General features: G+C 38.0%; 8 protein-coding genes across 8 annotated transcripts; 4 read left to right on the top strand and 4 right to left on the bottom strand.

Annotated features, from left to right (window-relative positions):
- Window positions 1–680: 680 nt before the first annotated feature.
- On the top strand, window positions 681–21421 carry LOC134651214 (probable aconitate hydratase, mitochondrial). Its single transcript, XM_063506283.1, has 16 exons — window positions 681–885; window positions 1196–1276; window positions 1415–1558; window positions 2935–3126; window positions 4017–4203; window positions 5243–5329; window positions 9740–9918; window positions 10383–10505; window positions 11920–12117; window positions 12653–12772; window positions 13250–13430; window positions 15105–15254; window positions 17015–17216; window positions 19376–19594; window positions 20316–20445; window positions 21232–21421. Exons 1-16 carry the CDS (start codon window positions 853–855, stop codon window positions 21373–21375), a joined length of 2370 nt encoding a protein of 789 aa, XP_063362353.1. The 5' UTR covers window positions 681–852; the 3' UTR covers window positions 21376–21421.
- A 14778-nt stretch (window positions 21422–36199) lies between these two features.
- LOC134650734 (uncharacterized) lies at window positions 36200–39156 on the top strand. The gene is made up of 4 exons (XM_063505666.1): window positions 36200–36323; window positions 36632–36801; window positions 38509–38622; window positions 39024–39156. The coding sequence occupies exons 1-4, from the start codon at window positions 36254–36256 to the stop codon at window positions 39084–39086; spliced, it is 417 nt and encodes a 138-aa protein (XP_063361736.1). The 5' UTR covers window positions 36200–36253; the 3' UTR covers window positions 39087–39156.
- Window positions 39157–44114: 4958 nt separating this feature from the next.
- LOC134651185 (uncharacterized) lies at window positions 44115–89619 on the top strand. Its single transcript, XM_063506228.1, has 9 exons — window positions 44115–44438; window positions 77251–77559; window positions 80901–81136; window positions 81487–81684; window positions 82185–82308; window positions 82713–82823; window positions 83219–83372; window positions 83679–83891; window positions 84108–89619. The coding sequence occupies exons 1-9, from the start codon at window positions 44199–44201 to the stop codon at window positions 89153–89155; spliced, it is 6633 nt and encodes a 2210-aa protein (XP_063362298.1). The 5' UTR covers window positions 44115–44198; the 3' UTR covers window positions 89156–89619.
- On the bottom strand, window positions 89536–146791 carry LOC134651218 (adenylosuccinate lyase). The gene is made up of 3 exons (XM_063506288.1): window positions 146452–146791; window positions 91905–92200; window positions 89536–90767 (listed from the first exon to the last, which is right to left on the bottom strand). Exons 1-3 carry the CDS (start codon window positions 146617–146619, stop codon window positions 89753–89755), a joined length of 1479 nt encoding a protein of 492 aa, XP_063362358.1. The 5' UTR covers window positions 146620–146791; the 3' UTR covers window positions 89536–89752.
- On the top strand, window positions 96962–133505 carry LOC134650773 (uncharacterized). The gene is made up of 9 exons (XM_063505707.1): window positions 96962–97103; window positions 104545–104741; window positions 106563–106692; window positions 107060–107151; window positions 108554–108692; window positions 124273–124419; window positions 127447–127552; window positions 131726–131857; window positions 133071–133505. Exons 1-9 carry the CDS (start codon window positions 97053–97055, stop codon window positions 133214–133216), a joined length of 1140 nt encoding a protein of 379 aa, XP_063361777.1. The 5' UTR covers window positions 96962–97052; the 3' UTR covers window positions 133217–133505.
- LOC134650772 (uncharacterized) lies at window positions 139006–144706 on the bottom strand. Its single transcript, XM_063505706.1, has 3 exons — window positions 144629–144706; window positions 142875–143051; window positions 139006–141886 (listed from the first exon to the last, which is right to left on the bottom strand). The coding sequence occupies exons 1-3, from the start codon at window positions 144704–144706 to the stop codon at window positions 141413–141415; spliced, it is 729 nt and encodes a 242-aa protein (XP_063361776.1). The 3' UTR covers window positions 139006–141412.
- Window positions 146792–148135: 1344 nt separating the features above from the next.
- Window positions 148136–172655, bottom strand: LOC134651193 (hydroxysteroid dehydrogenase-like protein 2). The gene is made up of 12 exons (XM_063506247.1): window positions 172473–172655; window positions 172237–172400; window positions 171082–171173; window positions 169267–169388; window positions 168448–168534; window positions 166978–167096; window positions 164683–164779; window positions 163464–163558; window positions 154060–154133; window positions 150805–150913; window positions 149472–149600; window positions 148136–148338 (listed from the first exon to the last, which is right to left on the bottom strand). Exons 1-12 carry the CDS (start codon window positions 172493–172495, stop codon window positions 148229–148231), a joined length of 1221 nt encoding a protein of 406 aa, XP_063362317.1. The 5' UTR covers window positions 172496–172655; the 3' UTR covers window positions 148136–148228.
- Window positions 172656–176394: 3739 nt separating this feature from the next.
- Window positions 176395–256100, bottom strand: LOC134651212 (ankyrin repeat and fibronectin type-III domain-containing protein 1). Its single transcript, XM_063506281.1, has 15 exons — window positions 254990–256100; window positions 229032–229184; window positions 222433–222511; window positions 218874–218977; window positions 198597–198717; window positions 194748–194852; window positions 194118–194263; window positions 191473–191667; window positions 185454–185646; window positions 183077–183209; window positions 181853–181988; window positions 181012–181217; window positions 180296–180441; window positions 177334–178852; window positions 176395–176807 (listed from the first exon to the last, which is right to left on the bottom strand). The coding sequence occupies exons 1-15, from the start codon at window positions 255642–255644 to the stop codon at window positions 176472–176474; spliced, it is 4227 nt and encodes a 1408-aa protein (XP_063362351.1). The 5' UTR covers window positions 255645–256100; the 3' UTR covers window positions 176395–176471.
- Between the last annotated feature and the right edge of the window lie 608 nt (window positions 256101–256708).

Raw genomic sequence — 256708 nt, 5'->3', positions numbered from 1 at the left:
GTATAAAATCACATAAATTTTATAATCAGACATAAAACAGTACTAAAATAAAGACTTTGTTAAGATTTTATCCTAGTATTGTACGTAAAACCGTTTCGAGCAAGTATAAAGTTAATGTTTGTAAAAACACCTCATGCTTTTGACGTACGTTCAAATACTAGTATTATCGCGGTTTGTCGTTTATCAGTTACGTGTTTTATATAGGAAAAGGCCAATTAATTGCATGCATGCATTACAATTAGGTGCACTTCTGAAAATCTGCTTATAATAAAATATGTGAAATTCCCCGCAATCAAATATAACTTGAATCAAGCGAATTAGGACAAAACTATGTTCCGAACGGTCTTATAATGATGCCGTAATAAATTATTTTTTCCCTAAAAATGTTTTTATTTTTTATTTTAGATTTTCGTTTCAATTTATTTTTCTTTAACAAAATACTGGATTTATAAAATTTGATAACATAATGAGCCGTTATATATTATTTAAGTATTTTTTTAATGAGGCTCTTATTTCTGTACATATCGTACGCGAGTTAAAAATATATCTGCGCTACAATTATATTCTTTGGTTACAATAAACTATGAAGCTCTTTGTATATTGATTTTCCACAGTGTCAGCATATATTTTTATGCTGACAACCCAAACAGGGCTATCTGCCAAATTCTACCGACCGGACCGAACTGCCAAGTGCCAATTCGGCTGAAGCCCTTGTGCGGTACGTGTTATATATTAGAACTGCATATTGCAGTCGAAAAACGGCTGGATATCTGGATCAATCCATGTTGCCGTAATAGATTGTTTTAACAAGCCTTATATTACTTTGTCATTGGTGTTCTGAAGTCCGCAACCATGGCTCACTGTATGAGAGTTTTGCATGGCCAGGTAAGTCCTTCGCATTCCTAAAAATTCCATGCTACTTAATATAATTCCAAAATAATTTTTATAATTATCGGTTTTAGTGCTCCTCTTATGTTTACATTGTTATCAATGTTGATTGAGAAATACGATTCCGTGTGTCGCATATCTGAATGGATAGGTCAGGTCACGCAAAATAAAGTTAACGAGAGGTCACCTCAGGTTATTAGTAGTAATCGGAAACCGGATTTTCTTATCCGAGACGTTATTCATGATTATATTGCTTGTGGGTACAGTTTTTTTTACGTAATTTAATATTTATAATTTTTTTTTTCAGGGTGGTAGGACTAGAACAGTGCTCTTGGAGATCCAGCAGAGATGTTTCAGCGTGTCCCCCCTCACGGCCGCGGCCGCGCAGGTATGAAAAACCACCAAAATACCCGTTTTATCACTGTTTTCTTTCAAAAAAAGACATTGTTATGTAACCATCAGTGACCTGAAAATGTTGTTTTTTACGTGATATAGTGGTGTTTTAATGAGTGATATGGTGTTTTAGGTCGCGATGTCGAAGCTAGACAAGGCACCACTGCCTTACTCGAAATTGTCCCAAAATTTGGAGATTGTCAAAAAGAGGTTAGGTCGCGATATGACCTTGTCCGAGAAGGTGCTGTACTCCCATCTCGATGACCCCAAGGGCCAGGTCAGTTTATTCTTATTTATCATTTTTGAGCAAATCTGTGATACTGCAAAAAAATTGAGGATATTAAGTTGCTAATAGGTGATATGATAAGTGCCGAAAAGTTATATGTAAACAAACAAATATTGCATATGTGAATTGTTGGTGGTTATGGTTAAATATGGAAAAGTATGAAATGTTTGAATTTATACACTTGTCAAATTTCTTGGCAGAATTTATACATACTTATTTATTTTTATTCTTATTAGCAGTTCATAGTTTACATATGATCTAACTTTAGTTAAAACATTTTTTAGTGATACAAAACCATATGAACTAGTGATACTATAGGGTCTCTATTGTTTCCAAAAACATTTTAAGTCATAATGTATTGTTTGTCTGCATTTTTGTTAGTCATAATTTAAACCTAACCTAACCTGAAAGTTAACAGTTTTAGGACAAACAACAATATGACAAACAATATATTATACCTTAAAATTTAGGGTCACCACCTTTGTTTCACATAAAATTAATATTAAGTAAATACTAAATCTAGTATGTATTACAATATTTGAACCAGTTTTAATAAATAATTTATGCATAAACTACTTTATCTGAATATATGTATATTAATTGTAAGCACATATTTTATGCAAAGTTTCTCAAAATAGTGTCTCAGTTATTGGAATGCTTAATAGTATTTTTGTTTTTAATTATTCAGCAGGCTGTGATATATTTAGATCTAGAGTCAATAGATGTTGAGTAATCTGCCCCCATAAGCCAATTAGCGGTATCTCGAATCAAAATTCAATGCAAACATACACTTTAAATTATTTATCTTATAATTCCATTTTCAACATTATTTGGGCGTTTTTGTTTTTGTTGTCCCCTACACTTTTTTTTTCAAATTTGGGATTTTTTATGTTATTTCTACTCAGAATCACGAGCTCTTTCTATCCTAATAGGAGAAAAAAAGTGTCCCAAAATTTCCATACATTTATCGATCTTTCCATTCCGCGACCGCCATACAAAGTCTATGAAAAATGGTGACGTAATGGAAATAAAAACCTTAGGACACTTTTTTACCTTAATACTGACTGACTGTTTGGACCTTAATACTGGAATCTTATTAAATACATGTCTGACTTTATGGTGGTTGGTTGGTATTGAGGCACTGGCCTTGTTTGCATGCTCCCATTCCTTATGTACCGGGTCATAGGTTAAGTTAATTTTGTTATTTTATTTTTAGTATTATATAATATTAACCCTAACTTTAAGTTTAGTAATAATGATACTAACCTCGATAGACTTTACGTCTGAAATAAATGATTTTTATTTTAATTATTTATTTTACTTTTTTAGTGTTATTCAAAAATTGATCAATTGTTTTTTTAAACCAGGAAATCGAGCGTGGCACGAGCTACCTCCGCCTCCGCCCCGACCGAGTAGCCATGCAAGACGCCACCGCTCAGATGGCCATGCTTCAGTTCATCTCGTCTGGCCTGCCGCGCGTCGCCGTGCCGTCCACCATCCACTGTGACCATCTTATCGAAGCCCAGATCGGTGGTGTCGAGGATTTGGCCAGGGCTAAGGTAAGACTGCTCAGGGTAGCAGTGGCGGAGCGTCCATAGAAGTCGATTCCCATCGGCTTGCCTATTTTTAGAGACATCTGAGCCTTTATTCTAGAACTTCTAAAGAAACAACAAGCCAAATAAACTTCGGCTTACCTAGTGAACATTTCTGGGACGCCGCTACTGCAGGGTAGGCACTAGGGATTGGTCCCGGTACTGAGTTTGTATGGCGAGAACCGGGAATTCCCGGTTCTCGCATTTTGCATCTCGGAGTTCGGCATTTTGCAACGAAAGTTACAGGAAAACTAAACAAAAACGTTGCCCTGTCCTCTTATTTAAGTTCACATTCACCTTCACAATACGTGTATGTGTTAGCAAACACAATGACGCTTCTGATAACTGCCAAATGGCACGTAAATACGTAGAAAACTCCAGATAACTGTTACAAATAATGATTTATTGTAAGATAAAAAAACAAACGAATAAAATTAAAATAATATTTTACTAAAAGTGCGAAATTTCCACATTGTACAATTTCGGAAACATCTCATATTTTTGTACAGATGTAGAAGACTGTGCGGAAAGAGAAGAGTCGTGGAATGTATTGGGCCCCATACATTCCACGACTCTTCTCTTTCCGCACAGACTAGTGCATAATTGTTTCCCATCGTATTTTCTCGGAAACTTTCGTATTTATCATGCTACTTCAGTCAACCTCAGTACTTTTTGTACCAAGACTGACGGAAATAGCAAAACAGGTTCGTACGTTTCCGTGAAAATACGATGGAAAATAATTATGCACTACATCCGTATGTGGATCGAAATATTCCGTTTCCTGCACATCTGTAATTTTTACCGCGGGTTGGATCTGGGATCTGTTCTAAATCATAACCAGTCGTAAATCTTCCCAGGATATAAACAAAGAGGTATACAAGTTCTTGGCGACTGCCGGTGCCAAGTACGGCGTCGGCTTCTGGAAGCCTGGCTCCGGCATCATCCATCAGATCATCCTGGAGAACTACGCCTTCCCCGGCCTGCTGATGATCGGAACTGACTCGCACACGCCCAACGGTGGAGGTCTCGGTGGTCTCTGCATTGGTAAGTTTTCACTAGAATATCTTATATGTTGGAATTATCCTCTGTTACATTCGGAAGGAGCCCAGGATACTTGAAGTAACTTACCCGAGGGCCATGACACACACACACGCACACCACACTCAGAGCGTCAGGAGCGTGCACGCTCGACGCTGACGCCACAAATGTACGGTCGAAGAGAGTGCACGTGCGAAGCGTGCGTCCTGTGGCTAATTTATATTAGTTTTTACTAAAGCGGCTGTCATCTGACCTTCCAACTTGAGAGGTCTTCCAACTCGAAATTTATATTTATACACACAATTCGGACTTTAATACACACATTTCGAACTTTAGAAACTCACCGGTACAGTCGAAAGTTTTAATTTGTGACCCATTTTGTACCTTGTCACAGTGACAATAGTATGAGGTTTCAAGCGATTTTCATATTGATTGCCACTGTGACAAGGTACGAAATTTGGCATACGTCATAGTAGTACCTACAAATTGAAATTCGCTCGCCTTATGATAGGGCGGGTATACATTACCAAAATGAACGCCCATGAACATAATAAGTATTATCAATTTGATTAGTTATTACAGTTTATGAGAAATTCTCGTACCTAATCAAATTTTTCGGTCATAGGGCACACGCAACTTGTTTTTAGATAATGATAAGTGAGTTTAATTGTAAGTGTGACCCGGACTTGCTATTTTGGTTCCGAAACAAATTTTCTAATCTTTAAGCGATTTTGAACCTGTTATGCTTGTAAAAAAGTAAATGCTTGTAAGAATGAATTAGCTTAGTTTACTAGTAAATTCTTAATTTTGATATACTTTTTAGAACATCTTTAATGCCCGCTTGTATAAACATGTAGTTTGGAAAACAAGTTTTGTAAATAACAGTACAATAGAATAAACTATTCCCTTCCCTTTTTGGAGTAAAACTATTACAATTATAAGAAAAAGACAGTATGATTATCTCTGCCTATGCTTCACTGACAAACGGCTCTTGCCAAACTATACTTTTCAATTTTATTATTATTAATCACGTTTTCTTCACCAGGTGTTGGTGGTGCTGATGCCGTGGACGTGATGGCTGACATCCCCTGGGAACTCAAGTGCCCCAAGGTCATCGGCGTCAAGTTGACCGGTATGCGTACAGGACAATAACCCCATTGCTATGTGTTATAAGGTCGATTATTCTAATTAGTATATATGCTAGTCACAAACCAAACTGAGGACAGGGACATGTCTATCTCTCTCACTCTTACTACGACCACGCAGGTGTGACTGATAAGTATGACAACATAATAGGTAGGTAGTTTGATTTGTTGATTGTAGAGTGTCCACTTAGCGGTATGTTAATATCGCCCGGTTGGGCATTTGAAGTAGTTAGCCGTAGAAGTAGCTGCTGAAAACTTTTGAGACGTGTGTAGTTTATCTTAAGGTCTATATTTGCGTGGCTACACCTGTTGTCTGAGCAACTGCGACAAAATCAGCATACTTTGTCGAATAGTGCTAATTAGAGTATTATTGTTTTGGCAATAAATCCAAGCCTGTGTTGAGTGAAGGTACATAAGCATTTTAATATTTCCTAATAAGAATAAAGTGTTTTCGCGATGATTCTTGACACTATTTTTAATATCGTAAAAACGTGTGTTTGTCAACTTGTAGGACGAAATACAATTCCATATTAAAATTGGAATTAGGTCATAGTCAGGTATAGTGTAAAATGAATGTGTCATTCAATTATCTGATAACGGATAATGTAAGAGTATGTAAATCACATCATGGTTTTACCATGATACGACTTTTTACGCCATACTACAACACTTAAGTAAAAAAAGAATTAAGTATTTTCACAATACTTCGGCACCGATGCCTTTTTGATTTAAAGTCGTTTGCACTGATACCATTATCAAGAGTACATACGTAGAATTACAAAATATAATTTTGAGGCGTTGCCTTCTGCCACTTGATAATACTAAAGATAAACTAGGTACTATATCAAAACAGCATACGTAAATGAGATAAACATGCAGTATTTCGATAAAAAATACAGTAAGCGAGTAATAAAATAATCTGAAGCAACCTTACTGTCTTAATAAAAAGGTTCAAATCGCTTTGATTTGCACATTTCAAACAATACCAACAATGGCAACAATATGCCACGGTGTACAACCAAAAGGACGTATGTATTTATACTTTTCAGAATACGCTTACGACATTTAACATTAGTAAAGCGGTATGGCGTCTCGCCAAGGAATCGATGACACGGCTTGTTTATCTTCGCTAATAAAACGCACTATTACTTTATTTTTAGACGGTAGGTATTTTAAATACGCATTTTGACCTTGAACTTTGTACCCTAGCTATACCTATGCCAAAAAATTAAAACGAAACCGGTATGTAAGGTATGTAATGGTGACAGTTTGAAATATGAATGCTTGGGTAGTTCGTAGTAGTAGAAAATTGTCACATCGAGTAATGTCGACCTAAATTGCGCAGTTTGTTATCAGCGTATAGGATATAGCGTAGTAGACAAACTTCAACGTCTTACACACATATTTTAAAATAATTGTCGGCCAATTAAAATGGTAAAATTTTGGTGCTTTGTCATTGTAATTTACTAATTTGACTGTCATTGACATTAAATAACAAAGTAAGGTCTGTGCGGGAAAAAAATAACATTACCTACATTTTGTAGGTTATGGTTCTGATTAAAAAAAATGTGCGTAACGGAATTTAGAGCAACGATGGAATGGTGTTATCCGAAAACTATACTCAGACACACCCCCTTTGTCAGTAGAAAAAGGCGCGAAATTAAAATTATCTATGGGAAGACAACTCTTTTTTTTAATTTTCCGCCGTTTTCTACTGAGAAAGTGGGTGTGCCAAGTATATTTATGACGAGTTTATGACATGAAAAAAAAGTACATCATAATACATTAAAAACGATTTAAAATATGTGAACTCGTCCTAATAATGGGATCACCTCAATTAACGACACATTATGCACGTGTCCGACCCGACTTCCGGAGAATGCCTTAGGTCAGTCAGTCAATCTGTTTATAACAAGTCCAATGTCCAATTATTATCACCAGACCTACTGAACTTGTTGATGTTATAACGCTAAATATTATGAAATAAAGCTCCTTTTCATGATTTGCCAGTTATGATTAAAACGCATTAGAAAATGTATTTAAAAAAACAATACTCTTTACCCCCTACTTCATAAAACTTAATAGCAACCTCTTACAATACAATAATCAAAAAAGTCGACCGAAGGGGCATCATGGCTATGGCTTTCCATAATGTCAATATCCAAAGAGGAAAATGGAGACTACGTTTGTATTGAAAAGCGGTCGTCCACTATCCTCTTCAGCGTCCACTACGTCACATGACCCATATCATCACGATACGCAACTAAACCTTAACACAATACGAAAATAACGTTTGCCCCATTAATTTAACGAAGACGTATCGCGTAACTTTCAATCCACGTTTGAACCAAACTCATTGTGTCTTATCGTAATGGGGATACGTGCTATATGCGCGTGATCGTTCGGTTATGTCACGCGACATTGATACTGTAGTGAGACTATTTTTATCGCGCGCGATCTACGTCTAGACATTCCTATCATGGTATAGTTGGATAATTCTAGATTATTCAGCACGTTTTCTTTCTAACTATAACTCTATATATATGCACATATAACTATACATGCACTTTATAACTATATATGCACAAAAATATAAATGTTAAAATAACTCGCGTAAATGGTTTTCGGATGTTACCGAATAGAACTTTTTAAACATGTAGGTACATTTTGGTTTCATAAGCTTTGTCTGATATTTATCTATCTTGAAAGTTGAATATCTGGCCGAGTTTATAAAACTTGTGAATTGACTTGTTTGGTTGAATGTATAACTCAAACAAAACAAATTTGTTTTTTTATTTTATGCATATAGTTTATTATCACTACAGCTATAGTAAAAAATATTATGCAGGCAAATTTAGTCTTATGTCAATGACAGATATCTACTGATAAGTTGCTTTTATTACTTTATCTAGGTTTTAGGTTAATAATTGAAAATTTCTTTCTTTAAATAAATAAACTCCTTAATGCCATTTTAAGATTTCAGTATTGTTCTGAAAATAAAGTATTCATTTTTGTATCAGTTTTACTTGTTATGTTATAAATCAGCAAAAACACACCTAGGAGTTCATAGTTGATACGTCTCTCTTACTAATTCCATAGTAACAATAATTTTTGCGTTATATAAATATATTTTGTTTTATAAATAGTCGATTTGACTCGACAGAAAATTTAGCATCACGACCTAAAAATGCATAAAATACTTTCATCCAATTTAAAAGAGTAATCAAATTACATTTGTCTGATTTTTATATAATCGTACGTGAAGCGGCGTCGTTTTGACCTTTTGCCAAAAACGTTTATTTACCTTTTTTCTTTATGTTTTGCGTAATATGTAAACATTGTGATTAGTATTTCTGCTGACTTTATTTAAGATAAAAGTATATATGACAATTAGGCACAGTAAATTTCTACAGCGCTATCAGAGCAAATGAAGATCTCAAAAAAATATCTGAAACAACATAAAGTTAAGGCGTTACAATTTACATGTTTTCGAGTATCAGATACAGTAGGGATACTTATTACAGTAAATTCTAAACCTAAGTAGGATGTTTTACAGTACGCTTCTAAATATCACAACCTTGAAAATTTCCTACACACCCAAATCAATCCTAGAAGAAGTTTTATCGCGATAACTTATCTCATCATAATATCCGTCTTGGTCTACTAAAAATGTAGATATATTGATACCTACTGATGATGATTACTGATATCTCGTTGTCACATCTACGTCGTTGTTGTACGTCATTTAAGAGCGTACATAATTTAATACAATTGAATAATATTGCAAAGATACAGACTTTGGAATAGTTCTATCCTTTCTTCCAGTAATTTTCCTCTTTTTGGGAACACTAGTTTATGCCAAATACCATTTTTTATTTAATTGGGTTAATACATTTTTGTCCCTCAATGCCATGGTTAGGTACATCTTCTGAAATAAAACAGGCATTTATGAGATAAGGGTAATTACATTGTAAGTTATCTGCCGAGTATGTGAATTTGTAGTAGAATGTGTTACAACAATTAGGACTCATTTAGACGGGCATGCGAGTTTCATTCCATTGCCTAATTTGATCGGTCGGCTGAATTGTTGTAACCTCAAAGTTCCGCAATGTAACCAATATTGCATGCGAGTTCGCGCGCCTTCTAAATAAGCTCTTATTCTAGCAAATTTTGTTATTAGATCATTCCACTAGTCTCTGTTACGAACATCTGCGAATGCTAAGAAATGGAATTTTGGTATAGGCCATCTTTAAAATCTGTCCAAAAATCAGCTTCCTAGTAGTTTTAAAATATTGTGTATCATTCGTAAGCATCACTGGTGAAATGTTCCCGTTTCCCAAGAACCATTTAATACCTCCTAAAATCTTCAAGACTACTAAATACATACCCTTCAACAGGCAAGCTCTCCGGCTGGACCAGCCCCAAGGACATCATCCTGAAGGTGGCCGGCATCCTGACCGTCAAGGGAGGCACCGGCGCCATCGTGGAGTACCACGGCCCCGGCGTCGACTCCATCTCTTGCACCGGCATGGCGACCATCTGCAACATGGGCGCCGAGATCGGAGCCACCACCAGCGTGAGTGTTGCCAGATGTGGGAACAACTTTCCACCGCCGCCATCGGAGAGTAGTCGTTTGTAGGGTTCCGTACTCAAAGGGTAAAAACGGGACCCTATTACTAAGACTCCACTGTCCGTCTTGTCTGTCTGTCTGTCCGTCTGTCTGTTCGTCTGTCTGTCACCAGGCTGTATCTCATGAACCGTGATAGCAAGTTGAATTTTTCACAGATGATGTATTTCTGTTGCCGCTATAACAACAAATACTAAAAAGTACGGAACCCTCGGTGGGCGAGTCCGACTCGCACTTGTCCGGTTTTTAATCATGGGCACGTTTGCGGCGCTAAATGTGATTTACCGTTAACAATGCACCCACCAGTCTTGTAAGTTTTTCCCACCGCAGTACAAAATATAAGCAAAAAGTGGTCTAGTTTCGTCACAGTTCAATACAAACTATTTACTCACTCGTAACCTTTATTTATACAGGTGTTCCCGTACAACTCGCGTATGGAGGCGTACCTGAAATCCACCGGACGTCACGATATCGCCGCCGCCGCCACCGCCTCTAAACATCTGCTTACACCCGACGCGAAGGCGCCTTATGACCAGGTAATACAGCCGAGTTTTGCTTGCCAAAGGTATAGCTGATAGTGATATCGGTCGACAATCATGACTAGAAAAACTACTTTGTCAGCCGTCAGTCATGATCAGAAATAGGAATTTTAACGTTAATACTAGTAACATAGGGTTTAGAATTCCGAATCGGAATTGGTTTATATCTACAGACACTCAGCGTTACAAGTGCCGTCGCCGATAGACAACTGTATAGAATAATAAATTACTGCCACGGCGCCTGTCTGGCAGTCTAGTAGATATAAACCGACCTTTTCAATCAAATGGCCCTATTGGTCCAAAACCCCCTTTTAGTACAACTAATCTAATATCAACGATGTGTAAACAGTTGGAGTGCTCAATTAGTTGCCGTGCCCAATCCTGATTATAGTTAGGAACAATGCTATATTCCACTATTTCCACTGAGGAGTTAGAGTGAGGGTTCCTCACAACGGCCTGATGGGTTATTACTCCCCAATGGAATTGATTCTGTAGTCTAACAGTCGTTTGCACCAAACTGTCTGTCATCAATAAAGACTTCGCTAAATTTTACTTTACTGAAAGGTGATGTTGATGTCTTGACAGTCTGTCAAGTGTGGATGGTGCAACTGGCACTAAGTATTATTAGGCTGTGGTAACATTTTTTTTTATTGAAATAACGAAATATGAGCGTGAGGTTTTTCATAAACGCAACATACATCATCATCTTCCTCGCGTTGTCCCGGCATTTTTGCCACGGCTCATGGGAGCCTGGGGTCCGCTTGGCAACTAATCCTACTGGGATTAGTTGCCAAGCGTTGCATTGGCATGGGCACTAGTTATAAACGCAACATACATATCGACTTGAATTACTGATCAAACCTCTTTATTTGTCTCCTGTTTGTGGAGACTGGTCTATTTAAGCTAACACGAGCTATTATATTTAGTAACTTTATTTTTGAGTATAATTACATGGACACACCTCATTCGGTTCTCGTATGCTATTTTATTTTTACTATCATTTTCTTTAATTTAATGAATGTTTTAATTAGGTATACAGGATTTTGACTCTTGGAGACCCTATACATCTCTAAGGATAATTTGATTAACTACTATATATTGTAATCTTTTATGATGAGACTTAGAGACATTTACATCTCTAAATAATTTTAGATTATAGTTTTTGTATCTTTGTGTTTTTTTTTCAATACTATTGTTATTGCGTTTTTTGTAATTCGACATTTAGAGGCTATATACATCTCTATGTTAGTTTGATTTGATATTTACGGCTTAGTTGTATTTTATAATTATTGATGTGTTTTTTTTTGCTGTATGTAAATTCCATATTGACGTGTAAAAGTGCCCTTGTGGCCTATTTGCTGAATAAATGTTGATATTTGAAATGTTGATATTTGATATTTGATATTTTCAGCTGATCGAAATCGACCTGAACAAACTGGAGCCTCATGTGAACGGGCCCTTCACCCCGGATCTAGCGAACCCCATCTCCAAGCTCGGCGAGGCCGCTAAGAAGGCGGGCTGGCCCTTGGACATCAAAGTGGGCCTTATCGGATCCTGCACCAACTCGTCCTACGAGGATATGGGCCGGTGCGCCAGCATTGTCAAGGAGGTGAGGTCTCGAGGAAGTAGATCCAAGATCTAAGGAAACCAGGTCGACACTCCGGTTGTGATTCTAGCTTAAAATTACTGCTGAGTTGCGACTTTAGAGTATTAAATAAATATAGACAGAAAACGCATAAATTTAACGACACAAAATGATACATTCAGAAAAAAAAACATCCAGACAAAGAAACATTAAACGCTAAAATACCCCACAGCTATCGTTTCTTAATATCTTTTCTTCCCCACTCAGCATGGAAGAAAAGATTTTATGACGTCATTTAAAAAATATTTCAAGTTAAAAATATTAAGTGTACATTAAAATTATAATTTATTCGTATGTACTGCATGGTATTGTATATATTGTGTATGTATTGGAGTGCTGTTAAAATTTTCGACATAAAGAAATGAAATGTCTTGTTCTAATTAGGAACAGCGCACCCAATCACAGTGTACAAGTTTCAATTCAAAATGAAATTGACCTATAAGGCACAGCACAGCCCCGTTTTAAAAGCCATAGTATCTGAAGTCAGTTTATTCCCCAGGCCCTGAAACACGGTGTCAAGTCTAAGATCCCGTTCAACGTGACCCCCGGCTCGGAGCAGGTGCGCGCCACCATCGAGCGTGACGGCATCGCTGGTACTCTCCGCGAGTTCGGAGGCACTGTAAGTATATATTTCACTGTTGTTATGAGCTTGCTTCAGTGTAGTTTTACGGCCCTTTTTGGTGGTATCCTCTCGAGAGTAGTAATAGGTTTCGGTGTCAACCTAAACTAACCTTAATCTAGTTTCAAGCAATACATTTTTGAGGTTCAACTTCTTTTATGTAGGACTTCCTTTCCAGTGAGACGCGCCCCTAGGGATCCGTATTAAGAATGCTAGAAGGGCCTGAGATACATTTGAAGAAACTCAATGAGTTTTTCTAGTTGATAGAAATAATAAAATAGAAAAGAACTCATTAAGTTTCTAGAAACGAAAGAAAGGTCAAGGGGGGCAAAGCAGAGGGGTAAAAGGTTGAATTGGGAACCTCTAGTTGAATAATGTCAAATAGTTCTATCGTGTGAGGTTTAAAAAATATATGTGTTTTATCACGGAGTATTGCGTAACTCTGTAAACTTTTTATTATTATTATTTTCAATGTAGGTCCTGGCTAACGCGTGCGGCCCCTGCATCGGCCAATGGGACCGCAAGGACGTGAAGAAGGGAGACAAAAACACCATCGTCACCTCTTACAACCGCAACTTCACCGGCCGCAACGACGCCAACCCCGCCACGCACTGCTTCGTCACCAGCCCTGAGCTGGTCACTGCTCTGTCTCTTGCCGGTAACTATACATAATATACGTGAACCATCACCTCCTACAGCAACTTCACCGCAACGACGCCAACCCCGCCACGCACTGCTTCGTCACCAGCCCTGAGCTGGTCACTGCTCTGTCTCTTGCCGGTAACTATACACTAGTGGCTCTGTGAGCTGTAGACCTCGCGAACATAGCTTATTGGGACCGTGCACCACACAGCGGTTTGATCAATCAACAATACAAAATTTTAATTTATTAAAAAAAAAAAACGAAGTTTAAGTGAAAAAAAAAATACAAAAAGTTATGTCTTACTGGGGATCGAACCCAGACTTTCTGTGTGCAAACAAAAAAAGCGATTGTTTACAAAATACGCCATGATAGTTCTTAGCTAAGGTAACGAAATTCGGCTACTCATTCTCGAGTACAAACTAAATATCTAAATACCGCCTAAACCAGCAATACAATTTTTCTGATTTTTTTGCCATTTACTATGTAAATATGTTTCAAAAAGAAAATACTCTTATGATATCGATACGACTATTTGTTTAAGCGCGAGGTATCACAACTCCTCCATTTTTTTAAAATTTCCAAAAACGGGATTGACAAAAAAAAAATTTACTCATAGAATCTGGTCACAAAATTTCACAAGAATCGGTTGAGAATTGGGACCTGTAGAGGAGAACATCCGGACATACAAAAGCAAAATGCCCGAGTCAAAACGTAGACCTTCGCTACGCTTCGGTCAATAATATAGGTGAACCATCACCTCCTACAGCAACTTTACCGCAACTGTCTCTTGCTGGTAAATAACCTATTATAATCTACAGCAGCGGTCGGCAACCTTTTAGCAGCCAAGGGCCATATAGTGTTAACGAAGTTGACGCGGGCCGTACTTTGTTAATATTTATGACTTTATCAGACATTGTCGTTTGTCAATATTACTTACAAAATAGCCAGGGAGGCTCGCGGGACGCAAGTAACAGGTTCACGAGCCGCATGCGGCCCGCGGGCCGCAGGTTGCCGACCGCTGATCGACAGTATTTTATCACTCAGTGGTGCCAGTACAGTCCTTTCTTCGAGTACGCCAGTTTCGGTACTAGCGACCTCCCATCTTCTACCTATCGAGCTAATGGACCGTTAATTAAGTCTGACAGCTGCCAACAACTCTTTAGCATCACGAAGTGTACATTTTTAGACAAAGAGACCCAATTATCTCCTCTCCATGACTACCATTGGTGCGCGTTGTGTTATCCAACTGTAATCTTAATTAGATGGTTGGCTAATTTTGTTAGGTTAGGTTAGGTAACGCAGCGCTTTGTAGTAACTTTTCTGGATCAGTGCCTGTGGGATCTAAACGTGCCACGCGTTCTGTCAGCCGTATCAACTTCAAGTTCAATTTACCGGCTTTCATTTTGAACCGCCTTATTCATAAAACTTAGCAACCTCTTACAAATTCCTGTAAAATTTTGTCCCTTTCTACAAACAGAATTGACAAAAGATTATCAACTGTTTGTTAGATTTGGCAGACGTTTATGAACAACGCCTTAGCTCCACTTGCACCATCCCACTAACCTGGGGTTAACCGGTTAAACCCAGTGTCAAATTGTATTGGTAACCATGGTAACTCCAGGTTTAACCGGTTAACCCCGGGTTAGTGGAATGGTGCAAGTAATCGTTAATAAAGTAAATGTTTCTCAGGTCGCCTGGACTTCAACCCGCTGACCGACAGCCTGACCGGATCGGATGGCAAGCCGTTTAAGCTGTCGGACCCCTTCGGCGACGAGCTGCCCGCCAAGGGCTTCGACCCCGGCCAGGACACCTACGAGCACCCGCCCGCGGACGGCAGCAGTGAGTTTTACACTATGGAAAATCACATCTAGTTTAACAACGAGAAGAATTTGAGTGGTTTTACCACGCTGAAAATATCTGGGCTATAAAGCTTTGGATTCCCCCGAAAACGGTGCCGTCATATGACGGCCGTCATATAGCGGCAGCAAAAGACGGCCGTCTTTACGGTGGCGACATGTGGAAAATACCACGGCGTCATAACACACCGTCATCCACCAAGGTCAAAGCGGCAAATTTGAAAAATGTAGGCGCGATGGGATAACGTCCCATAGAAAATTTGAATTTCGCGCCTTTTCCTACTGACAAGATTTGCTTGATCATCTATAATTTACTTGGAGGATGAAATATCATCAGAAGAGGAAAATAATACGGAATCATTTATTCAAATCTCGTGTCATTTATTCAAAATGGCGTCACCGCTATCTAATAAAACGTTCACGAAACTACCGACAAGGTCATGACGGCCGTCATCTTACGTTACGTTGACAATCAACGTAACGTAACGCCGTCTAGGAAACCGCGCCATCTTGTTTACATAGACAACGTTCTAGTGACGTCAGTCAACGCTATATAGCGGCCGTAATATGACGGCACCGTTTTCGGAGGAATCCAAAGCTTAACCGCAAAAATCGCGAAGTTCGCTAATTTCGAGCATCTATCTCTGTCACTCTTGTTAAGCCTTCATTAGAGTAAAAGAGAAAGATCCCCGCAATTTGCGAATTTCGGCTTTCCCGATTGGCCCCCTGGAGGCACTGGAATCAATTTGAGCAACAGCAATAAAATTCAAGCCATAGCAAATTATTCACAGTCATACAAGGCATTTTAGCCAAATGTCCTTAACTTTAAAGTTTAAATATTCTATGTTTTACATTAAGAATTGCCAGATCCAGATGCCCGATGCCCCATTCGGGTTTCGCCATAGTTGAGAGGTCATTAGAATTGGTCCAAGCTAACAATGCACAAACTTTGCTTACAGCTAACTCAAACATTTATTTATCACTAGCTTTTGCCCGCGACTTTGTCTGCATCGAATTAGTGACAGCAGCTAAAGTATAACAATACTATAGTTCGTTTTTTTTAGCGTTAGAAAGAACTTGAAAGAAGATAAGCGATTTTGACACCTTTTAATTGAAAAACACTTTTTAAAAATCAATAACTATTACTTATGAACGCAGAAGACTATAAAAGATCGTATTAGATTAATAATTGTTACATATTAACCGTAACTTATTTTTAAAATGTGTTTTTTAATTAAAAGACACATCAAGATTGTTTACCAAAATTTTAATGCAAAAAAAACGAAGTATAATGCTAATAGCAATCATTCAATTTGCGCATTGCTTACTTCAATTATTAGGCAGTTCATTAACTCCGTCAATTCCACCCCCCTTTGCACTCTACAGGGATGATTTCAGACATAAATTAAACTATCCTAGAGTCAGACCAAGAAAAGTCTGCAGCGGATTTGATAGCCCACGCAGTGCAAGTGTTATTTACACGTCATAATTTCATAGAAGTTTGACGTTTAAAATAACACTGGCACTGCGAGGGCTGTCAAATCCGCTGCAGACTTTTCTTGGTCTGACTCTATGTCCTTCCCCGGGACCCGGGACTCAAACTATCTCTATGTCAAATTTCAACTAAATCGGTATTTGTACTAATCGGTACAGACACAATTTCGCGTTTATAATATTATATTATAGTATGGAACTATGGATTAAATTAAAAATGTACATTATAATGACTCCATTCTTCCACAGGCGTCCAGGTCGACGTATCCCCCAGCTCCGACCGTCTCCAGCTCCTCGCGCCTTTCGACAAGTGGGACGGCAAGGACCTCACCGACATGACCATCCTCATCAAGGTCAAGGGCAAGTGCACCACCGACCACATCTCCGCCGCCGGACCCTGGCTCAAGTACCGTGGACATCTTGACAACATCTCCAACAACATGTTCATCACGTGAGTATTATTTTTTACAAGTGTGACAACTGACAATGCAAGGACCTAACGGACATGACCATCCTCATCAAGGTCAAGGTCAAGTGCACCACCGACCACATCTCCGCCGCCGGACCCTGGCTCAAGTACCGTGGACATCTTGACAACATCTCCAACAACATGTTCATCACGTGAGTATTATTTTTAAAGGTCAAGGGCAAATGTGTCACACATTACTTCTCTGTCTTCATCACGCGACCTTTGAATACTGACAATGCTAGGACCTGACCAAGATGACCATCCTCATCAAGGTCAAGTGCACCACCGATCACATCTCCGCCGCCGGACCCTGGCTCAAGTACCGTGGACATCTTGACAACATCAACAACATGTTCATCACGTGAGTATTATTTTTAAAGGTCAAGGGCAAATGTGTGACACATTACTTCTCTGTCTTCATCACGCGACCTTTGAATACTGACAATGCTAGGACCTGACCAAGATAACCATCCTCATCAAGGTCAAGTGCACCACCGACCACATCTCCGCCGCCGGACCCTGGCTCAAGTACCGTGGACATCTTGACAACATCTCCAACAACATGTTCATCACGTGAGTATTATTTTTAAAGGTCAAGGGCAAATGTGTCACACACTACTTCTCTGTCTTCATCACGTGACCTTTGAATACTGACAATGCTAGGACCTGACCAAGATAACCATCCTCATCAAGGTCAAGTGCACCACCGACCACATCTCCGCCGCCGGACCCTGGCTCAAGTACCGTGGACATCTTGACAACATCTCCAACAACATGTTCATCACGTGAGTATTATTTTTAAAGGTCAAGGGCAAATGTGTCACACATTACTTCTCTGTCTTCATCACGTGACCTTTGAATACTGACAATGCTAGGACCTGACCAAGATGACCATCCTCATCAAGGTCAAGTGCACCACCGGCCACATCTCCGCCGCCGGACCCTGGCTGAAGTACCGTGGACATCTTGATAACATCTCCAACAACATAACGTGAGTATAATTTTTGAAGGTCTTTCGAGCCTCGACAATAATGTACTATATGTGGTTTGGATATATCTTCGAGAAGTCAGTAAATTGTCGTTACTGTAATTGTTGGGACTGGAGACATTACCATATTACTACAGTGTGGGTGCCATAATTGGACTTAATTCTAAAGAAAGTATTACTCACGTTAAACTGCTTTTGACGTTTCGGTTTTTTGATCAATTTTGGCGGTATATTTTCCCGTGTTACATTATTTAATTAAACTGGTGCCGCCCACCATACAAAATCATAGCCAAGGAAGTTTGAATCTTGTTGTATTTTCATTCGGGTTGAATTTAATTTGTTCAAAAATTTTACGAAACAAATGTAATGCTACCTACTTTGTTATTCATTAAGGTTGACATTCCATCGACACTGAGTGTACCTGTACATCCTAATGTACATTGGGCGGCACGAAGTTAAATAACTAACGCGATTACAATAGGCTACATGACTAATTTTTTTTATGGTATCAATCGATCGGGTTTGTTTTTAGGATCAAATGTCTATATGGGACCCATTGCATTAAAGTAACACAAAAGTCAGAAATTGTAGTCAAAGGCCGACAGTCGCACTTCACTCGCGAAACGCCCTATACAAAACGGCCAGAGGCCGTGACGTCATCGCCCATCTTGTAGTATGGACAAAACAAGAAAATTGCGTTTCTGTCGGTGAAATATTGCGTTTATGTATATAGTTGCTATACAATATTTTATTGCATGAAATGTAAGGAATCGAATGGTACCCTTACTTTTATCGTTTCTGGAAGTTAAAAAAAACTTAAATTTTGAAACTTTCAGGTCCTGTATTTTTGTAATTTTCAATATTTTATTTTAATATCCACATCATTGTGATAAATTGCTCGTTTGCCATCTATTTTTTTTTTTTTTTTTTATTGGGAAACAAACAGCTTTCAATCTTACACAATATGAATTAATATTAATAAAACACAAGCCAAAACAGTTTCCACTAGTAAATTAAAGCAGATATGCTCAAAGGGAAGTACTTAATAGAATACAAAAAAAATACAAAACGCATTATCCAAAGCAATCAAGCAAACTGAAAGTTGTTTTACTAGATTTTGTTATAAAATTCAACATGTGGTCATCATCCCCAGCGCCACCAACGCCGAGAACGGCGAACTGAACAAGGTGAAGAACCAGGTGACGGGCGAGTGGGGCGCGGTGCCCGCGACGGCGCGCGCGTACAAGGCGGCCGGCGTGCGCTGGTGCGTGGTCGGCGACGAGAACTACGGCGAGGGCTCCTCCCGCGAGCACGCCGCGCTCGAACCGCGCCACCTCGGCGGCCGCGCCATCATCGTCAAGAGCTTCGCTAGGTGAGAATGCTGTTAGGGTTCCGTACCCAAAGGGTAAAAACGGGACCCTATTACTAAGACTCCGCTGTCCGTCCGTCTGTCACCAGGCTGTATCTCACGAACCGTGATAGCTAGACAGTTGAAATTTTCACAGATGATGTATTTCTGTTGCCGCTATAACAACAAATACTAAAAACAGAATAAAATAAAGATTTAAGTGGGGCTCCCATACAACAAACGTGACTTTTGACCGAAGTTAAGCAACGTCGGGCGGGGTCAGTACTTGGGTGACCGTTTTTTTGCTTGTTTTGCTCTATTTTTTCTTGATGGTGCGGAACCCTCCGTGCGCGAGTCCGACTCGCACTTGGCCGGTTTTTATATGAGATTTGGCTTAAAAGGGCTGGGCATTAAAAAAAATTGACACAATTCTAAGGATTGACAGGGCAAGCTATGATAGCGCCATTTGTTGTTATAGCGGCAACAGAAATACATCATCTGTGAAAATTTCAACTATCTAACTATCACGGTTCGTGAGATACAGCCTGGTGACAGACGGACGGACGGACGGACGGACAGCGGAGTCTTAGTAATAGGGTCCCGTTTTTACCCTATGGGTACGGAACCCTAAAAACGAGCAAGCTATGATGGCGCCATCTATGCAAACCTCTGACAGTTGCCAACCCCATTGTTGATTGATTCATGCCTAACCGACATGACTAAGTTCTTAATTATCTGTGTGCAGGATTCACGAGACCAACCTGAAGAAGCAGGGCATGCTCCCGATGACGTTTGCCAACCCCGCTGACTACGACAAGATCCAGCCCACGGACAAGATCTCGCTGCTCGGCCTCAAGGACCTCGCGCCCGGCAAGGTAACACACTCTTCATTCATTGAGCGTAACTTTAATTTTTTTAATTTTTATATATTGTGAACTTTTTTGCCACTTTTGTGTTATTTCTACTCAGAATCACGAGCTCTTTCGATCCTAATGGGGATAAAAAATGTCCCCGAGTTTTTTTCCTATTGTGTTACCATTTCCCCATATACTTTGTATGGCGGTAACAAAAAGGAAAGTTTGAAAAATGTATGGAAACGTTAGGTTAGGTTATTTTTCCTATAGGGATGAAAAGGGCTCGCGATCCTGACTAGAAATAACACAAAAGTGGCAAAAGGTCACAATATATAAAAATGGCAAAAAATAAAAGACACGCTCAATTATCAGGGCTCGGAAAAACGCCCGTCATTTTAAAACAAATCATAATTTTAGATCCATTTACGAGTCGAAAATGTTCGTTTACGGTCTACGGATGTCATTGGGGCATATTTTAATCGTTGACATTGGTATAAAGACGTCTGTGTTGTACGGAACATGGTAATGTTATCAAAATGACGAGCGTTTTTCCGAGCCCTGATAATTGAGAGTTTCTTTTATTTTTTGCCATTTTTATATATTGTGATCTTTGCCACTTTTGTGTTATTTCTAGTCAGGATCGCGAGCCTTTTTCATCCCTATAGGAAAAATAACCTAACGTTTCCATACATCCTGTCATTTAGTTCTTTCCTTGGCGTTCAGAGGTTGAAAATCGTGTCGAATTTTTTTATAAATACTTAATACCTGTTTGACGTACTGTTGAGTAGTTAAATTTTTTGTTTACAGCAAGTGGAATGCGAAATCAAGCACAAAGACGGCAAGACCGAGCGTATCAAGCTGAACCACTCCTTGAACGAGCAACAGATCGCATGGTTCAAGGCCGGCTCCGCCCTCAACAGGATGAAAGAGATCGCCGCCGGCAAGAAGTGAACACCAAACTAGGTAGCTAGTAGCCGAGATCATACGAAAACCACACTGGCACCCGTGAAACCCTTTAAATACCTACAAATTTCGCCAGTCTGATTAAATTGTCCGATCAAATCAGGCCGTGCGGACGCAAACCCCAATTTGGCTCGCCGATTTCTACCGATAAAATGAAGGTGCCGATTCAAGAATACCAATTTGTGACGTATTTTTGTTTGGGGGCATTTTTTTAACTTAGAGGGCTCAAATATCATCATAAATCTAAAATTGGTGATTGACGCCAATTTAATTTCTGATAAAATCGGTAGATTTGATCATCCCGTCTGGACTCCACTTAAATATGGAGCGACCTTCTACACGCAGGTCAATGGCCGCACGCGCCGGCGAATTTGACACAGATTTGAAATGGTTTTAAAAATAAGAGTGTGCTTCGTGCCAGCGTGGTTTCGTTTAAGAAGTATAGGTTTGTATGGTTACCGTTACCATCTAGAATTAATTATTCTAGTAGTATTTCCATTCTCAAGTTTTGGACAATATGCGGCAGTGATGAATCTTATACTTAGCTTAGTACAAATAGATGAATTTAGTATTTAAGCAAACGTTTTATTTTCTTTGAATGTATTATTTTAAATCAATTAAGCCATTTTTTTTATTTATGTAAATAATATTTACCAAATCGATGAATAAAGTTACGTATTACCTAACTGTTGTTTTTCTTGTTACCTACTTTTAGTATATTTGTGGTGCATGTCATGTGTAAGTGGTAAGGTATAATCTCGTTTAAATCCTAATACTTAAAATTGTCCGGTAATTTCGAAAATTTACTCTAATTAGATGGAATTAAGGGTGATTTTGAGATTTAACCGGAATTGCCCGAATATACCTTAACTAAGAAATAGGACATTGAGGACGTAGGAACGCATATATAATATGCAATTAGGCGTAAGGCGACCTTCATTTGATACGAAAAAAGCAACACAAGCATACTGGCAAAAGGACAAAGATACGCACCATCGCGGCGCAAGTGCCTTCCTTTTATCAAGGGGATTTTTCCTGTAAATTTACACCACTTGACTGCTATTGTCTATACTAGTTAACATTGATCTGATAATGTTTAACCTTTTGGACGCCAATGACCGATATATCCGCACCGTAGGTTCAACGCCAAAGACCGATTAATCGGTCACAGACCACAGAGCAACATAGACCTACGTGCATATGCATAAAGTTCAATTTCAGTTTTGACACTTCGGTGACGTGGCGTCAGCGTGACAGCTTTTGTGTTTGACACGGCGTCAAAAAGGTTAATATTTTAGAGCCATTAGGATTTACGAGCAAGTTTTCTAGCTTGTACACAAAGGTCACGGCCTACGACCTCGGCGATATGATCAACTCACGCGCAGCTTACCTACGATTAATTTCTCTGGGAATGACATAGAGCATAAGGCTGAAAGTCCCAAATCTCTGGTCCACAAAATGGGTAATGCACAGATTAAGGTTCTATTTTGTATTTACGTAAATCTATTTTTCTCAAAAATGGACGGCAAAGTCGACGTTGCCGGTTAAAAAATAGGTCGCGAAGTGCGTAGTTTATGGTCATTCAAAAAATTAAAAAGTTAAAAACATTGCAGTCTCGATTTCGGGACTGCAATGTCGCATACAAATTCCATTATTTAACGAGTTCCAAACTTTTTAAAACTTCAAATGGCCATATCAAATGAAGGCATAGGTCCCTTAAACAGCCAAACAGATGATCCGCACTTATTATTATAAAGCCTATAACAGACTATCGCACCGCACCGCGACCTTGGAGCGTCGCACCCATAAGTGAGAGCAAGAAACAGATATCTCTTTCTCGCTCTCACTTATGGGTGCGACGCTCCAAGGTCGCGGTGCGGTGCGATAGTCTGTTACAGGCTTAATGTTGGTACCGCGACTATTTAGGTGTCTCAAATATAGCTGGTCAACCAAATCTTGTCAGTAAAAAAAGGCGCGAAATTCAAATTTTCTATGGGACGATATCCCTTCGCGCCTACATTTTTCAAATTTGCCGCCTTTTTCTACTGTCAAGATCTGGTTGACCAAATATAGGTTGGCGTATTTTCAGCAGAAAAATACACTTCTTTTTTTTAAAGGCGGCAAGCTAATTTTTTTAATGGTTGTATTTATTTCTGTGAAAATTAATGGAAAATTAGAACGTTGCTTCTGTAAGTTCTGTAAAATATTTCTATTTCTTGCACCATTTTTGAGAAAAGCACTATATATGACTCGGCTGGAAGGCTACTTGCTGGCTTCGGATTCAATTAAACGGACTCCCAAGGTCGTCCGTTTAAAACGAATCCTCAGCCTGCAAGTAGCTACTTCCGAACCTCGACAATAATGTACTATATTACGTATGTATATTTTGTAAATCTCTGTCGAGACCGGTTTTCATCTATGTCTGGTGACAACTAGAAAAGCTTTACTTTTTTTCTGCTTTCGTATGACCCAAATAATGCTTTTGCCTTACATAAGTTTTGAAACTTTGTGAAAATATGTAGGTTTATCCTTGTGCCAGAAACTTTCTGCTATCTTGCTGCTGAGGGACAGGGAAACAACACACCTTTCTCTGTTCCTCTCAGCAGTGTCCTGAAAAAGCATAGACGTAATAACCCGTTGTAGGATTTGCTCACAACTTTTCTAGCCTACAGGGTCACGGTCTAACCTTGCTGGCGCCTGCGATAATATAATACGATATGATCAACTCGTGCGTCGCTTGCGAAACTAACGTGCGCGTGACACGTGTAGGCGTCGCAGTTTGGAGAAATGGTTTAACTTAGCCGACTGGATATTGGAGGTATTTTGCTTGGAGTGCATGTAGGTGTATTTATACCTACATATGTGTGTTTATTTAAGTGATATACATAAATTGCACGTTGAAATATGTCAGCCTGTTTGGGCCGAAAGGGTTTATTAAAATTTTTGTGGCGCCAAACTTGGTAAATTAACCTTTATCCGCCCAAATATCGGTCGCATGTATGAAAGAGGTATAATTTGGTACCTTAAAAACTAGAGCAGGGGTCGATTAACTTTTTAGAAAAAGATCCATTGCAGAAAACATCAGCAATGATCTGTAGCTCGAAGAGCCACAAGTGTTGTCAGAGGTCTAAGAAGTCTCAAGTGGTTTTTTTTGTGTGGCGTAAAGAGCCGCAATTGTACCTTCAAAGAGCCGCATGTGGCTCGCGAGCCGCGGCTTCCCGACCCCTGAACTAGGGCATAAACGACATTAAAAAATGTCACAGGGCATAAACGTCATTCAAAAATGGCACAGAAAATAGGCATGTAGGTACATATTATACATATACATATTAAGTACGACAAACAAGGTATCGATTATATCATAAGCAGCCACAATTCACGTAAGTAGCGTGGTGAGGTCGACCGGTATTGACCGTTGATATTGACCCGATAATACATTGCAGATCATTTTCGACTGAGTGCCATTATAAAAAGATAATATAAGTTATTACTATTAACCTTACCGACTTAACCACTAGCAAATCGTGCATGTTAACCTCTAGCCGCCCATACATCAAACCTTGCCAAGCAAAATGAAATTTTATTTTGTCAACACAAAGTTCAAATTAGAATGGAACAGGAGACCTTTTTATAGGTCTCTAGGCGGCTAGAGGATAAATTGTGCATATTGTTTGGAATAAAAACATTTGAAAACTGACTCGAACAGAGACGCGAGTTGGTGAACTTTGTCAAAGGACTGTCTCGTTTCAAACATAGAGAGAATCATACTATCTTTGTGTTACACTAGTACTAGCATCCAAAAGAAAGGGATGTATTGTTTTCCTGGTTCTTATTGACTGACAAATTGGTTTAAAATGACTAACTTTATAGATGATAGGTACCTAACCACTTAATTCCGGTACCTATCATCGCTCGTCGCGCAGCTCCTAGTGGACAATATTCTATTGGTTCTTAACAAACACATTCCTCATCACGTATCCTTGCACATCTCTGGTGGAAACGCAGCTTTGAATATTACTAAACACCTACACAAATTCACTATTGAAAAATATTTGTGATTGGCCAATAAAAGTTTTGATTGGCTAAAATAAAAATCTATTTGTCTATCCACTTTTTGAGCTCTACATAGTCGAACTTCTATAGCTATTCTAGTGCTCAACATAGGTATATGTGCTCAACATACGTGACTTTGCGTCATACGTAGGTAGTGTCATATACATATTGGACAGACAGGGACATCAATAGATTTATCACCTAGATAGCAAAGCGATTAATTGCACGTCACATATTAATATCACGCTACCTAGATACACTGTCAGGTGTCACGTCTATCGCAAAGCAAGTCCTGGATCTAGACTGATAATTTCACGGTTCGATTTTGACATATTCTTATTCATATCTATCAATCATTGACCGAGCGTCCGCGAAGCGTCTCCATTTCAGCTCTGGAAGGTACAAATGCTTTCGTACGGTTTTCTTAAGAGGTCGACATTTTCGGCCGATTCTCGTGAAGTTTTGTGGGCAGTAAATTTCTGTGTGTTTTCAGGTCCTTCGAAGTTTACAGCTGATTGAGTCACTAGGAAGTTTAATAAAAGAGAGGACGAAGGTATGAAGGAGAGTATAAAAGTGCAATTTTATTTGATCCATTATTATAATGCTGACTGTACACCGTTATGCCGTACCTACGCAAATCCAGGTCCTGGATTAAATCTAAATTTCACGGCTCAGATTTGTCACATAAATCATATTTAATTGGACATGCAGTAGCCTGCATGTGGGACAGGATTACTTAATAAACTAGTGCTAGGGCTCGCTTGCGACATGTAACATGGCAGGACTTAAGTGGACTTGTGTTATTATTAAATTTTGCTGTCAACAATTTGCTTATACAGTAATTGCGACACAAAACAGAAGTTATCTTAATAATAAAAATGGATAATCAGGCAGGTTTGGAGTTACCTAGAGCCTACCATTTCTTATATTTACCACCGCAAATAATTTTATTTACCTATTCACAAAGTGTAATTAAATTACAGGTACATTACATACAGACGACGTCAAAGATACCTATGTATATATTTTTTGCCTTATTACAAAGGAGTAAAGTGCAAAAGTGTAATCATAACTTTGGCGTCGACTGTACCTACCGAAATACACACCAAAAAATATCTATTTAGCATAAATGTATTAATAAGCAGATATTATCCGACGTATGCTATCAAGACTAAAAAAATATTGATAAGACTCGTATTCCCGAGACATTTTTGGATGCGATTTGACTGTTTTCGGCATTGATTTTCGATCACTGATTGTCTTAGGTGTTCACATGTAATTTATAAATGAGTACTTAAAAGATACATTTTAAGCTCGATCAATTAACATACTGCATGTATACCTATTACCAGTAGATATCTAGTTAATGTATGGAAATAGAGTAAAATCAGTAAGCGAATCAGAGTCAAAGTGCTGTCATGATGTCTTCATATCTTCGGATTAGCCTAACTGCGAATTTCGATATCTCCAGATTGTATACCAATTATTATAATGGATATTTCTCATTCGCTCGTAGAACTAGCTATGTTCTAAGAAATACGCTAATCTTGTAGGTGAGTACCAGAACGACTCAAGAACACTACATAATTAAGTCCGACTCACGCTTGATTGCACATTTCTAATAGGTTTTCTTGTCATCTATATATACCTATATATAGATGAAAATTACACAAAATAGTTCTTTACCTAAAGAACTATTTTGTGTAATTTTTCAACATTTTAGACCCAGTAGTTTCGGAGATGGGGCCCCCCGGATCGGACAGATAGACAGACGCACGAGTGATCCTATGGGTTCCGTTTTTTCCTTTAGAGGTAGAAAATCCTAAAAAGTACCGTAATCGCGTGTATAACACGATGGACTTAACTTAATAGTTCTCAAATAGGTAACTGCACGAATTGCGATTTATTTTAATGAATTGCAATTCAATCCCACACGTGCGGGCCAGTTAGTTTCGTAATAACCAACTTATCTAATAGGGGTAATGGTTTTTAATCCTCGTTAATAGGCTCTGCGACAGGCAGGGGTCAGATTAACAATGACAGATGGTGCAATTTTTTCGCCAATAGGCCATATAAGTAGTATGAAATCTATGAATATCTATGTAGCAGGTATTTATATTCCCCCAGAGTTACTTTGTTAAAATTTGATTATTGAGAATAGGTATTTGTTAAAACCAGCAAAAAAGCACCCTTTTAGTAAGTACTTACTTCAAATCCAATAGTAGTAGTTAAGTAACAAAGAGTAAAGTAACTATATATAATGTTCACATCCAATAGATATCATTTATTTTTGGCATGAGAAAAATTGAATATTCTGACAAAAGACGGACATTTTATCCAAAAAGGAATCCGGAAATTTCAGCCTCGGACTACTGGCGCTCTCACTGCGTTCGAGCGCCAAACTACCTCGGCAGAAATGGGTGCCTTTCATCCCTTGGTTATAATCTACTATATTATGTCAAATTCCGTACAAAATGGCGAAATCCGGCTTCTATCGGAAGGATTAGTAAAAGAAAGTAACTTTTGGCTACTATTTACGGCTGAGAATAAAGATTTAAAGATACGACTCTAGATAAAGCTAGTAAAAACAATGACAACCACTCCACTATCTCATAATCTCATCATAGCAAACCAGTACGCACGATTGACAAATAAGTTGTTGGTCAGTGCATGACAGTGGCGCCAAACTGACGGCCATCGGACAAATTAGTTGTTTGACAGAGTTGACATCAAATATTTAAGTGGGGCTCCCATACAACAAACGTGATTTTTTTTGCCGTTTTTTGCGTAGGTAATGGTACGGAACCCATCGTGCGCGAGACCGACTCGCACTTGGCCGGTTTTTAAGCTGCGCGACGCGCGACAGACCCCTCCAAGCATTTTAGTGTACGGCATCTACCAACGCCTGCATCTAATGTACGAGGGCTGGTCCGAAAGTTTTTAGCTGCTCCTGCTATTTTAGCTTCAGTTTACAATTTTTGTTAAGTCAGGTAACAAGCAAAAATCAAAAGAAGTTGAACCAGAATAATTATAATTCATACTACGTTTATGACCATGTTATGACGAAGCACTACGAATAGGCAACGCAGGCTACCAATTTTCTACCTATTTGATATGTAAAACTTGAAAGTTCTGACTGCTTCTGAGTTCGGGTCGTAAATTATTGCCTTCAATTACCTGCATTGCACACGTGTTTTAAATAAGCTGCTTACTTATGCATAGCTATAAAATTATACTATAGCTAGGAAATGTTTATTTCGTACCAATAAACAGTGGCCTTTATCGTTAATTTAAATCATGTTAACCTCTGATAGGGTTGTCCCGATTAGTCACAGTTCGGTTAATAGTTCGCTAAATACGCATTGTATTTTGCCGACCGAATTCAGCTTAAGGATTTCTTCTCAAGGTCCCACCTACATCCGTCTTGTACAGTCAGCTACAAAAGCTATTGTTAACTCAGCAAATCTACAACTACAAATGAATGATGGTAGCTGTTCATGGGGCCTACCCAAGATGACAATCGTACATCGCCAAACGAAATGAAAAACGTAGGTATTGGGAATATTGCGATGATGTTACGAAAAGTCACGTGACTGTAAAATTTACATACCTACATTACCTACCTATTTAAGCTTGATTACGGCAGTATCAGTGAACGACATCTGTTTTATTGTCACGGGATCATCGTCTACACCTCAGCTACGATTGTTAAGACGAAACAGGAGCTGAGATTTAAATATTTTAGGTAAATATACCCGTCTCGCTAACGGAAGCGGCTCCTAAAACTAGTGCGATAAGGACAAGGCGAAAAATCCTGCGTAAAAATCTCAAAAATCGAGATTTCGTACTCGACTGTTTCCTCCTCCAAAACATAACCAAATTTGGAAATCTAAATGATTATGAAATTATCTGTGTCGGACCGTTTTGCTTTTTTGGCTAATTGATATCAGTTTTGAATACCACGCCTCTCATTGCGGCATAGTCAATTAGGCCTTTTTGACCATTTTTGAAGGGCCTTAAAAAACAAAAATATCAAAAAAAGCAAAACGGTCCGACACAGATATTGACAATATTAATCTGTGTTGAAAAAATCATTGCTCTAGCTTCAAAACCCACGGAGGACACAGTCGAGTACGTTTGTATGGAGAAATGACCACTCCTGTTGCCTCTTAAGCGAGAAAATAGTCGACTGATACATTATATGCTTTCGCCCGTGACGTGACTCCATACATCTTGCACGACTACAAGCAAGAATGGAGTCGCGCGCGAGAACGCAAACTCATACTATAACGGTTATGATGTTCGTATTTGTGATAGCGTGATAATGACAGTGTCCTTCTCTTTCAATTTGATGGTGTTAAAAAGTGACACTTATTTTATCACGTGTTTTATACACCATCCACAATGTTAGTGTATGCGCGTCTGTACTCACACGCCGTGGGAACTAAAGGTGGTGTGTTATTGTATCGGATACAAACACGTAATATTTTATGTGTAACATGGTAATGAACCCATTGAAACGTGAGAGCCGGTAGCGATGATTCTAGGGTTCTTTTATTTACTTTACTAATTACTTAGCAAGTGTCCTTTCATGTGGAATAGGTACCTAATGTTTTAAATAGCTGGAAGTTAAAAGTTTCTGCGATAAGTCAGCCTTTAAAATCCAAGCCTACTTTAGAGTTCTATTCTGTAACTTATCAAGCCATTTGAAAAAAAAAAAACAGTTGACTATTTCTGTCAAAATCCAGTTAGAGTCTGTTCGGAAAGAGAAGAGTCGTGGAATGTATTGGGCCCCATACATTCCACGACTCTGCATGTTCTTTCCGCACAGGTTCTACCTATATGTTGATGGAATCTATGAGGAATCGAGGAAACTCCTCAAATCTTATAAGCATCACTACATAGTATATTTAAAACGCTTCCCGCTGTCTGTCCCTGTGTAGGTATGCTTAGATGTTTAAAACTACGCAACGGATTTTGATGTGCTTTTTTAATAGATAGAGTGATTCAAGAGGAAGGTTTATGTATACTTTGTTAACCAGTGCGAAGCCGGGGCGGCTCGCTAGTACTTAATATTTATAAGTAGTTTTTTTAATTTTTTTAACTGCTCATGGACATCGTAATTTAACACATATGGTGTGTCAAAGGTCTGTTTGATTTCAAACATAGACAGAGAGAATCATACTATCTTTGTCTTACACTAGTACTAGCACCCAAAAGAAAAGGACGAGTATAGTTTTTTTGTTCCTATTTACTGACAAGATTTGGTTGACCCAGTATATATTTTACGCCTTGGAGTTAATTGTAATAAAATGTATTGTTATAAGTTGCACTATGGTTGTAAATAATTTAAATTGCATTTTAAACTGTTTTGAGAAGTCGGTTTTTTTCTATTAACGATTATTTATATTCATTGTCTGAATATCTGTTTTAAAGTGACAAAACGTGATGTATTAGGACCGATTCTGCATAGATAACGCAAACAAAATATCGTTCAAGGTAAATACGTACGAAGATGAATGGCCATAGATTAAAACTAGTTTGACGTTGGAGCTATAGCTGGTCAAGCAGATCTTGTCAGTAGAAAAAGGCGGCAAATTTGAAAAATGTAGGGCGAAGGAATATCGTCCCATAGAAAATTTGAATTTCGCCTTTTTTTACTGACAAGCAAGAGTTGCTTGACCAGCTATATATTATACCTAAGAAGGTTCCAATAATAGACTAAACTTAGTTTATGTACCTACATATAGTTTGTCAAAGGACTGTCTCATTTCAAACATAGACAAAGAGAATCATACTATCTTTGTCTTACACTAGTACTAGTACCCAAAAGAAAAGGATGAGTATAGTTTTATTTCGTCTTATTTACTGCCAAATTGGTTTGACCAACTATATATTGAGCCACTGGTATGTAACCTCTTTTGACTATTTTTTTTAGACTGGCTGTCATCGACGAAAAAGAAATAAAATTATTTATTTTTAAACTGACGTCTATCAAATTTATGTGGCCAGTTATCTATATTATGGTAAATATATCTATTGCACAAAGAGTTGTATAGGTAGAATAGGTACACGGAATTAAGTATGTATTATAACAATGTACACACATTCAAACGGAAAGTGATTAAACTCAGTAAAAGTTTTTTGGATATAGCTGGTCAACCAAATCTTGTCAGTAAAAAAAGGCGCGAAATTCAATTCAAATTATCTATGTGACGATATCCCTTCGCGCCTACATTTTTCAAATTTGCTGTTTTTTCTACTGTCAAGATCTGGTTGAACAACTAACAAGTATAAGTAAAAAGGCATTAATTATCACTTACCTACTTACTCTCAAAAAATAATTTCTCCAATTCTCTACCACTTTGGTCGGCCCAATCAGTATTGTAATATAATCATCCATTGTAATTGAATGCAAGCTTAACAAAGATACTATGCTAATTAATTATGTCACAAACATATATGTAGGTACCTACTCCTACTTGCTAATCTTGTTATTCAACCCATAACAAAATAGTATTTTTTTGTCAAAGTTGCAACTGTTGCAAGATGCGAACAAACTCAAACTCACCTAAATTTGGATAAAAGTAGAGACGCTAAGTATGATGAATTTCTTATATTAACCCACCTGGGTGCTTAAAAATTAGACTGTATTTTTGTGAACTCAGTAATGTACTTATGGCACGTCAATGCTGTACTTGATAGTCATAATTTATAACACTTTAAACTCTCGCGTTTTGTACACATATTTATTATATATTTATTTATTTTATTTGTTTATTATACGCAACAATCATAATATCATATTTAATACTCTTGTTTATTGGTGCAACTCAGCTGGAACGTCGGAATTTAAGGTAAAAACAATGAAATTATATCGCGTTAGACCCGTTTGTGAAATTAAATAGTCTTAATTTATGTCACTAGGTATGTTATAAATATAATTACTGTACGATTAATCGAAACTACTTACCTACGTTAACGTTAATTGACTATGTATTTAACGGACACGGTTTTATTTTTATATATCCTGTCCTGAGTCCTGTCCTACTCTTATGTTAGATTTTAACTTCTAGGTCTATGTTCTAGGTATGTTAGTTACTTCGTTTTGCTGGGCATTTTCCGCAAATTTCTTCTATTCTGGCTATGTACTATGCATGTAATTTACGAGCAGCTATGTAGGTATGTGGTAACATATGAATTGTAATTTAAAAATATCAGTTTATGGTCAATTTTTGCAGTGAAAAAAACATATCACATTTGACCATCATTTGACATAAAAATAGGTACATTTCTTATTGAATATGAACAATGTTTTGACTTCGTTTTAAGGCAGACAAAGGAAACATGTAACAACTCAATCATGAGTCACTAAATAAATGTAACAACCGAAACTCACTGTTTTTGGTCACTTAGCTGGTATTTCAGACATCCTGTTAAACATTTCCCAATGATTCAACAATAGCATTCTTACCGTATCGTAAGTTACACTTGACTCATTCCTAAATTGTTAACCTAATGTAAGAAACTTGTCCTGGCGGCCAAGTCTAAATGAAACACGAAAATGATCACAAAATGAACCGTCCGATTTTACCTCGTATCTTTCAGTCTGGTAAAAAAAAGACATAGGAATTGTATCGACAACTCCATTGTCGTTACCCGTGGAAGTTGAAGACGCTGTCTCGAATCCAGGCCTCGGAAGACTTGGTCACTTTTCTTTAGTTTATAACATCTACATATTTCAATTTACCTTACAAATATTTCTAACTATCATTTAAAGCAGCATTATCATATTGATCGTCAACTTTATTGTCCGAACTGCTACTGCCATCTAATATATTACGCATTACGTATCGATTGATACATTTTAAAGTTTAACGGAGTGGTTTTTGAAAGTGGTTCGCCGAGATTTCTTGAGAAAGGTCGTGGTCTGGCCCAGGCCGCCCAGGGGAGTAGGTTAGGGTTCAGTCTTTACAAAAATACGTAATTATTGGCAATTAAAATACGAGAGCGTGTCATGAGTCACTCAGGAGGTCAAAATTTTATACTATTTCAGCAGAAGCTTGAAAAATTGTTGTGTAATTTTATCATGGTTTTGAATATGTACATCAAGTATCTCGGGGGGTTTCGGGGGGTCTAACGATTCGATTTTATCTGTCTTTACTTTACTTTACAAATAAAAATGTTATGTTATTAGTATTAACAAAATATATATAACCGCATACGAGTATCAATATATTTAAATTATTTAATAAAATTGTATCCGCTTGAACCGACTGTAATTCAAGATAAAATTGACAAAATGCAGAATATATTGTCTACATTTGCATGTTTGTATTACTAAGGTGCTTGTTACACTTATCTATCCGTAATCTAATTCATTTAAGGCTTGGACAAACCAAATGTTTCAATGACAAGTCATAGTATTTACGTAACTCTGTTAAGCCTAACATGAACTCATATTAGCTTCCAGCTATTTCTATATTACGAGTCTATAAGCAAACACTATGATTAACTACTAATTTACTGTCTAATGGTTCATTATCATTAAGCTACTTAATGTCAATACTATCAAATCACTCAAAGTCCAGATAGCGATTTAATTTTAGATCCAAGTACGTCGTAATAAAGTTAATATTAAACAAGGTTTTGTTACCGATTGTAATAATATATTTTAGCGTCGAAACTGACGAATTAGTGAGGTGAGCATTAAGTATTTTGCCCTAAGCCAAGTGTGGTGTCACTATTGCATGATTCATTTTGATAGTACCTATGTCGTTGTCAGTTCTGAAGAAGAAATTCAAAGTGGATTAGGTACTTCAGCGACAAAGATAACTTAATAAATTTGTTGGTTAGATATCTATTTTATCATAATGTCATGAATAAACTGGGTGTCCTGGGAATTAAAGTAGGTTAGAAATTAGCTATCGATGAAATTTGAACCTCAATATACGATATTCAGCGATTTTTAGTATTTTAGCTGGACTTTGTAGGGATAGAATGTAAGTTGTATGAAAATAGTTAAGTGTATGACGTTAATATGTCTCAAGCGTGCGTAAATGTCCTGTGTTGTAAAGGAAACAGGTAGTTACTAAACTGGACTACTTTCATTGCAACACACTAGTGTTTTAGACAAGTTACTACATTTAGGTATGTGGACATAAACAATATCATACTCGTATGTAGATACGATATATTGCCGCGGGTTTCGCAAGATATTTGCATATTCGTGCGACCTGCATTCGAATGCGAGCAGAATAGTTTATTTAAAGACGTAAATTAAAATAAAATCCGCACTTAAGGGACCACCACCACCACCAGAGAGGTAGAGGCACCACCTACTGCTTAATTTACGATCTTACACTCAGGGCAATTTAAATGCTCGATTTTTGCTTTATAGACTTGAAATATCTCTAGTGCCTGTTCTAGTTTTGAAGTAGAAGTCTACTAAATTATATTTAAGACTCTAGGTTAAAAGTGTTAGAACATATTTTGGTAGATAAACATAACTATTATCCGAGCAAATATTATAAAAAGTAAAACATGCTTAAAACCTAATTGTGTGTATTTTAATGAGCGATTATTGTTTTAAAATACGATAATATCTTAACATTGCACCGAACGAAGTAAATTTGTGCTATAAATTAATTTAGTTTTCTTACATTTTTTTTATAAGCACAACATTAAGGGTAACATTCCATTTCTGACCGCAGCTGCACTACTGGTACTGAACGCGTCGCTGTTACTGTCAATTTCCATAGTAAAATGAACAGTAGTGCAGCTGCGGTTGGAAATGGACTGTCACCTTAAGACTCAAATAAGTAATGTAGTACTTGTCTACTGACTGTACCTACTTATTGTATGGGATTGACACGAATACCTTTAGGTATTTAACTTAATTTTATTGTGTTCTCGTATCGAATTAAATTCCGTTTCGTAAATACCAGTATTTATAACGAAATTGCGCGATCACCGTTACTTCACGATAATCTTGCTTGTTCTGTCGTCATTCGAAGGTATTTTCATTTCAAACCAATCGTCTGATTTAAAATGGGAAATCCTCATGTTATTGTATTATGCACTACGATAGCCACTTCTCGATCATTATCGAAGTTATGACTTCGCGTTGTTTTGTCATAAATAGTGTAAATTTATTCGTAAGTATCGTTTAAATTTTCTCCACTACATATCTCTACCACCCTCTACATTGGGCCGACTTTTATTTTGTCAGTGTTTGATATTTTGGTAAAATTGAAGAGCTCCGACTCATTCTGGTCGGAATGAACACGAAATCCCAGTTTGGGACAAAAAAATGTACTTAAAGTTCCGTTGAGTTACGAAATGGATGGTTTTGAAATTGCGTTTATATTGGACAGAATAGGAAACTTAATATTCATCAAATTTTATGAAAATCTGACGATAAAAAATATTGGCCCATGTACATGCGTCATATGAAAACACAAAAGTACCTACACAAGGTCTCGTTGTATCGTGTATTACTTAATATTTGCTTGCGAACCATGACTCCGCATTTTCCTTCCAATCTTATCACAGCAGCGGGCGCAGTATGGTTCCATTTTTATCGCCTGTCACTATGCCCGTCACTTTCGCACTTACATACTTGTTAGAACGTGACAGGCATCGTGACAAGCGATAAAAATGCGACCGTGCTACCGCCGCAGGGCATGAACAGCGAAACACATTATAATACCGGTTATCATCACATTCGGTGTAGTTTTCGGCTATCAAGTAGTCATGAATCTTTATATTAAATGACAATATATTTATAGTAAATAGTAAATGTTGAACAGATATGTCGTTTTCTGGCAAAAAATTCAGAAGAACTGGTGGTTCAAATTTAGACGATTTTTTTAAAGAATCAAGTGAGTGTCTTAAATTTTAATGCAAGATATACTATGTGATCTTATAGATGTAAATAATATATGTGGGTTATGTGTTTTCTAAATAACTGTTTTTTCATCACGTGTGATATGAATGTAAGTTTCATAGTGTTGTGGAATATTGTATTTTTTTGTAAATACAGTGTCAAAATATTTATCCATTAATATTTATTTATTATTATGTATCATATTTTTTCTCATTGCATCTTGTATTTATATAACGTGTAAATTAGCTTTATGAATAACTTGTAGTACAATGTAGTACAAACTATGTATTACCATATCTGTAGATGCTCCTGAACAGTACAAGAGGATGCTCTGCTCGAACGCGCCGACGTGGTGCTACACCATGTTGGACCCACAGACCTTACAGTTGGAGGTCCTGGCGGATAGTTGTCACATGAAATACATATTCACCCTGGGCGTGGAACAGGAACTCGTGAAAGTTGACGGTGGTAAAGTACGTTCAAATTAAGTACATTTCTTGACACTAACATACTTAGTTGGTCAAACCAATTTGTCAGTAAATAAGAACAAAAAAACTATACGCATCCTTAGAATACATTTTAAAGTGGAAAACTTACTGTCTCGGTGAGACTTGAACTCACGGCCTCTCTGGATCGATACTCCAGCGCTCTGCCATCTGAGCCATCAAGACCTCATCCATAGCCAGCAAATCTTTCCACCATACGTCGCAGACGTTTCTGATTCTTATAAATTAAATTATACTCATCCTTTTCTTTTCGGTGCTAGTACTAGTGTAAGACAAAGATAGTATGATTCTCTCTGTCTATGTTTGTAATGAGACAGTCCTTTGACAAACTATAGGCCATTAGACAGAGTTGAATTAAGATGGCACATCTTGGTTTTTTCATATCCTTGATATTAAATCGACAGTTTGATTGACCTGCCACTGATGTTGATGCATTCTTGTTAATCCCCCATTAGGGACATATGGCTTTAAGAAGTTGTAGAAGACCTACCACTACACTACCCAATCTGTCTAATCCAAATGTAACTGAATTTAGCACAATTTCAGACATATATGTAGTACTATCGCCCGCACTGTTAACTGTCCATAGGTGTACCTTATTACAAAAGGCATAAGGTCCACCGATGGACAATTAACAGTGTTGCTGTTTATACATTGGCTCACTGAAATCGAGCTTTACTTCCAAATACCATTAATTGTTCCAACCTCGTCGTTACTCTGCCACTGATTCGTACTAAACGCTATGCATCCAGCTTTATCATGCGAACGGCTAAGGAGTGGAATTCACTTCCTGCTAATCTATTACCAGTCCACTATATATAACTTAGATCTTTTTAAATCGAGAGTGAATAGACATCTTTTAGGTAAGCATGTTCCATCCTAGACTGCATCGGCTCTTACCATCAGGTGAGATTGTGGTCAAATGCTTATTCCCAATCAAAATAAAATAAAAAAGGTCCTGCTCTCGTTTCTAATAGTAAGTAGTTTATGTGACTGCTACATAATGAGAGGCATTAAAATACGAGTGTGGGTTTAAGAAACGAACGTTAGTGAGTCTCTTAAAAGGATCACACGAGTATTTTAATGCCTAATTATGTACAGTTACATACACTACTTTATCTAAACACATACTTAAAACTAACTAAAAGATAAACTGCATCGGCTGTTTAAAAAATTAAAAATATTTTTTAAAGCCTTATAAACAAGTTACAACCTTGATTTTTTTTCGGAAATATACTAATATTACTTAGATGTAATTAACATCCAAATTTCAAAACAATCGAACCACTAGTTTAGCTACAAAAAAAATAAAAACGATTAAAAAAAAATTTTTTTTTAGTTAAACCAAGGGGGGGGGGGAGGGGGGGAAGGGGAACTAGCCTTCAAATTTGGTAAAACGATATCTTATAATAAGACAAATAAACGCAACTAAGAAAGGTATACATTTCAGCCAGGGGCCGTTTCACTATAGGATTGCGGCTAGACCCTTTTCCTACTACCACAGATAAGAAAGTTCTCATGTTCTCATAGTAAAATTGGTTGTAATAAAGCTTGTCATTTCCTACGGTTTCTGAACGCATTATAGAGCACTAATGACATGTGTGTAGATAAAATAACAAAACCATGATTTCGTAACGCAGAATTTGTTTTAAATCTTTAATTTATGATTTGCAGGCATACATGACATTCACTTTAGAAGGCGACAACGTGCTGAAACAAAGAATCAGAAAGCCGAACGGAACAATTGCATACTTCAGGAGGGAATTCTACGAACGATCAGCTATAATGGTAATAGTTATTATATTAATATTAATTGTACCTGCATAAGTTTTCCACTATATTAGTGTTTGACTGGCTCTCAATCTCTGTAAATCTCGTCACCAATTTCTTATTTATGCCTGATAATATTCAATCACGGGATTGAAAAATGTGCTCTAAAGAATTTTACAACAATTTTATTTATCGATTAATTTAATAATAAACAGGAAAGTTCATGAGTTTAAACCTCATTTGGCGGTCAATAATTGTAATGATTCGATTCTACGCAAAAAAAGTCAAAGGTTGTCCAGTATTTTGGATCCATGGAGGCCCAGGGATCTAAGTTTGTCACCTAAAAAACGACCCGGCTAGAAGGACTCAAGGGTTAATCAAATAATCAAGGACCACCATTTTACCTTTTTAATTTACAGACTATTACCACGGAGGGGCCGGATGTTAGGAAGGCACATATTTTCTACGAGGTGGTCGACTGAATACCTACTTTAAATAGCTTTAATTATTTATTACTATGAAAAGTACTACTTGCTAATGTTTTTTTAATAACCTACCTATTCAAAACTAATAATTTAATCTGTAAATAAAAAATTTAGATCTCAACTTAACTAGGTACTTTGTTTTATTTCTCGCAATTAAGGAAAACTAAATACGTCTTTATTGTGCCGTCAGTGTTGTGGTGTGTAAATTTATTCAAAAAGACAGTCAAGAGTTTTTTCCAAAACCATGCCTTCTATTCGATTACTGAATATCTGTCTTTACAAAATATTTTAATTGACGCAAATTGTAAGTAGATTATATTATTATTAAACGTATTTACTTTATATAGTAAATTCATACTCTATAAGTATAATATTGTGAAATGGTGACTTACCATGTAATGATCATGTTACATTATGGTTAATAAATAAACTAAACTAAAAAAATATAAATAAGCCATACTGCGAACATCGAAAATCATCATTTCGTTATCTGACGCCGCCGCTCGAATATACAACAGCGATAGAGAGGTAGGCAGAAAACGCTATTTTGTTTTCGAGATAAATAAATAATTGGATAGGAGATAGGATAAGAGCTAGGCACATTTGAATATATCCAATTCATGAGCTGAGTGCTAAACTGTCGGAAAATAGACAACCAGAAAAACCGGTGTGAATTAAGTTCTACGACCTTACCCCTGATAAAGTAAATTTTTATAACTTATATTTATGTTGAAGTTATTAGTGCTACTTAAATAAAATAAAAAAAAACGTTTTCGGTACAAGCTTTTATCACTGACTGTACTTAGTATTCTTTCCACAGGCAACTAATAAATGAGACAATTCTAACAACCCCAAACACAATTAGGTTGGGTTGTTGTATCACAGAGTTTCTATGGCCACTTCCCGTCTCCATCGTCAGATGAGCTCGATGTATGCCAATTTTCAATTCATCGGACAGCTGAGAGTGGGTCAAATTTAACTAAACAACTGGACAGGTGAATCTAAACAAAAGCTTGTCAAAACACTCAAAACGTGACCATAAACCTGCCTTAGACCATACCTCAACTGTTAAAGGTGCGAAGACTAGCTCCAAAATACCACCCATAAAATATCCTTGGCGCCTGCGCCGGCGTCATTAATCCACAGATTAGCATATTGCGTACACGCGTATGCGCATTAGTTTAGCATAGGCCCCTCCCCGTGCTATTGTATCTGGCTTTGTCTATGGCCGAGACACAGCTGATCAAGTAGGTCGGGCACACCAAAAAGTATAGGTAGGAGTCTAGGTATGGGTTGGTGAAATATATGCCAATTAAACCATGGAAGGTAGTTCATACTCATAAATTAAATTAAAAATAAGAACTTAAAAATATGTAAATGTCTGCGATATACGTTCAGATTACAGACAAAGAGTCGGACTGACATTTGGACATGAGCAACACGACGAAACTGTAAGAGTTTACAACGCTCACGCCCCGCCCGGAAAACGCGCCCGTATGACGGAACCTTTAACCTCTCGTAACCCGGAACGCGGATCCACGTTAGTAGGTATCTAATATTACTCTAATATTAACAATTAATTAGAATTCAATACTTACTGTGCAGATCAGCAATCATATTGCAACTTCTACTGATGGGTCTACAGGACCTCATTTCTTCAATACACCTGATAAAGTGTACCTCTAGAAAGGCCGTGTAAAATTGTATGTCGAAGCTCTCAAACCGCGCTTTGTCAACCCTTGTAATTACGAAGGTCATCGCTCCGACTACGATCGACAACGGCCAACGACGTAAGTTGGTAGTAAGTATGCAACTTAAAGCCTATTATACGTCTTTAATGAGACGATACCCTTATACGGATAACTAAGCTCTGTATTAGGTACTAAGTTATTTGGAAATGTCAGTTGAAAAGAAAGCATTCAAAGTGTTCCATCCCAAAACATAGACAGTTCTGTGAGACAGGTGTATCGTTACTTAACTAGGTTGATGTGGGACAGACGGACACGCCGAGTAGGTGTGACCGTACCGTCATACACGATACACGTAATAATCAATTTGCTTCATGTTTAGACTTAGATAGCGTTGCGCCAGTCGTCGGGAAACTTTTATGAAGATCTATACCTACTTGTAATCGCAGCAGAAATCACCTAAAGTATTTCAAGGAGGCACAAATGTTGATATGAATTATAGGGCGACGTTTAACGGATAGGGGCTGTGACCCTCGCTCTGGTTCTTTCCTTGTCCAACATATATCACTGGCCATTCAGCGGGGTAATGCGGCCAGTATTTTTGGCACATTTGATCCGGGAGACAATCAGAGTGAGGGGTGATATTTTATTTGTTAAGTTACTTTTACTCATTCTTAGGTTTATTTTAGTTTATAATTTGTATGTTTAATCAGTTAACTACCTATATAATTATAATACCTTTTTAATGAAACTTAAAGAGCCGCAAGTTGACGGGATAAGAACGATAGAATCACAGCGTTTATATCCAGTTTTCCCGAACGGTTTTGATCCTGGAACAACAGCATAGTTACCAGAGGCCCTACCGCGAAATTAACGAAATTTCTGTATCCGCCCCTCTATCGCTCGAATATACAATAGTGATAAATAGCCAGATAACGAAATATCGATTTATTTAGCGTTTTTTGCAGTACCTAGACTATTCGTAGATCTTATCTCGTTGCATTAAGGTTTATAGGTGGTCTGTGAACTCTATCAACAATGACACGGATACAAATTGACGTCAGCTATTAAATTGAATTGCATTTTATTGATCTAAAGAACATGCACCCATTATATTATTTAATTAAGCGCTTGGACAAAAGAACAAAGACGCAGCGAAGTCTCAATTAACACTAGGTATTATTAATAGTAAATGAAAGTTAATTATGCAAGTAGGTACATATTGCATTTCTCGCCTACAATGTATGTTTAACTAAAGTATAATTATGTTCAGGCATTTTATCACAGTAACACTTTGTGTATTACAGTTGTGTAAGTTGCGAAAAGTTTGAAGAATGGTTGTCGAAATTTTCAGGAAATTTTCATAGGAAATTAAGTACCTAAACTTTCATTTTGGAAACGGAAAACTTCGATCCCCATACAAAAATCTGAGAAATTTCCGATACTATTCAATGTGGAAATTTCGGAATTTGTAAACTTTCCGTCGCGTCGGTACATCAGTAAGTCTATATTTTACAACTTCAAATTCATTTTTCACCATTTTAGGTCAGTTGGGAAGAGTTCGAAATGCTTTTTAAACGACGAACTTCTTAAAAATTATTCTCGCGGCTTAAAGGATGACTCACGTTAGACCGGGCCGTGTCCGGGTCGGAGCTTCCGACGCTTACTTTTCTATGACAGATGGCAGGTGATCACGTGATGCTTTCCATAGAAAACGAAGCTCCGGAAGCTACGGCCCGGACACGGCCCGTTCTAACGTGAGTCCATCCTTTATTCAACCAAAACCTAGCAAATTCTAATCCAATTTTTTTTTTCAAAAAATATCCACGTAGTTGTCGTAACGTTCATAAGTTTCATAACGCTGTATCGCCCTCCCCTACGCGAACAGCGGGCTCAGCACGGTTCCATTTTTATCGACTATCACTATGCCCGTCACTTTCGCACTTACATACTTATTAGAACGTGACAGGCATGGTGATAAACGATAAAAATGCGACCGTTCTACTAGGGCTGGATGAATAACATGGTCAACTTAGGGCCCGATTCGGATTTTGAAATAGACATCTGTTAGATATCTTTTAGACATCGCCAAGATACGATAACGATATGTTCAAGATCTAACCTGTCAAATTTGACATTTGCGCGATAATGGATCTAGTACTTACGTGTCGTCTCTTGTGATTATCTTGAAGTTCGAATACGGCAGTTAGTCCGTACAGTTAGTAACTTTATACCTCATTACACCCCTTTAGTTTATTATTCGAGGATGAAACGTATTATAAAGGCAATTAACAACATTGTCGCTTACGAAATGCCATTCTTCTAGTATTTCTAAAATGCCTAAAAAGCGATTTTTGGTCTGGTAATGTTTCGGGACTTGGCTAACAAATTGGCAGTTTATATTCTAGAGCTTTTATGCGCTCTATTATTACTATTCTAGTCCAGGTTATAAGTTATCTTTATGACAAATTCCAGCTAAATCTATTAAATAGTTTTTGCGTGATTGATTAATAAACCATTCAAACTTCTATCCAGCCTGTTCAGAAAAACTGACAAAATAAAATGTATACTTTAATACTAAAACATGGTCCAGATACATAATATAAAGCGGACCTAGCGGCTGTCATGTCATAGTACTCATAGTAATTACAGTGAGTAATGTCAGGGTCGGGTGACTCGTACTGCGGAACTTATACAATGCTCCTTAATGCTTTTCAAATTCACGAGACTGCGCCGAGAGTCAAAGGCGAGCGTGCCAAAATATTGAATCAAACAAAAATAAAGCGTAGGTAAGTACGTAATAGGTTTATTGAAATTTTGACCTTGTCCAATTCCTCCAAAACCTTAAAAACTGGAAGGTAAACAAAATGTAACTTGTTTAGAAACTGTATACTACTCGTACAGGGTTAAATTCTTACATAAAAACTTTACTGCAATGCAACACACTGGGCCTGGGCCGACCGGGCCGTGTCCAGGCCGGAGCTTACTTTTATATGACAGATGATCACGTGATGCTTTAACGAAGCGCCGGAAGCTCTAGCCTGGACACGGCCCGGTCTAACGTGAGTCATCCTTTAGTTGCCCAACCCATCAAGCGCAAGTGGCCCTAAGCTAATTCGCAATTTCCTCCGCCGAACATGCAAAAATGACCTAGCCAGTATGTACTTGAAACTCGAATCCACTCAAAAAATTCCGCCCGACCAGCGTAACATGTGGCATTTTTGACATACGATTTGTGCAAGCTCCACTTACGGCGACCTTGCGCGCGCAGGGCGGGGGCGCCTATGACTGCGCTCGCGCAGCCTCCTGCTTCACTCTTACCGCGCACACCACACGAGCGGCGCGTACCGAAAAAAAGATTATCGAATCGAATCGAAATTTGAAAACGTTATGTATATTTAAGTTTTTAGTTTAAGCGAAAATGTTGTGGTTGTTAAGTTTGACCGCGTTCGCGGTGTTTTCGGCGGCGAGCGGCGCGGGCGCCGGCGCCGCCCGCCTTGTCTGTTACGTTGACAGCGCGCGCGCAGAGGGCTTTTCCGAGTGCACACACCTCGTGTACCACGGCGACGCGAGGGGGGACAAACTCGACGGTGTGCTGAAGGAGTACAGGAAGGATAATCCGAGGCTGAAGATTGTTTTAAGAGTTGCTGAAGTCGACAAAGTAAGTACTTACGCACGAGCATTTAACTAGTTTAACTACCTAAACAAAAAAGGAAGACCAAAGGAATGATTTTTAGCACTAAATGTCTTACGAGGTAATTTAGTTTTACTGAATTCATAAAAAATTACAATTTTACCGCCAAAGAAATTAGAATTATTTAAGAAAAACTTGAAAGCCCTTCCCTTTCTTAGGTATGTACATAAGAAAAACTTGAACGTCAACGCTTTATAAATTTTTAACAAGATAGAAATGAACATGCCTAATAGTTAATCATTCTTCCTCAGTGATTTTGATCATACTTACCTCACCCAAATATTAATAGTAGAGAAGAGTATTTTTTTCGCTTCGGTAATAGGTACAGGTACCATTACTAAGGAATCTGTTTGTTTTGTGTGACATTTGTTACATAAATTGATTGATAACATTACACAATTGATCTCAATATTAACCGGACTTGTCGGGATAAGCTTGGACGTCGATCATTGTCACAAAATTACATCACTTCCATTATGCAACATTTAAACTAAACCAAAAAACTTGTCACCCATGATAATGAGCTTCTTTTGTTTTTCGAACGAGAAATGTTATAAGAAAGTAAGTCGTTTTGCTATGTCCAAGCTAAAAACGATGTAAGATGTCAGTCGATGAAGACTTTATCCTAAAGGAACAAGTGCTATAGTTGTGTGGTCCGATTGTCGTGTTAAAGTTGCCGCAGCAAATTAGGTTCTTTGTGGTGGTGGTTGACATGCTAATCACTAAGTTAGTACCAACGGAAGCGAAGTTGTTTGGTTTTCGAAATGCTCCATATTTAACGCAAATGTACGAGTAAGTAATAGTTACTTGCAAGGCTACACATATGTTCACAGTTTGGTATCATTTGACTTGGTTAGGGCCGATTTCTAATTTGTTGTCGTTTTTCACTTTTTTCAGATTTCGATAAAATTTGATGAATATATAGATATAGATCCCTATTCATTACAATATAAGCGCAATTTAACCGTTGATTTCACCAATATTCATATATTAAATAATTATATGTGATATAATTATTTCTTTCATCTTATAGTCCTGTGTATGTGTGCTTTATGGAATAAATGTCTTTCTTCTTCAATAAACGATATCTGATTGACATACACAATGATCTGAAGTAACCCAGTGACCGATCCGGCTCGTAACCTGAGCGACCGTGACGATCAGGTTTCTAAGCTTCCTTACAATTAATTACTTAACACATATTATATTATCTATCGTTGGCGTTTTGTCCAGGCGAGAAAAAAAGTACTTACTCGTATACTTATAAAATGATCAATGAATTGTGCCTTGCAATCGCTTACTTTGGAGGATATCTTGGTTTCGATTCTTGATCCAATCTAATAAATCTCTGTCCAAATTTGAATTCTTCGTGATTTATTTAGAATTTTTCAAAGTAAAATAAAAGTCAAATTGTTATTTTCGACCCCAGTACTGACCCACCCGACCCTAACCTAGCTTGATTGAGCTTACTGATTTGACCAGACTGAATATTGATCTATTTTTTTAGGTTCAAATGTACATAAATCTCCACGCCACCTGCTTCGTAGCTCGCCGACATTCGTCAGGCTCCGAGTTCCCTTTGACCCGCTGACGGACATATGATTAATAAACCAGTGTAACGCGACTCACTATTCCCAATAACCGCACTAAATCGGAAGTCAGACTTATGTTTGATGGCGTAAACTCGCAAGCGCTTGGTAGCGTTGGGAATGCATCATATTTAATTGTACGGGTTAAGCTATCCGAGCCGGTAGTAACGTATTTCTACCCACTTCGTAACCATAACTACTGTTTTGTATTTGTACTTAATAATGACTTATTTAATTTTACATTGTCTGCACGTTAGTCCTAAGATATTATTATAAAAATTGTATTCTCAAGTAAGCGAATTTTGTAAATTCTTATTGAGAATAAAGTTCTTAAACCATATAAATATAATTCAATTATTATAATTATTTCTTCTATAGATTATAACTTGTAAAGGCTTTCTTTGCTTTTTAATGCCTCGATTAAAGGTACCTAAGTTATGACACAAAAACTTTGACATTATAATTCCAACGAGTGTTTTGAAATTATTATTTTTTTAATCGTCTCTAGATAAGGACATGATCACTTAAAGCATATCCTTTTATAGCAATCGTATCTTAAAATGAGATTGGTGATTAAGCGTATTACTGTAGGCAATAAATAGTAATCCGTTTCTCTAAAATGGATGTGTTTTTTATTTAACATAGAGACATGTATGTAATAATCTTAATAATCTAGTGAAGTGTAGGAGTTTGTTGCGATCATTTATACCTAGTAGGTTGCCACATTGATAGATTATTTGTTTTTGTGCTCTAGTTAAAGACCTTGCCGAAGACGATTAGACTTTTTATGGAAGTGACAGATTTCATATGAAAGTGTCCATATTTGATATAGATGTGCATATCACGAATAACAAATGGATGGATTAGTCGTTAATGTCATTATAAGATACGACAGAGAATATATTGATTAATTTCAGTTCAAAGTTTCACAAAAAACCTATTTAAGTATAACAAGTTTCTCTAAAGTGGCTCGTTGATGTCGAATTGCCAGTAGGTCCCTTGCGAAAGTGGACTGTCAATAATCCATACAACGGGACACCCTTGGGCCCAAAGAAAGCCATTACAGCACATGTAACACCCGCCCTTACGTAACCGTAATGAGCGACAAGGTATGTGGAATTGTGGAGCATGGCGTCTCTCGCAGCTTATTGGAGGTAATGCGACCATTGACTGACAATGTCTCGGGTATTTACGTGGGCCCTTTGTGCATCTGTACTTCTTTACTCCATTTGACAGGTATTTCAAAAAGAAGCATTATCATAATAAGCAGTTTCGCAACTAGAATTAAATAAGTTAGTTAGGATTTTTTATTTATTTTACTATAGGTATATTATAGTCTATAGCCCCGTATGTATATTCTGTGTAATCTGATACCATTTCGTGTGAAACGCATGCGTAATTTAGTATGCACGACGTTTTCAGTCGAGTGCCTGTCACAACCCACTCACCCACCCACTGATTCACCGCGTGTCCTGGTCTGCAAGGTTACATCCTAGCACAATTTTCTGAAACATAGATGAGTACAGAAAGGATCTAATTTACGAGACAAATCCTTCTAATAAAAATCGATTAATATAATAAATATAAATAAACTAATTATTAAATATCCTACTAAAATTGTAATTATAATTAAAATAATTAAAGTATGATCGTGAAAATATAGCAATAAAAAAAAATAGTTTATTCAGATGAAATAAACCCTAACATACATATTTTTTTCTTCTGCTAAACTGCAGGACAGTTTGTTGGCAGAGGGAACTCCCTTAAAACATAGATGGGTAAACTTAGCTAATTGACTAATTAATTGTTAACAGTACATTTTATTGCTTATGGTGGTAACTTTAATTTAATTTTGTCTATAGAAACATTGTCATTTTAAATTTAAACATCCTAAATGATTTACATTCCCTTATATCATTTATATATGTATTTCGTTATACAATTTTGGGATCATGTACTTCCTACATCTTTTTCCATAATAATAGAGTACATTCTAATGCCGCTACTCGTACCAAAGTATGTAGAGTGTAGAGAGTCTGTGCGGAAAGAAAAGAATCGTGGAATATATGGAAACGAATACATTATGACTCTTCTCTTTTCGCACAGACTCTATGTGTTTGCACAGACTTTATGTATTAGGTGTCTTAGGTATTACATATTTATGTATAAAACCTATTTACATTTTCATCCCCGAATAGGACGAAAAACAGACTTTATTATTAAGCAGAAATGTATGATCTTCTACAGAGATGCGATTTATTTGAAATACTTCTATTTAAAATGCAAATACAAAATGCAAAATACCTATTTTGTATTTTGCATTTAAATGCCTTTTAGTAAAAAACATTTTGTATTTTATCTGAAATACTTTTCGAGATGTATTTTGCATTTTTAATATTCATTTCAAAATGCAAAATGCTTTGTGATTAAGTTTAGCCAACATTACTAGTCAAACAAAATTAAATGAACGAATGACACTTGTATTGCCGAATTTGACCGATAGAGGCGCCTACTAGCTGCGCGCCCTTTTTAGGGTTCCGTAGCCAAATGGCAAAAACGGAACCCTTATAAATTCGTCATGTCTGTCCGTCTGTCCGTGTACCTATGTCACAGCCACTTTTTCCGAAACTATAAGAACTATACTGTTGAAACTTGGTAAGTAGATGTATTCTGTGAACCGCATTAAGATTTTCACACAAAAATAGAAAAAAAAAAACAAAAAATTCTGGGGGTCCCCCATACTTAGAACTGAAACTTTGAAACTTTTTTTCATCAAACCCATACGTGTGGGGTATCTATGGATAGGTCTTCAAAAATGATATTGAGGTTTCTAATATTTTTTTTTTCTAAACTGAATAGTTTGCGCGAGAGACACTTCCAAAGTGGTAAAATGTGTCCCCCCCCCCCCCCTGTACCTAACTTCTAAAATAAGAGCATGATAAAACTAAAAAAAATATGATGTACAATTACCATGCAAACTTCCACCGAAAATTGGTTTGAACGAGATCTAGTATAAGTCGTTTTTTTTAATACGTCATAAAAAAATCCCCTAAATACGGAACCATGGGCGAGTCCGACTCGCACTTGGCCGCTTTTTTTTCTTCTTTGGTCAGAGTGAGCGCCTTATAGCCGGTTTAGACTCGCGGCTCTAGGCTCGGCTCGCGGCGCGTCTCGTGGCTCGCCTCGACACACTCGCGTTCGGCTTGTCATTCGGTTATAAACCTTATGCCGTGCCGTTAGTGTTTAAATTATATTAGCTCGACGAGCTTGCGAGCCACGAGACGAGCCGCGAGCCCATTGATACGCGTACTGATAACTATGACCAAAATGTCAGGCATAAGGTGCTATGTTATTAGACGTTTTTGTTCGGCTCGGCATTGTGTCTCTATTTCTCATGATAAATACCTAAAATAAATAAAAATATCTGAGATTTGGTCAAAAGGTATTTTATTTTGAAAAAGTATTTTGAAAATACCTATTTTGCATTTAGCATTTGAAATACAAAACGCAAAAATATTTGGTATTTTGCATTTGAAATAGTAAATCTGAAAAGTATTTTGCATTTTGTATTTAAATGCTTTTTTAAAACCATTTTGTACATCTCTGATCTTCTAAGGCGGATTGTGTATAAGTAGTGTCATACATAACATATTTTCATATTGTCATGTCACCATAACCTCCCACCGCCCTATATTTACTACAACAATGATTCACGAGATAGGTCACCATTATGACGTCACTGTTTTGTATTCTCACGATCATGTCCTCGACTTGGGTGTAGGCGCTACCTACGAATGGTGCAAACAGGCGCCCTTATGACAGCTTGTCATATCGCAAACATTTGGAACTTTTTGCAGGAAATGGTGGAATAAGTATTACAAACGTATTTTTTTATTTAATTGACTGAATAGTCGAGAAAACCTCAGTTGGTAGCATGTAAAAACGCACGGCACGCATTAGAAGATTAAAACAATATACATGAACCTACCTAATATACTCATAAATATAATTAGATATTTTATACGAATCAAGGTTTGTTAAAAATGCTTCTTCTTGTAAAAGTAGACCAAAAAGTAGAACTGTAACGTTGCTTACTATGAAACACTCGATAATTATTACACAGTCGGGCCAATTAAGAACTTCATGCGAACTTACAATTTCTTCCAATTTGTTACACCTTCGGAAATCGAGATTCGACCTAAATCGTCCTGATTTACAAGGACCGCCCGAGCCTCCCGACTACCCAATGGTCCCCTACCTCCCCTACATACAGGAACATAATGTTACTTAGGATATATTTGCTTTAATTCAAAATTACTTTGTCGACTTGCGTATTATAGTAAAAGTAAATTAAACAGGGCATTAAGAAAACAAGCAGCTTTAAGATGATACCAATATTACACTATAAAAAGGCAAGCTAAAAAAGAACCAGGCTCGGAAAGTCGATAAAATGGGTCTGAGATCCCTTACGTAAAGATGGAGCGCTCCTATAGCGGCTATAGGAGCGCTCCATCTTTACGTAAGGGACACTCTGACTATAGTATAGCTCATTCTCTGCATTTTTTAGAGCACCTGTAAAAATTTGCAAACAATTGGCCTTCATGTTTTCCCCAAAGCAAGCGTGATCTCGTTTAAAAGGTCGATTTTTTCACAGCCGCACGAGACATGCCGGAACTATAATTTGACTGACTTAACCTTTTGGACGCCAATGACCGATATATTCGCACCGTAGGTTCAACGCCAAAGACGGATTAATCGGTCACAGAGTCACATAGACTTACGTGCATATGCATAAAGTTCAATTTCAGTTTTGCCATTTCAATGACGTGGCGTCTGAGTGACAGCTTTTGTGTTTGACACGGCGTGGAAAAGGTTAAGAATGTGATACGATATAACATTAATTCATGGATGCATTATTAGCTGGTAATCGAATGCACATTCTTGTTTAATTAATGGGTTTTGACTTCGATACGATTATTGGCCTGTGAATGAACGGAAGTAACGAGTTGCTGTTAATTAAAATTTGATTAATTTAATTTTACAATAGGTAGTGTCTTAAATAAATAAATAATAATAATCATTAATTTTCAACTCCTAAATAATGGCACGGGTGTCTCATGGTAAAGGTAACTCTATATTTAATGGTTAATGAAATATAGTTAATATAGTTATAGTTAATCAAACAACATGACCCTTATTATAGGTACAGTCAACAACATAAGTATCGTCGCAAAAAAAGCAGACACTCAAAATGGATTTATTAAGTAAGCTTACTTATTCTCTATGATAGCAGGTACCTATAAAAGGTACATTTAAAATCAAAGAAAAGGTAGTTGTTGCGCCTGCGCACCTGCGCGCGAGTGGATTGGTGGACGAATGTAGGTAACTAGTCTAGGGCTCGCGGTCGTGTCCGGGTTTCGTGTACACGTGTTCGGTACCCGTTTCCGTACTACACGTACACGGTTTTCTGACCCGTTCTACACGTGTAGACGGGTACACGTGTAATTAAGATCCGTGTACCCGTGTACACGGCGAAACGGATCTTAAATACACGCGGGTCTAACCCGTTCTTGACGTGTAGCGGAGATTAAAGTTATGTATAGCTTTAAATAAAACACAGATTCAGGGTCAAGAGCCCCGATTGTTTACCAGTTTTATCGGATTTTCAAATTCGGACTTGCAAGTTATATTGGACCTACTTCCGATGAAGCTGAAAATTTCCATACGTGTGTAAGTCGGGTGACAATGCAATATTAATGGAGCTGAACTGATGATGGAGACAGGAGGAGGCCATATGAACTCTGTGATATAACAACCGAATTGTGTTTGGGGTTTTTAGAATATACTCGTGGAAAGAAAAGTACAGTCAGCGATAAAATCTTGTACCAAAAATGAATGTTTTGCCAAAAACTTATTTATTCTTTATTTGAATACTCCAGCCAGCCTATTATGGATAGCTTTATCCATCTTTATCCACGTGATAAAATAACTGTCACTGTTTAACACCGTGGGAAAGAAAGTGACGGACACCGTTTTATCACGCTGTCACGTAGACAAGAACGACCATCATATCCATACAGGACCCGTTTATTTCAATCGCTTAATATCGCTTTCAAATAATTGCTAAAAACGACACCGTTATCGGTAGATATTATTCATTGTTTGCTGTCTCTGTCACTAGTAAAATGCTTTTAAAAGCCGCGCGGCAACAAAACAATGGAATAATCCTACCTGAAAGATTAGTTGTTGTATTTTTTTGCAAATGTGTCTAGCTTATCACAAAGAGATAAGACCAAAAGCACCAACGCACGTTGTAAAAACAACACGTTCTATTGAATGAAACTTCTGCACTTTGTTTATTATCTATTTCATGTATTTTGTTTTTCACACGATATGGCAATTTAAAATACTTAATCTCATTTTGTTAGTACCCCGTTCGTGGTAGTTTCAGTAAGCATAACTATCTACTTTTGTCTTAGTTAGATAATCATTTAGGTCGTTAAATATTAAATTATAAATATAATTTCATTGCTATACGTATAAAATGCATGTACCTACCTAGACTTAACAAATATGGAGTGCCCTAACAGGGTGTCATATATGTACCTACCATCCTCAAATTATAACAGCTGATGTATAATGAGCATGACTATAGATGACAATACAATAAAGAATAGGTTTAATTTCATCATCAAAAAACTACATCAATGAAGAAAATTATATAAATGAACTCAACGGTACCTAAGTTATTGTTAATTTTAATTTAATTAGAGTAAAACAAAACATATGAATTATTGAAACAAAATCTACTTTATTATTGACATTACCAATCAATACCACGTTAAACTGCAAAGTAATCGAACTTTCCTTATCTCTCTTATATTCCACCGTATCTCTTCATAGCACGAATCTCTGCTACACGAAAATGAACGGTTGAACCCGCGGGTAAATAAGATCCGTTCTTTCGTGTACCCGTGTACCCGTGTACACGGGTACACGGGTACCCGTGTAAACGTTTCTGGATCCGGGCGGGTTCGTGTAGTTCGGGTTCTTAGTACCGCCGGGCTTAAGAACACGGGTACCCGTGTCAGCGTGTAACACGTGTATCGGGAGCTCTCTAACTACCTAGGTACAAATACATGGTGCTCGAGATCTAGGTCTGGTAATTTTTTATAGACCGTTTTCTAATTATACTTATAGATAGGTAATTTAATTAAGCTTCGGTAATTCTTATTTTATCACCTTAGGGAATTAGGTATAAACAAAAATACATGCAAATTCATAAGAAAAAGAAAATTACAAGTACTTAATCCGCAAAAGAACCGGCACCGACTTCAACCATATCAGTTAGATAAATGGGATAATATCTTATTTTATCTTTATGAAGTCGGTTTTTTTAGAAGGTTTGTGATTAAAATCTTACGCATTCAATAGAAACGGCCTACATGGCGAACTCTATGGTGTACGGAGAAACTGCCTGATCTTATCGAAATGGAACGTAATATTGCTTCGAAGTGTTGCTCTAATAATTGTACATAATAGGGCTTGGCTTGTCGGTGGTAAATACTTGGTAATTCGTTGATACTCCGCTATATAATCTTACACAGTTCTCACCAGCGAAAATGCGAGCTATAAAATCGCTGGCAGCTGTTAGTTTTGATGCTTGCGATCGAGTTGGCAGTTGGCTATTTCATATATATAGTTACATTTCAGCATTGTAAGCTCAGCGTGATAACAACGCATTATCACCGAATTACCAAGTATCACCGATAAGCCAAGGTTTACCCTAATACCTTTCGTTAATCTCGTGAGACACATTCAATTTAATTAATTAGTTTACATAGTAGGTTACACCTGTGATTGCCGGCAATTAATTATTACATGACTCGATATAATCAGTGGCAATTAAGTTTAAAGGAAGTGTATCAATTATATGATATGCATATGATATTCATTTGCAACTTGTGTCGTTCATAGATACAATATTGAATGAATGAATTAAATCTTTATTTCAGGCAACTAGTGGCCCATACATAAATACCTTAAAACTGGCATACATATTATAAAAATACAAACTAAACATTAAAAATCACATTATGATTGCGATGCAATACGCAACCCCGCATTTTGGTTTATTAATGTTGGTAGTACAATTTAACCAACTCGTCGACGACGTCGACTAAGTCGTACCAACCCAACTAACATTAGGCGCTAAATATAAGAGGTAAAAGAGATCTATATAACCGTTCGATCGCTCCTTTGGTTCTATTAATGTTCTAAAAATAGGCGTTATAGCCGGCTATAACCCCGTAATATCCCCGGATTGGGCACAAATTTTAACACCTGAGGTTGCAAAACGGCGCTACAATAGAGAAATAAGAGGTAGAAGAGCGCTAAAGTAGTGCTGTAATAGCGTTGATTAAGTACTTAGGGTTTAAAAGGGTGCCAAATAAGCGACTACTAACTATTTGAGTAGTGGTGTAGGGCCATATAGATGATATTTTCAGCTTTAGATGGTATATTAGCATTCAAAGTCAATATTTGTAACACCCAAGAAGGTAATTGCGCATTTTTTCCTTAGCCCATATCTGCTTTGGTTGCAATGTTTCCATTTTGTATTATTATTCGTAAGTTTGCACTGTGACAGCTTGAAGTGAAATGTAATGGCGGATAAATAAAAGCAAATAATTATTTTAGTTCACTGATTCGATAGCCGGCTTTATCTGCGGATTTATGATGGCGAATTTAATTACACTGTCAATAACTATATGTATTGCTAACAAAATTATAAAGGGCCTCTGATCCTTTGCATATTTATCATAATATAATATTTTTATATTTGTGGTCCACCGTATTTAATTTTCGAAAAATTACACAATATACGTGAAGTCCGGTTTTAAATGTAACAATACTAACATTAGGTCAATATTGAGTAAAAGTATCGATTTTTATTAAGTATTTACGTTCTAGTTTTTGTTTTGCTTATTGATTCATCGGTCATCTTAACATGGCGCTATAGCCTTAGGTTGTAAGTAAGACTCTAATAACAGTATAAGATGTACTAAGGTATTGAATAACGCTCATCTGCGACTACATGACCTATAATAGTGACTCATAACTTCTCTTTTCGACTGTAAGTGATACAAGAGAGTTAAGTAGCGATTGCGATACACGGAGCTATAAAAGACTTTTTATCGCCTGTTTAGAACCTTAAGTGAAATTTGCAGCAGCTTATTACTCATATAGATGTTAAGATGATAGGATTCACTTTGAGCTATAACACTAGCTGCTGAAGATGCATTATAGCGGCCAAAACGGCTACTGTGGATCTTAAAGCTATACATGGACCTCTTAAAGACCTTAATGTCACCAGAGCCTGTAAGCTTAGAATATGTAGCTATTCTACAGCCGTTTTATGTCTTTAGGTGATAAAATAAGTGCTAAGTGTCGCCTAATTGTTTGTTGGGAATGACAGTCCCTTAGAAAAAGTGAATATTGAATTAGTTAATTTAATCCTAGACAGTTCATCTCCATAGGGTGCACATATCACGCGAGGTTCGATAGGGGGGGTGCACATATCACGAAAAAATCACGACAGAGGAAAAGGAGGACTACCTATACGTTTGTATGATAAGGTGATTTCGCGCGGGTCCTCCACTTTCGCCTTAACGGGTACTTTCATTAACTTTCTGTTCTTTTGCATCTTTTATTTGGACGAGTCAGATATATTTATTATTCGAGACAGAAAAAAGACTCTCAGCTGATTCGGTGTGGGCGATAACAGACCGAGCAATTAAAACTACTATAATAGTAAATGAATTGGTATGGAAAAGTAATTGAGAGCCATTAATTCTGGCATCCTAAAACAAAACCGTCGTTACTTCAAGGCTACAAAACTCTCTTACTTAATTATGGTGTGAGTGAGATGCACTATTAGAGTAATGACAAATTAAAATAATCAAAACAATATTTTATAGTTTGAATTCCACCCCCGAAACTGCGGTAAACCTATAAAGCCAAATATTTAAACAAGATTTATGACTGTAGTGATAAAAAAATTATGATCGATTTATTTAGCCGATAACCGAGCCAAACTATTCGTAAAAATCACTCAAATATGAATAATTATGAACAAACGCTTTTTATTCTGGTCGGTAGGTACCTATACTTTAATGAAAACAAATAAACAGTAGGTAACTACTGACATATCAATATCATCCTTGAATTGAATGAGCACTCGAATCTTGATCATTCACTCATTCATGCACATGACTCATTCAATCATAGACAGATAATATACATTCAATCAACAATGGCTTACTTATTGACCTTGGATTTGGCAGATCGGGTCAAGGCCGGCTTACCTATTGTCACTTTGACAGACGTTTGACGTTTGACTCGGGAATGTCGATTGTTGGCTGTTATCTTAATTAGAATTTAATAAGTCGGTTTGGATTTGAATTAAGAACGAGTTCAGCTTTGAGATTTGCACAGGTACGACGGTTTTATCTTATGAAATTGTTCACAGGTGATATTTTAAATTATGCCTAAGTATTTAGTTATTTTTTTTTAAAGTAAGTATGTAGGTACCTACATGTAAAGAAATATCTATCTAGGCATTTATTATGTTAATCATATTTAACTGCCTCTTGTTGACTACTGTGGTTATTATCTATCTATGAAAATAAATACCTACATCAACAACTAGCTTTGAAATGTATCCTAAATCCTAAGTTTAATTTGTCACCTTTGAACTTTAAAAATCAAACTTGATTATTATTCTTATTTGATACACTTAGACACTCACGCAGTTACGCTGTAAGCAGTGCGTAATGTCAAATCAATATCAAACAAAGTTGAGCTTTGTAAAGTCTGAATGCCCCTTCCTGTAGATTGCCGGAGGTCTAGTAGTCGATAGGTTTTTGTAGTGCGCAATCAATACCTAAACGGGAAAGTCGAACAACGAGTCCAGATAATGATTGCGTAGGTTTAGACCAGTATTTATTAGATCTGCTGAATTCGGTATGGACTATTACTTGAAGGTTGATTACCTACATGAAACGAGAATAACGATATGTATAAAAAAAGTCTAACCGTCGATGGAAAGCCGTTTTGGAATTTGGATGCGTAGGTAAGCTCCAAGTTAAATTAGTAACGACAAAATGTGGCAGTGTTACAGTATAGGTATAGTATATAATGTAATTATAGTAAACGTAAAAAAAATAATATTGATTGATATATTTACGTATCTAAATGGTAAAATGATAAAATATCATTGTGATCGGCAGGGATTACGAGCTGTAATTAAAAAAAGTCGAACGGAACGTCAACAAATATTATGGTGCTCCCACATTGGCTGTTATAAAATGTTATATAACATCGTGTGACAGGGACAACATAAGAAAACACTATTAGTTCTGGTCTCTGGTTCTGTCACGCTGTCCTTTGTCACACGATGTACCTATAACATTTCACGCGAGGTGTTTTCGGCTACTTTATTGAATTTTTACATTCGACCTAATTTTAAGTTACGCGCTCCAAAATTTAGCGAGCTATTTTGAAGTGCGAAGTGAGATTTATGTTTAACGAAACCGAGAAAAAGTATCTACTCATGACGTGGTAGGTATTTTTTCTTAGTTTCGTTCACTGCAGTAAAATACACGTGAGGTCTCCCCCTCTCCCAACGTGATCTGTCGTGATTTTTTCGTGACTCCCCCCCTTTCCTATCGAACCTCGCGTGATTTGTACATTTTGTACACACGCCCTCTTAGACAACAGGAAGTTGTTTACGATTGGGCAGTATTTCTAATGTTCCATATACCTATCGATTGATAGCTTGTATGCCTTGAAATTAAATTGGTTTATTACACTTACAATAATTGTAGGTATCAAGTAACAACACCAAATTTGGGAGGTATAGATAATAATATAGATATGTATGTATATACCTATCATTATAATATACTTCAACCATATTGCAAGTAATCGCACAATAAAAACATTTATTGAAATATTTGTTGAAAGATTCCTCGACTGTATTTAGTCTTTACCTTTTGTGTGTGCAATACAAACATTTTGATATAATTTGATCAAGTTATTCTTTCGAGGAATGCCTGGAACTCTAAAATACCTCACGTTATTGGACTAACATAAGGGCCTACCGTGAACCACGTTCGACGTGTTGCCTCTCTGTCGCACTTGTAAATTCGTACATAAGTGTGACAGGAAGGCGACACGTCGAATGGTCCGCGGTATGCCCTCAGTTTGTTAAAATGCAATCAAACCCGTCCTGCGAGTTGAGTAAGTGTTGCAAGACTCGCAAAAACATTAGATCGCTTGAAGCCGCCAATATATTATGGTAATGAAAATCAGCACACCGACCTTGCGCATAAGCACATGTTAATCAATCGACTATTTCGAGTGAATGTACTCCTTCAAGTAGCTCAGATGGTGTCGTCCCTCCTGTACAATATATGTATGAAATACTAATTGCTGGGTTCACATATACATATGGACGGCATGAATATATATAAATTACACATTTATATCATTAGAATGGAAAGATGAGTCGACCAACTTTATTCCACTCTACTTAATTATGTGTATACAGATAAAATGAGGACTTGCCTCTCTCATGTGGTTGTATCACTCACATGAATGATTCAGTTTTACTTGGTGCCCTTCCATCTCGTTTAAGCTCTGTGTGGTTGCTAACCCACATACTACTTAATGGCTATGCACCTCCAGTTGGGCATCGGTCGACTTGCTCCGGTCTATACAGGGCCATATCCCTGGCGACTCTTATCAGATTTGCACATTTGTCACTTAGCCGGACGGGGGGGCTATGCCCCCCCGGAGACCTCCACCTTCCCCATAGTCTCGCCACGGTTGCTCCAACTCAGTCGACCGTGCCCGTGTGTTCCTGGACACACCTCAAATACATGTCCAATTTCCTTGACTACCAAGTGTGCAGTGCACTGCAAGATTGGACTACTACTAACGGAAAGAACGATATGCTATAACCGTCTCCTCATCTTTCCACCTTATGATGCACGTTTATGTCGACATAATAATATGGCAAAGCAAACACTCACCTGATGTGTTTCTGATGGGGCATTGGGCCTCCTAGAAGCTCGTGGCTCCTAACTGATCTTACTACCACGATCTCCGCTCATTACCTCGTGTACGCGGCACTCCTTTCCCGCCATCTTATTCACAGTACCATCAAGCAAAAGTTAGTCAGAACAAGTGGTGTTACCACACATCAAAATATAGACTGACATTACTAGTTTTGATACATACCGACTTTTATATGGCGAATCGCGCTGTGCGCGACACTCCACAGGCAAAAAAGGAGTCTTATTGCAGTAGTGTGAGCAGGTGACGCGTCCACTCCAGGATTTTCTCTCTGGCTCGAATAGCAGCGTCCCTCTTAGTTCTAGTTCCCGGCAGGATACTGTCAGGGTTGGAAGTAACTTCCTCAGATCTTGATGTCTCAGTATCCATCATAGATTCTTGCACATTCATTACTTCCTCAGCAGCGACTACCTCGTCATGATTCTCAGGTACTGGATTGGTTTGTGGTGGCTGTATGCTATCGCTTGCGCTCGGGGCAGCATCCAGATCCAAATACTCAATTGGCGTGTCTAGAGGTGGTGCAGTTTGTTCCTCCTCAGTCGCTCCAGTTTGTGGAGAGTCATCTGTTTCAGTCTCTAGCGGGTAGAGATGACCTACAGACCGAGTCATTATGGAGTCTCCAACTTTAACTTTAGCGACCCTATGTTTACCATCTGCACTCCTTATGAGCTCTGCTATCTTCCCGACTTTCCATAACTCGCGGTTTTTAAGATCTGATTTTATTTGAACGATGTCTCCTAGTTTAGGTTCGCAATCAGAGACAATTCTTGGTTGTTTACGAGAGTTTTGGTATCTCTCCCTCAGACTCGTCAGGTACTGTGCCATGAATATTTTCTTAAATTCCTCTAGGATTATCAGACCCTTCTTCCAGCTTTCTATTAGGTTAACTTGAAGTTTGGAACTGTCTACCGTACAAACACTGTTCATTGCTGGAGTCAAAGTTAAGCATTTCCCCAGGCTTAGGAAATCGGCTGGTCTTAATATGTGGATCACTTCGGTTCCAATTTTAGTAAGTGGTCTTGAGTTGACTACAGCTTCTACCTCTTTTAACACAGTTAACAGCTTGCTGTCTCCGAGAAGGTGCTTTTCGAGAGTGCGCTTTAGAGAATGCTTTACTACACCTATCAGTCGTTCATAGAATCCACCATGCCACGGAGCCAGCTGAGGTATAAACCTCCAGTCAATTCCCTTTTCAATGCAATATGGCTTACTAACAACTTCAGATGTTAGTTTGAAACATGTGGCATTGTCTGAATACAGTCTTTGTGGTGTGTTTCTAGTAGCAGCAAATCTTCTGAGTGCCAGGAGACATTCTTCTGCAGTCAAGTTGTTAACAATCTCAAGATGAATGGCTCGAACAGCTAAACAAGTGAATAGGGCAACCCACCTTTTCTGTTTGCCAGTTGGGGTGTTCACATAAAGAGGTCCAAAATAATCTACTCCACAGTACGTGAATGGTGTGCTATAGTTCACTCTTTCAGTAGGTAGATCAGGCGCAGTTGGCAGACGATAAGGGCCACCGCCGTGTTTGACACACCGCTGACATCTCGAGATCACTCGTTCCACCTGACGTTTACCTTGTGGAATCCAGTACTTCTCTCTAATGAGACTAAGAGTATGTGTAGTGCCAACATGATAATTGCTTTCATGAGTTTCCTTGATTATCCTTTTTGTGAATTCACAGTCTCTGTGAAGCAATATAGGATGTTTCATATCATAATTCCATGTGGTGTTGACCATTCGTCCTTGACATCTCAGTACACCATCCACATCTAGAAACAGTCCAAGATTTCTAGTCAGATGTGTTACCTTTCCTGCAATCTCGTTGGCGAAATGAAGTTTTTGCAGTTTCTTTATTTCTGCTATAGTACTAGCTGCCGAGTTCAGTGAAGGTGGTGTGTCCTGTACTGAGTAAATCTCTGGAATGTCGTCACTTAAATTATTGTTTGTCAACTGGTCGATTTGGTCTTCAATTTCCATCTGTTGGTTATCATTTGCTTCAACAGTTCTTGGCTCATTTCCTGGACCATCATCAGTTTCCGGTATGCTACTGTGTCCACTCTGGTCCAGGCCCTCCGCAACAGAAAGGACTGTCATATGGTTCATATAGTATCTATCTGTAGGCCACATTGTCTCATCCTCTTTTAAGAATGTGGGACCATTAAACCAAAGTTCCTTGGATTGACTCCATCTGTCAGGCCTTGTGGCAACATCAGCTGGGTTCATTTTAGTGTTGATATAGTACAACTCTGCACCCATTTGGTTTTTTATGATCTCTTCTACTCTGTTTGATACAAAGGGCGGTAACAATTTATCTGACCGCATCCATCCATGTACGACCAAACTATCGGTCCACAACATTTCCTTGCTTATTGGAAGAGATAGGTTCTCTCTCACATATTTCAAGAGTCTACTTGCTATGAGCAAACCCAGTAGCTCTAATTTCGGGATATGAAGTTCACTTGTGTCTTCCTTTGGCTATCCTAGACTTTCCCATTAAGAATGAGATTGATGTGCCTTGGTTGCTTCTTGTTGTTAGATAAATAACAGCAGCATATCCAGCCTTTGAGGCATCAGAAAACCCATGTAACTGGTATGTTGTCTCTAGCTCTGGATTGACATTTGTTACACATCTCGGCAATTCCAGATTTACTGCTGTTTTTATTACGTTCAATATTTCCTGCATGGACTGCACCAAGTCATCCGGTAGGTTGGTGTCCCATTTATGTTTTTGATCACAGATGCTCCGAAACAACACCTTCAATGGTAAGGTTAATGGGCAAATGAAACCACATGGATCGTAGATCCGGGCTAAAGTACGAAGTACCTTCCTCTTAGTGTTGACTGGTGCATCTTTGTCAAAGTGTTGATCAGTAATTCTTAATTTCACGGTGTCCCTTTTCACGTTCCACGACAATCCAAGAATTTTTACTGTATTTTCATGTTTTGCTTGCTGCTCTGAAGGCACAAGATCAAGAAATTCCTTATTATTTGATAACCAATCTCTTATATTCATAGATATTTGCCCAAAGGTTTCTCTCGTCTTTTCATAAATTTCTTGCGCTTCTTTCACAGAGTTCGCTCCAGTTACTAGATTGTCTACATAACAATTGTTAGCTATATCCTTCAGTAAGTTTCCATCTGTCTGTGACATGTGATATCTAATAGTCGCTGTCAGGAGAAACGGACTTGAAATTATGCCAAACGGGACTCGGCAAAATCGAAGATATAACAGATTGTCTCCCGTTAGGTCCTTTGTGATGTCTTTAGCCCACAGAAATCTTGTCACATCACGGTCCTTCTCTTGAAGTCCTACCTGCAAGAATGCCTTTTCTACATCGGCGACGATTGCTATTTTCTTTGTCCTAAACTTCAGAAGAAGGGCTGTGAGATCCTCAAGCATGGAGGGCCCACTATACAGACATTCGTTCAGGCTTTTCTTGTCCATGCTTCTCATTGAAGCATCGTACACAATCCTCCCGCGTTTTCCTTCATTTTTTACAATGTGATGAGCAAGGTAGTGCACAGGGTGTTCGGTGTCATTCCTATGTGGTTCAACTATTTCAATGACATTTCCGTTTAGTTGCTCCTTCAGAATATCATCATATTCTTGCAGCGTTGCTGAATCCAATCTATTGACCAAGCTCTTCAGTCTTCCTAACGCCATGCCGAAATTTACAGGAAGCTGAGGTGGATATTCAATCCATGGCCACGTTACTTCATAACGTCCATTGTTGTATTGTATGGTGTCATTGAAATGTTTTATAGCTTCCTCTTGTCTAGTGGCTTTTGGAGAGTCATTTATGCCAATACACTCAAGAGACCATAGAAATTTAATATCAATGTTCCTGAGCGGTAAGTCCGGTTCGGTAAAATAAGGGCAGCTTGAATTATGACAGTGGCAGTAAGTAGTCACAGTTAGAATATTTTCTGGGGTAGTGCGTTTACGGTTTTCATCTCCAGAGTACAGCCAACCAAAGTCAGTATCAATCAAATACAGATTATCCTTAAGTTGTATCTTCTCTTGACGTCTGAAACCTTCATAATAATCGTTCCCTATTAAGAGGTTCACATTTTCACCAATAGAATCATCATCGGCCGCTAGATCAACTCTTGAGTGATCAAATTTAGCTATCAGTAACTTCTCAGTAATATGTGGAACGATATTTACTCTTACTTGTTTTTTGGTGCCACGCTTGGTTTCTAACACAATTTCCACTGAAGGGCTCGGCATTTCCTTTGGAATTGTTTCTCCAAACGTGAACACTAAGAGTCGGTCTTCATTATCCGGTAATAGTTTGGAAGCAGCCCGTACAGTTATGTAACTCCTCTGTGAGCCACAGTCCAATACAAGTCTGCACTTATGTTTGCTTGTTTTGTTGTTGTTGGGGTTGCTGATTTGTGCCACTGCTGTCTGTAAAAAATTGTATTTATTTATATTTGCTATATAGCACTTTACCATTGTTTGCCAACTGACAGGCAAATCTTCCTTACCTTTTGGCTTTGGACACAAAAGCTGGAGGTGTCCATCACCACATCGGTAGCATTTTATTTTTCTATGGCATTGATCTGTATTATGGTTCCGTTTCAGACACTTGTGACATCTACCAGACAGTTGCTTTTTTCTAGATTCATTGTCACTGTACCCCCTGCAATCCACACTATTATGATTTTGGAGCTTGCAGAAAATGCAAGGTAACCGGGTCTTCTTTTTTGGAGGAATGTTATCTTTAACGGGATTTTCTGCTTTCCTTTTTAAGTTTCTTCTTGGTCTGTATTTTGAGTCATTTTGTACTGGATCAGATCTAGTTTGGAGAACTTCAGTAGTGATGACTTGTTTCGTGTCCAGTCCTTTTGGAATTGGTTGGGTCTGGGCTTTCTCCATAGCCATAACAATGTCCAGTAAAACCCGTCTGACTGTCGAGGTTGAATTATCCGTTGAATGTTGAGGCATAAGGTGATATTGGTGTAAAACTTCTTCTGGAAATTTGGCAAGTATGTTTGCCCGTAGGTGGTTTCCTGCTGTGTCTTCACCTAACTTTTTCAGGACCCGCAGATGCCGCTCAATCTGGTCTAAAGTATGCCTACAACTGGAAGCCGAATATTCTGCTCGACCCAAGTTGGTAAGCGCAGTGTAGTGGACAACTATCAGAGCATCGTTCGACCCATACCTCGACTTGAGAGCCTCCACGGCAATGGCATAATTGTGATTTGTTATACTGATGCCCGCTACAGCTTCCATTGCCTTGCCCTCCAGACTACTTAACAAATAATTAAGTTTATCAGCCTCGGCCATGGGCTGGTTGTCTACATTGGACACAAACCGATCCCAAAATTCTGACCATCGTAGCTGATCACCATCAAACTTAGGTAGTTGCAGTTTTGGAAGTTTAATATTCATTTGTCGTTCCGTTGTTGTATTATGCTGATCAGCTACAACTGTCATGGATGTCTCTATATTCACGATTAAATCCTCCGCCTGGAGTTGAATCTCCATAGCCTGGTTAATTACAGTAACTTCAGGGTTCGACGAGGTAGTCGTATAATGCCGTATTTCATTTTGTAGTTTGCCAATTAGGTTCTGTAACTGTCTTATCGTACCGGACCCACTTCCAATTATGAGATCACCGGCATCGTTAGACTGAATGTTTTCGATGTATGTTTTCAGTTTATTTTGTCGCATTTGGACCATGTTAGCCAGGATATCTTCCATTGTGAATAGGTACAATTTATCACTATCCTTCCCTTACGTATGCTTCACACGAAACCCCTGACTCCGTATTTTATCCTCTACGAACTGAAATTAACAAATAACAAAGGATTTTACTTCTTGGCACCGCCGAAATATTGCAACGCGTCGGTACTATGAACGTAGAACATGAGGCATATTTACCTTGATCCGTGATATATTTCCCATTAATCGTTGTATCCTATCAACAACTATTCACTGTCACACCGAAATATACTCGCAAACACTAATCCAATTAGAATGGATAATTCTAATTAAAAGTTATTTTCCATTTAAAAATACTCGACCACCAGACAGCAAAATTTTCATGACAAGTTTGGCATTTGACAACAAACGAATAGGCGGCAAATGCGAGAAGAAAATTCCATAGTAGTGTTGTCACACTGAGATTACATAATACCGATTTTGACTATTCGTTCAATTCGTAAAACCCAAGAGTTTACTGAACAAATATTTATCGTTTACATATTTTTGCAAACTAAAACAAGATTAAAACTTGTTTAATATTTACCTTTGTATTAATATCACCTAAAACATTATATTAGTTTCAAGTATCGCTCACTTCAAACGAATCGGTTAGAATCGATTACTTGGGTACGCACTAGCACCATAGACATTCGGATGAAACGAATGAATGGATTTAAGTTAAAATAATTTCATTTAAGTGCACTTTACACGATATTCTACTAAAATTAATCCTAGCTTAAGCTTTACATACACTTGTGCTATATATATTTTTTTTTTAATTATTTGCAGTTGAATTTTTTTCAAACTTTCTTATAACACAACTACGCACTTAAAACCACGCAATTATCCTTTTACTCTTGAACTGTGTGCCTTTCAGTTCTCCCCTTTTAGAGACTGACAATCACTCAGTATAAAAGGACTTATGAACTAGTATAATTTCAAAATACAAATATACATATTTTCCTTACTACTAAAATAAATGGTACTCAGATTAATTTCTTTATTATTAAACACTATATAACATGATTGCAACAGCAAATCATGATAAAATAAATAATTTTGATAAAAATAAGCCTCGCTTATCCGGCTCATTTATATAGTTATCCCAGCACGCTCCACCAAAATGTCGTCCCTCCTGTACAATATATGTATGAAATACTAATTGCTGGGTTCACATATACATATGGACGGCATGAATATATATAAATTACACATTTATATCATTAGAATGGAAAGATGAGTCGACCAACTTTATTCCACTCTACTTAATTATGTGTATACAGATAAAATGAGGACTTGCCTCTCTCATGTGGTTGTATCACTCACATGAATGATTCAGTTTTACTTGGTGCCCCCGGACGGGGGGGGCTATGCCCCCCCGGAGACCTCCACCTTCCCCATAGTCTCGCCACGGTTGCTCCAACTCAGTCGACCGTGCCCGTGTGTTCCTGGACACACCTCAAATACATGTCCAATTTCCTTGACTACCAAGTGTGCAGTGCACTGCAAGATTGGACTACTACTAACGGAAAGAACGATATGCTATAACCGTCTCCTCATCTTTCCACCTTATGATGCACGTTTATGTCGACATAATAATATGGCAAAGCAAACACTCACCTGATGTGTTTCTGATGGGGCATTGGGCCTCCTAGAAGCTCGTGGCTCCTAACTGATCTTACTACCACGATCTCCGCTCATTACCTCGTGTACGCGGCACTCCTTTCCCGCCATCTTATTCACAGTACCATCAAGCAAAAGTTAGTCAGAACAAGTGGTGTTACCACACATCAAAATATAGACTGACATTACTAGTTTTGATACATACCGACTTTTATATGGCGAATCGCGCTGTGCGCGACAGATGGATAGAAAGTTTTTAATTTTTTTCATTATAATATTTATAATAATGCCTACCTATTACCATTGAGGTATATAACAAGAGACGACATCTCGAACAAAATGTTTCCGCACCTCAGAGAAGTGCATGCATGCATGCGAAGCCGAAAATTGTTAATAAAGACGCCACGAGTATTTTTTGACTCGGTTAAACAACGTTGCATACAATACTTTTTCTACGACCAAACATTTACTTTGAAAACTAAATAATAGTTAATCAACAGTTATTCCATTGCTTATATACCGGTGAAATGTTATTCCATCCCTTTTATTATATTTTCTTGTGCTATTGTTGCAACTTTTTAACACGCACGAAGGCATTTTTTAATTTTTTTTAAATTTTCTGTACATGTGTGGCATCTCGTCAATGGTTGGTGACGTACTACAAGCAAAGAAGTTCATGCACTTCTCTGAGGTGCGGAAACATTTTGTTCGGGATGTCGTCTCTTGTATATACCTCAATGCCTACTACGTCCTCGCCTCGACACTGTCCCAGTTAATTTCATCTTTAAACTTAAGTCAGTCAATACTGTCAATGCAGGGTATCCATCTATTGAGTCATTAACATATGTCCAGGACTCGGACGTTTACCTTACTAGTTTCCGTTCAAGTTTTTTGTTTGAACCTCATTTAGGGCCGGCACTAAACCATCTGTCAACGACATCGTAGTTCATTAAAAGGTTGCTTTATGAACAATTTGACAGTTATCTATGGGATGACAGCTGCCACCGCCATATTTATCGTTGATTGTAATGATTGTGCATGCGCAACTGGCCCTTAGTACGGTCGGTGCCGCTACTTAAATACCCACGTTGCCATACTGCATAGAAAAGTGAATACTTATGCTAGGAAACCGACTGTACCTAAGTTGCACCACCGTTGCACCACACCTGTCCCAAAGCTTTTCAGCGATCACCAATTCAATTCCAGTGCGTGCGCCCCGCTCGCGCCAGATCATTGGCTATACGCTAGCGCAGAGGTCGGCAACCTTTTAAAAAGTAATATAATTACGTATAGTAATCACTTTATTGTACACAACTCAGGTTTACTCAAAAAAAAATGCCAAACGCAGTCACAAATGCCGCAAATGTTGTTTCCATGGTCTGTTGAGGGACTTGAAGGGCCCAATTGTACACTTTAAGACAAAGCCTATACAATGCTATACATAGCCTGCCAGTGGCATTGTAACTCACACCCTACTATAAATTAGGTACTATTGAACCGCTTAATTTTCAACCCTGTTTCCTACATACTAAGGTGCATCGTGCATATCAGTCGTAATTTATGCGCGTGACATTAGGTGTGAACGATCTCATTCATATTACCATAACTGCATGGTTGCTCGCAGTAATGACATTTTAATTAGCGGTTACAGCCTTTCAAGTGTGATAGAAGCATGCGTGGAATGAGATATTGTTAATTTAGCTCAGCTTAATGGTCTGTAAATTTTTAATGTCTGTCTGAATGATTTTTCACGGCTAAATCACTGAACTGAATTCAATAAAATTTGCACATAGAACATGTTTTTGAGAACAGATACTTTATTTTTAAAACTACCCCATGGGGTAGGGTCTCCCTACTGGGGAGCGGAAAAAAATGAATTCAAGACAGACGGAATCCGGGGCAGAGCTTGTGTTCTATACTTACATAATGTTTTTAAAATAATTAATTTAAAAATATAAGGATGTCTTAAAAATAAATAAAACTTGGGTATAAAAAAACAACCAACAATAGTCAAATAATGAAAGTCAAATAAGTTACCTTTTGCTTAAAAACAGCTCAACATGTAGGAATATAAAAACAATTAGGTATTACACAACACTCTCTTAGGTGACATTTTCCATGCTCTACATAAAGTTCTGCCTACATGTCAATTAACACCACAATAACACATACATAATGTATGTCAATGTTAAGAGAACTCATGCAAATGTCAAATCGGAACTTAACTCATAAAATACGTAATTAATGTACAAGCCGATGTATTTGGAGCAAAGTAAAGGTCAGGAGGCCGATTGTGATTTAAGAATTTGTTATAAGTGGGTAATTCGTTTTGAGTGATATTGATTCTGGCTGCTCTCTAAATTCGCCGAAACCCGGACAAAGACTTAAAAAACCCGGACATTTGGCGTAAATCGCATTTTTTCCCCGAACGTGTCCGAAAATAATAATAATATGTATTAAAAAAAACTATTAAATTCAATAAGGTGTTTCCTGTGTTAAGTGTCCGGACACTTTTTGAAAACCCCCGCCGGACGGCCTCCAAACTAGGAAAATACGTGGAAACTCGGACGGATGGCAGCCCTATACGGCCACGACACAACTCACAGTGTAACCAGCGTGAACGATTGTCAAGTTCGTATCAAAACAAAAACATTTACAAATTGTTAAATCACATTCGGCCCCAGGTTTGAATTTAAAAGCAAGTGCGATAATTTAAAAATAATCCAGTTCTGAGTCAGTAAAATGTTGGATAAGTGCCTACGCCTACTTTGTATACATTGAAATGTTGTGTATTATTATATAGGTGTGCAATTTGCATTATGTGTTTGACAAATATAAACCTTGTAACTAACAGGTATTTTGATAGTTAAATGAGTAATATTGGCGACACGACATATTAGAAACCTATTAGGATTGTAATATGTCGGCAATATTTATGTAGAGTTCATATTACAAGCCTAATATTAAATTCACTTTTGACTAGGTTATGTTTTTAAATCTTGCATTGTTACAAAAACAGTTTAAGTTAGTTATTAAATAAATAGGTAGTTTGACGGGTATCTCATATTTGCACTACTCAATAAACGTATAACCTAACCTAATAAGTACCTTAATCTAACCTTAAACGTATTAAGACATTCTTTCATTTAAAAAAAATTGCGACTAAGGGATACTAGTATCGTAGCTAGTTTTAATAGGTATTTTCTAGTAATTCATCGGTGCAAGACCATTACTTAGAACATTTAAAAATTGTTCTCCTTACCTTGTACCAAAACCCAACAAGAAGTTGACTAATCATCCCATGAGTTTCATTCAAGACCGATACCACAACTTGAACACACATTTTACATCGACAACCTTACTGCATTAACTTAAGGTTGCTTCTCGCTTGTTCGGACTCTTGCTACTTCACTGAGTGAATGAAATGAATGAATGACTTACTCACATTAGTCTTCCGCTGTCTTACTACTGTACTGTCTTCGAAAACCGAAAAGCTATTAATTTCATTGTGTTGTCATACCCTTGGACTGGTTGCACTAAGACAAAGCGTATGAAACTTGTTATTGTACCAATTTAACGCTTTAGTTAATGAAGTAGAGTTGTTATCTCATTATTTTCGCTGTAATTGGTTAGTGTTCCTCGTGGGAGTTACTAGGGTAGGTGTGTTAGTCCAGCTCTAGTTTTCGTCCACTTGAGGTAATTTCAATATAAACCTACATTGCTGCACAAATTTGGTCTTAATATTGAAACAATATATCTATCAACATAAAAATTATGTTTCGTAAGTAGGAAATTAAATATCAAAAATATTATTTGCTAATATGTCAAGTGGACGAAAACTAGAGCATGGACGGAAACTAGCGCAATGACCTACCTACTGACTACCTACATAATTTTATCGTTTCTTGTATGTATTGTATTTAGCATTGAATTTAAACAACATTGCAACTTAGATAAGTACCATTAAAAAAATTAGGTAGGTACATTTTGAAAGTAGGTACTCTGTTTTTGCCATTTAAAAACCTATGGGCATCTGATCTGATAACCTTCAATTGTTTTCAACCGCAATACATCTATATATATAAATGCAAGTGTCCTGACTGACTGACTGACTGACTGACTGATTCATCAACGCAGAGCCGAAACTACAAAAGCTAGAAAGTTGAAATTTGCACACTAGGTTGAGTTTATAAAGTGTACAAGAGACAAGAAGCGATTTTGAAAAATTCAACCCCTAAGGGGGTTAAAAAGGGGATGTAAAGTTGTATGGGGTGCAAGTTTTATTTTAAGCTAGGAATTTGAAACTTTGTAAAAATGTACTATATTAAAAAACAAGAAAACTAATTTCTGCGTTTTCGAAAATTCATCCCCCCAGGTGGTGAAAAAGGGGTTGAAAATTTGTATGGAGATCAAATATTTTTGTGAGTGTTGATCTTGAAACTTTGTATATGGCGATATTATTATAACACGGGAAAAGTAATTTCAGCGTTTTTGAAAATTCATCCCCTAACAGGGTTAAAAAGGGGTTGAAAGTTTGAATCTATTACAAATGCTTTGAAACTTCTTAGAAAAGCATAATAGCCGATGACAAAAAAAAAGTATTTGCGACGTTTTAGGTAATTCAACCCCCAAGGGGGTAAAAATGGGAATGAAACTTTGTCCTGGGGTGCAAATTTTATTTTAAGCTAGGACCTTGAAACTTCGTAAAAAGGTATTCAATTAAGATACAAGAAAACTAATTTAAGCGTTTTTAAAAATTCATCCCCCAAGGTGGTAAATAAGGGGGTGAAAGTTTGTACGGAGATCAAATATTTTTGAGAGTGCAGGACTTGAATCTTTGTATTTGGGGATATTATTAGAAGACAGGAAGAGTTATTACAGCGTTTAGTAAAATTCATCCCCTAACAGGGTTAAAAAGGGGTTCAATGTTTGTATGAAGTTCAAATTTTATTTTAAGTTAGGAACTTGAAACTTCGTAAAAATATATGTTATTAAAATACAAGAAAACTAATTTCAGCGTTTTTGAATATTCATCCCCTAAGGTGGTGAAAAAGGGGTTGAAAGTTTGTATGGATATCAAACATTTTATCGAATGCGGGACTTGAATCTTTATATTATTAAAATACAGGAAAGGTAATTTCAGCGTTTTGTAATATTCATCCCGCAACAGGGTTAAAAAGGGGTTGAAAGTTTGAATCCATTACAAATGCTTTGAAACTTCTTAGAAAGCTCGAAAGGCATAATAGCCGATTACAAAAAAAGTAAAAGCAACGTTTTTGGAAATTCAACCCCTAAGGGGGTTAAAAAGGGGATGAAAGTTCGTCTTAGGGTGCAAATTTTATTTTAAGCTAGGAATTTGAAACTTTGCAAAAGGTATTAAATTGAGATACAAGAAAATTAATTTCAGCGTTTTTGAAAATTCATCCCCTAAGGTGGTGAAAAAGGGGTTGGAAGTTTGTATGGATATCAAACATTTTTTCGAACGCGCGACTTGAATCTTTCGATTTGGGGATATTATTAGAAGACAGGAAAAGTTATTTCAGCGTTTTGTAAAATTCATCCCCTAACAGGGTTAAAAAGGGGTTGAAAGTTTGTATGGGGTTATAATTTTATTTTAATCTTGGAACTTGAAACTTCGTAAAAAGGTATTATTTTAAACGGGTAATAAACTAATTTCAGCGTTTTTGAAAATTCATATCTCAAGGTGGTGAAAAAGGGGTTGAAAGTTTGTATGGAGATCAAACATTTTTGTGAGTGCGGGGCTTGAATCTTTGTGCAGAGGCATATTATTAGAATACTAGAAATGTTATTTCAGCGTTTAAAAAAAATCATCCTTTAAAAGGGTTAAAAAGGAGTTGAAAGTTTGTATGGGGTTCAAATTTTATTTTAAGCTAGGAACTCGAGACTTCGTAAAAAAGGTATTTTATTAAAATACAAGAAAACTCATTTAGTGTTTTTGAAAATTCATCCCTTAAGGTGGTGAAAAAGGGTTAACATTTTGTATGGAGATCAAACATTTTTGTGAGTGCGGGGCTTGAATCTTTGTAAAATGGTATATTATTAAAATACGAGAAAAGTAATTGCAGCGTTTATAAAAATTCATCTCTTAAAGGGTCGAAAGGGGGATGAAAGTTTGTATAGGGTTCAAATTTTATTTAAAGCTACAAACTTGAAACTTCGTAAAAATGTATTTTATCAAAAGAGAAGAAAACTAATTTCAGAGATTTTGATAATTCATCCCCCGAGGTGGTGAAAAAGGGGTTGAAAATTTGTATGGAGGGCAAACATTTTTTTGAGTGCGGAACTTGAATCGTTGTATAAAGGCATATATATAAAGGCATATTATTAGAATACAAGAAAAATAATTTCAGCTTTTAAACAATTCATCCCCTAAAATGGTTAAAAAGGGGTTGAAAGTTTGTATAGGGTTCAAATTTTATTTAAAGCTAGGAACTTCAAACTTCGTAAATAGGTAGTTAGGTAGTAGGTTTTATTAAATAGAGGACATGAAAATCTTCTAAGCGCGACTTGCACCATTCTACTAACCCAGGGTTAACCGGTTAAACCTGGAGTTACCATGGTTACCAGTACAATTTGACACTAAGTTAACGGTTTAACCGCTTAACCCCGGGTTAGTGGGTTAGTGCAAGTGGGCCTAAGGGGGTTTAGAGGGATTATATCGAGGACAATTTTATTCAGTTAGGGGCTTGAAACTTCGTAGTTTGTGAAAGACAAAGTCTCATGCTTTGTATAATATTAATAATTAACAAATGATTAACCGTCCTACCGCAATCTCTTGCTGCATAATGTTCTAAGCTAATGTAGAATATATAACCACCAATATACAAATCCACGCGTACGAAGTCGCTGGCAACAGCTAGTCACTCATAATCTTAATCTTCCCCATACCAACTTGAATATGGTCCTTGTTCTGTTCCGTTCCGTCACATACATATAATACGCCCTATTATATATACACCAAGGACCACTTTAGTACATACATTCTAGTCATACATTTGCATAAAACACTATTGTTTCCAATTAATTTGTACGAAACTGGCATTGTTTCTCATTATTTAGAATATTTAGATGAACTGTGTAATTATATTTGTAGTAACCTTTGTTAGGATTAAGGAGGTTAAATAATTGTAGGAAGTATCTTTGTTTGAGACAATGATACATTTACTATGCTATAAATCTTTATAGTGTTCATGTGAGTATTTAATTAGACAAGGTCAATTAAGGTTAAAGTTTTAAGCGGTAAGAAATTACACTTTGTTTTAACGAACGCCAAAGTCATACAACTACTTAGTTATTTGAGGGTTTTCCGGGTACTCAAATTGTCATTGATATTTGATACCTACCTACTGCAACAGCACTACTACTAAAATAACAACTTCATTAAAAAAAAACAACGGGTTGCACTCCGGGAGTGCCGGCAGAAGTGAAAACTCAATCTGTCGAATCTGTCGGTCACGTGACCTGTCGCGAGTTTAAAAAATTTTCCCCACCTCAAAATGTGCACAGCGCCGCTAAAGAAGTTTTCACTTCAAAAAATATTTCAGCAAAATATTTAGTACAGTAATAATTATAAAGTGTTGCGCCGTGTCGTAGCTGCTAAACAACTTGAATGATAGACATGCCTTCGACAAGCAAAGCCATCAATAACCACTATTTCCCCTCTAAACTATTTATTACTATCAAGTGAGGAAACACTAATACACCTAGAATCGCGAGAAAGTAGAAATAAAACGAGTTTGGTGAAAAACGCCCCTATAATAAAGCCCTTGGGAGTAAATAGTGTGATTGTACCCGCTGATTAAAGTGTAACGTTACGAATCAGGTAGTTTCATAGATTTTATCCGCATTACCGCATCCGAACGAGTTACTTGGTTAACCCTGGAACGTGAAAGTTGCCCTAAGGGTAAGAGTGCCAACATATAATTGCATATTTTGTATCTTCATTCCATTTTGACGGTTAAGGTTAGGTTAGGTTAGGTTAGGTTAGGTTAGGTTAGGTTAGGTTAGCACAGATTTTGCAGGACACTCAACACTCTGTGACTGCAAAATCTGTGCAAAGCTTGGTTCTACTCTACTGGTACACAGGTACCGCCGCTCAATGATTTTATTCATATGTTTTTAAAGTAGGTACAGTCATCTGTTTGTTTGACTGCAAAGAAGCGGCGGACTGACTACACTTATGTATTTTCAGTGTCTATGACTACAACATGCGTATTACGTTTACACTTGCAATATTTACGACGACGATTATACTTAGCCGCAAATCGCACACTTATGCTTACCAGTAATTTATGTAATCAGCGACTGTGTCCATAGCATTTATAAACAAGTCTATAGATGCAATAAACACCTTATCGTGAAGTATAATAAGGTTACTTTTCGCACTGATTCGCACGATGAAATTAGGTTCTTTATAGGGAGAACAGCACACGAGCGAACGCATGCGTTTAAATGGATCACTCGGCACTTCATATTCAGATTAGCTCTGGGTGCGGCTACCTGTTTTATACTGTGTAACTTAATAGTATGATTTAGTTTCTATTGCCATTTTGTTAGATTGCCATGTTAACACTTGTTATCAAATGAGGCCAGATTACAAAGACAAGAAAGAGAACCTATAGGTACCTAGTTTTGGCCTTAGGTAGAAAAAGTAGAGTTAACCTGTTTATGTTCAATAAAGTTACATACATACATATTGTTTTGGTTAATACATAATTATGTAGTTAGATTGAGCACAAACACGGCTGGCACCTTAAGGATGACTCACGCTAGACCGGGCCGGACCGGGCCGAGGCCTCAGACATGTAATTTTCTATGACGGCTGATCGGTGATCACGTAGTATATAGTGAAAGAAAACGAAGCGCCGGAAGCTCCGGCCCGGCCCTGGCCCGGTCTAGCATGAGTCATCATCATATCTGACCTTCTGCCCGCGACTTCATCTGCGTGAAATGATGATGATGATTAATTAAAGCTATGTCCCTATGTCCTTCGCCCTAGCCTCAAAACGCACCTCATATAAATCGGTTAACCAGTTTAGGCGTTACAAGGTAATGACAGACAGACAGAGTTGCTTTCGCATTTATAATATTAGTAGGGATAGGGATTACATCTCTACCTAACCTCTGACCTCTTTAACCTGAATGTAACTTAACGAAATCATCTCTTAAAACCTTTTATTTATTTGTATCTGCTCAATCCCAATTGCATCATAATCTTCCAATTAACTTGATTGTATAATAAACAATTTCATACACAAGAAAGATCCATATTGCGAACTCGTTCACTTGAAACTTGCGAAGGACACGAAAGCCGCCTCGGTCAAGGACGTCGGCATAATCAACGAAATCAGATCCAGATCTGGTCTGAAAATGACGTAACGTAATCTATAATCTCGGTGTAAGGTTGACATAACCGGTTCAGAGGCGAGAAGACTGACACAGTTCAAGTATTGCAAGTACTTGGACAGTATTTTAACTTTTAATTCTAAACGCAGACTACCAGAAGTATTCTGTGACTTGTGACCCTACGTCTCGAAGAGAAACTTTAAGTTACTATACGGCCCCATTTCCTCAATTTAAGTTAAAAATTACTGTACGGGGTGCTCCTTCATTTAATAAAAATAAAAATTACACTTCTAATGTGTTCGGGTTAGCGTTCTTCATTACTATTCCAAATTTCAAATCGATAGCCTAAGTAGTTCTCGAGATACTTATTTAGCAATGTGACAGACAGACGGACGGACAGAGTCGCACCATAAGGGTTCCTCTTGTACCTTTTTGGATACGGAACCCTAAAAACAACTCAGTCCCGCGCCTAAGTTACTACTACTATAACTGCAAATTTGTATAGATACTTCACTTGATAATATATGTATATCAGTCTTTATCAGTTTCCTATATGTCCCACCATGTTTAACAGCCATTGGTACCTAAACTTGTTCGATTAATTGCGCGAGAACTAAAACAATTGAAAAGTTTTCCGATGCTTGTTACGGCTGTTAAATACGGTCTCCCCACACCCTTCTCGTACTGGTCGCGTTGTTTATAACTGTGTCAGCGACATGTAGACGCACGTACACGCGCCGTGTGTTACATTTTAAACTTACGCCATGTACCTGAGGAAACGTAAGGCGTGAGAAGTTGGCGCAAGACTAGCTTCAGGATGAACTGGTCTGGGCATCCGATTACTAAAGTAAAACGGTTAATCACCTTTATGATGTTAGAAGTCGGGTGAAATGTGGAAACTATGGTCAAATCGGAATTCATACATGCAAGCAACGTCACCTTATTGATTATAAATATTATATTTAATCTCGGACCCATAAACATTACACATAAACCGCTTCAGTTCTATATTTACAAATAAATAATCTTAATAATGGGCCCTTTCAAGTTTTTCTTTAAGTATATTTAAAGTAACTTTTTTTCCGCAATAAGCTAGCAAACAAATATAGGTCCCACCTGATAGAAAGCGGTTGTTGTCCCTTTTTTAAACCTGTTCACTCTAATTATTTATTATTTATCGTATGGCATTTATTTTACACTGTTCATTCATGCATAGTTACATATTTATATTTTACTCTAATTTAAAAACATTAAAGACAATAGAACATTAAAACAACAGAGGTTACACAAATTCTAACTCTCGGAAAACTCTCAAACTTTGACTACAGTTCTTTCATCTTTTTTTCAGGACCTCCGCTCTGCGCTCAAGTCCAAACATGTCCAAGGTCTGGAGATCCACGACGCCCACCGCTCCCTCAACAAGACCACCGTCCTTGACACCGTGGAAGCCGCCAGGAAAGCCCTAAACGGCGCAGGCGGCGGCCCCTTGTTCCTGGCCCTTCCTACGCACCCTGAGCTCCTCGCGAAGTACTATGACTTGAGGACGCTGGTGAAGAAGGTGGATCTGATGATGGTGCAGACGCATGATCTGGGAGCCGTGAAGAAGATGACGTATCATCCTAGCAGGCTCAGTGGGTTGTGGGACATGATGAACACGGTGAGTGTCTTGATAATCTTCGTCATCCTCGAAATATGTGTAGTGTGTACGTAGGTACACCACAGGTAGGTAGGTAGGTGTAGACCTACCCTCAAATGGGGTAATTGGGGACAGATGGGTAACATTGGGACTCCGATTTTTTTGTATGGCTATTTGCAGACTGGCCCTATGATTGTAAATTGTACAGCGCTGTCAGCCGTAATGTACCTACCTAAGTAATGCTACTAATGGGAGTATCGAATATTACCCATCTGTCCAAAAGTCTAAATATTTGAATACCCATATGAATTACTGTAGATTTATTGTTATGCTGCGTCAGCATTCTTCAGTGATGTCCTCTGGCACCCGGAAACAAACTGGACACAGAAATGATCTGTGCCCAAGACTGTCAGTTGTGTCCGTCATTTGTTTTTGTAGGTAATAACTTGCGCTAATTACCTCTTTTTGTGCCTAACGACTATATTTGCAAATGTCAGTTGATCATTGTTATTGCGGACGTGGTAATTGGATACTGAATATGAATCACAAATACTATTCCTATTCCTTGACGTTAATGTTTTGTATTTTACAAATGTTCTTTTTATTTTAAGTTTGAGGAGATAGATGATGGGCTTTGTGACACGTATAGAGCTTCTTCAACGAAAACTAAAATAAAATGAGAGGAATAATATTTACCGATTATTCAGACACATTCCATACAGACTCCAAACATACTATTTAGATAAAGCAAAGAAATATGAATCCATATTCAACAAACTGGATAGAATATGTGTGTGATAAAAATATGTAGCTTTCAAGATCGGTACATTTCCTTTTTCTACATCAAGAATTTGGGATTATTAAAAAGTCGAAAAAGCTAGTATGTATATATTCTTATTTGGTTAAACAAAAAAAAGAATGTACCTACATTAGTATGTAGGTACATTCGAAAATCTTTTTGTTAGTACAAAAAGATTTTCGAGATTCTTTTAACGCCATTGCCATACAATGCACTTGTCACATCTGTGACCTAAAATCAATCTGCCAATTAAAACGAAATGCGACCGACCTTATGGTTAAAGTAAAAGTAAGTTGGCTGTGACTCAGCGTAACATATAGTTCAAGTTTAAAACGGAGGCAAGTTATACTGAACAATAGTTATAGGTATACAAGTTGTTTATGTGATATAATATATGTTAGCTGCCCATTATCGTAGAAATAATTATTTTTAATTAATTATGAAGGATATATAAAACATACTTCATTTGTAGATTACATTTTTAGAAATCCGTAGTCACCTGTCAGCATGTTAATATGTGTGTGGTGGTCAAAAACCTCGGTTGTGCTGTATAGAGCAGAAAAAATCGTTCACGAAAAATTGCTAAACATTAATAGGTAAACATTCGGTCAGTTAGGTCAGTATCAGGGCTATAACCGCGAACATCGAAGGTCGCAAATTGCAGGCATTTTTCTCTGTCACTCTAATTACGCCTTCATTGGAGTAAAAGAGAAAGATCCCCGCAATTTACGAAAAACGGTTTTCGCGGTAGCCCCTCAGGATCCTTATCATACACAGACAAGAGATTAATTCACTGAGATTAAATTTGAAACTGAAACTTTTAAGGTACCTATCTCCTTCAAAATCACCTATATCTTATAGGCACCATTTTATCTCAAAACTTCTGACAAGATTAGCCATATCGCCAGCTGTCGTTAAAGTCGAATAACGCTAGGGTCCGGTATATCCGAATTAAGAATGGACCAGTTTTTTGCTGTAGGTATGTACATACATAATATAAGGCTGGTAAATAACGACGACAGGTAAGGCAGGCGATTTCCTTTACACATAAAAAACGTATCCACATAACGTGTGGTTTTCCGTTAGTTTCCCAACGATTTTAATTACACATTTCGTAGAATTCACATTTACTTTATCACCACAGATACGAAATATATTTATTACCGTTTTGTTTCATTTAATATAAACTCAAATACGACGTTGTCGTTACAATGTTTTGAATTCCTTTAGGTAGGGAGGGAATAAAAAGTTTTTTTAGAGAGCTCTAGTTATTAAAAAAGCAATATTCAAATGAACATAACATATACAGGTTCCTATCCAAATGGATATTCTACTAGGGTTCTATAATTTCATCTAATAAAGGTGTGCCTAAAATACTTGCAAGTGTAAGCTATGTACCGTAAAATTATCCAAAGGAAATAATTACCGTTTATAAACTCGTATGTTTATTTAAACGGCAGTAATAATAATCAATCTAAACACATACACAGTTAATATCGCTCAGTCTCACGACATCTATCTAATAGACTGGCGAAGGTAAACTAGTACCTGCAGAAAAAACGACTGGCTGTTCACATACCCTTAAGTATATTATGATAGAGTTTATTTTACATTAAAAGAAACGTGAGCCGTTTAATAATTTGGCTCAAGTAGGTCACATATTGGCAGGTGCATCAAGAAAAGTTAAACATTAGTTCGCTAGACTGCTAATCTACTGATGTTAGGTCGTGACCTCATGATTCACCTTTAATGGGTAGCTAACTACATAGAATTTGCCGTAGATGGTCGGGATTTGTTGTTTTTTTACCCTTGTCTGAGCGTCTACGGCATAGTTTGTCCTTTTAGAATGAAAGCTATGTTGAAAGGCATGTATGTAGCACCTAGGTAACTATGTTGAGTGAGTTATTGCTAACAAAGTTAAACCAGTGATGGCAGTGATTTCCAGCAACTTTGTTGATTCAGGTTCCTGTAAAATAAGATCCAGCAACTTTGTTGATTCAGGTTACTGTAAAATAAGAACGTGGTAAAACATATTATTGAATATGCATACACATGCATACAAATACATAACAACACAACACTGTGTTGTTATGTATTTCCCGAGTAGTATGTCCCGAGCAATCATTGTTATATATAGCATTAATATATCGTTGCTAACATATTGGAGCAGGCGTTAGGCCTAATATGTGTAAGACCTGCTAACGTGTTGTAAACAATTCGTTAATTGTTGCAATTAGATAATATCCTCTTCCACTAATAATAGAGTTAATTTGTAACAAATCAAAAGGCTTGCGATCAACATATATATATGACTTTCTCGATATTATTCATTATGTTTCCGAAAGCTGAGGTTTGGCCAATACAAAACCAGCCCGGACATAGCTTTAGCCTGTACCTACCACTAACGTTGCATTTGTTTCACTAATGTCCGTAACTCTCGGAAACAGAAAAGACACATTTAACCTTATATCTACCATGTAAGACTTATTAAAACCACAAAACCAGCGCGGAACATTATTTTCTCACAAAAACGGCCACTGAATAACTTAATCCAATATTCTAGGACTCCGTAGTGGACCTAGTCGTCGGTCTCGGCGTCCCAGCCTCCAAGATCGTGATCAGCCTCCCCGCGACCGCCCGCCAGTTCACCCTGGCGAACGAGACTCTCAGTACTCCAGGCAGCCCTGCTGTGGACGACCAGCCTAAGGAGATAGATCAAGCTGAGCTCTGCAGGCTGCTGCAAAAGGGACGGTGGACTCTTGAGAGAGACCAGGATCTGTCGGCGCCTTATGCTTTCAAGTGAGTGTTTAAGCTAATGTTTCTCATAGGAGGTTTACTTTATTTGGTAACTTTTCTTTAAAATTTCGTGTCAGTTCAGTTGTATAATGTGAAAATTGGTTCGGACATGGATATGCGTTATATTGTAACTATTGTACAGAGTTTAAATGTGAGCTATTTTGTACGCTTGTACGCTAACGTTGTTATTTATTGTATTGGCTCAATGCTACTTGTAACGTAACCGTCGTAGATTATTCCAATATAATTTTTTTAATAATTATGTCCAAATTTTTTGGTTTACTTCTTATTTTTCGTACGACAAATGAAATAAATACTTACTTAATTTATAGCAACCTCTTTTAACTTTCCAGGAACACAACCTGGATGTCCTTCGAAGACTCCTCATCCGTGGACGTCAAGGGCAAGTACGCCCGAGTCCGCGGCCTGGCTGGCCTGGCTCTCCACAAAGCAGACAAAGACGTCGAGACCCCATGTGGGCCCACGTTGAAGGCTTCCCTAGCCAAGGTGCTGAACCAGCAGAGCAGAGCTCCCAGGGCCGCTGTTCTAAGGTAAACTAAAGTTTTAAGGTACCTACAGTAAGCTGCAGAAAGTGACCCTCCTGTTTAGAAATTTGTTTGCAAGGGGGGTCACTGATCTCAGCAGCGCTGCTGTACATTTCAGAGCAGAAGTATTGAGACATCAAACTATCTTGTACTAAAGTTTACGGTTATGGTTACAGCTCAATTATTTAAGTCCATGGCATGTGTACCTTTGAGTAAGCATTATACTAAAAAAAGTCGTCTGTATTGTTCGATTACAAATTATATTAGCCAGGATTTTTAATATTCAGTTCCTTACGCCAAGAGTACCTACAGAACTGATGATATTGTCTCTACACAACTTTGGAAACAAATAAAATTGTGTTTTTTAAATCCAGTCTTCCAGGACTCCGTAGTGGATTTCAGTTTATGATATTGACTCTGTTGTGGCTTGTGTGTCTGTAAAAATATCTTGTTGTTATATTGTGTTACTGGCAGTTATAAAGTAAAACCGTTTTTTGCGGTTCCAGGTCACTGGAGCACGAGATCCTCTCCGCCCCTGCGCACGCGCGGGCTCTCGATGCGCTGCAAGTCTCCCCCTACAGAATCACACAGATTGTTGACTCCGATGGCGTCATCCACTCGATCCGTGAGGTAACTGTTTTTGTCACAAGGCATTAGATGTTTTGACATCTTCGAGCGTCGTGAAATCGAGATGTTCATGTACCTACATTTTGTGAGAGATAATCAAATCGATCACAGTTTACAGTTGTCGTTTTTTTAAGCTAACCGTTTAGGACTATGAGAGCTCATACCTACTCCTAAACGAACAGCTTAATTGTTTTTAACTTTACGCCTGTAGTTTGTGGACACTGCACGATCCGGGATGCTACGCAGGGCGCGCGACAGCCGCCACAGTCTCCTAACGATACATGGTTTATTACTTAGCATCAGATCCTCTCTTTACTTTAAATCTACCCCACTATGCGTCCGGAAAACCACTACGAAATGCAATGTATTGTAATTTATTAATTAATATAATTCTAATCTGTTTTCAGGACACCCGTACGGAGTTCTCCTGCTCCCGCCAGGGCTACTTCGTGCACCCGCGCTCCTGCGCGCGCTTTTACCGCTGCGTCAAGTTCGACCAGCTCTCGCCTGACTACACGGTATAACTCTTCGTTCCTCCCACAAAACAAAGAGCGCGGTGCGCTCATTCTTTCTTCCGTGGTTCCTCCCATCACCTTTTTCTTGGCGTTATCCCGACTTTTTGCGCAACTTCTGTCTCTAAGGCACTATATCGTTTTGACGTGCGGAATGAACGATCTTCGGGTTTGCGCGATTTACCGTTAAGTTTATTTATAAATTTTACAGTAGTCTGTTTTAATTAGTGACTCCGGTTCAATGTCGAATCACTTGAAAGATTAAGGCATGGTTTAATAGTTAAACGATCAACATTTATATGGCAATGTTTTGTTAACAAGTGCTAGTCATGCGCATGACGTAAGACATTTTGCAGATTTGATTGGCAATTGCTTGAACTAGTTTTTTACCGTTTTTTCAGGTATTTGAGTTCGACTGCCCCGCCGGCTTGGCTTTCGACGCGCGTTACGAGGTGTGCGTGTGGCCCGGCAGCCTGCCGCACTCGCAAGCATGCCCGGGATCCTCTGAGATCGCCCCCGTACCCCACACGAGGTTCATCTGCCCCGAACATGAAGGTAACATCATCAGACTTCAAGACAATATGCAGCCACTGCAATAACCATCACTTCTCGTACCTACCAGATCCAATCTAAATTCTTCCAAACCAAGCTTCTAGACCGATCAGGAGGTATTTTAAAAGACAAGAATTTTATTATGTTTTCATTTACACGGATTTACATTATTTACCTAAATGGAGTGTCACAACAACCTCCAAGAACAAACTCAGTCACTGGTAATTTTCGTTTAGATGATGGATACTACAAACCATCAATTTTGTTACATTGTGTTCAACTGCTCACTGTAACCAATTTCGGTTCCAGGTTACTACGCCGACCCCGAGAACTGCCGCTGGTTCTTCGCCTGCCTGGACCACGGGAAGGCGCCGCTGTCCGCCTACGAGTTCCGCTGCCCCTTCGGCCTCGGCTTCGACGCTGAGAAGCTCAAGTGCGACTGGCCCTGGCTGGTGCCGGCTTGTGGAAACATCGCCAGATACGAGGCCGAAGCCTTCGGGTACTCTGGAGCAGTTCTTACTGGTGAGCTTTAAATATATTTTGAACGTCCATCCATTTCTTGTACAGTGTGACAAAAACTTAAAGTGAATAGTAAACCACATCCACAAGCAACGTCATGTACACTTTAGGGTTTCATTACTGGATTGAATCATTTAGAGAATTCATTTTGGTCCAGTCCACCTAGACGAAACTTTTTCTACTAGCATTTCAAAATCGAAATCATATTTAAATTTCCAGGGGCCGCTGGCTACCATGGTCAGACCGCCGACGCCGTGAACGTGGCCGCCCACAACAGCCTGGTCTCCGGCGCCTCCCTCGACAACCTCGTCGGCATCCAGGGTGGCTTCCTGTCCCAACAAGACGCTCTCGACGCCAACTTTATCGCGTCCCAGGAGTTCAACGGAGCTTCTGGATCCAACGAGCTCGCTTACCAAGTCAACGGAGCCGCGCGTGGCCACGGACTCGTCCAGGCGACTAAATATAGTGATGCAGGGAAGTACACTAGTGGCTCGCTGATCTTGGATGATTATAGACTGCCAACTAAAGCTGAGGCTCAGAAGATCCATGGTCACCAGGTTAATATTCTTGCTGGTGCTGCCGATTATTCTTCGGGGCAATCTAGTGGCTACTCTTCGTTCTCCTCGGGACAAAACTCTCAATATCAATCGAGCGATTACTCCGACAATTCTGGGGCGTACGTGCATGACCCTTCGGGTGACTACGCTGAGCCCTACAAGCATGTAGGTTCTCCAGATGTGCCATACGTCCATGATGATTCTGCTTACAAGCAGTCCAGCGACTTCTACGATTACGGAAGGTATTCGGCATCCTCTGGAGCTGATAGCAGCGGACAATATGTACATGATAACTCTGGGTCTTATGCTGGCGATTCATCAAACTACAAAGGATCTTATAACTCAGGTTCCTACAGCGACTCGGGGAAATACCAAGCTGGTATTTACAAGGAATCTTCACTTAGCGCTAACGGATATAAAAGTGACGGTGGAGCATACAGCGCGGATTATTCCGGTTCGTACACACATGACGACTCTGGTAAATACGTGGCTGGTGTATATAGGGCTGACGGCCATATTGGAGGTTATAATGGAGCAGCATCAACTGGCAATGCTCTAAACAGCCAAGTGTACCATGGAAGCTACAGTACCGCTAACAGTGGAAACTATATCAGCGACTCTAAGGCCTATACTGGTGGGTCGCACACTTTGGCAGCTGGATCCGTTAATGTCGGTCTGGTTGGCAAGACTACTTTGGTTGATACTGGATATACTGACCAGTTCAACTATGACGCCTCTAAAGCATCCATCAGTGGCTCCCAATCGTTTGGTCATAATATTATCCACGACAACAAACACACGGGACGCGTCTCATATGTTTCCCAACCGGCAGTTTCTATTAATCACGTAGGAACAGACTCGCACAACTTGGACGGTTACAGCTACGTCACTACTCCTACTTCATCTGGAATACCCACCACTGCTACACCGTTCGCTATTACCACAGCGATACCGACAGTAGCATACAAAACTACCTTCGTACCTGAAGCACCTAAAACCAGCGTTAAGCAAATCTTCGGCATCACCCATCCTGCCGTTACGTATGTTCAACCGACAGTGGTACCTGTAAAACAATACGTTAGCAGCACACCCAAAGTAGTTATCACTGACTACAATCAGGCATCTGATTATCATCAATATCAGAACAAGGACTATTCTGGCTACCAAGCCGGTAACGCCGTATCAGTGGCAGGTGAATCTTCTGGTTACGACTACTCCAAACCAGCCATCAAATTTGAAGACGGGATAACCTACTCTACCCCCGCACCGATATCTGTGTCCACATACAAACCCCAGGGATTTAGCCACAGTCAGCAAACTCTACATAAGGTACAATCTGTGGGTTATGATTACTCCAATGCCTCACCAGTAACAGAAGAGCCTTTTAAAAAGGTTGTAGCTTACACCACTGGTCCCAGCGTCAGTACATACGCTGAGCCCACTCCAGCGACCTACACTCCTCAGTCGTTCAGTCATCAAACCATACATAAAGTAGAAAGTGCCAAAGTGTACAACCCGGCTGTGGAGGTCGGATCTGGTTACAACTACGTCCAATCTGGAGTAACCTACGAGCAACCAAAGACTGTAGTCACATATACTACACCCCAGCCGGTTCTAGAAGTTCAACCTGTTGTATCTACCTATGAACCGCAAGGTTTCAACCATCAAACTCTACATAAGGTAGATGCTAGTCAAGTCAACACTTACTCTCAAGAAAGTTCTGGATACCATTACGAAAAACCCGCTGTTAGCTTTGAAGAAACCGCCAAGAACATTGTCCAGCACGTCACACCTGCTCCAGCAATTGTTTCTACGTATACTCCACAATCGTATAGCCATCAAACAATTCATAAGGTCGAGAACAGCAAGTCTTATGCTCAATCAGAAGAAAGTGGATACGACTACACCAACCACGGTGTTAGTTACGAACAGCCACAAACTGTAGTTGAGTATACAACTGTTCAACCAGCTTTAGCTGTTTCTACGTACGAACCGAAAGGATTTAGTCATCAAACTCTACATAAAGTAGATACTGGCCGAGTGAACACTTACTCTCAAGAAAACGCTGGATATAGCTATGAAAAACCCGCCGTTACTTTTGAAGACACTGCCAAGACTATTGTTCAACATGTTACACCTGCTCCGGCAATTGCTTCGACTTACAGTCCACAGTCATACAGCCATCAAACTATTAATAAAGTCGAAAACAGCAAGTCTTATGCTCAATCACAAGAAAGCGGTTACGATTACACCAACCACGGTGTTAGTTATGAACAACCACAAACCGTGGTTGAGTATACGACAGCCCAGCCTGCCATCACCGTCCAGCCAGCGATATCAACCTATCAACCCCAAGTGTACAGCCATGAAACCATTCACAAAGTCAACGCTGCTCAAGTCCATGCTTATTCCCAAGACTCGTCATTCTCTGGATATGATTACCAGAAGCCTGCAGCAAAGTTTGAAGAAGCCCCGGCAATCGTAACTTATTCGACTCCAGCGCCAGCAGTTGTTTCCACCTACAAACCGCAGTCGTATAGTCATCAAACCATCCACAAAGTAGAGAAGGTGGTTCCAGTTTCATCTACACCCGCACCTAAGGTTGAACTCTCTTACCAGCCTGCTGTTTCTTATTATGAAAACCCTATAATTAAATACACTCAAAAGGTAACACCAGCGCCATACGTAGAACATACTGCCGCTGTTTATACTCAAACATACAAGCCTATAAGCCATCAGCATATTGTTAGCCAACCTGCTCAGTACGAAACATCTCATCAATCGTACAATTACAACACACAATCCCTCAACTTGAATCAAGGATACTCATACAGCCAGCCAGAGATTCAGCGAGATATAGAAACAGTGAGTGCCAAATCTTACTCTGATGCTAGTGAAGTGTCACATCAAACGTATCACCTTTACAATGACAACACTCAACACAAATCAAAAGACAACGTTGTGATCGTATCAAGCACGCCTTCGACACTCGCCTATGAAGGGCATTACGCCGAATACGAGGGTCCAAAGAAGGCATACAAAGCACCCGAATATATTCCACCAAAGACTGATTACCAAGAATCTTATGTAGTGTCATCTACTGCTAAACCCATTGTTCAGGAGCAAGCCGTTTATCAACAAGCTCAAGGTAACTATGATTACAAATCGGAAGACTACTCCCAGCAGTACGAAAATGTCCAAAGTTACGTTCCTGCTCAGCAAGTTTCATTCACTACTTCTCACATTGAACAGCCAAAGAAGATAGAAACTAACCAATATTCGTCCTTCCAAGTGTCATACCAAACTCCAGAGATCCAGGTAGCCAACAAGGCTGAGGAATATCTCCCCCCTGTAGTTTCTACGGTAGCACCAGTAGTGACATCTACGTATAGGCCTGTTACCTATTCTACAACGTCTCGGGAGTATTTGCCGCCCACGCCAGAACATATCCCTACCTACAACGCTGCTGAATATCTACCTCCTAAAACAGAAAATACCTATCTGCCTCCAGTAACAAGAAAGACATACGTGAAGTCAACTACAGCGGCCCCTACTTACAAGTACACTGAGTCCACAACTTACAAAGCACCTGAATATCTGCCACCCTTAGAAGAAACTGCACAGGGCCTAGTTAATTTCGAAAGTGAAGGTCAGTCATTTACTTCTAAAATTGTGTACAACCCTTACAAATCCGTGTCCTCGGAAGCACCCATTGTTGTATCCACTGCGGCACCAGCGAGAAAGCAGAATATTGTTGTTGCTACGGCCAAGTCTCATGCTTACACCACGTCGTCACCTACGTATGTGTCAAGTACTTACAGTCCAACCGTAACGTCTACCTACGCTCCTTACAAACAGGAATTTATAGAAGTCACCCCAGCGCCTATTCGCAGGTCGAAGCCAAAGGTTGCTGTAGTCACTAAGATAAACGATTTCAACCCCCTTCTTGTTAGAAAGTTGGGTGCTGTATGCAGTTGCCAATCCCCAACCGTCGTACTCAAAGGAACACGCCCCAAGGTTCAAGATCAAGACTTCTTAGATTATAACAACGATTATGATGACTCTGGCCGAGGGATAAACGATAACCAATGGGCTCAAAAATCTAGGAAAATTGTGTCAAACGCTAAGACAGCTACGGTGGCTCCTTACGTTTCTACCACTTTCAACCCTATCATTGTGCCCGACGATTCTTTCTACCAAGACCTCCCTGAACAGAATGAGTATGTATCAGTGACGCCTAAGAGGAAAGAAGTGTACGTATCAAGTACTCCCTCCATCTTTACCTCCACAGAAAAGGTTTACACGATAAGACCACGCGTAAAGGCTGTCACTGTTGCCCCTACATATAAGACGGTCCTGTTGAAACAGGAAGTAGCCCCTACTGCTATCGTCAAGGAAGCCATAGTAGCAGGGTCAGAATCTGGATCCATTGAATCTCAGTCATTTGACCGATATGGGCCTGGTGGATGGAGGAGCAGAGACGAAACTTTGCAAGGGTCCGTCGACTGTCAGAGAGCTGGTCTTTTCAGACATCCCAAGCAATGTAACAAGTTCTACGCTTGCAGATGGGACTGTACCAAGCAGAGATTCACCCTCCACGTGTTCAATTGTCCTGTTCAGCTAAGCTTCGACCCCAGCCTGGGAGCCTGTAACTGGCCGAGCCAGGGCCCCGCCTGCCAGGGCGACACACTACTCACTAACGCTCTGTAATATCTAGTATCTTATTTAATCGTGCCATCGAAATTGTGATAAAATGTGATCACAAAATGTACCAGGGATAGTTGATGTTAATGTCTCTCTCAAATTAATCTTAGAAACTTATTTATTTGTTTGATTTTGTTAATGTTACGTTGTAGTTATTAATTACTTCTGTGCTTCAGAATGCTTTTTGCTTGCTTAGCAACCGTTAGTTACCATTTTTAGTGTTTCCAAAATTGTGTTCATTGTTAATTTGTACTCACAACTTTTAATTTGCGACTTATCGCGCACACTTATATTTTTATTTTATTTATGTTTACCTTAGTTACCTAAAATGTAAGGTTACCAATATCTAGTTTATATAACACGTTTTGTTATGTAAAATAGTGAAGTCATTTTTATATAATTCTCGATTATTGTGTATTATAGAGCGGATACGCTGTATAATTGTAAATACATTTTTATTCAATAATAAAGCATTTTATTTTAATAAAACATAAAAATCTTATATAGAAAACTGGTAATATGCTTTCAGTAAATACAAAACTAAATGTTCCCCTGCCATATGAAGGGGTAAATTGCTTGAAGATCATGTTACAATTAAAACGTTTAAATGTTTAGAGTAACAGGTTTCTCAACCTCTCTCAATACGCAAGCATACTTCGATACAATAGGATCCACCTCTTCTTCGATAAACTCAGTTACTTGTTCCGGAGCCCTTCCGATAAAGGTAGACGCGTCCAGAATCTTGTCCAACTGAGAAATGATCGGCGCGAAGTAGGCATCCTTCTTCACACGGTCAATCAGATCATTATCTTTCCCATGCTGTTTCACCTGAGCTCCGGCTTCATGAGAAAGAACCCTGATCTTCTCGTGGCATACTTGGCGATCCCCTCCGGCTTGGACCATAGCCATTATAATGTTTTCTGTGGCCATAAATGGCAGTTCTTGGTCAATGTGCCGCGCGATCACTTTGGGGTAGACGACTAAGCCTTGGCAGATGTTAAGAAGGGTAAGTAAAGTTGCATCAGCGGTTAGGAAAGCCTCAGCGAGCGTGATGCGGCGATTGGCAGAGTCATCTAAAGTACGCTCAAGCCATTGAACAGCATGAGTATTAGCTGCATTAGCATGCAACGTGATCAAATGGCGAGCAAGCGCGCAGCAGCGCTCCGAACGCATAGGATTCCTCTTATAAGGCATAGCGCTAGATCCAATCTGAGACGCTTCGAACGGCTCCTCAACTTCCTTACGGGAAGCAAGCAGACGGATGTCAGAGCACATCTTATGCACAGTCGCTCCTAAACCAGATAGAGCTGCAATCACTTCTAAATCTACCTTCCTTGAGTATGTTTGTCCAGTGACTAAGTAACGTTTGTCGAAGCCAGCGAGTTCAGCTACTCTCTTGTCGAGAGCGCGTACTTTAGCGCTGTCACCCTTGAAGAGTTGCATGAACGATGCTTGGGTGCCAGTGGTGCCTTTGACGCCGCGGAAGCGGAGGTCGTCTCTGGCCCGGGAGAGGGCGCGTTCGTCCATGATCAGATCGCTGAGCCAGAGAGAGGCACGCTTACCCACGGTCGTCAGCTGCGCGGGCTGCAAGTGCGTGAAACCCAGGATTGGTAGCGACCTGGAACGTGATACATTTCTATCAGCAATGGAACTTTGGCATTCGGTTATTGATTAGGGTTATGTATGAAGCCTGAGGCTTACGGGGAATATCGAAAATCAGAATTTCTTATCTGCTTCTCTGTCGCTCTAACATAGTGTGCAATAAAATTTTGGTAGGTATATATTACTCGATGATTCGAACATCAACGTATTTTTTCGATGACTAGGTATGAATCAAGATTGTTCCGCAACTCATCTACAATCTACAATACAGTAAAATTTCACATAGTTTGCATAGTTTGTATTTCGGTTTCATTCATCTGTCTACAATGGTAACTGACTCATGCTGGAGGTAATTAAATCAGCATCCCACCAGTCCCACGCACATACTCGTAAAACAAAGTACTTTCGATATATTAAGTTATAGAGCCTGGCTGCTTCTTTATAATTATCAGTTAGTTATAAGTTAGGTACTAGCTTTTGTCCGCGACTTCGTATACGTGGAGTTAGTAATTTGGGTAGCTTATTTTTACTCAATCTGCTTTTTATCGATGTCCCATACAAACTTCTTCTTAAAGGGTGACTTCTGGGATAAAAACTACCCTATGTCCTTCCCCGGGACTCAAACTTCGACTAAATCGGTTCAGCGGTTTAAGCGTGAAGAGGTGACAGACAGACAAACACACTTTCGCATTTATAATATTAGTATGGATAATACTCGTTGTCGGACTTGTCAGACCCTAAAAAATAATACAGTAATAGCTTTTACAGACTATCCGCTAAAAAGCATTAAGTAGCAAACTTGTAGTCTTAGATTAGAATTTTTTTAATTTACCAACTTATTTCCAACGTAGCACGAACTGGCTCCAAGTTAGATGATAGACGCTGAATAGGGGCAACGTTTAGAGAATGAATGACATTAGGCAACTCTTAAAACTTGTATTCATCAGCAAACTTCGCCAGCCGACTAATGACAGCCGCAAGCCTCGGCAGCAGCAAACCCAGTCCATGCTTCAAAGTAATCAAATCGGTAATAATAATAAGGCATAGCGCCTAGTAGGTGGGGGATAATTCCCCCACATAACACGAAGTAGCCCCAAGATGTATGATAGGCTTAGCATGAGAATAGCGTTCAAAGGAGTAAGAAAATACTTACTTGTATTCATCAGCAAACTTAGCCAGCCGACTAATGACAGCTGCAAGCCTCGGCAGCAGCAAATCCAGTCCATGCTTCAAAGTAATCAAGTCCGTATTATCCCCCACATAGCACGAAGTAGCCCCAAGATGTATAATAGGCGCGGCATGGGGGCAGCGTTCGGCCAGGGTGTGGACATGGGCCATGACGTCATGACGGACTTTCTTCTCGTGTTCTGCCGCTGCTGCGAAGTCAATGTCGTGGATGGCGGACTCCAGCTCCGAGATCTGCTCGTCTGTGATGTCGAGGCCTAACTCCTGGAATGAGAAATGGCTGGAGTTAGAAATCAGTCAAAACTAACTTAGCAGAAAAAAATCGTGGAAAAGCAAAGCTGTCTTCGTTTATAGTATTCTCGTACCAAAGAGGTGATCAAACTTCCTCTTTTTATGTATTAAAATAATAATATTCTATTTAGCTGCCATTTTGTGATTTTTCACAAAATGTGAGATACAACAATTTGAACAATTAACTATAGTAAGAGGCATGTTCGTACTTTTAAGGTATGATACTGATTTGCTGCACTTTTCTTAGATCCGTCTAATATTTTCAAATTCAAAATACGCCTCCGAGGCGATGTTACCAAACTTAAGGTGACGTTCAAACGCCAACAGCACCCGCATTACTGCGTGCTGCCGTGATCGAATCCGTCACTCTTTTTTGATGAATTTGATAATGACAATGCCCGCGTCAACGCCGCAGCAGTAATGCCGCGATAGTACTCGTAATGCAGAAACGCTTAAAAACACTTTAAACTACCATCGTTATCTCAACGCCAAAATAGTTTAGTTAGACCTATCATTTTTATACAAGCTACTGAGAAATCAAATGGATTGCCCCCAACTATTAGAGAAAATTCATTTCAGAGCTCCGCATAGATATCCACGCACTCCAATAAAACCCCTAAACCCTCCTTTTCGTAAAACTATTCTCGGTAAAAACTCCCCTATTCCCCGCCTAAGTAGATTATTAAATGAAAAATGTGGCAATGCTGATATTTACTTCGACTCTTTGAATAAATTCCGGACTAACACCCAAGACTGAGTCACTGTATGTTATCGTGTTATTTTGATTTATTTTTTCTTCTTCTGCATTCTTCCTCTTCATTCCTGTACTATATACTTAATATTAGTATAATAAAATAACATGTAAGATCATATATATACCTATCACTCAACACATAAGTTGGCAAGGAACTTGCGTGGTGACTTTCTGGTGGAGGGTAGCTGAATTCTTGGACTAAAACCTAATTTTCAAATATCTATACACTTGACTTATAAATCAGCTCCACCCAGCCGGGCATTCAGCCGCTTGTGGCCAACCACAGCAACTTCTCACCATCCACCTCGGTGGAACCGTAGAATTATAACGAAATACGTTTCCTATTTTATTTAGTTTCTTAATTTTATCTAGGGGCACGGCAGTGCCCCCGCCAAGTCGAGCGTTAATTTAACTTTAAGTTTACACATGTGGTGTGTGCCTATAATTAGCTGTGCAATAAACTTAAGACACCTATCGAATGTACCTATACCTAACAATGTATCATTGTAACCGCTGTCGGCAGACCTATTAAATAAAATAAAAATAAAATAAAATAAATGCAGCTGCAATGGCGTGGTAGCAATTAATTAAAAACAATACATTAAACTCAAATTATTAATTTGACAAGTGTCGACACGACATAAATACAGCCTGACACGAAAGTCACGATACAAACAATATAAACACGCTCAATCAATTATAATTAGTCAGGTCATGAAAAGAGATGAAGTAGCTTTGATAAACGTGAACGCTTGACACCACCTAATTTGTACGGTAAATCTTCTATTCATAATAAGGTCCCATAGTTGCTAAAGCCCAAGGGCATATTCAAACTCACAAACACGTATCATATTTATGTATACCTCCCTCCTCCTCCTGATAATTTCAACCTTTATTCATACACCATAAAGTTGAAATTGTAAGTTGTTGCACAAGATACGAGTTCGTAAAGGTTACCACGATATACCGTTTCAAAATTACCTTCGCTTTCCCTTCAACGACAAAATAAATGCAACTTCCTCGTGTCAAAAGTACCCTGTGTACAAAAAAGGTCACATCTACTCTACATTTTCATGTCACTTACGTCGTTTTACGCACGCGTTTGAAACAATGAGCAAGGGCCGTTGCTAAATTGAGATTTTGACGTTTCATCATCTCCACAATGCATGAAATTGACATCGTGATCCCTTTAGAAGACAATAAGTGCTTTATGGTACCTATTTTGAAAGTTTCTATGAGATTTAACTGATCCGGTAATTTAATTTTTTTTATATCTTAGGTATACACCTTTAAACGAGCAACTCTTGTATATATATTTATTTATTTATTAAAACCTATATATATTTCGGGGATCTAAGAAACGGCTCTAACGAATTCGATGAAATTTGCTATAGTTTTCCTCTCAGCTGTGGGAAAGCCCGACAGGCTCGATCACTTTGATATATAAATTGTATGGCATAGGTACCTATATAAAATTCAAAATTCCTCGGGCCCATGGGTCCCGATCACAGCTAAGGGGCTAGCTAGGTCTTATCTCTGGGAAAACGCGCATTTTCGAGTTTTTATATGTTTCCCGTGCGGAGCTCTTCTACTAAACTATAAATACTTTCTACTGTAGCAACAGTGAGCAAGATGCCTTGGTATGCCGCCACCCGAATAATAAATTGTCAAATAATCTGTCCGATGGGACAATAAAACAAAAATATATAAGCACCTACCATGTGTTGTGTAACTTCTGTAAGTTATTATTATTATTATTTGTTTCAATTTGTTTTTCTCTCCAGTCGGAGGTGATTTTACTTCCATATTCGCGGACTTTTGGCCAAACGAATATAGAAGGATATGTAATACCCTAATTTTCTAAAGCTAAGAATTTGCGTACTATCCGACATGTGTTCAATATAACAGCTTTCTGAGCAAGAATGTAGGTGAGTGGGTGTATATCGAGGGTTTTTAGACTGGTATGCAGTGTGCGAGGGATAACACCGGTAGATGAAATTATTACTGGTATAGTCTTTACAGTATTCACCCGCCATTGGGTTTTTATCTCTATTGACAAGTCTGCGTATTTACTAATCTTTTCAGTGTGAGTTGGAGAGAGGTTATGCGTGTTGGGTATGGCTACGTCAATGAGATACACAGTTTTTGCACCTTTATCGTGGAGGGTAATGTCAGGTCTATTGTAATGTATTGTTTTGTCGGTGATGATAGTTATTATTGGGGTGGTACTGGGCCTTTGAGTGACACGTCGACCAGGTATTGATCTATTGTGACGGCCCTTTAAAGTTCATTACTAATGCCCGTTGAATCCAGAAAATTACAGATGCTTTGGGCCGTAACGTTCTGTACCTCATAGGGTTGCAATACATGCCGCCCTAAGTAGGTGGAATACTTTTTGACATTAATGGTCCACAGGAGCAGAGAATGTGCATTGCAGTCTCCTCTGACTCCTGGCAGAACCTGCATGCATCTTGTTTCTGCAAGTTATGGGGGTAATCATTTACGATTCCTGATGTGTTGAACAGAATTGACAGAAACGTGCAAAATTTGTTAATATTTAAATGGCAGCCTAGGACTTCAATTGGTTGACTGTATTTCCCTTAGCATTACCAGAATTACTTATTTAATCGAACGAGCGAGCGAAGCGAAGCGAAGTTCTTACATTCAACTTTGAACATGCGGCTGGCTAGCGGCACGTCCCGGCATTTCGATGTTTTTAAGCTGAACTGTCAGAAGATAGTTTGATACACAATAACTTAAGTAAATTTGTTCTAATTTCAATGAAATTGGGTAAACGTGTAGTCGAGGGCATTATATTTTAGTCATTAAATGATGAGCAGGCTCGATCAAGGGGTTATTGAGCTAGAAGAGCTTAGAAGGCCTAAAAGCTGTTTGTGAGGTGTCTTGCTATTCTGGTCATTTTATTTGCAAGAAAGTATGGTCGAGTTTGGTATCAAACGAAAGTGCTCGGCTTACACTTTTATAATATCGTTTTTAAATTTACCATTTTGAAATAATTAGCAAGATAAAAATAAAATAAACATAATATAGGTATTTGACATTTGACAGGAAATATTTCGGCTTACCACAGATACAGTATCAGTTAAGGGCTCCAGAGACCTTGCAATAAATCGTACGCGGTTTTCAATCCTTTGACGACTGCATTCAATTGATATTTTTAGCAAACCGCGAGTTCTCAGTTCGGGGCGAACTACTAGTTAGCTTTATGAGACCTCTACCTGCATTAAACCTATTGAAAACAGCCGTTACTGCACGTGATACCACGACGAGTTGCGGTTACACCATTAATATGCTGCTTATTCAGGAAGATCTGGTTTTTAAGAACATCCAAAACCGATGTTTATATAGTTTTGCGGTATCTGTTTTTGAATTCATAAGAGGCATTATAATGTCCGTTTTAAACAAGGATAGGTAGTGCTGAACAAAATGGGAAGAACGAAGGACCAAATGTAACAACAAAGTATAGATTCAGTAGGCCTGTTTCAAGGTTTGTTTAAGAAGCAAGATGATATTTTCTTACACCTTTCAACATACCTGTTTCAGCTTTTCTGGCACAACTCAGGACTTATTTAAGGTGAAAATACTGAAAGTATCATTATACAATGGCAACATTAAGTAGATAACGTTTCCAGTTTAATAAGTAAAACTAAAGCTATGGCAAAGTGATGTCTCTGTTTTTAATCTGATCTGCTGTCTATGTTTTTAAGAACATATTTGGGGCATTATCTATGAAAAGGGACCTTATTGTCGATGGCGCTTACGCCGCACAGCGTCGCGTGGCATTGTATTTACATCGAAGCATCGTTAATAATGGCGTAAGCGCCATCGACAATAAGGTCCCTTTTTATAGATAACGTCACATTTGTGAAAAGCTAGCCTACAGGTTGCCCCAGTAATTCGCTGAAAGAGATAAGATTGCTTAGCGAACTAAATGATAAAACTGTGGGCACTGATAAGCAAAAACAAACCAGTGAAGAGCCGAACGTAAACGACACACGAAGTGAATCTTGTTTTTTTTTTTAAATCAAAAAGTGACAGAAAAGTGCAAAAATGGTTTCGGTGCAGACGATAGCGACAATCACAGTGAAAGTGTTCAAAATTGTGAGTATCTTTTTATTTTTCTTGTTTCAGATGTTCTTGAAAATGAAAGCGAATCATCATTGAAAGCGATATAGCGGTAGACTTTTTTTTAATGCACGTCTCCATCAGATGTTTTGCGATTGGCAATTACAAGTTCTAAATGGTTACAGTAGGATACGCAGTATTGCTTGTAATTTCTTGATGAATTCTCTTGAGACAAAATTGATAATGGAATGAATGACCACAGGGATTCCATGAGTAATATACCTGTGAGTCATACCTGTAGTCGGTAAATAGGGCAGCCATGTAGCCATGTAGAATACAAAGATAATGTTACTCATTCTAATGACATTTTTGATATTAAACGATAACTCATATAGTTATTCTAACAAGGGAAGAAGAAATTGTTTTTAATCAGACTGTTATTATGATGAAACATAATTTGCACCGATAATTTGCATATAGCAAAATATGATGAGGTGATCAATAGCAATTAAAAATTTGGTATCCTTTGCATGTTCAATACTTCACAAGATACTGATAATGCTATTTTCAGTTCAGAAAAGTTCAATACCTACATCAATAAATGACTTACGAATTGGCACATGGAATAGGTAAGGGCTGATAGTGATAGTCCCGAGAAAGTTGAGATTAGGCAGGTATATCTATCTAGACTTAGGGGCGATGATCACAAGTACGAGTACATAAATAAAAGTACATATGTATAACGTTTTTTGGTTATTCCAACAATTGCACTGTCGCTTCATATAGAACTTCAGATAAATAGCTTTAAGATTATACCCATTTACGTGTGTGTTTGTATTTTATATTTTATTTGTATCTATTGAAGCTTTAACTAGAGAGGATTAAGGGCTTGATCATTGACTAACTTCGCGTAAAGATGGCGTCACCAACGCACGTTAGCAAACAAAAGATAACAATATCTGTGTCACCAAATCTTTAACCTTAACTTTAAAACACGGCGATATACCTTCTCGAGTATGGCGTGAATAAATATTTGGCAGGTCTGTCAATATGGCCCATATAGGGCCCATAGAATAATGGTGTTTATTAAACAAATTAATAATTAAGAAATATCATATAATTTCATATTATGAAATGTTATTCTATGTTCCTATTATGAAATGTCATTTTAGTCTACCGAATGAAAAAATAGACTTTAGTGGATCTGTGGGCTGTATTAGACTTCGTAAACCAATATATCTACGCCAAAATTTTCAATTAAAAACTGAATCGTCAAAACAATTCCAAATAATTATAAAACATGCTCACAAAAAAACACTAGAATCGGCTGAGAAAAGTGCAGGAGAACAGCCGGACCGACATACGAAAGTATTTTTACCTACTTAAGCTGAAACGGAGACGCTTCGCGCTCGCTCGGTCAATAATTAAGTACCTACATGGGATCAATAATCAATATAATCTACTGAGCCTAGACATTAAGCAATTAAAAATATTATGGTTATAACGGACTGGCTTATATAAATATGGTGGTCTTTATTGAGTCGATGTCAAAGTTGATTGGTTTTAGTGAATTTTCTCGATAATTGGCCTCATTCAAACCTGTATTAGGGTGTAGGTCTGTCTGTAGGTGTGCACCGCTTTGCGTGTTTTGGACAAGCCCTCCTATTGCGTGTTAGATCAAAATAAATTAATGAAGTTTCTAAGCGATGTTTACAGCAAAAGTAGCACTATAGTTAAATAGTTACTCATATTGTGGTAATTAAAAATGCTGAATGATAGTTTTAATAAATCATTTTAGTTTTAATAAAACAGCTTATAACTCGAACTTTGCATAAGGACACATCGAACTTTGCTCAGCTCTAGATACAATAAATCGCTTAATTCCTTTGTTATTGTTTAAACGTATTATTGGCATCAACACTTTGTTTAGTGACTTAAAATCTTTGAATCATACAACAGAATTGTTTTAACAACGCGAATTGAAGACAAACCGCTGAACTGGATAGATAAATGCGTCTTTATCATACAAGGCATCAAAGGCTTTATAATGAATTATGACATGACAAATAGAAATACATAGTGTAGAAGTGTATTTTTTTTTTTCATATGACGACGTTATGTATTAGATATGCTACTCAATATCCGATGTCCTGTTTGAAGAAGCCAAATTACCCGCAATAATAGTGTTATTCTAGTAGATGGAGAATGAGACACTACACCTACTCAGATAAAAAAAAAATTGCAATCTAATACGTGGTGCTATTTAAATAAAGTTTAATTCATAATTATCGAACAAACGTCATTTCGTAAAGTGAGAAAGCATGTATGTTCCAGCAATACTAAAGGACATGGCAAACCAGCCAGCTTAATGTCATTGTTTCAACGCCCCGGCAGCAGGTATGCGGCCCCGTTCCGTATCACCGCGATAAGCCCCACCCAGTTGATACACAATCACTATGACTTATTTACACCTCGCTCTATGCATACACCACTAACTGGAAAATCATTAGATTATTTATAGTATTTAGGTCAGGTCAGTTTATAGGAAGAACTTGTTGAAAAAATGACGCTGTAAGTTACATTTCGGTAAAGGACATGATTTCTAGTACATAGAAACAAAGCTATCGTTTTGGTTATAAATCGAGTGTACCTAACTGCCTCCTGAGGTATCGCGTATTCTTACACGACCTGCACAGTCTTACACATCTAGCTGCACAATCTTACACGGTGGGTAGTGTAAGAATGCGCAGTTCTAATTTTTCACTTTTTTGCTCGCTTAGCGTTTAAAATTATGTACTTAGTCTTGTTATTCTGGGACTAAATAACTAAAATTGGTTTTATTTTTTACCGTTTGTTTGTGTACTATTCGTGTACTCGACGCTACAGCCAGTCAACGAGCAAAGGGCACCAGCTGCCCAGCTCAGAAAGTCCATAAAAAAAAAGAAGAGCAGAATACGTCACACTACTGAAACTTGTGATCCGTAAACTATACGAGCTCCTTTTAAGCGTAGTGTTGCATGCAAGCAAACACAAACAGCCTTATCAGTGGGGTTACTCACTACTCACTAAGTTACTACTGAATAACTGGTGACTAACTCTTATAACTAGTATTAGTAGTGGCTAGTACTCTGTTATCAATAAGGATGTCCGTGTCTTGAATGAAAGTAAATAAAATACTAGTATTGCGAGAAATAAAAGGAAATTCCTTACTTCCTTAGTCCTTGTTTAAGGCATACAGACTTTCATTTCACTGAATGTTTCATTATGTAGTATTTCCATGTAGTTCAAAATGATTTGCGACCGACTATGATGGATTGTTTTCCCTGGCTAGGCTTAATTTATTCTTTTAAATCAATGCGGGTCAAAAGATCTTTTCATACTATATATGTATAATCGTAGTCAGTTACAGTACACTGAAATATTTTCATCGCGGTGATGAGGTAAATAAACAATGTTGTGTTTTGCTATAACAACATCTATATACCTCTAGGTATGTGTCAATTCATACACCCATTAACTATTCAAATAATATAACAGCGTAATTAAGCATGTAAACCAATCATCAGTTATACATGTCACAGTAAAGTCGGTCACGTCCCGCCAAGGTAAATCTGCCCAAGGCAAACTGCGCGCGCGCCGAGGGACGCCATTGTGCGCAGGAGATTTGCATTCCGGCATGGAAGGCCGTAAAACTTCTTAGAACGGAATATGGTCAAGAGTTCCGCTAGAGGGTACCGTCGGCATTTGGGTAAATAAATAGCTGTTAGTACAGTCGCCATTAGATATATCGGAGCGACGTGTTCAGATATTTTGTATATGGATGGACCACCCAACTATAGTACAATAGAAGATACTACACTTCATTTCATTCATTTCTTTATTTGCATTCAATATACTATACCTACATTATTTAAAGTACATGAAACCCCTTGAGGTGTGGCAAAAGATAAAATACAACTTAGGTTCAATACGTAATTAAGTACGAGTAGGTATCAAAACCAACGTTCTTGTTTGCGTTGTCCGAGTTATTTCTCTCATTTATGAAAATATGTACTTTGCAACAGAACTCCGGGATACCTACGGGACTACACGATAATTTAAAGAATCTGAAGAGCTGTGATTATGTCACTGATACTTATTTTAAGTATCAATGACACTGGAAAACGGAACATTTAATATGCAGTTCAAATGGCATTGTCTTTAAGAATCGCTGAAACTCTTGATTTCTAGACAGTCAATGTATAATCATATTACTCAATAATTGACATAAACAAACAAATTACATTAAGTTATCGGCGCGTAAGTCGCTGCAGAAGAACTTAATTCACAAAATCATTAAATTGCTCTGTTGCCAGACCAGTATATGTCTATCCTCTAATTACATTATATTTGTTACGCGTCTAGGTGTCTAATAATAATTGCCCACAGTTCTCAGATGCGTAGAAACTATTGTAGAAACAGTGTAAAGAATCGAGCAGGACGCTACAATTAACTAGCTGACTCGATTACTCACTCGGGGCAGGTCATATGTTAACTCACGATCCGGAGTACCCTTATGTTAATTAATTGTCATATTTCCCTATTAGGCCGGATAGCAGACGATTAAGATTGAGGTTAATGTATAATGTGCCCTGTTTTCATGTGGTTGCATGACTAAACGTAGGAATTTAGGTAGTATTTTTTTCGAAAACCCATGTCGGGTGTCACAGGAAAACCAAAGCTAATTCATATTACGTACTTACGAATTAGGTAGATGGCGTAAAACAAACACTGTGGCAAGTAAATAAACTATGTTTCTCTTACCCCACTTGACCTTAATGTTTATTTATTTTTTATTTTAAGATGTAAAAATAGCTACTTAAAACTCCGGAGTAAGTAGAGTTACAAATTTAAATACATAAGTGCCAACGGGTGTACGTTTCCTCTGCATAATCATTATAAAAACAAAAACGTATTCTAAACATTTGTATGGAAAGTGTCAAGCAGATTTTCCTCCTAAGATCACCGATTCGTCATTCAAGACAAACTGAATCTGTGACGAATTTGCGCGCGTCCGGACTGAAAAACTAGCCTTGGAATGTCAAGCGGCTATATATTTATAAAGCTTACCGAAGCCTTTCCACAAAATAATCAAAAGAACTGTGATCTTCGATTACGTATAATGGTTAAAGATCTCGGGGCACACGTATACTGGCGGATTGTGTTTTGCGCTTCATAATTGTAAGAGATGGGAAAAAAATCTAGGTACCTACTTGTAGTTGAAATCTTAAAACAAAACGCAATGTCATGGCCAATTCGCTGTTCGAGGTTCGATCAAAAAGAGTGCCTAATAAACCGAGACATGACAAAATTGAAACTTGCAACGAGCGATTACAAATAGAAGATTTTTGAAATGTGTATTTTTTCAAAGGCACCTTGATCTTCAGAAATTGACCAGCGTTATTTTGATAGTTAAAGCGACGACCAATCTTTCTGCTTCCGGTACTTCTTGTATATAACATCATAACATACATAATGCAACCCCAATGCAAATAATGGATAGTTTCTTAAGGTTACTTTTAACTAAGAAAATAAATTAAATAAATTCATCCCGGACATCACCAATTCACCAGTATAAACGGAGCATGAATCCATACTCTAGTTACATGTCATAAAATCTCTGTGTAGATTCTGCCCCCGACAGCTGACAATTAACCGTGATCGTAATAACCAGAGTATGTACATAATTGCCGCCCGGATGCCCGGTTCAAACAATATGGACGTTGACTTCCACATGCTGCAGCGATTAGATATGGATAGTTGGGATTATTTCTAGAGATAATTTAGCAAGTGTTAATTAAATGGATGCAATCGATCGAAACAAATGGAGGCCTTACTTTGACTTACACAAGCACAGCTCCTGAAAATAAATATAAGGTAATTCTGTCTGTTACCTTTGCGCGCTTAAACCACTAAAACTATTTAGATGAATTTTGGTATGGAGAGTTTGAGGCCCGGGAAAGAACATATGATAGTTATTGACATTCATGATCAATTGATCATCAATTTACGCACACGTAGTCGGGGGCAGAAGCTAGTTTCGAATAAATGATCCGTTTAGTAAAAGTGATTAATCGTCAGGCTATATGTTGACGAATGTCTCATCTTCAAGCAAAGTATTCGTGGAATCCGTCAGCCGAACAAAGCGACGTTGTGCGTACGTTTGATTCCGGCTAGCTTATCTTACCTTATCTTATCGTTATCGACTAATACGTATACGATACAGGTGGAACTGTCAATGCCTCAATGGGTGATCTCATGTGCTAAATGTTTATGACACTGGTTAGTTTTAAGCGCATAACAAAGCTATCCTTTTTTGAAATGAGTCAAGCTCGTTTTTATCATAATCTGACCCGTTTAATCGTAATCAGTGGCGGTAGCACGGTCGCATTTTTGTCGCTTGTCACAATGCCTGTCACGTTCTAACAAGTATGTAAGTGCGAAAGTGACGGGCATAGTGACAGGCGATAAAAAAAGGACCATGCTGCGCCCGCAGAGGTCAAAATGCATGTTCGTTGTCAATAATTGTTGATTAAGGATTTAACTCTGTTCTTTATCCACTCAAGAGTCAAACAGTGTAACAAAAATAATGTTTTACACACCAATAAGCTTAAAGTGAATCAGTACTTAGGTATATCTGGGTAACAAGTCAACCCAGGGAATGAGAATGAATAGAATGCTAACAATAAATATACACATCCCTTATTATCTGAAGATTATCAGGAACCTAAAACTTATAATAATCAAAGTAACACACATCACAATACTAATCAATTAATCAGCATCGTCATTGGTCACATTTATGTCAGTAATAGTGAAATCTGTTATCAAATAATTCTAGAGAATAAGGGGTTTGTTCTCTGGTCTAACTGAATAGATCCCTAATTAGCACTGTATACCTAGTTAGAATGTTTACAATAAAGTCACTAATGACAGTAAACGAATCTCAGATCGGAACCGCAGATTAGGGATGACACACCGGAAATGAGTAACGAGATAAAGACCTGATAAGGTACCTGTTACACTGTAATTAAATCACTACCGTATATTCTTCCAGTTTGTTACAGAAGTTAAACAATAATGAGTTATGGGCAAAAACAAAGAGAACAATCATTTTAGACTCTGACAGGATGAAATTAAACACAGGACTTTTCTTATACATAGTAACCGTAGCATTCACACATAAAAAAGAAAGTAGACCATCGACAAATCAAAAATCTACGTTTGTATTACACACACAGTAATACTAGCTAAATTTTATTAGCTAATTATAGCTAATTACTAATTAGCTAACGTTTTCGATAAACAGTACCTTTGAAAATATCACGTACACCACTGAAAGTTTAAATTTGTTTAAAAAACAAAAGAAGAAATTATAAATTACCTAGATTTATTACGTAATCGACACCTCATCTGACCAACTAACTCATGTCTCCAGGTCTTGAACATCATCATCCTGGTCCTGTACCGCACTGGTTACAACGGCGAGTTCCTCGGCGTCGGCGGCACATGGAACCTCAACGAGGAGAAGAACCCAGACGCCGAGATCGTCGCGTCCGGCGTCATCGTCGGCTACCTCATCTACACGCTGGTGCAGTGCATCACGTTCCTCTTCGGCACCACTGAACACAAGAGGTACGTCGGCTAGAGACACTGTGATCTCATCAGTCATACTAAGTTTCTTGGCGTCGGCGGCACATGGAACCTCAACGAGAAGAACCCGGACGCCGAGATCGTCGCGTCCGGCGTCATCGTCGGCTACCTCATCTACACGCTGGTGCAGTGCATCACGTTTCTCTTCGGCACCACTGAACACAAGAGGTACGTCGGCTAGAGACACTGTCATCTCATCAGTCATACTAAGTTTCTTGGCGTGGGCGGCACATGGAACCTCAACGAGAAGAACCAGGACGCTGAGATCATCGCGTTCGGCGTCATCGTCGGCTTCCTCATCTACACGCTGGTTCAGTGCATCACGTTCCTCTTCGGTACCACTGAGCATACGAGGTACGTCGGCTAGAGACATTGTCATCTCATCAGTCATATTAAGTTTCTTGGCGTGGGCGTCACATGGAACCTCAACGAGAAGAACCAGGACGCTGAGATCGTCGCGTCCGGCATAATCGTCGGCTGCCTCATCTTCACGCTGGTGCAGTGCATCACGTTCCTGTTTGGTACCACTGAGCACAAGAGGTACGTCGGCTAGAGACACTGTCATCTCGTTGGCGTGGGCGTCACATGAAACCTCAACGAGAAGAACCAGGACGTTGAGATCGTCGCGTCCGGCGTCATCGTCGGCTGCCTCATCTTCACGCTGGTGCAGTGCATCACGTTTCTGTTGGGTACCACTGAGCACAAGAGGTATGATGGCAAGATGACTGCTTCCTACTGATCCTCATTGGTTATTACTGGGTTCCTCATCTACAATGACAGGAAGTGCTTGTGCATTCAGTTTCTCTGGCGATTTCATTATATGCCAATTTCAAATATGATTTAGCGCCGCTGTAATAGTGTTTATATTTGATTAATTCCTATCCCTACGTTAATAATACATAATTAACCGGGAAGTGTGAAAGCTTGTTATCTAAATATCTTATCAAAATATTGATCTGCAATCATGCTTCTACATCAATATAAATTAGATGCAGTCCACAAAACAAGCGTTTTTTGGAGGGTTCTTCATTTACATGCTCCTGCTGTACAGTCTGATCTTGATTGCTACTATTAATAAGAGTAACATGTGCTAGAGCAAGAAAATAATCGGAGGGTGTAGATATCCGCTCTTTAAGTGCGCACTTCATTTCATCTTGCTGTTTGGTTCCATTAAACACTTGGCTACTGTTAACAAGAGATTCCGAAGTTTCGTAACTCATCATGGATTTGTAATGTGACTTAAACAGGTAGGTATATTACCAATACTGCACAATCTTGGCTTGTTTCCACAACTGGACATTTTCCAGTATACTAAGCGGATTTAATGAAGTTAATAAACAACTTGGCGTGCGAGTATTGCGGATGATAAAGGAATTTGTCGCTATGAAGTTGACAAACATTGACGTACATCTCATTGTGTACAAGTAACATCCTGCTATTACCCGTGATTTCTCGGCATGTGATGAACTAAGACCAACTAGAGATATGGGCTAAATAACTGGCTTTGGCAAAGTCGTCAAAGAGTACCGTGGCGACAGGAGACCAACGGCTCGATGGCCACATCCATATATGATATATAAGATGGTGCTGAACGGCAAGTAAACAATGGATGAGGTGAGCAGAGGACCGAGGAGTGACGTAGTAAAAAAGGCATATGTTTAGCAGCAAATGAACTGTCTTTAATTCCGACATGTAGGACAGAAGTACTGAGCAAAATTATGAGTTTTTTTAGGGTTTTACGGGGCCTCAGTGTCATCACTAAGACTTGAACAGGAGACTTAATTCACTCTTTGCATTTTCCAGGGCCCTTTCCGAGATCGTGATGAACTTCGTGGGCGTGTTCCTCTGGATCGCCGTGGGGGCCGTGGCGCTGCACTACTGGGGCGGGTACCAGGGCGAGCACCAGTACCAGTTCGTCTTCGCTGAGAAACAGGTAATGCCTTCAGACTGGTCACTCGATGTTGACGAAATGATTGAGACCATAATGAATTCAAATGTAAGAAAGTTTCCGCGAGTTATTATTGTCTATTTTTGAGTACAATTGTAGAAATGTCTCATCAGAGTGTCCTCACAACAGTGACTAATTCTTACGCGCGTCAGGAGCTTTCTTCTGTATATTTTAATTGCGTTCAATAATTCTATGTAGGTAAAACCAAGCGTGAAAAGTAGTGGGTCGTCTAAGGCATCTAAAGCAATTAAGGCAATAAACCCGTGCCCCAGATTAACACCTCCCTTGTCCTCTAAAAGAGGTCACGTTTTATACCTTAGGTAATTCTAACCTAATTTTGTTGCCATTTCAGGTGGGCCTAGCAGTTGGTGCTCTCTGCGTCATCCAAGGAGCCGTGTACCTTCTAGATACGGCGCTCTCTGTCATACACTACACGAAGGAAATGTAAACAATAGCCTTAACTAGGTATATCTTACCTGAATAAGTATAAAAATATAGTTTAAGTGCTCAGCTGTCCAAAACATTTATATCGGTAGTTTTTAGTGTACCGCACAAAACTTTGTTCGCGGTACACTTATTTGATTTTAATTTTTATGAAAGTTGCGTTTCTTTTTTAATTTCCTTGCCAATATGTTATAGCTCTCCCAAACTTTTCATATTTTCCCACCTATTAGTGTGCATTTTTTGTTAAGTAAATTTTATCGACGGTGTCATTTCTTGACGAGAATCGAGCGGATTTTAATGTTACCATCAAATTTAAGATACCACCAATATTTTGTGTGTATTTCTAACTTTTCTAAGTAAGTTATATTTAGCAACTATTTCGAAATAAATGTAATTTAAAACAATGTTGCATTTCATTTATAAATAATATTATGATTGTGAACTAGTGTTGTTTGTGAACTAGACCGTACACAGGATATTTATTGCCATCAATCGATTATGTATACAACGTCTAGTTTGGTGTATAGGTGAACCAGGATCTATTGAGGGTGCGCCATGTTGCGGAATTTCACTGGAACTAATTTTTTCATACTACACTGAATTGTCACCCTATACATGAGAATAACAGCGCCCTCTTGACAATTATCATATATTACTGGTCAGGCTATAGCTACTAAGGCAGGTATATCTAATACTTATATGTTATATTTCACAAAAAATGAATTACGAGCTACTGTAGAACTTTAATAACAAACGTTACGCCTTATATCAAATTGTTTCGAGTTATATATGCGACATGTTTAATGTTTATACAGTTGCCCGGAAACCGTTTGACCGTGATGCCCAGTTTTACCGGTGCTATCCGGTCTCACCCAGTCTCACAACAATTAATGAATGAAATTACAACAATAACGCAATTATGGGTCAACCTAGGTGCCAATTTAAAGGTCAAAATGTCGCATCTCGCGGCTAATCTAGTAGCAAGACTGAGTCAGTCGTTTTGGCTGCTCCTGACAGGACACTCGATTTAAAACGATACCGAATTTTTTGGCAATTGCGAATTTAGGTATCTAAGGTCCAGAAAGTAAACTAAACTTTTGATAACCAAACCAATTTTTTTACATTCGAGCTCTATCGAAATATAAAAGCTATTTATTACCTACCATTAAAAAAAAGATAAATTATTTATAAAATATTTCGAAACACGTATTCTTGAAACATATTTCGATTGATGAACGGTTAATCTCGATAAGTCTAGATTTTTCATTTAAATAAGAACTCCACATACCTCACATTTAGTTCTAATAACCCATTTGCTCGACTTACCACCTCTCGATTAAAAAAATAATAATTTCGACCATAGATAACTAAGATTTAAAGTTGTGATTGTTTTGTGCCAGTGACTTATAATCGATAGACGCCGTAATCGATCGAAAGTGGAGTGGTATTCGCGCGGGTTGGTGAGGATATCGCCAGGTTCCAGGGAGTTTATTATCTGGGAACGCGAGAAAGGTGTCAAAATGGCCCCCTTGACGGATACCGTAAGTATATTACCTAGATTAAAAGGATACAAAACGATCATTAGTGAGTAGTAAAGTCGAATCCTTTAATTCAATAAATATTGTTTAATAACAAATATTTATATTATTTTTCTTATACTCCTAGCAATACCTATAATAAATAACTGACACGGTACCTAATTGTAATAAAAATACAAAACATTCTTAAAAAATAATAAAGATCGTCTTCTCTACGACTGAGACGAAATTCCATACAATTTTAATGCTATGCCACGGTTAATAGAAGCATTTCTATTTCAACTTCATATTTACGAAGAATTTAATTGCATGCATCGCCGTACAATTCCTAACTCATCAAACCGAATTTACATACAATACCGTACATTCCCCTGTAAGTACACGTTTACTAGCAAGCCTATAAAAAATAGATAAACGTCGGCATTTTAACTAAAGAGGACCTTTAAATGTAGAGCTTAAATTAAACCATAAAATTGTAACAACTGTCGTGGTCGTTACGCACTGTAGGTATTTGATGCAGGTAGGTGAGAGCCCAATAATGTGTTAATTAGTGAAGTGTATTGGCAAGGTGCGAAGTCGGTGGAGGGGGAAGTGGCGCTGATCGTCACAAACACAGGTAATCTTATGGAAGGGCCGCCATTAGTACTAGCGGCAGCCGCTTGAACTAATTTTACTCCATAAGATTTAACGTAGAAAGTCTGCCAAAATGAGGGCAGCACCAGTCGTGCACCTAGCGAATAAAGATAAGAGGGATACTTTAGAACTCTCGTCTCCCTATAGTTCTTGAATATCTTACCTACAACCTACAGCACCCAGCAGCAAAAATCCCATACAACGCGTACCTATGTCACGTCACAGTCACGCTATCGAATGAAATTTACACTAGGGGCACTGAAATGTCGTTTAGTACCTAATGTACCTATGTTTTATATTAATAACGTTAATATATCTGTGTTATGCTTTGTGCTGATAACACGCGTTTTATTACGAGTAAAATTTCATTTTTTTATTTTTTACTATTTCCACTATTCATCGCCACCATTTTGCTAAGGCGTGGAACGCATTACGCGCGCTACCGCACGCCGACTATGCCGCATTGTGCGATTTGTGAGCCGATCTACTGGGAGTAACAAACGATGGAATGTATGTGGCACAACGTGTGCACAGATAATGAGGACTTTAGATGATAATGGAAGATTTTGTAACTGGAAAATCAAAAGCAAAAGTATTCTATGGAGCTGCTACACGCGTGCGGCGTTAGGGACTTGTACATATATATGCGATGAAATTAAAAACACGTACTTATAAGGTTGCTGACCAAAAATAAACTACGTTATTTAGTTAGGTAAATTTTTGCTTGTTGAGCTTTGGCGGGGAACGGGGAACCAAAAATGTGTAGTAACCGTTTTAAGGTGGCACTTATAACTTATTAGAAATATGCAAAAATGAAAAGTGATAACGTATAAGTACATATTATATTTATTTTATTACCGTGTCGTTTCTATAATTCTTGCTTTAGCTGGAAAATTATATTAGACGAGAGGGGAGACTAAAGATTGTGTATTTAAATTTACGAGCTCCAGTTTATTGAGCTTTCTTACGCTACGCTCATTTCTATTCGAAACACGTGAAGGATTTTCAAGATCTGCATTTTATAAAATAACGGTAGTATTTTGTCTAGACACGTCAGACTCATCATCTTCCTCGCGTTGTCCCGGCATTTTGCCACGGCTCATGGGAGCCTAGGGGTCCGCTTGGCAACTAAACCCAAGAATTGGCGAAAACTAGTTACGAAAGCAACTGCCATCTGACCTTCCAACCCAGAGGGTAAACTAGGCCTTATTGGGATTAGTCCGGTGTCCTCACGATGTTTTCCTTCACCGAAATAGTCTAGACACGTCTAGACTATCTGGCCGTTAAATATTTACATAGACTTATTTCCCGTGTCCATATTCGGAAGTAGTCATTTATGCAAATCGAAATTGCTTAAATCCAAGGACTAATATGTCTGTATTTTTCGGCATCCATGCTACAGACAAATAAACATTCTAGGTTAAAATATCAGTAATGCACACTACAGTACATAGGTAAAGTAAATATCCCAGTGCTGGAAACTCTCCCAATGGTCGCCTTCTGCAACTTAATTTTGAGCAATAGGGACAAACGGGCCATCAACTATTGGAATTAGGCTCTCATACACTAAGAATGTTTACCTTACTTAGTATGTAGTTATCTTAATAGGAAATTGATGACAGTTTACGCTACCTCCGTCCTTCTGTCACTCGAGGGATAGTAGGCCAACCATTAGCTAACGACTCGGGTGCACGCAGCCAGATTAGCGTTAATCTACGCTCAAGTTTTACTGATAAGTGACGAGAACAAGGGAAAATGTGAGAAAGGTGGCAGGTTGAAGCCTGTAATCTCACTTTTAATATGTGGTTAGCGGCAATATTAAAGATGAGCACGGCATTAGGTATGAAGGAAGGGCGACTGACTTTTGTTATTTTGGAAGCTTTGGAGGATTGCGATTTTGGCATTTTGCCAAGATGTCGTAGTAAATGTCCTGAAGATATTTTTATTAGGAAGGAAATTACACTTAGGTATTTTCTTCAATTACTTATTTTAGTAACATAAGCCGTGGTGCTTTAAAGAAGCCTGTAGATGAATCTAACGTCGTTATGAATTATTAAATCCGCCAGTACAATTGTATTTTGGCAAAGAGAAATACAATTAACAAAACCACTAGCTTTAAAAAACGTGTTAGAGAAAAAGTTTAGGTTGGTTAAACAACTGAGAGGTTACGAGGTATAGTCTGGCAAACCAATTTTGTCAGTAGAAATAGAATAAGAAATCCCTTTTTTTGGGTGATGATACTAGTATAAGAAAAGACAGTATGATTCCCTCTGCCTATGCTCAAGTGACAAACTCTTGCCAAACTATACTTTTGGTCGCAGGACCAGGGGCACCAGGCGGCCCCGGGAGTCCCGGACCCAGGCAAACCGACAGAGCCCATAGACACGGCCCGGTTCCTGCAGGACGTAGTCGATGGCATGGCCATGGAGAGCGACTACGAGTCCGAGTCCACCACCGAGCAGATGGCCAGTGACCAGTCTCAGACCGTGTCTCACACTGTACATGAGGAGGCGACTCCTCGCAGTCCTCGCCCTCTGGTAAGCGCTAGTTTTATGATGAAAATGAACGGGTGCTATTTATTGAAATTCCATCAGAATCTATACGATCAGTAATTAACTCTTTCAAGACGTAGATATTAGGTAAGATGGCGATAATGGAAAGAGACTGGAGTCCATTAAAAAGATAGCCAACGCGGCAAATAAAGGGTACAGACAGATACGTGACGGCCAACAAAGGAGTGTGTATTTAAGCGTAAACTTTATAAGTATCATCAAGTAGAAAATAAAGTCAATGATAAGTGCGCTGGGAGAAATTTCTTCAGAGAGTCCGCAATATAGCAGAAGGAACTTTATATACCTCTATAACCTAACAAGAATGAGTAATGAAAGATGGCGGGAAAACGTAGACAAGGGTAGACGAAAACGAAGTAACCATTAATGTCAACAAAACTAGTCGAAACAAATAGTTAAATACTATCTGTAACTGTGTGCTATTATCATAATCCATGACGCAGTTTCATCATCAAACACGACTGTCTAGAAAAACAGGCAACTCTTTCTCCGAAACCTGATGTGACCTTAAAAATTAACCAATATTGGGTTGGGATAATTGTATTGGTTGCTCAACTCAACACTAAAGCATTTATAAGCCTTTCCCGGAATTCATGACTATACATAAATAAAGCAGAAGTGTTCCACTATTCGGCAGCGTCACGCAAACTGCGGAATGCTGCGAGCATTGTCTAACTCTCTCTTCACCGTTTCTTGTAAGAATTACTGGCATTACTGCTGTTATCTAACGATAACTGGACGTGATAGAAAGGGTAGATTTCTCGGCAGTTCAAGTTCTAAAGGATCAGTTTCTGTATAATATCTACCTATAAATGTAAGGCCTGGAAAAGGACGGAAGAACCAACAACAAACAACGAATGGGTACAATCGCATATCTATATGCACTTATATAGATTATAGATTCCTCAAATACAATTTGTGGGAAAGCTATGACCTTATCTCACAAAATAAGTCAAACATCAGTGCTCTAACCACAAACACAAGTAACAACACTTAGTAAAGAACAGCATAGTAAATTTGCTTCCAAACTGTTCCTTCTTAATAAGTTTTAAGGTACTTTGATACTGAAATAATATTAATATTAAGAGCTTCAGGTAAAGTAGGCAAATAAAAGTGCAAACAACCAAAAACTAGATCAAAACAATAACTTTCCGTATCACTTTCCCCGAAATCGCATTGCGTAGCAAAAGTGGGATAGTGTGCCATCGACAAATAGGTCGCGGGCAGCAACCTTTGTAAACGCACCCCGGGTCGCAGGCACTTTGGCGCCAAAACGGCGCCACCGTGGCGCCGGGGGGACCAGACTGATCAATTCTGTGACGTATATTATGTGTGTAGCTGGGAAATGTATACGGGAGTCGGGAAAATACGACCTACTTGTTGTTTCACTTTCTGAAACGGCTTTTTAGATTAACTCGCCAACAAACTGCAAGCGCTCTTAAATAACTATAGTCAAATACCTACCGTAAAAGTATAAAACTTTGCACTTTAACATAACGCGATGAGCAATGTTAAAGGGAAAAGTTTTATACTTTTACAGTATAGTTACATTGAAATAGCGACATTTCCAGCCTAGTGATTAGTACATAATGAATTTATTAGTACCGTTGAAGCGACATCAACGAAGTACCAGGTAAGTTAATGTTAGTAGTAAAACAATGGGCAACGCCACGCCACCACTGACGTCCGTACCATCGTTGCCATGTTTATTGATCATTCATGACCTTTATTGCAATGACAGAAGGCCCACCAATGATCAATGAAATTCTTGTTGTTCGTACGTACGTTACATTTACAAAGAGGCATTGTTCACACAACACCTACGTCCATAAATCGGTCCAGATACGGCCTAATATATCAATTTTTATGCAACGCCGAGACTGAATTTCATAAGGAACAAAAATAAACATACGACTCGTACGTGCTAATTTTTAGTACTCAAAATTTAATTTACTCTCTGGTCGGGTTGGTATGTGCTGAATAATATTGTAAGCGCTTGTAAATAAATAATCGACTGAGCGCTACCAAAGGTCTCCGTTTCAGTTTGGACAAATGCTTTCGTATGTCCGGATGTTCTCGTCTCAGGTCTATTTCTCAATCTATTATTGTGAAATTTCGTGAGCAGGTTCAAGAATTAAATAGGTTTTTTTTCCGAAATATTTCAAAATGGCGGAGCCCTTGGGGGTTCGCGAGTTCTATAGCTCACAGAGCAGTAATTAATAAGTAATTATGCATATCAATGTGTCATTAAATAATTTACATGGTAAATAACGACATAACTTATTAGTCATTGCTGAATCATTTTCAGGACTTGGGAAGAGGACTTTAATAAGAAATACCCGTTTCATTAAAATGATTCATCTGAAAATATGTACAGTCAGCAATACTATTTTTAGCTTAACACCTTTGCATGCACCACTTTCTACCCCGCGGTGAAAAAAGTGACTTAAGTATTTTATCACGTGGATAAAGCCATCCATAATACGCCCGCTATATCAGTTTTCGTGTTCATTTCATCCTGTTTGTTTCGACAAGTTTGTAACTAAAATTATTTATAAAACAATAAACAAGTATGTAACAAAAACATCTTACAATCTGACGTGTATCTGCGAGTTCTATCATCATTTTACAACCGCATGGTATATGTACTAAGTCAAGTATCTAATTAGTTCGAATTTGTTCCTTATTACCCTTTAATAGAGTCTAAATTACAGGTATAATTCCCACTGATTAAATACTCTTTGCTTTTACAAGAGTATAAGTATAATGCTTGCATCGGCAGCGCGCATATATGCAGTTATGCCGCTTGTAGACCGGAAAAGTCTAGAAAGTGGCTTTTCAATTTCCAAATAGCTCCATAATAAACGATCTGGCTGGTTAGAGGCGGGATGAATGCGGCGATCTATGTGGAAAAATACTGGCCAAGTGCTCAACAATTAACGATTTTGAGCAACAACAACTTGGATCTAGATAGTAGATATACAGTTGAGACATAATTGGTTCTTGGCACAAAAGTTTTTTTTTCTGTGGGCGCTCCCTTTATTTGTTTTTAGTGTAAACGCTATGAAGTTTATCCAGTAGGTACCTAAATTTTAAGTTATTCATGGAAACAAAAGACGTGGCACCTCCCTTCAATTTAGATACTTTTATATTGTGGCATGGGAATTTTAAATCGACAAAAAGCCTACCGATTGGAAAATTTAAATTGTTACGAAAATTTTTGAAACCGAAAAGGACGGAGATGAAAAATACATGTTTTCTACGGAAATAACAGAATAGATATCGGAATAGTTAATCCTGTTCTAGAAAATTGTAATTGATAACGATTTAGCTAGTCAGCGGCGCAGATCAATCCAGCATGAAATACTTTGTATAAAAACTGTGCTTAAAGAATAAACACCGGATAAGTGCGGCTTGTGCTCACGCACCGGGGATTCCGTATACCTATATGTTTTTTTTAAATATTATTTTCAAAATTTAATAAAAGAAGAGCGGAGACATAGTTATATGAGAATCAATTTTTTTTTGTTAACCGCCTTCAAAAAAAAAAAGGAGGTTCTCAGTTTGACCCGTATGTATGTATGTATGTATGTATGTATATTTGTTCGCGATTATCTCGCGTTTGGCTGAACCGATTTTGATGCGGTTTTCAGAAAAGTGTTTCTTACATTCTGGAGAAGGTTTTAGTATACATATCTGAGCTGATGCTGAACCCTGGCTGTACCTAGTGGAACTCAGGTTTGGTGCAACATAGGCTCACGCTGTTTTGGTCATCCGACACGCCTTGATGAGCACTTGGGAGAGCAGTACCCAAGATAGAGCTGATGCTGAACCCTGGATGTACCTAGTGGAACTCGGGATGTACCTAGTGGAACTCAGGTTTGGTGCAACATAGGCCCACGCTATTTTGGTCATCCGTAACATCTTGATGAGCACTTGGGAGAGCAGTACCCAAGATTGAGCTGATGCTGAACCCTGGCTGTACCTAGTGGAACTCAGGTTTGGTGCAACATAGGCCAACGCTATTTTGGCCATCCGTCACATCTTGATGAGCAGTTGGGAGAGCAGTACCCAAGATAGAGCTGATGCCGAACCCTGGCTGTACCTAGTGGAACTCAGGTTTGGTGCAACATAGGCCCACGCTATTTTGGTCATCCGTCACATCTTGATGAGCACTTGGGAGAGCAGTACCCAAGATAGAGCTGATGCTGAACCCTTGCTGTACCTAGTGGAACTCAGGTTTGGTGCAACATAGGCCCACGCTATTTTGGTAATCTGTCACATCTTTATGAGCACTTGGGAGAGCAGTACCCAAGATAGAGCTGATGCTGAACCCTTGCTATACCTAGTGGAACTTAGGTTTGGTGCAACATAGGCACACTTTGTTTTGGTTAACCGACTTGTCGTCGTGTGCCTATGTTGCAGAGTTCCACTAGGTGGGTCGATGAACTTTTTTCTAACTGCCTTTAAAAAAAGGACGTTCTCAGTTTGACCCGTATGTATGTATGTACGTATGTATGTGTGTATATTTGTTCGTGATTATCTCGCGTTTGGCTGAACCGATTTTGATGCGGTTTTCAGAAAAGTGTTTGTTACATTCTGGAGAAGGTTTTAGTGTACAGTACATGGATGGTTTGAAAAACCAATTGGACCCGGTAGGTGGCCATGCTATCGGTATACCTACCAACAAATTTATGTTGCTGAAACCGATTTAGATAAAATAGTGGGAGTGGGAGTCGGACTCGGACTGGGACTGGGAATGGGAGTGGAAGTGGGAGCAATATACATACAAATCGTTTAGCACCAAAACGTCATATTATGTTCATATGTTGTGTCGCGATTATCATCGAGTTAGGCCATCACCAACATTAGTAGGTAGTTACTAGCCCAAAACTAAATGGAGAGCCTAACAAACTAGTATTTTAGCCCAAAATCTAAAATAAATGAAGTACCTACCTATCACTAAAAAGGAAAAAATAAAATAAATAAAAAATAATAAAAAAATTAAAAATAAACAAAAATAAAACCAAAATAAAATAACTTAATATAACCAACAAAAACAGTCTTTACTACCAATCAGAAAAAAAATACGAGTACGTAGTACCTACAAGAACTAAATTAATGAGCAAACTAAGTATGTCTTTATAATGCAAGTAAGTGCAGCGTTCTTCGTTGTCTAAAATATCGGTTCTCAAAAATTTTGGTTTGGCACCGACTTCAAAAACTAAGTAATTACCCGGATGATTATTAATTTTCTTATTATTAGGTATTAATTACTTTTTGGCAAAAAATTGCTTTACGACGGGATAGGGACTGGACACGTAAAGGGGTGCTATATAAAAATTATTTTGTACTTTTCAGTGGGTTGGTTTTTTGAAGGCGGTTCCCTTTTTTTAAAAAAGATATTATATAAAGTTATTTTATTTTGGTTTTATTTTTGTTTATTTTTAATTTTCTCCTCTGGGTTGGAAGGTCAGATGGTAGTCGCTTTCGTAAAAACTAGTGCCTACGTAATTTTTTGGGATATATAGCTGGTCAACCAAATCTTGTCACTAAAAAAAGACGCGAAATTCAAATTTTCTATGGGACGATATCCCTTCGCGCCTACATTTTTCAAATTTGCCGCCTTTTTCTACTGTCAAGATCTGGTTGACCAAGTATAGTTGTCAAGCGGATCCCAGACTCCCATGAGCCGCGCTAATAACGCGAGGAAGAAGTAACAAAGTCAGTAATCTCAAAGTGTCGCAATACGGAACACGAATTAAATAAGTACCTACTTAATGACAACGACAATATACAAGGTGCTATGATGAACCTTCGGCCAAACCTTCAAGATTCTTAGTGTTATGTTTAGCAGAAAAAACCTATTCATGCTTTGCCGCACGAACGAACATGGAGTTATGGATAACTGCGCTACAATAAGCAACAGTTATGACAAAATATCAGTTTATAAAACCTGAAAATATTCACTTTCAAGTCTGGTCTAGGAATGTTACTTTCAAATTATTTGCAGATGATAAACAACCCAAAATATGATTGATTTCTTTAATATGTGACTATAGTTGGAAATTGTATATTGAAACAGCAATTTTACTCCAACAATACATTTACGCTGTTTGCAATTAATCTGAATAATATATTCATAATAATAACTGCCGACAGTAATTTTTGTCACAACACGATTCGTTTTAAAGATTACCTGAACTTCTACAGGAAAATGATCAGTGGCAAATAATAATGTCGAACGAAAGAAATATTCGGTTTAGCTTTATTGATTTGGAACTTCATGTCAACTGTGCTGTACTTATACTTATAACTAATATTTTATATACTATTTAGATACTCAGTGATTCAGTTCGCGATAGAAGATAGAAGCAACTAGTCTATCTGTAAGGAATACAAGTAACCTTATAAGGGCTTGCGCCAACACTTTCAAACAGAAAGTAACGGTTAATTACGATTTTGAGACGATTGTCATTTCCCGCGCTTTCACACACTTCCACAGACTGATAATATCTGTATCTGGGGTAATGACGACTTGTTACTGCCCGTGTTTTTTTAATTAAAAAAGTGTAACCATTAACAATTTGTAGAACATGATATTTGATAAGCACAACACTGCGCTACGTGTCTCGGCTGCTGTTTTCTTTTGCGAAAGTTATAAGAAACTTAATCGATTACAGGTGGACTATTATTTCACTTAAGTAGGTTTTATTTTTTAAATGTTTGGCCGATTTCATAGATTTTCTAAATGTTGCACTTTTTGGACTAAAATCAATATTGTACATGATTAGGCAAAAAATGTATTAGAATTTTATTTTACGTTTTGCTATAACAATGGTCTCAAACAAAACTTAGAATCTAGGAACCAGCGTTTCTCCCAGTAAACTAGGCTTCCTAAGAATAGGTAAGCATCCTGAACGTATCGAGGAAATAATATCTGTTTATTTTATTAGATCATTTTGTTTAGGTAGGCTTTGGTACCTGTATTTCTAGTTTGTATATCTTCTTTAACATTGCGTAACACCACATGCTTGAGTCCTACAACTATTGACGCACAGAACAGAACACACTAAAGCCACCGCTCTATATAAATAAATGAAACAAAACAGTCCTCTTTAAAATCCAAACCAACCATCATCCTCCATTAGGTTGCAATTAAATATTTCACAACCGCGTCTGGGACACCTTTGATACGAAGAAGAACGATCGGGATCATCGCAAGCTCGATATAAATCAATCAGTGAAACTTATTCAAAATGAATGAAAGTTTACTCATCTACCGTACTACGCCAGCGGTTTACCAACCAGCAACTAAAGAGCTCCCCTTCCTCTTAAGAACCATAGAGCTTAGCTCAAGCTAGGGGGAATTGTTTTAAAGTCCAGGGGTCTTGAGTGAAGTTCTAATGAAGCATAGAGGCAGAGTACCGGTGGTGGTAGCGATAGTCGCTCCGTGCCGAACGACGAACGCGCTTGTGTCTACCGTTGAACGCATTCGAAATTTACGCGCGTTCGTAATTTGAACGAGTGGAAGTGAATTTGAGTGACGTGATTTTCGATTAGTGAAGAAGTAGCTTTTGGTGAGTTTTTTGTTTATATTTTTGGAGTTTTTTTTAAACTGTATTTTTAATTAGAAATCGATTATGCGAATCCATTATCATAAATATTATAATCCAGGTAGGAGTAAGCAATTAGTAAATGGGTGCAGTAAACATAAAACCATATCACGTAAGTGCACTTAATAATTAATAGAACGAATCCTATAAGTACAATGCATTTTACATACGTAGTTAAATTCTTAATAAATTGACTGAAAATTTAAATAAGTAGTACATTTTGTATTTTTCAATGGATTAGATAATCCTATTGAATGTATGAAACGTAGCTTTAGTTTGCCATGAATAAACGAATTTATTCTTATTCTCCTATTCTTATTCTATTAGAAAATAAAAAAGTAGGTAAGTAAACAACACAATAGGCTAAATAGCAATGACAGTGGTCTTGAACGAGTTCACAGGTAGTACTTGGCTGTGAACATAACAGTAAACGTACACCAGCATGCATGTCACGCAATCATTAAGGGCCCCTGACATTTCGGATTTAGATTAAAGCAAAAAGGTTCAGAACGGAAGAGTGAAAAATAAGCAGTGGTTGTACACTGTTGGTAATAAACATGACCTATTTAACAATCTGAACTAGATTTATACACCAGGTATATTGTTTTAATTATATAGGTACCTAGGTAACGGCAAATTTACATGTTTATTTATTATATTTTAAACCCTGGTAGAGTTTTAATTTTTTATACCAATAAATATTGTTATTAATTAATATTGAATTAATTAAATTTAACAAATTTTAATAGAGAGCGAAAATATCCTGTATTTTAATGATTTCGTAAACAATTTCGAATTAATATAAGCATCGATATATTACTTTATTCGAAAGTCAATAAATGCAATGAATTTTGTCGATTTAACTGACCGAGACTGACCTCCAGACATGTTTCAAATTAATATTTTTCGGATCGCTTACAGTACCAACAAGATGGTTGAAACAATACATTTCATCTAAAAATAAATAAACTTAAAATGCATAGGTATAAACTTGAACTTTAGAAACAACCAACATGCTACAATTGCTACATTTCCCCGTACACTGCATAAAAAACCCGACAAAATAACTAGTAAGTAATGTAAAGCAATTACTCGTCCATAAATCAATTCATATACTTTCGCATTAATGCATATATCTCCGATGCTATTGGAAAGTGCGTGCGTGCGATACGCTCCGGTAGCTGGCATGTCCACGACTGGAAATTGTCTTGTAATTAGTATGGAACATGAAAATCAATGTTTGCGCTGAAAGATAGCATGGACACGACACGACTGTTTGTCGTTTTTTGTTTAAAAAAATGCGGCGAATTTGACAAAAAAGATGAATGAACAGTGAACGTCTCTTCCTCATGCTATCTTAGAGCTTTTCCGGCTACATACAGGGTGTCCCAAGAAGTAGTGATATACTGAAGCTGGGAGGTAGAGGACCTAGAGGGCTATCTGAATCACCCCCATGTATGTTCCGCGATTTTTCGTATTTTCGGAGTTATGATTTTTTTTAATTTTTCACCTATCGCCGAGTACGATGAGATTTTTATTTATGGTGACGTGAATTATTGCGGTAGATGCTTAATTTTTTTTGTGTGCTAAGCTGATAGATAGGCCAATTCAGTATGGTAACATTTACTATCGTTAGATCTCTGAATGGACTTAAAAAAAATTTAATGCCAAGAAAGATAAAATTACCCAGTATGTTTTATTTTTCTAAGCGCCCTTGAAGTTGTGAACATACTGGGTAATTTTATCTTTCTTAGCATTAATTTTTTTTTTTAATTCCATTCAAAGATCTAACGATAGTAAATGTTACCATACTGAATTGGCCTATCTATCAGCGTAGCACACAAAAAAAATCAAGCATCTACCGCAATAATTCACGTCACCATAAATAAAAATCTCATTGTACTCGGCGATAGGTGAAAAATTTAAAAAAATCATAACTCCGAAAATACGAAAAATCGCGGAACATACATGGGGGTGATTCAGATAGCCCTCTAGGTCCTCTACCTCCCAGCTTCAGTATATCACTACTTCTTGGGACACCCTGTATAATAGGGTATTAATTAACATTATTTTACACCATGCATGAAATATAGCACCAGAAGATTAATAGAAAAACGTAGACACAATTTCTATTTTATTTAAAATCAGTATCAAACTACAAAGAGTAGTCACTTGATTGTGACGTCACATGCTAGTGCTTGTAGTGCTTCATAGAAATTCCATAGTAGCAAAATCGTTTTGACAGTTCGTAAAAAAAAAACAGATTTACCCTATTGTCTTGGAAACTCAGTGTCCCGAAAATGCCAGAACGATTTTTCTATTATCTATGAGCACGTCAGATTGCATTTTTTTGCAGAGTAATGTATACTCGTAAAACAGCCGACCGACTTCATAAGATATGAATTGATGAGACTTTTGAGAGATGGTTTCTTAAAAACAACATAATACCTACTAAAGAAGATGCGTTTACGAGACACTTCGTAAAAATGTAAAGCATTTCAAAATTCCCGATACAGCCATCTCCGAGATCCGATCAAATTTGATTCGTAAGGACTACTAGTTTTTTCTTCTATGTATCATATTAAATATTTTTGAAGTAGTTTTCCTAGTATCTACAGCGAAAATAAGTACCATTAAACAGGTGCGTCGCTTACAAGTTTGATGACGAGCGCTCGGGCCTCGACACCATGGGCGTGAATCACGCAACGCCATGCCATGACTCCAATATTTCCCTTTCCTACATGAGAGTCGTGTGTCGTGTAATCAGGACAATGCGTTACTTATTAATACGTCATCGTGTCGTAGGATCGTTGAGCATAGTTAGAATTTTTTAAGACATCCGAATTGTTCGAAGTTTTCAAGAAAACTATACGGTCTTGGGACTGTATTCCCATTCCTTATAGACTATGCTGTAGACCGTGGCAGAATCTCTGTGCTGAGAATTAAGATTCATGATGATGAGATGAGTTACTTCAAATCTTTAATAAAATATTGATCAAGGATCAGTGTTCAAAACTACCTACCTTACCTTCCTTATTCTTTTAACAATACGATTGTTATTATTTCGTCTACACTTGCTAAATGTGCAGAAGAGATGAGTGAAAAAACTCTCTTATATTTTCAGGATTTTGTTTTCCAACCCACAAACAAACCGTAAAATAATCAATTCTAATAGTGTTCCACTTTATTATGGAAATGCCGTGCATGTTAAACACTAGATTCCATAATTACAGGCCCTGCCCAGGCGAGGCACGTCCGAGTCCAAGATCAAACAGATACCAGTTCATCGATTAACTTATACTATGCACTTGAAACTACTCGTAGTCCTATTTTTTTCAATACATGCGCTTGAAAAACCCGACTAACTTGGATTTGGATAGGAGTAAAAATTAAACAATACACGTGGGCCGCTTACTAAGATAGTTTACGATATCGTCAGGTTACAACCAAAGTAACAAAACAAGGTTAATTTTTGTTAACCTTGTCTTGTCACCTGAGTCATCTGACTGACCTGACGATCTATTCCTTTTTTTAAATTCATAAGTAAATTCACAATTTTAATAAGAACATATGATGGTCGCACTTGCTGCAGGTTGACAATTGTAATGGAGTCGCGACCTAAGGCCCTGTTACAAAAAGCTCCTGAACAAAATTGTATTATATTATCGTCCAGAAAATTACTTACTTAAAACGACAAAATGGGACCTATAACGATACATACAATATTTTTCCCCGTAATACCAACATGAATAAGTGGTTAGCTTTCAAAGCCCACCCTGTACTTAAAATAATTATAACAATACTTAAAATAATTATAGTTTTATTCTAGAGTCACGTAATAATGTTATAGTGTCATGTCATAAGTCATAGATGTGTCCTGTCAGGTGTAACCGCGTATTAGATGTTTTATTACGGTAGAGTAGTTTGGAATGAAGCTTGATCTTGCTACATAAACACATTAAAGCTCCTAAGTACCTACAGTAGCAGATTACGAGTACAATAAATTCTGTGTTAAATTGTGAATATAAGTCTGTACAGATATGGTCCGGACTTTGTTGTAGGTAGCTCTACATATACAAATCTTGAGACATTATTTAATGTGGGTATTTTCTGTACTGTCTGTAGATCTGTCTATTTTAGACAGATCTACATAATGTAGGACGTACGGATTTTCTGGCTGGATAAAGGTTAAGCGCTCAAAAACACGATAACATACTTTCTTACATACATACGTAGCATATTTGCTATTGTGCTTTTGAGCGTTTAAACTTTTCTTTTGTTTTACCTGTAGACTAAACATTGCGCGGAAAATTTTCTTAACTACATTTGAATCGCTATGAACCTATAATATTTCTACGTTCCATTGCTGGGCATAAGCTCGCCCCCGTCCAACTCCAAGAATAAGAACATAACACGCATTCGAATATATTTAAACAGATTTAATTTCTTCAACCGAAATTGACTCACTGTTGATACTGTTAACAGCTGATAGAACATATACATGATATTCACATACATAACCGTTTAATAACAAGATTATAAAGTTCGAATCACCCTCCTTAATATATTTATTATTCCTACTGGGAGAGTTGCTTGATAGCTTAAGAAGACAATGAACTTGAGTTTGATCCTAGCCCCCATTATTCAGTTTTTACGTAAGTTTCAATCTATCTTGTTGTCATATTTTAGTAGTGTTATAGTTGTCAAATTACTCTTAGAATTCAGTTAAATAATACCAGCTTAAACTCTTGTGTTTGTCCTCAGGTGTACAACTGGGCCATGTCGGCAGGAGACCGGGAGTCCGAGGCCCAGGCCAAGAAGGGCGAGGAGGGCGCGGGCGGCGACCGCGACTCCCGCGCCGCGGCGGCGCTCAAGAAGAACTGGTGTGTGGGACTCAGGATAACTGAACTGGTAAGAGACGTCTGAGCTCTGGGCATCAGGAGACCAGGAGTTCGAGGCACAGGCCAAGAAGGGCGAGGGCCCGGGCAGCGACCGCGACTCCCGCGCCGCGGCCGTGCTCAAGAAAAACTGGTGTTTGGGACTTAGTAAGTCTGTTGTCTGAGCAGTACTGAAGTCTGAAGTGGCCGAGAGTTTGAGACACAGGGCAAGGATTCGGTTCGACTTCCTCGCCGCAGTGACCCTCAATCGTGACGTAATTGACACGGAGGTATGTAGATCGCGGAATCTTCGCTGTGATAAACAGTACTCAACTCCTTATTAGAGATTTGTAGTCTTCAAAGATAAACGACAGAATTGAGTCTTAATGACACATTTTCTACAAGGTCATCGCAACAAAGAAAAACACCAGATCAATATAACGAACTGCAATTATTACTTGCACTGGGAAACTACACATGTGGCCTGCCTGTCAGTGCATGTACGTCAAATATTAATTAATCGGTAAATAGATAATAAGTGTAGTTAACTGTACTCTAAACACAAAGGAGAACGACTAAGTAGAAGTAGGTATTAAGTAGGTAGTACATGATATTGTAGCAGATTATAGAAAATGAAACTTAATCAGATGGATTTTTCGTCTTCTCAAGCCCGTACATTGCCAAAATGATTGAAATAGACCCATACTTCATAATTGCTTTACCGTAAACTCTAACTTAAGTACCAAACTTATCCATAATCCTTTCAAATGAAGTGATCAATACAATTGTAAATATAACTGATATAAGTAAGTACCTATTCGATGAAGGCTTTAGCAATGGCAATATATGACTCTCACCTTGGGAACGGGTATTGTATCTCAATTAGCGGTACTACGGGAAGTTATTGTTCGTTATGCTATCGCGGTAACATCGCGTAATTGTGTGTTTGCACCTCTTTTACACTGATAATTGCACACAGTAGCGGCTTTCCTGCTCTAATACCATTTTGTAGAGTGGGACAAGGAGCGAGTTACTGATCCCAGGTATTTTTAAGACAGACAATTTTTATGAAGAATCTTCAGAAGATGATTTGTTAGTGTAATAAATAATAATTTCGCCGTAACTCCGTAACATCGTCGCCCGTTAACTCAGAAATTATTGCAGTGGTTCTGAACGGATTTTGTGTTACATATTACGAGGGGCGTTCAAAATATTCTCGGTATTGATATCTTACAACCTCTTCTAAAATTTATTTCGTTACTGGCCGCTAAGGTTTATTCATTGACATTTTAAAAAAGTATAATTCGAACCGAGATGTTCTTTTGTTTTTCTGCAATTGCTGAACAAACATGAACATCATGTGGGAATTGACAATGTTAACTAAATTAGAACATCGATGCGTGATAAAATTCTTGACAAAACAGGGTAAAAATCAAAAAACCATAAAAGAGGAAATGGATTGTGTTTACCGTGAGTCTGCTCCTTCTTTATCTACCATTCAAAAGTGGTCAAGCGAGTTTAAACGTGGAAGGGAGAGTGTTGAAGACGACCCTAGACCTGGCCGGCCTGTAGTAGCTACTTCACAAGAAAATATTGATAAAGTGGAAAACTTATATTGGAAGATGGTCGAGTGAAGGTAAAATCTATAGCACAAGTAACCAATCTCTCTATTGGTACCGTACATGATATTATCCATGACCATCTTAATATGTCAAAAGTAAGTGCAAGATGGGTTCCGCGAATGCTGACTCGGCTTCAAAAAGACATGCGTGTAGCTTGTTGTTCCGATTTTATTGACCTGTGCGGTGAAAATCCTGATGAGGTGCTGCAAAGAATAGTTACTGGAGATGAAACCTGGGTTCATCATTATGACCCAGAGAGTAAACAAGAGTCCATGCAGTGGCACATTAAGGGTTCAGCTCATCCCAAGAAGTTCAAGGTCATCCCTTCAGCTGGCAAGGTCATGGCCACGATATTTTGGGATTGTGAAGGAGTATTACTGATCGATTATAAAGAAAAAGGTGTAAATATCACAGGACAGTACTACGCTAACATTCTACGTCAATTAAAGGATGCAATCAAAGAAAAGAGGCGAGGAAAGTTAACCAAAGGTGTTATGCTTCTGCATGACAACGCCCCCGTCCATACTGCTCATATTGCCAAGGCAGCTATTGTTGAATGTGGGTTTGAAACTGTTACTCACCCACCGTATAGTCCGGACTTAGCCCCCAGCGACTTCTTTTTGTTCCCCAATCTTAAAAAGGATCTGCGTGGAAATAAATTTTCCGATGATGAAGCATTGAAGGCGGCAGTGGAGGAGCATTTTTACACCAAAGATAAAAAATATTTTTATGCAGGATTAAAAAAAATAATTGATCGATCTTTTAAGTGTATGAACATAGGGGGGGAGTATATTGAAAAATAAAAATATCAAACTTTTCGTACTTGTTTGTTTTCATTCTCATACCGAGAATATATTGAACACCCCTCGTACGTTAAAATTCTCGTACATATATGATATACTATTAGCATATGTAGGTAATTAAAATTACTTTAATTACGAAACTTTTCCATTTATGGTTGCCGAAGCTAATTAAAGAATTTACCTGCGCCTCTACGCCACTATAATAATAAGATTTCTCTAACGCTTAACTGAATTAAATATAAAATTATTTATTATAAAGAGTCCCGACCTCCACCATACAAGATGAGCAAAAGTGAAAACCATAATTATTATTATCGTTAAAGAAAACGCCGCGAGCATTGGAAATGCGTTTGCGGTATTTACGAATAGTCCAGAGACAAGCATTTTACGTGCGCTTTCACTTATCTGTGCAAATTTTCTTTGTGCGGTTGGCAGACGTGCACTGAGTATTTCTTTAGAAATGGCGGGAAAAGTGACAGTTGGAAATTGGCTAACAGGTACTTTAAAAACTTAACTTTTAATTTTAAAACGTTTTAATACGATGCCGCTATTAACATAGCTTCACTGCAGAATGTTCAGATATAGGTAACAGCTTTATGAAAATACTAACAAAAATAACAAATGATGGTTTTTCAGGTTATCACGGTGATCGCCATTGGTCTTGTGACTGGAGCCCTAACTTCACCTCACATAGTGCAGTCGAGATTGTCGCATATTGCTGTCATCTTCTCTGCTTACTCAAGTAAGTACTTGTTTGTTACATATATCAATTGATAAATAACGGTCTAAGACTGAACCCGATAGGTATATGAGGCAATAACATTAATTTTTATAAGGCCGGATATTTTACTTTACATGGGCAGCACTGACAAACAATGAACGCCACCTATGATGTATCGAAACGACATCTTAAGTACCCATCACACTAATCCTCATTGACAGTGAATAAGTATAATTAAGCGCGTTAAGCTCGAATTTAATTTGATCCTCATGAATGATCCTATACATATTGGGTATGCGAGTTTTGTGTTCTTGTTTTTGTAAATTTCTGTCCACAATGATGCGTGAATAATAACCAAAATAGATAGAAAAAATAATAACGTTAATAGGTTCATCAGATGCGCTTTTTGGTGCGTGACAGCAGAGCTGTCCTCCATGTTCACCAAATAATTCCTAACAGAATAAAACACCAAGTGACCAAGGCCAAATGGTGTTCTGCTCACTGAAGCGCAGCGTGCGTACCCTACACCCTACTGCAAGTTAATACTTACTGTTCTAACGTATGCATAGTGACGGTCATAGACAAATATTTGAATTTTTAGTGTGGTCAATTTATTTTAAGTTTGGAATGGGGTTTCGCTTATTGCGTTTAGGGATTTTTTTTTATCTTACTTAGAGATTTTATGATATTATAACCGGGGATAGTTAGCAATACAGTGTGTAGAATAACTAAAGCCATTCAATAAATAAAACCCAAAGGGGTATCCCCTTATGATTTTATAATTCTCCTTTATTGTATAATTAATGGTAAAAAGCATATCATTTACAATACTTACCTTTCCCTATCAGCCAGTTAAAAGGGATGATTTCGTAGGTCTACACTGTTTTCCTATAAAGCAAAATGACCAGAAAATTGGCAAAGCTCGTTAACACGGTCCGTGTGAAACCATGACCCAATTGGCACAATGGTATTTGTTGTAATCATTCAATTTGTGGGTAATTGTTAAAACCGTCGAACGTCAAACTATTTCCATGCTCCATCGGATGCGGCTAAAATCGCAACAATTAAGCATTTGGCAGCCTTAGAATCCCTTTTTTTACCGATAACCAAATATTTATTAATAAAAAGTTCAACTCAAAAACAATGCTGAGGCCAATCTTTAGGGGTAGGGTTAGTTGTTGATCAATGAAACACTAAAAGTTTAAGCCTTCGTATCTCTGGTGTTTTTAAAGTTATGAGTGTGATATTTCGTATGAAGATAAACAATTTATTTGGCTATCATATGGCGTTCTTGGTTTCTACTTATTTTTAACAGTTTCTGTATTATAAAGCTTTTTTTGAAAAATGAGTTTTGTTTCATTGTGTACTTGTGCATGTTTTCAATGAAACACTTTAATTTTTACAGTGAAACAGATGTAATATATATAGTCTACCATGAAACATCCTTAATAAACATTGAAACGTTGTAATAAATAAGTTACATTAATACATACATCTTTTCAATCAATTAATGAGAAAGGAAAGGAGAAAATAGTGGTAGGCTGAAATTTGTTATTTAAAAGGTTTCCAAAATATGGAATCGTTATAAGATTGCTGAAATATCTAAAAGCGAAAGACTTGTTTCATTGTACGCACACCTAAGTTTCATTGTGAATCGAAAATCTGGTCGGCACTTACGGCATGCTGCGAGAAAGGCGCCTTTTATGTCCACGGAGCATGATTGCCAACTAGGTGGACGCGGGAGGGTTTTAAGCATCTCCATGCTTGATATCATACACTTTCTTGCAACATAGTGATTATAAACGACTGTTTCAATGTTAGACATGTGACCTTAACCTTGCCATCAATGAAACATTCAACATATAAACTATCCTATCTCAGTCATTTCTAAAGTTAAGTATCTTATATTATGTCATATGATATGATAGACAAATTATTATCAATTTTCATGGTATTTTAGTTTCACAAATTTCGCACATAGTCTTTAATTAATTAAAAAAATAATGAGTTTGTTTCATTGTGTACTAATACTGGTGTTCAGTGAACATCATGTTTCATTGTTTACTACATAAATATGTTTCATTGTGAGACTAGGGGGTGTTTTTTTAAACAATTAAAAAAAACTGCACCAAAGAGTGAAAGAAATTTAAAAATATTTAGCTCCAAAGTAACTTTAATACACATAGAACACAACAAAAAATTAAATAACGCCAAACTAGACTCTATATCTTGGTAAAAAATTGCGAAACATAAATGAAAAATATTACTTTTGTCACACGAATTCACAATAACGCTCGTAGCAACCTGCTCCTTCTCCGAGGCGCGCTCGCGTATTGGGGAGGTGCTGGGGGTCCTTGAGCCTGCCCTTGCTTGACAGACGGCACTAGCTGATAACACCTAGTTTCCGAGATATCGCAAAGTTTCACTGTGTACGATTGTTTCAATGTTCGACAACTGACCCTACTTCTTGCTATAGCTGGTCAAGCAAATCTTGTCAGTAAAAAAAGACGCGAAATTCAAATTTTCTATGGGACGATATCCCTTCGCGTCTACTTTTTTCAAATTTGCCGCCTTTTTCTACTGTCATGATCTGGTTGACCAAGTATATTTAGGACATAGGGTGTATTCAACTCCAATTTTTTTAAACCTACCTAAATAGTAAAGTATATAAGTAGTATCAGTCGAAAAAAGCGGCAAATTAAAAAAAAAATTGGCAAGATGGGTTGTGCTCCCAGTGCTTCCACAGAAAATTCGAATTTCGCGCCTTTTTCTGTAGATAATATTTCTCTGAAAGCAAAAACCTAAATCTAGTAAATTATACAGTTATCGTTTTTATTTGTGTTGAATAATTACAAATATTTAACTTGTAAGACAAATTTGATTGGAAAGGTAAATTAGATGCTAAAATTGATTCCAAACTTTTGTTTATTATCTTGTTTTATCGTATTTTTGATGATACTACCGGATATTCGATAGAAGAGAAATAACGTCATTTGAAAACTAATTTCTTGGTTAATCAAGCATTTGATAAGGTCAGGAGGCAACAAAAGGATGTCAATCTGTTGAGTTCTTCCTGGTTTGAATTTCGTATAAAAAATTAGGTACCTATTAAAACAAATTGACAGTCTACACTGTACATTCCTACGAACGTATTTCATAACTACTTAGTGTATTTACAACTTTTACAAGGTCCGATAAAATATATCTCTGGCAAGCCAACTAGTAGAAAAAGGAGCGATATACAAAATATGTTGTATGAGAGATCAATCTTTCGCGCTTACATTTTACCAATTTAGGGGCCTTTTTCTACTGACAAAGCTGGATTGCCAGAGTATATGTATATAAAAAAAAACATACAACCGAATTGATAACCTCCTCCTTTTAGATTTGGAAGTCGGTTAAAAATATGACCCAATCGTAGAACCTTTATAGAAACTCTGTTAAATATCTAAACAAATAATCATTAATACTCTTGTTTCTGGTAAAAACCAGAAACAAACGCAATTATTTTATCCATTCAATGCACTAGGAACAATATCGTTATCGCAACAGCAAAACGGCAAAAACATAACACCGATGTCATTGCCTCTTTACGCAATTTCAATTTACAATCAGTTTCACTGTAAACTGGAAAATCGGTTTCATTGAACTTTGCGTGAAAGTTGTAATGGGCAACTTCAGTGACGAGTAAACATTTAATTACGGACTTAGGTTCAATATAGTGACCTAAAATATCTAGATCGTTAAATATTTCCTTCGAATTTATTTAGAAATATGTATATAATAATATATGCGTAAATAATAGGTAATAATACTATAATAGTAAATAATACAAATAATAATACACACGTAAAATTTTGTTTATAGCTGGTCAACCAAATCTTGTTAGTAAAAAAAGGCGCGAAATTCAAATTTTCTATGGGACGATATCCCTTCGCGCCTACATTTTTCAAATTTGCCGCCTTTTTCTACTGTCAAGATCTGGTTGACCAAGTTTATATATTAAATTATTGTCTATGATAAAGTTTTTTTAATACGTTGGCATTTCTTCTTTTACGTCATTTGGTTTCCGCGGCGCGAAAATTATGTGAATTTGTTTATTGTCACCGTCACAGTAGCGGTAATTGAAAAAAAAAAGTTGCTGTGTTATGCCGATTTCTGTTTCTTTTGACAATGAATCTAATAAATGTACAGGTTACATCATCATCACCGGCATCCTGATTCTCGCGCGGCTGTTCGGCGAGTCGGCGGGATGGAAGACGTCCATCGGCTTTTCTGTGCTCGGGGTGGTCATGTTCACCGCCGCCGCAGCTGTCATTTTCTATGGTAAGTTGGTACTGGAGTCTCTTTGGCATGACTTCTATAATATCTAACCATATAGTTGTTAGTACAATCTTTTGTTCGGGACAAATTAGGACTAGCAGCAAAAACAAGCTTTGCTCTCTATGGCTATTATGACGAAGACGTTATATTGTTAAACTAACGTTGTTTTACTTCACAGACGGCTAAGCTAATGGTGCATGAACGTTGTAAGTTGTAATTTGTCTATGACTAATAGAAATATTAACGTACCTAAGTACCTATTTAAACCGGTTTGTACAAACAAACATCGCAAATATTATGTGTGTCTACAGGTAGCGTATTAAATCATCATTATCATCAATAGCCTTCTAGTCTATAGACAACGTTTTTTGACACCATCCCACTAACCCGGGGGTGCCCGGGGTTAAGCGGTTAAACCGTTAACACCGGGGGTGCCCTGGGTTAAGCGGTTAAACCGTTAACCTAGTGTCAAATTGGACTGGTAACCATGGTAACTCCAGGTTTAACCGGTTAACCCCGGGTTAGAGGAATGGTGCAAGTGAGCCTTAGGGGACTGCAAGCAAGGCGGCTTAACTATCAGATTTTACGACCGATTAAAGACAGTTAAAACAACTGTATAATATCATTGTTATGCATGCATTGAAGGCAATGCTTCCTCTCACCCCATAAGGTGCAACGCAATTGACACAGACTCCTGGGAATGTCAGAACTTCCGTCCCTTTCTACTTTAACCTCCATGCCGCTAATTAATGCATTTGTGAAACTGTCCCGTATGATATCCGGGAGTTTATGGTCACTTGTACAAGTAATGTAAAATAATGTTTTTTAAACGGCATCCTAATCGTGGATTTCCATTTGGATTGAAATCCAGCACGCCACTCCATTTGGACGTATCGGCGTTGCGCCTTTGGACTGACTGTCAATGCAATTAGAAACGTACTTACACCAAACGTGCGCCACGCCACCTGGACGCACTCCAAACGCTCCGTGAATGTGCAAAACTACGTCCATTTTTATTCAGTCTGCATGGCGCTGCCACCAACTAACGACACGACAACGAATTATGGTACGAATACGAAGTATGGACGTATGAAATGGATCGATCGTCAGTATACTCAATAATTGGATGCCGTCCATTTGGATGAATCCATTGTAACGGCATCGATTTGGAAGGCTCGTCAGTGGCCTGCTTAACAGATTTATTTTTTAATTTCAGACTGGCACACTTCGTACTACGTAGTGGTCCGGACGAACAAGCAAGCTTACGATCTCCTTCTATCGTCCGGCGTGTTCGCGGTTCTCGGCGCGGCTGTTTTCATGTTCCACGCCTTCTTCACTTTCCGGAAGGAAGCAGACATTTAAAAAAAAACAATCACTCTACTTTTACTATGTGTCAGAAATGCCAGTACTGTGTCAATCTATTCAAATTAAAAAAAGTTGATACAGAGATATAGAACGTATTCTGTATGATCTTCAATCTTAATTTTATCTCTTTTATTAACTGCCCTGTTTAATTTATAGCTTTTATTTAAGTTTAGTATTAGATATTTTACTTAGCTCTGTTCGGGGCACAATGCAATTTAATGCAATTCATTTGTAAATGATTTATTAAAAAACCGTGAGTTGTCCTTATTGAGTAGCTATTCAGTTTTATTAAGTTTCTTGTATTGTGAATTTTGTCCTATGTAGCAGCTCAAATATAATACAGTTTTTTTCATGGCAGCATTTTTATAAATAAATCATTAATTTTGGCCGAGGGAGTGCAAGTTACGTAAAATTAATTAAGATTTAGAATAATTTTCGTAGTATGAATTTAGTTTATATTTCTTGGAGAATGATGTATGAGGTTGTAAAAAATCGGTATTATGTGCAAGAGGCGAAATATAAATCAATAAATTGTGGAGGTCGTAAAAATACCATTTTTTTGTAGGTATTAAAATATCTGGTGATGGCCTTATTCAAATTGGTTGTGTAAATCTGGTTTTGAAGATTGACACTTCTCACTTCTTTGGGCGTTGTATGGCTTAGTATTTAAGACTTTTTTTAAACCAACGAGTATTACTTAAATATTTAGTATTACACCTTCATAACTTTCTTTATCTTTATAAGAAAAATCTTAAATTATAAACGGCATGAACTTTTTAAATTTCCGCGCGCATTAACATCTAACATCTGCCACAGATACAGTAAATTATGATAAAAAAGTGGGACAGCAGACATGCGTGCGACCACAAACAATTTATAGTAAAAACAATTGTAGAAATTTAGACAAAAATATACTTAAAATTGTATTAGGTATGGGCATTTTGACGTGTTTAACGTTGCATGCTTTGTCATTTGTTTCTAACGCCTTACTCTTAGGAATAGTTTATTATATTGTAATATTTGTAATCGTAATTGTTAATACTGAAACATTCCGCTAAAACCAAATTTATGTTAGTGTGTAAGTGCGTGTCGTATACAGACATGCAAAAGTATAATATTTTTAGTTGGACCATATAGCCCGCTAGCATACTTTATTGAAAAGAGTTCTTAGATCTAGTAATATAGTCGATGAGAATTAGAGTAAGACCAAAGAAAGTCTGCAGCGCTAGATTAAAAGTAGTTTTTAAAAATCGGTATGCGACAACACCACAGAAAATGGATTAAATAGTCTTGATACTTGTGAAATTTCTACCATATTTACCGTGTATGAAAAAATTAAGCTGTATGCACAGCTTAATTTTTATGGTAAAATAAATTTCATTCCAACAACAGATGTCACTATTAATATGTAGACATATACTAATATTGATAAATAATATTGGGAGAATGTGACATTTGGCTTCATCAAAATTATTAAGCTTTTGTAATATCCGCGACGGCTGTAAATAGGTACAGAGGGCCTACCGCGAACACCGAAGTTCTCCATATGCGGGCATCTTTCTCTTTTACTCCCATTAAGGCGTAATTAGATTGACAGAGAAATTGCCCGAAATTTGCGAACTTAAGGTTTCGGGAAAAACGAAATAAACCATTAAAACAATAAACATATATTAAAAATAAATTTTAGCTTTAACTAGTAGGTACCCATGCCGTGAGCATAAGCATGGAGGTTGTGGGTTCGAGCTCAAAACCCGGCTAGTACCAATGAGTTTCTCGAAATGTTAGAGGAAGTTCATAAGTCTGCCTATACCTATTAGATGTGTTCAATTTGCTGTGAAACCTTAGTCTAAAGCAATATTATATTATCTAAGTACCTACTTCGATAATATGTGATCTTAATACTTCACCATATGTTCCTACATATGGTGAAGTATTAAGATGTTTTATTCCACTTACCCGTCATCAACTCCAAATTTTGTAAACATTGTCGTTTTTCAGCTTGAATCGCCTCGTGCTGACTTTTTACAAGTGTAAAATTATTCGTCATGCGGAAAAGTAACTCCCGCATACCGGTTTTGTAAGGTTTCACCATGTTTATTCCGTTCATCACAAAACACAACGAATATTTAAACGATTTTGACAAACACATACCATAGTGCATGACGTTTACTGACTGCTAAAAAACATTGCCATATGTAGTTTTTTAATTCGCTGTCAAATTATTGCGCTGCAGAATTTCTTTGGTTTGACTCTAGTAATGGGCAGACTTATGAATTGTATTTCAATAGCAATTGATTTATCATGACTTATTTGTGCATAACCAATCAGATTTATAAATATATTAAAGTAATTGAGTTTTTTCTTTTCATTTATGAATATAAGTAATTTGTAAGCATTTAAAGACACAATAAGGTAAGGAAAAAAGCAAAATGTTGCTTTCGAAAGAAATTACTTTATATTATATTAATTTAAATAATATGTTAATTATTTCATAGGTTTATGTTAAATAATTATTACTTTTATTGAAAGGGAGAACCAAAGCAGTAATCAGTATCCGTCCAGTAGTAGTTTTAGTTTATTAAGTTTCCTTCCATTTTAACACCTACCCTTCACTTACTTGATTCTGTATTTCTGTATCTTAGATTATTTTTCATCATCAAAATAGGTTATTTAATAGAGTTTATTTGGTATTTAAACTAAGAAAAAAAAATAGTAATGTAGAGATGCATGTAAACAGTACACTGGCGCTAATGTTACCTTATATATCCACGACCGCAAAAAAAAGGTACCCGCGACACGCACAGATAATTATAATAAAATATTTAATTCTAAATATTATTGTATATACTGTATCCGTTGTAATTGTTTATTAAATAAATATAATTCAAAATGTCGTTTTACTTTTTTTTGTATAATAGTTAAGAGAGGAGTAAAACTGTCTTGTATGTTTACATTATTTTACGGAATGTATATAGCACTTTTTACAAGTTGTAAAAATATAGTCTTCTTATTATAAATTACAAGCGATAAAACTACTTGCTACATATATATTTTTTATTCAAGTCTACTGCCTAGGTAAAAAGGGGATGACTTTGAGCTACGAAACTGACAGAGTTGCTTGTGAGAGGATAGTATTGCCAACTATTGGAATAAGTTACTTTCCTATTAGTCAAATCAGCTTCTTTTTTAGAACTGTCTACACGATTTTCTAATATGGAATTTATATGAAAACGTGTGTAGTGACGTCACGGTTAACTCACCTACTTTTTATATTTCAATCCAATTTATTAAATGGAAATACATAGCATTTTAAAATAACTGCTATCTATGTTTTTCTAATAATTATCTGGTGCTTTATTTCGTGCACGGTGTGAAATAATTTATTTTAAGTAGAGGAAAGTACCCAATTGGAATCAATAAAAAGTCAGCAAACTTAATAAAATGTTCCGAGTTCAAGGTCTATAACCTATGCCAGACAGTACAGTCTGTCAAGCTATTTCCGTCATTTGAAAAAAAAACGGCAAATTAAAAAAAAAAATTAGGCGCTAAGGTTTATTGCCCCATAGAAAATTTCGCGCCTTTTCTTTTCTGACTAAGTTGTTTGACCGGCTATAGATTATCTTTACTAGCTTAACCCAAGGGCCACCTCACACTAGCGTCTTCCGATCGTCGGCGTCTAGTCAACTCTATGGCTGCTGCTCGACGCAACGTTGGCATAACTGCTCAGCAACGCCATTTTCCATAGCGCTGACTAGACGCCGACGATCAAAAAACGCCAGTGTGTGGTGGCACTAAATAGCTAGGGGACAAATGTGTTGTTTAACCCTCATGCTAATTTTGAGACCCCAGCAAGCAAGAGATACCAATTCAATAATTGATTCAATAAGTGGAATCTTGAGCGTTACGAAGGTTTCAAGGCACAAGGGATTAAACAGACTTGACTCTAGTGAACCACAACCATACCAATGCGAGGATAATACTTTTCAAAATAATGTTTTTAAACATTTATCATTCAACTAACGTGAGGTAACAACACCTCCAAATTTTTGTCAAATTACTTACCTACTTAAGTAGTTTATGGACGCGATTCTACGGCGGCCGCTAAACCTCCTAATTTTATTTAGGCGTCGCTAAACCACTTTGCTATTCTATGAGCAGCTGTCATAATCAAATGACAACACCAATTTGAATCTGACGTTTCTTAATTTAGGCGGTCTATTCAATTTAGGTTTAGCTGCTTAAATGCTATTCAGTACATGTCTTTTTTAAACAAAAACATAGAAACGTCAAGCTAAACTGACTAATTTTAGCGGCGAATAAAATAGTCCCGTTTAAAATACGATAACACAAAAAAGTCAAGTTTTGCAGAATTTCTTGTTCGAAATGGATGAAGAATACGTCATAGCTGCTGTGGTGGCCGAAGAGAGGGAGTATGGCGAGGGCGAGGGTGAAAAAATGTATTTGAAGAGGTTGCGAGACGGGTCTAACCCATTTGACCGGTCCGAGCGGAAGTTCCGTAAATTGTTTAGGCTGTCGCGGGCCATGGGCCGTCACGTAGTGGACACTCTGTGTGAAGGCGATGCGCTACGAGCGGGGACGGTGCCACCACATTTAAAGGTCCTAAGTGCACTGAACTTTTTTGCCCATGGCAGCTACCAGACTGCTGTGGGAGAAATTAATATACTAGCTCAAAGTCAGCCAACAATAAGCCGCAGTCTGGCAGATGTGTGTCCTGTTATTATAGAAAGGTTGACCCCACAGTGGATCAAATTCCCAGTGACCAGACTGGAGAAAGACAGGGCAATGCGGGAGTTCCAGGACAATTTTGGAATGCCATATACATTGGGTGCGGTAGATGGGAGTCACATCCCTATACACAAACCCCCAAATAACCACCCTATAGCCCCGGGTAATATTTTCTACAACAGAAAAGGGTTTTATAGTATAAATTGTCAAGTGGTGTGCGATGCCACAGGTCGGATCACTAGCGTAAACCCTAACTTTCCGGGTTCAACCCATGATGCTGCTGTTTGGAGGAGCAGCAATGTGCACCAGCACCTCGAAGGGCAGTATCTTCAGAACCAAGCGATGGAGTGGCTTCTTGGGGACAAAGGCTACCCACTTCTCCCGTGGCTGATGACACCTCATCCTGACCCAGTTGCCGAGTCACCAGAGGCAAGATTTAATAGGTGCCATGCACAGGCGAGAGGGGTCATAGAGATGTGCTTTGGAGTATTAAAAAACAAATTTAGATGCCTTCATCGCCACCGAACGCTGCATTACAGTCCAGAAAAAGCTGCCAAAATTATAATATCATGCTGCACAATTTATAATATGATTAATGAATTAGAAATTAATCATGATTCAGACAGCAGTGACGATTCTGAGAGTGACGAAGACATCACAGATCTAAGTGAAGTAGAGGAGGATGATGAAGAACAGAATGATCCTGAAGATCTCCCACAACAACCAGAGAATGATGTCAATTTTTTTAATGAAGCCCGTGGACGACGTGCATTTTTAATTAATAGATTTTTTAATTGATTAAAACATCAACTGTTTTTTTTATTTGATTTGTCGGCCTGTTTAGCCTAGTTGGTAGTGACGCTGCCTATGAAGCTGGAGGAGAGAAAACATTTGTTCCTGAGACTTGGATGTTTTCTATGTATACATGTCTATAATATATCATCGTCTAGTACCCACTACAAGCCTCATTGAGCTTACTATGAGACTAGTTCGACTTGCGTAAAAAAATGCTTTCTAATATTTATGTATTAAAAACAAAGTTAACACTATCATAGTCTTTTATTACTTATTACAATTACAGTTTGGTACATTCCTTCATAACTTATAGTTTAAGTAATATTTTGAAATAAATCTTGCCATCTCTGTGTAAATTAAAATGAGCCTTAAGGCAAATCAAGTTATTGTTTTTCGCTTATTAGGATATGCCTAGAAAAATATTTGAAAGCTGACAAAATGTTCTACATTCTATACTGGAAACAGGTTTTTTTTGGGAAATTTAGACCCATTTGCGGAGCGATATTTCATTCTGATAGCAGTATATAGGTAAAAGTACTGCTATCAGTCTATACCGTCGAGTTCATTATGAGCATTTCCAAGGTTTCAAACATAAATGTACGTAGTAAGGTACAAATACTTATATCTAAACAGATTATTTTAAATATTTATCTGAGCAAGCCTCTCAATAATGCTTAAGCAACTGGAAAATAATAAATGTCTGTATTGTAGAGCAATGGTTCTTAGACATGTTTTATCATTATCAAATCGGTCCAGCCGTTTTTGAGGAAAATGTTGTTCTTTGAAATGAAAATGTCAGGGGCTTACCAACTTTCCTGAGTTGGTTAGTTATTTAAATCATCATCATCATATCAGCTGATGGACGTCCACTGCTGGACGTAGGCCTCCCCTCGTTTCAATATCTAACGTTAAATTTAAATCACAGTTATTTACGAGTGGCACTAGTGCACACATTACAGACTTCCAGGGGTCTCCAGAGCTTCCGGAACTACGTTGTTTTGAGATTGGGGTACCTGCATTTGTCTCTAGCTGTCAATATAACGAATTCTCATATCAATAACCTAACCTAAATTTAAAATTTAAAAAACCCCCGACCAAAAATAACAAACGACCTGATGACCTGAACCGATTTCCACCAAACATAGCTAAGAACACTCTCGACTGATATACCTTTCAAACAAAAAAAAACCGCATTAAAATCGGATCATCCGTTTGGGAGCTACGATGCCACAAGGACACATACACATTTACGCACACAGACACGTCAAACTTATAACACCCCGTCGTTTTTGCGTCGGGGGTTAAAAAGGGTAAGCAGCGCGCTCGTGATTGTTTTTGAAATCAGAATCGTCCACGTGGGCTTGTTTGCCACGGTTGTAGTTTAACCATTTGGGCGCCAACGACGTATATATCCGCACCATCGGTTCAACGCCAACGACGGATATATCGGTCACTGCGACGTGTTTGATATTTTGATGTCATGGCGTGTGAGTGCCACCTATTTGTATTTGACAGAGCGTTGAAAAGAAAAGATTACAATAAAATTAAAATGAAATATCGCTTCCTTACAAATAAAACAAATTATCAATATACAAAATAAAATTACTAAGTATTAACAAATCATTACTGCAGCCTACAGGTCGAAACGCACAGAGCAGGCGCGGCACGGTGCGGCGCGGAGGCGGTTTTGCATTTTTGATCTTTCCGAAACTATCGACTGTCATTACTGCTTCATTTTTTGATAGGACGTCCCCCGGACCGCGTTGGCTTCACCAAAAAACCGTCTCCGCCACGCAACGACGCTGTGCCGCGCTCTGTGCTTTTCAAGCTTACATCATGAATTTAGGGGTCAAGCTGACCTCTCAGGGTCGGGTACTCTTAGGTTGTTTACCTCCTAAGAACCCCAAACTGACAACTAAAATTCCGCTCCATGCAATCTATAATGATTTTAGAAAATAGAATGGCCTACTATTTTCATTTATAGATAAAATGTTTCAAACATAACAATTTAAATAGATAAATTTGATTTCTGGGCCACTTCGTACGTTGTCACAGTGATAATAATAAGAGATCTCTAACAGCTTCAAATTGATTTTCACTGTGACAAGGTACGAAGTGGCCCAGAAATCAATTTGGTCGACCGTACTTGCAAAATTGCAACTCTATTCCGCTTGTTGTTGGTAAATCAAAATGTCACTAGTTTTGCAAGTAAACGCTAGTTTTCCGCTTCACTTTACATACGAACGTAAAAGTACGTCGTTCTCAATTGAAAACAGACCATCAAAGTCAATAAAGATTTGTAGATATATTCTAAAAACGAGTACATGTGGTTTGTCAAAATTTTGTAAAGATATGTTGTTTCAAACTAAACGGAGAATACATTTTGAACAAAAATCATTAAGCTTAGATATGTAGATTGACAACCTCCAATTTTAGCAAAAGCTAGCAAAGCAAAGGAATATTCCCTTTAGAAATATGTGTACAAACATTTAATGACTTGTTGGCTCGTCTTCAAATAAGAACTATGTTTGTATGAAAAGTTGGAGCGAAGAGAAGCCCGAATAAGGGGAGGGGTCAAATATTTTCATACAAAAAATAACAATAAATATCGCTAACTTACTAAAGAAACAACAAATTGGATGGCTCTTACTGTTACTCTAATAGATCTTCGTCTAAATATTCTACCGACTGCCCACCACCATCATTGTTCTGTAAACCACCATGGTTCCTAATAGCCGAGGAAATGGCCTCCCCTGCTACTCTGATGGCAGTGGCTAAGGTCTCTGCTGCCTGTGTTATTGTAGACCGGAATAATTCATGATTCCGGTCTAATGACCCTTGCAGTAATTCTGCTGGTTTGGGCCGCGAAGGTCTTTTCCGCTGTCGTCGTTGCGACGAGGTAATAAATGAGCGAGGAAGAGTACGTTCTGGCCTATGAGAACTCCGCAATTGGGCTGAAGATGATGGAGGTTGAACAGCAGCAGATGATGGCTGGACAGCAATTGGTGGCTGGACAGCACCTGGTGGGTGGTCAGCGACTGATGGCTGGATAGCAATTGGCAGCTGGGCAGCAACTGGTGGTTGTTCATCAACTGGTGCCGGTGTTGAAATTTCAACAGAACCAACCTAAAACAAAGTGACAAGTGCATAAATTTATACTTTATTTACTCGTATACTTAAAGAAGTAGAAAAACCTCGACATTTTTATTTCAAAGTTTAATGTCTCAAAAACATGGCTAAGAACCATCTCCGCGATCAAGACTTTCGATTAAAAAAAACCACACTCAAATCTGTTCATCCGTTTAGGAGCTATGATGGCGCAGACAGACACACACTTACACAGATACACATGTTTAATTTACCTTTGGCTGAATGTATCTCGTAGAAAATCCAAAAAGCCACTTAACAGTTTCTTTATAAGAAAAAATATGAAAATTATCCACTGGGACTTAATCGCGTACAAGTGAAACTGTAATTCAGTTTTCGCCCGCGTAACTGGCTATTACTAGCTGCGCCAGAGGCGCGCACCGTATCGTGCCAGAACGGATGGATGTATTTGGCGTATAGTGTTGGGAAGCCTAAGGTTCTGTAGGTGATGGGTGGATGGATGTCATTCTTTTGTTATAAAATGGGTGCTGACCCTTACTGAGTCTACCAAGAGGTGGAGGTTATTGCCATCATAATTGTATATCCTAAGATCCTAAGCTTTATTAACCATTTGAGGTGCTACAATCCAAGTTAAAATCAGGACCTACATCTTATTATTTAAAACAAGTGCGAGTCGGACTCGCGCACGAAGGGTTCCGCACCACAATGCAAAAAAAAAAAACAAAAAAAGCAAAAAAAAAAAACGGTCACCCATCCAAGTACTGACCCCGCCCGACGTTGCTTAACTTTGGTCAAAAATCACGTTTGTTGTATGGGAGCCCCATTTAAATCTTTATTTTATTCTGTTTTTAGTATTTGTTGTTATAGCGGCAACAGAAATAGGTACATAATCTGTGAAAATTTCAACTGTCTACGGACGGACGGACGGACGGACGGACAGCGAAGTCTTAGTAATAGGGTCCCGTTTTACCCTTTGGGTACGGAACCCTAAAAAAAGGTGACTTACTAGTGGAGTCTCCAGATTGGTAAATCCATCCACTGCAGCTGTTCCTACGACCTCCAAAACCTTAAGTTCTGTGTCTGTCAGTGGGCGGACTAATGCAGGACCTCCACCAGTGCCCTCCGTTTGATCTCTGTATTTTCTGTACTTAGATTTGACCTTCTGTGTCCACTGCGACCAAATCTGCAATTATAAAGGAATTTTACGACATGTAATTTGAAATATGTAGAATGTTTTCTGTGCTTCTGGAAGTATATGAACTCAGGCAACCTTTTTATGTTAATAAATTATCCCCCATAAGCTCGCCTCTCCCCTCCATACAAACATAGTTTCATTCTCAATTTTAAGCAATAGGCAATAAGTATGCTAGATTTTTATGAAACTTTGTGTACAGTCTTAATCGAAAATATTGACGCGGAATTAGCGAATGTAATTAATTAAAAAGTATGCGATGGCCTTAATGGCAAGATCTTATGAGCACACAGATACATATTTTTAAATTTGATTTACCCCCTGATATTTATGTTTAGATTGTATAATAAAAAATATAGCAAATCAATCAATTGCATGTACAAAACTTCATTTCAGTCAAGAATTTTGTTTTATATAAAAATGAGGATATAGCTCTATGTTCATAAGGCAAGGTGAATTCAGCCAAGTTTCAAACTTCAAGAAAGTTCCAGCGTTACCAATATAAACCAACATTTCTTTTTCACTTCATTTAAATTACCCATCACATGATGCTTGTGTTTTGGGCTCTAGATGTTAATAGGCAAATAGTATAATTTAATATCTTCAAACACAAATTCAAAAGAATTTATTTTTTATTTGTTATTTATATTTAGGAGTACCAACAGCTGCAAAAACATGATATAGTCTTAGATAGTAAAACAAACTAAACTTTGCTTTGTTATTTACACTGGTTCTACCTCTAACCCTCTTGTGTGGGATCTTGAAGCATTAGAGAGATAATTCTCATCTGTTCATATTATTCAGAAGCCGATACAATTTATCACATGACCTTAAGACAACTGACACATTTAATATTGCTCCCATGTAACATGTACTTGTGCCTAGGTGCACGCTAAAATCAAGCTTAAATTGAAAAACCATTGGCTGCTCGGCCTGTTTAGCCTAGTTGGTAGTGACACTGCTAATGAAGCTAGAGGTCCAAGATTCGAATCCCGGTAAGGGCATTTGTTTCTGTAGTGAGCAGAAACATTTGTTCCTGAGACTTGGTAGTTTTCTATGTATTTAAGTATATATCTATTAAATATATCATCACCTAGTACCCATAACACAAGCCTTATTGAGCTTACTTAGGGACAGGGACTAGATTGATTTGTGTAAAAAAATCCCCTAATATTTATTTATTTTATTTTGATTCCAACAGTACTTACACTCTGCCACTCCGCCACTGTCCTTCGACATCCGTGACTATTAAGAGTAACAGTTAGGGCCGCCTAAAATGCTGCCACTTTGGGGCTAGCCGTATTTCCTGAAAAGATACACATTTTACCCATACACAAATACATACAATAAAAAAAAAACTTCATGACACAGGTAGTTGATTATAACAAGGTCATTATCATTAACATTACAACTAAACCAATATAAGCCTAGTCAAATAGACCAGTGGGATTTGTACCAGGTGCAAAGGTGTCCATCACTACACAAGTAACATTTCCAATAATTTGATATACAGATTGGTCTTGCCTACTCCTACAAATTATAGTAAGTTGATCTTCCAAGGCTCTTACAACAGAATTTGCAGCTGTTTTCGTGGGTCTGATTATTTTAGCAGCTTCAGTTTCAGCGCAGTGGATGCGGTAAGGCATTGTCGTTACGGTGCTGTGGCGATATTTGTACGGTACCTAAACTTCTCCATTCTCGAAAGTGGTAACCGGAGTTCTGCGTTGGCGTTACATTCAGGTCCCATGGAACACGAACGCAGAACGCCGGTAACGGCTCTAGAGTCGACGGCTAGAACGAACTCGAGACACAATTTGAGATGAAGAAAAGAGGAATTCATTTCTTCATCTCAAATTGTTTTCACCTTATGTCACATCATATTAGTAAATAAACATGCTTACCTCTTGCTAACATCAAGTTAGCATGGAGATGCTCTACGAGCACCTCCTGTTGCGTTTTATTGCTCCGCTTTCGCGACACCGACATTTTCCACGTTTTCCACAAACAAAACCAAACAAATTGGAATACAAACAAGTTTACAAACTTCTTCGTACTTGACAGCAGATTTTTTTAAATGTTGCCTATTAAAATTTGATTAATTATTTTTAATTACATAATTAAAAAGTAACGTTTTAGTGGTCTAAGGTGTGTACACTAGTGTTAAATATATGTAATGGAATAAAATTCATTAAATTATCATATTTCACCCAAAAGAAAATACGATTTTACAGTTTTTATACAGATATCATTCATTCATTCGTTCACTTATTTTTTTAAAGTGGCAACACACTCAATTCAACTTAGAAATTTTAGAATCCGTCTAAAATCTGGCTAAATTTAGTCAGCTTGACGTTCTGGAATAGCACTTGTTAAATCCGCCGTCTAAAATATGATTAAAACTTAGACATTTTAATTTTAGGCTATTTAGGCGATGTGCACGTAGAATCGCGTCCATTTTCCACGTTTTCCACAAACAAAACCAAACAAATTGGAATACAAACAAGTTTACAAACTTCTTCGTACTTGACAGCAGATTTTTTTAAATGTTGCCTATTAAAATTTGATTAATTATTTTTAATTACATAATTAAAAAGTAACGTTTTAGTGGTCTAAGGTGTGTACACTAGTGTTAAATATATGTAATGGAATAAAATTCATTAAATTATCATATTTCACCCAAAAGAAAATACGATTTTACAGTTTTTATACAGATATCATTCATTCATTCGTTCACTTATTTTTTTAAAGTGGCAACACACTCAATTCAACTTAGAAATTTTAGAATCCGTCTAAAATCTGGCTAAATTTAGTCAGCTTGACGTTCTGGAATAGCACTTGTTAAATCCGCCGTCTAAAATATGATTAAAACTTAGACATTTTAATTTTAGGCTATTTAGGCGATGTGCACGTAGAATCGCGTCCTATAGTAGGGTAAAATTGCACTCTAGAGGATAAAATGCAATTTTGCCCACTGATAACAACAAAGATAACCATTCCGAGCGGGTGTGGTGCCATGTGATATCTATTGGGCGCTGTTAATGCTGTTATTATTTATCGTGGTCGTCCCCGGTAACAACACTTTATTCTGACGACGCAGGGGGCCAAAATGTATGATGTATGAAATTGTATGCTAAAATTGCACAAGAAAACCATTTAAAAAACGATGAGAGAATAAATGCTAAATCAGGCTGGCCAACATAAGGACCTAAATTTGCGTTAGTAACGTGTGTTACTTCCCCCCTAAGAAGTTATAGTTTAATCTGTGGCATTTTCTTCGTATATTTTTATTTTCTAACCTCAAAGCAGATTGATATTTAAGTAAACAAAAGCCAAAAATACACACAACCTTCAAAGCTACTTAATATTGTTAGAAATATGAAATAGCTCCTACCTTTTCAGCTTTCGCCAGGTAAATCCAAAGTTTGCGCCAAGTTGAAAACTTCTTTTGGTCACTGAAATTGTACTGCATTTCTTTCGATGCATATCTGGTGCTGAGTGGTGACCGGTAGTTGCAATATTCAGTACCCTGGAGCTCCACGGGGGCGTCGATTGTGAACATTTTGAATGGATATTTAGAGAATAATTGAAACTGCCGTAACGTTAGACACCGCAGCTGTCAGTTCACTGAATAACAATCGACATAACCTCCAAGGTCGATCAGATGGCGGGAGAATTCAATTGTGATAACAAGGTTATCGCTGCTCTCGTGGAGACTGACGTAAGAATATTGACGAAATAAGTTTCTAATAGTAGGTTTATTATTGCCAATACATTAAGTTAGTAACAGATTGGTAATAGATTTGATTAGAAGTTTATAATGAGAAGAGAAACTTATGACACTAAGAAATAACCAGAGCTAACCAGTCTGCAAAGTCAAGGACTTGAAGTAGCATGTGCATGCCCTTTTTGAAGTTTTAACCCTTTTACCAGGCTATACTAAGGGATATATATTTCCCACCACGTTGGTCTGTGTCTCCCACATACGGCACTTCCAGCATGTGTTCTATTTTCGATCAGTAAGACTGACACTCGATTTTCATTTTTGAAATGTCGGCCTGGTAAAGGGTTAAGGGGGACAGCGAAAACTATGCAACAGCTTGAATTTTGCTTGATTTAAGTATTTTGGTAGGTATAGTATATTATTTAGTAGGTAGGTAATACATACATACATACATATAATCACGCCTCTTTCCCGGAGGGGTAGGCAGAGGTAATACAAGTTGTAATAATGAATGATGCAATGTGACTGAGAATTTATGTCTCAAGCCCCACCCATGGAACAGATAACAAACAACACATTAAACATTGTCATAATATAAGAATTAATGGACCCAATCTATTTATAAATGTCTCTTTATATTTAATATGTTACATTAATATATTAATTAATATTTTTAACACTAAGTATTATTTTCGGTGAATTCAAAAATAGTAAAATTACAGATTTTTCACTACTACTAGGTACTTGAATCGGGCGGATAAATAAAAAATAAATAAACACTTTAAACAGCACCTTTTTAATTATAATAATTCATCTTCTTATATCAATAAAAAATCCAATACAACTCGCGCCACATTTGGCAGTGACTTACATACATATGTACAAAGACAAGGCACAACGCTACAGAAGTTACTCCAATGACTTTTATATGTACATAATTTTCTAACATATACATGTGACAAAAATATCTTCTAAAAATATACAATGATTTCTAATACACAATAGGTACAGTCTATTCTTTGAGTTTGCAACATTTACTGGACTTGGAGTCATTAATATAATAAATATCCAATTTCAGTTTAATATTAGTAAGAGTATGGTTACTTTCCACTAAAGTGAATTATAAATTATAATCAATTAATCACTGTATTTTTTATGCTTAAGTCCGAAATGGCAACTAATTTGAATTATTTCTGAAAAGAAGAAACATGAATAGACTCATTCTAAGCTATGCACCAACTTGGATAGAACAAAGTCAGGTGTGTCATAATAATCGTCATATTTTCATAGAAATTTGCCACACTTTGTCATTACAAATGGCATACAGTGTTAGCTTAGTCTGACTCTCATCAAATTAGTTATAAGGACTTAGACAATTTTGATATGCTCGACAATGATTGTCAGTCTGTCTGTCGGAGGCGTAACATTGAACAACGCTTTGGCAAATTTACTTCTTCTGGAGGGATTTCATCATCTTCTCGAGCTTCATGGCCTTCTGCAGGTCTCCCTTGATTTTGAGTTTGCCCATCATGAAGGCGGTGGCTGGCTTCAGCTTGCCTGTTAACAATGTTTTAACATTAATAATACCAACAAAAATATTACGAGAAACATAACAACTGACTAATTAATGTACGTGTATCCTCCTATCCTATACGTAGGGTAGACCGAGGCGAATCGAATCACAGGGTGAATCGAGTCACTATGAAAAATCCGTTGGTTAAGGTCACTATGAAAAATCCAAGGTTATGGCGACATCGCTCGAAAAAAATGCACCATACCTTTGGCCTACTCTCGGGTAGATGGCGTTAATTTCAATATTTAACAAATTAACACATATCAGTGAAAGAATAAGGGTCAAATGGAGTTCTAACAGTTTTAATCTTTTGTCAAAAGATGGCAGTGAATTGGCTGCAGCTACATAATTTACTTTGACAATCCGCCTGTATTTCAAATTCTCTTTGCTATAGGCACAGACAAGACATCCTCTAGACTGAGTATAGTAACGCTACCCCCTCTGCCACTATATACGGTAGTTTTACTCCATCTTCGAGTCAAAGTGTCAGAATCCCGTGCCGTGATTGGTCCGTGTCTTTAAACGGACCAATCACGGCACGGGATTCGCTCACCTCGTTCCCCCCGCACCCCCGTATTTTTGGCAGCAACGGTTTCATGAAATAATTGCTCTAAACTCCGTCTAGAGGATTCCTAGTCTATGGCTATAGGTAAGTATTTGTGTTAAGTACCAGCAAACATGTTAGAGAAGTTGCCGCTGTCCATGGTGAGCGTCGCGTCGGGCGGGCTCTTGGGCTCGCCCTGGCCGCAAGCGCCGTCTCCGTTCTTGAGGTTGATATGCCACACCATAGAGAAATATAGTAAGACAAGAGTGCTCACTCCATACATCAGTTCAGACTATTAATTTCAGTGTCTACATCTAGCATCGAGTAGCGGAACTATCAGTACTGCTACTTGACAATAGATGTAGCACCGACCGGAAATTCTTATCTCAACAGCATAAGACTTTCCGGTCGGTGCTACATCTATTGTCAAGTAGTAGTACTGATAGTTCCGCTACTCGATGCTAGATGCTAATAGTCTTTTTGGTACTAAAACTGATGTATGGAGTGAGCACTCTATGTATTTTTTTCTCTATGGCCACACGCCCTCTTTACCTAGATACAACAATAAAGTACCAGCAAACATGTCAGAGAAGTTGCCGCTGTCCATGGTGAGCGTCGCGTCGGGCGGGCTCTTGGGCTCGCCCTGGCCGCAAGCGCCGTCTCCGTTCTTGAGGTCGATGTGCCACACGCCCTCTTCTTTACCTAGATACAACATAACAATCATCATTATTATCACATTATTAAATTATACAACGGGACTTAATCGCGTATCTAAGTTTTAAGATTTACCTCCGACGTTTCGAGGACGGCGTTGTCCCCGTGGTCTCGGAGAAGACTGGCTTAAGTTGACATCAGCATCGTCTAACCGCGCGAGTTTTTCGACGATGCTGATGCTGATGCTGATGTCAACTTAAGCCAGTCTTCTCCGAGACCACGGGGACAACGCCGTCCTCGAAACGTCGGAGGTAAATCTTAAAATTTAGATACGCGATTAAGTCCCGTTGTATAATTTAATAATGTGTAAAAATCGTGAAAGTTGAAATCAGTGTTATCATTATTATCGTTTTATACTTATACTAGCGACCCGCCCCGGCTTCGCACGGGTTAACAAAATATACATAAACCTTCCTCTTGAATCACTCTATATATTTAAAAATACCGCATCAAAATCCGTTCCGTAGTTTTAAAGATCTAAGCATACATAGGGACAAACAGACAACGATTGTCGTGATTTGGACTATCAAGACACATCTGTGATCGTTGCAGCAAGAAATGCCGATCGGCCATTGGTCTGTATAGTCATCGCAGTCGATGTAGGCTCTATACTACGTCCTCAAAATACCTCTTTATACAAAGAGATTTCCGAGCGTCTTGTAGATGCGTCTGGTGACCAGAGTGCTGGCAGCTACTTCGGCCAGAGACTAAGTCTGGCCATTCAAAGAGGTAACGCTAACGCTGCCAGTCTTCTGGGCACCATAACTCAGGACAGCGAGCTAGGGAGCATTTTTTATTTATAAGTTTATTTCTAAGATATTTTTAGTTTTATAATGCATGTACTTAGTTTAGTTTTATTGTTTCATTTGTATTTTTATGTCACAGGAAAAATGTATCTACCAAGTCCCAAGGCTCCCAAAATACCTCTTTAGTAGCTGCAACTATCATCTGCAAAAATGATGAGGCCAATGATGAGTCGTACTACAGTATAAAATAATTATGCACTACATCTGTAGTTGGGCGATTTGAAAATATTGCACAGTCATCATCAGATGTATCGGAACGGTAAAGGCGCTCATAAATATCTGAACACGCCTCTATTGTCAAGGCGTTAGAGTGCGTGTTCAGATACTGTGAACACCTTGGTCGCTCCGATATATCTGATGGCGACTGAGTGGGTCAGTCGACATACCTTTGACATTGAACTGGTAAACGGCTTGCGTCTTCTTGACCAAATCAGGTGACAGGCTCTTGCCGATAGATGCGAACAATGTGGGGATCTGGCCTTCGGGCTTGCCCTCCTACAACACACACAGAAAATCAATCAAACTGAACTTGTACAGACAGAAAATCAATCAAACTGAGCTTGTACAGACAGAAAATCAATCAAACGAGCTTGTACAGACAGAAAATCAACCAAACTGAAATAGTACAGACAGAAAATCAATCAAACTGAACTTTTATGTTATCAAGCTATTATTCTTATATGTCCATCGATGCCTCAATCAATGACGATCGATCACGGATTATTGGGACTGTTTCATTAGTTGCTCGTCGTCGATTACCGACAGTTGTAAATAGGAGAATATTTCATTTTTATGGTAGCATAAGTAGTTTAGTTAAAGTAATCGGTAAAACATTAAATGAAATTATTATTGAAGGTTATTATGGATTAATGGACAAAGACCATCTCCCATAACTATTCGTTTAACTCAACATAAACTCGAATAACAATATAAAATAGTTGTCATCAAAAATTAACTAGATAACCTAGAATACCTAGATTAACGATAATTACCAATAAAATATAACACGCTTATATACCTAACACCTACATTACATAGTAGTAAATATAAATAGGTAGGTAGGTATATATTGCTTGCTCTACCTCGCCTTATGATGTATCCACACCGAACGAATGAACGCCAAACGATACAATAATGTAGTAGAGTAGACGCCTCACAAAATGGCTTAAATACGTATTTCAGTAACAGTTTTGTGTTAATCTTTATCGCTCTATTAATGGATTGACTATAGTCAACTCTTTGGTACATTAGATAAGGTTTTATGGCTCAGATAAAATACCTGGTAAACGCAATGGCATACAAAAATTCGTGGACATAATCAGTTGCTTATCCAATGTTTAAGCGTTTATATGTCGCCAATGTCAGAGAAGGCAAGCTTTATCGATATTATGTAAGCGATATCATAATCCAGGTACTAACATGTTTGATACTGGATTGTTAACGGGCATACATTTTTACATTTTTTTCTTTTAAACGTCTTATCTTGGTCTGCCTCATTTAAATGTCGTATTTTTTGCGAGTTGTTTTATAATTTCAACCCAGTTTAACAAAAAGTTCTTTACTAATTCATATGTAAAGGAGCTCGCTTTATTGGGCATCCCGTATATGACAAAAGGCACCTTTGGCAATAATAAGTCCGGTCCTATTAGCTAGTCCAGTCTTCTGATAGTTTTAACGCCCCCACTGCGGTATATAGGTAATATTTTGTATGTTTAATTTTCGTTACCCCTACTCTAGCTACTTACCTAAGTCCGTAAGGTGCAATAGGGATGTTGACATGAATCGCGAATATATAACATGTTATGTTTTTACCATAGCAGGGAATATTAGAACGCGGAAAATCATATTTTGCAAGTGTAAATATGCGTAATAAATTAATTAAAAATAATCAAAAGTGTTTAAAATAATGCCCAGTATCACGTGACTGCAAACGCCAATCGGAGCGCGTGACGTAATCACAGTGGAATCACCAAAGACAAGTTATAAAACCTGCCTAAGTGTCTACAGATTATCGTACCGAAACGCGATCTTGGTGCGGTGCGGCGCACGAATCGATAGTGTGTAAGGTGGTGCGTTAAGGACGCAGCTATAAGTTAGAGCGAGAAAGAAGGTCGCTATCCGATGCGGTAGTGTGTTAAGGCTTTAAAAAAATTTGTCAGTTGCCATATAAATAATTAAAAAAAAAGACTGACAGCAGTTTGTTTAAAACGCCGTTACGTCATCAAGGTCACGTGACAGTTTGGAGCGTTTAGGCGCGAAATTTAAACACGAAACTTATTATACATGTTTTTTTATTCAAAATTAATGAATATATTTTTTTAATATTTTTTTCTGTAGTTATTGCGTGTCTATCTACAAAATGAAACCAGTTCCAAAAAATTGTCAACATCCCTATTGGGTGGATTAACTTTTTCTTTTGTTATTCTCTTCCGTCAGCCAGCGACAGTAGTAACATAGTTTGTTATACTACTTTCTACTAATATGCTAAGTATGACACCCATTATAAAAAGGGCTTATAATAACTGCCATAAGAATGTATTTTTGTAATTTTAAATATCATAAAACCAGATTTTATAAAAGGCCCACTTGCACCATACCACAAACCCGGGGTTAAGCGATTAAACCGTTAACCAAGTGTCAAATTGTACTGGTAACCATGGTAACTCCAGGTTTAAGTGTTAGTGAAAACCCCGGGTTAGTGAAATGGTGCAAAAGTTGATTGACACTGGATTCATCTACTATGCTGCTGGTGAATAAACCTACGGGATTGGCTTCAGGCAACAGACATTGTTTGTTGCGGCGAAGTCGGCGAACGACCCAGAATCGACGCAAAGCATTAGCGCCATCATAATTAGTTTTCATATTTAATATGTATTCTAGAATAAATATAATACCTAAACTCGCCGTCATTAGAACTTGCGAACTATGTAAACAAACCGCCATATTGAAATTGTCTCTGAAAGATGAATTTACTAGTGATGGGCAAGACTTACTTACTACTTTACTAATGTCAAACCATATCGAATAATAAAATACCAAAATTAAAAAACAAGTAGTTACTTATTTTTAATTTGTTTAATCACGATCAGAAGACAAATTGGTACTTAAGAATGATGTATTGATGTATTTTACAACCGCGACGGTAGGTACAGAGCGTGAGTTGGGTAGTGTGTAGCGGGTTTATATCACAAACTTTAGTCACAACACTATCCATCATAGACAATTGTAGAATTAAAAAGAAACAAAAACGTCATTCCATCAGGTCCTAATAACCTAACTTATGAAACCATTTTAAACTTTTAATTAAATATCCAAGATACAGTTATATATTTATCTATTTTACGGAACGGACCGTTTCAATAATGTATATGTGTATAGTTTGAATTGTGTTTGATGGGGTAGTGTGAAAATTCAAGGAGAAACAGTCACAAAACAAAGTTACATTGTTTGTTTACATAGTTCGCAAGTTCTAATGACGGCGAGTTTATGCAGTAATATGTAGTATATTCCCGTAAACAGAGCGGTGAGGCCATATGCAGGTTTCAGTTAAAAAGGTAAGAGGTTAGGGTAGGAGTTGAAGAAAATAATTATAAGCATGCATTTTATTTATAATAAATTAATATTTTGTAACATAATCACACCTTTTTCGCGGCCTGCGCAGAAGGTGAGCCGGGCACGTCCAAAAAGAAATCGGGTAACAGATTATCTATGTTACCTGTAAACAAATAGATGGTCCAATTTCAAAATTTAGCTTTTTTTAACTTTTGATAAGTACGGGACGAATACAAACATTTATTCTGCGTATTTGCATCAGATTCTCATAACTTAGACACAGTGAAATTTATATAGATATAAAAATTATGAGCAATATTTTTTGGTGTTTTACTGTTGGTCTATCGTGTATTTTTTACCATCAAACATTTCATGACATGTCCTATAAATACTGTAAGAGTTGGAAGCCCTAAATCAGTGGGTTTATTCCCATTTGTCCCCGCCCCACGTGATCGCCGCCATACATGAGGCGGGAACAAATGGGTATGATTCATATGTTTTGTTATGATTAATATTCTTATAGGTTTAGTTAGATATACGAACTTTAATTTTTTTTGGAAGGGTGTCCACGGAAGACCAGCGCCAAGGTACTCATAAGATACCTTGACACCAAGCTGAGTGGAAACCTTTTCAGTGACGTTTTAAACCGTTTTTGTGACATGTTTTTGTAAAATGTTGTATAAGCGTCCTGAATAAATCTTATTCTATTCTATTCTATATGTACGCACCTATTCCCATATGTGTCCGTCGGGGAAAAATGGAAATATACCCATGACTGTTAATAGATAATGAAGGTAAAATTAATATTGTGCGCAGATGATTCTTATACTTAAAAAAAACTAAAGATATTAGATTTCCTACATACGGCCTCACGCATTTTCCTCTGCAATGTTTACATATACTCGTAATAATCCGCAAAATATTATGACTGCCTATGTAAGTTGTTAGCGATGCGCGGTTTTTTAAACGCGCAATTTAAATCAGACTATATATGTCTCACTAACATTTAGTTTAGAGCGAAATGAAATTCATAACAAAGCAAATCAAACAGAAAGCTCATCCACCTCAGGCTTCGTCAAATTAAAATGCACATTTAGTTTTAGGATAGTATATAAAGACAGGGGCACCAACCTTCTCGAATCGCACGGCGGAGGTATGGTACCTCCTGACAGAGGTAGTCACGACCGAGTGCTATTTCAAACCTGTCTAGCAGTTATTGGTGTTCTCTCGAGTTAATACAAGCGTTATCAGTATCACACGTAAAACATTCGACACGGTGTAAACACGCCTATCCGCAAACCAAACTGACGACCGGGGTCATATCACTATCCCTCTCACTCACTATAAAGACAGTGGCACCAACCTTATCGAATCGCACGGCGGAGGTATGGTTCCGCCTGGTGGAGGCAGTCACGACCGAGTGCTGTTTCATGGCCAGCGGGGATGTGAACCCGTCTAGTTGTTATTGGCGTTCTCGCAAGTATATACAGACGTTATCGTATCGACGTTATCAAACTGACGACCGGGAACATATCACTATCCCTCTCACTCACTATAAAGACAGGGGCACCAACCTTCTCAAAGCGCACGGCGGAGGTATGGTACCGCCTGGTGGAGGCAGTCACGACCGAGTGCTGTTTCATGGCCAGCGGGGAGTCAATGAACCCGTCCAGCAGGAGGTTATTGACTTTCTCTCAAGTGTTAAGGCGTTATCGCACGCAAAACATTCGACTAAACACGGCCTAATAAAGACAGGGGCACCAACCTTCTCGAATCGCACGGCGGAGGTATGGTACCGCCTGGCGGACTCAGTCACGACCGAGTGCTGTTTCATGGCCAGCGGGGATATGAACCCATCTAGTTGTTATTGGCGTTCTCGCAAGTATAATACAGACGTTATCAAACTGACGACCGGGAACATATCACTATCCCTCTCACTCACTATAAAGACAGGGGCACCAACCTTCTCGAATCGCACGGCGGAGGTATGGTACCGCCTGGTGGAGGCAGTCACGACCGAGTGCTGTTTCATGGCCAGCGGGGAGTCAATGAACCCGTCCAGCAGGAGGTTATTGACTTTCTCTCAAGTGTTAAGGCGTTATCGCACGCAAAACATTCGACTGTGTAAACACGGCCTAATAAAGACAGGGGCACCAACCTTCTCGAATCGCACGGCGGAGGTATGGTACCGCCTGGCGGACTCAGTCACGACCGAGTGCTGTTTCATGGCCAGCGGGGATATGAACCCATCTAGTTGTTATTGGCGTTCTCGCAAGTATAATACAGACGTTATCAAACTGACGACCGGGAACATATCACTATCCCTCTCACTCACTATAAAGACAGGGGCACCAACCTTCTCAAAGCGCACGGCGGAGGTATGGTACCGCCTGGTGGAGGCAGTCACGACCGAGTGCTGTTTCATGGCCAGCGGGGAGTCAATGAACCCGTCCAGCAGGAGGTTATTGACTTTCTCTCAAGTGTTAAGGCGTTATCGCACGCAAAACATTCGACTGTGTAAACACGGCCTAATAAAGACAGGGGCACCAACCTTCTCGAATCGCACGGCGGAGGTATGGTACCGCCTGGTGGAGGCAGTCACGACCGAGTGTTGTTTCATGGCCAGCGGGGAGTCAATGAACCCGTCCAGCAGGAGGTTATTGGCGTTCTCTGGGGTCAAAATGTATTACTTTTAATATGGGTAAAACATTGACGTATAATATCTAAGGACGGGCTAATGGGGCACTAAAAATCGTACTTGTTCAGCGGTGTTACCCACGAATTCCAGCCAATCGTGCAGTCTAACGCGACTAGTTGCGACCAATAGCGCGCGTAATGCGAACTCGTCAACCAATCGCGCGCGTGATGCGAACTCATCAACCAATCGCGTTGTAGCGATTTCACACCGCTGTACTGGCCCCTGTCATGTCTCATTTTTATTGCCCGTAAAGCCAGTCCCTAGATATCTATGTCAATGGGGTAAAATTACTCAAAATTCTAAGCTAAATGGAAAGTAAGTCAAAGTTAAGGGCTATACCGCGTTATTGGCAAGCTTGGAAAATAAGTAAAAGTTAAGTTAAGCTAAGGGCCATACCGCGTTATGAAGCGAACGCAGCACTCAAGCTCACCAGACACAGGTGCACTTTTACTAATACCTACTTAGCAGCACTACTCAGGTTCATGTTGCATATTCACAATTTTTAACCCCCGAAGAGAGGTGTTATATGTTTGACGCCAATGTCTGTCTGCCTGTGGCATCGTAGATCTCAAACGAATGGAACGATTAATTACGATGTATGTTTGATAAGTTTGAAGAGTATCAGCTCTTTTCCATAATGTTGTAAGGCATTTTTTAGCAAAAAATGGATTCTCTTGGCGTAATGCGTAGGGGGATTTAATTTTTTTAAATTGTAATAGTTATTAGATAGAACACGACTTTTACAGGAGTACAGAAAGGTAAATGCTGACACATCTGAAGTAACTGGTCGCGCTGCCGTACTATTAGTACTGAATCACGCGTGTATGGTGATTTGTCTTTTATGCTCTATCTGTGCCAATCTGTGCTAAGGGGCCTAAGGGCACATAAAAGTGAACTAATATAACCTAATTTGCGCTCACTACTAAACACGAATATAACTACCGGTTTACCTACCTACAGGTTTTCTATGTCCATAATGAAACTAAGAGAGCTATCTAAAACACATTCAAATCGCGAAAAATTATTTTTACCACGTCAGGTGAAATTTATAAACCACTATTAATTATAAGGCCTAAATAAATGAATACCCAAATGTCTATGATAACAAATTTTCCAATATATGATAGAAATTTCAATTTCAAAGGTATAATGATAAAACCTTGTTATATACCTAATATTGTCATGAGCATGATGATATCCAATATTATTTATTTAAATCAATGTATATTTATTATGTACACTTAGCTAGCAAGACTCAGCATCAAAATTGTATCGCGTTTAAATTATAACATGCCATAGTTTGATACTAAGGCTCCCGCCAGTAAGTTCAGACGCATCTTCGTACGAATTTAAGTGATATTTATATGTTATTTACGATTCAAAATTGTAGTGTGTCAGAAATAGCGTTAAAACTTAACTTGGTTAGGTAACAAAGCGAGATGGGATATAGAACTGTAGGTACATCTATAGCGTGAAAATCGAAATTCGAATGTCATATTCAGTTCATATCTAGGTATGACTCAAATTCGTACAAAACGTTAAAAGACGATACACACGATAATACTACAATGAGTACCGTAAGGCCGGATTAGTTTATCCCTGGAGGGTACTTTTGACCATTGGGGTGAACTTATTGGCACATTGACAACTGTTAAAACCAACAGGCTGTCTAGCATGAGTCTCTTCTTCATACTTGAAGTCATACATACCAGGGATGTTGCGGATGCAGATTTTTTGACATCCGCGGATGCGGATGCGGATATTTAAAGGCTCACATTCGCGGATGCGGATGTCAAGATTAGGTACTTAGAAAACGTCAAATATTGCATTTTTAGTATTTTTTTATTAAAAAAAACGAAACGTTTAGTATTTGAGCAAGAATATAGGTGCGTTATATTTAATAAACAGTAACTTGGCCGACTTTTCTGGATCTAGACGATTTCGTTATAGGAAATGACTAGGCATCGGAGTTTTTGTCGCATGGTAAGACTAATAGCAAGCTATGGAGTCGACATTTGCCATAAATGTAAACTCTTATTCATACTCATACTCATGATTAATTTTATTTAATATGAGAACAGATTACTAAATAGTTACTACGTATATGAGTTTAATTTATTAAACCTCATTTGTTGCAATAGAGCCGAAAGTGAATGGAACTGTCACCTAAGAAAATAACCTTCCACAATTAAAAAAGTTATGAATTAATTCTTTCACTACTGTCATTGATTAGTTGTTTACTTGAAAGATATTTTACGTTTCAACATGTGTCCGTGTATACTTTCATACTTATTTAAACGAGAAATTGGAAAGATTAATCAGATGTGCGATTTGGTCGAATCAATTTTATCAGCGGTCAGTACCTACATAACATTAGGTCTTTCGCAGCGATGTAGTTTGTATAGTTGTATGTTAAAATAGTTGAAGTTATGAATTCATAATCAAATAGAAAAATATTTTTTTATATAATTTGACTAAGATAATATACACGACTGACCGCTCTAAAGGCATTTTAAGATAAATTAAATAAATGAGTATGAGTATGAATAAGAGTTTACATTTATGGCAAATGTCGACTCCATAGCTTGCTATTAGTCTTACCATGCGACAAAAACTTCAATAATCATAGTATAGTAAGTTCTTTTTTTAGGAAATCTTGCAACCGCGGCGGGTCATTGATAATGGTTAAACATAATTTAAAAAGTAAGGAGCGTAGAGACATTGTTGACATGTCTGTGGAACGCCATATAGAACTTTCCTGCGTTGAGTTGGAACAATTTATAATCATATGCGTGTACAGACCCCCATCGGCAGACTATAACTTATTCGAATCGGTCATAGATGAAGTGCTTAGTGCTGTTTTTAGAAGTCAGAAAATTATAATTGTATGTGGTGATTTTAACATTAATTTGCTAGAAAAATCGCCATTATGTGGAAGGTTACTAAATACTTTTAAGTCCTTCAATTTAGTCAATTTATTTTGTGAACCTACTAGAATCACGGCAACCAGTGCTACATGTATAGATAACATCTTCAGTAACCAGGATGCGATTTGTAAATCTGTTATAAATACCCTAAGTTCTGACCACTGTGGAGTAAAAGCCTCGTTCAGCGGGAAAATTGAGGAAATTCCACAAGACACTATGTGCAGACCGATTTCCGAAAGGCGTTTGGAGTTATTCAATCGAAATATCAAGAGAAGATTATGTTATCTTTCATGTACCCAGGATAACCCTGACTGTTTGAGCTCAGAGTTGTTTAACTGTATTAAAAAGGAATTTGATGCCTGTTTCATTCCAAAGAAGTTGCAGGGCAAGATCAAGACTAAATTTAGCGACTGGGCTACGCCGGATATTCACGAGAAGAGACGCCAACTCTATGATTTATATGATTTGAGAACAACAGATAAAAGGCCGGAATTTCTAGAGTACGTAAAGAATTTTTCAAAATCTTTTAAGATGATGTGTGTCGCCGCTAAAGCTGATTATTTGTCCAAAAAGATTCTAAATTCCAGCGATAAAGTTAAAACTGTATGGCAAGTAATCAACAACGAAACTGGAAAACGTAAAATGAAGGATCCGCATTACAACCTACGAATCGCTGACACTTTAGTAAGTTCCGACCGTGAAGTGGCAGATCATTTCGAGCAGTTTTTCTCGAATATACCGGTAGAAACAACAAAGTCACTTAATTCATCGCCAGAGGTCGCTGAAGAAATTCTGAAGACAACCGTAGCGGAATGTAAAGAAATGTTCACATTTTCTTATGTCACTCCGAATATAGTTCTTAAAACTTTCAGATCATTAAACTTAAAGAAAACGGAAGATCTCTGGGGATTATCAGTAAAAGTATTACATTCTATTGTAGAATCGATCGCACCATATTTAGCCGGGATTTTCAACAGATGCATTGATACTGGAATTTTTCCAGATATTATGAAACACAGCAAAATTATCCCACTGTTTAAATCTGGAACGAGAACAGACCCCACCAACTTTAGACCAATTTCTATACTACCGGCGTTAAGCAAAGTTTTCGAGAAACTTATTCTTAATCAACTTTTGTCTCATTTTAACAGAAATAAATTGCTTGACAATAATCAATTTGGTTTTACCCGAGGTCGGTCAACTACTGACGCCGGTGCGGTACTTCTAAAACACATCTTTGACGCTTGGGAAAAAGCTCAAGATGCTGTTGCAATTTTCTGTGATCTATCAAAGGCATTTGATTGCGTTGATCACGAGAATTTAAGAAGAAAATTATGCCGCTATGGGATAAAAGCTACTGCCCTTGATCTTGTTTCTTCGTACCTTTCGGATAGAACTCAGCGAGTAGTTATCAATGGAGCTCAATCGGCGGGGTCTCCAGTAGCTCTTGGAGTGCCTCAAGGTTCCATTCTTGGTCCCTTTCTGTTTTTGGTATACATTAATGATCTACCAAAACTAGTGCAAGATAGACATGATATAGTGTTATTTGCAGATGACACGTCTCTTATATTTAAAGTAGACAGGAAGGAAAACAGCTTCGATAACATTAACGATGCACTTTCCACCATAGTAGACTGGTTTACGGCAAATAACTTACTTTTGAATGCCAAGAAAACCAAGTGCATCAAATTTACGCTGCCGAACGTCAAGCAGGTAAACAACAGCAATATTAAAATAAAAGGTAATACGCTGGAATTCGAAGATCGAACGGTTTTCCTTGGAGTCACTTTAGACGCAAAACTGCAGTGGCATGCACATATAGCCACTCTAGCCGGCAAACTTAGTTCTGCTGCCTATGCAGTGAGGCGAATCAGACAGCTGACAAACGTAGAGACGGCCAGGCTGGTATACTTTAGCTACTTCCACAGTGTTATGTCGTATGGAATCCTGTTGTGGGGAAAAGCGGCAGACATTCAGACAATATTTGTGCTGCAAAAACGAGCTGTACGTTCTATCTATGGACTGGGCGCTCGAGCATCCCTGAGAGAGAAATTCAAAGAAGTGAACATTCTTACCCTTGCATCGCAATACATACTTGAGAATATTATGTATGTTCGGAAAAACGTCCACGAATTTAAGCTTAACAGTGATATCCATAACTATAACACTAGAAACAAACATAAACTTTCTGTGCCCGCCCACCGCCTCCGTAAGGTTAGTACGTCTTTCGTCGGGAACTGTACACGTTTTTATAACAAAGTTCCCACTGATATAGCGAATTTACCACTTAACAAATTTAAGTCACACATTAAGCGCTCCTTGTTGAGTAAGGCGTACTACACTGTAAATGATTTTATAGATGATAGAGATGCCTTTAAGCCGGCAGCTTGATTTCGATAGTATAATAAGAGTTAATATGTATTGTTTTTTTCTTTTTTTTTCTTTTCATTGTGAATTAATCATGCTAGTCTCCAGTAGAATTGACACATGAGACCATCATGTTCTCGATTAATTAGGTATATTGTTTATATTGCTTAATTTAATTTTAGTTTTTGACACTTGGAGACCTTATACATCTCTAAGTTTTAATTTTATTTTTAATTTGTTTGTACATATTTATATTTTTAATGATTCTGACACTTGAGAGACCTATACATCTCTTAGTCAATATAGGGCATTTTGCTTAGTAATTATGTGAAGATATACCGTTTTTCATGTAACATACAAGAACAAAATGTTGTGTCTCACAGCTATACGTTATTACAATTTAAATATTAATATGGCCCGGCAGCTTGAATATGTCATGCTCGCTTAAAAGTCTTTGCTTACGGTGGCGTTGTTGATCGGGTCGCCACTTTCCCGAATGAAGGTTGAGAGAGGCGATGGCTGAGATACGCGTCATACTCGTGAACGGGTGCTGTTTGTGGAGACTGGTCTATTTAAGCTAACACGAGCTATTATATTTAGTAACTTTATTTTTGAGTATAATTACATGGACACACCTCATTCGGTTCTCGTATGCTATTTTATTTTTACTATCATTTTCTTTAATTTAATGAATGTTTTAATTAGGTATACAGGATTTTGACTCTTGGAGACCCTATACATCTCTAAGGATAATTTGATTAACTACTATATATTTTAATCTTTTAGTTATGATGACACTTAGAGACATTTACATCTCTAAATAATTTTAGATTATAGTTTTTGTATCTTTGTGTTTTTTTTTTTTTTTCAATACTATTGTTATTGCGTTTTCTGTAATTCGACATTTAGAGGCTTTATACATCTCTATGTTAGTTTGATTTGATATTTACGGCTTAGTTGTATTTTATAATTATTGATGTGTTTTTTTTTTGCTGTATGTAAATTCCATATTGACGTGTAAAAGTGCCCTTGTGGCCTATTTGCTGAATAAATGTTGATATTTGATATTTGATATTTGATATTTGATGCCTAGTAATGACGAAATTACCTAGCACTTACGCCGCCGCTAAAACGTTTCTGTACCGACTTGTTCGACATCCGCATCCGCATAAGCTCCGCATCGATATTATGCGGATGCAGATGCGGATGTTAAAAATAATGCGGAAGTTCCGCGGTTGCGGATGCGGATGTTCGCAACATCCCTGATACATACATACACTTCATACTTCAAGTTGCGCCAGATGTGACTCCATACATCGTGCGAGAATGCAACTCATGCTAGACCGTCAGATTTTAGCAAACTGTTCACGTTCTTATGTTTTTATTAGACTCTTCCATATGTGGTTTCCATATGGGCCAAAGTTACACTATTGGAAGTAACCCGACCTTACGGTACGTCAAGAAAAAGGTAAAATAAAATACGATCAATATGATAACTTACTAGGATCGCAGGCATAGGGTGTGAGGTCAGTGACTCCTGCTTTCTTCACAACATCTTCGTCGATGGCGAAGTTGCCTGTGTAGGTCTTCGGGTCCCTTTAAAAAACACGTACGTTATAACAAGAGTTTACATTCAGTATAAATCCATTTATCCGGTAACGCGTGTAGAATTACATTCATTAGGTAAGTTATACCAAAGATCTAAGACAATATCGCGTTTCGAATTTGACAGGTAAAGGAGATGGCGCTGTACAGCTCGATCGAGCTCGATACATTTTACGGTAACTCTGATTGTCAAAAGTTGACGTTTGACAATTCAGTTCATTGATCGCAAAACATATGGCGCAGTACAGCGCCATCTGTTTTGGATGTCATAATAAGGGGCACGTTTTGGGGCCTCTCTATTACAATCAATAGGGATGATGACACTTGTTGAATTTTATAACAAAATCTAGTAATAAAATAGATAGCAAACGAGCAATTTATCACAATGTGGATATTAAAATAAAATATTGAAAAATTACAAAAATACAGGACCTGAAAGTTTCAAAATTTAAGTTTTTTTTTAACATACAAAAACGGTAAAAGTAAGGGTACCATTCGATTCCTTACATTTCATCCAAAAAATATTGTATAGCAACTATATACATAAACGCAATATTTCTCCAACAAAAACGCAATTTTCTTGTTTTGTCCATACTACAAGATGGGCTCCCAGAGACATTGACGTCACGGCCTCTGGCCGATTTGTATAGGGCGTTTCGCGAGTGAAGTGCGACTGTCGGCCTTTGACTACAATTTCGGACTTTTGTGTTACTTTAATGCAATGGGTCCCATATAGACATTTGATCCTAAAAACAAACCCGATCGATTGATACCATAAATGAAAATTAGTCATGTAGCCTATTATTTTTAGTTATACCTACACTCAAAGCTCAATGCAGAATGGTGCTGCAGTGAAACAGCGGATGGACAGGTGAGATTTCGTAAGTTCGAATTTTAGTAAAAAAAAATGTTTCGTTATATGTAGTGCTCTTGGTATATTTTTGAAAATATAGATTGTTATTTTTGCTTTGACCACAAGGCTTGACTTAAAAAATCCTTCTTCTAAAAGTATTCTCTGCAGCTGACTGTACATATCAGCTTTGGAAAGCGCAACTACGAATTCAAAAAAACCTCAAAATTAGTTAATTATACTACTTTTTTTAATAAGTACTTACTGGCACAGCATGAAGTAAGCGGCGTCGGAAACGATTTCAGGCTTGCGGCTCGTCGACACGTCGCCCGTCAGCATCTCAATGGCGGCCGTCGCGATGCCTGCGACAGACAATATTCATATCATGTCTAAGCCGATTTGGGTTCTTGGGACCATAGAAGGTAGGATCCTCATCATCATCATCATCCTGTCCTAGCCGATTTCGGCCTCGGCGACTGGATATTCACTGGCTATTGAGAGCGACGATCGTGAGCTCTCAGGTGGCTGACGTAGCCTATTTTTGCGGCGAATGTACGTCCACACCAGGGATGTTGCGAACATCCGCATCCGCATCCGCAACCGCGGAACTTCCGCATTATTTTCAACATCCGCATCTGCATCCGCATCCGCATAAAATCGATGCGGAGCTTATGCGGATGCGGATGTCGAACAAGTCGGTACAGAAACGTCTTAGCGGCGGCGTTAGTGCTAGGTAATTTCGTCATTACCTATAACGAAATCGTCTAGATCCAAAAAAGTCGGCGAAGTTACTGTTTATTAAATATAACGCACCTATATTCTTGCTCAAATACTAAACATTTTTTTTTGTAAATAAATACTGAGAATGTAATATTTGACGTTTTCTAAGTACCTAATCTTGACTTCCGCATCCGCATCCGCGGAGCCTTTAAATATCCGCATCCGCATCCGCGTCCGCGGATGTCAAAAAATCTGCATCCGCAACATCCCTGGTCCACACTCACCGCAGGTCAGCACCCCTCCGACAAAATTGTAGTTTATGACCGCAGGTGGTCGGGCCTTTACTCGTCACGCTACGCGTCGAGTTCCACTCGCCTCTGCTCTTCAAAGGCTCGCACTTTTGTACTCACTATATGCCTCCACTTCGGCCGATCTTGTGCCGAAGTCTCCCGATGGTTCAATGTCACATCTCCGCATGTGACGCTTCAGCACATCTTTGTAGCGCAAAAGTTGGCCGCCCTGTTTCCGCTTGCCACTTTGCAACTCAGAGTAGAAGATGCGCTACTAAGCGCATCTTCTAAGCTAAGCGGTAGGATCCTATAGAAGTGGTATACGCGTGCCTCCGTGAGGGACAAAACATAGGCAATGCGACACTATGATTGGTCGAATTTATTTGTTGCCCACCATAATACATACTAAATTTACGGTGGGGAATAAAAAAAATGTGAGACTGTGACAAGGACAAACAAAAACCGGCCAAGTGCGAGTCGGACTCGCGCACAGAGGGTTTCGCACCATCAACAAAAAATAGATCAAAACAAGCAAAAAAACGGTCACCCATCCAAGTATTGACCCCGCCCGACGTTGCTTAACTTCGGTCAAAAATCACGTTTGTTGTATGGGAGCCCCACTTAAATCTTTATTTTATTCTATTTTTAGTACCTATTTGTTGTTATAGCGGCAATAGAAATACATCATCTGTGAAAATTTCAACTGTCTAGCTATCACGGTTCGTGAGATACAGCCTGGTGACAGACGGACGGACGGACGGACGGACGGACGGACAGCGGAGTCTTAGTAATAGGGTCCCGTTTTTACCCTTTGAGTACGGAACCCTAAAAATAGCGCTTTCGCTGCTACTCCTACTGAAAGATACATAAGACTATCCCGTTCGGTCATTTCCCCCCACCCGTCATGCCAGATCCAGTTATATACTATATTCATGCTTTGGACACATTTTTGAACCAACTGAAGCTACTTTCTTATGATATTTCTAGTTATTTGGTAAATACAGGACGGGACCGGGACGGGACTCCAAGCATATAATATTTTGGCTGAAATATCATCAATTTGTCGGAAAATTTGGTCAGAGGTGTGACGATTTCCATACTAAAGGGTCATTTGGACGGGTCGGGAACTCACAATGCGGTATTTGACCGAATACTGAATTGGTTGTTCGACTAAGTTGGTGATATTTTATGCTACATGTCATACGTACTCAGTCTCCGCAGCGTCTGTCTAAGTGAGGCGCCCGCCGACGTATTATGTACTTGCATACATCACACATTATAATAGTATTTTATACAATCGTGATATAATGGAGAGCTTTTCAGTCGAGTAGCGTGTTTAGGCAACGAAGCTTGCTGAGTTGCCTAAGTAAGGTACGAGATTGAAAAGCTTGATTATATCACTATTGTATACAATACTTCTTCTACGAGTCAACAAAAAAAAATACTTCAAACTAGTAGAAGAATCATAGAAAATTTGAATTTCGCGCCTTTTTTTACTGACAAGATTTGGTTGACCAGCTATATCTGTCGGGAATATCTAAAGTACTCACCAGTCATGGGCCAGAGCGCGTTGACGCCGATGTTGAACGGCTTGAACTCGTGGCTCATGCCCAGCACACACATCGACATGCCGTACTTGGCCATCGTGTACGCTACGTGCGTCGCGAACCTGCGAAACGATGACAATATTTAAATTAAATATACATATAAGATATCAGAAACGCACAGTAAAAACTTATTGTGCAACTAAGGGGCTCCCCCACGCCGATGACCTTCGATCTGAATCCCTTAGTGTTCTAATGTTTTTTGTAGCTTATCATATTAACAGCATAACAGCAACGGCTTTAAGTAATGTAGTATCCAATGTTTATTTGGTTTTAAAATCGAACTAAACAACATGCTATCCTATGTATAGCAATGACTCGAGGTATTAAACCAGTTAGTATTGCGTAAAATTATAAGATTATTTTACTCATACGCGCGGTCATAACAAAAAAGTCCGTAAATTAGAAGTTTAAATAACTCTTAATGGTTACCGGCGGTTATCAGTGCGGGCATAAAATAATCAAGATAAAAAATGCATAGATAGATGCGTACATAGACTGCTAAAATAATAACCCCTGCACTTACCCGTGGTAATGTAAAATGCTTAGTTTTGTCATTCGTCGAAAATATAAATGTCACATTACTTGGGTTTTTTTTATTTATTTCAAGGTTATTACTGTATTATATATAATTACATACTTAAAAACTTCTTGGTTTTTAAATGTAAAACAATATCTAACAAATGAAAATCTCGTAGTCACGTTTTAACCTTTGCACAGTAATTACATAAGTCGAATAACAACTTATATGTAATTATGCATTTAATATTACGAGGGTCGTTTCAGAGGAACCAAAAGGATTTCAACGGTTTAATATTTTGTCTTAATAGTTCCCGATTATATTTAGAAACTAAAACATTATATAAAGTTTTCTGGATTTAGCCTAAATTCAGAGATAAGGACTTCACGTCGAATGAAGAAACTCGTTTTTGATCTTGCGACTTTAATAAGATATACTACTTTGACAAAAATATAAAATATAGAGATATACCCGAATTCAATCAATTCTATATAATTATGACGCGGATCGGATGACGCTATATTTTGACCGACATTGAAGAGGTTCGTTTTTATTACAAGCTTATTTTTAACTTGCAATGTACATAGTTGTTTGTACGGGTCAAATCTTGCAAGTGAAATTTGACCCACTTTCCGACTTCAATATTATGGTACCATCGAGCTGATCTGATGATGGAGACAGGAGGTGGCTATAGGAACTCTGTGATAAAACAAGGCAACCTAACTGTTTGGGGTTTTTAGAATTTTCTCGATGAGTATTAATTGCCTGTGGAAAGAAAAGTACAGTCAGCGATAAAAGCTTGTACCAAACATTTTTTTTTTGCCAAAAACTTGTTAGGATAAAAAACAGGAGTGTATGCATTTTTACTTGTTTATGTAAGTATGTAAAATGCTCACCAGAAGGGGTTCATGTTGAGCGGCGGCGACAGGTTCAGGATGTGTGCGTGGTTGCTGTTCTTCAGGTGCGGCAAGCAGAGCTTTGAACTAGAAACAAACATTTTACTTATTCAATAAACATGTTCATGCCAGCATATCCAAAGCTAACTGTTACTAGGAGCCCTTTAATCGCCATTTGTCAGAAACATATCACACGCCCACGAGACGAACAAGCAAATATAAACTTAACTTAGGCCCCTTTTACAAGGCGCGAGAACTTGCATGTGATATTGAAAAGACAAAATGAAATGAAAATGAAAAATGTTTATATCTGGGGCCCGTTTCTCAAAAGCTTGTAACTTGTAATACAAGCGGATGTCACTTTTTGACAGCTTGTGTTAGAAAGGGACTTCCACTTGTATTACAAGTTACAAGCTTTTGAGAAACGGGCCCTTGTTAAAACGTACAACAATGGTAAATATCTCCTATAAGTTATACAATACCTGTGGCAGGAGATTATGCTCATCCGTTACGTTAGTTACCTAGATCATGAAAATGAATGAACAAATTTAAGTACATATTAACTACTCATAATCATTAATTTATTATGTTTAGAAGCTTAAAAATAACAAAAGTGGATATTGCATATTTTTGTGTACGTACTTATGTGTTTGAGTATGTGTGTGTGTGTGTGTGTGAATATAGCTATTAACATTAAAATGTAACAAGGTTATGTAACAAAACTGTTGGACAAACGCCAATGATGGAACATTTACTACATAATACATTCTCAGATTAACGTAAATATTTACAAAACAATACAAATTGTAAATAACTTACGCCAAAAAGGTGCCCCTGGTGTTGATTGAGTGCATAAGGTCGTATCTCTTCATGTCGGTGTTGGGCGTGTCCGTGAGCGAGATAGCAGATGCATTGTTGATCAGAATGTCGATGCCGTTGAACTTAAAAAGAACATTTCATACATATTTATTTACTTATTAATTAGGTACCCACCGGGTTTAGGCGCCCTTCAGTGAAGTTTTCAAGCGTATTTTCCCCCCCCCTCGCCACACTCGCGTCTTTTTTTTTTCTAATTTGCCATTTTGGCGCCCCCTTGGCCATCCGGCGCCTAGAGCCGCCGCTCCACTCGCTCTACCCTAGATCCGGCCCTGGAGGTACGAATATCGCTCTCGCGTAGAATGATGGTCCCTATGACAGTAGTCACATTCAGTGCCGAATACCCGACTATCGGGTATTTTATGATTGCATTCCCAGGCTGGACGACCTGATAGTCGGGATCGTGCTACTACACCTTTATATGAAGAAAATTTTGTGGCCTGGCGCGGATGTCTTGTTTGGCTGGGTGGCAATGAATGTGTTAAATCTCTTCTCTAATCTAATACTTTGCCCCCCTGATGAAAGACACCAGGTGGGGTGAACCTTGTATCTTTCGTCATAATATTTTGGAGCCACACACGCCATATTAAACCTAACCTAAACCTAAAAATGTATATAACCATCTGTCTTTTCAGTATAGGTACTTACCTACGTCTTATAATTTACATGCGTAATATGAACAGTACTATAAGCAGTAATATAATAAATCAATTTTTTGCACAGGAAAACACTACCAGTAAGTAATGTTCCTAAAGTTGTTCATACTGTATAATTTACAGTATGAACTGCCAGTTAGGAATTGCCAAACATATTTTATGTTATGACATAATCGCACGATAATCGCTTATTGAGCAATACGCTCGCATAATTAGTTTTTAGAGTTCCGTACCCAAAGGGTAAAAATGGAACCCTATTACTAAGACTCCACTGTCCGTCTGTCTGTCATCAGGCTGAATCTCATTAACCGTGATAGGACATATCCCTACTGGTCTAAGCTAAATGCCTAAGGTCCTAACGTACAATACAATATTAAATATTGGAATAGAACTAGTAACTTTTTAACAATTTCTTTGAAATCAATATACCTGAAAATGAACATACCATCTAGTCCATGTACCGTATACCTATCTTGTTTGTGTCATGAAACAAATAAGTGACCATTATTAAATTTGAAGGCCTGTTTCTTTTGCAATAAGGTAGAAAATTACTTATGAACCAGTTTCCATGACTTATGACTTTATAATAACAGATGACAAAAGGGCAGCTCAGCTGACATCAATCATCATAATTATAATGTACATAGTATGCTATTATTAGTGAACACCATAGATGTGTTATAGCATAAATCGGGCCAAAGAGTTTTATATAGTTTATAAAATGTATTTTACTTTATCATAAATAAATAAAAAAAAATCTTTCTTTCTTACTGCACCAAAGTAGATTGGTGCCAATTTCAAGAATATTCTAAGTTTAATATGAGAAGCATTGTCATTAGAGAATATTTTCCATAGTAAACAAAACCCTTCCAAAAATTCTAAATTCATTTTTTTTCTGTAAGTAGGCCTTAAGGACTCTTTCACAACTGAATATAAATGGTGTTGTAGCAATCTCAAGAAGGACTTAACTGTACACCAAGCACCATGCCTATTTTTTTAAATATTTTAGTTTATTTATTGAGGGAGAATAAATACCAACCTTTTAGTGGTTTAGATTCAATTTTTATCTGTATGGTTAATGAAAATATAAAAGTCAAATTACCTTTTTAACAGCTTCATCTATCGCCTTTTGCACCGCTTTCTCGTCCCTGACGTCCACAATGCATGGCAGGGCCTTACCACCTAAGGCCTCAACTAAAAGAATATAAAAAATCATTAACAGATTTGCGTTGTGATTACAAAACCATTTTCTATTAATATATATTAACAAATATTGTATAGATTTTTGCTTACATAAGATCAATGAAAGTTATTAAAGTCGAGCTGATGTCAGGTGAACTTTTTTTATTTCACCAGCCTAAGCCTTAAACTGTGCCTAATATTAGTGGACCCTACTGTTATGGTAGCTCAAAACATTATACATTAACTTATTATCAATGCTAATATTTTATAAACAGAATAATTTTGATACTAACACCAAAAAGCGGCCAAGTGCGAGTCGGACTCGCCCATGAAGGGTGCCGTATTTAGGCGATTTATGACGTATTAAAAAAAAACTACTTGCTAGATCTCGTTCAAACCAATTTTCGGTGGAAGTTTACATGGTAATGTACATCATATATTTTTTTTAGTTTTATCATTCTCTTATTTTAGAAGTTAGGGGGGGGGACACACATTTTACCACTTTGGAAGTGTCTCTCGCGCAAACTATTCAGTTTAGAAAAAAATGATATTAGAAACCTCAATATCATTTTTGAAGACCTATCCATAGATACCCCACACGTATGGGTTTGATGAAAAAAAAAAAATTTGAGTTTCAGTTCAAAGTATGGGGAACCCCAAAAATTTATTGTTTTTTTTCTATTTTTGTATGAAAATCTTAATGCGGTTCACAGAATACATCTACTTACCAAGTTTCAACAGTATAGTTCTTATAGTTTCGGAGAAAAGTGGCTGTGACATACGGACGGACAGACAGACGGACAGACAGACATGACGAATCTATAAGGGTTCCGTTTTTTGCCATTTGGCTACGGAACCCTAAAAATGAATCCACATATTCACAAAAAACATAAATAAACTTCGATAAAATGTTACTTGGCGAAGTATCAACGCGCCCTACACAGTGCAAAGTCCAAAGTAACAGAAAAATAAACTTTCAACAAAATTTGCTTTATGAACTTTTTTTTAGCATCCACATATAGCAGGTCTATTTTGTAAGCTAATTAAAACTAGGGAGTGGTGCTTGTGGTCTTACTTTCTTCTGCAGCGGTGTAAATAGTGCCTGGTAGCTTGGGATGCGGCTCGGCCGTTTTCGCCGCGACCACCACGTTAGCACCATCCTTAGCTGCCTTGAGGGCGATGGCCTTGCCAATACCACGGGAAGCACCCGTTATAAACAGCGTACGTCCCGCTAGTTTCCTAAAATTTAAACGATTAGAAGAAAGTAGAACGCCAACGTCAATACGGATTGTTTTCCATTTTTTCACTCACCCGGTGTTAGCTACCAAACTCATTTTGTCTTGTCTTGATCCTTTTACAACTAAAGTGTTTTGTTGGAGATAAACGTATTATATAGCGGGCTTACTGATAAAGTAATTTGACTGGACTCGACAAATTTAGTCAGTCCCGTTTATTGAAAAATGATTGGACTGAAGTGAAGATAGCGACAAAAGCAACGTCAAAAACAAATATGACGCTGTCAGCTGTCAAACGATTTGATGACGTATACGTGGATGAACCCGTTCCAAAACGTGTAGTGTAGTATTCTGAATCAGAATATTCAATTTTTGTGGCTTTGTTCTTATATATAATACTTGGTCAACCAGGTCTTGACCACTGATAAATAATAGTACTAAGTACAGAAGACTCACTCTCTAACAAAACGCGTCTGTTACGATCAGCACAGATATGGCCGCTAGGTGGCGACAGCGCCACGCGCGGCTTATGGCTTTCCCCAAAATTGGGGCCGAACGGATGTACTTTTAGCCACCTGTAGCAAAGCGACGAAATCGCGGAGTGAGACACGCCTGTCTTGACAGTAGAAAAAGGCGGCAAATTTGAAAAATGTAGGCGCGAAGGAATATCGTCCCATAGAAAATCTGAATTTTGCGCCTTTTTTTACTGACAAGATTTGGTTGACCAGCTATAGTTTGTCAAAAGACTGTCTCATTTCAAACATACAGAGATAATCATACTATCTTTATCTTACACTAGTTCTAGAACCCAAAAGAAAAGGATAAGTATAGTTTTTTTTTGTTCTTATTTACTGACCATGTTTACTGACAAATTTTGACCAACTAATGATTGCACATAGTGAACTGAAGGAAGTATGAATAAACGCGTGTTACTTGTGCTAGTACCAGTCGCTAGTTACAAGTAAGTAGGTACATTGCTTGTTCCTGTAGACTTGTAGAGCATCACACGGGTTACTCGACTTTCAGCATACTTGTCCTTGCCGATGCCACGATGCATGATGTGCCTGGGATGGGATGGCAATGGGTAACCTACATGTTACGAAGTGCAAGCTTCCTCATTTCTATAGTTCGAACTTGGTTCGAACTTTGGTTCGAACCAAACGAACTAGTATTTTTTAAGCACTGAGCAACTTATATAGGGGAGGCATGATATGTATAGCAACTGTGCCTGCCCTCTATTAATACATAGGTACCACACTTGAAAATAAAAACGCAAGAAAAGATTTGAATTACATTTATTTTTGTGCATCACGTTAAACTCCAACTTGTCTAAGTTCTAACGTACACTCAGGACCTTAAAAAGTTCTTTATCAGTAGGTATTTCACGTAGTTTAACCACAAATACTCTCTTATCTAAGGTGGATTGTATCCACCGGGGGCAACAATAAAAGTTTCAATAACCAGCCAAAATAAAACTGATATGACATAGTATTGATAACCAAAGATTACATCGCTCGTTCTATTCGTGTGAATGCACATTTATGGAGAAGAGGACTGTTTCACATGATATTTAGCAGCGCATACCTATATACTTACTTTACTCTTTGATCCAAAATTTGCCACTGAAATTGGAACCTAATTTGTAGGAAATAGAATTGATTTTGCGCTGATTGAAAATTGAACGAAACACAGCAAAAGCGAATCTATTCCAATTGAACATGGTTTAAATTACATCGAACTGAATAGGTACTATAGGTAGGACCTTAGCCTTAGGAGGTTACTGAAAACTTTGGAAAGTTCAACATCCATGTCCAAGACTGAACATGTACAGCAGGACGCGCCGCAAAACAAGCCGCAAGTCCATAAAAAGCTTAATTAAAAAGAATATATAAACCCTCCTGATTGTACCTATGCGATACTTTCAGGGTACAACTGCGACTCTATTAGTAGTAAAAAAAAAATGGTGACTATTATAACTTCTACGGGGATTGAATTCTTTCTAACAAGTTTTTTCTTCTTTCGTTTAGGTACATACTTATTATACAATACGTTAGATCGAATTTAGAAGTCAAATAAACAGACGTCACACTTTTAATCTGGTAAAGGACTTTCGATCTCAAGTGTACATATACCGCGGGAGACGGGTGAATATAATAATCTAAAATAAATCTATTATATATATTTCATAAGACATTTAAGTTAGGCTTCGTAATTACAACAATTGCAATCCCTCTCTAAGTATGGCTCGAATCATTGATAATATTTAATTCATTTATATTATATCTATTTCACAATCTTTCATTACACATTTAGTATTGTACACAATGGCTAACTACAAAAATATACATTTCCCATAGAAACAAAACGTACCTACTTAGGTACTAATTTATTTTGAGTATTTATTCCATTATTAGTTCTACAAATTGCTATGAAAATAAAACGTATTTATGGCTATATAAAATTAATAGTTATAAGAATACTTCGTTAGGAGATCTATGGGTGAATATTAGCCTAAATATTTCAAAAACATATTTAGTATGATATATCTTGCCTGATTGATTCTTCGACAACGGAAGCAGAAATATAAAACATTTTAAAATATAAAAAATACATTTGTAAAATTTGCCTTTTTAGTGGTTTAAAAAGAACTTGGATGTTGTGTCTAGGTACATCAGACAAGATAAATAAAACAATTCAAATATAAAATACATATCTTTCTGTAGGTACTTACTGGCATCCACCTATCATACACGTAATATCCCTTAAATATCGCACTATCATTCATTCTCAGCACATTCTCAGAAATCAAATAAAAAGCTTTTTTTGAAGTTAGTGGAGGTAAATATAATTCACATAAAAACCTCCAAATTAATAAAATATAGATTATAATAATTTACAAACAAACCAATAAGCTGAGCGTCTTTAAAAAAATCTTAAGTAGGTAGATAATTACAAGAAATAGTTTTAAATTTCGATTTTGTAATTTAGTTATCGAAATTTCTCTTACTGTGATTTAGGAGCTTGTGTCACAAAATATATATTCTTTTTTCCTACGTGATATGACTTCTATGTTGTTCAAATTAACCAGGCACTTCGATGTATAGTTATATTTTATATTCAGAATTAAAAAGAGTAATTTGAGGTACTTATGGATTCATTGATATACTGATAGTTCTTATGGTATTAGATCTAAACCATTTCATAATTTAATTTAGTTAGGTACCATTATTATCATTAGTTTCATGATTTTATTTGTCGAAGTGTTTTTACGTGAAAACTTGTTCACAAAATGATTTTTTAAACTGCTGCCATTTTACTCTTACTAATTCTGGATATAATTTAGCTAACTTCGGACTATTTAAACTCTTTCTTTGGACTAGTCTGAAGTTAGCTGATAGTTCCAAACATTCCTTTGTAGTTCCTTTGGTGCTTTGATAAAGGGTTATGTTATGGATTGTAACTTTAGTGTTGTTTGATAATAAGTAATTCTATAATTTATGATACAAACATCACTATTTTGATATTTATCAATAGGGTACAGTGTGATTTCCAAAATAATGAGCACACATCACTACTCTAACTAGATTGAAGTCACAGAATCACACACTATTGTACCTTAAGTCCTAAATAATTAGATTTGTTATATAGAGAACGACAAGAGATTGAAATCGATCTAAATCTGTAAGCTATAATTTGGCCAGCCTTCGTATCACTAGAAAAAATATACCCTTCCCCATCCCTATCATATGGCTGGTGTTTGAAAGTATCCTCTCAGCCACTTTCTAATTACATATACCTACGGCTGGGCCAACTATATTTTGGAAAGCGATAAGACTACGCCAGTCTAGAACTAGGTACGGAAAGTTTGATAAAAAGAGCGGTTAAGTATATCCCGTTACAGTGAGAAGCACCATAAATTCTGTAAACACACTAAAGTACTCACAACTTTTACTTACCTATCGTATTAAAGCATCAACAAAAATAATTGGCACCAGAAATCAACTTAAGACTATGAAATTATTTAATTTAAAAATATAAAAGTCCATAGACACGCTTTTAAATACAAACTATTTTTTTAAATGTATGCCGGCTGCTTGGCAGACTGTTGCAACGCCGCTAGCACATCATGCTTGAGTCGGACGTATAGTCTGCCTTTTCTCCACGGATTTTGGAGTTGCAACGGCCTGAAGTCGTCCCGGAGGCATCTTTCCCGGGCTCCTATGACGGCTACGAGGCAGAAGTCCTGCAGTTTCTCGGGCCCGTAGACGGGGCCGGGCTTGCCCTTGAGAACGGCGGCCATGTTGAGCTGCTTGACCACGAGGTCAATGACCTCGCGGGCGGACGTGCGCGGGGTGACGTGCAGCTTGAGCGAAGTGCCGGCCGCTAAACCGGTCTCGTACGCGGCAAATACCTAAAATAATAGGAAATAGCGAATAGAACCAGATTTGAACACATAGAGCCGACAGAGACGACTATGAGAAAATACAGATGTTTCATGGAGCGTAATGGAAGAAGCGCTGGTGGCCTAGCGGTAAGAGCGTGCGACTTGCAATCCGGAGGTCGCAGGTTCAAACCCCGGCTCGTACCAATGAGTTTTTCGAAACTTATGTACGAAATATCATTTGATATTTACCAGTCGCTTTTCGGTGAAGGAAAACATCGTGAGGAAACCGGACTAATCCCAATAAGGCCTAGTTTCCCCTCTGGGTTGGAAGGTCAAGGTCAAACATCAAACATCATACATCAACATTTATTCAGCAAATAGGCCACAAGGGCACTTTTACACGTCAACATGGAACCCAGGCTCCCATGAGCCGTGGCAAATGCCGGGACAACGCGAGGAAGATGATGGAGCGTAATGGAATTGAAAACAAGTGCAAGCCGATATTCACTAATCTCGTAAATGACAGGTGTGATTTAAAAGTGAATGAACTGACCTGCAGTATCCCCGGCTGGTCCGGTGGCCGTTCCTCGTCGCTTCTGTTCTCGTCAGTCTTAGGAACCTTGTTGTGATACTCCGCCTCCTCCTGAGCCTCCAACAAAGTCTGTCGCTTCACACACGACCCCGACTTATTCGGGAACATATCCTGCCCAGTATCAGCAAACTCAACATCGGTGGACTTCACGTTAGTCATGCTTTTAGACGCGATCACGTGTTGTGCTCTATGTTTAAGTTGAGGACGGACTTTTAAAGGAATTTCTGTTGTTATAGGACAGCTCTGGCTTTCGGAGTCGCTTGATAAGCTCTGAGCGGATTCAGAGGCGATGCCTTTAGCTCTTACGCTAATCATGCTTCCAGGGTAATAGCCTTTTACTGTGAGTAAGGGGCTGGAAGTTGTGGACATGCTTGCGTGCGTACTATTCGGTCTGGGTTTAGGTTCATTGTCTTGTAAGACGAGAGTATCTTCGCTTCGAGATGGTGGTAGTCGATTGCTGCTGGTGCTATGTGAGCTTGGGGATTTGACGTCGAACTGAGAGTTGCTGCTCATGAAATTGTTACTAACACTCGACTGCGTGTATTGAGAATCAGCGCTGCCTTTTCTGGAGAAGTTTGGTTCAGCGTTGAGATATTGCGAAGTGCTGAGGTTCAGAGTGGAGATGGAAGTTTGTCGAGGGGCGAGACTAAGTTGTTGTTCGGATTTGCTGAACTCTGGATGCAGATTTGCGTGGTTTCCGTTGCCAGCCGGGCCGGGCCAGGAGCCTCTTCCGGGGGAAGTTTTGTTAATCTTGCCATCTCTTGACGGTATTTGAAGGAAGTCAACCTTCATGATGCTTTCGTTATTTTCCGCGTCGGAACCGTCGACGCTGGATTGCGACGGCATTCTTTCTATGACGTATTTGAGCAATATGCCGGAGCTGGGGGCAGCTTTGTCTTTGTCTCTAGCGAAACCGATCAGATCCATGAGCCATCTTTCAGCCTTCCATATAGCATTTAAATTATTTTGGAGTTCTTCTAGCTTGGTCAGCCGCTCTTTGGCCGTTTGTAGCTCTGCGCAAGAGAATGCTTCTCGATGTGAATGGGCGGCTAAAGCGACGTCCAGCTCCAAAACGCAGCTAAGCTTGGAGTATTTGTTTAATATGTTAGTGTGATACGTCTGAAGATGTATCATCTCGAATGCCTGTATCGGTAAACTGAGTAAGTCCCCTTTCTGTAGCAGTATTTCTTTTTGGCCGGGTACCGAGCATGCTTGTTCCGCCGGAGGACATAGCATGATGAAACTGACATCGCTATTCAGCTCTATGACCTCAAGGTCGTAGATTCGGTGGGTGATAGCAGTTTCTATAGATATATTCATTTCTTTAAACAGCCGTCGGGAGGCGGACGCGATATGATCCAGGAACATCTCTTGAGATTCGGAAGGCCTTTCCTGGCTGCCCATGGCTACAAGAGTGGGGATCGCTTGCTCCTCGGATGAAGGGTTGCCAGCTTGCGTTTTCAGGAAATCCCATTCCTCACTGTAAGCAAAAACGAAAATTAAAGAGCGACTGAACGATAAAAAATACTTTCACTCACAGAACCAATACTTATTACTATTCGAGATAAGATTTTAATAAAGTCAGGCCTTTTTGAGGTCGACCATGCAATAAAATACTTGACGCGGGAAAGTTTCCATAAGTTACTTATACCAGGGAATCGAGAAAGACCGTATAATTGAATTTAAACTGTTGTGAGACATACTAACATTGAATAATTTTACGGTTTAGACTTACTTGTTTTAAGTCACTCGCGCGACATGTTTACACGGCGGTCGTGAACGCTGCTCGCACTGTTAGTGCTTGAGAAAGGAGACCTAGGCTCTCCGAAACATGTCGCGCGAGTGACTTAAAACAAGTGAGTCTAAACCGTAAAATTATTCAAAGACCGGTATACCTGCGAAGGCTGTTCAGAATTTGATTGTTCGCCTGTTAGTTTAAATTCCAATGGTGTTTTTCAGTTGAAGGTCCAGCCTTGACGGTCACCTCGACACGTATAATAGATACCAAGGGTGTTTTTAGTAGTAGTAGTAGTAGTAGTAGTAGTAGTTTGTACAAAAAGACATATTAAAAATAACATACAATTAGTAAGAAGTACAAAGGCGAACTTATCCCTATTGAGGGATCTCTTCCAGTTAACCTTTGAGTAGATGAGAGGAGAAAGTGAAAAGCGGGTGACAAATGCAGCAAAATGTACAACAAGGTACCAGAAAGATAAAGGATATAAATACATACAAAATGTATAGGATAAACATACATATATTACACAAAAAGGAATGGGGAAAATACACTAAAAATTGGAAAGAATTAGAAAGATATAAAGCAATTTGTTGCGAACGCAACCTTTTATTTGTATAAACTCTTAATACATTCCTAATGCAGTAGCTAAACGCGGCCGTCGGGCTCGGCTAGTATTCGGAAGCTTTTTCTTAAGCACCAATAGGAGCGCTCCACATACTTTACTACAATTAGAGGCACCTAAATTTAAACCACCTTTTGTACTGATCAAATATTGCAAATAACTCTCTCATCAGCCTTCATACAATATCCACCACTTCTACATTTAACCGTTTTGGCAAGAACCCTTGTAAACCAGTATCTTTGGAAGATTATATAAGTTCACTAAGACCCACTTGCACCATTCCACTAACCCGGGGTTAACCGGTTAAACCTGCAGTTACCATGGTTACCAGTACAATTTGACACTTGGTAAACGGTTCAACCGTTTAACCCCGGGTTAGTGGGATGGTGCAAGTGGGCCTAAGAATTGAAGCTTTTTATTTGAGTCGTCGAGCTCCTGACCTGCACGGCGGCTACACAATTATACAATAGAAATATAGACAAATTAATCAGTCAGATCAGATAGCCATAGCTTCTCATTTGAAGGCCCAGAGTTGACGGTGACCGACACGTATAGGTACTCACGCGGAGACGTGCGGGTTGTCGCGCACGCGCGTGTGCGGCGGAACGTTGGGCGTGCGCGCGGGCGCCACGATGCGCACCACCTCTACCGACGACTGCAGCTTCAGGTAGCCCAGGTACAGGCCTCGGGGCAGCTGGACACGGGACACCTAACGAGGAAACGTCACATGTTAAAAAGGTAGGTACGTAACGAAAGGTGTTGGCAAAAGAATTGAGGTCACGCTTAAGAGGGCCACCCCACACTAACGTCTTTTGACCGTCGGCGTCTAGTCAGCGCTATGGAAAGTGATGTCGCTGTGCAGTTGCGCCAACGTTGCGTCGAGCAGCAGCCATAGAGTTGACTAGACGCCGACGCTCGGGAGGTGCTAGTGTGGGGTGGCTCCAAGTGCTATAACACCCGTCGCTGAAGCCGGCGGATACTGGTGTCCAGCGAGTGTTGAGTGCGGACACGGACTTGCTCGACGCTTCATATTATATGTTGATATTCACCCCGAAAACCGTTGTCTTCTTACTGAAAACTGCTTGTATTGATTCTAATAGACTCGAAGGTAATTTGAAGATAGATGGTATGCAATCTATTCACGCACAGATACCGTCAGAAGCTGCCGAAAAGCGCTCTCACTTAATACACGTCATCGAAGTTATATACACTGATGCCCAGAAGTTGAAGGCGAATACGGATTTAATAGTTCCCTTTTTGACCAGTTCAGCATAGTTACCTGATGGTACGCAATCTGTTCATGCACAGACGCCATTAGGAGCTCGCTAATAGTGTTGTCCTCGCTCAGCACTCGCCGCCGAAGCCTGGATACCGGGGCCCAGCGAGAGTTGAGGGCGGACACGGACTTGGCGGACTTGACGCTGTTTACACAAGACAGGACGATGGTGCCGTGGGAATCTCGCAGCGGTTTGTGGTATAATTGACCTGTTATTATCATAAAGAAATGTAGTCAGAATTTTACATGTGGTTAATCAGTATACAGCAGGGTATATAGGGTAATTCACCAGTAACTGGCCACCCTAAACTAAAAATGAATTCTATTCCCCTATAAACAGAATTCATTTTAGTATAAGGTTTCAATAACTGGCCAGCCTTCAATAACTAGCCACCTTATACCAAAATGAATTCTGTTTATAGGTGAATAGAATTCATTTTTAGTTTAGGGTGGCCACTTGGCCAGTTACTGGCGAATTACCCTACATGTATTATTGTCGAGATGGGGAATGAAGTAATTTGCTGGCTTGAGTATTAATTTTAAAGGGGCGACCTTGGGAGAAAGGTAAACAACGACCTGTAAGGAGAAAATCCGAATCACGGAATAATGTTTAGAATTTTTGGTCCCTGAAGTTCCTATTCGTCATTCTGACAGATGTAAATCAATCAATTAATTAATTCTTTATTCGTTCATCACAGGTACATAAATGGTGTTAACTTAATATTCTAAGGAACAGCCATGATGTGCCTTTTGGCGTAGGTAAGAATAACTTCTACTCTTCTATTCTTCTTCTTTTGTATTTGTTAGAAAGAGACAACATTTTACAAGTTATGGGGATGTTTACCTAGATCCTGAATGCAGAGCGCAGACTGCATCTGCGCACACGCGGTGAGCAGTTTCAGTCGAAAATGGATAGACGACGAAGTGTGTTTCTCCATGTCTGAGCGGAGTGCTTTCACGTCGTCCCATGAGCATGACACCTAAAAAATAAGGACATGAACGTTATAGGTACAAATGTACAATAAGCTGCAGAGGACGCCCCGTGTAAAAATTTTTTTATGCAGAGGGGTCACTTAATTCTGCAGCTTAATGTACGTAAACGCGAAGGTTATAATCTGATTGCGACTTTTGCTGATGCTTCGCTGCTGTTGTTTACAGCAGTGGGAAATGGGCGATGTCTCTGTTAATTTACTTAATAAACCTTGATAGAGTATGTGCGGATGTGGCGGAAAGAGCAGAGTCGTGAAATGTATGGGGTCCAATACATTCTATGACTCTTCTCTTTCCGTACAGACTCTAAAGTGACGGTTTTAACGTTCCAATCGCGACAATACTCGTAACGCGGCGGCAACAACTCAAATTATGAAGGAACTTGACAGAGACATCTGGCTTGACTGCTCCAGCAACGCTGATGAAGTCAGGGTGTTAAGAAATGTTATCTTAAGAGCCCATCAACGTGCACACTAGCGCCACTGCCAAATAATCGTGATTATTTAAATTTAACGAAATATATTTAAAAAATGGGGCCGCTACGGACTGTATCTTGTATTAAAGTACCTTTTGAATACATCAAACTAGTTTCTATGTTGCTGGATTCGTCAATCCATGCGTCCAAAGTTAAAACGGCCGTTTTTGTTTTGAGTTTATAGATTGACGAATCCAGCAACATAGAAACTAGTTTGATGTATTCAAAAGGTACATACTTTAATACAAGATACAGTCCGTAGCGGCCCCCTTTTTTTAAATATCTTTCGTTAAGTTGAAATAATCACGATTATTTAGCAGCGGCGCTAGTGTGCACGTTGATGGGCTCTTAAATGACACAATTTGAGAAAAAATTACTCGGGATAGGAAATAACGAGGTATGAGACTGGTATGATGGCAATTCCTCTTCGTCAAATTTCAACAGATTCTCGTCAGTTCGTCAGTCAGAGTCTATGCAGTACGACGCTCCTATTTGATGTCTGTGAGTTGTCACAACTTGCCGCAAATTTAGCGTGGTTGGAGTAAATCTCGATACCAGTGCATTTATAATAAAAATCTTAATAGGTACATGATTGAGACATACCTTCATGAGCCAGTGGAAGTCTGTATAGATACACGTAGGGTAGGTCTCATCGACTTCGATGACGGGTAGGAACTCTTCGCTAGTCACCAACACCTTGTCTTCGTGGTACAGAATGCATGCCAAATAGACGCCTCTGGAACCACATAAACACTTTCTTTAGACATTTGCTTGGATTTGGAGATTGGTGATAAGGACAATATAGTTAATCCACCCTTGTTATTTTAAGCATTTACCGCATACGAAGCCATATATGGCGGATATAATATTCAACTCTATTGACTGCTATTAAAAGTCAAATTTCAACAAATATTTTTTAGTACATGCAGGAAGGGATTAATCTTTTGGACGCCAATGACCGATATTCACGCACCGTAGGTTCAACGCCAAAGACCGATTAATCGGTCATAGACCACAGAGCAACATCAACCTACGTGCATATGCATATAAAGTTCAATTTCAGTTTTGACACTTCGGTGACGTGGGGTCAGCGTGACAGCTTTTGTGTTTGACACGGCGTCGAAAAGGTTAAGTGCGTCCTCACATAAACAACACCTAATTCGAACACAAATGATGAAATGACTTTGAAAAAGCATAAAGAAAAGCTTATTCGGGCTAATACCAACTGCTAGGCTAGAAATCGTCCCCCGTCCCATTAGGCTTAGCACGCACTGCGGTTTTTTTCTTGCGGTTGCGGTCTAAATGTAGCAAGTTGCGTGCGTGCGCTTATAAAGAATGCCGTACGTTACATTTTTTGCGGTAGCGGAACCGCTTTTTAAAAACCGCAGTGCGTGCTAAGCCTTAGGCAGGGGCATGCAATGGTACCCACTCTAAAGATCGTCCTGTTCATATCCCTGTTCCTTATTATACGACACTGTTAACGACAGCAAAGCAGGGCCTGCCTTTACGTATTAGTGCCAGTCGAAACATCGCGCCAAACAAGATACGGAGACGTTGTATATGGGCCTTCCATAAGAAAAAGAACAGAACGAGCGATTCAACGAGTGCAAAATTCATGCGTGCGTTTCTGTCAAAATATCCCTCGCCGCTCACATATTAGCCCTTACCTTAATAAAGCGGGTAAACTTAATATGTCGCACAGACGAATACTAAAGCTCGCGGCAATGGTATTTACGCTTAAACAATCTGGCATTCCACCCTATCTCGCGCGTAAACTCGAATGGAAACCTAACCGAAAGTTGAAAGGTTTGCGTGAGCAACAAGGGCGTATCTCCCTTCCACTGCTCCGGCTTCAGTCATTTAAAGGCAGTTTTCGCTATGCTGGTCCCTGGCGGTTTTCAAACTACGTTGCAAGGCTTATTTACTGGACCTCCAAAAGGAATTAACGTACACTTTTGGTTGAGTGACCTTTAGATATTTAATTTTAATTAAACTTTTTTATCCACTGCGCATTGTACGGTTTTGCTATCCTGTCCTATGTGTAATAGTGTAAATGTTTCTACTGTCCTTAGCTAGATATAAATACGGCGGTGGCAGAATAACAGCGTCCGTTGCTGGAAGTCTTTAAGGCCGCTGTGCCCCGTAGTCTTTTGGCACAGACATTAGCTGAGCCACCTTCCCTTTCAATTAGTTTGTAAGCATTATTGTGTACTTTTATTATGTACCTATGTTCAAACTCTTTGAATAAACGTCTTTTTCTCAAAAATGGACGGCAAAGTCGACGTTGCCGGTTAAAAAATAGGTCGCGAAGTGCGTAGTTTATGGTCATTCAAAAAATTAAAAAGTTAAAAACATTGCAGTCTCGATTTCGGGACTGCAATGTCGCATACAAATTCCATTATTTAACGAGTTCCAAACTTTTTAAAACTTCAAATGGCCATATCAAATGAAGGCATAGGTCCCTTAAACAGCCAAACAGATGATCAGTACTTATTATTATAAAGCCTATAACAGACTATCGCACCGCACCGCGACCTTGGAGCGTCGCACCCATAAGTGAGAGCGAGAAACAGAATCTCTTTCTCACTCTCACTTATGGGTGCGACGCTCCAAGGTCGCGATGCGGTGCGATAGTCTGTTACAGGCTTAATGTTGGTACCGCGACTATTTAGGTGTCTCAAATAGTTTGGCGTATTTTCAGCAGAAAAATACACTTCTTTTTTTTTTAAAGGCGGCAAGCAAATTTTTTTAATGGTTGTACTTTTTTCTGTGAAAATTAGAACGTTGCTTCTGTAAGTTCTGTAAAATATTTCTATTTCTTGCACCATTTTTGAGAAAAGCACTATATATGACTCGGCTGGAAGGCTACTTGCTGGCTTCGGATTCAATTAAACGGACTCCCAAGGTCGTCCGTTTAAAACGAATCCTCAGCCTGCAAGTAGCTACTTCCGAACCTCGACAATAATGTACTAATACGTACCTCCTGAGATTCTTCTGGAACTTGCTGGCGGCGGTGAACAGCTGGCGGATGGTGGCGGTCTTCTTGCGCGGCGGGCGCGGCGGCGCGGCGGGCGGGCGCAGGCGCGCGCCGGCCGCCGCCGCACCCAGCGCCTCCAGCGCCGCCGCGCCGCACGGCTCGCCGCGCGGCGCGCGACTACACACGTCGCGCCAGCCTGGGATACGAGCAAGTTCTAAACGTTAGGTTTTACAATTAAACCTACGAAAAATTATTAGAGCGAATTTGCTGGAAGCTGACGTACGCTGAAGATATTACCACAAATACACATGGGTAGCGACAAACGTTTCACCTCAGCTTGGACCCAACATGGATTGAAAAATTCACTCAATTCTTTTTAGGGTTCCGTAGCCAAATGGCAAAAAAACGGAACCCTTATAGATTCGTCATGTCTGTCTGTCTGTCTGTCTGTCCGTCTGTCCGTGTATGTCACAGTCACTTTTCTCCGAAACTATAAGAACTATACTGTTGAAACTTGGTAAGTAGATGTATTCTGTGAACCGCATTAAGATTTTCACACAAAAATAGAAAAAAAACAATAAATTTTTGGGGTTCCCTATACTTAGAACTGAAACTCAAAATTTTTTTTTTCATCAAACCTATACGTGTGGGGTATCCATGGGTAGGTCTTCAAAAATGATATTGAGGTTTCTAATATCATTTTTTTCTAAACTGAATAGTTTGCGCGAGAGACACTTCCAAAGTGGTAAAATGTGTGTCCCCCCCTGTAACTTGAAGAATGATAAAACTAAAAAAAATATATGATGTACATTACCGTGTAAACTTCCACCGAAAATTGGTTTGAACGAGATCTAGTAAGTAGTTTTTTTTTAATACGTCATAAATCGCCTAAATACGGAACCCTTCATGGGCGAGTCCGACTCGCACTTGGCCGCTTTTTTATGATTAACGTCAGTGATATGGAATAGAATTAAAGAACATGAATCTTAGGTTTTATTATGCTAAAATAAAAATGACAATGTGACAATCATGACATTCTTCCCTCCTTAGTCCTGAACGTAGTCCATCAGATGGGAAGGGGGTCGTCGAGCTCGAGCCGAACGACGTGGCTCATTCGGAATAAAATGGGAAGGAGCTGGCTCCGATCGCCGTGGTTCATTTGGAATAAGAGGGGGAGAAGTTGGCTCTGCAGTTACGTCTGGAGCTCCGTCATTCGGGGTTGTTTCAGTTACTGGGTCAGAGGACCGAGCTATGGGATCTGCAAGTCCTTCATTTCCATGGCATTCAAAATCATGATGTGTGTCATTATCTGCACTATTATTTGTAGGAGAAAGATCGTTTGTGTTAGATTCCGTTAGTGGCACTGCACCCCTGGGAGCGAGGTGGCGATTCGAAACTAGCATCTCTTTGCCGTTTGATAATCTCACTGTACTATAGCTAGGATTTGCTTCTATTAGATCAACTTCTTCTACCAGAGGGTCGTACTTACTTGCACGAATGAATTTCTTAAGGAGGACTTTTCCGGGCTGTAGCCAAGGTGGCATAGATTGCCCCCACGAAGATCGTCGATAGTGGTTAAACATTCTCTCGTGCGGTGTTTTATTAGTTGAAGTGCAAAGTAAGGACCGGATGCTATGTAACGCTTGTGTCATCACAGTCTCCCACATGGTAATAGGTAAGTTTTTGGTTTTTAAAGCAAGGCGAATTGTTTGCCACAGAGTACCATTCAGGCGTTCGACCTGTCCATTCCCTTGCGGATTATAAGGTGAGGATCTGCTTGTGGATACGCCCTTAGAGTGTAAAAAGTCTTTCATTTCAGTAGACATAAAAGAAGTCCCTTGGTCTGTGTGAATAGTTGCCGGATATCCAAATACAGAAAACAGTTCGCTCAGGCATTTTGTGACTGTCTCCGTGCTCATATCTGCGCAAGCATAGGCAAACGGAAATCTGGAGTATTCGTCTATGATTGTCAATAGTACATTATTGTCGAGGTTCGGAAGTAGCTACTTGCAGGCTGAGGATTCGTTTTAAACGGACGACCTTGGGAGTCCGTTTAATTGAATCCGAAGCCAGCAAGTAGCCTTCCAGCCGAGTCATATATAGTGCTTTTCTCAAAAATGGTGCAAGAAATAGAAATATTTTACAGAACTTACAGAAGCAACGTTCTAATTTTCCATTAATTTTCACAGAAAAAAATACAACCATTAAAAAAATTAGCTTGCCGCCTTTAAAAAAAAAAGAAGTGTATTTTTCTGCTGAAAATACGCCAACCTATTTGAGACACCTAAATAGTCGCGGTACCAACATTAAGCCTGTAACAGACTATCGCACCGCACCGCGACCTTGGAGCGTCGCACCCATAAGTGAGAGCGAGAGAGAGATATCTGTTTCTCGCTCTCACTTATGGGTGCGACGCTCCAAGGTCGCGGTGCGGTGCGATAGTCTGTTATAGGCTTTATAATAATAAGTGCTGATCATCTGTTTGGCTGTTTAAGGGACCTATGCCTTCATTTGATATGGCCATTTGAAGTTTTAAAAAGTTTTGAACTCGTTAAATAATGGAATTTGTATGCGACATTGCAGTCCCGAAATCGAGACTGCAATGTTTTTAACTTTTTAATTTTTTGAATGACCATAAACTACGCACTTCGCGACCTATTTTTTAACCGGCAACGTCGACTTTGCCGTCCATTTTTGAGAAAAATATATTTGTTTCGCGTAGCTGATGGTATTGGCCCTTTGAAGTCCATAGATAATCTTTCAAATGGTGCGGTAGCTTTTATTAAAGTCCCTGTTGATTTGCTGAATCTGGGTTTGATTTCCGCACATGTAGGGCATGACGATACTACTCTCTTTACATCATCACAGCTAAATGGTAAGTTTTTAGATCTGATCCAGTGCGTTAGTCGAGCTACACCAGGATGGCAAAGTGACTGATGTAATTCCTTTAAACGGTCATCGGTAGACGCTGCGCAGCAAACTTGCCTTGACAGAGCGTCTGCTACAGTGTTTTGACTCCCTGGACGATATTTGATGTCAAATGTATAATTTGAAAGTTCTATTCTCCATCTCTGAATTTTATCATTCTTTATTTTACTAGCATGTCCTTGTAGCATGTAAGCTACCGATTTTTGATCAGTTATGAGATAAAATGATCGTCCGAGTAAATAATGTCTCCATTTCTTGAGGCTTTCTATTATAGCGTAGGCTTCCTTCTCAATAATAGGGTAGTTCTTCTCACTGTCGCTTAGAGATTTCGAAAAAAATGCTACAGGTCGGCCATTTTGTGTCAGCGAAGCAGCGATGGAATAGTCTGATGCATCTGTTTCAACAGTAAAAGTTTCATCAGGATCGATGGCGGACAGCGTCGACTTCGATATAATGCGTTTAATTTCTTCAAATGCAGCAGCTTGTCTGGAGTCCAAAGGGTATTTCTCTACTAGTGTTAGCGGGTGTAACTTGTTTGAAAAGTCGGGCACCCATTTAGAGTAGTGTGAAAACAGTCCTATAGCTCGTTTTAGAGATGCTGAATCTTGAGGCAATGCTAAATCGAGGAGCGGACGTAGTCGGTCTGGATCAGGTTTTACAATTCCATTATTTATATTATATCCAAGAATACTAATATCTGTCAAAGCAAATTGACTCTTTTCTTTGTTGATAGTCAGGTGATACTTCTCTGCGATTTTTAAAAAAATATTTAGTTTTTCGTCGTGGTCTTTCTTATCTTTCCCGCATACAGTTATGTCATCCAAATAGGGATATATTCCATCAATACTTGTTTTCCGGATTATTGAATCTATAGCTCTTTGGAAACATGCAACACCGTTCGTCACCCCGAACGGGATACGACGGAATTGATATAAATTGCCTGCTGCTTCAAATGCTGTTAAGGGTCTGTTTTCAGGAATAATAGGAATCTGGTGATAGGCCGATTTTAGGTCAATCTTGCTGAATACTTTGAAGTTTGATACCTTCGCTATAACCTCTTCGATATTAGGCAGGGGATATGCATCAAGGTAAGTATATTTGTTTACAGTTTGCGAGTAGTCAATGCACATACGTTTTTTGTGATGCGCGCCGCCTGTCAGGAGAACCTGAGCGCGCCATGGCGAGTTACTCTCTTCAATGATTCCATCAGCTAGAAGTTTGTTGATTTCATCTTCGATGTACTTTTGATCATGAGGCGCAAATCTGCGAGATTTTACTGCAATTGGGTGACATTCAGGTGACATATTGGCAAATAAATCGACGGGGTCGATGCAAGCTTCTTCTAAGGCGAACAGTTTCAAGGGAGGCAAATGTCCGCCGAATTCAAATTCTACTGAAGAATATTGCTTCAGTACGTCACGGCCCAATATGACTTTGCAGCACAGATTTTTCAGAACGCGAAGGTCTAAACCAGAATGAGTCCGATTCTCTAGAGTTATAGTTGCCACGTAGACTTGACTAATGTTTGATTGGTGTTCTAATGTTGCCATTGTTACGCTTTGGCCCCAGGGCTTCGTGGTAAGGCCGTATTGTATAATTACTTCTTCGTCTATGAAACTGGATGAACTTCCCGTGTCGATCAAGGCTCGGAGACTTATTCCATTTACCTCGATAGTTGTAATGCATTTTTCTGTCCCACTTGCTGCTAGTGTCAAACATGAAGACTCGTTCCCACTTTGTTCGTCATCGTTTGTTAATATAGCTGCGTTTTGCAAGGCGCTTCCTCTACACACTTTCGCAAAATGTCCTTGTTTTCCACATTTTAGGCAGGTGGCTTGAAAAGCTGGGCACAATCGACGAGGATGGCGTGGGTTTGCACAGAAGTAGCATTTTTCATTCTGAGAATTTGTCACGTATGTATTAGGTTTCCGAGTTGTAGATGTGGCTGCCGCAGTGGACGTGGATTGTACAGGAATTGACGAGGATGGCCCGACTGCAGCGGTTTGTTGTGGAACGAAACTTTGTGATTGTATTTGGGCAGATTCTAAAGCACGAGCTTGATTATGAGCTTCATCTAGCGTAAGAGTCATATTTTCAAGCAAACGTTGACGAATTGCGGAAGACGATAGACCCGCGATAAATGAATCTCTAATGTAATCTTTTTCGTATTGGTCGGCGGTAACTGCTTTAAAACAGCAATCTTTTGAGAGTAGTTTAAGCGCTTGAAGGTATTGGTCGACGGTCTCCCCATTCTGCTGACGTCGGGAGGCCAGATTATGGCGTGCGAAAATCTCGCTCTTCGGTTTGACGAATAAACATTCCAGTGTAGACATAGCACTGTTATAATCAGTTGTTTGAGCGATATATTCGTAAATATTTGGCGCTATGAGATTAATAAGCAGTTTATATTTTACCGTATCCGTTTCAGCTTTACATTCTTGAAGAAAATTTTCAAAAGTCTTTTTCCAATGGAGCCATTTTGAAGCATTTTGGCTATCCAACGGATCCGCTTCGAATTTTTCGGGTCTAAGATACTTCTCCATTTGAATGATTCTTTCTTTTACGAGCATTAAAGAAATTTTAGCATAATAAATTGATATGGAATAGAATTAAAGAACCTGAATCTTAGGTTTTATTATGCTAAAATAAAAATGACAATGTGACAATCATGACAGTCAGTCAGCAGAGAACTATGAAATTGCTCATACAATATAGTTATTTAGCGACCGTTTTAGTGGGGACAGATGGTTTGACAGTCAGCAGCAGTAGTTGCTAAGCGAGCGAGGTATTCAAAATGATCTTAACGCGACTTTATTGTTAAGAGAATAAGAGCGCGTCAAGATAATTTTGAACACCTCGCCCGCTTAGCAACTATTGCTGCTAACTGTACACCCGACTCTTAATGTTTCCATAAGTCACCGTCAGTAGGTACGCTGACAGTTCGCGAGTAGAGCTGGAAAATTGTCTATCTTTCTTTTTATCTGTTCGTCTGTATCTAACTTACTTCTAGGCACCACGCTTCTCGGAGAAAACCAAGTGGCGCGGTGAAGAATATGCGTCTCTCTTCTTACATTTGTGTCTCTGTCTAACTTACTGCTAGGCACAACGCTTCTCGGAGTGGAGCAGGCGGGCGCGCCCCAGCCGCGCAGGTTACCGGCGGCGGCGCGGAAGAAATAACGCCGACCGCGTGTTAAACCCGCCGCCAGGACCCGAGTGGGTCCGTGCACGGCGCAGGGGACCTCGCGGGTGCCGCACACGTTCGAGAAGTCGGCGCGGGATGACCATTCCACTGTAACATTTAAAATAGCGGTTATCTATTAATGCAAGATATGGGGTTGGCCGGTATTTAGCAGATGGCGCCAGTATGGCCTGCCCTGTCAATCCTTATACGCGGATTAGACTCTCGCGCGAGCCACGAGACGAGCCGCGAGCCGCGCCACGAGACGCGAGTCCACCGCTTACACTCGCGTTCGGCTTGTCATTCGGTTATAAACCTTATGCCGTGCCGTTAGTGTTTAAATTATATTAGCTCGACGAGCTTGCGAGCCACGAGACGAGCCGCGAGCCCACCGCTTACACTCGCGTCTCGTGGCGCGGCTCGCGGCTCGTCTCGTGGCTCGCGCGAGAGTCTAATCCGCCTACTAGAATTGTGTCAAATTTTTGTTTTTTTGATGGGTTTTTATGCCCAGGATGCCCGCATTTAAGCCAAATCTCATACATAACAAAAGGGCCAAGGGCCAAGCTACGATGGCGCCATCTATGCAAGCCTTATAGGCGGATTAGACTCTCGCGCGAGCCACGATATACGATGATACTATAGACATTTTTGTTCATAGTTTGTCCATTTTCAAGAACAAAGTTCGGCATATTTTGTTTACTAGTAATTGAAAAATTGTTTCAAGTAAATATTTTGCATTGTTTTCTTACTTTATTTGCGTGTTGCACAACTATACCTACGGGTAATTTATAATTAAGTAACCTATTTACTTTTCATTGTAATAGTCAACTTAGTAACGTATGAAACTTTATGCCTATTTTTAGTCATTTTTGTAAGACTTATTTGTAAAAGGCTGTTTGTTTAAAAAAAAAAAAAAGAAAATTAAATATTTTATTTATCGCTGCGTCTTACGTAGGCGAACAACTCGCGAACGTGATTAAAATTACCCCAATATTTGATAATATTGGGGCAATTTTTACCTATAGGGTATCCCCGGGTTTGTGACGTCATCTGTGTCTATCCCTTACGGGGGCACGCGGTAGGCCACATCTATAGAAATACTACCATCTATGCCACTTTATGAAAGATTTTCTACTTACTATCCGTCACTCACGCAAATAATTAAATTAGTATTGACGTATTATAGGTAGATCTCTACGTCAAGCGGCTCAAGGTAGAGCCTGCCATCCGTTTGAATAACATTATTGTACAATTTACCTTTGTATTTGGTGATGGGAGTCTGTTCCCGCGTCAGTCTGGGGTCTCTCAGCCGTACAGAGACAGAGTGGGCGCCGCACACTTCCAAGTCAGGAGGGGCTGGTGCTGCCGGTAGCCGGAGGGCCTGCCATCCGTGGACTAGGTCTAATGAACATGTACTTGCCTTTGTATTTGGTGATGGGAGGCTGTTCCCGCGTCAGTCTGGGGTCTCTCAGCCGTACAGAGACAGAGTGGGCGCCGCACACTTCCAAGTCAGGAGGGGCTGGTGCTGCCGGTAGCCGGAGGGCCTGCCATCCGTGGACTAGGTCTAATGAACATGTACTTGCCTTTGTATTTGGTGATGGGAGGCTGTTCCCGCGTCAGTCTGGGGTCTCTCAGCCGTACAGAGACAGAGTGGGCGCCGCACACTTCCAAGTCAGGAGGGGCTGGTGCTGCCGGTAGCCGGAGGGCCTGCCATCCGTGGACTAGGTCTAATGAACATGTACTTGCCTTTGTATTTGGTGATGGGAGGCTGTTCCCGCGTCAGTCTGGGGTCTCTCAGCCGTACAGAGACAGAGTGGGCGCCGCACACTTCCAAGTCAGGAGGGGCTGGTGCTGCCGGTAGCCGGAGGGCCTGCCATCCGTGGACTAGGTCTAATGAACATGTACTTGCCTTTGTATTTGGTGATGGGAGGCTGTTCCCGCGTCAGTCTGGGGTCTCTCAGCCGTACAGAGACAGAGTGGGCGCCGCACACTTCCAAGTCAGGAGGGGCTGGTGCTGCCGGTAGCCGGAGGGCCTGCCATCCGTGGACTAGGTCTAATGAACATGTACTTGCCTTTGTATTTGGTGATGGGAGGCTGTTCCCGCGTCAGTCTGGGGTCTCTCAGCCGTACAGAGACAGAGTGGGCGCCGCACACTTCCAAGTCAGGAGGGGCTGGTGCTGCCGGTAGCCGGAGGGCCTGCCATCCGTGGACTAGGTCTAATGAACATGTACTTGCCTTTGTATTTGGTGATGGGAGGCTGTTCCCGCGTCAGTCTGGGGTCTCTCAGCCGTACAGAGACAGAGTGGGCGCCGCACACTTCCAAGTCAGGAGGGGCTGGTGCTGCCGGTAGCCGGAGGGCCTGCCATCCGTGGACTAGGTCTAATGAACATGTACTTGCCTTTGTATTTGGTGATGGGAGGCTGTTCCCGCGTCAGTCTGGGGTCTCTCAGCCGTACAGAGACAGAGTGGGCGCCGCACACTTCCAAGTCAGGAGGGGCTGGTGCTGCCGGTAGCCGGAGGGCCTGCCATCCGTGGACTAGGTCTAATGAACATGTACTTGCCTTTGTATTTGGTGATGGGAGGCTGTTCCCGCGTCAGTCTGGGGTCTCTCAGCCGTACAGAGACAGAGTGGGCGCCGCACACTTCCAAGTCAGGAGGGGCTGGTGCTGCCGGTAGCCGGAGGGCCTGCCATCCGTGGAGTAGACGTCTGGAATATAAAGGTCATTATTATTAAAAGAATTACTTCAACTCCCATATAGACTTAATACAATCAGACTAACAACTAGTAAGTTTTAAATGGCGGCGCTTTTTCTAATCCTGAGTTTCATTGAAACTCAGCGGTCTGGTGTATCAGTAGGTATATTTTTATAATCAAAACCACTATTTAAAAAAAAAAAGTTTTTAAAACATCAAACCTTCTACGGACTTTACGGTGCACACACCCCGTCGTGCCCGCTAACCCCACCGCTAGGAAAAGTCCAACCGTTATGGTTGCTCATAACAGCAGGCGGCCTAGCCAAGGTGACGATCGCTTGCGCTTCGCCATCGAAACGCTTTGTGTCTCTCTATCCCTCTTCCATATTAGTGCGACAGTGACAGTTTCGTTTCGATCGCTACGGAGCGTAAGCGATTGGCACGATGGCTACGCCTGAACTATTCCTAATAATAGTAATAATACTCGTCTTGCTTACTTGAGCGTCCGCACTCTCCGCTCCCAATGCTGCGCCTGCTTGTCCTTCTCAGAGCCCGCGCCGCCCGCGCAGCCTGTCGTGTCCGCCTGCTTGCCTGCCGATGACCTGTAAACAAAATCGCTTAAGGATTTATTTCGACGTTGAGACCTGCGTTAAAATTAACTGTCTTTGCCAGTGTTTAATAATCGGTAGAATTTGAGAAACAAAAATCACAACCTTTTGAGTTTTCAACAAGTCACGTGCTTCCGTTTAAGAAGGTGCGGCCCAGTTCAATCGTCTAAATCGTTTTTAAAGATGATGGGCTGAAGGCTCGATATAATCCGAGAATTAAATAAGAAACATTTCAGATTAAAACCGTCCCGGTTGAAATTTAGGTATGTATTGGAAAAAGTAAAAAATGTTCTAAGGATATAGGTAAAATATGTGTTTTATTCACTTTATTTACTATATATGTAGTAGGTATTGTAGATTCTCTGTACATCTACGTACGTAGTAAGTTCGGGTACCTAATTCAATACAACTACATGAAATGTAAGTATACAGCTACAAGCATTCCTTTTCGACTGAAAACCTAAACGTGCCTAAACTTATCAAACACTGTTAACGACTAACCGAACCCAATCAACGATTGACCTTTCTACCGATAAAAAGACGTATATCCATATGAATCCGTATGGCGAATACGACATTATGGTGTTAGGAAAGCGGCTTTGCTACGCAATCAAACTGTCCAAGTGTAAATTTGTCCGACTAACAACATTATGTACAATTTACTTAGATCGATTTGATTAGCAATTGTTTAAAGGTCCCTTTTTATAGTTTTTCGGTGGGTTTTCGTAAATAACTCGTAAACGGTGGCTTATTACTACTATGGTTGTTATACTTGTTAAATATATGTGACGTGACACTCGTTATTTTAAATTTAGGAGCTTCAGCTCCTAAACAACTCAGTCTAACTTTATAAATCTCGATATAATTTTATATTTATTTGCACTGCACTTCGCTCGTACTTTAAGGTATATTGGTGCGGTGCGCATAAGAGGCTCTGCGAGTAGGTACCTAAGTTCGGTAGTAGTAAATCCTTGAGGGATATGCCTTTGCAGTATGGGATCGCAAGAATTAGGCACGGTTTTGCTATAGTTCGTTTTTTTAGCATTAGAACGCGATCTTGACGTGTATTTTAGTTCAAAAACGCTTTTTATAAATCAGCACCTAACTATTACTTAGGGTCGGTTGCACCAAACTGTTCGTATCGTTAAAGAGTTCGCATTTTTTATTTATTGATAGTTTCATAGTAAAGCGCCGGGGCGCGCCGGCTGACGTTGATCAGTCTGTCAAATGTGGTTGGTGCAACTGGCCTTTATAAAAGCAAAAATATGTAAATAATCGTATATGATTCATAATTGTTACATATTTGTCGTGACTTATTTTTCAGAAGTGTTTTTCAATAAAAAGACACCTCAAGGTTGTTTATCCTTTTTCTAATGCTAAAAAAACAAACTATAGTATAAAATTCCATGTAATATACATATACTCTGGTAGAACTTTAAACTATGGAACATCTTCATTGTGTCGGTGTAATTTTACAAAGCTTTTACACGAAACAAAAGCAAAGACAAACGAGGTATGTAACAAAGAGACGAAGTACAAAGAAAAGATGACATACGAAATGTAACGTAACAATCGATACCGACACATGACGTGTTATGACGCTTCAAGATTCAAAGAGAATTGGCAGATGAAAAAGGTTGATTGGGTCCTATAAATAAAATAAAGATAATGGAGGTTGATCAGAGAGATCAGTATACGTGCCACGTGTGAGCAACGTGCTGGTGCGTCATGTTATTAGATCTATCCTTTTCTCTTTATTTTTTCAGCAAAATGTGTCCAGAAAAGGATAGATTTAATAACCTCTTTAGTCCACATTTATAGACGGGTCTAACGCGAAATTTATTCAATTACCTTTATTTACCGACGTTTCGACACAGGTTTCACTGGTCATGGTCGCGGCTAACTGATGTCCCAGCAAAATCTCAAAACAGAGATTTGTGCAACTACCCGACGAAAAGTGCATGAAAACAATACACAACAATTAACAATATACAATAATTAACATTATGTGTAGTGGGTGGTTTGAAAATGTGATGTCTACCCCAAACTTTTTCATACACTTTTCGTCGGGTAGTTGCACAAATCTCTGTTTTGACATTTTGCTGGGACATCAGTTAGCCGCGACCATGACCAGTGAAACCTGTGTCGAAACGTCGGTAAATAAAGGTAATTGAATAAATTTCGCGTTAGACCCGTCTATAAATGTGAGTTAATATTAGTGTCCGACCGAAACATGTTTTTTTGCCGAAACCGAAACCGAATGTTCGGCTTTGGCTCTAGTTTCGGCCGAAACCGAAACCGAAACTTTTGTAGACTTGTTAAAATCGTTGAAAAAATGTCATAAAACCGCTTTTACACACATATTATGGGGCTGTCAACACCCAATGTCCTTGAAATTGATGTTACTTAAGCAGTTTTTTATGAAAATTACTAGAGTTAGACCAAGATAATTCTGCAACGATTTTGATAAGTTGATAACACACGCAGTGCAAGTGTTATTTTAAACGTCAAAACTTCTATGAAATTATGACGTATAAATAACATTTGCACTAGTTGCACTGCGTATGCTATCAAAATCATTGCAGAATTTTGTTGGTCTAACTCTATTCATTCACCAGTCAAGCTAACATGTAGACACAGGGTCAACCAAAAACGCGAGCGCAGCGAGCGCGAAATTTTTTCTTAACAATATCTCAAGGCCGGGTACCGATCTTCACCTGGGCCGAAAAGTCTGAAGTGCTCCATTGAGGCGAACTTTCATGCGAAGTCAAAGCCGTGCTTAAGGCTTCAGGATAAGTATGTAGTTGAGCACAGACTCCAACCAATGTCCATTGTATTCAGAAGCGAGACCGCAGGCCGAGCATGGCGCAGCGAGGCCAAAGGCTAAGCTGAAGTAGAGGACATGTGGAACACAAACCAATGGTAAATTGAGGTAAAAAGTGAGGCTAGTTTTCTTATTATTATCTTGCCCAGGGCCCAGTAACATGCGACAGTGCTATCTCATTCACTTATAGGTATTGACAGCCTCTTAAGACTGCGTCAACCGTCCAGTGGCGCCCTCATTAGTGGAATTGTGTTTTATAATAAACCAATTAATGTCTGTACCTAATATACATGAATCAGTATATGTAGGTATTAATATTGTTGTCCTACTTATTCCCCAACTTTTGGTCTTTGTCCGAAGTACCACTTCGTAAGTTTCGGCCCGGCCGAAAGGTTCGGCCGTTTTTTGGCCGAAACCGAAACTACAGCCGAAACATGATTTTTTGGCCGAAACTGGCCGAAACCGAAACCGAAACCGAACCTTCGGTCGGACACTAGTTAATATGTGTTCAAAACGCGAAGGTTTTAAATTTTATAACCTCTTTAGTATTTTGAATTTAGAGTTAATGGTAGTCACTCGCTCTCTGTCACTTGTCCACTTAGGGATTGTCCTACTTAACTTAAAACAGGCATGGTTCGAGCCGCATTTTTAAGTTGGCAAACAATGTCAAGTATTTTTTTGTATTATCGCCTTTGGGTGGGTACAGCGTTACTAAGCGTATGTGCCACCTAAGTTAGGCATACTTGGAGATGGCTAGAAGCGCCATAGCCTTTACATGATTGTATGTTAAGCCTAAATTGTCCAGCCTGGTACCTATTATACTACGCCGCTTATTGCACACGGTGTGCAGTCCTATAGCAATTTGAATGGGTACGTGCGTAGAGTAGAGACTCGTATCTTTCAAAAAACCGTACCTTGTGCAAGCATCATCTCGACATGCACGCTCCGGGAAGCAACCAGCAGCATCATGCAACCGCGCTTCGGCCTCCCGGGTCAGCCGCCGAAGGTGTGCGCCCAGCGCCTCTGCGCTCTTGACTGAAACAATAGTCATAATTCAATTACTAAATAGCTAAGTAAAAATATTTAATGGGATAAATAGGATCGTAAGTTGTTTTGAGAACCGAATATCAATTTTTTCATTTAAAAGGAAAATTATATAATCGAATGAGACTGAAACTCGCAAGTCGCAGCTGTCGGGCACCGATTCACCAATTTCCCGACTGAGACATCCCGAGCCCAGGTCATGGGCACAGTGAGTGAATTTTTACTTTATATTTATATAAAAAAATAGCGATTTTAGCAGACGAATATTCCAGCTGCACTTTGATAGTTTGTCTAAAGTGATGAACAAAATGTGTTTTATTCAGTTACGCTAGGAGCTTTTTTAACCGCCATATGTACTAACTATAGCTTGAATTTTTATTTCTTTTGTCTTTTTTATACGAGAAATTATTGCAGACCTTAGGGATCGTCCATTAATTACGTCACACCAATTTCTAGGTTTATTTACCCCTCCCCCCTCCTTGTCACACTTGGTCACATTTTGCAAACCCCTCCCCCCCTGGTGTGACGTCACATTTTAGGCAATTTTGTTTTCAACAAAATCGACAATATTAACTCGGCATTATTTTTTTAATAAAAAAATATTTTTGATATATAAATATTAGTAATTTTATAATACAACGAAAGTTACATCCAAAATCTCATTATTTAACTGTACAGCGAATAAAAAAATATAAATTAATTTTCGGTTACTGATGAAATTAAAGTGACATTACAATGTTTGTGACTCCCCCCTCCCCCATGTCACAATATGTCACATTTTCTTGACCCCCTCCCTCCCCCTAAACGTGTGACGTAATTAATGGATGACCCCTTATCAAATAGTATTGAATCACGGAAATTGGTCTTAAAACAAGAACAAACTGGTTAATAATATCCCAGGAAATTACTATAGGCTTCGCCATTGACAAAGACTTTCCTCTTCCATTCAGTAATCTAATCCCTAAGCTCGGCCAATCTCAGTAAAACAACGGTGTTTGGTTAGGGGTTTAATTTCAATCAATTTTGGTAACACCCTTATTAGTTTTGCGGAAACAAAAGGAAAGTTAATTGGTAGACTTAAGGGGTTTAGAACTTGGACGTATTTGAAATATTATAGAAATATATTTGAAGATTAATTTTAACAATTTTACGAGACGTAGCGTTTAAACAACTTCCGAATCTTTAAGTTCCGAGTTGAGTACTTTATTGAGTATTTTTTAAGCGCAACTCAAAAGGACTCGAGCCTCCGAATAAATACTCCGATCAAGTTTATAGCTTTTATTTAAGTAACAGTACAGAAAAAATAGGCGTTATTATATGATTTGTGTCCCCATGTCCCATGTTTAGGATATACGCGTAAATACAATGCGTTCTGTTTTTTTTGTAAATAAAATATAGTTCCCTGAAAAGGACTTAAAGTCTCTTAAAACACTCAGTGCTCTAACAAATTGAAAGGAACTCTCTAAGAAAAAAGAGTGAAAAACTGAGTCGAGTCTTAAAGCAGATGAGTTAAACATAAAATTATTATTTTGCACTGGATGAGCTAAAATTTTCACGTTGGACAGAAAATAACCACATCAATATTTAGCAGATGCGTGCTAGTGTTTCACAAGTCAAAAATAAAGTAAACAACAACCAAGCCAGTTTCACAACTGGGTTTAGTGTATCGATTGCCTATACGGTACACTACTACACTATAACTAAGCTCGCCGGCCCCCGAGATGAAAGTTCCAACTTCCCCACCCTTGAGACCGCGTCGAAAAGCCAACGCATACTGCTCATTTACAGGGACTGAAGTTCTGTTTGCGATAAGCCGATTCCCGATTCTAAGTCGATATGGGTTCCAATTTGATTCAAGAACGCAACTTTTGTCACGTAGATATATATATACCTACACGATACCTTGATATCGTGTATATCTATTACTAGGTACAGCTACACGCTTGAACTGCTATCGACATAGGTACTTAATAAGTTCAACAGCGAGGAAATGTCGCCAGCATCCTTGGTACAATGCCTCAAGGGCCTATTTTAGATTTAAGCTAGTTTCTTTTAGTAATACCACTGTATATATCTTGTTTGTAAATGATTTTTCTTTAAAAGATAAAGTTCCGTAAAAATTCTGGTAGATATATGGCTAAGCAATGTTAGCCATGCACTTTCTGTCACTTTCTAGAGTCAGAAGTCATATACGAGTAGGCTGGCTATACTAGTACCTATACTAGTTTTCGTCGTAGAAAATGTAAAAAAAAACTTACGAATTGGCAGAAATTGTAAAGCTCGTGCTTATCTACGCCTCCTAACAGTCCTAACTATACAAGTTCCACCAAAATGTGAGTACAGATAGGCATCGAAAAGTAGATATAAAAGAATAAATGTTCGCTTTAGGACGTACCTACAATGAAAGGTTACCTTCATTAGCTCTCTAAAAGTAAAAATCTTTCTTTTCCCAGATCTTCAGCAACAAAAACTTATTGTCTGAAGTCGTGTGTGCATAAAACTATAGGGTAACTAGTTCCCAACTCGCAAGTTAAGTCAAAAGTTCCTCGGGCCCCGAGGGCAGCACACGGCTGTTGTCTATTAGGTATGCAGAGGAAAATGGAATATTTATAAGTTTTCGGATCTTGGAAACTTGAATGTTCTTAATGTATCTTTTAACAGAATTTCAGCTAAAAATAAAGTGTGACAGAAATAAACCTAAAATCTAAAAGAAATTCGCGTCAGATTTATTGAATAAATTTAATATGAGTAAAGTAATCTAAAAAGTTGTAACATTCTGTTACATATGTGATCAATATAACTTCTCTTAGTCCCTTTGTATAGATTCAACATGAATTAGGTTTTGGATTTTATAAAAACGAAACCCTGAAAAGTCCAAAGTGGAAAAAGTATTCCTAAAAGAAATAAATCAAAAGTGCGGAGCATGTTTCGTGAATATAAATATAATGAATATTTCGAAGAGGAAATTATAAACCCTGGGTAAACCGTGCCCCTGTGCCACTCTATAATAAATCTCTCCGAACATTGCTACTTAATACAAACAACCGTTTACTCTCATAATATGCTTTTGGTATTTATTTGGCTAATACTGAAAACAAAGTAATATACTTACCGTATTTTTACCTTACCTAAACGGTCGTTTAGACATTTCATAAAAAGGGACTTATTTCGTGGAGCAGTCCTGTCCAGTACCTATATAATACTCAGTTGTGTGTTGATGTGTTTTATGAAGATTTATTTATTTATTTATGTATTTTAATATTTGCATGCCTGTATGTGGGCTGAATACACTGAAGAAAGAAAAACTGTATTCCAGTGTTGCCAGATCGTACCTTTTAGTACGGTTTTACGTACTATTTTTGGACCTTGCGTACCTTTTTTGTACGCAGCGTACATCGTACTAAAACCGTACCTTTTGATGTACGATTGTTTATCAACTTTTTTTTTCGTTATATTGGTTCAGGATGGTTTGTTCAGGGCAAAATATCTAATCTGACAACAATAGCCACCATAAATAAGGACCATGTACTATAGAAAATACACGTTTCTTTAGTTGCAGTCGGCAGTTGTGTCTTTCTTACCTGTGCTTTGCTAATAGTAATAGTAATATCGTTTATTGCAAACCATGGTACAATAGAATAGATGTTACAATGGAAAAAGATGACATGGCACCCTGATAGGTTATTGGCAATTATCTATAAAACTACATTAAATAATTTATGTGTAATATTATTAATATTGCTTTGTGATTGCTTCTAATGCAGTTGCTCGAAGAATAATAAAAGCGCTAAAAGAAGTTAAAAAAATGATAAATAAATAAATAGGACATTCTTACACAGATTGACTAAGTCCCACAGTAAGCTCAAGAAGGCTTGTGTTGTGGGTACTCAGGCAACGATATATATAATATACAAATACATAGAAAACACCCAAGACTCAGGAATAAATATCTGCGTTAATCATACAAATAAATTTCCTTACCAGGATTCGAACCCAGGACCGCGGCTTAACAGGCAGAGTCACTACCCACTAGGCCAGACCAGTCGTCAAAATAAAGAATTTGTTCTCGGGCTGTCAGGTACCTAAGTCATGTCATGTCCATAAATCCTACTTATTTATCTTACCAATCTTATTCAAATGCATTTCTTTTTAATTTATATACTTATGTACATTTGCATATCCAGTAGAAAGTTACTTAGTCATCTGAGTGTATTTCGTTTTATTTGGCATTATTATCCAGATTACAAAACTCAGGTAGTCAAAATTCAGCCAGCGATTTATAGCCGGTCAAACAACTTAGTCAGTATAAAATGGCGCGAAATTTAAGTTTTCTATTGGACCATAACCCTTCGCACCATTTATTTTTAGATTTGCCGCTTTTTTCAACTGACGGAAATGGCTTGACAAATTTTATTTTTCATGTAGGTACCTATATCAATGCAAACAAAATTGGTTAACTGTGACGTGTACACTACACTTATAGTTGGTCAAACCAATTTGTCAGTCAGTAACAATCAGGAAAATTATACTCATCCACCCACCATACGGCACCCACATATAAATATTATTTCTGTAAGAAAATTTTACTAATAAAAAAACCGTACTTTTTTTATCAAAATCGTACCTTTTTTGACGTACGACCGTACATAAGCTGGAAGCGCTCTGGCAACACTGCTGTATTCCCAACTAATCAAAAACTGTATTCTGGCAAATAAATTATTTGATTGATTGATTGATTGATGTGTTGTACGTTGTACATTCGTATTGTGCCTAAACAAAAACATGTTGGTAAATTATCCTCGAAAGCGCCCAGAAGCGGTAACTTCTAGCGGTGGAGGACCCGCGCGAAATCGTCTTTTCATACAAACGTACTTAGTCCTCATTTTCCTATCTGGATAGGGTAATTGTGTCAGATACCGTCCAATTATAGGAGATGTCTACTTTGAAATGCTAAAAAAAAATATTTAAGTAGTCTTACTTAAATGTGCTATATTTGTTTGTATTGCTCATATTGTCTATTTTAGGTTAATATTACGTGACCTTAAATAATATTTACGGTTTATTTTATAAAAAATATATTTTGAAAAAGTAGGGTTATTTCAGTTTCCGTCCGCCTGTGAGCTACTTTTCGTCCACGTATGAGTCAGTTTTCGTCCACTGTATGAAAAAGTACTGTAGGGTGCATTATTGCATTGAAAATCAATTATACCTATCTTTATTTTTTGTTTTTATGTTATATAGATAATTCTTAGTTAGTTACTAGCTTCTGCCCGTGACTTCGACCGCGTAGAATGGTTATTTTCGTGATAAATATTTATATATATTTCCTTCCTCAGGACTCAGACCGACAAACAGTGTTACATTCGCATTTATAATATATAATATCAATATAATAAGGAATCATTTATTTTTAAGCTATGTACGTTACTAGTACCGACTTAGTTTTGTTTTGCATATGCGACAAAAAAATCGCAGCGATTTTAAAATTGTGATTTGTCACATTTTTCCGCGACTGCTCGCGACGCCATTGTCACAAAGTGAATTGCAGCATACGGAGTTGTATGGCCCCGCGCGCACTGCGATAATAAAATCGCACCCCGGACCTCAGTCGGCATTTCGCTCTCCAAGAGTCAACATATCGGAACCTGCTTCTCCAATGGAGTCACAAGATGAGACGCTAGATGTTGACCGTTTAATTATAGAAATAGAAGGAGATCACCTTTGTGGTATAAATACTCAGTCATACAGCGATTGCATATTGTTTCACGCCTGGCGACTGGTACGAAATCCATGTCGAGAATGAACAAATCGTCGACTTTTCATCGCAGTGCGCGCAGTGAATTTTCTGCGATAAATTACAGCGCGATTCTAAAATCGTCTCGCAAAAATTAAAATCGTGGTGCGCGCTTGGCCTTACAGACGCCCGGACCGTGACTTTGCGGTCCGGCGCACGTTCGATCGTGTGTAAGGTGATCCGCCGTATGTACGTCCATTAAAGCCGTGTAACAGACAACCGCACCCATGAGTGAGAGCGAGAAAGAGATGGCTTTTAAGGACGCAGTTTTATAAAGCCCCACATTCACACTCCTACCGTGTAGGCCGCCTCGTAGTCCGCCTCGTTGGGTAGGATTGTGTATGGGGGTTGTGGACTACGAGCCGTCCTACAAACGGCTAAACGGTAGGACGGCTCGTAGTCTACAACCCCCATACACAATCCTACCCAACGAGGCAGACTACGAGGCGGCCTACAAGGTAGGAGTGTGAATGCGGGGCTTAAGTGAGAGCGAAAAACAGATACTTATTAAACCAGCATCCACACGGCCTGGTACAGCTATCAGTTCATGCTGTAGGATATAGAGCGAGATAGGGAGACAATTATATGTCTCATTCTTGCAGGACTATTTTGTAACATCGTGTAAATACTGCTTAATAATCATAGACATTTCAATTATTTTAAAGCCCGCTCCACACTCGTGCGCGAGATATTAAGGAGGGAAAATCGTAAGATTTGACATTTTTTATATTAAGATTCGAGTAATGCTTGATGCTTAAATAATTAATTGCCTATTTTAACTTATTTCCTCGCATATTTGGGGCAAACCACTATGCTCCGGTGGGAATAGCAATTCGTGGAATCGTCTCATTGTCGGACTCAGTTCAATTCTTTCATTTCGTCGAACAAAATCGAAACTCATCCACGAATTGCTATTTTCGCCCTCAGTAATCATGTAATAATAAATCTCGTCTACACCACTCATAGTACATGGACGGAAACTGAAACAATATTTAAAGCTATTTTTAGTTTTCGACCACGTATTTTAAACATGATTTTAATCAAGCAACACTGACAAAATCGTGGACGAAAACTAAAATGTATAATCTTATAAGCAAGAAACATCATTTTAAGAGAAAATATATAGTAGTTTATAAGTCTTTTGAAGTAAAACGATCATAACAAATACTCACCTAGCTGTTCCAGTTACCGTCCGTGTGGTCGGAAACTAAATATTTTTCAAAATTAGTATGTCAGTACTCGTCCACTAAATTTATCAAAGATTATTATGAAAAAACTATAAAAAACACTTAAAATTGCGTTTACTATACTTTTAAGTTGCAGTATGTGCCAATAACGTAACTTAAACTAGTTAAGGCCCACTTGCACTATTCCACTAACCCGGGGTTAACTGGTTAAACCTGGATTTACCATGGTTACCAGTACAATTTGACACTAGGTTAACGGTTTAACATCTTAACCCCGGGTTATTGGGATGGTGCAAGTGGGCCTAAATTAATTAATAAACTTACCGTGAACATTTGCCGCCAACACTTTTTTTTTCTTGCAAAATGACGTTTTCAAGCTCTGGATGCAATGCCGCCACTTACATAATTTTTTTTAAAGCCGCTATTTGTCAAATAACACTTTTATTTTGGTAAAAATATTGCTTAGACATTATGGATTGCAACAAATCCAAACATGTGTGAGAAGGCTTGTTTATATTCAAATTTTCCGCAATTCTTTGTAGCAACTCCGCCAAGTGGACGGAAACAGGCACTGGACGGCAAACAGACACAATTACCCTATTAACATTATTGAAAATAATTTTACGTTTGTAAGTATGTATGTTATCTGTTTTTCGCTTCTAATTTTTACAGTGGGAAGAATAGCTATGGTTAATATACATTAAATGACGTATAAATATTTTCCATAATGTCAATATCCAGAGAGGAAAATGGGGACTACGTTTGTATGGAGAAGCGGCCGTTCCCTTTCCTCTTAACTTAGTCTGCGGTATTTATGTCAGTAATTCCAACCGACTCCATTCAGGTACTATATTAAGCTCCGGGACCATGTAACACAACTAACGACGATAAATCTTCGAGCACGGCTCAGTAACATTGCTACTAATCCAGTCGTAAGCGTCTTGGAAAATATTTTCTCTCGCATTTTGTACATTATTGGTACAAGCATTACCGTTAACCCATTATCTCTACTGATGTCTTACGGCATCACTTTTAATATGAGTAAGTTAGATAATTGTTTGATTTATATGACCACAAGAACAGTTACACACAGAAAGTTATCCAAATATGAGCTCTAAAATAATGCCCAAACTAGTAAGCAGTGGGTAAGGCGAACTTGAACTACAATAAAAGGACAGAAACAAAGGGCACAGAAGTTACGATTACGACATATTTATATCCTTGGCGCAAAGATGAATATCAAAATTGGCTGATATCAGCCTTCATTTTTACTATTGAAGAAATTTTGTTATAAGGTAATTTTACAAGTTTATACGTAAAGAATACATATTATAATTGTAATACTCTTAAAAATCAAAACAGGAGCAGGAGTGAGTTAGGTGGACACTAAATATTTACAACAGACAGATTGGAAAATTTAGCGGCAATTACACTTCGTCGTTCGCCTCATGCTGCATGCGGCGACCGCAAAATTGTAAAGAACACGTTAGTCGGTCGCATTCGGCGATCAACAGCTGCTAACGCTTATAAGGTGACCGAAGCAGTGTAAATACGACATCTGTCCGCCTTATTAGGTCACCGACAGCGGCGACCGCAGATCATTGCAAATGCAAATGTACCTAATCTATGCAAATGTACTCATTATATCGTTGGCATTGGCCACTTATATTTGAAGTTGTCACAAATAACAAACGTCAGACGTGCATATATCTTCCGAACCCAGTATCTTCGTTTCATTATTATTGATTTTAATAATATTTCCTGTATTATTAAGCAAACTAATAAACTAGCTTTCCTAAGCACAAGCTTTGACATCGCGACAGCTCTCAGAGATCTGATGGATGACTTTGTAGTTCAGCCGCCGCATTCGGCCACCGCATTAGGCGGACAGACTAGTGTAAAGACGACGTTCGTTGAACGAATCCATTCAAGAGTCATGCGGTCGCCGTAGTAGGCGGACAGACTAATGTGAAGACGACGTTTGTTGGCCTAAGTAGTTTAAAATGAATTCGGCGACCGCATTAGGTGAACGACGCAGTGTAATTGCCGCTTTAATCAATATGGTTTAAAAAGGGAAATTCCCATCAGGCCTACTGATTTAATATCCGTATCAAGGGCAAATTGGCACAATATTGTTATTTAACAAAAACAAACACTTCGGTTAAGCATAATCTGTAGATTACGGACGCCATAGATACTAATAACTGCTATGGAAATCGGTAGGGCAATAACAGCTACTGGCAAATTGGATTCATTTCGATACCGCGATAAATTGTATGCTTATGGTCCAGAGTTAGTTATTAATGACAATGACACAAATAGAAACAAATTTTAGATCAGCAATTCAGTATATTAGTTGGTTAAGCTAAATCCTAAAGTACTGTACCTACTTTCGGACAGGACAAAATATCATATATCGACTTTCAAACGCTATTTCGTTGCTGATTTCCAAACGAATCCAAGATGAATTCTCATTAAAAATGTTATCTAAAGTTCACATTTTAGTATGGGCTCCACTGATGTTACTTAAGTCCATGGGCGGCGATGACTGCTTCCCATCAGGCGGCTCGTCTGCTCGTTTGCTGCCTATTGCAAAAACTACTTAAAGAGGTGGATTAGGTATAAAAATCTCATCACATTTAGGTCAGAATCAGAAACAATATAGTGATTGAACTGATTGATTTGATAAATCTCAAATCTCACGATAGCAACACTCAGCTTATCTCTGGATGCTAATAAACTATAATTTGTAAATCCCACGAATATTACAATCCATTTTGGACTTTATACCCACTAGCAATAAGACACAAATTATGTTGGAGAATTATTGTCTTCAGTGCCACTGGTCGTTTCTGTGATTGATATCAGATAAAAAAATAATAAATTCAATATTGTTTGATGTCCTACTTCTAAGCGTGGGGGTATTCTTTCATCATTACTTCCGTTCCGATATTGTGCTTATAGGTCAAATAATAATGAATGATAGTAAATGACTGGAAATAATGGCCCGGGGTAAAAAATTGTAGACAGAAAATGTTTATTGTAATGATAATGTTTAAATGTAGAAAGTCAACTTTTCTTTCTAAGTTGGTAAATAACGATGCCAAAACGCGAAGCTTAAACTTTCTGTGCCTCGTATGGAACAGTGGCCTATTTAATAAAGCTACAAGAAAAGTTATAATTTACAAGCGGAAGTCCCTTTCTATTAAGACATAGGGTTAGAAAGAGACTTCCGCTTGTAAATTGTAGCTTTATTTCATAGGTCACTGGTCAAAGTTGCAGGAGTATGCTAGAAGAGAGTGACACACCTTTTCGCTTGTTGATGTTTATAAGATGTTTTGTGTTGTATCTGGCTGCTTAAAGTTCCTTAATCTATCTATATATATAAATGCACGTGTCCTGACTGATTGACTGACTGACTGACTGACTGACTGACTCATCAACGCAGAGCCGAAACTACAAACGCTAGAAAGTTGAAATTTGGACACTAGGTTGCATTTATAAAATGTATAAGAGCTAAGAAGCGATTTTGAGAAATTCAACCCCTAAGGGGGTTAAAAAGGGGATGAAAGGTTGTATGGGGTGCAAGTTTTATTTTAAGCTAGGAATTTGAAACATTGTAAAAATGTACTATATTAAAAAACAAGAAAACTAATTTCTGCGTTTTCGAAAATTCATCCCCCAAGGTGGTGAAAAAGGGGTTGAAAGTTTGTATGGAGATCAAATATTTTTGTGAGTGTTGGACTTGAAACTTTGTATATGGGGATATTATTATAAGACGGGAAAAGTAATTTCAGCGTTTTTGAAAATTCATCCCCTAACAGGGTTAAAAAGGGGTTGAAAGTTTGAACCCATTACAAATGCTTTGAAACTTCTTAGAAAGACATAATAGCCGATGACAAAAAAAAAGGAATTGCGACGTTTTAGGTAATACAACCCCTAAGGGGGTAAAAAAGGGGATGAAACTTTGTCCTGGGGTGCAAATTTTATTTTAAGCTAGGACCTTGAAACTTCGTAAAAAGGTATTAAATTAAAAAACAAGAAAACTAATTTCTGCGTTTTCGAAAATTCATCCCCCAAGGTGGTGAAAAAGGGGTTGAAAGTTTGTATGGAGATCAAATATTTTTGTGAGTGTTGGACTTGAAACTTTGTATATGGGGATATTATTATAAGACGGGAAAAGTAATTTCAGCGTTTTTGAAAATTCATCCCCCAAGGTGGTGAAAAAGGGGTTGAAAGTTTGTATGGAGATCAAATATTTATGTGAGTGTTGGACTTGAAACTTTGTATATGGGGATATTATTATAAGATGGGAAAAGTAATTTCAGCGTTTTTGAAAATTCATCCCCTAACAGGGTTAAAAAGGGGTTGAAAGTTTGAATCCATTAAAAATGCTTTGAAACTTCTTAGAAAGACATAATAGCCGATGACAAAAAACAGGAATTGCGACGTTTTAGGTAATTCAACCCCTAAGGGGGTAAAAAAGGAGATGAAACTTTGTCCTGGGGTGCAAATTTTATTTTAAGCTAGGACCTTAAAACTTCGTATAAAGATAATTAATTAAAAAAACAAGAAAACTAATTTCAGCGTTTTTAAAACTTCTTCCCCCGAGGTGGTAAAAACGGGGTTGAAAGTTTGTACGGAGATCAAATATTTTTGAGAGTACGGGACTTGAATCTTTGTATTTGGGGATATTATTAGAAGACAGGAAAAGTTATTTCAGCGTTTTGTAAAATTCATCCCCTAACAGGGTTAAAAGGGGGATGAAAGATTGTATGGAGTTCAAATTTTATTTTAAGTTAGGAACTTGTAACTTCGTAAAAATATATGTTATTAAAATACAAGAAAACTAATTTCAGCGTTTTTGAATTATCATCCCCTAAGGTGGTAAAAAGGGGGTTGAAAGTTTGTATGGATATCAAACATTTTTTCGAACGCGGGACTTGAATCTTTGTATTTCGGGATATTATTAAAATACAGGAAAAATAATTTCAGCGTTTTGTAAAATTCATCCCCCAACAGGATTAAAAAGGGGTTGAAAGTTTTAATCCATTACAAATGCTTTGAAACTTCTTAGAAAGGCATAATAGCCGATTACAAGAAAGTAATTGCTATTTTTTGGAAATTCAACCCCTAAGGGGGATAAAAAGAGGATGAAAGTTCGTCTTAGGGTGCAAATTTTATTTTAAGCTAGGAACTTGAAACTTTGCAAAAAGGTATTAAATTAAGATACAAGAAAACTAATTTTAGCGTTTTTGAAAATTCATCCCCTAAGGTGGTGAAAAAGGGGTTGGAAGCAGGGATGTTGCGAACATCCGCATCCGCATCCGCAACCGCGGAACATCCGCGTTATTTTCAACATCCGCATCCGCATCCGCATCCGCATAAAATCGATGCGGAGCTTATGCGGATGCGGATGTTGAACAAGTCGGTACAGGAACGTCTTAGCGGCGGCGTAAGTGCTAGGTAATTTCGTCATTACCTATAACGAAATCGTCTAGATCCAGAAAAGTCGGCGAAGTTATTGTTTATTAAATATAACGCACCTATATTCTTGCTCAAATACTAAACGTTTGGTTTTTTTAATAAAAAAATTCTAAAAATGTAATATTTGACGTTTTCTAAGTACCTAATCTTGACATCCGCATCCGCATCCGCATCCGCGGATGTGAGCCTTTAAAAATCCGCATCCGCATCCGCATCCGCGGATGTCAAAAAATCTGCATCCGCAACATCCCTGGTTGGAAGTTTGTATGGATATCAAACATTTTTTCGAACGCTCGACTTGAATCTTTCTATTTAGGGATATTATTAGAAGACAGGAAAAGTTATTTTAGCGTTTTGTAAAATTAATCCCCTAACAGGGTTAAAACAGGGGGTTGAAAGTTTGTATAGGGTTCAAATTTTATTTAAAGCTACAAACTTGAAACTTTGTAAAAATGTATTTTATCAAAAGAGAAGAAAACTAATTTCAGAGATTTTGATAATTCATCCCCCGAGGTGGTGAAAAAGGGGTTGAAAATTTGTTTGGAGGCCAAACATTTTTTTGAGTGCGGGACTTGAATCGTTGTATAAAGGCATATTATTAGAATACAAGAAAAATAATTTCAGCTTTTAAAAAATCATCCCCTAAAATGATTAAAAAGGGGTTGAAAGTTTGTATAGGGTTCAAATTTTATTTAAAGCTAGGAACTTCAAACTTCGTAAATAGGTAGTTAGGTAGTAGGTTTTATTAAATAGAGGACATGAAAATCTTCTAAGGGGGTTTAGAGGGATTATATCGAGGACAATTTTATTCAGTTAGGGGCTTGAAACTTCGTAGGTTGTGAAAGACAAAGTCTCATGCGTTGTATAATATTAATAATTAACAAATGATTAACCGTCCTACCGCAATCACTTGCTGCACAATGTTCTAAGCTAATGTAGAAATATATAACCACCAATATACAAATCCACGCGTACGAAGTCGCGGGCAACAGCTAGTAGTATACAATTTATTATTATGTGTAAGGATGCTATTTTTGTAATGTGATCAAATCACGACGAGAAAAAGAATTTTTTGGCGCCAACCAAGCAAATCGAAACCTTTCGACTGCGTGTTATGAATGTTATGATTTACATGGCTTTATCCGCAATCCGTTCGTGAGTCGAATTTGCGTGTGCAAATTCATTTATCTTTCAAATTGAATCCGGCTTCAATCTAATATTTCCTGGTGAATATTTGACACATCCTTATTGTGCTTGCGTGTATCATGAATGGATCTTGTCTATACAACAGTAGAAAACTTATTTGGCGCACGCATACACACACACTTCTACATGGAGGGAGCTAAGCTAACGCAAAATCGGATTTTTTTACATCAAAATTTCACACGTTTTAATAAGGGTAAATGCCATGGAAAAAATACACGGAAATTTAACTATATTTGTGAGTGCAAAAAAATACGAAGACATGTTTAATTTTAATTGGTTTTATATACAATATTACCAATATATCAATACACGTTTACCTCAATAACTACTATGACCCGACATATTTTTAGTTCTCAGAAGTAAATAATATTAGAGCTATGTTTTAATTTCTAAAACTAATTTTTGACAGTACAGTTTAGTCAAGTTTTTACTCCAGAACGTGATGCCTTATGGCATAGCTAGAAACTTATATTCATAGATGAACATGTTATTAGGTCATTAGGTACTAACTATTGATTGTCTTAATTGTGTCAAAATGGAATCAAATTGACATCAATGTGTACCTACTTAAGTTCGAATCGAGGTCTTGATGTTACAAATATCCCCAATCATCAGAGGTCAACGAAACACCCTCTGCCATGACGAATGGAGCCGTGTAAATGAATTATTCAATTATTCTCTAGTACAGCGACAGCTAGAGATTAGTCTCGGTTATTCGTTTGACATAGCCACTTAAGCCACTACAGAGTAAATAAAAACAGCATGAAATCTATGTATTTCAGTTTATAATAAAACTGATATTAAAAATATTTAAAATTATATTTTTTTAATTTTGATCATTTTCTTCTTAGTTAAAAACTGTCCGGTCAATAAAGAAAATGGTTAAATTATAGATATTACTAGTATTACTTAGGCACAACAAAATACATATAAATATACCTACTTACAATACAAACCCTATTAGGTACCTATCAAGACGTTATACATTCTTATATTTTGAGCGTAATACGAAGTATTCGGCGACTAAACAAGGGTAACACTCCAGGGATGCACATATTTACAAGTTAAGTAATGGAGCGGTGGGTTTTATGTCTCCGGGATTCTATTAATTTCGGGAAAGTATTGGTCCCAAAGCGGGTCTTCTGTGGTCGATCGTTTTGTGTCAGCCGCGGCCCAGAGTCTGTTCGCGTGTTCCGTCGCTTAGGAAATTTATTGTTTTACTAGGATATAAATACGTATAGAATTTTAAGGATTTTTCACTACGGAATGAGTAACTACGCGCGAGATTTTTTTTTATTCGGTTTTTTTTGATGCAGCGCGATGTCAACACACTTGTCTCAGTGTTTGAAAATAAAGTCTCCGAAACAAAACAAGTCTGTACATTGTAACTTCGTTAAATAGGCTACAAGAATAATAAAACATTATTAACCCTATAAAGTACTGAGAGAAAACACCACTCATTCACTCGCACATAAATAAATATGTCGAGATTGTAGAGCCAATCAATAAGAATAAATCAGTCGATCACCCAAAATTCCCGATGTTACCCCGGTTCAGAGTGAATAATACCAATCCAATCAAACAACCCTAATCTCTAATAGCTCCCTTTTGTACGGTTATTCGTAAAGAATTGTCGAAGACATATACATACCTACCCGTCCCAAACAAAACATCTTTTCCTGTAATCCGTAGAATGAACGGATAATAGGCATCATTGTATATTCATATTAAGGAAACCGGATATATTCTCAAACACGAATTCATCAGTTGAAAAGGCATTTATTCCATGTATTGCGCTATTAGGACGTTGTTTTATTCATAAAGTTTCAATAGGTATTAGATGCGTATCGATGGACTATAATCGATGCTATCCTGTTTGTGGGTTTATATGGGTACAACTTAGTGTAAGGCCTGAGTGGACGCTCGAAGCAGAGCGTTCGGCGGGGCGTGCAGCGTGGCGTCGAGCTCCCAAGTGATTTGAGCAGCGAGCACTAAGGCGACTCCTATACGTTTGCATTTGTTTAACATGCACGCCGCACGCCCCGCCCCGCTGCACGCCCAACTCTAGCGTCCACTCAGGCCTTACACTTAAGTAGTAGTAATACCAAGTGTACGGCCTGAGTGGACGCTCGAAGCGGAGCGTTCGGCGGGATGTGCAGCGTGGCGTCGGGCTCACAAGTAATTTAAGCAGCGTGCACTAAGGCCGCTCCTATTTGTTTAAGGCTGCGGTCGTACTGCAGACGCCGCACGCAGCCGACAACGTCACGTCGCACGCAGCGTCTGAATGGTGTTGGCGGGGGGACGCCGCACGCAGCGAGCGAAAACGACCACTCCCGAGCATTCTCGAACACACCATTCAGACGCTGCGTGCGACGTGACGTTGTCGGCTGCGTGCGGCGTCTGCAGTACGACCGCAGCCTAACATGCACGCCGCACGTCTCGCCCCGCTGCACGCCCAACTCGAGCGTCCACTCAGGTCTTACACTAATACTATTAAGTTATTCTAATACTCTAATAGTAAAGATAGTGATAGAAGAGAGATGGCAGCGCTGTCAACGTGAACACTAGCTCTGTATCTTTGTAAATTAATTAAATAGCAGAAGAAGCCAAAAGTAGCGAATTACTATTTAAGCTATAGATAAACATCCGTAGTGCCAGTGAAAGTGTAAATATCGAAAACAAAGTGCTATATTGGTTAAAAAATGAGTGAAATAGAACAACTGGAAACTGAGCAAACCGTTACTCTAGGACCTGAACTTTGAATCGTAAAGATAATGGGGACCCAAAATAGGCAAGCCAGACGACAAACCAATCAGGTACGCAAAAAAAAATATATGTACACAAACAAAAAATTAAACGAAAAACTCGAAATTTAGGATAATATTCAGAAATTAACCACAACGACATCTATTGAAACTTTTCGGGAAACATAATCATATTAACGGGGTTTGCAAGAAAGAGACAAACTGAACCAAACAAACAGTACCGAACGAGCGAGAACCATATAGATATCTCAAGACCTGTTGAACTAAGCGACACATCATCCTTTACGCCCCGCCCACTCATTAGCACAATACTGCCGTAAAAATAGGCCTACGACTACATATTTACTAACCGAAATTATAATACAAAATGGACTGTAAAGCGTGCGATTTGAGACTTGAGAGAAACGAATTAATAAAATGTGTGACATGCACTCTCAACTACCATTATACGTGTTTGAATATAACATCAGCAGTTTTTAGGGAAATGAAACCAGACCAAAAGAAAGTACTGAACTGCCCATACTGCTCGAACATAACAACACGTCGAAAGACGGACGAGACACCTGTACGCAGACCACTTAACTACACAGAACTGGACACCACAATAATGTCAGTCGACGAAGATTCACCTCCACAACATTCCCGATTTAACATAGACCGGACTCAACCAAGTATACCGGACACGATGATTGACCAGATAGGTGTGCTTATGGAGTCAAAACTAATAAAAAATAATAAAAGCATTATAGACGACCTAAAAAAACTGATACAGTCGGAAATAGATTCAGCCCTAAACAAATTTAAACAAGACGTACTAGAAAAAAACCGAGATTTGTCACAACAACAACAAGACCTAGCCCAGCAAATACAAAACACCAACAATAAAATACAAATATTAGAAACAGAAAATGAAAAGATAAAGTTACAACTACAAAATCTGCAGATGACCCCCAATCAAGAGCACTCAAAAACATCCACCAATTCATCCATCCATCCATGCGATAGCCATAAGAAATTTGTATTGTACGGACTGGACGAGTACTACAAGGAGACCGAGCAGGACCTGTTTCCACGAATAAACTACATGTTCAGAGATATTCTTAACATAGAGATCGATGGATTTATAGAATCAATTTATAGAATCAATTAAGCGAGTAGGGAGAAAAGGACAACGAAGACCTCTTATCATTGAACTCATTAGCCAAAGAATGAAAAACTACGTTTTGAACAATGCACACTTTTTCAAGGGCACCGGTTACTCTGTGGTCGATGTACTTAGTAGCGAAGCCCTGGAAGACAGAAAGAAACTACGACAAATTCTAATCGACGCACGTAGGCATGGAAAATACGCCATAATACGAGACAATAAACTATATATAAACGGTGTAGAGTATAAACCAGCGACAGACTCATATGCTCGACAACAGTGTTAACCCTTTGAGCGCCACGCCTATCGTGGATCAGGAGCGTCTGAAGTGGTACGCGAATGAATAAACAGCCGTTTGCAGGCTTTATTTTTCACATGGATTTACCTATACTTCCAATCATGTTGGCATGTCGATACGGTAGTTATAAACCAGGGATCGGCAAACATTTGAGAAGAGCTAATATAACCGTAGTAAAAATATAAGAACTCAAGGTGTCAATTATTAAGAAAGTCGCCATGGATTGTGATACCGAAGAAGGTCGAAGTTAGACCAGGAACTTGAACTGGAAAACACAAAAACCAGGCGTAGGTCAGTAGTCGAATGGCATAAAAACTGCGATAGCAAACGACACGTAAATCACTCTAAGCCGGCTTAAACAAAGAATAACTACAGCTTCAAAAAGTTCAAACACTGCAGTTACAAGATCCGTACATATAATCCCTCGTTACTCCTCATACGAATAGTTAGCAGTTTAACCCAAATTAAACTGAAATTCAACTTTATTCTCAAATACGTAGGGATTACAATTGTTTACGAATGCGCTGACCATTCGTATTCTGAAGATACTTTATTGACCGTGTAGCACTCTTTTGCAATTTCTACCTTATACCGTAAAGAATAAGTGCTGTTTTAATATTTTTGTACGTATAAATACGATGTTTTGGAAGTAAAGTGTAGTTAGTATGAGGCAGTGCAATTTGTATTTGTCTTTTGAGTGGCGCGGAAGGATCCCTAGTGAGCCCGTTACGGCGAGGAAACCTTTCTGCGAACCAATATATCTTAAGCGGCATATTTCTTCATAGAAAATAAGCTTTTTCACGTAACAGGAATGAATAAACGTAATCGCAGTTGCCTGCAAATCCGACTCGGGTTGAACCCGATTTGTGGCAATACTCTATAATAATACTGTGGCCAATTATGGAACGTTGGACGTTTGCCAGGTGTGCCTAATCAGAAATGATAAGATTTTTTTGTGTATGACGATCGTCAAGGTCGCATCAAACCCAGTTCAAAACCATAACAAAGGTGATTTTATTCTACATGTCCAAGTTAAGATCTCCAATAAAGAAACTATACTGAATTCCAAGTTGTCAAATGATTAAGAAGTCGGATGAGCTTAAATGGGCGAAGCTTATTTTCATGTTGTAGATACTCTAATGCTCTGTCTAATGGCTCCTCTACACGATGGCCCAGCGCCGCCCACTCCAAGGGACGCATTTATGCGTTAGAGGGAGTAAGTGATATTGCCATCTCATTCTACCGCATGGCTGCGTCCCTTGGAGTGGCCGGCGCTGGCCCATCGTGTAGAGGAGCCATAAGAGAGGCTTAGGAGGGCCCTAAGCCAAGTAGCGCTATAGCAAAAACAAATGATTTTGAAAATGGAATTCTCAGCTATAGAAACTAAAATATAAGTTAGCAATGAATTTTCTTTTGAGATAGCGCTTTTCGGCTTAGCAGGGCAGCATAAATGTCTTTGCAAGCACATAAGCGCTACCAACACTGAAGATGAAACTTGAAACAGTGGCTCTTTAAAGTTAAAACCGTGTGGCTACCGCCAGTTTGGCACTGACATAAACGCCATCGAGAATAATTTACTTTCTATGCATCTCGCTCGTACTCGCATATTCGTGCAAGCGAGATGTATAGAAAGAAAATTACGTTCTCGATAGCGTGTATGTCAGTTTTGATACTGTCAGTGATGGTACGGTCTCCGGTCAGGAAACTACATACATGTAAGTGTAATAAATAGTATTCATACTCGTTATATTATATGCAGGGAAATAACTTACTCACACTGCGTGCCCTCTTTGGCTCCAAACTCCATGAGCATCTTGGCGAGCGGCCTGTTGTTGGCCAGCACGGCCACGTCGAGCAGCGTCAGGTCATCGGGGTTGACAAATAACTTAGGTACTCACATTGCGTGCCCTCTTTGGCGCCAAACTCCATGAGCATCTTGGCGAGCGGCCTGTTATTGGCCAGCACGGCCACGTCGAGCAGCGTCAGGTCATCGGGGTTGACAAATAACTTAGGTACTCACATTGCGTGCCCTCTTTGGCTCCAAACTCCATGAGCATCTTGGCGAGCGGCCTGTTATTGGCCAGCACGGCCACGTTGAGCGGCGTCAGGTCATCGGGTTGACAAATAACTTAGGTACTCACATTGTGTGCCCTCTTTGGCTCCAAACTCCATGAGCATCTTGGCGAGCGGCCTGTTGTTGGCCAGCACGGCCACGTCGAGCGGTGTCAGGTCATCGGGGTTGACAAATAACTTAGGTACTCACATTGCGTGCCCTCTTTGGCTCCAAACTCCATGAGCATCTTGGCGAGCGGCCTGTTGTTGGCCAGCACGGCCACGTCAAGCGGCGACAGGCCATCGGGGTTGACACTGGAATACAGACAATTCGTAAGTTACACAGTACTGTACGATTCTGCGTACGTCTTACTGATCAAAGGAATTTGAGCCTTCTATAGAGTAGTTACGTTCCATATTTAAATGGTAACGGTAATGGTTGGGAGCGGTCAATGTCATTGTGGCTGTAGAGTCGCAATTAATTATATCGGAGCGGCCAAGGTATTCACAACACAACTATCTGAAGAAAGCTTCTATTATCAGATATTTTTGATCACCTTGGCTGCTCGGATTTATATATCTGATGCCAACTGATCGTTAAAATTGATTCCTGACCGGACTCATTGTGATGCCTTTTCACATTTACTAAGTCATTGGCAAAACATTGGCTTAATAAGTAAAATTATTATGACACTTACAAATATGTACTGTGAAAAATTGAAAAATCTGTTTTTTCCATTGTATTATTTTCTTATATTATATACCTACACACTTTTTAGGGTTCCGTAGCCAAATGGCAAAAAACGGAACCCTTATAGATTCGTCATGTCTGTCTGTCTGTCTGTCTGTCTGTCTGTCCGTCTGTCTGTCCGTCCGTATGTCACAGCCACTTTTCTCCGAAACTATTAGAACTATACTGTTGAAACTTGGTAAGTAGATGTATTCTGTGAACCGCATTAAGATTTTCACACAAAAATAGAAAAAAAACAATAAATTTTTGAGGTTCCCCATACTTCGAACTGAAACTCAAAATTTTTTTTTTCATCAAACCCATACGTGTGGGGTATCTATGGATAGGTCTTCAAAAATGATATTGAGGTTTCTAATATCATTTTTTTCTAAACTGAATAGTTTGCGCGAGAGACACTTCCAAAGTGGTAAAATGTGTCCCCCCCCCCCTAACTTCTAAAATAAGAGAATGATAAAACTAAAAAAAATATATGATGTACATTACCATGTAAACTTCCACCGAAAATTGGTTTGAACGAGATCTAGCATGTAGTTTTTTTTTAATACGTCATAAATCGCCTAAATACGGAACCCTTCATGGGCGAGTCCGACTCGCACTTGGCCGCTTTTTTATATTCTCATTGTATAACGACCAAAGTATAAGACAGAACCCTACAATGGAATGTTTTTATAAAAATCAGAGTAAATAAAAACCTCCTTACATCTATTGTCTTTATTCTGCTACCTCGGCGGTGAGTAAAAAGTTGTAATGCCTCGGGTGAAAAGAATACCTTTTACAACAAGATTTTTCCCAGAAAATATTCAAAGCTAAAGGTACTTGTAGTAAATTCACTGTTCATGGTAAGAAGTATTAAGATTAAGGTACCCCAGAGGTGCAGGCTTTAGTGAATTTACTAGTAAACTATAAAGTTATAAGATGTTCCATTATCCTTTTTCACTTAACCCCTTTCCCTTTAGCCCTGAAGGCTTTTGGGTGATAATTCAGTATTAGGTAGATTCGCTGCATATACCTAGCACAAATCGTTTTGCTTTAAGAAAAATCCGTCCCAATTTCCCAAGTACATATTTGCAATCTTTGAAAGACTAAGTGTCTTTGACCAACTCCAAGGGCGAGCCGAATACAATACATGCTTGCACCTCCTATACGAATCCCTTACGGGATTACGATATAGTGAGAGTTGGTACTGTCATTTATATATACCTATTTTGATTTGTATGTTTTAAGTAGTCACTCTGCGACCTATGTATAAGTTATAAACTACCGACTAACTTGGTCGATTATTTTGAACAGAGCTCGGACGGAGGTTATCGCCAAAACAAACACGTTAATAGAAAAAGGCGCAAACTTTTGGACATTTGTGGGATGAATATAATTTAGAAAGTTAGGTAAATATTATGTAATATGACTTTAAAACATTTATATGTTGTTCTATTTTCGAGTTACACCTGTTTTGCGATGTTATATCCGACCTATGATTCTGAATATAGCCTTCTTTGTTAACTTTACTAGTAATTCTCTCGTATTTTGATAGAATTCACATACATTCTAAAAGGGTACAAAAGTCCACGTGCACTTACGAGTAATCGTGTTATTGAAGCTTTCATCGAATTCTGCTGTGAAAAAGGTTACGTAATTCAGTTATCTGAGTAGCCGTGACTCTTTCTACAGGTGAGGACGTTGGGTATATCATCAATTAAAACTGTCACGTTTTTGTGTTACTTTTTTATTTCTGTTTTTCTGTGTGTCGTTGGCGTTCGTGTACGTACAGCCACTAACTCACAGTTTTAAGTCAGATCCCTCACTGAAAACGAGCAGCGTCTTGGATTGTCACGGCATTTTGAGTGGGGATCCTATTCAGTTTCAGTTTCTTTATTCATAACGGAAGTTACATGTCAATTTTATTATTTTAGCGTCTAATATATTTAATGTCTGTATGTCTTCTTTTTATTTATAAATGTACCATCTAATCTAGCTATATTCATATTATTTATGATGTAGAATAATTGTACTTCGGAGTTCTTGGCACTTTCTCGTAACTTCTATTTACGATGTCATTTAAGCAAGGCGTTATCTTGACGATTGTGTTGTGTTGTGATATGTGTTTTAATTATAAATTACCGCAAACCACTCAATTATAGTACAGTTCTATAACTTTGGTCCACAAGTTCAATACGTAATTAGGTATCGATACCAATGTTCTTTTTGGTTTGTCTCACAGCCATATTCGAACTTTAAGATACGCCAAATACTAGATATTGAAACGATATGAATTGGATATGTCAGTGTCAAACAAGTGTCATTAGTGACGTTTCTCCAAACATACACGTCACTTTGGACACTTGTTTGACACTGACATATATATCTTAGTGATGTCTATAATAGATCTAGTTCAAGATCAGAATCGGGCCCTCTGTTTAATCTACCATTTATAACAATATGTTGCCTTAGATTATAATAATTCGACCCTTATATATTTAAATAGTCCGCTTTGAGTATACGTACTTAGTTTATGCGAGCCCAATTTTCAAGCAAAAAGTCAACTTTCTATTTAACACGTAAAATATATTTAAGAGCGATACTGAAAGGCTAAAATTCACTTTGGTGGCTATGTATTTTGAGCTGGATTACATATTTTTGTAAAATATTTCCGAGTTAAATTATTTTAGTTGATTTTTTTTTATCGGGTTAATGTGACCAAAGAAACAATGACAAACAGACGGACAGAGTCGCATCATAAGGGTTCCTTTTTACCTATTTGGTGCGGAACCCTAATAGCTTAGACCATTTAAAAAACCAATGAAAATCGTTAAGCTAGAATAATTTCTTACAAATGTGTAAGAGTCGCGAGGCGAATGAAAAGGCGAAAAGCGAATTTCGCAAATTGCGGGCATTTTTCTGTCACTCTAATTACGCCTTCATTTGAGTAAAAGAGAAAGATCCCCGCAATTTGCGAAATTCGGTTTTCGCGGTAGCCCCTCTGCAGTAAAAAGCTAAAGAGTAGAGAGGGGCAGTGATTTACCTGTTGACGTCGACATCGGTGGACTCGAGGATGTTTCTGGCTTTGTCGAGGTATCCGTGTTCGACGGCGGCGAAGAGTGCTGTAACAAACAAATGTCAACTGTTAAAAAAGGTTGACACATTGTTGGAAGTCCTTTTATAGTTCAAATTGTTAATAGAGTCAGTGCGGAAAGAGAAGAGTCGTGAAATGTATGCTATCCAATACATTCTACGATTCGTCTCTTTCCGCACAGACTCTACAGATACAGATTTTAGGTTATCGTACAGTCGCCTGCGATAATATCTATTATCTAACACGATATATAAAGCCTTTGGAAGTAGGTATATAAGGCTGGCTTTTTTGACTATATGTGACGTCCCACGGGCAAGGACCGGAAAACCCCTCTTTACGCTTAATCCTATCCATTCGGTAACCCAATCAATTCGGTTACCGTATCATTCGGTAACCCTATCATACTGTTACCTGATTGTAACGGTAAGCTTATTGAAACGGTAACCTTAACCTTTAACCGAGTTAATCTCAAAACCCCATCGCGTTAGGGTTTTTGTTAGGGGTTTTTAACCGGTTTTTATTCAGTTATGGTAACCTTTATTATCGGTTGCTTATTGGTTTGCTACATTCGTATTTAGTGATGTGCCGTCAGTCAAATACCTACTAAAAGAAAAAGTTAATTTATTAATAGAACTAATAGTTTATTTTGTTATTTTTGTATTTTTTTTAATTTTGCTTATTTTAATGTTTTTGTTTATTTTAATGTTTTTGTTTATTTTACTTATTTTGTCTATTTTTTTATTTTGTTTATTTTACTTATTTCATTTATTTTATTTGTCATTAATTTTGTTAATTTTATTTATATAATTTATTTTGATTATTTTTTTTATTTTGTTTATTTTTTTTTATTTTTTATTTTATGTATTTGATTTACTTTATTTACTTTATTTACTTTATTTACTTTATTTACTTTATTTACTTTATTTACTTTATTTACTTTATTTACTTTATTTACTTTATTTACTTTATTTACTTTATTTACTTTATTTACTTTATTTACTTTATTTACTTTATTTACTTTATTTACTTTATTTACTTTATTTACTTTATTTACTTTATTTACTTTATTTACTTTATTTACTTTATTTACTTTATTTACTTTATTTACCATATTTACTTTATTTACTTTATTTACCATATTTACTTTATTTACTTTATTTACCATATTTACTTTATTTACTTTATTTACTTTATTTACTTTATTTACTTTATTTACTTTATTTACTTTATTTACTTTATTTACTTTATTTACTTTATTTACTTTATTTACTTTATTTACTTTATTTACTTTATTTACTTTATTTACTTTATTTACTTTATTTACTTTATTTACTTTATTTACTTTATTTACTTTATTTACTTTATTTACTTTATTTACTTTATTTACTTTATTTACTTTATTTACTTTATTTACTTTATTTACTTTATTTACTTTATTTATTTTATTTATTTTATTGATTTTGTTTATTTTATATATTTTATTTATTTCGTTTATTTTATTTATCTTATTTATTTTATTAGGATAAAGTTCATTTATTTAACTTAAAAGGTAATAATAAAAAAACATTACAACTAACTATGAATAGTATGAATTAAAAATTTAAAACCTAAACTAAAATTAAAATAAACCTACTTAAAAATTAAACTAATACTTATAATATTATATAAAAACTAAAATGCAATACTAATAAAATAGATGTAAATAATATAATTTATTTGTTTTTATTTATTTATTTCATTTATTTTATTTGTTTTATCTATTTTATTTGTTTTATTTATTTTAGAAACTTACAAAATTAAAAGTAGTAGTATGTAACTACAAAAGTTAAATTAATTCAGAATAACATTCTAATTGAATAAAACGTTATTTAGTATAATCCTACATCTGGAATAAATATTCCGTTTTGTCTTTTTCATTTAAAATAAAAGTGTCATGATTTATTCACTTTCTATTTATTCTAAAATAACGAGTGCAAGAATTATTCTTATTCAAATCGATTGGAATAAGAATGAAATTTCTGTTTTTATTCTTATTCTTATTCAAGTTATTTTTTGCCCAACTCTGCTCTAGATTACTCTCGTGTTGTTGAAGGTGACTATTGAACAAAATCTGGAAAATATCTTTCATGTATGAAGTCAATTATTTGCACTTCCTAGTACCTAATAACATGAAGATAATAAATATACCTACACAGGCGAAGCAACATGCGTATTTAAATCGAAACGCTGCGCTCCGCTGGCACGCGCTACAACGCAAGTGCACCGAATGTTTAAAGGTCGTGGTATTTTCTATTGTATTAGGATATTTAGGATTAAGCAGAATGTGGTGAGAGTCATAGTGACAACAATAAAGCCTTATTATTGTACTACACTACAGTATTGTTATCAGTACTCTGCCGTGTCATGACTAATTGATGTAATTGTAGATACATGAGTTAGTGGTAACAAGGTTAAATGGCATTTATTTGGTCATATTATACGTCATATTATATGTAGTACAATGTATATAGATAGTAAAATGAATTTCACCCCTCTTTTCAATGGTCGGATTGATTTGAATTTTTTGAAGCCTTCGAAACGGTGATGATAATTTTATAATGAAGCTACATAGAAAGTAAACTGCGAAATTATAATTATGATGGTTCAATGTATATTTCTTTGCGTATTAAGTATGTATTTTGTTTATTATTCCTACCAGCCTTGAGGTCTTACGTATGCTATCTCTTTCACACCTACGGAAAGTGAATGAGATAGTAAATTACTGCAGGTAAGAAAAGAGTCCTACGCTTATCACTATAATTAAATAGATTTGCAGAAAGTTGCAGGCGTGTTTGCACTTGAGACCGTCATTTATTACTCATTGGCAATAACAATAGATTAAGTCGTGGCGTGGTGAATTCTTTGTCAGCATTTGCTAAACACGTGCGGCAAGCGTTGTGTCAAACGATATACCTGTTAATTTCCGTCTAAATAATAAATGCAAATTTTAAATATCAGAAGAGCTTTTAAAAACACCATAAGTCTTGGTAGTAACTCGGATACTGAAACCACATACTATAGTTCGTTTTTTTTAGCATTAGAAATAAGGTAAACAATCTTGATGTATCTTTTAATTGAAAAGCACATTTTAAAAATAAGTTACGGTAAATATGTAACAATTATGAATCTAATACGATCTTTTATAGTCTTCTGCTTTCATAAGTAATAGTTATGGTTTTTAAAAAGTCGCTTACCTTCTTTCAAGTTCTTTCTAATGCTAAAAAAAAACGAATTATAAACATAATTCGAAAACAGAAAAAAATCATGAGTATTTTCCCCATTTGTTCCTGCCCAACGTGATCGCCGCGATACATGAGGCGGGGACATATGGGAATGATTTAAATGAAGCGCCTATTCCCATCTGTGCCCGGCGGGGAGAAATAGGAATACACCATATCAAGCCATTCCTTATCCTACCTTTAAAAACATCTTTTTTCAGGGTTCCGTACCCAAAGGGTATAAACGGGACCCTATTACTAAGACTCCTCTATCCGTCTGTCTGCCACCAGGCTGTATCTCATGAACCGTGATAGCTAGGCAGTTGAAATTTTCACAAATAATTAATTTATGTTGCTGCTATTACAACAAATACTAAAAACAGCATATAATAAATATCTAAGTGGGGCTCCCATACAACAAACGTGATTTATTTGCTGGTTTTTGCGTAATGGTGCGGAACCCTTCCTGCGCGAGTCAGACTCGCACTTGGCCGGTTTTTTATTTTTTACATTAATTTAGGCACAGCCATTGAAGAGTTTCGCTATCCACCATCCGTTCAGAGCAGCTGAATTGTACCTGATGATTTAGTTATCACATTAAAATAAATACGGGTATCGTCCAATACCAAGACTATGCGGCAGTAAATTAAATTTGTAAGATTTTATTGCATAAAATCAGGTATAAATTAGTCAAGAAACATAATAGTTTCTTGTCTAATTTACTTCCATCTATACGTAACGCCTATACGGCACCCATACTACATGTTTAATCCAGGAATATTATTTAGAATATAAAATCATGATTATATTTATTTGATTAAGAATGAGATTATTCTTATTCAATTTTTTCACATACGAATTATTTCCGATCAAAATTATTTGAATAATTTTGACGGGAATAAAATCAACATGATTTTATTCTTAGGAATTCTTATTTAAATAATGATTTTATTCTTGAATGCCCAACACTGCTTACTAAGTATGTATGTAATTATGAATCTATTTAATTTAATCAAAACTATTTCACCTACCAATGTTATAGATACCCAATGAATATGTATAATGAATTCTGCCCTAATAGCACGGTCGCATTTTTATCGTTTATCACCATGCCTGTCACGTTCTAACAAGTATGTAAGTGCGAAAGTGACGGGCATAGTGATAGTCGATAAAAATGGAACCGTGCTGAGCCCCCTGGTATTAATGAAAGATTTGTAGTATTAAAATAAGTTTATAACTGCTATAGATATTTTCTGATCGCTGCATTAAGCGGTACAAGGTAAATTACGACTTAGCTCATACAACTCACCGCATCTGAAAACATTTTAAACTAAAGTCTATTTTTTATTCGGTAGACTAAAATGACATTTCGTAGTATGAACATCATGTGTCATTTCATTTCATACTATGAAATGTCATTTTAGTCTACCGAATAAAAAAATAGACTTTAATTGCTTATTATAAAATAAGCTCATAATAACTAGTACATATGTCATTTGTTAACAATGGTAAAATATCTACCACAATCCGCTAGCGCATGTATCTTTATCACAAAGTGTTTTTTTTTTAAATCACTTAAGATAAATTATACCTAACTAGGTACCAGTAAAATTACTAGTTAGGTGAAATTTTTTCTTTAAATCAGTCTTTAATCTGTAGGTACATATCAAGTGTGAACCCGAAAATAAAAATAATAATCTAAGTAGCATAAAATATATCTAAATAATAGCAGATATTACTAGGATAGGATGTTGTTTACTTGCAACCCCTTTTCTAAAAATTTCTAAACTAGAATTGACAAAAACAATAGGAACACACAGGTATAAAGATAAACAAAGGAATGGCCGCGCTGCGCCGCGGCTGTCGCTCTAAAAATAATACTGTAATTGCTCACTTGTTTTCAATTTTAGCTTAAGGACTCAAAGTGCAATATTGTTTGAATTGTCAATAAGCGAAGTTACCGGCAAAAAAACTTGTTTGTGCTGGAGGCTTCATAGACCGCCCATGCCAACCACGGTTATTCAATAATAAGTTGAATTTAAGTCTGCGTAAAGTTTACAATCGTTTGAACTGGTTCAAAACCTTATTATGAGGTAACAGCATAGACGGGGTTTTTATTTCGGTTACCGGTAACAGGGGTTAACTCGATCTGATACGGTTACCGAATCAAAGTGTTACCTTATCAGACGGTTACCGTTATGGTAGGGGTTTTTATAACCACTTCTAAAATAACCCTATGAAAAACCCCGGTTAAGGTAACCGGTTCCGGTCCTTGCCCACGGGTAAAGGTACCTTATGGCCGTTAGCGCTTACGCTATTATTAACGCCGCTCCGCCGCCGCGCGCTATTATTATTGCGGCGCTATGCGACGTAAGCGCCAAGTGCCATAAGGTACCTTTTGCCGTGGAACGTCACATATACATACCTAAGAGCTTTGAATGATTCACGGTTAGTTTCACTAGTCTTATATCGACCAATACAAAAGGTAATCACGGTTCATATCCCGGTCGATATAAGTCTGGACATACATAAGGTCGTTGAATTGCAAAAGTTGGCTGTATAGTATAGGGAGAGACGGGCTAGGAGAGACAATATAAAAATCATGACATATTACACTACTAGCGACCCGCCCCGGCTTCGCACGGGTTAACAAATTATACATAAACCTTCCTCTTGAATCACTCATTCTATTAAAAAACAAACCGCATCAAAATCCGTTGCGTAGTTTTAAAGATGTAAGCATACAGACAGACAGACAGCGGGAAGCGACTTTGTTTTATACTATGTAGGTAGTGATTATAAAAACTGACCTAGTTGAACCTATGTAGCCTTTTATATAGGTACAGTGTTGAATTAGGTGTCGCTGGATTTTTTTTAAATAATAATAGAAGAGTAAAATACTTATAATCGAATAATTGTTTTTAGTCCGCCGCCATCTTTCCTTCGAATTGAGATGTCAGAAATGACTAATTACGCGATCAAAAGTAACAATCATAAAGGTGACGATCGCTTGCGCTTCGCTATCGAATCGCTTTGTGTCTCTATATCACTCTGCCATATTAGTGTGACAGTGACAGTTGCGTTTCGTTCGCTACGTAGCGTTAGCGATGGGCATATTGTTTACGGGGCATTCATGTTTTAGGTATGTGGTGCGCGCGTCTTTTGCTTATTTATGCGTATATTTTTCAGACATATGCATTGGCAGTTACACAGTGTTAAAATTAATAATAATAAGTAACAAAACATAAACAAATCCCACAACAAAAAAAAAACAAAACAAAAGAAAAATACCGTGTAAGTGTATGTTAACTTGAGCGACTTTGTCAAGCTTGTCGTTCGTCTTCTGCTTCCTTGTCTTGTCGAGGGGTGGGGGGAGCGGCGCACACGCCGAGAGGGACGGCAGCTCCCCCCCGCACCCCTCGAGGAGCGCGCCGTACTGGAGCTCTAGGGGAGAAAGGGGTAAATTAAAATAAAGGAAAAAATAATAATTAGATTTTGAACACGTTTGCATGGTTTAGATTTTGACAGAAAAGTGTTAAAATAATGATGCAAGTGTGAAAGTAACTATGAAACAAGAACAGCCGGATGTTAGCTTAAAAAAAGGTAAGTATTAACTCTCTTATCTTTTTAAAGCAAACGTGTTCGAAACAAAACTTATAAAATAAATTGAGACCAGTTAAAAAACTAAGGTAAAACAAAATTAAATATGTAATAACATAAAATAAGAAATTAGTCCAGATGTGTCACTAAATTATAAATATGAGAGAAAGTATTTCGAGATTTGAATGGAAAAAAAATTAAAACATTCGTCGTGTCCGTTTTCAAAAGCAAGGCGCCTCTTAAGCTTTTTTTCTACTCCAGCACTTAAATGTGTCAATTAAATGACTGACAGTGATATCTAAAGCAATGTCATTTGAATGATTTGTCTATAGGCTCATAAGATGACTGCTAGCAGTCATCTTATGAGTATAATACAACTGCTTTATTTTTTTTAAAGATACAAGTTCCGATCATCTTGATTGAAAGAGGTATGTTTTCATTTACAATAATAACTCTTTTTTTTTTTAAATAATAACTCAATTTTTTTTAAATAATAACTCTTTTTTTTTTAATAATAACTCTTTTTTTTTGCTGCAGCTGTCATAGAAAAAGTAATGTATGCAACAGCTCATAATTGGTTCTTAAAATTCTCGGGTCTTTTTTTACAAAACTCGACTACGTCTCGTTTTGTAACTTCGACCCTTGAATTTTAAGAACCCTTATTATATCACTGTTGCATAAACTACTATTGTATTAAATGTTGGTACATAATGTATTTATCGTATTTTTTAAATCACTATGCTCTATAGTTCGTTTTTTTTTAGCATTAGAAAGAACTTGAAAGAAGGTAAGCGATTTTGACATGTCTTTTAATTGAAAAACACTTTTTAAAAATCAATAACTGTTAGTTATGAAAGCAGAAGACTATAAAAGATCGTATTAGATTCATAACTGTTACATATTTACCGTAACTTATTTTTAAAATGTGTTTTTCAATTGAAAGACACATCAAGATTGTATACCTTATGTCTAATGCTAAAAAAACGAACTATATAAATAAGTCAAATACCTATACTAAGACAAATAGGAATCTATCTCCTGCTTTTAACCTTAAGTATACCTACATCTAATACTTGATATGTGCCATTTCATGCCTAAAGGAGTCCTTATAAACATGGAGAATAAAGACCCTTTAGGCACGGAACGCCACATATCAACCTGTAGGTTATAAAGGTATAATCAAACGCCTACAAATTCACGACGCTAAAAGCCTGCCCACACGACACGGAGTCAATGTCGCACATTGTATGTTAATGCAATAATGTACACTCGTCGACCGCGGTACACGGTACAAATGAGGAATATTTATCATTTTTATGGCATTCTCATTGGAACATCGAGTCGTTAATGCCGATTTATAATTTTATATTCGATTTGTTGCGCTTTGGTAAATTTGCTTTACAACATAAACAACACCCGTTGTTTACCTCTTGAATTACATTTGTAGGTATTTTTTTGTTATTTATTTACCTGATATTGTAGGGCTATTTTATAATTCATGTCTAGTTATATGTATAAAAGACAATTGGAGTCAATTTGCTAGCAGTGTAGCTAACGATTGTTTTACGACCTTACTTATTTGGATTTGATATAGGAACATATTTTCCGTAAAAAGTTGAATATTAAACTAAATCATGACAAAATATGACCGGATATAAGTAAAACATAATAAACGTAACGTCAAAAACGACACCATAATAACTAATAGGTAAAGTATACAGGGTGCTTCCTGTAACAGGAGCAATAAATTAAACTAAAGGCTGTACTCCTCAAACTGACCAACATTTGTTCAGCAACTTTTAAAAATTATGAATCCTTTAGACTTCCTCTTTTTCATACAACATAAATATTGCCTTCAATGTACGCTGACATCAGTGTGTTTGACGTTGCTTGTTACGCTTTAAACATAACAAAATTTGCAATACATTGCGTCTTAGAATAAACTTTAAAGTGTAATAAAAATCAAAACACGAGTTATTTTCAAAAGTTGCTCAACAAATGTTGGTCAGTTTGAGGAGTACACCCTACAGTTTAATTTATTGCTCCTGTTACAGGAAGCACCCTGTGTAGGGACTAATTAAGTTTTAGGACGAATACTTTAACCATTGTCACACTTTTGTAATGTTACTTGTTCAAATTAAACATTATGGTGTTATTCATAAACGGCTGCTAACTAAATCAGTTGATGATCGTCGTTTGTCCCTATCTGTCATTATGCCATAGAGGGGGACAAACGACGATCATGAGCTGATTACTTAGCAGACGTTTATGAATAACGCCGACTGTACATTACAAGCGAGGTTGCCACCAATGGCCTTATTAGGCACACTTGATATATCACGATTAGCTACCGTTTAGGCGCCAACACTGGTGGATCCAAAATGATAGCTAAACCGCGATGACTCGAATTGGTGACGGTAGAGGTGGGTAAATTTTCAGATTCTGTCAATTTACCCCATTTCACACACAAGCGCACTTCACGCACACTACCTCACTTTACTGGGACAGGTCACTGACCCATCAAGTTTTTTTTTAAGATAGCGTTTTGAGTTTAGTGGCCTCCTTTTAGAAAAAGCGTTCCATTGAAAGAAGAAAGAGAAACAATACATTTAATCTTGCTTTCCTTGTCTGTTCATGTCACACGTGACGTATTTAAATTCTAATAATTCATTTGGTTGTTGACAATTTTCTACATTATGGCTTTGTCGAGATACGCGTTTTCTAAAGTTAAACCGAATAAAACCAGATGTCATTAAGTCAGATGTAAAATTTTATTTACTACTCTATACGACTTTTCATAAGGCTCAAAATCAATTAAATGAGAATTTAAATAAATAAAGTTCCGGCAGGGTGCAAAATTTAATTAAGGCGGACAAAATAAAATTTGAAAATATATGGAAACAGTGTTGGCTAATGTACCCCTAATATCTTTACCGATTTACTTTTATGTGGTATATTCGCCTTTTGTTTCACTATTAAATTAATACAATTAAAATAAAAAATATTATACCGGTATTCCACCGGTATTATTTCAGTGCTGAAGCGATTATCTTCGATCGTAGCCTTGATAATGTAGGTGTTGATAGTTACTTACGGCGGTAGGAGCGGCAATGAACCCCGTGCAGAGTAGAACGTGAGGTGCGTTGGGATAAGTGCATATATCTACTTATAATTCTTTGGCTGGTTGGTAACCCTCTATATTTTATTTTTTGTTTTACTGTTATTAGGTTAAAGGAGTTTTAGGGAGTGAAAAAAAAAATGATTTTCGTTTTATGCGCTCGCGTGATTGCCGATGGATTATAATTAGACAAAAGAACTTGTTTTCCACGCATCGAATGTAGATCCCTATGACACTTCCTCCAAGTCTTCTCCAATAATGTTTATACCGTATTTTAATTACCTACCTTAAATGTTACATTTCTAAATATTTTCTTTTGTGCTATACATACTTCAAAAAAAATCGCTGGAGGCCTAGCGGTAAGAGCGTGCGAATTGCAATTCCGGCTCGTACCAATGAGTTTTTCGGAACTTATGTACGAAATATCATTTGATATTTACTAGTCGCTTTTCGGTGAAGGAAAACATCGTGAGAAAACCGGACTAATCCCAATAAGAGCCTAGTTTACCCCCTATGGGTTGGAAGGTCAGATGGCAGTCGCTTTCATAAAAATTAGTGCCCACGCCAATTTATGGGATTAATTGCCAAGCGGACCCCAGGCTCCCATGAGCCGTGTCAAAATGCCGGGACAACGCGAGGAAGATGATGATGATGTGACACATACTTCCAAAAAAATCTACAAATATTTTACGTGACAACTGCTTATAAGTAAATATTATGTAGGTACACTTATAAAGTATAAAGTAGAAAATATCTTATAGGTACATAATATAAAAACCGATCATGAACGAGTAGGATTCACTATGGGTTCCACAGTTACACATTTTTATTGCATATTTTTTTGTTTAAGACCAACTCACCTATTATAGGACATAGGTCTTCCATTAATCTTTTGGCGTTGAACTATTTTTTGTATATGTATTTATGTAATACAATTCTGAGTTAGGTTATGGTACATTTTTGCTCACCTACTTATAATTATGTATTATATCTGATATGTCACATGATACCAAAAATCGCCGCAAAGTTAAAAGTTCATTTATTTACGTTACTCATCTTCGGATCACCGACTTACTACTTCCTTACTTGACATATGTGTACTAAATTTCAATTGAACTAGTCCAGTAGTTACGGTGAAAATTGGCTTAACAAAATGGCAGACACACGAGTGATCTTATAAGGGAGATTATTTTCCTTGAGTGAATGGTATGCATTTACCCCAATGCACCTCACGTTCCACGCGGCGCGGCGTAATCTGGCCCCTATTTCACCACGGTGACAGAGGTACGACAAAAACATCACTGTTATTGACGCCATAGGCATCCATGGACTACAGTTACCGCTAACACTGATTTAAACTTTCACGATTTTTACACATTATCAAATTGTACAACGGAACCGCAAAACGTTCAAGCGGATAAACAAGACCAAGTGCGGGTAGTTCGAAAAACTCGCGCGGTTAGAAGATGCTGATGTCAACTTAAGCCAGTCTTCTCCGAGACCACGGGGACAACGCCGTCCTCGAAACGTCGGAGGTAAATCTTAAAACTTAGATACGCGATTAAGTCCCGTTGTACAATTTAATAATACAGTTACCGCTTACCATCGGGCGGGCCGTATTCGTGTTTGCCACCGTCATTGTACCTATTATTAAAAAAAAAACTTTATTATATCGGATAAAACAGACATTTCTCTCGCAAAAAAATCTTGTGACAATTGTCACAAGATTTTTCAAAGAATTTTCGGTAAGTCTTGACAGGAAATGAGTTCTGTGTCGCAATTTCGATACAGTTGCCGTGTTTCTTGTGATAATTGTCATTAGCTTCGCAAAATAAGAATTTTTTAGTGGCAATATAATGGAGTTTATTTATTTATTAAAATGTTGGTGGCAAACAAGCACATCGCCCGTCCGATGGTAAGCGGTTACCGTAGCCTATGGAGGCCTGTGACGTCAGCAACAGTGATGTCGACAACTGTCGCACCTGTCACCGTGGTCGTGGTGAAATAGGGGCCAGTAAGTACCTAATAATCGCAGAATTTCTGCCTATTTTAAATTGTTCAAAAAAAAAAGAAACCGAATAATTATATCGGACTACCGAATTTTCACGAGAATCAGTTGAGAAATGTGATATGCAAAGGAGAAGAATTCGGACATACGAAAGCATTTTTGCCCAAGTTGAAACGGAGACCTTCGCCAACGCTCGGTCAATGATGGTTTAGGTACAGCTAGCTGCAGAGAAAAGGTACCACCCCTGCATACAATTATCTATCTGGTCGTACCTTTTCTCTGCAGCTGACTGTACACCTATAAAAATGGTTGTCCCTGCTGTAATTGTATACCGGTACCGTACTTTGTATATCAACCGGTATAGTTTTACCTTCAAAACGAACCGGTATTGATAAATAATAACGGTACCATACCGCTTATACCGTAAAGAAAGCATGATGCAGTCTCTGCTTTGCACAATTATTGTGTGGACAAAATTCTTATAATCACCGAAACATACATACCTACGCACATAATGTCATTGAAATAAAACATTGTTATTTTATAGTAAATTTATATAATACTCGATATATACACATAACAATAACCAGACCGCAGCGGTATTAGCCTGTAAGCTTCATCTCTTGTCTCCAAATCCGCAAAAACTAGTTAGTACTAAATGCTGGTCTTGCTGTTATTTTATTCTTGAAGATTATGGCTTGTTTCTTGATTATTGAGAACAGCACGTAATCGCACACATATAGACGGAACGAACGGCAACAAAGTAGGTGTAGACACTAAGACTTTCAGGTATTAAACGAATTACGCTTCGTATTAATAGGTAAGTAATATTTAAATGAATATATAATATTCTCTGACGTAAATACAAGATTACAATTGACATCAAATGTAATTGACGTACAGAAGTCATATACTTTTTTTTAATGACGCAAAATGGATACCAGCATAATGAAAATCAATCCCAATCAGTAAAACGAGTCTTTAAACTTTTTTCATTTTAAGCGGGTTTTGAAGGAACAAGTTACTTAAATTCAATTGTAATCGTATTGTTTTAGGATAGTTTACTGCTGTTTTCGATCGTTACGACCTGTAAATAACAACAAATCAAATTTTAAATAAATTTATGTACCCTATTTTTTGAAATACAATTTATCTACTGGTATACATTTTCGTAAGCGTATATGATGAAATGTCTAAATAATGTCAAAAACGAGCTACGACGACGTACACGTCTGCTTCGATCCAAGGCCAGCGGCCATCTGACTCGAAGAAGAATTTTGAGTGATGTCGTCAATGTATGGAAATTGTACGAAAGTTTACATTTGGGATTGAATTTCTGTGTTGTATTTGTGAGTAAAAATATAAGTAGATAATAATTTGCTAGTTTAGTTATCTAGCTTTCAAAATCACACAACAACTCAATTACTGTTAAAGGCAAAACTGTAATGCGTGTTGCTCAAACGGAACTCCATATTTTGATTTTTGGATACTTTTAGTGTCGATTTGTAGAGAATTACAGCAAATAAAAAATATTATGCCGTGAAGAGCCGGTACACGGCTTCTTTGTGAACAAATTTACGTATAATTTAATGCAGTTATTAAACATTTCTTGAACAAATTGATTGCACAAAGTGAGCTCTAAATCGAAAACGTCATATACCGTCCCCTTAAGATGCTACACGTTTAAATAAATTATTATGTACTAGCGACCCGCCCCGACTTCGCACGGGTTAACAAATTATACATAAACCTTCCTCTTGAATCACTCAATCTATTTAAAAAAACCGCATCAAAATCCGTTGCGTAGTTTTAAAGATACATAGGGACAGACAGACTGCGGGAGGCGACTTTGTTTTATTAATATATGTAGTGATAAATTGTATGTCTATCACAAATCACAATGAAAAATTACCTATGATCAAATCTGGCCAACGCGGGATTCAGACCTAATAATTAACAGTAGTTAGCTGAAATTATACTTTGTGACTTTAATTGAGTGTTGTACAAGACAATAGTTCAGCGCGCCTTGGCCTTATTTAGCATAGGTACCTCGACGCGATTAGCCGTACATTAAATGTAGCTAATTTATTTGTAAATACGCTACACAACACAATTATCAAAGAAGCTAGTAATAGTAACTGTAACCTTTAAAGTAAAATGTAGATGTATTAAAATTACCTTATATGTATAAAATGCAATAATAAAATGACTGATAGATTATGGTGCAAAATATCTGGCAGAGTTTCATTAACATTAACAGTAGATATACAACAAGTTGTGAAGGAACTAAAAAAAAAACCGGCCAAGTGCGAGTCGGACTCGCGTTCCAAGGTTTCTGTACATGAAGTCCGACTCACGCTTGACTGCTCATTTCTAATAGGTTTCCCTGTCATCTATAGGTAAAGAACTATTTTATGTATTTTTTTCATAATTCTAGACTTAGTAGTTTCGGAGATAAAGGGGGGAATGGTCTGATGTATACAAACGCACCAGTGATCCTATAAGGGTTCCGTTTTTCCTTTTGAGGTACGGAACCCTAAAACATGCACAGTAACACAATACTTGTATTGTTTTTGAATAAACGACCTACTCGTATCTATATGTCTAAGAGCATTGTGGTCCTGCTAGAATAGGCTACATGACTAATTTTTTTTATGGTATCAATCGATCGGGTTTGTTTTTAGGATCAAATGTCTATATGGGACCCATTGCATTAAAGTAACACAAAAGTCAGAAATTGTAGTCAAAGTCCGACAGTCGCACTTCACTCGCGAAACGCCCTATACAAAACGGCCAGAGGCCGTGACGTCATCGCCCATCTTGTATGGACAAAACAAAAAAATTGCGTTTTTGTCCGTGAAATATTGCGTTTATGTATATAGTTGCTATACAATATTTTTTGGATGAAATGTAAGGAATCGAATGGTACCCTAGGTTACTTTTATCATTTTTGGAAGTTAAAAAAAACTTAAATTTTGAAACTTTCAGGTCCTGTAATCTTGTAATTTTTCAATATTTTATTTTAATATCCACATTATTGTGATAAATTGCTCGTTTGCTATCTATTTTACTAGATTTTGTTATAAAATTCAACATGTGTCATCATCCCTATTGTAGGGACAAAACAAAACAAACATAAACCGTTTGTAAAATGGCTTTGAGTGTACGACATAAAACCCCAGTCCTCAGCAGACGAGATTACCTCGAATGGCCTTATTTGGCACACTTGATCCATAGCGATTAGTCGATCGGTCGATAAAACTGTCACGCGGTGGCATTGAGGTTTAGCCAATTTCGAGCCGGAAGGATGCAAGGTCGGTTTTAGCGATGAGGAAAATTTTGGGGCAGGGATGTCCTGTGTTTTAATTTCTTAATTCTGACCTATGTTTATTTCGTAAGGAATTGTTCGTAATATAAGCTATACAATTAGGTACTTTTTATTAGTAATTTTGTCTAAATTCTGTCCAAATGATCTCTTTTTAGCTATAAAACTGCAAGTTATTTTACTTCTACTTGAGTTCCCAATGCTGTACTTCTCTGTATTTTTTTTGTACTAAGATGTGAATAAAGAGTATTTGATTTGTATTATAATACCTACATGCGAAATTAAGTCTGCCTTTTACCTATATATTCACACTTGAACCACTGAACCGATTTAGATAAAATTTGTAACGCAGATAGTCTCGGGAAAGCACATGTTATAATTTTTAAACCTTAAATTTAATTTCCGTGATAAGGGGCGAATTAACTATGAAAACACTAATTTTACGCAGACGAAGTCGCGGGCAGAAGCTAGTAATAAATATTAAACAATAATTATTGCAACGACCCAATCCACCCGACTTTCCCCAAATGGCGGAAGATCTCGATATTACTCTGGCATCGTAATCCTTGTTTTAATTATATGAAAATTAAATAAGGGTTAATCACATTCGTTTGTTGTTAATTGGTCGCACAGGCCTCTCCGATTGCATGGAATTAACAAGATTTTAATTAGTTTAATTTCCATGTTGTTCCTCGGTTCGTAGGATTTCACAAACTCAGTATGAGTTTATTAAATTATTACGTATAAAAGTAAATGAGCCGTGTATGAAAGCAGTGTTGATGATGTAGACGTTGACGCAGACGGGCTGTGAGTAGATTTTATTAGTAGGTACATTACGATACAAGTGAGAAAAATAGGAAATTGGCAACGAAAGGCGATAAATTAAAACTCGACCGATGGGAGTGTTATAAATCGACACTAGTTGCGAATTACCTATTCGCACATGTGTATGTATGTATCGTACAACGTTTTACAGTACATATGGCCCTTTAAATTTTCGACATAGTTACGTAATGTGCACATTATCGCACTAGTGTGGTAAAGTAGCGCCATATGTACTGTCAAATTTGTTATGGGTAGTTTTGATATGATATGATCTTGCGCGCTTCAAGAAGCTCCACCCGATATTATCAATTTAGTTTTTTTTTCTGTCTAACGTTCCAATGGTTGATATAAGTATACCAATGAAAATGATGTAATCAGCCTATTATTATAGGTGCATTAATGATTAAGTATGTTGCGTATTTCTATGTTAATAGATGTAAATATTAATGTAGGTACTAATTAGAAAAATACACGCGTGTGAACTTGGGTTCGGCTTAGCGTGCTGCACGCTTAGTACTTATTACGCCGGGCCGCCGGCTGAGAATACGTTTGTGCCATATCCATTTTTGAGCAAAATAGTTTTTTAATGATTTCTAAAATAACAAAAAATATGCTATAATTGACACTAATCGGTTTTTGAAAAAACACATTTTACAAAAATGTTGTGCCATATCCGCATTTTCTATAGCATAATTACACTCTGTTAACAGAAAATTATCACAAAAATGTGACATATCCAAAACTTTTGTGTCATATCATACATTGTACGTTTAACATTTACTCATCAAAAACGGATATGGCCATAATAAAAGTGCTTTTAGGTATTTCATGATTACCACTATATTCACAATATTTGTTTAGTACTATAAATAGTAAACATATGTGCCTAAATGATAAATAAGTTCAATATTTCCTAAATGTAAAACTTTTCGAGAAATTATTATTTTTTGCTTCTTTTCGCTCTCCTGTAAACCAATGTAAGTGGCGTATGGCACACACGTATTCTCACCCAGCGATTAGTAGGTACCCGATAACTGCTTAATTATAGTGATAACGGATGCTTGTAAATCAAGTGTAGGTATGAATTTATGAAAGATCATTACATGTTAAAAATACTTGATGACTAGATAAGATAGACATGATCCCCGGATAAATAGATAAATATTATAGGACATAATATTGTCTTCGGTTAGCGCGATAGTTATTCATGAAATAAAACGATATACCTAATCCGTTTTAATAGTTTTATTATATTATAGGACATCTTTAAGTACACAAATTGACTAAGCCCTACCAGTAAGCTCAAGCAGGGTTGTGGTAGTCTGAACAACGATATACATATTATAATTATAATGCGACCGAAGAGTTGGCGGCTACCTCGCACAACGATCAGCATTGCGATACAGCGAGGAAATGTCGCCAGCATCCTTGGTACAATGCCTCAAGGGCCTATTTTAGATTTAAGCTAGTTTTTAATACCACTGTATATATCTTGTTTGTAAATAAATGATTATTACATTATAATTATGTGTATAATATGCAATTTATTAAATACAACCACAAACCAACCAAATCAAGGGTGAACCGGCACCTTCTGGGCAGGCTCGCTCCATCGTAGGCCACGTCTTCGCCTCGGCTAGTCTGTGGCCATGAGTAAGCTCATTTATAATATATATAAAAAACATAGAAAATACCCATGACTTAGGAACAGATATCTGATCATCGCGCAAATAAATGCCCTTACCGGGATTCGGACCCATCGGCTTCTTTGGCTTTTAAATATGCAATTAACTACTAAAAACATTAATTGTTATACTTTACAATTGCGTCTTTAAAAACTGCGCCTATTGTCAGTTTTATAGCAAATCAGCTCCTAAATTAACAACATTGATGATATAAACGGAAAGGCTTTGTCGAAAATACGCAGGAAACACGTGACATAACGCAATTACGCAAATGAAAGAAAGCAGCGTACGCGGTACGGTGAAAAGTTCCCATAATTGTCCATTCGTGCGCGAGTTCGTGCGCAATGTTACGGCGAAACAGTAATATTATCGTGTACGACACGTCGTTTTCAGAGTTAATAATGTGTGAGTAAAGGCTTCGGCACACAGGCGCGTTTTCCGGGCGGGGCGTGAGCGTTTTGTATGTAAAAGCGGCGCGCCCCGCTCACGCCGCGCCCGAAAACGCGCCTGTATGACGAAGCCTTAACTGAGTACCTACTACCTATACTTTTGTTACTCGTCTAAGGTGCACGATCACCATGGTGGAAAGAGGCCACACACAATAACACTTTTGACACTGACATATCCGATCGATCGAGATCAAAATTTTGACGTTTATTAAAATTAGAATTACACATTGCCCGCTTACCGGCAAAGAGTTTTAAAAGCAATAGGTACCTAGTTATTAAACCATTTTTATCCAGTCACTTGACTGATATTTTTCAGCGACCTGTATTATTTCGAAATTGGTGCAGCTAATATAATTAGAATCAAACTTCACTTACAGGTAGGTTCGTTTAATTCCTAATAAAATAAGGGTGATAGCTGGCAACTACAGTTGCCATAAGCATGTGAGTGGCTATGAAAAAGCCTGGAAGTGCATAATAAACGTCATACTTCATTGAAATTTCACGTTTATGCTCACATTGTCATTGCTAAGTTTGTGCATAGCTTGTTGGTCCCTCTTTCTCTATGTCACAAGGTCTATCCGCGCACCAACACATCGCGTGGCATATGTTACTCAATTGCCCGGTTGCCGGCAAAAAACATTGAAAGCAATAGTGATGAATCGTTTCTACAGTCTGCGTTGCGGAAATTGCTTGAGGCCGTTGCAGGGTTACCAGACGTTGTTTTAACTGATTTTAACTTTGATTGTGTTTACTGTTTACGTGATGTATGTTTATGTGATTTTAATGACTTAACCGATGTAAGAACAATATCGGGATACTCGGGATGAGTGGCTTTATCGAGAAGATTTTTGAGTGATTTTTTCTTTATATTATTAGGTATATAAATATGCCTATTTTGTGTATTATGCGATATATACGATTAAATTAATAAATAAGTAATAATGGGCTGCAACCTGCAGTTCTGCATTCAGTTTTTATACAGCTACAGTTTAAGATTTTTTATAGTCTTAAGATCTTTATCTTAAGACTCTTTAATTTGAAATACCTAGTGTCCTAGTACATCAATTACAAGTACATACATATAAAGTTTGTTAAAAAAATGTTACAGTAGTTGAGAAGACCAATGGCGAAGTTAGCAAAGACTGTTAAGCAAAAGAAGAAAGTTCAAGTAATAAAATAATAGTTTATCAGGAGGTTTAAAATATAAATCTAATAAGTGGCAACCCTGGTTGCGCGGAAGATCGCGTTAATCGGCTAATGGCTGTATGATTGAAATGATACTTTGAACGGTTCGTTCAGGTCGTTTGGATTCCGTTCGGATCATCTAGGTCCTCTCTATAGGTCTTTAGAACTACCCGTTGTGATACTTGTGATAGCCTATCCAAGCGGCGGTCTAGCCAAGCCAAGTAATAACTTAAATAATGTACCTATAATAATAATTTATCTGTCATTTTGACAATTTTTTACTTTTTAAACTATTGTCATCTTGGCTACGCCCCCTGAGGGCCAATTGAAACTGAAATAATATAATCATGTGAGATTTCGTAGCACCTGTCATTCTGATACTTATTTTTTGGTTGGCGAGGTACGATTGTCACCTTGACTAGGCCCCCTGATTTCCTGGCCCAGTCGAGCCAGGAACTCTCAAATTCCGCAAATATGTATAAAGAATAGGTAATATATTCGTTTTAGAACTTTAAGACATGTGAATGTGACGTCATAATAAGAGACATTGATATAAATTGGCTTGAATATAATCGCTGGCAATTTGTTTCTTCAGTTTTATGTTATATATATTTCTTTGAAATTATGAAGAATTGTTCATGCATATCAAACATAAATAACAGAAAACCAAATTAAAAATAAAAACATGACTAAAAATGTAAACATATAGGTACCTACTGTTTGATACAATATTAAGCTTACAACAACAATGATTGAATATAATTGAGAAAATTGTTGATTACTTGGCCTTCAAAATTAAGTGATGTTGATGACAGAGTAAAAAGTCTATTTGTTTACATTTTAGGCACTTCTTCTCAATGCCATTTTAGAGTAACTTAACGACATTAACATCCAAAGAATCCAATCACAACCGAACTTTTTAAACACAAACTGGCAACATCACTACGCGCGCATCACAAATTAAAAACAAAACCGTCCTCATTGCAATTTGAATTTGGAACTGACCGCATGATAGGAAGTCTAGCATGTCACTCCATTGCAGTATCATGGTTGCAACTGCCGCTCTCAGCGGGCCATTCTCTGCACAATCTCGATCGTATAGCGTACATCTAGAACCTGTGAGAAAGTGCCATCTCCAGGCTAACTAGGTTGAGTGCAAGTTCAATTTACTTCTCAAATTGGGTTAGGGCCGGCGACAAGATTTAGTGTCAGCTTTTTAAACGGAAGTCTATTTTTACCGGGAGTACTACACTGCCTTCTTTGAGATGAAGGGTCAGTGCAAATACTTAGGTGATCTTTCTAAGCTATTTAACATCAATATAGGATTGGAATTCCATTTCGAAAATCAGGACAATGTCAAATTATTCGTTAAATTTTATTTTTACAATCTTTTAATATGTCTGCAACAATATGAGTGTATTTTTTTCGCTGAATATCACAACCTTCGCTTCAACTACTCGTTAGCGTTCGATGATTAAGCTAAATTAGGTACTTAAGATATAATGGATGGAGTAGAAATTATGTAAACCGACGAAAACGCGCATGTCCGTATTATCGTTTGAGTTGGTTAAAATCGATGACTGTCCAAAACAGTATTTAGGTAGGTACATATAAAAAACCGGCCAAGTGCGAGTCGGACTCGCGCACCATCAACAAAAAATAGAGCAAAAAAGTCGTGTTTGTTGTATGGGAGCCCCCCTTAAATATTGATTTTATTTTATTTTTAGTATTTGCTGTTATAGCGGCAACAGAGATACATCATTTGTGAAAATTTCAACTGTCTAGCTATCGCGGTTCATGAGATATAGCCTGGTGACAGACGGACGGACGGACGGACAGCGAAGTCTTAGTAATAGGGTCCCGTTTTTTACCCTTCGGGTACGGAACCCTAAAAATGGCAATAGAAAGCTCATCAAAACATTGACAGAAACTTGTAAACTATCTTATGGAAGAATTTATCCGATTGAGCAAAATTTTAAATTGGATTAAATTGAGACAGAATGCAACTCTCTTTCAGCCAAAGTATTTTAAATTGGTTTCAGGTATTTCTTGTCATTTGCTAGCTCCAAAAATTAAAGGAATTTGATAATAACGAAGATTACGAACTATCCAGTCGTTAATCGTACATTAATTGGAAGAGTATTTAGGCCTCGTGATAGCCAAATTCCGTAGCCGCGTGCTTACGTCAAATTTCCGTACTTTAAGCCATATTTACTTTGTGGTTTGCGATACATTAATCTTTTCACAGTTACGCGGAAACGCACAAGGAAAGTGAAAATAAAAGAATATTTCATCAACGCACGTTATGTTAAACTAAAATGACCCTTATATCAATGGAAGAACTGCTGCAATTAAAGAAGAATTAAGTGGAGCTGGTTTGTTATTCCTACTGCTAAGCTTCATTCAGATAAACCAGCGTAAGAAGGAACTCCGATTACTCACAGTAGTTACGTATTATGAGGACCTAATAATATTTTCACCTCAGCAGCTCGAACAAGGGTACTTTGCTACTTAAAAACAGTGAGCAAAATCGCATTTTGCTCACTGAGTGAGACAAAATGAGCAAAATGCGATTTTGCTCACTGTTTTTAAGTAGCAAAGTACCCTTGTTCGAGCTGCTGAGGTGAAAATTTAATTGTTGGTATATCTTAAGAAAACATGAGTGAATAGAGGTAAGTGATGAAGAAGGAATACATTTTTCGGGTTCTCTAATATGTTCTCACTGCTGAGGTGAAAAATGTTGTGTACTACACGAGATCAAAGTTATTTACATCTCGTGCGCTTTTGAGTCCCTTACTACGCTCAAGATTCTAAATTAGATTCACTCGCTACGCTCGTGAATCTATTATAGAATCTTTCGCTTGCACGGGACTCAAAATAAGCACTCGAAGAAATATGAGCTCAAACTTTGAGCTCTTGTTGTACAAATAACTATTTTTTCTTCAGAAAATGCGTTCGGAAAGTGTTAAAGTTACCAACGGTTACTAGAAGATTTATCCGTTGCGGTAAAAGGTCAATGGCTCGACTTTCGTTGCGTTAATATTTCGTAACAAATGTACGTTACATTGTACGGAACCTTCCCATACTCCCATTGTGGTTTTTGAGATTATATAACAGTCGTATCATAATTTTGACGATAATTATGGCCGCTCAAAATTATGTTAAAAAGCCTAACATTTGTGGTAATTTCATTACTTATATGAAGAAAATATTCGCACATGTTAGTGCTAATGAGATACAAAACGACTTACATCATACTATATGTCTTACTTAATATCCTCAATACCTTACTCAACGAAATATCTCAAAATAAAATTCCGCAAATAAAATGGAGGCAGATTCCTACGCGCTCCGTATTTAAAGATACATCAGGGATCTACCGCGTGAACAACTTCGTTCGTTCGTCTATATGCGTCTCTGTCGCTTGAATAAGCAAGATTGAAAGAGAGGCCGATAACGAAATTTCGAGTTTCGATGTTCGCGGTAGATCGTCAAGTGACAGTACAGATTTTTCGACTGACGAGCAAAATTTTATTATCTGTACCTTTTCTTCGGATAAGACGGATGTTTCCGCACGGGGGATTAACTCGATGAGAGCCTACATTTTATAAATAAGTCTTGACAGGTTACAATTTTATAACCGCTGTAGCTATATAAAAGTGTGTAAAAATAGATGCATACTTATAAGTCTTATAACACTTTCGCTGCCGCCATTTGTTATAGTGCAGTTCAGGGATGTTGCGGATGCAGATTTTTGGACATCCGCGGATGCGGATGCGGATATTTAAAGCGCGGATGTCAAGATTAGGTACTTAGAAAACGCCAAATATTACATTTTTACTATTTTTTTATTGAAAAAACGAAACGTTTAGTATTTGAGCAAGAATATAGGTGCGTTATATTTAATAAACAGTAACTTCGCCGACTTCTCTGGATCTAGACGATTTCGTTATAGGTAATGACGAAATTACCTAGCACTTGCGCCGCCGCTAAGACGTTCCTGTACAGACTTGTTCGACTTCCGCATCCGCATAAGCTCCGCATTGATTTTATGCGGATGCGGATGTTGAAAATAATGCGGATGTTCCGCGGTTGCGGATGCAATGCGGATGTTCGCAACATCCCTGGTGCAGTTAATACTCCATCAGGCCGAATCGACCCGTTGCCGCAGCAAGCGTGTTAAAAGTTATAATATGATATGCGCAATTGAATCAGCGTCTCTTATGGCTCCTCTACACGATGGGCCAGCGCCGGCCACTCCAAGGGACGCAGCCATGCGGTAGGATGAGATAGCAATATCACTTGCCCCCTCTAACGCATAAATGCGTCCCTTGGAGTGGCCGGCGCTGGCCCATCGTGTAGAGGAGCCATTAGTAACTAATCTCAGTGCATCTCATGTACTATAATATATAGTTAATATTAAATAAAGATAAAATTTATGGATATCAGGCCAGGCCCGGAATCCTTAGAATTAAATTATTGTCGTAGACTTTTTGGGATGTAAACAGATCAAATATATTAGTCAACTTTTGTAAATAGTGAAGTCATTAAATACCGTCATGTAGAGAATGTATTGTATTGCACAAATAACACTGGAATTGTGATTACTGATTATGAATTTGAGATAACACATCACTCAGAGTAGTTCTAAGAAAATGGTTCATTTGTTTCAAAATTTCCCCCAAGTAAAACTTGCTTCTATTATTATACAGGATGTTTCCTGTAACAGGAGCAATAATTTAAACAGTAGGCTATACTCCTCATACTGACCAACATTTGTTCGGCAACTTTTAAAAATAACTTATGTTTTGATTTTTATTACACTTTAAAGTTTATTCTAAGACGCAATGTATTGCAAATTTTGTTATGTTTAAAGCGTGACATGTACATTGAAGGCAATATTTATTTTGTGTGAAAAAGAGGAAGTCTAAAGGATTCATAATTTTTAAAAGTTGTTTAACAAAAGTTTTATAAAGTAAGTAAGTTTTAAGTTTTTTGTTTTAGGTGTAACCTAGTGCGGGGGCCCCTGGTAACTATGTTTGTAACACTTTTAGAAAATAAACTATTCTTATTCTTATAGTTTAAGGAGCATATTAGTATACGTTTTAATTATTTGCTCGTATTACAGGCAACACCCTGTATAACACTACATTCTACACGAGCTATGAATACCGCTTATTAAAATATTAAAATCTGTTATGGTTTTCATATTTATATGATACGATCGCGAATCGCACAGCGAATTGTGTCAGGGGGCATCAGTTGCACTTCGTCCCGCCGCCAATAAGGCTGCCAAATTGTATGGAAGCGGCTTTTTGACAGCGGGTTTGTGTTACTCTGAACACATTCACCGGTCATTCACGGTCGTAGCGCTACGTCATAGCCGATAAATTGGATTTCCCGGTATGTAGCGAAAATATCCGTAGAGGCAAAACGTCAACGTGTCGTGATTAGCGCTGAATGGTTTAAGTATTTGGTACAGATATTTCTGATGATGCACCTCAGAATTAGGTTAACCGATCGATCGATGCTCAAGTTTGAGCCACACAAGACCTAATTCCATTTCGCTGAAATCACTGAAATCAGGCTCAAGTGAAAATCTGTATAACGGATGCACGTCCAGGGGATGAAAATGGAAATTACTCCGCATTTTGCGAAATTGCTGTGGTATTAGAAAGCAATTTAGTACCCAAGCTTTCAGCAGAACACTATCTAGTGAATACTATATTTTGTTAGGGTCTATTCGGATAGAGAAGAGTCGTCGAATGTGTTGGGCCCCATACATTTCACGACTCTTCTCTTGCCGCACATACCCTAGGTAGGTCAAGTATTTCGTATTAAGTCCGCTAACTACGTTTTCACGTGCAAGTGGTACGGCAAGTTGTTACTGCCAAAAGTGCGAAGTCGATGCAACTAACTTATGGTAACTGCTCAATGTGGCCAACTACCGATTTTCAAATGTTTCACATTTTGGCCGATTTCATGAATTTAGATGTTATGCTAGGGTTATTGGGTAATAATCTAATAATACAAATTTGTTTTTTTTTCCTTGGTTTTTATTTGAGACATCCGGCATCATTATGGGTACCCATTGATGCCTTCATCACAACGAGTAATATGTAAACCGCTAAACCAACAATACATGTCATATCCAATTCAACCTTTTGTTTTATTTCACATTCACATCGCAAGTATTTCGTATTTGCATATGAAATAGCTGAACACAGCGGCATTCATTCCACACTCGCGCTTCCACACATACGCTGCTTGTTAAGAGGAAACGAGACGGATGAACCAATTTGATGTCCAAATGTGAGGTCGTGCTACGAGTGAGCTACATGTCAGAATGATTGATATTTTGATTTGTATGGCGACTTTTCTTGGAAAATGGTGTTGTGAGGATTTATAGTGTTGTGAGGATTTATAGTGTCGTTAGTATGTTTGTTTTAGAGGTACTGGGGTTTACTGGGGTACTAGTGTTTATCATGATTACGTACATGGAGTAGTTTGGCCCGGCCTAAATAGATTGAGGGTAGAATACAGAATAGAGCAGTGGTTCCTAACCTGGGGGTAATTACCCCCGTGTAGCTGACCTAATATGACAATACAACAAACGTACACGTTTTATTTTTTATTACCATTGGGAGGAGGGGTAAAATCAGGTTCCCTAGTTAGTCGTAGGGGTGACCGGACTGAAAAGGTTAGGAACCTGGAATAGAGGTAGAAGAGGGGTCTATTCGAATAGTTAAAGTGATCGAACCAACGGTCATTTTGACAAAATCAAATATTAGTTGTTTGTTTTGAGTATTTTTGGAAAGTTACAAGGTGTGTTATTTTAATTATAGCAAGGTCTTTGTCAACCTTCATAATATGATTTTTGGTAAATAGATACAAACTTTTTCCTTCTTTTAAAATAAACATGGTTTCTATTATTATTAACTTGGAAAACTCTCAAACTCTATTGGAAATATGAGTCCTACTTACACTGAAAAATTCGCTTTATTATTTGTAGTTACAAGATAACAACAGGGAAATATGTGGTACAGAGAGCTAAGTTTCCCGTAAATTTTCGCACGAACAATAAAAATTTAATATAATGTAATATTTTTAATTGCAGAAAATTGGTAGGTAGGTTGTTCAATGAGTGTAATGACACACACACACACACACACACGTCTACGAGAGAAGAATACACTAGTTTACGGGGGTAACCCCAAACCAACCCGTCGTTTTATTTGCTCGTAACTTCACTAGTATGTATATTTTTATAGTGTGTCTATATGTACAAACATATCTCTATTATAGCATTTGATTACACCTTCTCACTTACATTTGAATTCTTTCGGTACTTAAAACTTTGATGGCAATGCAATAATATCAAAATGATGCATTCGAAAGGTGGTCAAAGGAACATCTCCATAAAAACATGGCATTGGGCTCATAAGAAAGGTTAGAGAGAACTTGATTGACGAAGGAGATTGAATGGATAGCGTATGTAAATACAATGTGCTTGGAACAGAAGGTACAGTCATCACACGGGATTGTCATTTAGGGTTCTTGCTAAATTGGAAATTCTATAGCGTAAGTATTGAACAACCAATTTAGCTAGGACCCTAAATGGCGCAAGAAACGCGGAGCGCGATGGTACAATCAACAATCGTTTGTAATTTAAAATGTATTTGAATATTCTCTATTATTTTCATGTTTCCCGCACCAATTTCACGTAAATCTCCCCCAGGACAGGAAGTAATCGGAAACGAGTTGTGATGGAAAACAAATCATTTACGGCCGCCTCCACCGATTTTAATTTAACAAATCATTTCCCGGCGCCTTACTTTGATTAACACGATTACTGTTTTTCAGATTTTATTACCTGAATAAATGTAGATACAGGCGCTTTTCTGCGGGGATAGATTTAGTTAGAGTACGGTCAACGAAATAGAATAGATAATATTAAGTACAGGTATAGCTATATAAGTATTTATAATATCTAGATATTTAATTGGTATACTGTTAATTTAACTAAATTCTAGCAGGTGTAAAATACTCCTTAAATTTAAATTTTATCGCTTTAGTTTAGTTTGTAACTACCATAATGTTAATCCCTGTGGGATAAACTTCCAAATAGAAGCAGTAATCTCATTATACTTAGTTTATAGCACCGCTAAAGAATAGTTAATTCATTGCAGGCAATTAAAATAAAAGCTATATAACTGGTAACACATGTTTTACGGCAAGAAACTTAATTTCGCGTAATGAAACAGTTAATGTACAAACTCTCCCATTGGCACTCATTATCGTCGTGTACAACAGTACTACAATGAGGGGTTTTCTGGTGTTCCCACGGCGTAGAGAAATGGCTGATTTTCTACGGCGTATAACGCCGAGGTAACGTCTGATCGGAAATCAAAAAGTACGATTCACACTTAACGCGGCGAATCTGATCTAAAACGGAAATTATATATTACGTCGCCATCTATAGGGCGACATATTCTCCCCGATATAGAAAATTTAATTTTTTCGTTGAAAAATTGCGGTCAAGTATCTACAGTGGTCAAGTAGCATTAGCGTGTACAATTATAATTACATATTACCTTCGATTAAAATGGCTTGATAACTACTATAACGTTGGCCTACCGCGAAATAATTCAAATGAAATATGTTTTAGAAACAAAACTAACGTAATACCTAGTTATTTACGATACAAGTGCGGAAAAGAGGAAATTCGAAACGAGTGGCGATAAATTAAAACACGACCGAAGGGAGCGTTTTAAATCGACACGAGTTGCGAATTACCTATTCGCACGTGTATCGTAGAACGTTTTACAGTCACTTTAAACTTTCGACATACGCACGGAAAGTGCCCTTTCCCGCACTAGTTCGGGAAAGTAGCACGACATGTATTGTAAAATAAATAATAGTCGACCGCGAAGTTGTCCCGTCCTGGTTTTTATTTAATAAAGTGTTATTTACAAACATAAATTCCCAATAAACATACAATATTTATACCTACTGTGTTTTGCGCCCGAATATTTACCTAAATCCAAACCAACGGAACAAAAAGTTACCTGAAGGCGTGACCCAGCCCAGCTGCTGGGCTGGGTCACGCCTCAGCGCCTCGAATTTTCTACTTATTCCTGCAACCCATTTCACTTGGGCTATACAAGAAAATAAACGAACTCATTTTAAGGATTAGGTGCCTGTATGGACACTGTCCTACGTAAACTAGAAGAACTTATCTTCATAATATGAAAGGGACCGCAGTGAACGCTTTGGGAGATACGAGTATCGTTATTATTCACGTGAGTGTGTTTAGATACTTAAAATATATTTTCACATTTATCTGGTTTATTTTCTGGTCTTACGTAGATTTTTTAAAAGTAAAAAAGTATGTATAAGGAAGTGTATAATGAATTTGGCCAAAATTGTAAACAAAAGATCTTACATTCTCAATCATACATTTTACAAGTTCGAGTAAGGGTTGTATTTTATGTTATAGGAGGCAAACGAGCGAGCCTGATGGTAAGTAATAGTCGCCTAGTGACCTGCAAACATCAGAGGGGTTGCAAGGGCGTTTCCGGCCTTAAAGTAAGATGGGAGTACGCTCTTTTCTTGAAGGTTTGAAGGTCATATCGGTCCGGAAATACTGCGGGCACATATTGACCATAGTTAGATTGCCCCATATTGTCCAACCGATCTAACATATTAGTATCTGGGACCTAGGACTAGAAAAATTGCTTACTTGCTGTAAAAATGTAATGTTTTGTTTAAACAGATTTATTATATGTTGATTATGTCGAGTCAAGTCAAAATATACTTTATTCATGTAGGCCTAGCAACAAGCAATACTTAATGAATATGTTGAAAGAGTTCAGGTAAGACTGGTGCGTGAATATGTCGGTTCAACGGCGGCATGAGAATTGCGTAATCCTAAACTTTGATTTCAAAACTGAAATGAAGTTAGAGCTTAATCCCGAGTCATACTCGTAGTCATAAAATCTAATGTCACTACGGGCTATTTAGTCATAAAACTAGAGCTATTCTAAACTTTAATTTCGGTCTAGTAAGTTTACGGTAACGATAACTGTAACGTTCCGGCTAAAATGGCAAGTTCTAGTGCTTTTGTTTATTTTCAGGTAAAATTGTCCTATATTTCCAAAAAGTGGTAGGCAGAAGACAGGACGTATTTTATTTTTTACGGTTGGTTTTAGAAAGAATAAAAGCTTTTGACATCAAATAAAAATAAATTACTTAATAATACTCTTTATGATAAAATTATTTTTCATTGATAAAACTTTACTTAATTTTAACATTAGATTTTTTTCTAGCAATTCTCTTAGCTTACAAACGTTACGTTCTATCTATTTGTAATGTAATCAAATTCTTTATCTATTACGAAGTGTTATTGTAAAGAATGACGGAACAGACACGTGTAATGCGGTTCCTTAATCACCAGTTACGTTACTAATAAGCCTTGTAACCTATAATCAGTGTCGGTGAAATTCCTGAAAAAAAGGTAATTTCAGATCTTGCAACATTTACGGTCAATAGACTTACTTAATTTCAGCGAAATGCGTTACGCAATGTGACGCATAATTGCATTTAAGTCCGGTCATATACCATAACCATAACCATCGGTCGAAACAAGTAATAATGTTAAAAAACTTAATCCTAACTACTAAGTGCGGCATTTTTTCATAACCACCGAAAATGATGAATGAATCTCTTCAATAGTTATTATTAATGAAAAGTTACATTTTATACGCTAATACTGTTTTATTAACGGAATTTTTACATACCCAATACCAAATTTCAGGATATTCCTGTCTGACTACTTTTATTGGTATACTTACCTACTTGACATAACGTGGGGTAAGGGCAGGATGAAGAAGACTTTACCTACCTACTTGACAAAAACTGCTTATGTATTATAGATTTGTAATCAAATACGCTTCTTTGATTGGAGTATTACGATAAAGTGATTAAAGTTTGCTATTAATATTTATAAATGCGTACCGGCAATGTTGACAAAGTAACATAAACAAAGTGTTTCAACACAAACAAACCTTTTCGTTTGACCAGGGGGGTGTCACTCCGCAGTTTAGGTACATTTGGCCGGCGCGCCCATCGGACAGGCGTATGGCAGTGGGCTGCCGCTCGTCGTGCACGATAGTCGTGTCACGTCACGCGGCGCTCGCGCAAAATTGAAAATACACAATGGCTTCGAAACTTACTTCCGTGAGAATCAGACATACTATCTCCGGATAAAAAATGTATGTTTACATAATCAACGTTTGTAATTCCTACATATTTATCTTAAAAATAATAAATCAGTGGGTATAAAAGTCTATTTTTTTTATTCGGTAGACTAAAATGACAGTTCATAGTATGAAATGACATTTTATGTTCATACTATGAGCTGTCATTTCAGTCTACCGAATAAAAAAATAGACTAGGTATCCCCGTGCCGACACTCGCAGCTCGGTCATAAAACTGCGGCGCGCAAAGGAGATTCACGGTTCATGCGCGGTTATAAGTTTCAATTTTGCTTGCAGGCGGCGATATAGGTGTAATTTTGTACCTAAATCTGACTTTTGTGAAGAAGTGAATTTTCTGTACGGTAGTACTATTAGTTATTCTGTGGTTTGACTTAGAAAATGAACGTTAAGAGAACCAAATAAGAAAATAAATGGTTTGTTTTAGCACAAGTTATTTGCACTATTAGTCAATATTAAAAAAACAAACTCATATGAGAAACAAACACGGATAATGATAGAACCTGACTTCGCAAATCTTGTTATGTGCGTGCCATTATAGCGTTACTAATAGTATCCACGTACAAATGTTTTAAAACTTTCAACCCCGTGTTCGCACGCGTTAGGCTGAGTTTCAAAAACTGTTTTCTTTGAAGAAAAACTTTTGAAGAATATAATGTATGTTAAAAGTCCCCAATCCGCATTGGGCTAGCGTGGGGAATTGGGGACTACAGCCCAATGCCACTCGCGCATGAGAGGAGGCCTGTGCCCTGCAGTGGGACGTATTAGGCTGAAATTATTATTTATATTAATATAGATTGTTAAAATATCAAGGTCCTACTTTTAATGGTTTGGTTAGACTGTTGGTTGTCTGCCAGTAATCTATAACGCGATGGTTTTAGATATTTCGATTTTCATAAGATCCATTTCAACGTTTTGTAGCTACGATGAATGCGGATGATATGGCTATGCTGGCTTATAGACGTTGTAATAATATACTTGTAAATTTGCCCCCAGTACGATACCCCGTTTCAGATACTAATCGGTATTAATAATGAAGGAATTATAGCACGCAATATCAGACCGTTAGTAAGCTGATTCTTATCTATCAATTGAGCAGTTTTATAGCAATTTACCGTTAACTTTACTAGGAAATAAGTAGTTTCTTAACATGGAAATGAGCCTATGAAGTCCTATTTAAGTAGATTATATGCTACTTACCTTTTTACATTTTGATAATTTTCTGCGTTAGTAAGCTATATTAAGGTGTAAAAAAATCTATAAAACTAGAAGCATTTCAATCTTCATACTTTAGCAACGGTTATGGTACTGCAACGAAGGCATCTTGCTTAGATATACTATGAGATATTTGCCATTTTTAAATCATCCTCATTTCGAACTTACCGCAACGCACTTTAGGTATTAAAATTCTGCAATTATAAAGTACCTAATACTTTTATTAAAATAAGAAGCCTCTGCCTCTCATCTCCGATAGTTATCAAGCACAGTGGTTTAGTTAAGTTTGCTCAGATTTGCAATCACTAGTTGATGGGTACCTACATTTTATTATATTATGCACATAATCTAGGCATTGAGATGAGTAAATACTACGATAGTAAAACGGTACTAAACATGACTGAAGCCAGTCAATAAAGCCTAAGTAGAGTCAGTTGTTTTTTTTAGTTAAGTTCTTTACTTGGAGAAGCAAATTTAACTCGACATAAAATGCGTGTCACAAAAAATTATAGTGCTAAAATGTCACACCTATTAAAAACCTTCAAAAAGGAGTGTATACGTACTCAGATAGGCGGATGGTGACTTAGGCAGTTTCCTCTCTTTCGGCGGCGTGCTGTACACAAAAGCTCGGTTGACGCGCCCGCGCGGCTCGTCGCACGACATGTCGCTCTCCGACCCGCGGCGCACGCGCCGCAGCGGCACGGAATCCACGATCGACTTCGCAGACTCCGACTTCCCCATCCCCTTTAACTTCTTCTTCCCCTTTTCTTCCGGGGAATGAATATGAAGTATGGCTGCTGCCTTTGGAGGGATCTTTTCAGGCACCAACAACTCCTTAGCTGAAGCACTCTTTAACTTTTTATGCGTAAAGAAATCACTGAACTTAGTTTTCTCCACTTTGCCATGTTTATGCGGTTTCAAATTTAAATCGACATCACCACTCTTCCTCCTCGGTTTCGCGTCAGGTTTCCTTTTCGCCATCGTAGGGGTTTTGGATTTGTATGTCCCTTCGAGGCCTTTGTACGAGTCGAAGTTTTCCGTGGGCCAGATTTGGGCAGTCGTGAAGACGACGGTGTTGCGTTTGAGGTCGACGTCGTCGGGGGGTTCTTCGTCCTTGCTGCGCAAGCGATTGCCGATCAATCGCAGGGAAGCTCGGACGGATCGGGAGCGGCGGAGACCTCCTTGCTCCCGCTTGAATCTGTCGAGGAGGGTGTCCATAGCCCTAGGACGGGTCGCGCGGTCTTGTGCATGGCCCGGTGCGAACTACGCGCGCTACTCTAACGATAGTTACGCGAGTTCTTTCCGACGTTCACTCGAAACGACGGCGGACGGTCGAATGGGCCTGCAACAATTCGTATTCTGAACCGTATTGGTAGGGCTCGGAAGAGTTCGCAGCAGCCCAGTCTGTCTGTAGTCGCATGATAAACTGTTCTCATTTGCACAATCACTTGATTTGATAAGATAGCGGCTTGGAGTACGCATGTCACCGAGATTTGTTTATTATGACGTAGAGATCTGATAAAAGTGGGGACGTATTTGTTTTGCGAGATTGCCGATTTTAATCAAGTGTTTTAATTAAAAGCGAAGTGAGCTAGTTACGAAACGGCTAGGATTATCGCCGCTCTATGATTTACGTTACAATCGATTGCGTCGTTACGTTTGATTGATCGCTACTCTAATAATTTAGTAAGGCATTAGGCGGCGAAGGAATTTTTAAGTATTAAATTACTCCATAATGCAAGAGAATAATGGTGATAATTGAGGCGTGTGTTAATAATATAGTAATAAGAGCAATGGCTCGTGTAATGATGAAATTGAAGTGCGGTTCGGCGGCGGTTGTAGACATTATCGTAAAGATTCAATCTTCCACGAGACGCTATATGAGCTTGCCAGCCTACTGGGAATAAGGCGTGAAATAAATTGGAAATTACTGGCAGTTAAATAACATTTACACACATAATTACTTCAGAAAAGTTCAGATAGCAAGACAAATGACGTCTTTATGATATTAATTCAGGATCAGAAAATTTGGCAGGTAATTTCTCACAGTTTTCTGTATATAGGTAAAGTCATTCTGTACAAATGTACTTTTTTGACATTCATAGGTGCATTATGTTAATGCCTAAATTGAATAATAAAGAAATTGAATTGAAATTGAATTTATATACCATTCAAGATACTTATGACATGAAAGCTTTTTCTTGTTCGCAGTTGCTGCTATAAAGTCTATAAGTAAGCTCCTAAAAACTTGTAAATAGCCGTCATATCCACCCATTTACTTA

The sequence above is a fragment of the Cydia amplana genome, chromosome 9, assembly GCF_948474715.1.
Source record: "Cydia amplana chromosome 9, ilCydAmpl1.1, whole genome shotgun sequence".
In the NCBI taxonomy this organism is placed as follows: domain Eukaryota; kingdom Metazoa; phylum Arthropoda; class Insecta; order Lepidoptera; family Tortricidae; genus Cydia; species Cydia amplana.
This window is presented reverse-complemented; position numbering and strand designations above follow the sequence as displayed.

Bases quoted from the DNA above. Each gene is read 5' to 3' on its own strand.
- LOC134651212 (XM_063506281.1), bottom strand. From the start codon at position 255,644: ATGGACACCCTCCTCGACAGATTCAAGCGGGAGCAAGGAGGTCTCCGC. The intron at 222,512-229,031 runs GTATTTTTCTTT...TGTTTGTTACAG, and splicing joins AGTTAACATACACTTACACG to CACTCTTCGCCGCCGTCGAA. The intron at 176,808-177,333 runs GTCAGTTCATTC...CTATTATTTTAG, and splicing joins ACCAGCCGGGGATACTGCAG to GTATTTGCCGCGTACGAGAC.
- LOC134651185 (XM_063506228.1), top strand. From the start codon at position 44,199: ATGTTGTGGTTGTTAAGTTTGACCGCGTTCGCGGTGTTTTCGGCGGCG. The intron at 44,439-77,250 runs GTAAGTACTTAC...TCTTTTTTTCAG, and splicing joins GAGTTGCTGAAGTCGACAAA to GACCTCCGCTCTGCGCTCAA. The intron at 81,685-82,184 runs GTAAACTAAAGT...TTGCGGTTCCAG, and splicing joins CCCAGGGCCGCTGTTCTAAG to GTCACTGGAGCACGAGATCC.
- LOC134651214 (XM_063506283.1), top strand. From the start codon at position 853: ATGGCTCACTGTATGAGAGTTTTGCATGGCCAG. The intron at 12,118-12,652 runs GTGAGGTCTCGA...TTTATTCCCCAG, and splicing joins GCGCCAGCATTGTCAAGGAG to GCCCTGAAACACGGTGTCAA. The intron at 20,446-21,231 runs GTAACACACTCT...TTTTGTTTACAG, and splicing joins AGGACCTCGCGCCCGGCAAG to CAAGTGGAATGCGAAATCAA.
- LOC134651218 (XM_063506288.1), bottom strand. From the start codon at position 146,619: ATGTTCACAATCGACGCCCCCGTGGAGCTCCAGGGTACTGAATATTGC. The intron at 92,201-146,451 runs GTAGGAGCTATT...TTCTCATTCCAG, and splicing joins ACCTGGCGAAAGCTGAAAAG to GAGTTAGGCCTCGACATCAC. The intron at 90,768-91,904 runs GTAAGTATTTTC...ATCACGTTCCAG, and splicing joins AAGTTTGCTGATGAATACAA to GTCGCTACCAATCCTGGGTT.
- LOC134651193 (XM_063506247.1), bottom strand. From the start codon at position 172,495: ATGAGTTTGGTAGCTAACACCGG. The intron at 172,401-172,472 runs GTGAGTGAAAAA...TTTAAATTTTAG, and splicing joins AGTTTGGTAGCTAACACCGG to GAAACTAGCGGGACGTACGC. The intron at 163,559-164,682 runs GTAAGTACTTAT...TGTTTTTTAAAG, and splicing joins GCTTACTTCATGCTGTGCCA to GGACCCGAAGACCTACACAG.
- LOC134650734 (XM_063505666.1), top strand. From the start codon at position 36,254: ATGTCGTTTTCTGGCAAAAAATTCAGAAGAACTGGTGGTTCAAATTTA. The intron at 36,324-36,631 runs GTGAGTGTCTTA...CCATATCTGTAG, and splicing joins CGATTTTTTTAAAGAATCAA to ATGCTCCTGAACAGTACAAG. The intron at 38,623-39,023 runs GTAATAGTTATT...TTTAATTTACAG, and splicing joins ACGAACGATCAGCTATAATG to ACTATTACCACGGAGGGGCC.
- LOC134650773 (XM_063505707.1), top strand. From the start codon at position 97,053: ATGGTTTCGGTGCAGACGATAGCGACAATCACAGTGAAAGTGTTCAAA. The intron at 97,104-104,544 runs GTGAGTATCTTT...TCATGTCTCCAG, and splicing joins CAGTGAAAGTGTTCAAAATT to GTCTTGAACATCATCATCCT. The intron at 107,152-108,553 runs GTAAACAATAGC...TTTGTGCCAGTG, and splicing joins ATACACTACACGAAGGAAAT to ACTTATAATCGATAGACGCC.
- LOC134650772 (XM_063505706.1), bottom strand. From the start codon at position 144,706: ATGCCTTACCGCATCCACTGCGCTGAAACTGAAGCTGCTAAAATAATC. The intron at 143,052-144,628 runs GTAAGAGCCTTG...TTATAATTGCAG, and splicing joins AAACAGCTGCAAATTCTGTT to ATTTGGTCGCAGTGGACACA. The intron at 141,887-142,874 runs GTAAGTCACCTT...ACTTTGTTTTAG, and splicing joins CCAATCTGGAGACTCCACTA to GTTGGTTCTGTTGAAATTTC.